A 288358-nucleotide genomic window follows, 5' to 3' on the forward strand; every position below is an offset into this window, starting at 1 on the left:
CTTAGGTGGACCGTGCCAGAAGCTTCCGGCAGCCCTGCTCCGAAAATGCGAACGTCTGCAGATAGCTCGCAGCCAGAAAGAGCTAGCCTGGAAAGCTTTTTCTCAGCCTCATCTGCCCATGACACTGCTCGCACAGAGGCACAGAGACTGGGGCTGCTTGCTTGTCTTGCCACCTCAAACTTCAAACGTATCTTAGGGGGTCCGTGCATGGGACCTCTAGCACCCCTGCTCTGAAAACGCGAACGTCTGCAGATAGCTCGCAGCCACAAAGTGCTAGCCTGGAAAGCTGTTGCTCAGCCTCATCTGCCCATGGCACTGCTCGCACAGAGGCACAGAGACTGGTGACTGCTTGCTTGTCTTGACACCTCAAACTTCAAAACTGTATGTGGAGGTCCGTGCCGGGCGACTCTGGCAGCCCTGCTTTGAAAATTTGAACGTCTGCAGATAGCTCGCAGCCAGAAAGAGCTAGCCTGGAAAGCTGATGCTCAGCCTCATCTGCCCATGGCACTGTTTGCACAGAGGCACAGAGACTGGTGACTGCTTGCTTGTCTTGCCACCTCAGACTTCTAAACTGTATGTGGAGGTCCGTGCCGGGCGACTTTGGCAGCCCTGCTCTGAAATAAGCGAACGTCTGCAGATAGCTCGCAGCCAGAAAGAGCTAGCCTGGAAAGCTCTTGATCAGCCACATCTGCCCATGGCACTGCTCGCACAGAGGCACAGAGACTGGGGCTGCTTTCTTGTCTTGCCACCTCAAACTTTAAACGTATCTTAGGGGGTCCGTGCATGGGACCTCTAGCACCCCTGCTCTGAAAATGCGTACGTCTGCAGATAGCTCGCAGCCAGAAAGAGCTAGCCTGGAAAGCTGTTGCTCAGCCTCATCTGCCCATGGCACTGCTCGCACAGAGGCACAGAGACTGGGGCTGCTTGCTTGTCTTGTCCCCTCAAACTTCAAACGTACCTTTGGGGGTCCGTGCAGGGGGGCTCCAGCAGCCCTGCTCTGAAAATGCGAAAGTCTGCAGATAGATCGAAGCCAGAAAGAGCTAGCCTGGAAAGCTGTTGCACGGCTTCATCTGCTCATGGCACTGCTAGCACAGAGGCACAGAGACTGCAGCTGCTTTCTTGTCTTGCAACCTCAAACTTCAAACGTAGCTTAGGGGGTCCGTGCATGGGGCCTCTAGCACCCCTGCTCTGAAAACGCGAACGTCTGCAGATAGCTCGCAGCCAGAAAGAGCTAGCCTGGAAAGCTGTTGCTCAGCCTCATCTGCCCATGGCACTGCTAGCACAGAGGCACAGAGACTGGGGGCTGCTTGCTTGTCTTGACACCTCAAACTTCAAAACTGTATGTGGAGGTCCGTGCCGGGCGACTCTGGCAGCCCTGCTCTGAAAATTTGAAAGTCTGCAGATAGCTCGCAGCCAGAAAGAGCTGGCCTGGAAAGCTGTTGCTCAGCCTCATCTGCCCATGGCACTGTTTGCACAGAGGCACAGAGACTGGTGACTGCTTGCTTGTCTTGCCACCTCAGACTTCTAAACTGTATGTAAAGGTCCGTGCCTGGCGACTCTAGCAGTCCTGCTCTGAAATAAGCGAACGTCTGCAGATAGCTCGCAGCCAGAAAGAGCTAGCCTGGAAAGCTGTTGCTCAGCCTCATCTGCCCATGGCACTGCTCGCACAGAGGCACAGAGACTGGGGCTTCTTGCTTGTCTTGCACCTCAAACTTCAAACGTAGCTTAGGGGGTCCGTGCATGGGACCTCTAGCACCCCTGCTCTGAAAATGCGAACGTCTGCAGATAGCTCGCAGCCAGAAAGAGCTAGCCTGGAAAGCTGTTGCTCAGCCTCATCTGCCCATGGCACTGCTCGCACAGAGGCACAGAGACTTGGGTTGATTTCTTGTCTTGCCCCCGCGAACTTCAAACGTAACTTAGATAGTCCGTACCGGGCGTCTCCGGTAGCCCTGCTCTGAAAATGTGAACGTCTGCAGATAGCTCGCAGCCAGAAAGAGCTAGCCTGGAAAGCTGTTGCTCAGCCTCATCTGCCCATGGCACTGCTCGCACAGAGGCACAGAGACTGGGGCTGCTTGCTTGTCTTGTCCCCTCAAACTTCAAACGTATCTTTGGGGGTCCATGCAGGGGGGCTCCAGCAGCCCTGCTCTGAAAATGCGAAAGTCTGCAGATAGATCTCAGCCAGAAAGAGCTAGCCTGGAAAGCTGTTGCTCGGCTTCATCTGCTCATGGCACTGCTAGCACAGAGGCACAGAGACTGGGGCTGCTTTCTTGTCTTGCAACCTCAAACTTCAAATATACCTTAGGTGGTCCGTGCATGGGGCCTCTAGCACCCCTGCTCTGAAAACGCGAACGTCTGCAGATAGCTCGCAGCCACAAAGTGCTAGCCTGTAAAGCTGTTGCTCAGCCTCATCTGCCCATGGCACTGCTCGCACAGAGGCACAGAGACTGGTGACTGCTTGCTTGTCTTGACACCTCAAACTTCAAAACTGTATGTGGAGGTCCGTGCCGGGCAACTCTGGCAGCCCTGCTCTGAAATAAGCGAACGTCTGCAGATAGCTCGGAGGCAGAAAGAGCTAGACTGGAAAGCTGTTGCTCAGCCTCATCTGCCCATGGCACTGCTCGCACAGAGGCACAGAGACTGGGGCTGCTTGCTTGTCTTGCCACATCAAATGTCAAACGTATCTTTGGGGGTCCGTGCTGGGGGGCTCCAGCAGCCCTGCTTCGAAAATGCGAACATCTGCAGATAGCTCGCAGCCAGAAAGAGCTAGCCTGGAAAGCTGTTGTTCAGCCTCATCTGCCCATGGCACTGCTCGCACAGAGGCACAGAGACTGGGGCTGCTTGCTTGTCTTGCCACATCAAATGTCAAACGTATCTTTGGGGGTCCGTGCTGGGGGGCTCCAGCAGCCCTGCTTCGAAAATGCGAACATCTGCAGATAGCTCGCAGCCAGAAAGAGCTAGCCTGGAAAGCTGTTGCTCAGCCTCATCTGCCCATGGCACTGCTCGCACAAAGGCACAGAGACTGGGGCTGCTTGCTTGTCTTGCCCCCTCAGACTTCAAACGTAGGTTAGGTGGACCATGCCAGAAGCTTCCGGCAGCCCTGCTCCGAAAATGCGAACGTCTGCAGATAGCTCGCAGCCAGAAAGAGCTAGCCTGGAAAGCTTTTTCTCAGCCTCATCTGCCCATGGCACTGCTCGCACAGAGGCACAGAGACTGGGGCTGCTTGCTTGTCTTGCCACCTCAAATGTCAAACGTATCTTTGGGGGTCCGTGCAGGGGGCCTCCAGGAGCCCTGCTCTGAAAATGCAAAAGTCTGCAGATGGATCGCAGCCAGAAAGAGCTAGCCTGGAAAGCTGTTGCTCGGCTTCATCTGCTCATGGCACTGCTAGCACAGAGGCACAGAGACTGGGTCTGCTTGCTTGTCTTCCAACCTCAAACTTCAAATATACCTTAGGTGGTCCGTGCATGGGGCATCTAGCACTCCTGCTCTGAAAACGCGAACGTCTGCAGATAGCTCGCAGCCAGAAATAGCTAGCCTGGAAAGCTGTTGCTCAGCCTCATCTGCCCATGGCACTGCTCGCACAGAGGCACAGAGACTGGGGCTGCTTGCTTGTCTTCCACCTCAAACTTCAAACGTAGCTTAGGGGGTCCGTGCATGGGGCCTGTAGCATACCTGCTCTGAAAATTCGAACTTCTGCAGATAGCTCGCAGCCAGAAAGAGCTAGCATGGAAAGCTGTTGCTCAGCCTCATCTGCCCATGGCACTGCTCGCACAGAGGCACAGAGACTAGGGTTGATTTCTTGTCTTGCCCCCGCGAACTTCAAACGTAACTTAGATGGTCTGTGCCGCATTCCTCCGGCAGCCCTGCTTCGAAAATGCGAACGTCTGCAGATAGCTCGCAGCCAGAAAGAGCTAGCCTGGAAAGCTCTTGATCAGCCTCATCTGCCCATGGCACTGCTCGCACAGAGGCACAGAGACTGGGGCTGCTTGCTTGTCTTGCCCCCTCAAACTTCAAACGTATCTTTGTTTGTCCATGCAGGGGCCTACGCAGCCCTGCTCTCAAAATGCGAACGTCTGCAGATAGCTCGCAGCCAGAAAGAGCTAGCCTGGAAAGCAGTTGCTCAGCCTCATCTGCCCATGGCACTGCTAGCACAGAGGCACAGAGACTGGTGACTGCTTGCTTGTCTTGACACCTCAAACTTCAAAACTGTATGTGGAGGTCCGTGCCGGGCGACTCTGGCAGCCCTGCTCTGAAAATTTGAAAGTCTGCAGATAGCTCACAGCCAGAAAGAGCTAGCCTGGAAAGGTGATGCTCAGCCTCATCTGCCCATGGCACTGTTTGCACAGAGGCACAGAGACTGGTGACTGCTTGCTTGTCTTGCCACCTCAGACTTCTAAACTGTATGTGGAGGTCCGTGCCGGGCGACTCTGGCAGTCCTGCTCTGAAATAAGCGAACGTCTGCAGATAGCTCGCAGCCAGAAAGAGCTAGCCTGGAAAGCTGTTGCTCAGCCTCATCTGCCCATGACACTGCTCGCACAGAGGCACAGAGACTGGGGCTTCTTGCTTGTCTTGCCACCTCAAACTTCAAACGTAGCTTAGGGGGTCCGTGCATGGGACCTCTAGCACCCCTGCTCTGAAAATGCGAACGTCTGCAGATAGCTCGCAGCCATAAAGAGCTAGCCTGGAAAGCTGTTGCTCAGCCTCATCTGCCCATGGCACTGCTCGCACAGAGGCACAGAGACTTGGGTTGATTTCTTGTCTTGCCCCCGCGAACTTCAAACGTAAATTAGATGGTCCGTACCGGGCGTCTCCGGTAGCCCTGCTCTGAAAATGTGAACGTCTGCAGATAGCTCGCAGCCAGAAATAGCTAGCCTGGAAAGCTGTTGCTCAGCCTCATCTGCCCATGGTACTGCTCGCACAGAGGCACAGAGACTGGGGCTGCTTGCTTGTACTGCCACCTAAAACTTCAAACATATCTGTAGGGGTACATGCAGGGGGCCTTCGCAGCGCTGCTCTGAAAATGCAAACGTCTGCAGAAAACTGGCAGTCAGAATGAGCTAGGCTGGAAAGCTGTTGCTCAGCCTCATCTGCCCATGGCACTGCTCGCACAGAGGCACAGAGACTGGGGCTGCTTGCTTGTCTTGTCCCCTCAAACTTCAAACGTATCTTTGGGGGTCCGTTCAGGGGGGCTCCAGAAGCCCTGCTCTGAAAATGCGAAAGTCTGCAGATAGATCGCAGCCAGAAAGAGCTAGCCTGGAAAGCTGTTGCTCGGCTTCATCTGCTCATGGCACTGCTAGCACAGAGGCACAGAGACTGGGGCTGCTTTCTTGTCTTGCAACCTCAAACTTCAAATATACCTTAGGTGGTCCGTGCAAGGGGCCTCTAGCACCACTGCTCTGAAAACTCGAACGTCTGCAGATAGCTCGCAGCCACAAAGTGCTAGCCTGGAAAGCTGTTGCTCAGCCTCATCTGCCCATGGCACTGCTCGCACAGAGGCACAGAGACTGGGGCTGCTTGCTTGTCTTGCCCCCTCACACTTCAAACCTAGTTTTCGGTGTCCATGCAGGGGCCTACGCAGCCCTGCTCTGAAAATGCGAACGTCTGCAGATAGCTCGCAGCCAGAAAGAGTTAGCCTGGAAAGCTGTTGCTCAGCCTCATCTGCCCATGGCACTGCTCGCACAGAGGCACAGAGACTGGTGACTGCTTGCTTGTCTTGCCACCTCGAACTTCAAAACTGTATGTGGAGGTCCGTGCCGGGCGACTCTGGCAGCCCTGCTCTGAAAATGCGAACGTCTGCAGATAGCTCGCAGCCAGAAAGAGCTAGCCTGGAAAGCTGTTGCTCAGCCTCATCTGCCCATGGCACTGCTCGCACGGAGGCACAGAGACTGGGGCTGCTTGCTTGTCTTGCCACATCAAATGTCAAACGTATCTTTGGGGGTCCGTGCTGGGGGGCTAGAGCAGCCCTGCTTCGAAAATGCGAACATCTGCAGATAGCTCGCAGCCAGAAAGAGCTAGCCTGGAAAGCTGTTGCTCAGCCTCATCTGCCCATGGCACTGCTCGCACAGAGGCACAGAGACTGGGGCTGCTTACTTGTCTTGCCACATCAAATGTCAAACGTATCTTTGGGGGTCCGTGCTGGGGGGCTCCAGCAGCCCTGCTTCGAAAATGCGAACATCTGCAGATAGCTCGCAGCCAGAAAGAGCTAGCCTGGAAAGCTGTTGCTCAGCCTCATCTGCCCATGGCACTGCTCGCACAGAGGCACAGAGACTGGGGCTGCTTGCTTGTCTTGCCCCCTCAGACTTCAAACGTAGCTTAGGTGGACCGTGCCAGAAGCTTCCGGCAGCCCTGCTCTGAAAATGCGAACGTCTGCAGATAGCTCGCAGCCAGAAAGAGCTAGCCTGGAAAGCTTTTTCTCAGCCTCATCTGCCCATGGCACTGCTCGCACAGAGGCACAGAGACTGGGGCTGCTTGCTTGTCTTGCCACCTCAAATGTCAAACGTATCTTTGGGGGTCCGTGCAGGGGGCCTCCAGGAGCCCTGCTCTGAAAATGCAAAAGTCTGCAGATGGATCGCAGCCAGAAAGAGCTAGCCTGGAAAGCTGTTGCTCGGCTTCATCTGCTCATGGCACTGCTAGCACAGAGGCACAGAGACTGGGGCTGCTTGCTTGTCTTCCAACCTCAAACTTCAAATATACCTTAGGTGGTCCGTGCATGGGGCATCTAGCACTCCTGCTCTGAAAACGCGAATATCTGCAGATAGCTCGCAGCCAGAAAGAGCTAGCCTGGAAAGCTGTTGCTCAGCCTCATCTGCTCATGGCACTGCTCGCACAGAGGCACAGAGACTGGGGCTGCTTGCTTGTCTTCCACCTCAAACTTCAAACGTAGCTTAGGGGGTCCGTGCATGGGGCCTGTAGCATACCTGCTCTGAAAATTCGAACTTCTGCAGATAGCTCGCAGCCAGAAAGAGCTAGCCTGGAAAGCTGTTGCTCAGCCTCATCTGCCCATGGCACTGCTCGCACAGAGGCACAGAGACTAGGGTTGATTTCTTGTCTTGCCCCCGCGAACTTCAAACGTAACTTAGATGGTCTGTGCCGGATTCCTCCGGCAGCCCTGCTTCGAAAATGCGAACGTCTGCAGATAGCTCGCAGCCAGAAAGAGCTAGCCTGGAAAGCTCTTGATCAGCCTCATCTGCCCATGGCACTGCTCGCACAGAGGCACAGAGACTGGGGCTGCTTGCTTGTCTTGCCCCCTCAAACTTCAAACGTATCTTTGTGTGTCCATGCAGGGGCCTACGCAGCCCTGCTCTCAAAATGCGAACGTCTGCAGATAGCTCGCAGCCAGAAAGAGCTAGCCTGGAAAGCAGTTGCTCAGCCTCATCTGCCCATGGCACTGCTAGCACAGAGGCACAGAGACTGGTGACTGCTTGCTTGTCTTGACACCTCGAACTTCAAAACTGTATGTGGAGGTCCGTGCCGGGCGACTCTGGCAGCCCTGCTCTGAAAATTTGAAAGTCTGCAGATAGCTCGCAGCCAGAAAGAGCTGGCCCGGAAAGCTGTTGCTCAGCCTCATCTGCCCATGGCACTGTTTGCACAGAGGCACAGAGACTGGTGACTGCTTGCTTGTCTTGCCACCTCAGACTTCTAAACTGTATGTAAAGGTCCGTGCCTGGCGACTCTAGCAGTCCTGCTCTGAAATAAGCGAACGTCTGCAGATAGCTCGCAGCCAGAAAGAGCTAGCCTGGAAAGCTGTTGCTCAGCCTCATCTGCCCATGACACTGCTCGCACAGAGGCACAGAGACTGGGGCTTCTTGCTTGTCTTGCCACCTCAAACTTCAAACGTAGCTTAGAGGGTCCGTGCATGAGACCTCTAGCACCCCTGCTCTGAAAATGCGAACGTCTGCAGATAGCTCGCAGCCAGAAAGAGCTAGCCTGGAAAGCTCTTGCTCAGCCTCATCTGCCCATGGCACTGCTCGCACAGAGGCACAGAGACTGGGGCTGCTTGCTTGTCTTGCCCCCGCGAACTTCAAACGTAAATTAGATGGTCCGTACCGGGCGTCTCCGGTAGCCCTGCTCTGAAAATGTGAACGTCTGCAGATAGCTCGCAGCCAGAAATAGCTAGCCTGGAAAGCTGTTGCTTAGCCTCATCTGCCCATGGCACTGCTCGCACAGAGGCACAGAGACTGGTGACTGCTTGCTTGTCTTGACACCTCAGACTTCTAAACTGTATGTGGAGGTCCGTGCCGGGCGACTCTGGCAGCCCTGCTCTGAAATAAGCGAACGTCTGCAGATAGCTCGTAGGCAGAAAGTGCTAGCCTGGAAAGCTGTTGCTCAGCCTCATCTGGCCATGGCACTGCTCGCACAGAGGCACAGAGACTGGGGCTGCTTGCTTGTCTTGCCACATCAAATGTCAAACGTATATTTGGGGGTCCGTGCTGGGGGGCTCCAGCAGCCCTGCTTCGAAAATGCGAACATCTGCAGATAGCTCGCAGCCAGAAAGAGCTAGCCTGGAAAGCTGTTGCTAAGCCTCATCTGCCCATGGCACTGCTCGCACAGAGGCACAGACACTGGGGCTGCTAGCTTGTCTTGCCCCCTCAGACTTCAAACGTAGCTTAGGTGGACCGTGCCAGAAGCTTCCGTCAGCCCTGCTCCGAAATAAGCGAACGTCTGCAGATAGCTCGCAGCCAGAAAGAGCTAGCCTGGAAAGCTTTTTCTCAGCCTCATCTGCCCATGGCACTGCTCGCACAGAGGCACAGAGACTGGGGCTGCTTGCTTGTCTTGCCACATCAAATGTCAAACGTATCTTTGGGGGTCCGTGCTGGGGGCCTCCAGGAGCCCTGCTCTGAAAATGCAAAAGTCTGCAGATGGATCGCAGCCAGAAAGAGCTAGCCTGGAAAGCTGTTGCTCTGCTTCATCTGCTCATGGCACTACTAGCACAGAGGCACAGAGACTGGGGCTGCTTGCTTGTCTTCCAACCTCAAACTTCAAATATACCTTAGGTGGACCGTGCATGGGGCATCTAGCACTCCTGCTCTGAAAACGCGAACGTCTGCAGATAGCTCGCAGCCAGAAAGAGCTAGCCTGGAAAGCTGTTGCTCAGCCTCATCTGCTCATGGCACTGCTCGCACAGAGGCACAGAGACTGGGGCTGCTTGCTTGTCTTCCACCTCAAACTTCAAACGTAGCTTAGGGGGTCCGTGCATGGGGCCTGTAGCATTCCTGCTCTGAAAATTCGAACTTCTGCAGATAGCTCGCAGCCAGAAAGAGCTAGCCTGGAAAGCTGTTGCTCAGCCTCATCTGCCCATGGCACTGCTCGCACAGAGGCACAGAGACTAGGGTTGATTTCTTGTCTTGCCCCCTCAAACTTCAAACGTAACTTAGATGGTCTGTGCCGGATTCCTCCGGCAGCCCTGCTTCGAAAATGCGAACGTCTGCAGATAGCTCGCAGCCAGAAAGAGCTAGCCTGGAAAGCTCTTGATCAGCCTCATGTGCCCATGACACTGCTCGAACAGAGGCACAGACACTGGTGACTGCTTGCTTGTCTTGACACCTCAAACTTCAAAACTGTATGTGGAGGTCCATGCCGGGCTACTCTGGCAGCCCTGCTCTGAAGATTTGAACGTCTGCAGATAGCTCGCAGCCAGAAAGAGCTGGCCCGGAAAGCTGTTGCCCAGCCTCATCTGCCCATGGCACTGTTTGCACAGAGGCACAGAGACTGGTGACTCCTTGCTTGTCTTGCCACCTCAGACTTCTAAACTGTATGTGTAGGTCCGTGCCGGGCGACTCTGGCAGCCCTGCTCTGAAATAAGCGAACGTCTGCAGATAGCTCGCAGCCAGAAAGAGCTAGCCTGGAAAGCTCTTGATCAGCCTCATCTGCCCATGGCACTGCTCGCACAGAGGCACAGAGACTGGTGACTGCTTACTTGTCTTGCCACCTCAAACTTCAAACGTAGCTTAGGTGGTCTGTGCCCTCCGCCTCCGGCAGCGCTGCTCTGAAAATGCGAACGTGTGCAGATAGCTCGCAGGCAGAAAGAGCTATCCTGGAAAGCTAATTGTCACCCTCATCTGCCCATGGCACTGCTCGCACAGAGGCACAGAGACTGGGGCTGCTTGCTTGTCTTGCCCCTTCAACTTCAAACGTAACTTAGATGGTCTGTGCCGGATTCCTCCGTCAGCCCTGCTCCGAAAATGCGAACGTCTGCAGATAGCTCGCAGGCAGAAAGAGCTAGCCTGGAAAGCTATTTTTCACCCTCATCTGTCCATGGCACTGCTCGCACAGAGGCACAGAGACTGGGGCTGCTTGCTTGTCTTGCCCCCTCAAACTTCAAACGTATCTTTGTGTGTCCATGCAGGGGCCTACGCAGCCCTGTTCTCAAAATGCGAACGTCTGCAGATAGCTCGCATCCAGAAAGAGCTGGCCCGGAAAGCTGTTGCTCAGCCTCATCTGCCCATGGCACTGTTTGCACAGAGGCACAGAGACTGGTGACTGCTTGCTTGTCTTGCCCCCTCAAACTTCAAACGTAGCTTAGGGGGTCCGTGCTTGGGACCTCTAGCACCCTTGCTCTGAAAACGCGAAAGTCTGCAGATAGCTCGCAGCCAGAAAGAGCTAGCCTGGAAAGCTGTTGCTCAGCCTCATCTGCCCATGGCACTGCTCGCACAGAGGCACAGAGACTGGGGCTGCTTGCTTGTCTTGCCACATCAAATGTCAAACGTATTTTTGGGGGTTCGTGCTGGGGGGCTCCAGCAGCCCTGCTTCGAAAATGCGAACATCTGCAAATAGCTCGCAGCCAGAAAGAGCTAGCCTGGAAAGCTGTTGCTCAGCCTCATCTGCTCATGGCACTGCTCACACAGAGGCACAGAGACTGGGGCTGCTTGCTTGTCTTGCCCCCTCAAACTTCAAACGTATCTTAGGTGGACCGTGCCAGAAGCTTCCGGCAGCCCTGCTCCGAAAATGCGAACGTCTGCAGATAGCTCGCAGCCAGAAAGAGCTAGCCTGGAAAGCTGTTGCTCGGCTTCATATGTTCATGGCACTGCTCGCACAGAGGCACAGAGACTGGGGCTTCTTTCTTGTCTTGCAACCTCAAACTTCAAATGTAACTTAGATGGTCTGTGCCGGATTCGTCCGTCAGCCCTGCTCCGAAAAAGCGAACGTCTGCAGATAGCTGTCAGACAGAAAAAGCTAGCCTGGAAAGCTTTTTCTCAGCCTCATCTGCCCATGGCACTGCTCGCACACACGCACAGAGACTGGTGACAGCTTGCTTGTCTTGCCACCTCAGACTTCTAAACTGTATGTAAAGGTCCGTGCCTGGCGACTCTAGCACCCCTGCTCTGAAAACGCGAACGTCTGCAGATAGCTCGCAGCCAGAAAGAGCTAGCCTGGAAAGCTGTTGCTCAGCCTCATCTGCTCATGGCACTGCTCGCACAGAGGCACAGAGACTGGTGACTGCTTGCTTGTCTTGACACCTCAAACTTCAAAACTGTATGTGGAGGTCCGTGCCGGGCGACTCTGGCAGCCCTGCTTTGAAAATTTGAACGTCTGCAGATAGCTCGCAGCCAGAAAGAGCTCGCCCGGAAAGCTGTTGCTCAGCTTCATCTGCCCATGGCACTGTTTGCACAGAGGCACAGAGACTGGTGACAGCTTGCTTGTCTTGCCACCTCAGACTTCTAAACTGTATGTGGAGGTCCGTGCCGGGCGACTCTGGCAGCCCTGCTCTGAAATAAGCGAACGTCTGCAGATAGCTTGCAGCCAGAAAGAGCTAGCCTGGAAAGCTGTTGCTCGGCTTCATCTGCTCATGGCACTGCTAGCACAGAGGCACAGAGACTGGGGCTGCTTTCTTGTCTTGCAACCTCAAACTTCAAATGTAACTTAGATGGTCTGTGCCGGATTCATCCGTCAGCCCTGCTCCGAAAAAGCGAACGTCTGCAGATAGCTGGCAGACAGAAAAAGCTAGCCTGGAAAGCTTTTTCTCAGCCTCATCTGCTCATGGCACTGCTAGCACAGAGGCACAGAGACTGCGGCTGCTTTCTTGTCTTGCAACCTCAAACTTCAAATATACCTTAGGTGGTCCGTGCATGGGGCCTCTAGCACCCCTGCTCTGAAAACGCGAACGTCTGCAGATAGCTCGCAGCCAGAAAGAGCTAGCCTGGAAAGCTGTTGCTCAGCCTCATCTGCCCATGGCACTGCTCGCACAGAGGCACAGAGACTGGGGCTGCTTGCCTGTCTTCCACCTCAAACTTCAAACGTAGCTTATGGGGTCCGTGCATGGGGCCTCTAGCATCCCTGCTCTGAAAATTCGAACTTCTGCAGATAGCTCGCAGCCAGAAAGAGCTAGCCTGGAAAGCTGTTGCTCAGCCTCATGTGCCCATGGCACTGCTCGCACAGAGACACAGAGACTGGGGCTGCTTGCTTGTCTTGCCACATCAAATGTCAAACCTATCTTTGGGGGTCCGTGCAGGGGGCCTCCAGCAGCCCTGCTTCAAAAATGCGAACGTCTGCAGATAGCTCGCAGCCAGAAAGAGCTAGCCTGGAAAGCTGTTGCTCAGCCTCATCTGCCCATGGCACTGCTCGCACAGAGACACAGAGACTGGGGCTGCTTGCTTGTCTTGCCACCTCAGACTTCAAACGTAGCTTAGGTGGTCTGTGCCCTCCGCCTCCTGCAGCGCTGCTCTGAAAATGCGAACGTCTGCAGATAGCTCGCAGCCAGAAAGAGCTATCCTGGAAAGCTATTTGTCACCCTCATCTGCCCATGGCAGTGCTCGCACAGAGGCACAGAGACTGGGGCTGCTTGCTTGTCTTGCCCCTTCAACTTCAAACGTAACTTAGATGGTCTGTGCCGGATTCCTCCGTCAGCCCTGCTCCGAAAATGCGAACGTCTGCAGATAGCTCGCAGGCAGAAAGAGCTAGCCTGGAAAGCTGTTGCTCAGCCTCTTCTGCCCATGGCACTGCTCGCACAGAGGCACAGAGACTGGGGCTGCTTGCTTGTCTTGTCCTCTCACACTTCAAACGTATCTTTGGGGGTCCGTGCAGGGGGGCTCCAGCAGCCCTGCTCTGAAAATGCGAAAGTCTGCAGATAGATCGCAGCCAGAAAGAGCTAGCCTGGAAAGCTGTTGCTCGGCTTCATCTGCTCATGGCACTGCTAGCACAGAGGCACAGAGACTGGGGCTGCTTGCTTGTCTTGCCACATCAAATGTCAAACGTATTTTTGGGGGTTCGTGCTGGGAGGCTCCAGCAGCCCTGCTTCGAAAATGCGAACATCTGCAAATAGCTCGCAGCCGGAAAGAGCTAGCCTGGAAAGCTGTTGCTCAGCCTCATCTGCCCATGGCACTGCTCACACAGAGGCACAGAGACTGGGGCTGCTTGCTTGTCTTCCACCTCAAACTTCAAACGTATCTTATGGGGTCCGTGGATGGGGCCTCTAGCATCCCTGCTCTGAAAATTCGAACTTCTGCAGATAGCTCGCAGCCAGAAAGATCTAGCCTGCAAAGCTGTTTCTCAGCCTCATGTGCCCATGGCACTGCTCGCACAGAGGCACAGAGACTGGGGCTGCTTGCTTGTCTTGCCCCCTCAAAGTTCAAACGTATCTTTGGGTGTTCATGCAGGGGCCTACGCAGCCCTGCTCTGAAAATGCGAACGTCTGCAGATAGCTCGCAGCCAGAAAGAGCTAGCCTGGAAAGCTGTTGCTCGGCTTCATCTGCTCATGGCACTGCTAGCACAGAGGCACAGAGACTGCGGCTGCTTTCTTGTCTTGCAACCTCAAACTTCAAATATACCTTAGGTGGTCCGTGCATGGGGCCTCTAGCACCCCTGCTCTGAAAATGCGAACGTCTGCAGATAGCTCGCAGCCAGAAAGAGCTAGCCTGGAAAGCTGTTTCTCAGCCTCATGTGCCCATGGCACTGCTCGCACAGAGGCACAGAGACTGGGGCTGCTTGCTTGTCTTGCCACATCAAATGTCAAACCTATCTTTGGGGGTCCGTGCAGGGGGCCTCCAGCAGCCCTGCTTCAAAAATGCGAACGTCTGCAGATAGCTCGCAGCCAGAAAGATCTCGCCCGGAAAGCTGTTGCTCAGCTTCATCTGCCCATGGCACTGTTTGCACAGAGGCACAGAGACTGGTGACTGCTTGCTTGTCTTGCCACCTCAGACTACTAAACTGTATGCGGAGGTCCGTGCCGGGCGACTCTGGCAGCCCTGCTCTGAAATAAGCGAATGTCTGCAGATAGCTTGCAGCCAGAAAGAGCTAGCCTGGAAAGCTGTTGCTCGGCTTCATCTGCTCATGGCACTGCTAGCACAGAGGCACAGAGACTGGGGCTGCTTTCTTGTCTTGCAACCTCAAACTTCAAATATACCTTAGGTGGTCCGTGCATAGGGCCTCTAGCACCCCTGCTCTGAAAACGCGAACGTCTGCAGATAGCTCGCAGTCACAAAGTTCTAGCCTGGAAAGCTGTTGCTCAGCCTCATCTGCCCATGGCACTGCTCGCACAGAGGCACAGAGACTTGGGTTGATTTCTTGTCTTGCCCCCGCGAACTTCAAACGTAACTTAGATGGTCTTTGCCGGATTCCTCCGTCAGCCCTGCTCCGAAAAAGCGAACGTCTGCAGATAGCTTGCAGCCAGAAAGAGCTAGCCTGGAAAGCTGTTGCTCAGCCTCATCTGCCCATGGCACTGCTCGCACAGAGGCACAGAGACTGGGACTGCTTGCTTGTCTTGCCACCTCAAATGTCAAACGTATGTGTGGGGGTCCGTGCAGGGGGCCTCCAGGAGCCCTGCTCTTAAAATGCGAAAGTCTGCAGATGGATCGCAGCCAGAAAGAGCGAGCCTGGAAAGCTGTTGCTCGGCTTCATCTGCTCATGGCACTGCTAGCACAGAGACACAGAGACTGCGGATGCTTTCTTGTCTTGCATCCTCAAACTTCAAATATACCTTAGGTGGTCCGTGCATGGGGCCTCTAGCACTCCTGCTCTGAAAACGCGAACGTCTGCAGATAGCTCGCAGCCAGAAAGAGCTAGCCTGGAAAGCTATTTGTCACCCTCATCTGCCCATGGCACTGCTCGCACAGAGGCACAGAGACTGGAGCTGCTTGCTTGTCTTGCCCCTTCAACTTGAAACGTAACTTAGATGGTCTGTGCCGGATTCCTCCGTCAGCCCTGCTCCGAAAATGCGAACGTCTGCAGGTAGCTCGCAGGCAGAAAGAGCTAGCCTGGAAAGATGTTGCTCAGCCTCATCTGCTCATGGCACTGCTCGCACCGAGGCACAGAGACTGGTGACTGCTTGCTTGTCTTGCCACCTCAGACTTCAAAACTGTATGTGGAGGTCCGTGCCGGGCGACTCTGGCAGCCCTGCTCTGAAAATTTGAACGTCTGCAGATAGCTCGAAGCCATAAAGAGCTGGCCCGGAAAACTGTTGCTCAGCCTCATCTGCCCATGGCACTGTTTGCACAGAGGCACAGAGACTGGTGACTGCTTGCTTGTCTTGCCACCTCAGACTTCTAAACTGTATGTGGTGGTCCGTGCCAGAAGCTTCCGGCAGCCCTGCTCCGAAAATGCGAACGTCTGCAGATAGCTCGCAGCCAGAAAGAGCTAGCCTGGAAAGCTGTTGCTCAGCCTCATCTGCCCATGGCACTGCTCACACAGAGGCACAGAGACTGGGGCTGCTTGCTTGTCTTGCCACCTCAAACTTCAAACGTATCTTAGGTGGACCGTGCCAGAAGCTTCCGGCAGCCCTGCTCCGAAAATGCGAACGTCTGCAGATAGCTCGCAGCCAGAAAGAGCTAGCCTGGAAAGCTGTTGGTCGGCTTCATATGTTCATGGCACTGCTCGCACAGAGGCACAGAGACTGGGGCTTCTTTCTTGTCTTGCAACCTCAAACTTCAAACGTAACTTAGATGGTCTGTGCCGGATTCGTCCGTCAGCCCTGCTCCGAAAAAGCTAACGTCTGCAGATAGCTGGCAGACAGAAAAAGCTAGCCTGGAAAGCTTTTTCTCAGCCTCATCTGCCCATGGCACTGCTCGCACAGAGGCACAGAGACTGGGGCTGCTTGCTTGTCTTGCCACCTCAAATGTCAAACGTATCTTTGGGGGTCCGTGCAGGGGGCCTCCAGGAGCCCTGCTCTGAAAATGCGAAAGTCTGCAGATGGATCGCAGCCAGAAAGAGCTAGCCTGGAAAGCTGTTGCTCGGCTTCATCTGCTCATGGCACTGCTAGCACAGAGGCACAGAGACTGCGGCTGCTTTCTTGTCTTGCAACCTCAAACTTCAAATATACCTTAGGTGGTCCGTGCATAGGGCCTCTAGCACCCCTGCTCTGAAAACGCAAACGTCTGCAGATAGCTCGCAGCCACAAAGTTCTAGCCTGGAAAGCTGTTGCTCAGCCTCATGTGCCCATGGCACTGCTCGCACAGAGGCACAGAGACTGGGGCTGCTTGCTTGTCTTGCCACATCAAATGTCAAACCTATCTTTGGGGGTCCGTGCAGGGGGCCTCCAGCAGCCCTGCTTCAAAAATGCGAACGTCTGCAGATAGCTCGCAGCCAGAAAGAGCTAGCCTGGAAAGCTGTTGCTCAGCCTCATCTGCCCATGGCACTGCTCGCACAGAGACACAGAGACTGGGGCTGCTTGCTTGTCTTGCCCCCTCAAAGTTCAAACGTATCTTTGGGTGTTCATGCAGGGGCCTACGCAGCCCTGCTCTGAAAATTTGAACGTCTGCAGATAGCTCGCAGCCAGAAAGAGCTAGCCTGGAAAGCAGTTGCTCAGCCTCATCTGCCCATGGCACTGCTCGCACAGAGGCACAGAGACTGGTGACTGCTTGCTTGTCTTGACACCTCAAACTTCAAAACTGTATGTGGAGGTCCGTGCCGGGCGACTCTGGCAGCCCTGCTTTGAAAATTTGAACGTCTGCAGAGAGCTCGCAGCCAGAAAGAGCTCGCCCGGAAAGCTGTTGCTCAGCTTCATCTGCCCATGGCACTGTTTGCACAGAGGCACAGAGACTGGTGACTGCTTGCTTGTCTTGCCACCTCAGACTACTAAACTGTATGCGGAGGTCCGTGCCGGGCGACTCTGGCAGCCCTGCTCTGAAATAAGCGAAAGTCTGCAGATAGCTTGCAGCCAGAAAGAGCTAGCCTGGAAAGCTGTTGCTCGGCTTCATCTGCTCATGGCACTGCTAGCACAGAGGCACAGAGACTGGGACTGCTTTCTTGTCTTGCAACCTCAAACTTCAAATATACCTTAGGTGGTCCGTGCATAGGGCCTCTAGCACCCCTGCTCTGAAAACGCGAACGTCTGCAGATAGCTCGCAGTCACAAAGTTCTAGCCTGGAAAGCTGTTGCTCAGCCTCATCTGCCCATGGCACTGCTCGCACAGAGGCACAGAGACTGGGGCTGCTTGCTTGTCTTGTCGCCTCAAATGTCAAACGTATCTTTGGGGGTCCGTGCAAAGGGCCTCCAGCAGCCCTGCTCCGAAAATGCGAAAGTCTGCAGATGGATCGCAGCCAGAAAGAGCTAGCCTGGAAAGCTGTTGCTCGGCTTCATCTGCTCATGGCACTGCTAGCACAGAGGCACAGAGACTGCGGATGCTTTCTTGTCTTGCATCCTCAAACTTCAAATATACCTTAGGTGGTCCGTGCATGGGGCCTCTAGCACTCCTGCTCTGAAAACGCGAACGTCTGCAGATAGCTCGCAGCCAGAAAGAGCTAGCCTGGAAAGCTATTTGTCACCCTCATCTGCCCATGGCACTGCTCGCACAGAGGCACAGAGACTGGAGCTGCTTGCTTGTCTTGCCCCTTCAACTTCAAACGTAACTTAGATGGTCTGTGCCGGATTCCTCCGTCAGCCCTGCTCCGAAAATGCGAACGTCTGCAGGTAGCTCGCAGGCAGAAAGAGCTAGCCTGGAAAGCTGTTGCTCAGCCTCATCTGCTCATGGCACTGCTCGCACCGAGGCACAGAGACTGGTGACTGCTTGCTTGTCTTGCCACCTCAGACTTCTAAACTGTATGCGGAGGTCCGTGCCGGGCGACTCTGGCAGCCCTGCTCTGAAATAAGCGAAAGTCTGCAGATAGCTTGCAGCCAGAAAGAGCTAGCCTGGAAAGCTGTTGCTCGGCTTCATCTGCTCATGGCACTGCTAGCACAGAGGCACAGAGACTGGGACTGCTTTCTTGTCTTGCAACCTCAAACTTCAAATATACCTTAGGTGGTCCGTGCATAGGGCCTCTAGCACCCCTGCTCTGAAAACGCGAACGTCTGCAGATAGCTCGCAGTCACAAAGTTCTAGCCTGGAAAGCTGTTGCTCAGCCTCATCTGCCCATGGCACTGCTCGCACAGAGGCACAGAGACTGGGGCTGCTTGCTTGTCTTGTCGCCTCAAATGTCAAACGTATCTTTGGGGGTCCGTGCAAAGGGCCTCCAGCAGCCCTGCTCCGAAAATGCGAAAGTCTGCAGATGGATCGCAGCCAGAAAGAGCTAGCCTGGAAAGCTGTTGCTCGGCTTCATCTGCTCATGGCACTGCTAGCACAGAGGCACAGAGACTGCGGATGCTTTCTTGTCTTGCATCCTCAAACTTCAAATATACCTTAGGTGGTCCGTGCATGGGGCCTCTAGCACTCCTGCTCTGAAAACGCGAACGTCTGCAGATAGCTCGCAGCCAGAAAGAGCTAGCCTGGAAAGCTATTTGTCACCCTCATCTGCCCATGGCACTGCTCGCACAGAGGCACAGAGACTGGAGCTGCTTGCTTGTCTTGCCCCTTCAACTTCAAACGTAACTTAGATGGTCTGTGCCGGATTCCTCCGTCAGCCCTGCTCCGAAAATGCGAACGTCTGCAGGTAGCTCGCAGGCAGAAAGAGCTAGCCTGGAAAGCTGTTGCTCAGCCTCATCTGCTCATGGCACTGCTCGCACCGAGGCACAGAGACTGGTGACTGCTTGCTTGTCTTGCCACCTCAGACTTCTAAACTGTATGTGGAGGTCCGTGCCGGGCGACTCTGGCAGCCCTGCTCTGAAAATTTGAACGTCTGCAGATAGCTCGAAGCCATAAAGAGCTGGCCCGGAAAACTGTTGCTCAGCCTCATCTGCCCATGGCACTGTTTGCACAGAGGCACAGAGACTGGTGACTGCTTGCTTGTCTTGCCACCTCAGACTTCTAAACTGTATGTGGTGGTCCGTGCCGGGCGACTCTGGCAGCCCTGCTCTGAAATAAGAGAACGTCTGCAGATAGCTCGCAGCCAGAAATAGCTAGCCTGGAAAGCTGTTGCTCAGCCTCATCTGCCCATGGCACTGCTCACACAGAGGCACAGAGACTGGGGCTGCTTGCTTGTCTTGCCACCTCAAACTTCAAACGTATCTTAGGTGGACCGTGCCAGAAGCTTCCGGCAGCCCTGCTCCGAAAATGCGAACGTCTGCAGATAGCTCGCAGCCAGAAAAAGCTAGCCTGGAAAGCTTTTTCTCAGCCTCATCTGCCCATGGCACTGCTCGCACAGAGGCACAGAGACTGGGGCTGCTTTCTTGTCTTGCAACCTCAAACTTCAAATGTAACTTAGATGGTCTGTGCCGGATTCATCCGTCAGCCCTGCTCCGAAAAAGCGAACGTCTGCAGATAGCTGGCAGACAGAAAAAGCTAGCCTGGAAAGCTTTTTCTCAGCCTCATCTGCTCATGGCACTGCTAGCACAGAGGCACAGAGACTGCGGCTGCTTTCTTGTCTTGCAACCTCAAACTTCAAATATACCTTAGGTGGTCCGTGCATGGGGCCTCTAGCACCCCTGCTCTGAAAACGCGAACGTCTGCAGATAGCTCGCAGCCAGAAAGAGCTAGCCTGGAAAGCTGTTGCTCAGCCTCATCTGCTCATGGCACTGCTCGCACAGAGGCACAGAGACTGGGGCTGCTTGCCTGTCTTCCACCTCAAACTTCAAACGTAGCTTATGGGGTCCGTGCATGGGGCCTCTAGCACCCCTGCTCTGAAAATTCGAACTTCTGCAGATAGCTCGCAGCCAGAAAGAGCTAGCCTGGAAAGCTGTTGCTCAGCCTCATGTGCCCATGGCACTGCTCGCACAGAGACACAGAGACTGGGGCTGCTTGCTTGTCTTGCCACATCAAATGTCAAACCTATCTTTGGGGGTCCGTGCAGGGGGCCTCCAGCAGCCCTGCTTCAAAAATGCGAACGTCTGCAGATAGCTCGCAGCCAGAAAGAGCTAGCCTGGAAAGCTGTTGCTCAGCCTCATCTGCCCATGGCACTGCTCGCACAGAGACACAGAGACTGGGGCTGCTTGCTTGTCTTGCCACCTCAGACTTCAAACGTAGCTTAGGTGGTCTGTGCCCTCCGCCTCCTGCAGCGCTGCTCTGAAAATGCGAACGTCTGCAGATAGCTCGCAGCCAGAAAGAGCTATCCTGGAAAGCTATTTGTCACCCTCATCTGCCCATGGCAGTGCTCGCACAGAGGCACAGAGACTGGGGCTGCTTGCTTGTCTTGCCCCTTCAACTTCAAACGTAACTTAGATGGTCTGTGCCGGATTCCTCCGTCAGCCCTGCTCCGAAAATGCGAACGTCTGCAGATAGCTCGCAGGCAGAAAGAGCTAGCCTGGAAAGCTGTTGCTCAGCCTCTTCTGCCCATGGCACTGCTCGCACAGAGGCACAGAGACTGGGGCTGCTTGCTTGTCTTGTCCCCTCACACTTCAAACGTATCTTTGGGGGTCCGTGCAGGGGGGCTCCAGCAGCCCTGCTCTGAAAATGCGAAAGTCTGCAGATAGATCGCAGCCAGAAAGAGCTAGCCTGGAAAGCTGTTGCTCGGCTTCATCTGCTCATGGCACTGCTAGCACAGAGGCACAGAGACTGGGGCTGCTTGCTTGTCTTGCCACATCAAATGTCAAACGTATTTTTGGGGGTTCGTGCTGGGAGGCTCCAGCAGCCCTGCTTCGAAAATGCGAACATCTGCAAATAGCTCGCAGCCGGAAAGAGCTAGCCTGGAAAGCTGTTGCTCAGCCTCATCTGCCCATGGCACTGCTCACACAGAGGCACAGAGACTGGGGCTGCTTGCTTGTCTTCCACCTCAAACTTCAAACGTAGCTTATGGGGTCCGTGGATGGGGCCTCTAGCATCCCTGCTCTGAAAATTCGAACTTCTGTAGATAGCTCGCAGCCAGAAAGATCTAGCCTGGAAAGCTGTTGCTCGGCTTCATATGTTCATGGCACTGCTCGCACAGAGTCACAGAGACTGGGGCTTCTTTCTTGTCTTGCAACCTCAAACTTCAAATGTAACTTAGATGGTCTGTGCCGGATTCGTCCGTCAGCCCTGCTCCGAAAAAGCGAACGTCTGCAGATAGCTGGCAGACAGAAAAAGCTAGCCTGGAAAGCTTTTTCTCAGCCTCATCTGCCCATGGCACTGCTCGCACAGACGCACAGAGACTGGTGACAGCTTGCTTGTCTTGCCACCTCAGACTTCTAAACTGTATGTAAAGGTCCGTGCCTGGCGACTCTAGCACCCCTGCTCTGAAAACGCGAACGTCTGCAGATAGCTCGCAGCCAGAAAGAGCTAGCCTGGAAAGCTGTTGCTCAGCCTCATCTGCTCATGGCACTGCTCGCACAGAGGCACAGAGACTGGGGCTGCTTGCTTGTCTTCCACCTCAAACTTCAAACGTATCTTATGGGGTCCGTGGATGGGGCCTCTAGCATCCCTGCTCTGAAAATTCGAACTTCTTCAGATAGCTCGCAGCCAGAAAGATCTAGCCTGCAAAGCTGTTTCTCAGCCTCATGTGCCCATGGCACTGCTCGCACAGAGGCACAGAGACTGGGGCTGCTTGCTTGTCTTGCCCCCTCAAAGTTCAAACGTATCTTTGGGTGTTCATGCAGGGGCCTACGCAGCCCTGCTCCGAAAATGCGAACGTCTGCAGATAGCTCGCAGCCAGAAAGAGCTAGCCTGGAAAGCTGTTGCTCGGCTTCATCTGCTCATGGCACTGCTAGCACAGAGGCACAGAGACTGCGGCTGCTTTCTTGTCTTGCAACCTCAAACTTCAAATATACCTTAGGTGGTCCGTGCATGGGGCCTCTAGCACCCCTGCTCTGAAAATGCGAACGTCTGCAGATAGCTCGCAGCCAGAAAGAGCTAGCCTGGAAAGCTGTTTCTCAGCCTCATGTGCCCATGGCACTGCTCGCACAGAGGCACAGAGACTGGGGCTGCTTGCTTGTCTTGCCACATCAAATGTCAAACCTATCTTTGGGGGTCCGTGCAGGGGGCCTCCAGCAGCCCTGCTTCAAAAATGCGAACGTCTGCAGATAGCTCGCAGCCAGAAAGATCTCGCCCGGAAAGCTGTTGCTCAGCTTCATCTGCCCATGGCACTGTTTGCACAGAGGCACAGAGACTGGTGACTGCTTGCTTGTCTTGCCACCTCAGACTACTAAACTGTATGCGGAGGTCCGTGCCGGGCGACTCTGGCAGCCCTGCTCTGAAATAAGCGAATGTCTGCAGATAGCTTGCAGCCAGAAAGAGCTAGCCTGGAAAGCTGTTGCTCGGCTTCATCTGCTCATGGCACTGCTAGCACAGAGGCACAGAGACTGGGGCTGCTTTCTTGTCTTGCAACCTCAAACTTCAAATATACCTTAGGTGGTCCGTGCATAGGGCCTCTAGCACCCCTGCTCTGAAAACGCGAACGTCTGCAGATAGCTCGCAGTCACAAAGTTCTAGCCTGGAAAGCTGTTGCTCAGCCTCATCTGCCCATGGCACTGCTCGCACAGAGGCACAGAGACTTGGGTTGATTTCTTGTCTTGCCCCCGCGAACTTCAAACGTAACTTAGATGGTCTTTGCCGGATTCCTCCGTCAGCCCTGCTCCGAAAAAGCGAACGTCTGCAGATAGCTTGCAGCCAGAAAGAGCTAGCCTGGAAAGCTGTTGCTCAGCCTCATCTGCCCATGGCACTGCTCGCACAGAGGCACAGAGACTGGGACTGCTTGTTTGTCTTGCCACCTCAAATGTCAAACGTATGTGTGGGGGTCCGTGCAGGGGGCCTCCAGGAGCCCTGCTCTTAAAATGCGAAAGTCTGCAGATGGATCGCAGCCAGAAAGAGCGAGCCTGGAAAGCTGTTGCTCGGCTTCATCTGCTCATGGCACTGCTAGCACAGAGACACAGAGACTGCGGATGCTTTCTTGTCTTGCATCCTCAAACTTCAAATATACCTTAGGTGGTCCGTGCATGGGGCCTCTAGCACTCCTGCTCTGAAAACGCGAACGTCTGCAGATAGCTCGCAGCCAGAAAGAGCTAGCCTGGAAAGCTATTTGTCACCCTCATCTGCCCATGGCACTGCTCGCACAGAGGCACAGAGACTGGAGCTGCTTGCTTGTCTTGCCCCTTCAACTTGAAACGTAACTTAGATGGTCTGTGCCGGATTCCTCCGTCAGCCCTGCTCCGAAAATGCGAACGTCTGCAGGTAGCTCGCAGGCAGAAAGAGCTAGCCTGGAAAGCTGTTGCTCAGCCTCATCTGCTCATGGCACTGCTCGCACCGAGGCACAGAGACTGGTGACTGCTTGCTTGTCTTGCCACCTCAGACTTCAAAACTGTATGTGGAGGTCCGTGCCGGGCGACTCTGGCAGCCCTGCTCTGAAAATTTGAACGTCTGCAGATAGCTCGAAGCCATAAAGAGCTGGCCCGGAAAACTGTTGCTCAGCCTCATCTGCCCATGGCACTGTTTGCACAGAGGCACAGAGACTGGTGACTGCTTGCTTGTCTTGCCACCTCAGACTTCTAAACTGTATGTGGTGGTCCGTGCCAGAAGCTTCCGGCAGCCCTGCTCCGAAAATGCGAACGTCTGCAGATAGCTCGCAGCCAGAAAGAGCTAGCCTGGAAAGCTGTTGCTCAGCCTCATCTGCCCATGGCACTGCTCACACAGAGGCACAGAGACTGGGGCTGCTTGCTTGTCTTGCCACCTCAAACTTCAAACGTATCTTAGGTGGACCGTGCCAGAAGCTTCCGGCAGCCCTGCTCCGAAAATGCGAACGTCTGCAGATAGCTCGCAGCCAGAAAGAGCTAGCCTGGAAAGCTGTTGGTCGGCTTCATATGTTCATGGCACTGCTCGCACAGAGGCACAGAGACTGGGGCTTCTTTCTTGTCTTGCAACCTCAAACTTCAAACGTAACTTAGATGGTCTGTGCCGGATTCGTCCGTCAGCCCTGCTCCGAAAAAGCTAACGTCTGCAGATAGCTGGCAGACAGAAAAAGCTAGCCTGGAAAGCTTTTTCTCAGCCTCATCTGCCCATGGCACTGCTCGCACAGAGGCACAGAGACTGGGGCTGCTTGCTTGTCTTGCCACCTCAAATGTCAAACGTATCTTTGGGGGTCCGTGCAGGGGGCCTCCAGGAGCCCTGCTCTGAAAATGCGAAAGTCTGCAGATGGATCGCAGCCAGAAAGAGCTAGCCTGGAAAGCTGTTGCTCGGCTTCATCTGCTCATGGCACTGCTAGCACAGAGGCACAGAGACTGCGGCTGCTTTCTTGTCTTGCAACCTCAAACTTCAAATATACCTTAGGTGGTCCGTGCATAGGGCCTCTAGCACCCCTGCTCTGAAAACGCAAACGTCTGCAGATAGCTCGCAGCCACAAAGTTCTAGCCTGGAAAGCTGTTGCTCAGCCTCATGTGCCCATGGCACTGCTCGCACAGAGGCACAGAGACTGGGGCTGCTTGCTTGTCTTGCCACATCAAATGTCAAACCTATCTTTGGGGGTCCGTGCAGGGGGCCTCCAGCAGCCCTGCTTCAAAAATGCGAACGTCTGCAGATAGCTCGCAGCCAGAAAGAGCTAGCCTGGAAAGCTGTTGCTCAGCCTCATCTGCCCATGGCACTGCTCGCACAGAGACACAGAGACTGGGGCTGCTTGCTTGTCTTGCCCCCTCAAAGTTCAAACGTATCTTTGGGTGTTCATGCAGGGGCCTCCGGCAGCCCTGCTCTGAAAATTTGAACGTCTGCAGATAGCTCGCAGCCAGAAAGAGCTAGCCTGGAAAGCAGTTGCTCAGCCTCATCTGCCCATGGCACTGCTCGCACAGAGGCACAGAGACTGGTGACTGCTTGCTTGTCTTGACACCTCAAACTTCAAAACTGTATGTGGAGGTCCGTGCCGGGCGACTCTGGCAGCCCTGCTTTGAAAATTTGAACGTCTGCAGATAGCTCGCAGCCAGAAAGAGCTCGCCCGGAAAGCTGTTGCTCAGCTTCATCTGCCCATGGCACTGTTTGCACAGAGGCACAGAGACTGGTGACTGCTTGCTTGTCTTGCCACCTCAGACTACTAAACTGTATGCGGAGGTCCGTGCCGGGCGACTCTGGCAGCCCTGCTCTGAAATAAGCGAAAGTCTGCAGATAGCTTGCAGCCAGAAAGAGCTAGCCTGGAAAGCTGTTGCTCGGCTTCATCTGCTCATGGCACTGCTAGCACAGAGGCACAGAGACTGGGACTGCTTTCTTGTCTTGCAACCTCAAACTTCAAATATACCTTAGGTGGTCCGTGCATAGGGCCTCTAGCACCCCTGCTCTGAAAACGCGAACGTCTGCAGATAGCTCGCAGTCACAAAGTTCTAGCCTGGAAAGCTGTTGCTCAGCCTCATCTGCCCATGGCACTGCTCGCACAGAGGCACAGAGACTGGGGCTGCTTGCTTGTCTTGTCGCCTCAAATGTCAAACGTATCTTTGGGGGTCCGTGCAAAGGGCCTCCAGCAGCCCTGCTCCGAAAATGCGAAAGTCTGCAGATGGATCGCAGCCAGAAAGAGCTAGCCTGGAAAGCTGTTGCTCGGCTTCATCTGCTCATGGCACTGCTAGCACAGAGGCACAGAGACTGCGGATGCTTTCTTGTCTTGCATCCTCAAACTTCAAATATACCTTAGGTGGTCCGTGCATGGGGCCTCTAGCACTCCTGCTCTGAAAACGCGAACGTCTGCAGATAGCTCGCAGCCAGAAAGAGCTAGCCTGGAAAGCTATTTGTCACCCTCATCTGCCCATGGCACTGCTCGCACAGAGGCACAGAGACTGGAGCTGCTTGCTTGTCTTGCCCCTTCAACTTCAAACGTAACTTAGATGGTCTGTGCCGGATTCCTCCGTCAGCCCTGCTCCGAAAATGCGAACGTCTGCAGGTAGCTCGCAGGCAGAAAGAGCTAGCCTGGAAAGCTGTTGCTCAGCCTCATCTGCTCATGGCACTGCTCGCACCGAGGCACAGAGACTGGTGACTGCTTGCTTGTCTTGCCACCTCAGACTTCAAAACTGTATGTGGAGGTCCGTGCCGGGCGACTCTGGCAGCCCTGCTCTGAAAATTTGAACGTCTGCAGATAGCTCGAAGCCATAAAGAGCTGGCCCGGAAAACTGTTGCTCAGCCTCATCTGCCCATGGCACTGTTTGCACAGAGGCACAGAGACTGGTGACTGCTTGCTTGTCTTGCCACCTCAGACTTCTAAACTGTATGTGGTGGTCCGTGCCGGGCGACTCTGGCAGCCCTGCTCTGAAATAAGAGAACGTCTGCAGATAGCTCGCAGCCAGAAATAGCTAGCCTGGAAAGCTGTTGCTCAGCCTCATCTGCCCATGGCACTGCTCACACAGAGGCACAGAGACTGGGGCTGCTTGCTTGTCTTGCCACCTCAAACTTCAAACGTATCTTAGGTGGACCGTGCCAGAAGCTTCCGGCAGCCCTGCTCCGAAAATGCGAACGTCTGCAGATAGCTCGCAGCCAGAAAGAGCTAGCCTGGAAAGCTGTTGGTTGGCTTCATATGTTCATGGCACTGCTCGCACAGAGGCACAGAGACTGGGGCTTCTTTCTTGTCTTGCAACCTCAAACTTCAAACGTAACTTAGATGGTCTGTGCCGGATTCGTCCGTCAGCCCTGCTCCGAAAAAGCGAACGTCTGCAGATAGCTGGAAGACAGAAAAAGCTAGCCTGGAAAGCTTTTTCTCAGCCTCATCTGCCCATGGCACTGCTCGCACAGAGGCACAGAGACTGGGGCTGCTTGCTTGTCTTGCCACCTCAAATGTCAAACGTATCTTTGGGGGTCCGTGCAGGGGGCCTCCAGGAGCCCTGCTCTGAAAATGCGAAAGTCTGCAGATGGATCGCAGCCAGAAAGAGCTAGCCTGGAAAGCTGTTGCTCGGCTTCATCTGCTCATGGCACTGCTAGCACAGAGGCACAGAGACTGCGGATGCTTTCTTGTCTTGCAACCTCAAACTTCAAATATACCTTAGGTGGTCCGTGCATGGGGCCTCTAGCACTCCTGCTCTGAAAACGCGAACGTCTGCAGATAGCTCGCAGCCAGAAAGAGCTAGCCTGGAAAGCTATTTGTCACCCTCATCTGCCCATGGCACTGCTCGCACAGAGGCACAGAGACTGGAGCTGCTTGCTTGTCTTGCCCCTTCAACTTCAAACGTAACTTAGATGGTCTGTGCCGGATTCCTCCGTCAGCCCTGCTCCGAAAATGCGAACGTCTGCAGGTAGCTCGCAGGCAGAAAGAACTAGCCTGGAAAGCTGTTGCTCAGCCTCATCTGCTCATGGCACTGCTCGCACAGAGGCACAGAGACTGGTGACTGCTTGCTTGTCTTGCCACCTCAGACTTCAAAACTGTATGTGGAGGTCCGTGCCGGGCGACTCTGGCAGCCCTGCTCTGAAAATTTGAAAGTCTGCAGATAGCTCGAAGCCATAAAGAGCTGGCCCGGAAAACTGTTGCTCAGCCTCATCTGCCCATGGCACTGTTTGCACAGAGGCACAGAGACTGGTGACTGCTTGCTTGTCTTGCCACCTCAGACTTCTAAACTGTATGTGGTGGTCCGTGCCGGGCGACTCTGGCAGCCCTGCTCTGAAATAAGCGAAGGTCTGCAGATAGCTCGCAGCCAGAAAGAGCTAGCCTGGAAAGCTGTTGCTCAGCCTCATCTGCCCATGGCACTGCTCACACAGAGGCACAGAGACTGGGGCTGCTTGCTTGTCTTGCCACCTCAAACTTCAAACGTATCTTAGGTGGACCGTGCCAGAAGCTTCCGGCAGCCCTGCTCCGAAAATGCGAACGTCTGCAGATAGCTCGCAGCCAGAAAAAGCTAGCCTGGAAAGCTTTTTCTCAGCCTCATCTGCCCATGGCACTGCTCGCACAGAGGCACAGAGACTGGTGACTGCTTGCTTGTCTTGCCACCTCAGACTTCAAAACTGTATGTGGAGGTCCGTGCCGGGCGACTCTGGCAGCCCTGCTCTGAAAATTTGAACGTCTGCAGATAGCTCGAAGCCATAAAGAGCTGGCCCGGAAAACTGTTGCTCAGCCTCATCTGCCCATGGCACTGTTTGCACAGAGGCACAGAGACTGGTGACTGCTTGCTTGTCTTGCCACCTCAGACTTCTAAACTGTATGTGGTGGTCCGTGCCGGGCGACTCTGGCAGCCCTGCTCTGAAATAAGAGAACGTCTGCAGATAGCTCGCAGCCAGAAATAGCTAGCCTGGAAAGCTGTTGCTCAGCCTCATCTGCCCATGGCACTGCTCACACAGAGGCACAGAGACTGGGGCTGCTTGCTTGTCTTGCCACCTCAAACTTCAAACGTATCTTAGGTGGACCGTGCCAGAAGCTTCCGGCAGCCCTGCTCCGAAAATGCGAACGTCTGCAGATAGCTCGCAGCCAGAAAGAGCTAGCCTGGAAAGCTGTTGGTTGGCTTCATATGTTCATGGCACTGCTCGCACAGAGGCACAGAGACTGGGGCTTCTTTCTTGTCTTGCAACCTCAAACTTCAAACGTAACTTAGATGGTCTGTGCCGGATTCGTCCGTCAGCCCTGCTCCGAAAAAGCGAACGTCTGCAGATAGCTGGAAGACAGAAAAAGCTAGCCTGGAAAGCTTTTTCTCAGCCTCATCTGCCCATGGCACTGCTCGCACAGAGGCACAGAGACTGGGGCTGCTTGCTTGTCTTGCCACCTCAAATGTCAAACGTATCTTTGGGGGTCCGTGCAGGGGGCCTCCAGGAGCCCTGCTCTGAAAATGCGAAAGTCTGCAGATGGATCGCAGCCAGAAAGAGCTAGCCTGGAAAGCTGTTGCTCGGCTTCATCTGCTCATGGCACTGCTAGCACAGAGGCACAGAGACTGCGGATGCTTTCTTGTCTTGCAACCTCAAACTTCAAATATACCTTAGGTGGTCCGTGCATGGGGCCTCTAGCACTCCTGCTCTGAAAACGCGAACGTCTGCAGATAGCTCGCAGCCAGAAAGAGCTAGCCTGGAAAGCTATTTGTCACCCTCATCTGCCCATGGCACTGCTCGCACAGAGGCACAGAGACTGGAGCTGCTTGCTTGTCTTGCCCCTTCAACTTCAAACGTAACTTAGATGGTCTGTGCCGGATTCCTCCGTCAGCCCTGCTCCGAAAATGCGAACGTCTGCAGGTAGCTCGCAGGCAGAAAGAACTAGCCTGGAAAGCTGTTGCTCAGCCTCATCTGCTCATGGCACTGCTCGCACAGAGGCACAGAGACTGGTGACTGCTTGCTTGTCTTGCCACCTCAGACTTCAAAACTGTATGTGGAGGTCCGTGCCGGGCGACTCTGGCAGCCCTGCTCTGAAAATTTGAAAGTCTGCAGATAGCTCGAAGCCATAAAGAGCTGGCCCGGAAAACTGTTGCTCAGCCTCATCTGCCCATGGCACTGTTTGCACAGAGGCACAGAGACTGGTGACTGCTTGCTTGTCTTGCCACCTCAGACTTCTAAACTGTATGTGGTGGTCCGTGCCGGGCGACTCTGGCAGCCCTGCTCTGAAATAAGCGAAGGTCTGCAGATAGCTCGCAGCCAGAAAGAGCTAGCCTGGAAAGCTGTTGCTCAGCCTCATCTGCCCATGGCACTGCTCACACAGAGGCACAGAGACTGGGGCTGCTTGCTTGTCTTGCCACCTCAAACTTCAAACGTATCTTAGGTGGACCGTGCCAGAAGCTTCCGGCAGCCCTGCTCCGAAAATGCGAACGTCTGCAGATAGCTCGCAGCCAGAAAAAGCTAGCCTGGAAAGCTTTTTCTCAGCCTCATCTGCCCATGGCACTGCTCGCACAGAGGCACAGAGACTGGGGCTGCTTGCTTGTCTTGCCACCTCAAATGTCAAACGTATCTTTGGGGGTCCGTGCAGGGGGCCTCCAGGAGCCCTGCTCTGAAAATGCGAAAGTCTGCAGATGGATCGCAGCCAGAAAGAGCTAGCCTGGAAAGCTGTTGCTCGGCTTCATCTGCTCATGGCACTGCTAGCACAGAGGCACAGAGACTGGGGCTGCTTTCTTGTCTTGCCCCCTCAAACTTCAAATATACCTTAGGTGGTCCGTGCATGGGGCCTCTAGCACTCCTGCTCTGAAAACGCGAACGTCTGCAGATAGCTCGCAGCCAGAAAGAGCTAGCCTGGAAAGCTGTTGCTCAGCCTCATCTGCCCATGGCACTGCTCGCACAGAGGCACAGAGACTTGGGTTGATTTCTTGTCTTGCCCCCGCGAACTTCAAACGTAACTTAGATGGTCTGTGCCGGATTCCTCCGTCAGCCCTGCTTCAAAAATGCGAACGTCTGCAGATAGCTCGCAGGCAGAAAGAGCTAGCATGGAAAGCTGTTGCTCAGCCTCATCTGCCCATGGCACTGCTTGCACAGAGGCACAGAGACTGGGGCTGCTTGCTTGTCTTGCCACATCAAATGTAAAACGTATTTTTGGGGGTCCGTGCAGGGGGCCTCCAGCAGCCCTGCTCCGAAAATGCGAACGTCTGCAGATAGCTCGCAGCCAGAAAGAGCTAGCCTGGAAAGCTGTTGCTCAGCCTCATCTGCTCATGGCACTGCTAGCACAGAGGCACAGAGACTGGTGACTGCTTGCTTGTCTTGCCACCTCAGACTTCTAAACTGTATATGGTGGTCCGTGCCGGGCGACTCTGGCAGCCCTGCTCTGAAAATTTGAACTTCTGCAGATAGCTCGCAGCCAGAAAGAGCTGGCCCGGAAAACTGTTGCTCAGCCTCTTCTGCCCATGGCACTGTTTGCACAGAGGCACAGAGACTGGTGACTGCTTGCTTGTCTTGCCACCTCAGACTTCTAAACTGTATGTGGAGGTCCGTGCGGGGAGACTCTGGCACCCCTGCTCTGAAATATGCGAACGTCTGCAGATAGCTCGCAGCCAGAAAGAGCTAGCCTGGAAAGCTGTTGCTCAGCCTCATCTGCCCATGGCACTCCTCGCACAGAGGCACAGAGACTGTGGCTGCTTGCTTGTCTTGCCACCTCAGACTTCAAACGTAGCTTAGGTGGTCTGTGCCCTCAGCCTCCGGCAGCGCTGCTCTGAAAATGCGAACGTCTGCAGATAGCTCACAGCCAGAAAAAGCTAGCCTGGAAAGCTATTTCTCACCCTCATCTGCCCATGGCACTGCTCGCACAGAGGCACAGAGACTGGGGCTGCTTGCTTTTCTTGCCCCTTCAACTTCAAACGTAACTTAGATGGTCTGTGCCGGATTCCTCCGTCAGCCCTGCTCCGAAAATGCGAACGTCTGCAGGTAGCTCGCAGGCAGAAAGAGCTAGCCTGGAAAGCTGTTGCTCAGCCTCATCTGCCCATGGCACTGCTCGCACAGAGGCACAGAGACTGGGGCTGCTTGCTTGTCTTGTCCCCTCAAACATCAAACGTATCTTTGGGGGTCCGTGCAGGGGGGCTCCAGCAGCCCTGCTCTGAAAATGCGAAAGTCTGCAGATAGATCGCTGGCAGAAAGAGCTAGCCTGGAAAGCTGTTGCTCGGCTTCATCTGCTCATGGCACTGCTAGCACAGATGCACAGAGACTGGGGCTGCTTTCTTGTCTTGCAACCTCAAACTTCAAATATACCTTAGGTGGTCCGTGCATGGGGCCTCTAGCACCCCTGCTCTGAAAACGCGAACGTCTGCAGATAGCTCGCAGCCAAAAAGTGCTAGCCTGGAAAGCTGTTGCTCAGACTCATCTGCTCATGGCACTGCTCGCACAGAGGCACAGAGACTGGTGACTGCTTGCTTGTCTTGCCACCTCAGACTTCTAAACTGTATGTGGAGGTCCGTGCCGGGCGACTCTGGCAGCCCTGCTCTGAAATAAGAGAACGTCTGCAGATAGCTCGCAGCCAGAAAGAGCTAGCCTGGAAAGCTGTTGCTCAGCCTCATCTGCCCATGGCACTGCTCACACAGAGGCACAGAGACTGGGGCTGCTTGCTTGTCTTGCCCCCTCAAACTTCAAACGTATCTTAGGTGGACCGTGCCAGAAGCTTCCGGCAGCCCTGCTCCGAAAATGCGAACGTCTGCAGATAGCTCGCAGCCAGAAAGAGCTAGCCTGGAAAGCTGTTGCTCGGCTTCATATGTTCATGGCACTGCTAGCACAGAGGCACAGAGACTGGGGCTGCTTTCTTGTCTTGCAACCTCAAACTTCAAATATACCTTACGTGGTCCGTGCATGGGGCCTCTAGCACCCCTGCTCTGAAAACGCGAACGTCTGCAGATAGCTCGCAGCCACAAAGTGCTAGCCTGGAAAGCTGTTGCTCAGACTCATCTGCTCATGGCACTGCTCGCACAGAGGCACAGAGACTGGTGACTGCTTGCTTGTCTTGACACCTCAAACTTCAAAACTGTATGTGGAGGTCCGTGCCGGGCGACTCTGGCAGCCCTGCTCTGAAAATTTGAACGTCTGCAGATAGCTCGCAGCCAGAAAGAGCTGGCCCGGAAAACTGTTGCTCAGCCTCATCTGCCCATGGCACTGTTTGCACAGAGGCACAGAGACTGGTGACTGCTTGCTTGTCTTGCCACCTCAGACTTCTAAACTGTATGTGGAGGTCCGTGCCGGGCGACTCTGGCAGCCCTGCTCTGAAATAAGAGAACGTCTGCAGATAGCTCGCAGCCAGAAAGAGCTAGCCTGGAAAGCTGTTGCTCAGCCTCATCTGCCCATGGCACTGCTCACACAGAGGCACAGAGACTGGGGCTGCTTGCTTGTCTTGCCCCCTCAAACTTCAAAAGTATCTAAGGTGGACCGTGCCAGAAGCTTCCGGCAGCCCTGCTCTGAAAATGCGAACGTCTGCAGATAGCTCGCAGCCAGAAAGAGCTAGCCTGGAAAGCTGTTGCTCGGCTTCATATGTTCATGGCACTGCTCGCACAGAGGCACAGAGACTGGGGCTTCTTTCTTGTCTTGCAACCTCAAACTTCAAACGTAACTTAGATGGTCTGTGCCGGGCGCCTCCGGCAGCCCTGCTCCGAAAATGCGAACGTCTGCAGGTAGCTCGCAGGCAGAGTTAGCCTGGAAAGCTGTTGCTCAGCCTCATCTGCCCATGACACTGCTCGCACAGAGGCACAGAGACTGGGGCTGCTTGCTTGTCTTGTCCCCTCAAACTTCAAACGTATCTTTGGGGGTCCGTGCAGGGGGGCTACAGCAGCCCTGCTCTGAAAATGCGAAAGTCTGCAGATAGATCGCAGCCAGAAAGAGCTAGCCTGGAAAGCTGTTGCTCGGCTTCATCTGCTCATGGCACTGCTAGCACAGAGGCACAGAGACTGGGGCTGCTTTCTTGTCTTGCAACCTCAAACTTCAAACATACCTTAGGTGGTCCGTGCATGGGGCCTCTAGCACCCCTGCTCTGAAAACGCGAACGTCTGCAGATAGCTCGCAGCCACAAAGTGCTAGCCTGGAAAGCTGTTGCTCAGACTCATCTGCTCATGGCACTGCTCGCACAGAGGCACAGAGACTGGTGACTGCTTGCTTGTCTTCACACCTCAAACTTCAAAACTGTATGTGGAGGTCCGTGCCGGGCGACTCTGGCAGCCCTGCTCTGAAAATAAGAGAACGTCTGCAGATAGCTCGCAGCCAGAAAGAGCTAGCCTGGAAAGCTGTTGCTCAGCCTCATCTGCCCATGGCACTGCTCACACAGAGGCACAGAGACTGGGGCTGCTTGCTTGTCTTGCCCCCTCAAACTTCAAAAGTATCTAAGGTGGACCGTGCCAGAAGCTTCCGGCAGCCCTGCTCCGAAAATGCGAACGTCTGCAGATAGCTCGCAGCCAGAAAGAGCTAGCCTGGAAAGCTGTTGCTCGGCTTCATCTGCTCATGGCACTGCAAGCACAGAGGCACATAGACTGGGGCTGCTTTCTTGTCTTGCAACCTCAAACTTCAAATATACCTTAGGTGGTCCGTGCATGGGGCCTCTAGCACCCCTGCTCTGAAAACGCGAACGTCTGCAGATAGCTCGCAGCCACAAAGTGCTAGCCTGGAAAGCTGTTGCTCAGCCTCATCTGCCCATGGCACTGTTTACACAGAGGCACAGAGACTGGTGACTGCTTGCTTGTCTTGACACCTCAGACTTCTAAACTGTATGTGGAGGTCCGTGCAGGGCGACTCTGGCAGCCCTGCTCTGAAATAAGAGAACGTCTGCAGATAGCTCGCAGCCAGAAAGAGCTAGCCTGGAAAGCTGTTGCTCAGCCTCATCTGCCCATGGCACTGCTCACACAGAGGCACAGAGACTGGGGCTGCTTGCTTGTCTTGCCTCCTCAAACTTCAAACGTATCTTAGGTGGACCGTGCCAGAAGATTCCGGCAGCCCTGCTTCGAAAATGCGAACGTCTGCAGATAGCTCGCAGCCAGAAAGAGCTAGCCTGGAAAGCTGTTGCTCGGCTTCATATGTTCATGGCACTGCTCGCACAGAGGCACAGAGACTGGGGCTTCTTTCTTGTCTTGCAACCTCAAACTTCAAACGTAACTTAGATGGTCTGTGCCGGATTCGTCCGTCAGCCCTGCTTCGAAAATGCGAACGTCTGCAGATAGCTGGCAGACAGAAAAAGCTAGCCTGGAAAGCTTTTTCTCAGCCTCATCTGCCCATGGCACTGCTCGCACAGAGGCACAGAGACTGTGGCTGCTTGCTTGTCTTGCCACCTCAGACTTCAAACGTAGCTTAGGTGGTCTGTGCCCTCCGCCTCCGGCAGCGCTGCTCTGAAAATGCGAACGTCTGCAGATAGCTCGCAGGCAGAAAGAGCTAGCCTGGAAAGCTATTTGTCACCCTCATCTGCCCATGGCACTGCTCGCACAGAGGCACAGAGACTGGGGCTGCTTGCTTGTCTTGCCCCTTCAACTTAAAACGTAACTTAGATGGTCTGTGCCGGATTCCTCCGTCAGCCCTGCTCCGAAAATGCGAACGTCTGCAGATAGCTCGCAGGCAGAAAGAGCTAGCCTGGAAAGCTGTTGCTCAGCCTCATCTGCCCATGGCACTGCTCGCACAGAGGCACAGAGACTGGGGCTGCTTGCTTTTCTTGTCCCCTCAAACATCAAACGTAGCTTTGGGGGTCCGTGCAGGGGGGCTCCAGCAGCCCTGCTCTGAAAATGCGAAAGTCTGCAGATAGATCGCAGCCAGAAAGAGCTAGCCTGGAAAGCTGTTGCTCGGCTTCATCTGCTCATGGCACTGCTAGCACAGAGGCACAGAGACTGGGGCTGCTTTCTTGTCTTGCAACCTCAAACTTCAAATATACCTTAGGTGGTCCGTGCATGGGGCCTCTAGCACCCCTGCTCTGAAAACGCGAACGTCTGCAGATAGCTCGCAGCCACAAAGTGCTAGCCTGGAAAGCTGTTGCTCAGCCTCATCTGCTCATGGCACTGCTCGCACAGAGGCACAGAGAGTGGTGACTGCTTGCTTGTCTTGACACCTCAAACTTCAAAACTATATGTGGAGGTCCGTGCCGGGCGACTCTGGCAGCCCTGCTCTGAAAATTTGAACGTCTGCAGATAGCTCGCATCCAGAAAGAGCTGGCCCGGAAAGCTGTTTCTCAGCCTCATCTGCCCATGGCACTGTTTGCACAGAGGCACAGAGACTGGTGACTGCTTGCTTGTCTTGCCACCTCAGACTTCTAAAACGTATGTGGAGGTCCGTGCCGGGCGACTCTGGCAGCCCTGCTCTGAAATAAGAGAACGTCTGCAGATAGCTCGCAGGCAGAAAGAGCTAGCCTGGAAAGCTCTTGATCAGCCTCATCTGCCCATGGCACTGCTCGCACAGAGGCACAGAGACTGGGGCTGCTTGCTTGTCTTGCCACCTCAAACTTCAAACGTAGCTTAGGGGGTCCGTGCATGGGACCTCTAGCACCCCTGCTCTGAAAATGCGAACGTCTGCAGATAGCTCGCAGCCAGAAAGAGCTAGCCTGGAAAGCTGTTGCTCAGCCTCATCTGCCCATGGCACTGCTCGCACAGAGGCACAGAGACTTGGGTTGATTTCTTGTCTTGCCCCCGCGAACTTCAAACGTAACTTAGATGGTCTGTACCGGATTCCTCCGTCAGCCCTGCTTCGAAAATGCGAACGTCTGCAGATAGCTCGCAGCCAGAAAGAGCTAGCCTGGAAAGCTGTTGCTCAGCCTCGTCTGCCCATGGCACTGCTCGCACAGAGGCACAGAGACTAGGGTTGATTTCTTGTCTTGCCCCCGCGAACTTCAAACGTAACTTAGATGGTCTGTGCCGGATTCCTCCGTCAGCCCTGCTTCGAAAATGCGAACGTCTGCAGATAGCTCGCAGCCAGAAAGAGCTAGCCTGGAAAGCTGTTGCTCAGCCTCATCTGCCCATGGCACTGCTCGCACAGAGGCACAGAGACTGGGGCTGCTTGCTTGTCTTGCCACATCAAATGTCAAACGTATCTTTGGGGGTCCGTGCAGGGGGCCTCCAGCAGCCCTGCTTCGAAAATGCGAACGTCTGCAGATAGCTCACAGCCAGAAAGAGCTAGCCTGGAAAGCTGTTGCTCAGCCTCATCTGCCCATGGCACTCCTCGCACAGAGGCACAGAGACTGTGGCTGCTTGCTTGTCTTGCCACCTCAGACTTCAAACGTAGCTTATGTGGTCTGTGCCCTCCGCCTCCGGCAGCGCTGCTCTGAAAATGCGAACGTCTGCAGATACCTCGCAGGCAGAAAGAGCTAGCCTGGAAAGCTATTTGTCACCCTCATCTGCCCATGGCACTGCTCGCACAGAGGCACAGAGACTGGGGCTGCTTCCTTGTCTTGCCACCTCAAACTTCAAACGTAGCTTAGGGGGTCCGTGCATGGGACCTCTAGCACCCCTGCTCTGAAAATGCGAACGTCTGCAGATAGCTCGCAGCCAGAAAGAGCTAGCCTGGAAAGCTGTTGCTCAGCCTCATCTGCCCATGGCACTGCTCGCACAGAGGCACAGAGACTTGGGTTGATTTCTTGTCTTGCCCCCGCGAACTTCAAACGTAACTTAGATGGTCTGTACTGGATTCCTCCGTCAGCCCTGCTTCGAAAATGCGAACGTCTGCAGATAGCTCGCAGGCAGAAAGAGCTAGCCTGGAAAGCTGTTGCTCAGACTCATCTGCTCATGGCACTGCTCGCACAGAGGCACAGAGACTGGTGACTGCTTGCTTGTCTTCACACCTCAAACTTCAAAACTGTATGTGGAGGTCCGTGCCGGGCGACTCTGGCAGCCCTGCTCTGAAAATTTGAACTTCTGCAGATAGCTCGCAGCCAGAAAGAGCTGGCCCGGAAAACTGTTGCTCAGCCTCATCTGCCCATGGCACTGTTTGCACAGAGGCACAGAGACTGGCGACTGCTTGCTTGTCTTGCCACCTCAGACTTCTAAACTGTATGTGGAGGTCCGTGCCGGGCGACTCTGGCAGCCCTGCTCTGAAATAAGCGAACGTCTGCAGATAGCTCGCAGCCAGAAAGAGCTAGCCTGGAAAGCTGTTGCTCAGCCTCATCTGCCCATGGCACTGCTCACACAGAGGCACAGAGACTGGGGCTGCTTGCTTGTCTTGCCCCCTCAAACTTCAAAAGTATCTTAGGTGGACCGTGCCAGAAGCTTCCGGCAGCCCTGCTCCGAAAATGCGAACGTCTGCAGATAGCTCGCAGCCAGAAAGAGCTAGCCTGGAAAGCTGTTGCTCGGCTTCATATGTTCATGGCACTGCTCGCACAGAGGCACAGAGACTGGGGCTTCTTTCTTGTCTTGCAACCTCAAACTTCAAACGTAACTTAGATGGTCTGTGCCGGGCGCCTCCGGCAGCCCTGCTCCGAAAATGCGAACGTCTGCAGGTAGCTCGCAGGCAGAGTTAGCCTGGAAAGCTGTTGCTCAGCCTCATCTGCCCATGACACTGCTCGCACAGAGGCACAGAGACTGGGGCTGCTTGCTTGTCTTGTCCCCTCAAACTTCAAACGTATCTTTGGGGGTCCGTGCAGGGGGGCTCCAGCAGCCCTGCTCTGAAAATGCGAAAGTCTGCAGATAGATCGCAGGCAGAAAGAGCTAGCCTGGAAAGCTGTTGCTCGGCTTCATCTGCTCATGGCACTGCTAGCACAGAGGCACAGAGACTGGGGCTGCTTTCTTGTCTTGCAACCTCAAACTTCAAATATACCTTAGGTGGTCCGTGCATGGGGCCTCTAGCACCCCTGCTCTGAAAACGCGAACGTCTGCAGATAGCTCGCAGCCACAAAGTGCTAGCCTGGAAAGCTGTTGCTCAGACTCATCTGCTCATGGCACTGCTCGCACAGAGGCACAGAGACTGGTGACTGCTTGCTTGTCTTGACACCGCAAACTTCAAAACTGTATGTGGAGGTCCGTGCCGGGCGACTCTGGCAGCCCTGCTCTGAAAATTTGAACGTCTGCAGATAGCTCGCAGCCAGAAAGAGCTGGCCCGGAAAACTGTTGCTCAGCCTCATCTGCCCATGGCACTGTTTACACAGAGGCACAGAGACTGGTGACTGCTTGCTTGTCTTGCCACCTCAGACTTCTAAACTGTATGTGGAGGTCCGTGCAGGGCGACTCTGGCAGCCCTGCTCTGAAATAAGAGAACGTCTGCAGATAGCTCGCAGCCAGAAAGAGCTAGCCTGGAAAGCTGTTGCTCAGCCTCATCTGCCCATGGCACTGCTCACACAGAGGCACAGAGACTGGGGCTGCTTGCTTGTCTTGCCCCCTCAAACTTCAAACGTATCTTAGGTGGACCGTGCCAGAAGCTTCCGGCAGCCCTGCTCCGAAAATGCGAACGTCTGCAGATAGCTCGCAGCCAGAAAGAGCTAGCCTGGAAAGCTGTTGCTCGGCTTCATATGTTCATGGCACTGCTCGCACAGAGGCACAGAGACTGGGGCTTCTTTCTTGTCTTGCAACCTCAAACTTCAAACGTAACTTAGATGGTCTGTGCCGGATTCGTCCGTCAGCCCTGCTCCGAAAAAGCGAACGTCTGCAGATAGCTGGCAGACAGAAAAAGCTAGCCTGGAAAGCTTTTTCTCAGCCTCATCTGCCCATGGCACTGCTCGCACAGACGCACAGAGACTGTGGCTGCTTGCTTGTCTTGCCACCTCAGACTTCAAACGTAGCTTAGGTGGTCTCTGCCCTCCGCCTCCGGCAGCGCTGCTCTGAAAATGCGAACGTCTGCAGATAGCTCGCAGGCAGAAAGAGCTAGCCTGGAAAGCTATTTGTCACCCTCACCTGCCCATGGCACTGCTCACACAGAGGCACAGAGACTGGGGCTGCTTGCTTGTCTTGCCCCTTCAACTTCAAACGTAACTTAGATGGTCTGTGCCGGATTCCTCCGTCAGCCCTGCTCTGAAAATGCGAACGTCTGCAGATAGCTCGCAGGCAGAAAGAGCTAGCCTGGAAAGCTGTTGCTCAGCCTCATCTGCCCATGGCACTGCTCGCACAGAGGCACAGAGACTGGGGCTGCTTGCTTGTCTTGTCCCCTCAAACATCAAACGTATCTTTGGGGGTCCGTGCAGGGGGGCTCCAGCAGCCCTGCTCTGAAAATGCGAAAGTCTGCAGATAGATCGCAGCCAGAAAGAGCTAGCCTGGAAAGCTGTTGCTCGGCTTCATCTGCTCATGGCACTGCTAGCACAGAGGCACAGAGACTGGGGCTGCTTTCTTGTCTTGCAACCTCAAACTTCAAATATACCTTAGGTGGTCCGTGCATGGGGCCTCTAGCACCCCTGCTCTGAAAACGCGAACGTCTGCAGATAGCTCGCAGCCACAAAGTGCTAGCCTGGAAAGCTGTTGCTCAGCCTCATCTGCTCATGGCACTGCTCGCACAGAGGCACAGAGAGTGGTGACTGCTTGCTTGTCTTGACACCTCAAACTTCAAAACTATATGTGGAGGTCCGTGCCGGGCGACTCTGGCAGCCCTGCTCTGAAAATTTGAACGTCTGCAGATAGCTCGCATCCAGAAAGAGCTGGCCCGGAAAGCTTTTTCTCAGCCTCATCTGCCCATGGCACTGTTTGCACAGAGGCACAGAGACTGGTGACTGCTTGCTTGTCTTGCCACCTCAGACTTCTAAAACGTATGTGGAGGTCCGTGCCGGGCGACTCTGGCAGCCCTGCTCTGAAATAAGAGAACGTCTGCAGATAGCTCGCAGCCAGAAAGAGCTAGCCTGGAAAGCTCTTGATCAGCCTCATCTGCCCATGGCACTGCTCGCACAGAGGCACAGAGACTGGGGCTGCTTCCTTGTCTTGCCACCTCAAACTTCAAACGTAGCTTAGGGGGTCCGTGCATGGGACCTCTAGCACCCCTGCTCTGAAAATGCGAACGTCTGCAGATAGCTCGCAGCCAGAAAGAGCTAGCCTGGAAAGCTCTTGCTCAGCCTCATCTGCCCATGGCACTGCTCGCACAGAGGCACAGAGACTTGGGTTGATTTCTTGCCTTGCCCCCGCGAACTTCAAACGTAACTTAGATGGTCTGTACCGGATTCCTCCGTCAGCCCTGCTTCGAAAATGCGAACGTCTGCAGATAGCTCGCAGCCAGAAAGAGCTAGCCTGGAAAGCTGTTGCTCAGCCTCATCTGCCCATGGCACTGCTCACACAGAGGCACAGAGACTAGGGTTGATTTCTTGTCTTGCCCCCGCGAACTTCAAACGTAACTTAGATGGTCTGTGCCGGATTCCTCCGTCAGCCCTGCTTCGAAAATGCGAACGTCTGCAGATAGCTCGCAGCCAGAAAGAGCTAGCCTGGAAAGCTGTTGCTCAGCCTCATCTGCCCATGGCACTGCTCGCACAGAGGCACAGAGACTGGGGCTGCTTGCTTGTCTTGCCACATCAAATGTCAAACGTATCTTTGGGGGTCCGTGCAGGGGGCCTCCAGCAGCCCTGCTTCGAAAATGCGAACGTCTGCAGATAGCTCACAGCCAGAAAGAGCTAGCCTGGAAAGCTGTTGCTCAGCCTCATCTGCCCATGGCACTCCTCGCACAGAGGCACAGAGACTGTGGCTGCTTGCTTGTCTTGCCACCTCAGACTTCAAACGTAGCTTAGGTGGTCTGTGCCCTCCGCCTCCGGTAGCGCTGCTCTGAAAATGCGAACGTCTGCAGATACCTCGCAGCCAGAAAGAGCTAGCCTGGAAAGCTATTTGTCACCCTCATCTGCCCATGGCACTGCTCGCACAGAGGCACAGAGACTGGGGCTGCTTCCTTGTCTTGCCACCTCAAACTTCAAACGTAGCTTAGGGGGTCCGTGCATGGGACCTCTAGCACCCCTGCTCCGAAAAAGCGAACGTCTGCAGATAGCTGACAGACAGAAAAAGCTAGCATGGAAAGCTTTTTCTCAGCCTCATCTGCCCATGGCACTGCTCGCACAGAGGCACAGAGTCTTGGGTTGATTTCTTGTCTTCCCCCCGCGAACTTCAATCGTAACTTAGATGGTCTGTACCGGATTCCTCCGTCAGCTCTGCTTCGAAAATGCGAACGTCTGCAGATAGCTCGCAGGCAGAAAGAGCTAGCCTGGAAAGCTGTTGCTCAGCCTCATCTGCCCATGGCACTGCTCACACAGAGGCACAGAGACTGGGGCTGCTTGCTTGTCTTGCCCCCTCAAACTTCAAAAGTATCTTAGGTGGACCGTGCCAGAAGCTTCCGGCAGACCTGCTCCGAAAATGCGAACGTCTGCAGATAGCTCGCAGCCAGAAAGAGCTAGCCTGGAAAGCTGTTGCTCAGCCTCATCTGCCCATGGCACTGCTCGCACAGAGGCACAGAGACTGGGGCTTCTTTCTTGTCTTGCAACCTCAAACTTCAAACGTAACTTAGATGGTCTGTACCGGATTCCTCCGTCAGCCCTGCTTCGAAAATGCGAACGTCTGCAGATAGCTCGCAGGCAGAAAGAGCTAGCCTGGAAAGCTGTTGCTCGGCTTCATATGTTCATGGCACTGCTCGCACAGAGGCACAGAGACTGGGGCTTCTTTCTTGTCTTGCAACCTCAAACTTCAAACGTAACTTAGATAGTCTGTGCCGGATTCCTCCGTCAGCCCTGCTCCGAAAAAGCGAACGTCTGCAGATAGCTGGCAGACAGAAAAAGCTAGCCTGGAAAGCTTTTTCTCAGCCTCATCTGCCCATGGCACTGCTCGCACAGAGGCACAGAGTCTTGGGTTGATTTCTTGTCTTGCCCCCGCGAACTTCAAACGTAACTTAGATGGTCTGTACCGGATTCCTCCGTCAGCCCTGCTTCGAAAATGCGAACGTCTGCAGATAGCTCGCAGACAGAAAGAGCTAGCCTGGAAAGCTGTTGCTCAGCCTCATCTGCCCATGGCACTGCTCACACAGAGGCACAGAGACTGGGGCTCCTTGCTTGTCTTGCCCCCTCAAACTTCAAACGTATCTTAGGTGGACCGTGCCAGAAGCTTCCGGCAGCCCTGCTCCGAAAATGCGAACGTCTGCAGATAGCTCGCAGCCAGAAAGAGCTAGCCTGGAAAGCTGTTGCTCGGCTTCATATGTTCATGGCACTGCTCGCACAGAGGCACAGAGACTGGGGCTTCTTTCTTGCCTTGCAACCTCAAACTTCAAACGTAAATTAGATGGTCTGTGCCGGGTTCCTCCGTCAGCCCTGCTCCGAAAATGCGAACGTCTGCAGATAGCTGGCAGCCAGAAAGAACTAGCCTGGAAAGCTGTTGCTCAGCCTCATCTGCCCATGGCACTGCTCGCACAGAGGCACAGAGACTAGGCTTGATTTCTTGTCTTGCCCCTTCAACTTCAAACGTAACTTAGATGGTCTGTGCCGGATTCCTCCGTCAGCCCTGCTTCGAAAATGCGAACGTCTGCAGATAGCTCGCAGCCAGAAAGAGCTAGCCTGGAAAGCTGTTGCTCAGCCTCATCTGCCCATGGCACTGCTCGCACAGAGGCACAGAGACTGGGGCTGCTTTCTTGCCTTGCAACCTCAAACTTCAAACGTAACTTAGATGGTCTGTACCGGATTCCTCCGTCAGCCCTGCTTCGAAAATGCGAACGTCTGCAGATAGCTCGCAGGCAGAAAGAGCTAGCCTGGAAAGCTGTTGCTCGGCTTCATATGTTCATGGCACTGCTCGCACAGAGGCACAGAGACTGGGGCTTCTTTCTTGTCTTGCAACCTCAAACTTCAAACGTAACTTAGATAGTCTGTGCCGGATTCCTCCGTCAGCCCTGCTCCGAAAAAGCGAACGTCTGCAGATAGCTGGCAGACAGAAAAAGCTAGCCTGGAAAGCTTTTTCTCAGCCTCATCTGCCCATGGCACTGCTCGCACAGAGGCACAGAGTCTTGGGTTGATTTCTTGTCTTGCCCCCGCGAACTTCAAACGTAACTTAGATTGTCTGTACCGGATTCCTCCGTCAGCCCTGCTTCGAAAATGCGAACGTCTGCAGATAGCTCGCAGCCAGAAAGAGCTAGCCTGGAAAGCTGTTGCTCAGCCTCATCTGCCCATGGCACTGCTCACACAGAGGCACAGAGACTGGGGCTCCTTGCTTGTCTTGCCCCCTCAAACTTCAAACGTATCTTAGGTGGACCGTGCCAGAAGCTTCCGGCAGCCCTGCTCCGAAAATGCGAACGTCTGCAGATAGCTCGCAGCCAGAAAGAGCTAGCCTGGAAAGCTGTTGCTCGGCTTCATATGTTCATGGCACTGCTCGCACAGAGGCACAGAGACTGGGGCTTCTTTCTTGCCTTGCAACCTCAAACTTCAAACGTAAATTAGATGGTCTGTACCGGATTCCTCCGTCAGCCCTGCTTCGAAAATGCGAACGTCTGCAGATAGCTCGCAGCCAGAAAGAACTAGCCTGGAAAGCTGTTGCTCAGCCTCATCTGCCCATGGCACTGCTCGCACAGAGGCACAGAGACTAGGCTTGATTTCTTGTCTTGCCCCTTCAACTTCAGACGTAACTTAGATGGTCTGTGCCGGATTCCTCCGTCAGCCCTGCTTCGAAAATGCGAACGTCTGCAGATAGCTCGCAGCCAGAAAGAGCTAGCCTGGAAAGCTGTTGCTCAGCCTCATCTGCCCATGGCACTGCTCGCACAGAGGCACAGAGACTGGGGCTGCTTGCTTGTCTTGCCACATCAAATGTCAAACGTATCTTTGGGGGTCCGTGCAGGGGGCCTCCAGCAGCCCTGCTCTGAAAACGCGAACGTCCGCAGATAGCTCGCAGGCAGAAAGAGCTAGCCTGGAAAGCTATTTGTCACCCTCATCTGCCCATGGCACTGCTCGCACAGAGGCACAGAGACTGGGGCTGCTTGCTTTTCTTGCCCCTTCAACTTCACACGTAACTTAGATGGTCTGTGCCGGATTCCTCCGTCAGCCCTGCTCCGAAAATGCGAACGTCTGCAGATAGCTCGCAGGCAGAAAGAGCTAGCCTGGAAAGCTGTTGCTCAGCCTCATCTGCCCATGGCACTGCTCGCACAGAGGCACAGAGACTGGGGCTGCTTGCTTTTCTTGTCCCCTCAAACATCAAACGTATCTTTGGGGGTCCGTGCAGGGGGGCTACAGCAGCCCTGCTCTGAAAATGCGAAAGTCTGCAGATAGATCGCAGCCAGAAACAGCTACCCTGGAAAGTTCTTGCTCGGCTTCATCTGCTCATGGCACTGCTAGCACAGAGGCACAGAGACTGGGGCTGCTTTCTTGTCTTGCCACCTCAAACTTCAAACGTAGCTTAGGTGGTCCGTGCATGGGGCCTCTAGCACCCCTGCTCTGAAAACGCGAATGTCTGCAGATAGCTCGCAGCCACAAAGTGCTAGCCTGGAAAGCTGTTGCTCAGCCTCATCTGCTCATGGCACTGCTCGCACAGAGGTACAGAGACTGGTGACTGCTTGCTTGTCTTGACACCTCAAACTTCAAAACTGTATGTGGAGGTCCGTGCCGGGCGACTCTGGCAGCCCTGCTCTGAAAATTTGAACGTCTGCAGATAGCTCGCAGCCAGAAAGAGCTAGCCCGGAAAGCTGTTGCTCAGCCTCATCTGCCCATGGCACTGTTTACACAGAGGCACAGAGACTGGTGACTGCTTGCTTGTCTTGCCACCTCAGACTTCTAAACTGTATGTGGAGGTCCGTGCCGGGCGACTCTGGCAGCCCTGCTCTGAAATAAGAGAACGTCTGCAGATAGCTCGCAGCCAGAAAGAGCTAGCCTGGAAAGCTCTTGATCAGCCTCATCTGCCCATGGCACTGCTCGCACAGAGGCACAGAGACTGGGGCTGCTTGCTTGTCTTGCCACCTCAAACTTCAAACGTAGCTTAGGGGGTCCGTGCATGGGACCTCTAGCACCCCTGCTCTGAAAATGCGAACGTCTGCAGATAGCTCGCAGCCAGAAAGAGCTAGCCTGGAAAGCTGTTGCTCAGCCTCATCTGCCCATGGCACTGCTCGCACAGAGGCACAGAGACTTGGGTTGATTTCTTGTCTTGCCCCCGCGAACTTCAAACGTAACTTAGATGGCCTGTACCGGGTTCCTCCGTCAGCCCTGCTTCGAAAATGCGAACGTCTGCAGATAGCTCGCAGCCAGAAAGAGCTAGCCTGGAAAGCTGTTGCTCAGCCTCATCTGCCCATGGCACTGCTCGCACAGAGGCACAGAGACTGGGGCTGCTTGCTTGTCTTGCCACCTCAAATGTCAAACGTATCTTTGGGGGTCCGTGCAGGGGGGGTCCAGCAGCCCTGCTTCGAAAATGCGAACATTTGCAGATAGCTCGCAGCCAGAAAGTGCTGGCCTGGAAAGCTGTTGCTCAGCCTCATCTGCCCATGGCACTGCTCACACAGAGGCACAGAGACTGGGGCTGCTTGCTTGTCTTGCCCCCTCAAACTTCAAAACTGTATGTGGAGGTCCGTGCCGGGCGACTCTGGCAGCCCTGCTCTGACAATTTGAACGTCTGCAGATAGCTCGCAGCCAGAAAGAGCTGGCCCGGAAAACTGTTGCTCAGCCTCATCTGCCCTTGGCACTGTTTACACAGAGGCACAGAGACTGGTGACTGCTTGCTTGTCTTGCCACCTCAGACTTCTAAACTGTATGTGGAGGTCCGTGCCGGGCGACTCTGGCAGCCCTGCTCTGAAATAAGAGAACGTCTGCAGATAGCTCGCAGCCAGAAAGAGCTAGCCTGGAAAGCTGTTGCTCAGCCTCATCTGCCCATGGCACTGCTCACACAGAGGCACAGAGACTGGGGCTGCTTGCTTGTCTTGCCCCCTCAAACTTCAAACGTAACTTAGATGGTCTGTGCCGGATTGCTCCGTCAGCCCTGCTCCGAAAAAGCGAACGTCTGCAGATAGCTGGCAGACAAAAAGAGCTAGCCTGGAAAGCTTTTTCTCAGCCTCATCTGCCCATGGCACTGCTCGCACAGAGGCACAGAGACTGGGGCTGCTTGCTTGTCTTGCCACCTCAAATGTCAAACGTATCTTTGGGGGTCCGTGCAGGGGGCCTCCAGGAGCCCTGCTCTGAAAATGCGAAAGTCTGCAGATGGATCGCAGCCAGAAAGAGCTAGCCTGGAAAGCTGTTGCTCGGCTTCATCTGCTCATGGCACTGCTCGCACAGAGGCACAGAGACTAGGCTTGATTTCTTGTCTTGCCCCTTCAACTTGAAACGTAAATTAGATGGTCTGTGCCGGATTCCTCCGTCAGCCCTGCTTCGAAAATGCGAACGTCTGCAGATAGCTCGCAGCCAGAAAGAGCTAGCCTGGAAAGCTGTTGCTCAGCCTCATCTGCCTATGGCACTGCTCGCACAGAGGCACAGAGACTGGGGCTGCTTGCTTGTCTTGCCACATCAAATGTCAAACGTATCTTTGGGGGTCCGTGCAGGGGGCCTCCAGCAGCCCTGCTTCGAAAATGCGAACGTCCGCAGATAGCTCGCAGCCAGAAAGAGCTATCCTGGAAAGCTATTTGTCACCCTCATCTGCCCATGGCAGTGCTCGCACAGAGGCACAGAGACTGGGGCTGCTTGCTTGTCTTGCCCCTTCAACTTCACACGTAACTTAGATTGTCTGTGCCGGATTCCTCCGTCAGCCCTGCTCCGAAAATGCGAACGTCTGCAGATAGCTCGCAGGCAGAAAAAGCTAGCCTGGAAAGCTGTTGCTCAGCCTCATCTGCCCATGGCACTGCTCGCACAGAGGCACAGAGACTGGGGCTGCTTGCTTTTCTTGTCCCCTCAAACATCAAACGTATCTTTGGGGGTCCGTGCAGGGGGGCTACAGCAGCCCTGCTCTGAAAATGCGAAAGTCTGCAGATAGATCGCAGCCAGAAACAGCTAGCCTGTAAAGCTGTTGCTCGGCTTCATCTGCTCATGGCACTGCTAGCACAGAGGCACAGAAACTGGGGCTGCTTTCTTGTCTTGCCACCTCAAACTTCAAACGTAGCTTAGGTGGTCCGTGCATGGGGCCTCTAGCACCCCTGCTCTGAAAACGCGAACGTCTGCAGATAGCTCGCAGCCACAAAGTGCTAGCCTGGAAAGCTGTTGCTCAGCCTCATCTGCTCATGGTACTGCTCGCACAGAGGCACAGAGACTGGTGACTGCTTGCTTGTCTTGACACCTCAAACTTCAAAACTGTATGTGGAGGTCCGCGTGGGGCGACTCTGGCAGCCCTGCTTTGAAAATTTGAATGTCTGCAGATAGCTCGCAGCCAGAAAGAGCTGGCCCGGAAAGCTGTTGCTCAGCCTCATCTGCCCATGGCACTGTTTACACAGAGGCACAGAGACTGGTGACTGCTTGCTTGTCTTGCCACCTCAGACTTCTAAACTGTATGTGGAGGTCCGTGCCGGGCGACTCTGGCAGCCCTGCTCTGAAATAAGAGAACGTCTGCAGATAGCTCGCAGCCAGAAAGAGCTAGCCTGGAAAGCTCTTGATCAGCCTCATCTGCCCATGGCACTGCTCGCACAGAGGCACAGAGACTGGGGCTGCTTGCTTGTCTTGCCACCTCAAACTTCAAACGTAGCTTAGGGGGTCCGTGCATGGGACCTCTAGCACCCCTGCTCTGAAAATGCGAACGTCTGCAGATAGCTCGCAGCCAGAAAGAGCTAGCCTGGAAAGCTGTTGCTCAGCCTCATCTGCCCATGGCACTGCTCGCACAGAGGCACAGAGACTTGGGTTGATTTCTTGTCTTGCCCCCGCGAACTTCAAACGTAACTTAGATGGTCTGTACCGGGTTCCTCCGTCAGCCCTGCTTTGAAAATGCGAACGTCTGCAGATAGCTCGCAGCCAGAAAGAGCTAGCCTGGAAAGCTGTTGCTCAGCCTCATCTGCCCATGGCACTGCTCGCACAGAGGCACAGAGACTGGGGATGCTTGCATGTCTTGCCACATCAAATGTCAAACGTATCTTTGGGGGTCCGTGCAGGGGGGGTCCAGCAGCCCTGCTTCGAAAATGCGAACATCTGCAGATAGCTCGCAGCCAGAAAGTGCTAGCCTGGAAAGCTGTTGCTCAGCCTCATCTGCCCATGGCACTGCTCACACAGAGGCACAGAGACTGGGGCTGCTTGCTTGTCTTGCCCCCTTAAAACTTCAAACGTATCTTAGGTGGACCGTGCCAGAAGCTTCCGGCAGCCCTGCTCTGAAAATGCGAACGTCTGCAGATAGCTCGCAGCCAGAAAGAGCTAGCCTGGAAAGCTGTTGCTCGGCTTCATATGTTCATGGCACTGCTCGCACAGAGGCACAGAGACTGGGGCTTCTTTCTTGTCTTGCAACCTCAAACTTCAAACGTAACTTAGATGGTCTGTGCCGGATTGCTCCGTCAGCCCTGCTCCGAAAATGCGAACGTCTGCAGATAGCTGGCAGACAGAAAAAGCTAGCCTGGAAAGCTTTTTCTCAGCCTCATCTGCCCATGGCACTGCTCGCACAGAGGCACAGAGACTGGGGCTGCTTGCTTGTCTTGCCACCTCAAATGTCAAACGTATCTTTGGGGGTCCGTGCAGGGGGCCTCCAGGAGCCCTGCTCTGAAAATGCGAAAGTCTGCAGATGGATCGCAGCCAGAAAGAGCTAGCCTGGAAAGCTGTTGCTCGGCTTCATCTGCTAATGGCACTGCTAGCACAGAGGCACAGAGACTGCGGCTGCTTACTTGTCTTGCAACCTCAAACTTCAAATATACCTTAGGTGGTCCGTGCATGGGGCCTCTAGCACTCCTGCTCTGAAAACGCGAACGTCTGCAGATAGCTCGCAGCCAGAAAGAGCTAGCCTGGAAAGCTCTTGCTCAGCCTCATCTGCTCATGGCACTGCTCGCACAGAGGCACAGAGACTGGGGCTGCTTGCTTGTCTTCCACCTCAAACTTCAAACGTAGCTTAGGGGGTCCGTGCATGGGGCCTCTAGCACCCCTGCTCTGAAAATGCGAACGTCTGCAGATAGCTCGCAGCCAGAAAGAGCTAGCCTGGAAAGCTGTTGCTCAGCCTCATCTGCCCATGGCACTGCTCGCACAGAGGCACAGAGACTAGGCTTGATTTCTTGTCTTGCCCCCGCGAACTTCAAACGTAACTTAGATGGTCTGTGCCGGATTCCTCCGTCACCCTGCTTCGAAAATGCGAACGTCTGCAGATAGCTCGCAGCCAGAAAGAGCTAGCCTGGAAAGCTGTTGCTCAGCCTCATCTGCCCATGGCACTGCTCGCACAGAGGCACAGAGACTGGGGCTGCTTGCTTGTCTTGCCCCCTCAAACTTCAAACGTATCTTAGGTGGACCGTGCCAGAAGCTTCCGGCAGCCCTGCTCCAAAAATGCGAACGTCTGCAGATAGCTCGCAGCCAGAAAGAGCTAGCCTGGAAAGCTGTTGCTCGGCTTCATATGTTCATGGCACTGCTCGCACAGAGGCACAGAGACTGGGGCTTCTTTCTTGTCTTGCAACCTCAAACTTCAAACGTAACTTAGATGGTCTGTGCCGGATTCGTCCGTCAGCCCTGCTCCGAAAAAGCGAACGTCTGCAGATAGCTGGCAGACAGAAAAAGCTAGCCTGGAAAGCTTTTTCTCAGCCTCATCTGCCCATGGCACTGCTCGCACAGAGGCACAGAGACTGGGGCTGCTTGCTTGTCTTGCCACCTCAAATGTCAAACGTATCTTTGGGGGTCCGTGCATGGGGCCTCCAGGAGCCCTGCTCTGAAAATGCGAAAGTCTGCAGATGGATCGCAGCCAGAAAGAGCTAGCCTGGAAAGCTGTTGCTCGGCTTCATCTGCTCATGGCACTGCTCGCACAGAGGCACAGAGACTGCGGCTGCTTTCTTGTCTTCCACCTCAAACTTCAAACGTAGCTTAGGGGGTCCGTGCATGGGGCCTCTAGCACCCCTGCTCTGAAAATGCGAACGTCTGCAGATAGCTCGCAGCCAGAAAGAGCTAGCCTGGAAAGCTGTTGCTCAGCCTCATCTGCTCATGGCACTCCTCGCACAGAGGCACAGAGACTGGTGACTGCTTGCTTGTCTTGACACCGCAAACTTCAAAACTGTATGTGGAGGTCCGTGCCGGGCGACTCTGGTAGCCCTGCTCTGAAAATTCGAACTTCTGCAGATAGCTCGCAGCCAGAAAGAGCTGGCCCGGAAAGCTGTTGCTCAGCCTCATCTGCCCTTGGCACTGTTTACACAGAGGCACAGAGACTGGTGTCTGCTTGCTTGTCTTGCCACCTCAGACTTCAAAACTGTATGTGGAGGTCCGTGCCGGGCGACTCTGGCAGCCCTGCTCTGAAATAAGAGAACGTCTGCAGATAGCTCGCAGCCAGAAAGAGCTAGCCTGGAAAGCTGTTGCTCAGCCTCATCTGCCCATGGCACTGCTCACACAGAGGCACAGAGACTGGGGCTGCTTGCTTTTCTTGCCCCCTCAAACTTCAAACGTATCTTAGGTGGACCGTGCCAGAAGCTTCCGGCAGCCCTGCTCCGAAAATGCGAACGTCTGCAGATAGCTCGCAGCCAGAAAGAGCTAGCCTGGAAAGCTGTTGCTCGGCTTCATATGTTCATGGCACTGCTCGCACAGAGGCACAGAGACTGGGGCTGCTTGCTTGTCTTGAAACCTCAAACTTCAAACGTAACTTAGATGGTCTGTGCCGGATTCCTCCGTCAGCCCTGCTTCGAAAATGCGAACGTCTGCAGATAGCTCGCAGCCAGAAAGAGCTAGCCTGGAAAGCTGTTGCTCAGCCTCATCTGCCCATGGCACTGCTCGCACAGAGGCACAGAGACTGGGGCTGCTTGCTTGTCTTGCCACATCAAATGTCAAACGTATCTTTGGGGGTCCGTGCATGGAGCCTCCAGCAGCCCTGCTTCGAAAATGCGAACGTCTGCAGATAGCTCACAGCCAGAAAAAGCTAGCCTGGAAAGCTATTTCTCACCCTCATCTGCCCATGGCACTGCTCGCACAGAGGCACAGAGACTGGGGCTGCTTGCTTTTCTTGCCCCTTCAACTTCAAACGTAACTTAGATGGTCTGTGCCGGATTCCTCCGTCAGCCCTGCTCCGAAAATGCGAACGTCTGCAGATAGCTCGCAGGCAGAAAGAGCTAGCCTGGAAAGCTGTTGCTCGGCTTCATATGTTCATGGCACTGCTCGCACAGAGGCACAGAGACTGGGGCTGCTTGCTTGTCTTGTCCTCTCAAACTTCAAACGTAACTTAGATGGTCTGTGCCGGATTCCTCCGTCAGCCCTGCTCTGAAAATGCGAAAGTCTGCAGATATATTGCAGCCAGAAAGTGCTAGCCTTGAAAGTTGTTGCTCGGCTTCATCTGCTCATGGCACTGCTAGCACAGAGGCACAGAGACTGGGGCTGCTTGCTTGTCTTGACACCTCAAATGTCAAACGTATCTTTGGGGGTCCGTGCAGGGGGCCTCCAGGAGCCCTGCTCTGAAAATGCGAAAGTCTGCAGATGGTTCGCAGCCAGAAAGAGCTAGCCAGGAAAGCTGTTGCTCGGCTTCATCTGCTCATGGCACTGCTAGCACAGAGGCACAGAGACTGGGGCTGCTTTCTTGTCTTGCAACCTCAAACTTCAAATATACCTTAGGTGGTCCGTGCATGGGGCCTCTAGCACTGCTGCTCTGAAAACGCGAACGTCTGCAGATAGCTCGCAGCCAGAAAGAGCTAGCCTGGAAAGCTGTTGCTCAGCCTCATCTGCTCATGGCACTCCTCGCACAGAGGCACAGAGACTGGTGACTGCTTGCTTGTCTTGACACCGCAAACTTCAAAACTGTATGTGGAGGTCCGTGCCGGGCGACTCTGGTAGCCCTGCTCTGAAAATTCTAACTTCTGCAGATAGCTCGCAGCCAGAAAGAGCTGGCCCGGAAAACTGTTGCTCAGCCTCATCTGCCCTTGGCACTGTTTACACAGAGGCACAGAGACTGGTGACTGCTTGCTTGTCTTGCCACCTCAGACTTCAAAACTGTATGTGGAGGTCCGTGCCGGGCGACTCTGGCAGCCCTGCTCTGAAATAAGAGAACGTCTGCAGATAGCTCGCAGCCAGAAAGAGCTAGCCTGGAAAGCTGTTGCTCAGCCTCATCTGCCCATGGCACTGCTCACACAGAGGCACAGAGACTGGGGCTGCTTGCTTTTCTTGCCCCCTCAAACTTCAAACGTATCTTAGGTGGACCGTGCCAGAAGCTTCCGGCAGCCCTGCTCCGAAAATGCGAACGTCTGCAGATAGCTCGCAGCCAGAAAGAGCTAGCCTGGAAAGCTGTTGCTCGGCTTCATATGTTCATGGCACTGCTCGCACAGAGGCACAGAGACTGGGGCTGCTTGCTTGTCTTGAAACCTCAAACTTCAAACGTAACTTAGATGGTCTGTGCCGGATTCCTCCGTCAGCCCTGCTTCGAAAATGCGAACGTCTGCAGATAGCTCGCAGCCAGAAAGAGCTAGCCTGGAAAGCTGTTGCTCAGCCTCATCTGCCCATGGCACTGCTCGCACAGAGGCACAGAGACTGGGGCTGCTTGCTTGTCTTGCCACATCAAATGTCAAACGTATCTTTGGGGGTCCGTGCATGGAGCCTCCAGCAGCCCTGCTTCGAAAATGCGAACGTCTGCAGATAGCTCACAGCCAGAAAAAGCTAGCCTGGAAAGCTATTTCTCACCCTCATCTGCCCATGGCACTGCTCGCACAGAGGCACAGAGACTGGGGCTGCTTGCTTTTCTTGCCCCTTCAACTTCAAACGTAACTTAGATGGTCTGTGCCGGATTCCTCCGTCAGCCCTGCTCCGAAAATGCGAACGTCTGCAGATAGCTCGCAGGCAGAAAGAGCTAGCCTGGAAAGCTGTTGCTCGGCTTCATATGTTCATGGCACTGCTCGCACAGAGGCACAGAGACTGGGGCTGCTTGCTTGTCTTGTCCTCTCAAACTTCAAACGTAACTTAGATGGTCTGTGCCGGATTCCTCCGTCAGCCCTGCTCTGAAAATGCGAAAGTCTGCAGATATATTGCAGCCAGAAAGTGCTAGCCTGGAAAGCTGTTGCTCGGCTTCATCTGCTCATGGCACTGCTAGCACAGAGGCACAGAGACTGGGGCTGCTTGCTTGTCTTGACACCTCAAATGTCAAACGTATCTTTGGGGGTCCGTGCAGGGGGCCTCCAGGAGCCCTGCTCTGAAAATGCGAAAGTCTGCAGATAGCTCGCAGCCAGAAAGAGCTAGCCTGGAAAGCTGTTGCTCGGCTTCATATGTTCATGGCACTGCTCGCACAGAGGCACAGAGACTGGGGCTTCTTTCTTGTCTTGCAACCTCAAACTTCAAACGTAACTTAGATGGTCTGTGCCGGATTCGTCCTTCAGCCCTGCTCCGAAAATGCGAACGTCTGCAGATAGCTGGCAGACAGAAAAAGCTAGCCTGGAAAGCTTTTTCTCAGCCTCATCTGCCCATGGCACTGCTCGCACAGAGGCACAGAGACTGGGGCTGCTTGCTTGTCTTGCCACCTCAAATGTCAAACGTATCTTTGGGGGTCCGTGCAGGGGGCCTCCAGGAGCCCTGCTCTGAAAATGCAAAAGTCTGCAGATGGATCGCAGCCAGAAAGAGCTAGCCTGGAAAGCTGTTGCTCGGCTTCATCTGCTCATGGCACTGCTAGCACAGAGGCACAGAGACTGCGGCTGCTTTCTTGTCTTCCACCTCAAACTTCAAACGTAGCTTAGGGGGTCCGTGCATGGGGCCTCTAGCACCCCTGCTCTGAAAATGCGAACGTCTGCAGATAGCTCGCAGCCAGAAAGAGCTAGCCTGGAAAGCTGTTGCTCAGCCTCATCTGCTCATGGCACTCCTCGCACAGAGGCACAGAGACTGGTGACTGCTTGCTTGTCTTGACACCGCAAACTTCAAAACTGTATGTGGAGGTCCGTGCCGGGCGACTCTGGTAGCCCTGCTCTGAAAATTCTAACTTCTGCAGATAGCTCGCAGCCAGAAAGAGCTGGCCCGGAAAACTGTTGCTCAGCCTCATCTGCCCTTGGCACTGTTTACACAGAGGCACAGAGACTGGTGACTGCTTGCTTGTCTTGCCACCTCAGACTTCTAAACTGTATGTGGAGGTCCGTGCCGGGCGACTCTGGCAGCCCTGCTCTGAAATAAGAGAACGTCTGCAGATAGCTCGCAGCCAGAAAGAGCTAGCCTGGAAAGCTGTTGCTCAGCCTCATCTGCCCATGGCACTGCTCACACAGAGGCACAGAGACTGGGGCTGCTTGCTTGTCTTGCCCCCTCAAACTTCAAACGTATCTTAGGTGGACCGTGCCAGAAGCTTCCGGCAGCCCTGCTCCGAAAATGCGAACGTCTGCAGATAGCTCGCAGCCAGAAAGAGCTAGCCTGGAAAGCTGTTGCTCGGCTTCATATGTTCATGGCACTGCTCGCACAGAGGCACAGAGACTGGGGCTGCTTGCTTGTCTTGAAACCTCAAACTTCAAACGTAACTTAGATGGTCTGTGCCGGATTCCTCCGTCAGCCCTGCTTCGAAAATGCGAACGTCTACAGATAGCTCGCAGCCAGAAAGAGCTAGCCTGGAAAGCTGTTGCTCAGCCTCATCTGCCCATGGCACTGCTCGCACAGAGGCACAGAGACTGGGGCTGCTTGCTTGTCTTGCCACATCAAATGTCAAACGTATCTTTGGGGGTCCGTGCATGGAGCCTCCAGCAGCCCTGATTCGAAAATGCGAACGTCTGCAGATAGCTCACAGCCAGAAAAAGCTAGCCTGGAAAGCTGTTGCTCGGCTTCATATGTTCATGGCACTGCTCGCACAGAGGCACAGAGACTGGGGCTGCTTGCTTTTCTTGCCCCTTCAACTTCAAACGTAACTTAGATGGTCTGTGCCGGATTCCTCCGTCAGCCCTGCTCCGAAAATGCGAACGTCTGCAAATAGCTCGCAGGCAGAAAGAGCTAGCCTGGAAAGCTGTTGCTCGGCTTCATATGTTCATGGCACTGCTCGCACAGAGGCACAGAGACTGGGGCTGCTTGCTTGTCTTGACACCTCAAATGTCAAACGTATCTTTGGGGGTCCGTGCAGGGGGCCTCCAGGAGCCCTGCTCTGAAAATGCGAAAGTCTGCAGATGGATCGCAGCCAGAAAGAGCTAGCCAGGAAAGCTGTTGCTCGGCTTCATCTGCTCATGGCACTGCTAGCACAGAGGCACAGAGACTGGGGCTGCTTTCTTGTCTTGCAACCTCAAACTTCAAATATACCTTAGGTGGTCCGTGCATGGGGCCTCTAGCACTGCTGCTCTGAAAACGCGAACGTCTGCAGATAGCTCGCAGCCAGAAAGAGCTAGCCTGGAAAGCTGTTGCTCAGCCTCATCTGCTCATGGCACTGCTCGCACAGAGGCACAGAGACTGGGGCTGCTTGCTTGTCTTCCACCTCAAACTTCAAACGTAGCTTAGGGGGTCCGTGCATGGGACCTCTAGCACCCCTGCTCTGAAAATGCGAACGTCTGCAGATAGCTCGCAGCCAGAAAGAGCTAGCCTGGAAAGCTGTTGCTCAGCCTCATCTGCCCATGGCACTGCTCGCACAGAGGCACAGAGACTAGGCTTGATTTCTTGTCTTGCCCCCGCGAACTTCAAACGTAACTTAGATGGTCTGTGCCGGATTCCTTCGTCACCCTGCTTCGAAAATGCGAACGTCTGCAGATAGCTCGCAGCCAGAAAGAGCTAGCCTGGAAAGCTGTTGCTCAGCCTCATCTGCCCATGGCACTGCTCGCACAGAGGCACAGAGACTGGGGCTGCTTGCTTGTCTTGCGACATCAAATGTCAAAAGTATCTTTGGGGGTCCGTGCAGGGGGCCTCCAGCAGCCCTGCTTCGAAAATGCGAACGTCTGCAGATAGCTCGCAGCCAGAAAGAGCTAGCCTGTAAAGCTGTTGCTCAGCCTCATCTGCCCATGGCACTGCTCGCACAGAGGCACAGACACTGTTGCTGCTTGCTTGTCTTGCCACCTCAGACTTCAAACGTAGCTTAGGTGGTCTGTGCCCTCCGCCTCCGGCAGCGCTGCTCTGAAAATGCGAACGTCTGCAGATAGCTCGCAGCCAGAAAGAGCTATCCTGGAAAGCTAATTGTCACCCTCATCTGCCCATGGCACTGCTCGCACAGAGACACAGAGACTGGGGCTGCTTGCTTTTCTTGCCCCTTCAACTTCAAACGTAACTTAGATGGTCTGTGCCGGATTCCTCCGTCAGCCCTGCACCGAAAATGCGAACGTCTGCAGATAGCCCGCAGGCAGAAAGAGCTATCCTCGAAAGCTATTTGTCACCCTCATCTGCCCATGGCACTGCTCGCACAGAGGCACAGAGACTGGGGCTGCTTGCTTGTCTTGTCCTCTCAAACTTCAAACGTATCTTTGGGGGTCCGTGCAGGGGGGCTCCAGCAGCCCTGCTCTGAAAATGCGAAAGTCTGCAGATAGATCGCAGCCAGAAAGAGCTAGCCTGGAAAGCTGTTGCTCGGCTTCATCTGCTCATGGCACTGCTAGCACAGAGGCACAGAGACTGGGGCTGCTTTCTTGTCTTGCAACCTCAAACTTCAAATATACCTTAGGTGGTCCGTGCATGGGGCCTCTAGCACCCCTGCTCTGAAAACGCGAACGTCTGCAGATAGCTCGCAGGCAGAAAGCGCTAGCCTGGAAAGCTGTTGCTCAGCCTCATCTGCCCATGGCACTGCTCGCACAGAGGCACAGAGACTGGGGCTGCTTGCTTGTCTTGCCCCCTCAAACTTCAAACGTATCTTTGGGTGTCCATGCAGGGGCCTACGCAGCCCTGCTCTGAAAATGCGAACATCTGCAGATAGCTCGCAGCCAGAAAGAGCTAGCCTGGAAAGCAGTTGCTCAGCCTCATCTGCCCATGGCACTGCTAGCACAGAGGCACAGAGACTGGTGACTGCTTGCTTGTCTTGACACCGCAAACTTCAAAACTGTATGTGGAGGTCCGTGCCGGGCGACTCTGGCAGCCCTGCTCTGAAAATTTGAACGTCTGCAGATAGCTCGCAGCCAGAAAGAGCTAGCCTGGAAAGCTGTTGCTCAGCCTCATCTGCCCATGGCACTGCTCGCACAGAGGCACAGAGACTGGGGCTGCTGGCATGTCTTGCCACCTCAGACTTCAAACGTAGCTTAGGTAGTCCGTGCAGGGGGCCTCTGAAAGCCCTGCTCTGAAAATGCCAACGTCTGCAGATAACTCGCAGCCAGAAAGAGCTAGCCTGGAAAGCTGTTGCTCAGCCTCATCTGCCCATGGCACTGCTCGCACAGAGGCACAGAGACTGGGGCTGCTTGCTTTTCTTGCCCCCTCAAACTTCAAACGTAGCTTAGGTGGTCCGTGCAGGGGGCTCTGGAAGCCCTGCTCTGAAAATGCGAACGTCTGCAGATAGCTCGCAGCCAGAAAGAACTAGCCTGGAAAGCTGTTGCTCAGCCTCATCTGCCCATGGCACTGCTCGCACAGAGGCACAGAGACTGGGGCTGCTTGCTTGTCTTGCCCCCTCAAAATTCAAACGTTGCTTACGTGGTCCGTGCAGGTGGCCTCCGGCAGCCCTGCTCTGAAAATGCGAACGTCTGCAGGTAGCTCACAGCTTAACAGGAAGAATGATGTGGGGAGCTGGAAACGTAAGAATGGGTCATTCCTCCCTTTTCGCCACCGCTGTTTGAGCAAGAGCGAAGTGTATTTCCGCAGGCATTTGTGACCAGCTGCAGTTCGCGTAACACACTTTCCATGTGACTCGCACCACAGATGGGGAAGATACTGTGGAAACTTCACCTGCTGTGCTTGCACGTGACAGGCAGTGATGGTCTGGGGCTGTGACTTCCCTGAGGTGGGGGTCCTCGCTGCTGCAGAAAGCCAGCAGCATGCAGTTAATACAGAGTTGTTGCAAAGTGTTTCCTCCTCATCCCTCCCAAATGAATAGAGACAGTGTTTATTAGGGAACTCAGTCACCAAGACGTGTGGGTTTTTTATTCTTTCAACCCTCAGACTTACGGCAAGAGCTAGCAGTACGGGAGAGGCAACAAGAAGTCACCCGAAAGTCAGCGTCCTGTTCTCCTATTCTAGACTGTGAAAAGATGGATTCGGCTGTCCAGGCATCTCTCTCCTTGCCAGCTACACCTGCTGGAAAAGGATCGGAAAATAGTTTTCCTTCCCCAAAAGGTATAATTTGTAGAAACTGTGTCTAGTTGTTAGGCAGTACCTGCAGCTTGTTAACAAACAATTTCAGGCCAGGTGCTTGTTGGTGAACTTGAAGTAAGTGTAGGTAGGTGTGGATCCCACCTGCATTGGATCAGGTGTGTTTAAATCCTGGGGCAACATCAGGTGCATTTAAGGAGTATAATCAGTAAACAGCATGGAGAAGCAGGATGGTGAAGCTTAGATACTGCTTTTACTGGGGCAAGGGTTTGTGCTCTGCAGTGGATGCCTGCAGCAGAGCTCTGAAGACCTTTGAGATCGCAGGGAAGTGCAGTGGCTGATATTTCTGCTTAAATGTGGAGCAGCAGTGGTGAGTAAATGGTGGGCAGTAATTCAAACAGTCTAGACTGCCCCTGTTACAACACATACTTTTTGGGGGTCTTGTTTTCTCTATGAGGCAGCAGGGTGTTAGTCCAGTCCGCTTCCCTGTCTGGAAGGCTCTGGACAACTGCAAGGATTAATATGTTATTTTTCAAATTAGAAAGAATAGATTCCAGGGGAAGCTCTGGCTGGATTAGATGGATTGTGGGCAATAGCCTTGCAGATGGAGAGTGCGAGAACTCTGTGTGTAGTTCTAATGGGAAAGAGGGCAGTGGACAGGAATTAAGCTTTTTCGTTTTTCCATGGCTAGTGATCATGTAGTCTGCGTGTTATTGTGGGGTAATTGTGTGAATAGCCTGCAGTAGGATTTTAGATTTATTTTTTTACGTTGGAGTTGATTTATTGAAATTGAAACAAACAAACAAAAACCAAATAAAAAAACCTGTGGAGAAGTGGAGCAGGTAATAAAATGTGTCTGTGTTTGCAGCTATACCAAATGGATTTGGTACCAGCCCCCTTACTCCTTCAGCTAGAATATCTGCGCTCAACATTGTGGGAGATCTGTTGCGGAAAGTGGGGGTGAGTGCTCTGAACTGAAGTATTCCTGTCTCGGTGGGGTTGTCACTGAGCTTTCATCCTTGTGCACAATCACAAGGTCTTGGCCTGTGCTGTAGTTTCCAAAGCATCCATATTCAGTGTTTAGTATGGGATAATGTATTTTTTTTAATGATCTTGATTTGGAAAGCATATTACTAAGGTTCCGATTCCAACTTTGGGTGATGAAATTCATATTTGGAGTAAGAAGTTTCTCAAGCACTTTGGTGTATGGGGTTAGACACTGTCAGCCACTTGTTCTTACCTCAGGTGTGGCCTGTGGCTTCCTCTCTAGTGAGACCCAGGTGCAGAACTGGCACTCAGACTCTGGGTGCCTGCTGCACAGTAACTGTGTGTCATGGGAGGGGAGCTGAGATCATGCCTGGGGAGATCTGCAATAGGTGCTGAAAACAGAAAAAAAAGTAGAAGCCTGTGCTAAGAAAGTGAGAAAATAAATCAGGAGAAAGCCAAATGTTCCCATCTGTAGTTGATGGGGAAGTGAAATGCGTGAGCCTTTAAAGGGATTACCACAATAAGCAAGGAAGAAGTGGTTTAAACATCTGTTACAGTGTTGTTTAGGATGCCAGGCTTTCCAGTTGAATGAAGGCGACTCTTGAGTTATGAGAAGCTTGTTGACGTGCCTCAGTGGCTGGTGTTCTGAGTGGAAGCATGGGTAGCCTCCGTGTCTCGCCACCGGTGCTGGCTTTCCTCTGTCTCTTGTGGTTAGCACTGAGAACAGCAATAGCTGCAGTACAGAGAGTTGTTTTAGCAAAGTTTGAAATTAAAAATTAACTCATTGTTCATGTTTGGAGTCGGTGAGCTCGTAGCTGGTTTGAAAGGGCAGCAGGATAACTCGGGGTTATGGAGTGACATGTTTAAAATGGGATCATTGTGAGTAAGAGTCTGCAGGGGATTTAGAGAGCTTAAGCACAATCCCGTGTGATTACTCTGCAAGGACAGGAAATGCCAAATAAGCATGGTTGTTCCCAGCCTGCTCCGAGACACACGCTCTGCCACTGGTACAAAATTCCAGCTCATGCATTTGTTCAGTAATGATTAGAGGATGTTTAGGATTTCTGTGGCTTTGGCTACTCATAAGATGCCTCATCCTGAGCCTCAGACTCCATTTCTCTGCAAGAAGTTTCCCCTCAGCTTTCTTGCATGCAGCTGAGATAGAGTCACTTGGCACAGATCACACAGGCTATTTCCAGCTGATAGGTGCTTTGAGACCAAGAGGTAGGTAGTTATCTACATCTCACAGGGTCACAGAATGGTGGGGGTTGGAAGGGACCTCTGTGGGTCACCCGGTCCAGCCCCCTGCCGAAGCAGGGTCACCCAGAGCAGGCTGCACAGGACCTTGTCCAGGAGGGTTTGAGTATCTCTAGAGAAGGAGACTCCACAGCCTCTCTGGGTAGCCTGTTCTAGTGCTCTGTCACCCTCAGAGTGAAGAAGTTGTTCTTCATGTTCAGCTGGAACTTCGTATTCTTCAATTTGTGCCTGTTGCCCCTTGTCGCTGGGCACCACTGAAAAGAATCTGACCACATCCTCTTGACACCGACCCTGAAGATGTTTCTAGGCAGTTATAAGGTCCCCTCTCTGCCTTCTCTTCTCCAGGCTGAACAAGCCCAGCTCCCTTAGCCTTTCCTCGTAGGAGAGGTGCTCCAGTCCCCTCACCATCTTTGCAGCCCTCCGCCGGACTCTCTCCAGTAGCTCCTCATCTTTCTTGAACTGGGGAGCCCAGAACTGGACAGAGTACTGCAGATGGGGCCTCACTAGGACCAAGTAGAGGGGAAGGAGAACCTCCCTCGACGTGCTGACCACAATATATCTGCCTGTATAGCCACTGAGTAAGCTTGCATGGATTTCTAGAACACTGTGTAGTGTTCACTTACTTGTGATAGCATGCCAGTGTCTTATCAGTGGAATATTTTTCTACGTGGAATGGGACCAAGCCCCATGTTTGGGGAGATGAGGTTTTGTCTCCGCTGTATGCATTTGCAAGTGTATGAATGCTCCCATGCGCAGGGTGGATGTAATAAATTGTTGCAAGGGCTTTCTGCTAGACCGGACTGCTATTGAAGCAAAGCCTCAGTTTGTGACAGACAGCAGAAAGGGCAGGGGGTGTGCTGCAGTGAAGGAGAGAATCGGGATTTTGGCCTCCCTTCTGGCAGGAGTCAGCAGATGAGGCAGAGACTGTCACCTTGTACAGGGGAACAAGATCTCACCAGGCTTGCTGCGAAGTAGTACAGATGAGGTACAGACCACAGAGACAGGCTTAGTTACTGCCTTGGATTCCTCATCTGATGCTGTAGCACTTCTTGTTCTGAAGCATACCAATGGCACTTAAGAAACTGGCTTTGTTTTGCAGGCCAAGATTAAGAAAGAAATGCCAGAAGGCATTGCCCTGGAGAAAAAAATTCGAATTTCCAAATACAAAGTCCCAAATACAAAGTCCCAAATACAAAGTCCCTCGCAAAACTTCAGGATTCTGCTTTAGGCTCTGTCTTAGACTTCTGATTAGCTTATGCCAGCCTTACTGCAGCTGCTGAAGCAGGAAGTTTTGGTAACTTCTGCTAGGAATTGGCTTCCTTATTTTAGGTAATTAATTGAGTGTTGATATGTTGTAAAATCTGAGCCCGGATGGAACTGAGTCACGCGTGGCAGTCTGCGTCAGCGTCTCATTGTGTGGGTTTCCTTTGTGGTTGGATGACAGAGAAAATGACAGCTTTGTTCCCATTCAGTTCAGCTTTCGCTAAAGGTGATCACACTGGGTTCCTGATCGTGGTGATCTTGGGGTCATGACAAAGCCTGAACTTGAGCAGCAAAATACTTCCTCTTAATGGTATTACTTTTTTGACGTCATTTTTTTTTTCCCCTTTCACAGGCCTTAGAATCCAAATTAGCTGCTTGCAGAAATTTTGCAAAGGACCAGGCATCACGGAAATCCTACGTTTCAGGGAATGTTAACAGCGGCGTGATGAACAGCAATGGCACAAAGTACCCTCATCCGGGACATACTTCTTTCTTCGACAAAGGGTAAGTAAGGATATGCTTTTATCCTGAAAGGGAGTGTGTTTCAGGATGCTACTTGGAGCAGAAGTTATTCTTGGTTTGTCTTTAGCCCACCACAGCTTTCATCCTATAGGACAAATAAATTGTGGAGCCAGTCTCAAGGGGATGGGGAGGGTGACAGTGCTGATTTCTGTAAAGCACAGAGCAAAGCAAGCGTGATTGTCTCGTAGCTGGCAGGGTGCCAGTGCCTGTCCTGTCCCTCTGCTGCCGAATCTCTTGGCAGCTGCATCTCAGGTAATAAAAAAATCAACCCAGGCAGCAAACCTGCTGGTGAAGTGAACGTGCCCTTCGAAAGGATCTCAAGTAAGTAGCGGTGGAGTTGCCATAGCTACTGGTGTGCTCACACGGGGGAAGTACGTGATGGCAAATCTGGAGGTTCCCTTGGTGAGAACAGCTGAGTGCAGGCAGCAAATGCTCGCTTGGAGGGTGGTGCCCTGTTTGCTCTACTTCCCCCTCTATGAGGGGAAAAAGAAAACGTCATTAAGGGCATAGTTCTGGCTGATCGAGGGAGCAACTGCTTCCATGCTGTCTGTGCTGTGCATCAGCCGTGAAGCCAGAAACTGCTTTCACAGGAGAAACGACCCCGTGTGTCTCCCGTGACTCGCCCGTGGTCAGGGCTTTCCGCACATCCTCAATACAGAATTTATTTTGGAGAAGTAAATGAGCAGTTGCCGACCTGAAGAGTGTCGTATATAGAGCAGACAAGCCGAGCTTCCTACAATCATCCTCGTTTGAGCTGAATTGTGTTGCTACGTGGGTAGCGGGGCAAGTTGCATCTTAGAAACTGGTATTCAGAGTTTTTTTAGAGTCACTGTTGTTTGCTGGTTTTGGAAAAGAAGAGTTTGGAGACATAACAAAGTCAGTGTCCTGTGCAAATGGGACAGACTTTTGGGTCGTCTGTGCACTGCAAGGCTGGCTGGGGTCTGTGCATCACCACGGCAGCTCACACTTGCAGGGCACGGGCGATATTTCAGGTACAAGCTGTCAGGGTAGTTGCTAGGGAGAGATTATAGCTGTTCTTAGGAGGCAGCATGGCTATATCGAGTTGTGGTGTGACAAATAAGCTGATTGCTGTGTGGGGTGGGGTCACTTTTAATTATCTGGATTGTCATCACACTTGCTATCTGGGCTGGCTGCCTGGAGTTACCAGCAGGTTGTAGCTGAAAAAGGTTTAGAAACCCACCCTCCTGAAAACTAACTTCTACAGCAGAGCTGGAGGATGTTAGTGGGATAGAAAAGGGGGTGGAAATGACTGACGTCCTTATCGGCAGGTTGTTAGAGATCCCTGCTGTCCTGTCCTCCTCCTCTGCACGCCCACATGCTGTTGACAGCGGATGGCCCGTGCCTCTTCCCCGCATCGGCTCCTGCTCAATCTTGCTGCCCCTGTGGAGGTCTCTGAGTGCTGGGGCTGATCGCAGTGTCTGTGCTGGGCACGCGTCTCCGTGGCTGCCGTGTAAAACCTGTACAACTTTGCACGTGTAAGCTGAACCGAGCTCTGAACCGCAACATGGTCAGCCCCATCACGCCCGCACGCTGCAGCAACCGCTCAGCTCCAGCCGCGCTGGCAGGATTCGGACCTGGAGCATGCGGCGGTGGCTGGGCACGAGGGGCTGAGGCAAGGCATGCCTTCCTTATCCCCTCTCCTCCTCTCTCCCCAGCCCCTGTACTCTCCTCCCTGCCCCTCATTGTTGCTGGAGCCTGAAACAGCCACATGTGATTGTAGATGCCATCCCATCTGCAGCCGCTGCCTAAAGAGCAGCCCGTTGTTGGGTGGTGGGAATGGGACAGAGGTAACTCAGCTGCAGCATTACATTTCCACTTACTTTCCTTCCTCTGCCATTTTGTTGGTTAAAGTGTTTGGCCAGTCTCCATCTCCTGTCAAACATCTGCTCTTTGCTTGCTGAGCGGAGCTGAGCAGGCAGCCAAAGACAGCGATGGGCAGGAGCTGACATAGGGGAGCGTCACTTTAGCAGAGGCCTGGAGGACAGCCGGGCCCGCAGTGAGGCTTTGCTGGGGAATTGGAAGAGTCAGGACTTGCCTACTTTTTCAAAACTCAGTGTCTGCTGTGAGATTAGATTCCTGCAGACTTGTTCCTTCAGGAATGTGCTGTTACTGTTCGGATGCCCGGGCATGGCAGAACAGCACCTGAGGATGTTCTCGAATAGATACTTGTTTTTTTTGGTGTTGTAATATTTCTTAATTGGTTATTAACTTCGATCCAGTTGGGGAACAAAATGGCTCTGACTTTGATGGGCTCTGCAGAGCCTTGGCACTTGAACAGCAGAGCTGAGGCAGCATGTGAGCCAGCATGCAGTGTTTGTTGCTTGAGGCGTGAACTCTGTGTTCACTGCTCCCCCACTCCGCTGCCTGCACTCTTATCAAAGTCCTTGTAGATGGTGTTTATGCTTAGGTTATTTTGGTCAATCTGCTGGGCTTTGTTTTATTCAAACAAGCTCAGGTTTGAATGTGAGAAGCACCTCTGCTTGCACACTTGTAGCAGCCCGTGAAGCACGTAGGGATATTTACACAGTGCACACAGTTACCCCAACCCTGATCGTAATACATCAGGCAGTGAAAGCAGAGCAGTCTTCCCGTTCCCTAGTCCGCCTTAGGAAAAAGTTTTCCTGGAAAAGAGGGACGTGTGGGTACCTCAGATGCAGGTGAGTAATCCCATGTCCTGTAACGTGCTTTGCAATGCTCCAGGCTTTTATCTGGGTCACGCGCTTGCGGCCGTGGAGTATGGTGGGAGTGCTGGTTGTCGCTGAAATAGGACCCCTCGTCTGCCCGGGCAGAGGTGGAAGGGGAGAGGTCTGGTGAGGTTCAGCTGAACACCTTTGCTTTGCCCCATTCCTTGCGTCCAGGGTTATGGCCAAGAATGTCTTTATCGTGTGCATAAACTGTTTCAATTTTTCTCTACTAGGCGTGAAAAGGTCGTATTCCCCACCTTGGTCATGGGTAAATGAATTCATTTGCAATGATAAGCTGCATGCCTTTTAACTCGGTGCTCGGAGGTACAGAGTCGGTGGTTGTGCTAACTGCATGGGGTAGTTCTCTCAGCGTTACAAACTAATGGTCCATGATCAAAGCCTGAGGCCGCAATCCCTCTCTTTCTCCTTACTTTAGATAAACTCCTCTGCTGCTGTGACCTGTTGCAAACATAAGATCGAGTGCTGCATGCTTTCTTGATCTAATCAATAGTTCTTCAAATACATGCATGGTTCTGATTGAATCAGTCACATCAGAGATACAGGATGAAGTATCCCTGCTGTTAATTTAGTGAATTTTGAAAGTTAGTTTGCCCTTTGGTCGTGTTTTTCCTTCGACGTTTCGTTGCTGTCGTCTTGTCGATGCTCGGTTGCCGTGGTTCTGGCCGATGGGAAAGCCAACAAAGGCACAGATGTGCTGGGAGCCGGCCAGGGTTGCAGAGCAGGGGCGGAGGACGGTGTGATCAGCAGCGTGCGCGTCGAGACAGCAGTGCTCCAGCTCGGTGCCACCGTCCCTGCCCGCCACAGCCGTGCCAGCTGGAAGCAACCTGTGCAGACCCCGGGGTCCCAGGCTCTGTGGTGGGATCCTGAGCACAGGGGCTCGGTGCAGGCACCACCTCCAGCATCCAAGGGTCTGGCTCGTCTCCCTCATCTGCCTCTCGAGGGAGCGCGGAGGGTTCCCTGTGCTGTCGAAAGGTGCAGGTCCCTGCCAGCTTCATCTGCCACAGCCTTGTCCCCATCTTCCTCCTTGCATCTCCGTGCTGGGCGTTCCTCTGCCTCCTTGTGCTGTTACTGCTGCTTGGGTGTGTTTCAAAGCACTGCCCTGCCTGAAAACTCCCTTTTCCTCTTGTTTTATTGGGGGGCTGGTCTGCAAGCATGCTTTGAGCCCATCCATTTACTCCTCAGCCTGGGCTATTCAGCAACAGGAGAATTTTCTGCTGAGGCTTTGTTGGATACTTAGAGTTGAGAGAGTCTTGGAGATAAGGTGCCAAGCACAAAATACAGCTTGGAATAAAGATTAATATGTAAAAATCTGTCTTTAGCAATCACAGGGCAGAGAGAGCAGTTGGAAACGGGCACAAGGTCCACGCCACTGCACGGGCAGGCAGTCAGGAGCATCCATCAGAAACCACTGCTGGGGCTGTTCCCAGCAGGGACTGGGGCTTCGGCTCCCTGTGAAGCACCCCTGAGCCCAGTTTCTTAGGAAGCCCAGAGCAAGGGCGCAGCGCGGGCCCCACAGAGTGGGTCGGGTCTGAGGGATGGCGAAATGAGGCAGAAGCAGCAGGCAAGTGATCTGGCTGGGATTAATGGCTGCGGGCAGGTCTCCAGGCTGTCGGGCAGCGTCAGCTCCGTGCAGGAGCCCCGTGCCTGTGTCAGGCCTGGGCAGAGCGGCTGAAGGCTGGAGCGATGCGTGTGCTCCTCCCGGCACTGTTGGAGACCTTGGAGACCGGGCGCAAGGACTTCTCTTCCCCGCTCTCCTCTGGGAGGTTAGCCAGGAGTCATCCAGCATACTTTATTTGTTATTTTTCACAGTTCCTCTGTTTAATGTATTTTAATTTCACAGAATCACAGAATGGTAGGGGTTGCAAGGGACCTCTGTGGGTCTCCAGCCCAACCCCCTGCCCAAGCAGGGTCACCCAGAGCAGGCTGCACAGCACCGCATCCAGGCGGGTCTGGAATATCTCCAGAGAAGGAGACTCCACAGCCTCCCTGGGCAGCCTGGGCCAGGGCTCCGTCACCCTCAGAGGGAAGAAGTTCTTCCTCCTGTTCAGCTGGAGCTTCCTCTGCTTCAGTCTGTGCCCATTGCCCCTTGTCCTGTCGCTGGGCACCTACTTACTGCAGGGGGTTGGGCTAGATGGCCTCTGAAGGTCCCTTACAACCCAAAACATTCTGTGAAAGAGCAGCCCGGAGTTTAGTGCAGGAAACGCGACAGAGCTGTAGAGGTGGGCTTGAACGCAGCTCATCAGACCTGAGCACACCCAGGCTGCTGACGTGGAATGCCACTTTTCTCTGATCCTTTCAGAAGGGAGCAAAGTACCACGTTTTAATCCAGTTTGGGTTGTTTTTTTTTTTGTTGTTCTTTGGTTTTGTTTTCCCCCCCCCCGTCCTACTTGTCAGAGGTGCTTCCGAGCTGTTAACTAATTTGCAGAGTCGTGTCAGGATCAGGTTGGCTTCATGGCCCATCATCCAAATGTAGACAGTGAGATACATCTGCCCCTGAGCTTCTTCCAGCAGCTTTTTACTGCGTGCAGCCAGGGAGGCACCTCCCTGTATCAAGGCAATGCTCGAACGGGAGTTCAAGTTTCCAGCTCTATGGGGAGGAGGTGGGAAAGGTGGTTTCTCCCTGCTCTGAGCCAGGCTGTGCTAGTGTGGGTGTTTAACAGCGAGGCTTTCGACACGGTTTCCCATAACATCCTTCTAGGGAAGCTCAGGAAGTGTGGACTGGAGGAGTGCTCGGTGCGGTGGATTGAGAAGTGGCTGAATGGCAGAGCTCAGCGGGTTGTCATCAGTGGTGCTGAGTCTAGTTGGAGGCTGGTAACTAGTGGTGTCCCCCAGGGGTCAGTACTGGGCCCAGCCTTGTTCAACTTCTTCATCAACGACCTGTATGAAGAGACTGAGTGTACCCTCAGCAAGTTTGCTGATGACACCAAACTGGGAGGTGTGATAGACACACCGGAAGGCTGTGCTGCCATTCAGCGAGACCTGGACAGGCTGAAGAGCTGGGCAGAGAGGAACCTGATGAGGTTCAACAAGGGCAAGTGCAGGGTCCTGCACCTGGGGAGGAACAACCCCATGCACCAGTACAGGCTGGGGCGGACCTGCTGGAGAGCAGCTCTGTGGAGAGGGACCTGGGTGTCCTGGTGGATGACAGGGTGACCATGAGCCAGCAGTGTGCCCTGGGTGCCAAGAAGGCCAATGGGATCCTGGGGTGCATCAAGAGGAGTGTGGGCAGCAGGGCGAGGGAAGTTCTCCTTCCCCTCTACTCTGCCCTGGTGAGGCCCCATCTGCAGTACTGTGTCCAGTTCTGGGCACCCCAGTTCAAGAAAGATGAAGAGCTACTGGAAAGAGTCCAGCGCAGGGCTACGAGGATGGTGAGGGGACTGGAGCATCTCTCCTACGAGGAAAGGCTGAGGGAGCTGGGCTTGTTCAGCCTGAAGAAGAGAAGGCTGCGAGGGTACCTTAGAAATGCTGATAAATATCTGCAGGGTGGGTGTCAGGAGGACGGGGCCAGACTCTTTCCAGTGGTGCCCAGCGATAGGACAAGGGGCAATGGGCACAAACTGAAGCTGAGGAAGTTCCGTCTGAACATGAGGAAGAACTTCTTCCCTCTGAGGGTGACGGAGCCCTGGCCCAGGCTGCCCAGGGAGGCTGTGGAGTCTCCTTCTCTGGACATATTCCAGCCCCACCTGGATGCAGTGCTGTGCAGCCTGCTCTGGGTGACCCTGCTTGGGCAGGGGGTTGGGCTGGAGACCCACAGAGGTCCCTTCCAACCCCCACCATTCTGAGATTCTATGGGGAAAGGAAACAGCCTGACTCCCTGCGACAGCGAGCTGCATTACCATGGGAATCTGTTCTTGCTAGCAACTGTCGGGATTTTAGCTCTTCATGGAAGGAGCTTGCGACTGCCCAGTGCAACGGCAGCAGCCTCTGGGGTTGCTGGCGGGGTTTTTTCATCCCTGACGCAGGAGCTGCAAGGTAACCGGTGAATGTGCGCAGCACAGGAACAGGAGTGCGGAAACCGCGCTGCTCTGCCCGGGGATGCAGTCGTGAGCCACCGCGCGTGGGCTGGTGGCATCTCGGTCCCGTGGGCAGTGACGGTAGCGAGCGGGATGTGCTCCGCGGAGTGGGCGCAGCCTGGGACCCCGGAGCTGCCGGCTCCTGGCTTGGCTTTGAGCTCGTCAGGAGAGCTCTCGGCTTCTCTTCCTTCTTGCTTCTACTCACCGCAGCTCGCAGCTCTGGGCAACAGAGGCTGTCTCCTCAGGTGTCCCCTCTCCCAAACGTAGCTCTGCCAGGAGGGATCTCAATGGCATCTTCTGGGGTGCCGGTGGTTCGGGCGAAGCTGGTGAAGGGCTGCACAGGCAGCACTTGGGAGCCAGCAGAAGTCGAGGTAGGGACCTTGCAGGGCTGGGGGAGTTCTCCCTCGCCTTTGTTATTACAAACCCGACTGTGAGGGCAGGGTGCTGGTTCTGGGACAACAGTGGGGGTGGACGTGCTGTCCTGATATGGGGATGCCATCGCTTCTGGTTGTCAAGGCTGTGGTGGTGGTGATGATCAGCAGATGGTGAGCCTGGGCAGACGCTGTGTGTTGAGCCTGATCACAGAAGATCTGCCAAAGCCAGAACGGAGTAGAGATGGAAAAGCTGTCAGACCCATGTTCTCCTCTTGCAGCCCACCAGCACCCGTGAAGAGGGGAGGGGAGCTGGCCGTGGGGAGCGAGCCTGCAGCACTGCTGTGCCCGGCCCCTCAGCTGCCCAGAGCCCGGCGTGGGGGTCTGGGGTCTGCGCAGGAGCTGCTTGTCCTCCTGGGGTGGTCATCAGGCAGCACCCACCACCTCCAGGCAGTGGGGTGAGCACCCACCTGCGCCTGTCCCTGGCTGCGGGTGGGCGCAGCCATGGGAGCCCTGTTGTGGTCACAGTGGCCTTGCAGCCATCGTACAGCCAGGGTGAGGTGAGAGGGGCGGAGAGGGGTCTGTTCTCCAGCTGCTGGGGCCGGGAGGGGTGAGCGGTGCCATCTCCTGGGGCTCATCACTTACCGGCCTGTCTCTTCTTGCTCCTCAGGGCAGTAAACGGCTTTGATCAAGGTCCCCCCGGACTGGGAGCCTCTCGACCGTCCTCGGCGCCTGGCATGCTCCCCCTGAGCGTATGAGCCCGCAGGAGGTCGTGTTCGGACTTGCGGATGCTTTTCTCAGCCCACCACGAGAGGAACTGCTCCCGATTGCTGCCCATTCCTGCCCCGCTGGAACACGACCTGCGCCCTGCTGCCCGAGGAGACCCTGAGCTCATGGCCCTCCATGTCACATTAATACAGTTTGTTTTCTCCTGTCTCTGTAGCGGACATTCTCTGCCTTGGCCCCACACCCCGCGCTGCTCAAGCTTCCACCCGCAGTGCTCTGTTTCACGGGCTGCAGGAGTCTTGCTCGGCCCGGCGGTCCTCAGCCCCTCACCGTATCTCTTCTCTAACTTAGGTTTGGCAGCGTTTCTCCCTGCCTCCTCCAGCATCCTGCTGCTCAGGACGGGCAGCTGCTGCCCTCCCGGTAAGGCTCAGACCTCAGACCCCTGGCTGAGGCTGCGCCGCGGCTCTTTGAACAGGAATCAGGTCCATGACTCAGTTACCGCAGCTTAATAAATCACTGCAGGGCCAGCGCGTGGCCGTGGGTTGGAGTGGGCATGGGAAGCTGAGCTGCGCGGCCCTACGGGGGGGGAGGGATGGAGGGGCTGGGGGTGCGGGGGTGACGGTCCCGTGCCCAGCACTCGTCAGTGAGAACATCACCTGCCTTGCTGGGTGCTGGCGTGGCTGAGCCGTGCTGAAGCGGCCCCTCGGCGCTCCCCCACCCGTGCAGCAACGCAGCGAGCGGCTGGAGCGTGCTCCCGGTGCCTTCGTCAGGCAAACATCCACACACCGCCACACCGGGAAGTCCGCCAGAGCGTTAGGAAGCCACAAATCCACAAAGCCCCCTCCTGGGACCCCGCCACCACCCCACCCCTGTTCCGATCCGTGTAATATAGGACTGGATCTCACAGTGTCACCTGCGCGCTTCTGCGACAGTGTTGGGCGACTGCGTGCACCTCGTGGGTCTTTCGAGCAACGTGTTTGTGCGAGTTCTCTGTCCGTGTGCCTCGGAGTCGGTGGATTTTATACAAAGAACCAGCAAACCCAGCCGGGGTTTGATCTGTGGGTTTAGAAATCTTCATTCCCGCTTGGGGCCGTCGCGTTCACTTGGCTCTGCAGCTCCAAGCTGGTTTATTTACAAGTGCTGAGAAAAAAACCATCGGCCCCAGCAGAGGGGAGGCGGGAAGCCCCCCCCTCGCCGTCAGGGTTTGTATGGTCGTCCTTTTCTGTGCATCCTCTGCTGCATTTGACTGTTTACATTTGTCTTATTGTACATAGGTTTGTAAACATAATTATCTTTGCCGAAGATCTTTGTACATAACTTGGGCTTTGTAGCTTTATTTATTCGAAATCTATATGGCACGTTGCAGTAGGACAGTGTACCATACCACCATGGTGACACAGATTGTGAAGGGGTTTTCAAAAAAAAACCCAAACCCAAATTACCGTCATCTTCCAAAAATAAAGGTCTTCTAATGTGAAATCAGTGGATTTTGCAGAACCGGTGGCAGTGGCCGTGTTTTTGTCATGTAGCGATGCTGCTGTGCGCTGCTGCGAAGCGCTTGCTGCCTTTCCCTTGCAGTGTTGCCTCCTCCTTCCCTCTGCGCAGAGAGGGGAGCGGCGGCTGAGCAAGCGCCTTCCCTCCATGGCACCGACTGTCTTGGACCTCAAGATCTGATTTTTGGGAAGAGCCTGCAAAGCGACGGAGGCCTCCAGCTCCCGCCAGAGCCCCAGTCCCATGCAGGGGGAGGCCACACAGCTCCCCCCACCCTGGGACCAGCTCCCTCCTCGGGGGAGCAGGAACACCCTCCCCTTAAAAAATCCCCAGTAAGAGGATGCTGTTCTTGCACAGAGCCTGGGCCTTCTGCATGTTCATGGAACCATAGGATGGTCTGGGTTGGAAGGGGCCTTACAGGTCATCCAGGTCCAGCCCCCCATGTCATGGGCAGGGATCCCTTCCACCAGCCTGGGGTGCTCCAAGCCCCCTCCAACCTGGCCTTGAACCCTGCCAGGGAGGAGGCAGCCACAGCTTCTCTGGGCAGCCTGGGCCAGGGCCTCACAACCCACAGAGTGGAGAATTTCTTTCTCACGTTCAATCAAACCCTCCCTTCTTGCAGCTTGAAGCCATCACTCCTTGGCCTATCACTCCATGCCCTTGTCACAAGACCCTCTCCAGCTCTCTCGCAGGTCCCTTCAGGCTGCTCTAAGGTGTCCCCGGAGCCTTCCCTTCCCCAGGCTAAGCAGCCCCAGCTCTCCCAGCCTTTCCTCCCAGCAGAGGGGTTCCAGCCCTCAGATCATTGCTGGGGCCTCCTCTGGCCCCGCTCCACCAGCTCCAGGTCTGTCCTGTGCCGAGGGCTCCAGAGCTGGATGCAGGGCTCCCACGGAATCACAGAGTGGTGGGGGTTGGAAGGGACCTCTGTGGGTCATCTGGTCCAACCCCCCCCCCCCCCCCCCGCCCCGCCGAAGCAGGGTCTGAAGCCATCCATGACAGCATGCCAGTCATGCGAGCTGTCCCACCACATTTCTGTGATGACAACCTAGCTCTCCTGCTGTACAATGGCTTCCAACTCCTCCTGTTTATTGCCCATGCTACGTGCATTAGTGTAGATGCACTTGAGCTGGGCTGTCGATCTCCCCCTGATCCTGCCATGACACACCTGGGCTCATCCCTAGTGATGTGATCCCCCTTGGAACCTTGTTTAAAGCCCTCTCAGTGAATCCTTTTTCCCCTTTGAGACAGCTGTACTCCGTCTGTCCCCAGCAGGCCCGGTGCTGTGTGCACCTCCCGATGATCAAAGAAGCCAAAATTCAACCGATGGCACCAGTCCCTGAGCCACCTGTTAACCAGGTGAGCTTTCCTCCCCTTTCAGTGCTGTTCCCTGCCACTGATGGGATGGAGGAAAACACCACCTGTGCCCCCGATCCCTCGACCAGTGCCCTGAAGTCCCCTTTGATAGCCTTGGGACTTCTCTCCGCGATCTTGTCCCCGCCAACCTGCATTACCAAGAGGGGGTAACAGTCAGAGGACCACACCAGACCAGGGAGTTTCCAAGCAACATCCCTGACCCGGGCCCCAGGGAGGCAGCAGACTTCCCTTGGGATGGGTCCTGTCAGCAGATCGGGCCCTCTGTTCCCCTCCGCAGGGAATCACCTGTGACAGTTACCCTCCTTTTTTTTCTTAGCTGAGGCAGCCGTAATGCATGGGGCTGACCGACTCACGCTGGGCAACCTCCTGGTTGGAGCTTCACCCGCATCCTCATCAGCCGGGCCCTCACATTCCCAAGCCCCGTACCCCGGGGGGTCTCACCAGCGTGGGGCAGAGAGGCAGAATCCCCCCCTTGCCCTGTGAGCACACACGGCTGGGTCGTGTCCAGCTTCTCACCCAGCAGCACCCCAAGCCTTTCTCCTCAGGGCCGCTCTCGCTCCCATTCTCTGCCCAGCCTGTGTTTGTGCCTGGTAGTGGCCCAACCCCTGCCCTGAGGTATGGAAGCCATGAGAGAGGCAGGGAAAAGCCCTTCAGCAGCCCCTGTCCCCTCCCCAGTATGGTCCTCACAGCAGGAGGAGCAGCAGCCACTGCCTTGAAGGAGACACCTGAGGTAACGGTACCCCTGACTGAACTGGGTTCCAGGAGCGGGTGCCTGGGATCAGCTCTGGTCCCCAGCAGCCCTTCGGTGCTGGAGGCTCCCTCAGCCCAGGCTTGCTGGGACCAGAGGGACCACTGACAGCAGCCCTGGACTGTAGAGCCCAGGCAGGGGCTTCCTGCTCTCCCCCACCCCTCTCCTCTCACTCCAGTTTTAAGCCCACCATCTCCCTGCTCCTATCAGCTCCCCATGCTGGTCCACCTTCTCTGTGCAGGGACCAGCCCCAGGGCACCAGTGACAGCCTTGGCCTTACCCAACGCCATCACTACCTTGGGCCAGGGGAGCAGGTATTGCACACTGGGACCTCCGAAACAGGAGATTCCACCGGCCAGCAGAAAGCCCAGACGCCGCTGAAGGCAGCCATGGGGCCTCTGCCTGGGTCCCAGCCCTGCAGGTCAGCAGGAGGGGACTTTGGACTCTAATGGCAACACAAAGGCTCAGCCCTGACCAGGCCATTTACACTGTGTTTAGGTCAAAAGAGAAAAAAACCCCTGAGCAAACAAAAGAGGAGGAAGGGTAAATGCAGCTTCCAGTCATATTCTTGTTTATTAAGGTCTACGCCAGCCTCAGGAGATAGCTCTTCCTGTAAGTAAACAGAGCAGGCGGCCACATCTATAATGAATAAATTTATTGTCTTACAAAAATCATTGTCTAGAAATATGGGTATACAAGAAAACAAGATATTTGCACTCAGATGCCTGGTGGTCAACAGCCACTTTGATTAAAAGTATCCAAACACACACAACAAAACCTTTGTGACAGATGTTAAAGCTTTTAACCAAAAAAGGAAATCCACGGTTTTTGAGTATGTGGCAGAGGAAGGTTCCTAGTTAACACTGATTCATTGTTACTAATATCAATAATACCACTTGGACTAGAGAGGTACGTGATATGAAGCACAGTCAAAACTAATACATTAAATCATTGTTATATAGGCAAATTATATATGTAACATTGTCTTAGTACTGTAGTGTCTAAGGCACTTTCTGTAATGTCAGTTTTTCAGCTATTTAAACAAAAAGAATGCTAACTACTCGCTGTAATACTGTTCAAAATAAAAAAAAAAACCAAAACACAACAACAACAAAAAGGATTCACATCCCCTGGCATGTCAACTCCTAGGCAGGCAACATCCGTCCCTGAACCCCTGTCACCGCCGGCTCCGCACCCACCCCGCGCGGCCCCGGAGCCGCTCCCGCCGGAGCCGCCGCACCACCTCGGCCTCCACGCACTGTGCAGCCGCTCGGCTCTGCGGCTTGAAGGCTAACTCACTCAGCCCTAAATTAATAAATTAATTTCGCCTGCGTTGTCTGTTTATTTTCCACTGGTGTTCACATTATAGTAGCCTTAATATATACACAGATCTGTCGGGCGTGGTGATAGCGGGTCTCTACAAATGCAGAAGTACTGTACAGATGAGGAACGGCGACGCTGTTTCAGTGTGCCTGTACTGCAGGAATGCTAACTGATGAAGCAGGTGCTGAGAACACTTCAAAAGGGTATTGCAGGTTAAAAATGGACGCTACTCGTTCATCCCTACATCTCCCTCTAACACTTCCCAAGGCCTTTTCACAGTTCACTCGCTGATTGTGTGCTGATCACAACAATTAGGAGAAAAGAAAAAAAAAATACAGGTGCAGTTTGGTCTTCAATGATCCACCAGACTCGATACAGCCACGGGCTGCCCGAGCACAGGAGAAACAGAAGGATGCTGTCTGTACAACAAAGCATGCATAGTCATGACGACGGGTCTGCCCCAACCACCTACCCTCTGGGAATGAAGTTTCCGTGTTGATAAAAAAAACAACTTCCATCCTTCACATGATGCTTTATAAAATGGCTATACAATGAGTATCTGGAAAATAGATGCACTGAACAGAGACAATTCCATTTTATTTACTACAGGAAAAAAGCAGTTGTAACTATATCTGAAGCAGGGTACAGACGGGGCTCTACTCGGCGGGCGCCGGCTGCGCTTCGTTCACGTCTCTGCCTTTGCTCTCCGCATCGTCGTCCGAGAGCTCCAGCGAGGCCCCTTCGATGTGCAGCTGGCGTCTCCCGGATCGGCTCGAGGAGAAGGTGATGGGGCCCCCCCTCCTGCGAACAGCAACCAGACAATCCATGAAGGGTCATGGCTCGCCCACAGCCCACGGCCCGATGCTGGTGGCTGCTCTGGGAAGACCTCCGCACTGAACCATGGGGGAACAGTTTTCCCCCAGCCACGGGGCAAATTTCACACACAGGATCTTGAAACCCCTTCTCTGACCAAGGAGAAGACAGGCTGTGCGCAAACATTCCGGTATTCTGGTATTCCTGCTTAGCGCGTACCATCATCTTAATTTTGCAAGTCCCAAGCAACCTAAAATGTTGCCTCTGTACAAGCACCGAGCACAGACCAAGTCCTAAACAGAGCAGGGTCTCTAAAATAATACCAACTACTCGTTTGTGCAGCGCTGCGCTGCACCCCTCCTGCCGCTCCTATAAGCCTCTCTCTACCCCCGAGATGGTTTTGTTCTGCAGCAACCTCACCACTGCTGTCTCCCATCTGTACTCGGTAGAGACCTTGATCTCCAAGAGCTGCTCTCAAGGAAAATGCTGAGACATTCCCACTGGAGTGGGTATGGGAAAAAAAGGGATTGGTACCAGACACTGGAAAAATCACAGAATCACAGAATGGTGGGGGTTGGAAGAGACCTCTGTGGGTCACCCAGCCCAACCCCCTGCCCAAGCAGGGTCACCCAGAGCAGGCTGCACAGCACCGCGTCCAGGCGAGTCTGGAATATCTCCAGAGAAGGAGACTCCACAGCCTCCCTGGGCAGCCTGGGCCAGGGCTCCGTCACCCTCAGAGGGAAGAAGTTCTTCCTCATGTTCAGCTGGAACTTCCTCTGCTTCAGTTTGTGCCCGTTGCCCCTTGTCCTGTCGCTGGGCACCACTGGAAAGAGTCTGGCCCCGTCCTCCTGACACCCACCCTGCAGATATTTATCAGCATTTCTAAGTTCCCCTCGCAGCCTTCTCTTCTTCAGGCTGAACAAGCCCAGCTCCCTCAGCCTTTCCTCGTAGGAGAGATGCTCCAGTCCCCTCACCATCCTCATAGCCCTCCGCTGGACTCTCTCCAGTAGCTCCTCATCTTTCTTGAACTGGGGAGCCCAGCACTGGACACAGCACTCCAGATGGGGCCTCACTAGGGCAGTGTAGAGGGGAAGGAGAACCTCCCTCGACCTGCTGCCCACACTCCTCCTAATGCACCCCAGGATCCCATTGGCCTTCTTGGCACCCAGGGCACGCTGCTGGCTCATGGTCAACCTGTCGTCCGCCAGAACACCCAGGTCCCTCTCCACAGAGCTGCTCTCCAGCAGGTCCGCCCCAGCCTGTACTGGTGCATGGGGTTGTTCCTCCCCAGGTGCAGGACCCTGCACTTGCCCTTGTTGAACCTCATCAGGTTCCTCTCTGCCCAGCTCTTCAGCCTGTCCAGGTCTCGCTGAATGGCAGCACAGCCTGCTGGTGTATCTACCACTCCTCCCAGGTTGGTGTCATCAGCAAACTTGCTGAGGGTACACTCCGTCTCTTCATCCAGGTCACTGATGAAGTTAAACAAGACTGGGCCCAGTACTGACCCCTGAGGCACACCACTAGTTACCGGCCTCCAACCAGACTCGGCGCCGCTGATGACAGCCCTCTGAGCTCTGCCATTCAGCCAGTTCTCAATCCACCGCACCGAGCACTCATCCAGCCCACACTTCCTGAGCTGAACATCCCTAACACCAGCAGTGCCACAGCTGGATACTCCCCAAGGATGCACTGCGGAGAGTCTGTGGGCACACGAGGGCTCAGACAAACCCTGCCAGTGCCCACCGCCACTGGCACCACCTACCTTAGCCTGTTCTTCAGGGTGCTGACCTCCCCGCTCAGGCCCTCGTTAGCCTCTGTGGCATCGTCCAGCTCACGCTGAAGTTTACGTCGGGAAGCATTTGCACGTGTGGCTTCCTCTTCAGCCTCCTCCAGCTGGCGTTTGTGCTGCTTCATTCTGGCATTTGCCTTTTCCATCTGAAATATAAACCCAGGGACTCAGGATCAAACTAGACAGCTGCAACGCCACGACCAGGAGTTAGCCAACGTCCTGTCCACCCAACCACTCCAGCTGGAGATGAACCAACACAGCCTCACTGCAGACTCCAGCCCGGGCTCCTGGAAACACTGCAGAGCTCCTGGGTCTGGGAGACCAGGATGCGTAACGGACCATCACATCAGAGCTATCACGGGGAGGTTTTGACCACTGGGAACTACTCTAGTGGTTTAATCATCAAGATAGATTCCCCAACATCTTTTCATTAACATGCTTCTTAGCAAGCCCTTTCTACTTAAAGTATGGTTTTATTTACCTTTTCTGAGAAATAGGCCTCAAAAGCTAAGCCCTTTCACCTACCTGCTCCTTGTACTGGTCTGCGTGTCGACGCTCATCCTCCACCTGCATGAAGACTTCCTTCAATTTCTTCTCCGTACGACGGACCAGTTTGTTAGCAGCTGCTCTTTCCCTAGAATAATGAAAAGCCGTCATTTGTCCCAGTACTTGAAGGCCAGGAAGACAAAATCTGTTCCTTCTGAAAGGCTCTCGCCTCATGGTGTAACTGATACTTGAGTTCTCCTAACACGCCTGCCACCATCAACAGCAGCAACAGTTTTAGCGTGCTGGTGGTTGGCTGGGATGCAGCTTTGAAAACATGAAGCCTTAGCACTGGAGCAATACCAGTATGGTATGCAGGCTCAAAAGAGGGATATCAAGGTGCTTCTTACAGAGTTATTGCTAACCAGTAACATGTTCCTCCCATAGAGCCAAAAGCACAAAAAGAACAAAGATTGTTATAAGACCTTCAGAATCTGGGAGGAACTAGCTTAAAACAAATACATATATTTGGAGGACCAAGATGACAAGGATAGACAGGAAGAGCTCACTGCAGAAAGACTTCTGCAGAGTACAGGATTCATCTCAACCAACTAAAGCTGTCACACCTAAGCTCTTCAACTGGCTTCCTCTAACCAAAGAGACCAGGTGTCTCAAGGCGATGTTTCATCTTGTCTCAAGAAACTTCTGCATCACCTTGTGCATCCTGGGACTACCAGTCAACATATTCACCTGGTTAATGTCCAGAGTTAATTCAGCAGCTTTAGTTACGGAGCAAATAGTTTCTGAAAATTTCAACCCCAGTTACTTTGCAGCTCTCTTGTCAAAATGTGTTCCCCAAACAGTATGTTTCCTGATCAGAAACCCCAATGCCTTTGCCGGAAGCTCGTATCTCAGCCCTACAAAAACCTAAGGCATAGAGGTTTCAGACATGGCAAACACAAGCAAACAGATTTTTTTTTCTTTTTCTCCTTACTTGGCTTCCTGCTCAAGCTGTTCTTCTAGCTGCACAATCTTGGCTTCTAGAGTAGAAATTGTTGCCTTCAACTTCGACTTCACAGATACCTCCAGTTCCTGCAACTTGGCTTTCAGCTCTTTGTTCTGCCTTTCTAGCTGCTGCTGTGCATTTTCACTCTTCTGGGCAGCACTCCGCTCCCCAGCTAGCTCAGAATTCAGCGTGTCAACCTTTCAGAGGAGAAGGATAGAAGATCATTTGGTGCTATTCAGATCCTCCACTTATCTGCACACTGAAACATAGATTGCCCCTACAGCATTGCCACCAACGGACTCACCTGCAACGTGGTCTTTCGGAACCGCTCATTGAGAAGCTCCATGTTGCTCTGCTCTTCCTCGAGCTCTTCCTCCAATTGTGCAATCCGAGCTTCCAGCCGGCCCTTCTCATCCAGCAGCGCTGACCTAGAAAAGAAGTATTTGGGTCAAGACACGCTCAGATCTGATACAAAGCAACTGGCTATTTTGCTTTTGATACTTTAGACATTCCAAACTGTAACGAGAAGCTACTGTGTAAGCAATTCTCTTCGTAACAAGAAGGAATTTTTATCGGGACAACAGGTCAATACAGAAATTGCAAGCAGGCTACCAAGAACTGCAGCTGCTGGTGCCTGAAGTTCTTCAGATGCACGATTAATACATTTGATGACTCACTTTCCTGAAGCGCTGTTTGCAATCTCATCAGCCAACTCATCCCTTTCTTGCTCAGCATGACGACGAGCTCTTTCAGACGCAGCAAACTCCTGTGAAGGTTTAGGAAATATTCATTACAGCATTAGGAATCTCAAAACTTCTGCAAACAATTATGCCTTCTAATAACTTCTGGGAGATGCTGTGAAGTGTGATATCGCCGAGGTCTTTTAATGGATAAACAGCTGTAAAAGCTAGCAGGACGCATCACCTTGATCTTTCCCTCCCGTAACTGCCACATGACTACTATGAATTTACTTCTCCCCGTCCCCTGAAAAGGCCAGTAACATTCAAGCCCTAAGCAGGAGGAGAAAACCGTTCTGTCACATGCTCTAATTCATTAAGTATAACGTGGGCACTAAATTAAGCAAATTTTTTAGGTTCCTACAGAGTACGTAGCATGACTGAAAGCAAAGTATAGAAAATGAATTTTTAGCACAAAACTATAACAGCGCTGAATCTTGTATTGTGAAATTGTATTGAGTGGTAGAAACAACCAGATATTCACCAAGAAGGACACAATCTAATGCACTGCAGGTGTAAGACCGACAAGTTTGAAGTCTGTGAAAGAATGACATGGAGAAGCTCTAGTAAGTTGTAGGTAAAAGTCTCAAACATTAAGTGCAGTGTAAGCTGAGTGATTGCTTCAACCTTTGCAGCTAACAGGGCAAAAAGAGGCCGTCTCTCACACAAGGCAATTCTGTTGCCTTCAAACCTCAAACGTTTAACCTTGTGGCAGACAACGGAGATAATCGGAGATAAGTGACAGCGATATGTAGCACGACTTGGAGCTCTTACATGAATTGCCAACAATGAGGGAACAGATGCCCGTAAAAGAAAGGGATGAGGACCTCAGATAGCAGAGAGATAAACCTCCACAGACTTAAATGGTCCACTGAGGTACTGGAGAGATTGTTAGGTTTTTATATACTTCCAGTGACCAGTTTTAGTACTGACACTGTGCACCACAGCTTCCAGAGACTCTCAAACCACCTTGCAAATTTTAGTGAGGCTTGAAATATGTTTAAGCAGTAGTAAGGCTTCCCTGCTACCCAGGCAGGGAAAGGAAGTCCAGACTACTAGAAGGATTCCTACAAAGCTATAAGAAGCTCACTAATGACCTGGGGCAGTGAGGAAGAGAAACATCTCCAGGCTCCCACTTCTCTGTTCAACTCACTGGATGGCTTTTTACTTTTTTTTTTTTTAAAAAAAACAAACACACTCTGGCCTTCCCCTTTTCTCTAGAAAGAAAAACAGATTTCTTGGATATCAATCTCACCTCTTGGAGCTGGAGTATTTCTGCTTCAAGACCTTTGAGCTTCTTTTCACTTTCTTTGGACTGTGCAAAGATCTCATCTCTGGATGCACGGGCTTCTTCCAGCTCCAGCTGGTAGTCTTTCATTTGAGCCTGCAGTTGAAGAGCAGAGGATAGAATAAGCCATGATACAGCAGGACAACCACAAGATTTATTAGTAGCTCTGAAGCTTTTTTGCCCTTAGGAGGCAAGACCTTCCTCCTAAAGTGGCTTCATTCCACTTAAATATATTTATTTTCAGTTCTTATTTTCATAGAATTATAGAATGGTTTGGGTTGGACAGGACCTTTAAAGATCAGAGTTCTATCCCTCTGCCACGGGCAGAGACACCTTCCAGGCTGCTCAAAGCCCCATCCAACCTGGCCTTGAACACTGCCAGGGAGGGGGCAGCCACAGCTTCTCTGGGCAACCTGGGCCAGTGCCTCATCACCCTCAGAGTGAAGAATTTCTTTCTTATATCCAATTTAATTCTACCCTCTTTCAGTCTAAACCCTTCATTTTATCATCTTTCCATCACTCACTCCTCATCAGAAATATCCCATTAGAAGACTTCACTTCATTTATTAGTAGATTTCTTGTAGGAAAAAACCTCTAGTAGAGGTAGTAGAGATACCTTTGTAGTAGATAGGTAATGCTCTTGCAATTGTCTTGGAAAAAAACAAACCTATTTACTTAAATTGACTGATAAAACCTATTACAAGTACTCAAGGTAAGAAACTTCTCAGTGTAGAAGTACCACAATTCACCATTTTGCACATATAACGTAGAAGCACATACTTATCCTTCCCGTAAGACACTTCACACAGACTGATATCTCAATTCACACAAGTTTGACTTCAGATGCTAAAAGAATAAAGCTGGAGAAACTGCATTTAAGTTGTACCTGCATCTTCGCAATACCACTAGTCATGAGACCACTTATTTCAGGTGCTTGCATGAAAGTGTACAGAGATGAGGTATGAACTCTGTAACTGACTCAGCCTCTGGGAATAGAGAAGCCGCTACTGCTAGGTACCAGCATTTTTTGCTTTAATCTCCATTCCCTTCTCATCCAGCGCCTGGACCAAGTTCCAAAATTGCCCTCATTCAGTTGAAGTAGGATTGCCAAGGAATAGAGTGGACAGGGCAGAAAGGCAATGCAGTTTGCTCTATGCTTTACATGGTCTTGCCACGGCCTCATACTCCTGCAGCTTTGGGCCATGGCACTGAAAGCCTTGGGAAAACTGACCTCTACTAAAGATGCAGTATTTCTCTGGGAATGGGAAATAAATCCTTGACACAAGTACTGGATTCTTCTTGCCAATCTAAAAAGAATAGGCCTCTTGGAGCTTTTTCAAAGCAATTAAATTTACTCCTCCTATTTCTCTGGAGCATTTTTGGCTTCCTCAACTAGAGGAAGTAGCAATCAGCAAGAGCTGAGCTGAAATCAGTAAATTCAAAGATACAAACAACCATAAATTTTAAAGATTCAGCCTCAAAAGCAATCCTCAGTAAATCCTTATGCAAAGCGTTGAAAATGATGACTATTGAATAGAAGTATGTGGGGGACAATCTTAACTCCTTAGCAACAAAAGGATGAGAGGAGTTTTGAGCGGCTGATAAGTTCAGGCCAGATACTGTGACGTATGCCAGCATAGCTGAGTCTGATACTCCTTCTTGCCTTCACACTACAAATGCATGTAACGAAAAGCAGCACCCTTGACACACTGTCAGCAGGAGGGAAAGCAGCTCAGCTGATTTGCTGTGCCTACCTGGAGCTTACGTAGCTGTTTGATTGCTTCATCTCGAGCCTTGTTTGCAGCTTCTATCTGACCTTCCAGGTCTTTCATATCCATCTCCATTTTCTTCTTGGCTGCCACAACAAGAGCCCTCTGTTTGCGCTCATCTTCCAGTTCTGCCTCCAGCTCTCGCACCTGTGAAATCAAGGGATTTAACAGGCTCAAGCTCCAGGAACAGAGCAAACACAAAATCCTAACAAAATGGCTGATGAATCCGAAAGGCCTTTGCAGATCAGAATTAGCATTACCCGATTCGAAGAGCCTACAGAACTCAAGCTACATGGGAAGACACTGCAGACGGCAAAAAAATCCACAAACTGGAAGCAGAGATCTCTGAACTGACAAAAGGAAAATAAGGAAAAGAGCTCAGCATCTGAAGCATTTCCATTTCATCTGTTCAGCTACTTCATGATCAGCTTCTGGCCCAGTACATCTGTCTACATTTAGGTATGACTTGGGGGCAGATGTTGCTAATTCTGATCGAACCACTAAGAGGAAAATACGACATAGAATCACCACACATTCTCAAGAAAAAAAAAAAAGAAATAATTCTCTTTGAAACAGATGTGCTACTAGAATGTATACACCAACAACTTTTCTTTTTTTCAAAAGAAAACAGAGAAGCAAAGTATCTAAGAAAGCAACTAACAAGAACTAAGATGAACTCATACAACAATAAAAGTGAGCCAGAAGTGCCACAGGTTACCAACATGAAGGAATATGTTTCTTTCGAATCAAGCCTCCCTCCTCATGCCAGGTCAGGAGCTCTTGTCCCGTGCAAGACAATAGAAATTCAGCATTGCAGGGAACTTCAAAAGCCTTCCAGGTCAATGCTTTTATTTATTTCTAGGAGATCTCTATACAGGTGATTCTCAGTAAGTTTTTGTTTTCTTGTGGTAAATCTTGAAATACTAGGTGCTTTTTCCTTAAAGCTTTAGAAAAGTTAATTTAGATCTATCTTCTCCTACAAGCATGAAATTTTAAAGGCATTTCTTTAGAATTCTAGTATCATAAAGCAGATCTGAAGAGACTCAAGTCTGGCAAATCTGGAATCTTTGCTACGTTTTTCATTTAAGAAACTGTTCACTTAATTACTGTCTTTCAGTCTATGTCGGCATCCATGGATTTGTTGCTGTACACCAAACAGGACGGGCTTGAAGGACACCCATGCAGCAACAGCCAAATCTACTTGCATGTTGAGTGCTTTTGAGGCAAGGTACAGTTGAATTGGAGGACCATCACTGGCAGACTAACATGAACAGTGGCTAATCCACAACAAGACCTATTGTATTTTTGGTAAAGATCCGTGCTTGGGACTTCTGTAGGATGGGATCTTTAAGCACAGAGTTTTATTTTCCTGGTAGCAAGTTCTCAAAGCCATAGAGCTTTGTCAAAAGATCATCACGCCCTTCCCACTATGAAGCAGAGTAAGATACATACTTGTTTAACCAGCATCCTCTTTTTCTCTTCATTCTGTTCATCTCTGGCTTGCAGATCTCTCTCAAACTGGGCTTTCATAGCTTGCATGTTCACCTCCAAACGAAGTTTAGCATCTTCTGTGGCCTGCAGTTCATCTTCCAGTTCCTCAGTCTCAGTCCTCATCTCTTCAACCTGTTGCTCTAAAGTTCTTTTTGATTTCTCCAGTTCATGGACCTAAGCCACAAACATTAATCAGACCCTCTCAAAATCAGCAGTTAACAGCAAAAGTAGACATTATATGAACTCAGTACACTACACTTTGTGATGCTCCAAACTGGACAATCAGAACAGGGAGAGCAGCATCTCTAAGATACAGATTAGAGAACCAAACAAACATCCGTGCAGATGAATGGAGAGATGAGCTGTGCAATATTCACAGAGAAAAAGTAGTAGTAGTAAGACAAGCTCTTAAATCCAGCACAAGTGCCATTAGGCATTTGGCCAGCAACTGCTGCTCTCCAAGTCTTCACATCTTTTGAACAGGCCTCATCTTAATAGAGACCACCCTCTTGCTCTGAGCATTAATTCCTCCAGAATTATGGGTTACAAATCAGCCTCAAAACGTTCCATATTTGTGTCAAAAACACTTCTCCAACCAGGGAATTTTCCTGTGTTGTTCCCTGTGCAGTTCATAACAAAATAGGGTGTGGAAAGTTACTTACATTTTTGCCCACATCATCTTTCGAGCCCATTAAGTCTTCCATATCTGCCCGCAACTGTTTGTTCTGTCTTTCAAACTCTTCCTTAGCTTCCAGGGCTTCTTCCAAAGCCCGAGCCAGAGACAGTGCTTTGGTTTCCTTCTCCCTTGCCTCTGCTTCAGCACGATCTCTTTCCTCTGCATATCTGGCAGAAATGTTCTTTTCTTCTGCCAGCATCTGAATATAAGAAATAATTAATCCATCTCATCAGTTCTATAATCAGGTCCTTCCTGCCTCAGAGGTGTTTTAGTCACTGAAGTGTTTTTTTTTTTTTTTTACAAGCTAGAGATACTTTTTTTTTTTTTTTTTGGCAGTGTTGGATTAATTCTACTTCTGAAGAAAGACACTGAAGCTGCACTAGGAGGAACCACATTGTCCAGGTGTGCCGCTTCCTCTGCTCTGGCAGGGGTTACCAGAGACACAATAGAACTCTGCAAATCAGCAAGATACTCCACAGATATCTAGCACTGGAGGTCACGGTACAAGCATAAAGTGAAGAGTGGCTGGAAGAACTTTTACGCTACCCGTACTCACAGTTTGTTATTTGTGAGTGTTGACATGACAATTACCTTATTTGGAACCATTCTGCAGTTCGCTTAGGCAGAGAACTGCTTTTCACCAAATAAGCACATAGGCTACTCGAGAATTCCCACAAAAGTACTACATCAACTTATCTCTAGGTGCACTGTTTCCAGGTCTAACAAACACTTTTAGATAGTCTTGGCATCTATCTGAAAAGTTGCTATATGTTCAAACCAGCAGGATATATTTGATTCAACTGCAGTAGTTAAGTATGTACAGAGGACAATTTAGATCTGCAGATATCACTGGAAGTGACCACGCCACTTATGTTACTTATAAAAGTCCTGAAGCTGAAAAATGTATTTCTGTAATTAATTTTCTGCTCACCCTTTTGGCCTGTTCCAGTTGTTCAGAGAGCTCTTCCAGGGCAGTAGCATGGCTCTGCCTGATTTCCTGGATCTGTGCTTCATGGTTTTTGGTTTCCTCTTCAATTGCTTTCTTCAGTTCAGCCACCTCCTGCTCTCGCTTTGTCCTAGAGGAAGCATCAATAGTTATCAAAAATCAACATTTTAGTCTTTTGTAAATTCAAGGTGAATTTTAATGGTGCCTGCTTATACAGACACATGATCCTACCTCAGCTCTTGCTGTGCTGCAGTGGTATCCAAGGTATCTTCTAGTTCAGTTTTTAAAGCCTCCAGCTCTTCACTTGAATCTCTTTTCTGCTTTTCCGCCTTGTTGCGAGATGCCTTCTCAGATTCAAGATCCTCCTGCAGTTCTGCAATTTGAGCCTGCGACTCTCTTATCACTTTCAGTGCATTGTTTTTCTGAACTGCTTCTTCATCACCTCTGTTAAACAGAACCACAACAGTTAATGATATTTCATAGCTTCAGATCTCTTCTCATAAGTCTAGAATAAGTTATGTACTCAAAAAATAACTCATCTTTCCCACTTGAACAAAATCCACCTCCTAAAATTTCATAGACAAAGCCACTACTGCACTCTTATTCTCAAGATCCTAATGAGCGCAGTGCCCCAGGTACTACAGATGCACTACTGGAATGATCAAGCTTTCCAGTTTGCATTCAGGTATTCCAGTTTTGTAGACCTCAACACTCCCAAGGGTGCACCCTTGTCTGTAGGACTGTCTCTTCCTGCAAAGTTATAGATCATTACTCAGAAAACTCAGGTGGTGTTTAGTTTATAACATGTGGCTGCGAGACTACCACACAGATCTTTGATTGAGTTGGACAGACATTATCCAGTATTTGGACGAACTAAGAACACTCTCGACGATTACATGTTTTTTCCCCCTCCTGAGGCTGAACTCTGGGAGACTAAAAAGCTTCCAGAGCCAAAGTGCTATTAAGCCCTGATGAAACATTGGTTTTGGAACTTTATAGAGCAAGGATGGTGATGAAAGATTGAGTTCCTTTTTTGCCCTGTCTACGCAAAACACACAGGTGTCTAGAGGTGCTGTAGTACAAACATGAACTGGCTTCTGCTTGAACACTCCCAGTTTTAACTCATCAGTTTGCAGTCAGCTGAAATTCTGTCTGGGAAAGTAGGTTTCTACCACACTTCTGTAGTCATAAAGCTCCATCATGATCTGACCTAGCAAGAGCAGCCTGCAGTTCTTCCTCTTTCTTGGCCAGCTGGATCTTCAGTTCTTCAATCTGGGCTTGCAGCTCAGCTATTTGGTCCTGTAGGTCTGTTGTTTCACCATCAAGTTTTCTTTTAGCTTTTTCTAATTCTTGACGGGTCTTCTCCTCCTTTTTTAAGCACTCTATGGAAGTAAAGGATTATATTTGTAAGCAATTTTTTCCTGTTGTTATCCTCAGAAGGTTCAGGGGCAGGGCAATGGGACAGCAAGAAGGGTGGGAAGTTTAATATACACTGTGTCAATTCTTTCTCCAGACTGCAGCTGGAAGGGTGACTGGGAAAGATGAAATAGCAAAGTAGAACTGCATGATTCAGATAGAAAGTCAAGAAAAAGTCAATGACTGGAGAAAAAGTTTGAAGTAAGGTAACAAACATAATCACATGTTGACAGAAAAATAAGGAATAGAATCTAACAGAAGAGCAGTTTGAGCTGCTCGGCCAGGTGATCGCAGACATCAGGATTCAAAAATGAAGAACTACAGACTGGAAAAATTATGGCTTGCGTAGTTGTGGAAGGGCTAGGCTAGACTCCAAAAGGTCTACTGGAAAATAGTGTAACTTAAAGAAAACTTGGATAAACAATTTTTGCAAGTATCTGTACCACTAAGTCACATCCCATTGATATTTAGCAAGACTTTGCAACCCTGATAGCCTCCAGTAATTTCTTTGTGTAGCCAAGATACTCCTGCCCTAAGGTATTTCTTTGTGAAAACCATCCAGTTATCAGTGCCCTAGCAATAAAATACATTTAGATGATCTGCCTGTGGTCTGATTAAGATAGTTATTGGCTGCATTGTCTACAGTTAGCTAATGACCAGGTATGTAATATATTGAAGTCACAGGAAGGTTTTGCTTAGCATAGCATTAGCACAATTCAACATCTATTAGAATAAATGTAAGTTATTAGACTTGTTCAATACTTTGTGGGTTCTCAGTGCAGGGGTTTCTCACACCCCTCCTAAGCTTGCTACAAGATCAGGACATCTTCTACATGGAAACGGAGCCATGTTCAAGAATCATATCTTAGAGCTACCGAGGGGTATTTGGGATTTTCCAGACAATCTAAAGTAACATTGTTTTTCTCTAAACAGCTCCTCATTCAAAAAAAAAAAATTAGCACTTTTCACTGTTTTTACATTGTATTTCTGGCAGGTGACAGAAGAGTGTCATAAGACACAATTTCGCAATGGGGAAAACTCACAGTAAACTGAATTAGTGGGGTTTTTTTTGGGTTTTGTGGGTTTTTGTTGCTCCCCCCCCCCAAATTTAAGTACTTACCGGTGTCAAGACCCTAGCAGAGTGACCTTCATGGCTTCTTGAATTGTCTCAAAGAGTATCATTTTACTGTGCTTTACTAGCCAAGCAGTTGCATGCCTTATATTTAAGCTTTAATTTCCATTTCTAAGGTCATCACTCTGGGAACAGCACCATAACCAACCACATCTGTCAAGTATCTTCAGAAACACTGGTCCCAATTTAAGTACACAACTACTCAAGCATTATTTTCCAATGAGTACAGCTTACTTATGCCCATCTTAAAGTCCCTGAATAGGCTTTTTAAATAAAAGCTACATCAATCATCTATTATTTGTATTACTTCAATACCTTCCTACACAGATAAGACTAAACTTTGGTATTTTTCCATAACCGCATCAGTATTAAAATATGTAGCAAGACAGCCCATAACAGTAAGTGAAAAAAATATTTCCAAATTAGGGCAGATAGCAACATTGCCTTATATTTTGCAACTTTGGCTTGGCAGTTTATTAATGTTGCACAATACCTATTTACAACCATAAGTAATTAAAAAACCCACCATAACATCATGAAAGGTTACATATAGGGCTAATTCAGTCGTGACAACACAGGCAAAACAATCAGAAATAAATGGCCAAAGAAATTGAACCATTTTAGATAAACAAAGCATCAAGAAAGGCAGAACAATTCAGATTTGCTTATTCAAAAAATATTAGAAGACTAATGAATGCCTACTAACATTTTTCCAGAAATATGTTGTTCTAATGTGTTATTATAGAAAAGTGTAGCGCCTTCCCAAGAGACAGATGTTTTACCTTGTTACTAAGGGATGCATGCAACAACATGAATTTCTGGAGTGTATCACTAAATAAAATGGATTCTCAAAAATGAAAAGCTAACAAATTAAACACGAGAAAGACTGAGCAGCCAAATGCAACAAGGCTTGCAAGCAATAAATTATTCTTTCAAGATTTAGATAAAAGCAACAGCTATTAAGGTATCTACATATAAGGTTACACTTAGCAGACTGGACCAGATACTGCATACACTGTAATAAGTGATCCACTCCTTTCTCGCATGATGTACAACCTGTTAACAGGCAAATGTAGCAAGAACAAACCTTCCAAATCAGTGATCATCATTTCCTGTTTGTTCTTGAGTTTGGCCAAGTTTTTGGCCTTTTCTTCTTCTTCAGCCAGCTGAGAAGTACATTCAGCAATTGGATCCTCCATCAGCTTCTTTTCCTAGCCATGAGAAAGGGGAGAAAGAATAACTTCTACAATAGAATTTGAATCACAGAATCACAGAATTGTAGGGGTTAGAAGGGACCTCTGTGGGTCACCCAGTCCAACAACCCTGCCGAAGCAGGGTCACCCAGACCAGGCTGCACAGGACCACGTCTAGGCAGGTCTTGGATATCTCCAGAGAAGGCGACTCCACAACAATAGTCTCTAAGCAACACAAAGAACTGAATATACAAAATCCATACAGAGGTCTCATACACCAGATATAATACAGATTTCATTTCAAGTGACTGACCTGTCAATACTACGGATCAACTGGAACCGTACAGAGACATGAACACTTGTTTTCCAAGAAAGCGAGACTCGGAATTGAACACACAGGAGGTCTGGTTTTAGCACAGCATTTGTTTTACACTTTTGGAACTCTGTTTGCAATGAACAACAGTAGCTATGATAAACACTGTTTCCAGCTCTTAGGTTTGGAAGACCCATGGAATTGGAAAGAATGCATAGCAAATATCTCCCTTTTAAAGCTCTCAGTGTCTCAGCTTCCACTTGGTCAAACCCCACAAGTCTTCAGGCGCAAACTCTATAGATAACGCAACAGCAGCCTGAAATGCTTTGAGAGCTATCACTTGGTACTACCATCACTTAAGAGCAGAATCTCCACCACGCATACTGGTCTCACCTTCAGAAATTTGGAATTTTGGTCCTCCAACAAACAGAAAGGGGGGCTTGCAAGACAAGCAAGACTTCAATTAGTCAGACTGGCCGGGCCTCCGGCAGCCCTGCTTTCCACAGTTTTGACAAACAACAACAAAAATAAACCCACAACAGCAAGTAACTGTCTCGACAGCCTTAGTCACTGCAAGGTGTTTTTGTATGGATAAGATCATCACTATTTTTCAAAAATCAAAAAGGTTATGAAAGAACCAAGAGGAAAGCAATACTTACAGAGCCTGTGGCTTTGTTTTTGCCCTGTACTTCAAGTACTTAAGAAAGGCAATCCTACAATCGAGACAGAAGCTTGCTTTCAAGAATTACCGTCCACATGAGAAGCAGTCTTAAAAAAATGGAATACCTTTAACTTTTGCCAGAAAAAAGGGTAAATGGAACATGAGTGTAATAAAGCAAAACAAAAAAATCCCCAAAATCCAAATTTGCAGTTTCTGCAGAAACGCAGAAATTTTCAATTCCCCTATTCCCTTGTCTCAGTCAGCAAATGTAACAATCTTGAGCTTCACACCAGAGAGCCTAGGGAGAAAACACGGTGGTGAAACTCAGACCACAAGAAATTTTCACACCAAGACAGACGCACACTTCTTCCGTTTATGTCTACTAATTTAAATAACTAGCAACTAGCACTGTTTTAGTGAAGAATAACAGGTTTTGACAGAGTTCTGTAAAGCAGCTAGCAAAGGTTTAGTTTACTCAGCTAAGTGATGTGAATTTTGCAAAGCTGCATCATACCTGCTCAGAAAACAACTCAGGATCTAAAAATAAGGTTAGATGTTTCAGTATGAAGCTACCGCTCCTTCCGAAATCACTGGAGAAGGATAGGTACACCTGGGAACTTAAGAGGCATTTCTTTTGCTTATCTTCAGACAGGATAGACTGCTTCCTCAGGGTGTCCATTTCTGTCCTCACTTAGAAACAGAACGGAACATAATCAGACACACACTTCACTTCTGTGTTTCAATTAGGGCAGTTAAAGCTCATCTGGGAAATCCTCACCAAGGGGAGCTTCAGTCTGAATGAGCCTACCCATGATCCTGTACTTCAAAGCCAATTATATTTCTTCTGAAATTCATAAAACAGATTAAACAATTTAGTATTTCAGCTACAAAGGCAAATGCAGTCACTGAAAGCCATCATTAACCTGCAAGTACCAGTAATTATGTTACGGTTGAACTCGATGACCTTAAAGGTCTTTTCCAGCTTAAGTGATTCTATGCTTCTATTTCTGAAGCTTAAAACGGCACCACCTAGAAACCTGAATTTTCGTGACAATAAGAGTGGGTTTGGGATGTGAAGGCTTTGAGGAGCAGGGAAGTGAACAAAAGTCTAATTCCATTCACCTGAACCAGAGGTACACAGTACCAGAATGCCTAGAACTGGATACAGCGGTGGTAGATGGATGCAGTTATTTATAGAACTTTACTTCACACACTACCACGATGGAACACACCTGCCCATTTCAGGTATCTGACCATGAATAGGGTCCAGCTATGTCCACAGTCCAGCTTAGAGTACCCCCTTAACCTCACGCAGCCTGGAGAACCTGCAAGTTCATGGCAGCCCCCAGGCAGTGAGTGACAACCAGCACTTTTCCTTCTTTTGGAAAGCTGTGTATGCAAACTTTTTTTTAGTTATTTCTACATTTTGCACTGACTTCCCTCCCCATTCAAAAACACAAAGTTTCTAAACTAAAGCAGAGCCCAAGAGTCAGAATTAGGACTCATTACTTAACCATATTAAAGCAGCTCTAACACATGCATTAACACGATTTCATTCTTTTCTCTCTTTCCCATGCCACTTAGTGCACACAGGATTGATGAGCCACAAAGACAAGTAGTTTAGAAGACTCTGTTTACTCCCTACCCTCCTTGCTTAATCTGTCAAAACCCCTCTCTGGACACATGAGCCCCCCCCTCCACTCACCAGTTACCTGTCCTTGTTCTCTTCCTCACCCTTTCATTCTAAATAACCTTTTCTCCACACCACCTGAGTCTACAGAGGAATAATTGACAGCAAAGGCAAGAGAGGCTCCTATGCTGGCCTAGGAGCATGGGATAGCTGACCAGACCAACAGACACCAGTGTGGGTCACCTTTGGTCTGAGATGCCCAGGCTAAAGCACAATGGTTGCCTTTAGAAAGCTGGTCCATGTATGACCTGGTTAACAACCGAATAAACCACAATATGCCTGGTGCAGATAAAATATTCAGATTTACTGGTAAAGTTCTTAACACTACCACCCCACTCCCCCCAAATTCATTAGAGCGCAGATGTGTTGGATGTGAAGCTAAAGCTTCCAGTTATTTACAACAGATATCTTCCATCTTTTCTCCCTTGCTACGCACCAACTAGAACTGTACACGTGTTAGTTCTGATGCTCAACCAAGCACACTGCAGACAAGGATTCAGGCTCGCTTTCATTCCACCTTCAATCTATAGATGAGCCTGTTCATAACTCACTGCCATGCGCTTCTCCCTGCTCTCCATCACCTGGCTCTAGAAAGCCCAGACTCAATTCCTAATTTAAGGGACTACCCTAGTCTCACCTAGCTCTGCCAAGTCCCACAAGCACTAAAGCTTCTCTTCTACCTTTTTACCACCACCACCCACCCACGCTTCCTAGCACTGTGCCCAAGACAATACCTTTAACATTCTTTGTGATTAAACAGAAATGAGACAGTGTGGCTACAGATTCAAACACTCAAAAACTAGGAAACGTTAGTATTCAGGCTGTTGGGCGCTGTAATTCCACCCTCCGTGGTTACACTGTGTTACTGGCTCCGTTCCCCACAGGACCCCTGCCTGGGGATGACGTGCCAAGGGCTACGCAGGACTCCTCTGCAGGCACACAGCCACCAGCTGTGATGAAACAGGGCGGCTGGGAAAGAAAAGTGTCACAGACAAACAGCTGAATGCCAGACACAAGAAGGCTGTTGAAGGGATGAGTAGAGCTCCTATGTGATGCTCCTTGCATAAGCCAAACATTTCACAGCCAGTGCCGCTGGAGAACGTACATGGTGAGCATTTGTGGCATGGCAGACCATTACTGTTACTCTGGCCATGGCCTGAGGTGTCAAACTGGGGGCTGCGTTTGTTTGTAATAATTCTACAGCACCCTGTAAAGGTTTGCCTGTCAGGCAAAAGAGACAAAGTTAACCCTACACTTCAGAACGGTGTTGGGAAGATAATTATTCATTCATCACCATACAAATTGTTCATAAAAAAAAATCCATGCAACTTTCAGAAGTCTCAGTAATATGCATAGCACTGATAATTATTCGCTACAGGATGGATAAAAGCAAATCCATGACTTGCTGTCTATTTAACAAGCCTGTTTAGCATCATCTTTGTGCACAGGTCAGTGCAAAGGCTGTACAGATGGATACTACGGATCACCACCAGCCCTCTACGGTTTTCTAATGTATATGTGAACAGGAACAAGTTAGGGCTGCTTAAATATGACCAATTCTGACACTTCCTAACTTTTGAGTGTTAGGTGTGTAGATTAGACATTCTTCATCTGCAGTATATAAATAAAAATTAATTGTTACAGAAGCGAGACTCATTTGTATTTTCAAAACCGTTTAGATTACGTGAACATTTTTCATTTTTCATAAACATATACTTAATTCAGTGCTTACTATAGCAGTGCATTGAATGAAGCACACAATCAAAGTATCAAACTTCTATTCAGGACACTACCCTATTCTTTTTACTGTGTCTGAACTATGTTTTACAAAGAATGAAAACTTTTCCAGTCTTCATCGTGACAGTCTTCGATGGCTCACGAAGCAGCTGATTACACCCACCATCTCAAAATCCTGTCCCATTTGATCACGCTGCTAAGTAGAGAATTAGATTCCAGTTCAACCAGCAACTTAAACAGAATTAGCCAGCACTGCATTAGACTGAGCAACTCATCCTTCCCTTCACCAACATCTTCCACCCCAGCTTTTTTCTGTGCCTTCACTTCATATCAGTTATGCAGCCACGCAACAAACAGAGGAAACTTGTTTCATCTAAAGCCAGATGGACTTCATTTCTTCCCCATGAGGGTGATGAAACACTGGTCCAGGTTGCCCAGAGAAGCTGTGGCTGCCCCCTCCCTGGCAGGGTTCAAGGCCAGGTTGGATGGAGCTGTGAGCAACCTGGTCTGGTGGAAGATGTCCCTGCTGATGGCAGGGGGGTTGGAACCAGATGATCTTTAAGGTCCTTTCCAACCCAAACCATTCGATGATTCTATGACTTTCAGAACAGTAGTTTGAGCCTGCAATCTCCAAGCCCAGTGAGTGGCCACAGGAATTGTTACGACGACGAAACTCAAAAAGAGGACTACTTTTAGCACAGGTACTGGCACAAAGTGCTTATGGAAACACAGCCAAACAAACAAGGAGTACTTTTTAAACCCCTATTTTTGACTGTTTAAGTGGTTAAGCACAGGAAAAGTTTTGCAGAAAGGCTGTATAATCTTCATCACACAAGGTTTTCAAAACTCAGCTTTAAAGGGAAGCATATTTTGAAAGGAGGCTCGACAAGAGGCTCACAGAAGTCTCTTCAACCTGGTGCATTCCAAGCTGTCAATAGTGTGTTTAGAAGTACTTGGTATACAAACTCTGTGCAGTTCCATTCTCTGCATAATTCCCTTCCCCCCAAAAAAGTTGTAGGCAATTATACTCCTGTAGAAATTTTAAAAACACTAGTTTTGTTCAAGGCTGCACAGCCATAAATCCAAGAATATTTATAAATCAAAACCCAGACAGAAAACAAGTTCTGAAGGATGACTTTCTAAATAGCATTCTGCAGAGCCATGTATTCCCCTAGCACATGACAATGCTAATGCTGCCGACACTCCAGTCACAGCATCCTCCTAAGGCCTCCAAATCTATCTGCAGAGCAATCTTTCCCTCTCTCCAACTTCAAATTCTTGCTTTTTTTTCTTCACAGACTGGTCAAAAGTCCTCTCCTGGTTTTCTAGGAGTTTGAGTCTTGACACATTCCAGAATATCTTAATATTAAGTGTTATACACTAGAAATTACAGAAGCTGATGCTTCTAAGTCTGATATAGTTTGAAAACTTCCAACCACATACGCCAGTATCGAATATAGCAAGCCACTTGCTTCTAGCAAGTTGAATTAATATTCCACTGCAAAGAGATCCAAGTGCTCATAGCAACAGATATTCAAACCCATCCATATCTTGTAAAGCAAAGTATAGATACAAACTCATTGTGAATTTTGAAGTCTAGCAGTAAATCTGAAGAAAGTTCTACATAAATCAGTTAGTGACAAGTTACCAAAAAACCCAAGACTCTGACATAAGTGCATATGCTTTTGTCTGTAATGTACTAAAACTAGAGCTTTTTATTAGCTGCTCGCTTGTAGACATATCAAGTCTACAGAAGTTTTGAAGCTTGATGATTTTTCTTATCTACAAGATAATTTTTGAAAGAACACAAAGCTTGTTCACAAATATAGTACTGAAAACTGCATCTCAGGGAACTAAATTCACTAAGGCTTGCCCAAGTTAATTAAATTTTTGGAAAACTGGCATACACTGCATCAGAAAAGCTTTGATACCGTTCCTAGTTACAATGGTTGCATAAAGCCTTTAATTTCAGAAGAGAAGTTAAACAGCTAACATCAACTGGAAATTTTAATGGAACTGCTCATTTCAGCCCCTACTAAAGAGAAAATAACGGTTGAGAAAATTATGTGGGTTACACTACAGCTTATCTTTAATAAAAAAGTTATGTTTTTTTTAAAATGCAAAGATGGTAGTTTTCAAAAAGAACAATAAACAAATGATAAAATATCCCAACTTACGGGAATATTATGGTCCTTTCTTCCTTTATGGGAGGAACCAACACGAGCAAGGTGTTGAATAACCTTCTTTGTGTTTTCAGTCTTCCCAGCACCAGATTCACCTCTGCAAAACATTTCAGACATTTTCCTCAAAACTGATTTTCAACAACTTAAGAAACCTTTGTTTAAAGCAACCTCATTTCATTCCATTTACGGCTTTGACTACACTACAGACCTTCACTGTCTAGAATAAAAAGCACCGATGTTGCAGGGAACTACATGGTGTTTGTTTAAAATACTTTCTTCATCCTAAAGATCATCTTAGCATTAAGATGTTGATACAATGCATCACATTAGTGTGATTAAAAGCTTTTTGCTATGTGCCTGAATTCCTGTGTTACCTTAAGTAACAAGAAACAGCCCTGTCCTCTGCCTTGATCACAAGTCCAGAGACAGATTTATTCAGAGTGCAGAGACATATATATTAGTTTTCTTAAAATCATTATACACACACACTTTTATATTTAGCATCATTTTAATATATTGTATATACCAGGAGCTGGTTATGAGTATTACCAAGTTGATGGAAACATTCAGTATCTTTAGAAGCCAGTTTCAAAGTACAGTAAAACATATTTTAAAGAAACAGATTCTTTGCACTGCTTATCACAGACCCTTAGCTAGTTAAAAAATATATTTCTGGCCATATGGCTACATGAATTCATTAAGAAATGTATTTATTAGTGCAGAGTGGTACAGTACAGAGATAAATAAAGACAGCAAATGCACATTTACTTCTTAAGACAGAGGTAGAGTTAAAGCAGAACGTGTTTAGACAGAATTTATTGTAGTGTTTACATACATGATATTGTAGGCAGGAAGCGTGACCAAGTTCATATCACTATAATTACGAATGATGTTACTACAGCTCTTTTTAAAAAAATAAAACTTAGGTCTTGTCTTCAGATAAGTCCAGGCACATCAATGGGATTACCAGGTCTCACTTAGCCATGATTAACTGGCAGTAAATTACCGGAGAAAGATCCCATTTCAAGCGAGACAGTGACTGCCACTAGCAACTCTGACGGGTGTGAAGAAGAAACGCATTTCATTAGAGGGATTTATGTGGAAAAAGTCAAAGTAGTTCCATCATTCAACAGTCCTTCAGAAATTAAAGGCTGGAAACCAACTACTTTAAGAATGACAAGTGTACATTTTGCATGCTTGTATATTTCTCAGCTAAGATACTCAGAACAGCAATGTTAATTTAGCAGGGGGAGTTTAAGCACATTCTTACAGTCTTCACCTTCCTCCACCATGCTGCATACGTCAGTTTTGCAGCTAGTCTGCATTCACTTGGGTATTTAGTACCTTCAGACCTGCACTTCTTGATCAGATAGGCAGCTTAGAAGCATCCCTGTCCTCACATTACACTTAACCTCTGCAAAAATGAGACAATATAGCACTTGAAATTTTAACTTTGCATATACAGAAAGGATATCACCCCAGAAAGGATATCACCCCAGATGTTCAAAGAGAATGGACTCTAAAACAATCTCATTTCTTCTTACCTTCCAACCCTGTCAAATGACAGAAAGCCCACGGGACAGCTGCGCTAGCAGAGGTGACCTCTCGCTATGAGGTGGCCATATGTGCACTCCTCCACTCATGAGCAAGCAGCAATGGAGACTGAGGAAGTGCACTCACAGCAGCTTAGCAAACCCATCACGGAAAAGTAGCCTACAAGAGCTAGGTACAAACTTCAGGTGAAACAGCTTATCTGTTTGACCTGACAGAACAGTATCTGTCCCTAGGTTTTGCAGGAGAAAACTTTTAACTGAAAACACTAAAAAAAAAAGTTGATTCTGCAGACAAGCTATGGGATATTTATCACAGCCTCAGTTACCAAGTTGTGACCTGCAATACTAGAGGGTTAATCAAGGCACCTGATTTTATTGATGGCATACATCAATAAAACAGACCCGCTCTCTCGGACCGCACCGGCGTCTCACGCTCCCGAATTCTCAGAAGCAACTACATCAACCTGTCCAAAACCATTTTGTTCCATTGTTCCTCATAAGACAAACATCACTGAAAAATAATACAGAATACCAGAGATTAAAAATCACTGTGCTCAATTAGTCAAAACTTTCCAGTGATTGAGAGAGTAGTTCCTTGAAACTTGTTGACTATGCTAGCTTTACTCATTGCATGGGAAAACTTGGAAGGTATTACTTGAAGAGCTGGTTACAAAGAAAATTACTCTGAGAATTAGCTAATGGATAACTCGGTTTCCTTTTTGCCAAGATACCATCGATGTGCAACACAAACTGGGTGTACTTTGGGACCGCTACAAGTGGAAGAACACACTTTGACTCTTAATGAACAATCTCATTTCTACCCAGGCCAGAGTCTCCACATACAAGACAAATGTGAAGACTGACAAGCAGGAATTAAAGACCTCAGGTGCCAATACAGTCGTCTCCCTTTTACTACAGTGTTTACATTAACATAATTCATGACTTCAAGCAATACAATAATATAATAAAAGCAGTCTTGCCTGTTTCTAGATGTGTATTAAAATATGCTTAATGCTAAAACTATTCTAGCAGATAAGAGAAGCAAGAAGAGTAGTACAGCAAAACATACATTTACGTTTTAAAACAATACCGTTTGTTCTAACTGTCATCAGAGCTTGGGAACGCATTATTAGTTGTGCCTTTAAAATTGCACAAAATCTTTTCTGCCAAATCATAGAAACAAAGTTTATCAAAATTTAAAGGAGGAAAATCTACTCTGACACATCCAGTGACGAGAAAATAGTAGAATAAATACAGTCCAGATGTCGACTTTCTAGAAGGGCAGCACACATTGGAAGAGTCCAGTAATCAACAGGATTTTCTGGCATACGCACCGGTAAAGCTTCATACAGCACAGGAAGGTCGAAAGCTTGCAATACATTCCTTTTGCTAAAAAGCCTTTAAATCTAATAGTGATTTTTTTTTTCCTTGAGAAAGTCTTTATGCAAGTTCTCATTCAAAAGCAACGCTAATGGATGCTATCATCCTAGTTCTCCTCTCCCTGGACCTTACAAGTATGCCAAATACTTCCTGCAGGACAGAGTGTTAGATAGCTCTGCTGCCATATACTATAAAAGAATAAGAAGATTTAGGATTAAGTCCTTTTCATTTACAGAAATAGTGACATCTGCGTACTTTAGTTCTTTCCTAGGAGTGCAAACACACAGATTATAAAAATAAATTAAAATCTACCTCTATCAACCTGCCCAAAAAAGGTAAACTTTTAGTAACACTATGTACAATATTTATGGAATGGAGATTGTATCACGAAGCTAAAGATTAACTTTTTCAAAACCTTGTTTTAATACAACTCAATTAATATGTTACCATAAATTAAACAACCAAAACCCTTGGCTGAGATCCTAGCCTTACTTCAGTCAATGGCAGCTTTGCTAATGACTTCAGTAAGGTCGTAATTTCACCTGCTTTATTTCAGTCTCAATTCCACTACCAGTAGAAACAAAACCTTACCAGCCCGAATTCAAATGCTGTATCAACTCCAGCCAGGGGCTACGGCAAACAGCGCATCCAAGCAAGCAAACCGTCCTTAGCAATAGCCTCAAGCTGGAGGTACAAGGTTATTCCATCAATTAACTGAAGGATCTCTCCATTACAAACTACGTTACACAGACAGGTCAAGGAAAGTCTGACAGTCGCTGGTAAATTGATGCAGTATCTAGAATTAAAGCTTTTTTCCCTAGAGCAGCAAAAGCTTCTGCTCTGAAGCAGCTTCAAACACATTTAAAATACAAAAAGCTCAGCTGGCATAAGCACTTTGAAGTTTCTACATGGTTTTAAATTCATTGCGTGTAAAGCTATAGAGTCCTTTCCAATAAAGGAAAGTACTTTTCAGGCAAATTTATCTCAGCTACACTTTGGTTAGCAAAAATTAGTGACTGACTTCTCAACCAGCTGCAATTTCCCCCCCAAGCAACTTGAGCCCAGATCTTGCACAGAAGTAAAAGGCGTTTCCTCTGCTGAACAGATCGCCATCGAGAAAACAAGTAAAGCAAACATAGCGGGAGAGGACTTGCAGGTCATAAAGCAAATCAGCAACACGCAGGAACGGAAGCCAGTCTTCTGACTTCCAGGAGAACAGCATGCTCTTCCCATGCGGCCCACTTCTAATGGCAGTTTTTATTCCACGAACAGGTCAAGCGCCTGCCTGGGAAAGACGCTGTTCTAAAGGAAAACGGTAGCAAAACAGTTGCTTTTCTTATTGTCAGGCAGGTTTGAACATCTGCACATCTTCTTGTGACAGCTACAGTGTTTTGGTTTCGGTTGCCGCCTGCAACAAAAGCGCCACGTGACCGACCCTCCCCCCCGCCGCGGTGCGGAGGAGAATGGAAAGAAAACAGGCAGAAAACCGGTGGGTCGGGATAAGGGCAGTTTAACAGAACAACAAACAGAGGGAACAGGAACAACAACGGTACAGATAAGGAGAAAACACGACAAAAAACAGACAGCCGTTCTCTCGGACCGCACCGGCGCCACACGCTCCCGAGCCACGAGAGGGTTCTCGCCGAGCCGCCCCCTTAGCGGAACCCAGCGTGACGTCACAGGGTATGGAACACCGGGCTCTGTTCGGCCAGGGGGGGTCAGCCCCCACACCCCGGCTGTGCCCCTTCCTGGAGTCCGGTGAAAATTAACCCTGTTCTGGCCGAACCCAGGACATACAGCACTCAGCACTGGCAGGATAAGGCAACACCACCACCTCTTCCTGAACTGGTAAATGAGTTTCTGGATTTTAGGGAAGTCTAACTAGTTTGAAATTCCTTACTGAAATCGCACTGCGAGAACTGGCACCCTTCCACCACCACCCAGCTAGCCGTTAATGTCACTAGCAGATCAGGGGCTCCGCAGAACGTGCAGTGTAGTGCTGCGAGTCACGTAGACAGAAGGACACAAAATGACACATGCAAAGAAAGCTTTAAAATTCAAAGACAGACTTCTCTTCCTCTTGCTACCTTTGCACAAAGTCTACTACAAGCTAACAATATTTGCAAAGATAAACATCTGGAGTATATTAGGATGGTCAGATGCAGTTAGTGTCATCTGTCCCATTACAGATCATATCTGTGACTTAAATTGCTGAAAAACTGTTTCGGTTTTGGCTGCCGCCGGCAACAAAAGCGCCACGCAGCCGCCCCTCCCCCCGCCGGCGTGCGGAGGAGAATGAAAAGAAAGAGGCAGAAACAGGTGGGTCGGGATAAGGGCAGTTTAACAGAACAGCAAACAGAGGGAAAACAGGAACAACAACGATACAACTAAGGAGAAAACACAACAACGAACCGTACAACCCAGACAGCCGCTCTCCCGAAACAGGACCGGTGCTGCGTCCCCCCAAGCCGCGAGTGCCTTCCCGCCGCCCCGCCCCCCCCACCGGAACCCAGCGTGACGTCACAGGGTATGGAACACCGGGCTCTGTTCGGCCAGGTGGGGTCAGCCCCCACCCCGCGGCTGTGCCCCTTCCTGGAGTTCGGTGAAAATTAACCCTGTTCTGGCCGAACCCAGGACATACAGCACTCAGCACTGGCAGGACAAGGCAACACCACCACCTCTTCCTGAACTGGTAAATGAGTTTCTGGATTTTAGGGAAGTCTAACTAGTTTGAAATTCCTTACTGAAATCGCACTGCGAGAACTGGCACCCTTCCACCACCACCCAGCTAGCCGTGAATGTCACTAGCAGATCAGGGGCTCCGCAGAACGTGCAGTGTAGTGCTGCGAGTCACGTAGACAGAAGGACACAAAATGACACATGCAAAGAAAGCTTTAAAATTCAAAGACAGGCTTCGCTTCCTCTTGCTACCTTTGCACAAAGTCTACTGCAAGCTAACAATATTTGCAAAGATAAACATCTGGAGTATATTAGGATGGTCAGATGCAGTTAGTGTCATCTGTCCCATTACAGATCGTATCTGTGACTTAAATTGCTGAAAAACTGTTTCGGTTTCGGCTGCCGCCGGCAACAGAAGCGCCACGCAGCCGCCCCTCCCCCCGCCGGCGTGCGGAGGAGAATGAAAAGAAAGAGGCAGAAACAGGTGGGTCGGGATAAGGGCAGTTTAACGGAACAGCAAAGAGAGGGAAAACAGGAACAACAACGATACAAATAAGGAGAAAACACAACAACGAACCGTACAACCCAGACAGCCGCTCTCCCGAAACAGGACCGGCGCTGCGTCCCCCCAAGCCGCAAGTGCCTTCCCGCTGCACCGCCCCCCCCACCGGAACCCAGCGTGATGTCACAGGGTATGGAACACCGGGCTCTGTTCGGCCAGGTGGGGTCAGCCCCCACCCCCCGGCTGTGCCCCTTCCTGGATTCCGGTGAAAATTAACCCTGTCCTGGCCAAACCCAGGACATTATCCACCCCTTATTCCATACCATCTACGTCATGCCCAGGTCCCCCATTGTCCAGTTGATCACCACCACTTCTCCTGTCTCCAGATATCATTCCCTTAGTCTATGGATCATCACTCTAAAGTGTCCATTGAGTTCATTTAATCCATGACTTTGGGCTCCATCTGTCGTAATGGTCTTCCGTGGCAGGAGGGGTGATGTGTGGTGATGGTCGGTCACTTGCTGCATCCGGAGCTCACGGCTGATGTATTTGGTGCGGCCCGTGACCACAGTCTGCAGGAGATGTTGATCTTGATGAAGTTGCTGGATGCCAGTTGTTGAAAACCAGGTCCAGTTCCATCATCACTGTGCTCTGCTAGGTTTTCATCGAAAAAGTCCATCCTTCTTTAATCTGGATGATTCTCACTATGCTACTACTGGTACAAAATATAACAATTATAACAGTGATGACAGACAGTGACAGGGTTATTTAACAATTAACTTTATACAATTTATTTATGGACTATTCTCGCCCGTAATCTAATCCCCATGAGGTACACATCCGACTTCCCCATCCTTCCGCATTACCCACCAGGTACACCCAGGACCTTGAGCAAAAGCAATCCCGCGGACGGGCTTGCCTTTGCCCGAGGCAGGACTAACCCAAACCGTCTTCCCTAACATGTTCCGCATGTGCACTACAGGGACTTTATCTGCTTCTACGGGGCACTGAGGTTTTGACTGGGCAGGACCAGGCTGGTTGGTGGATCCCCGGTTGTTAACCAACCAGGTGACCTTTGCTAAATGGGGATCCCAATTTTTGAAAGTCCCACCCCCCATTGCCCTCAGATAGGTTTTTTAGCAGCCCATTGTACCGCTTGATCTTTCCAGAGGCTGGTGCATGGTAGGGGATGTGATACACCCACTCAATACTGTGTTCTTTGGCCCAGGTATCTATGAGGCTGTTACGAAAATGAGTCCCGTTTTCTGACTCAGTTCTTTCGGGGGTGCCATGTCACCACAGGACTTGTTTTTCCAGGCCCAGGATGGTATTCCGGGCGGTGGCATGGGGCACAGGGTAGGTTTCCAGCCATCCGGTGGTGGCCTCCAACATTGTGAACACATAGCGCTTGCCTTGGCGGGTTTGTGGCAGTGTGATGTAGTCAATCTGCCAAGCCTCCCCATATTTATATTTTAGCCATCGTCCTCCATACCACTGAGGCTTTACCCGCTTGGCTTGCTTGATTGCAGCACATGTTTCACATTCATGGATAACCTGTGTGATGGTATCCATAGCCAAGTCCACCCATCGGTCACGAGCCCATCGGTATGTCGCGTCTCTTCCTTGGTGGCCCGAGGTGTCATGGGCCCACCGAGCTATAAACAGTTCACCCTTATGTTGCCAGTCCAGATCCACCTGAGCCACTTCAATCTTAGCAGCCTGATCTACCTGGTGGTTGTTTTGATGTTCCTCAGTGGCCAGACTCTTAGGGATGTGAGCGTCCATGTGAGGCACTTTTACAACCAACTGCTCCAGGCGGGCAGCAATATCTTGCCACAATGGGGCAGCCCAGATAGGTTTGCCTCTGCGCTGCCAGTTGTTCTTGTTCCATTGCTGCAGCCACCCCCACAAGGCATTGGCCACCATCCAAGAGTCGGTGTAAAGATAGAGCACTGGCCACTTCTCTCGACTGGCAATGTCTAAAGCCAGCTGGATGGCTTTCACCTCTGCAAACTGGCTGGACTCACCTTCTCCCTCGGCAGTTTCTGCGACTTGTCGTGTAGGGCTCCATACAGCAGCCTTCCACCTCCGCTGCTTCCCCACAATGCGACAGGACCCATCCGTGAACAGGGCATACTGTTTCTTATCTTCTGGCAGCTGGTTATACAGTGGGGCCTCTTCAGCATGTGTCACCTCCTCCTCTGGCGATGCTCCAAAATCTTTGCCTTCTGGCCAGTCCATGATTACCTCCAGAATTCCTGGGCGACTGGGGTTTCCCATTCGGGCACGCTGGGTGATCAGAGCGACTCACTTACTCCACGTAGCATCGGTGGCATGATGAGTAGAGGGGACCCTCTCTTTGAACATCCAGCCCAGGACCGGCAACCGTGGTGCTAGGAGGAGCTGTGCTTCAGTGCCGACCACTTCTTAAGCAGCTCAAACGCCTTCATATGCTGCCAGAATCTCTTTTTCAGTGGCAGTATAGCGGGCCTCCGATCCTTTGTATCCCCAGCTCCAGAACCCCAGGGGTCGACCTCGAGTCTCCCCTGGTGCTTTCTGCCAGAGACTCCAGGTTGGGCCATTCTCCCCGGCTGCGGTGTAGAGCACTTTTTTAACATCTTGCCCTGATCGGACTGGACCAAGGGCTGCGGCATGAACTATCTCCCGTTTAATCTGTTCAAATGCCTGTCGTTGCTCAGGGCCCCATTCAAAATCATTCTTCTTCCGGGTCACGTGGTACAGAGGACTTACAATCTGGCTGTAATTTGGGATGTGCATCCTCCAAAAACCCACAACACCCAGGAAGGCCTGTGCTTCCTTTTTGCTGGTTGGTGGAGACATAGCTGCTATTTTGTTGATGACATCCATTGGGATTTGACGGCACCCATCCTGCCGTTTTATTCCCAAAAACTGGATCTCTTGCGCAGGTCCCTTGACTTTACTTCGCTTAATGGCGAAACCGGCTTTCAGAAGGATCTGAACTATTTTCTCCCCTTTCTCGAAAACCTCCTCCGCTGTGTCGCCCCATATAATGATGTCGTCGATGTACTGCAGATGTTCTGGAGCTTCACCCTTTTCCAGTGCTGTCTGGATTAGTCCATGGCAAATGGTGGGACTGTGTTTCCACCCCTGGGGCAGTCGATTCCAGGTGTACTGGATGCCCCTGCAAGTGAAAGCAAACTGTGGCCTGCACTCTGCTGCCAAAGGGATGGAGAAGAATGCATTAGCGATGTCAATTGTAGCATACCACTTGGCTGCCTTTGACTCCAGCTGATACTGAAGTTCTAGCATGTCTGGCACGGCAGCACTCAGTGGTGGTGTGACTTCATTCAGGCCACGGTAGTCTATTGTCAGTCTCCACTCTCCAGTAGATTTTCTCACTGGCCATATGGGACTATTAAAGGGTGAGCGAGTTTTGCTGATCAGTCCTTGACTCTCCAGTTGACGGATCAGCTGATGAATGGGGAGAAGGGAGTCTCGGTTGGTACGATACTGTCGCCGGTGCACCGTTGTGGTCGCGATTGGCACCTGTTGTTCTTCAACCCTCAGCAACCCCACAACAGAAGGATCCTCCGAGAGACCAGGCAAAATGGACAGCTGTTTAATTTCTTCCGTCTCCACAGCAGCTATGCCAAAAGCCCACCGGATACCCCTTTGGGTCCTTGAAATAGCCTCTCCTAAGATAGTCTATCCCAAGGATGCACGGAGCCTCGGGGCCAGTTACAATGGGGTGCTTCTGCCAGTCCTGCCCAGTGAGGCTCACTTCAGCCTCCAGTACACTCAGCTCTTGGGACCCCCCTGTCACTCCCAAAATGCAAATGGGCTCTGACCCTTTGAACTCTGATGGCATTAAAGTACACTGTGCACCAGTGTCCACTAGAGCTTTATACTCTTGTGGATCTGACGTGCCAGGCCACCGAATCCACACCGTCCAATAGACACGGTTGTCCCTTTCCTCCACCTGGCTGGAGGCAGGGCCCCTCTAATCCTCGTCAGAGAAATTGCTGCTCACCTGCTGTAAAAATGACTTGGAGGTCCCCTCCAGAGGATCGGAATCAAGATCAAACTGTCTACCTGGTCTGGAGAGCTGGCTTTTGGAAACTGGAGCGGCATTTTTCCTAACAGAGTCCCCTTTTGTGATTGTTTTACCTCGCAACTCACGTACTCGGGCCTCTAGACTTGAGGTGGGTTTTCCATCCCACTTCCTCATGTCCTCTCCGTGGTCACGCAGGTAGAACCACAGGGTGTCCCGGGGTGTATAGCCTCTGTATTCCCTCTCCTGAGCAGAGAAACGCCTGCCCCTAATAGCTGAGACACTGGCCCGTACAGGTGGGGAGTAGGACATATTCCTGTCTAGTCGCTTGACCAGTTTCTCCACGGCTGAGACAAGGGAGGAAGAGAGACTTTCCTCATATTGGCGGAGTCTGACAGCCACCTCGTCCACTGTTGGTGCGTCTTTACCTTTCCAGTTTACAACTGCCAGTGAGTTGGCATGCGAGGAGGGTGCGCTCCGCACAAACTTCCTCCACATGGATTGTGAGCACTGGAGTTCATCTGGGTCTGTGGGTAGCTGCTCATCGTCTGTGTCACAGTAAACCAGCTCCCGCACAGCTAATTCCCTCAAGTACTGAATACCCCTTTCCATATTGGTCCACTTGCCAGGATAGCATACAAAATCGTCACTGAAGGGGTACCTCTCCCTCACACCTGACAGAAGTCTCCTCCAGAGGCTGAGGACTTGTTCCTTTTTCCCAATGGCCTTGTCAATGCCCCCATCCCTGGCCAGGGATCCCAGCTGCTTGGCTTCCTTGTCCTCTAACTCCAAGCTGCTGGCCCCGTTATCCCAGCACCGCAGCAGCCAGGTGGCAATGTGCTCGCCTGGGTGGCGGCTGAAATCTTTCCGCATGTCTCGCAGCTCGCCCAGGGACAGGGACCGGGTGATGATCTCTGTCTCTATCTCCCGTGATGACCCTGGCTCATCATCATCCCTCCCGGAGCGATCTGCTCTCTTTGCATCTTTCTTTAGTTTTACAGGGGCGACTGCTACCTGCACAGGTTGGTCACTGGGCTCAGTCACTGTGCCTGTGGCTGGAGCTGGGGCTGGAGCAGCTGCTGTGTCCGCTGGGGAAACCGAGGCAGACCCTGCAGCTGTGGCTGCAGCAGCGGTGGTGCCGGTCAGGGGGGCTGGGACTGCCTGCTGGGCTGGAGGGGCTGCAGGGCCGGCTGGGGGGGCAGCGCCAGTTGCAGCGCCTGCCGCTTCGCTTCCCCCCCTTTCCCCTTTAAGGCACTGAACAGTGTTGAACAGGGCTCGGTAGGCGTGGGCCAGACCCCAGCACATTGTGGTGATTTGTGTCTCTCTGGAATTCCCAGGGTGGCAGCACACTTTTTTCAGATATTTTACCAGATTGTCCGGATTCTGTATTTGTTCAGGGGTGAGTTTAAAACACACCGCAGGTGCCCACTGCTCTAGACATCTGCCCATGCTGTCCCACACACCCAGCCACTCACAGCTATCCGGCCCCGGGGCAGGTCTCTGCACGATGTTCTTAACGACTTGTTTAGCCCTAAACAAAACCTGCAACCCATTCAGGAGGCATAACAAAAGGAGAGTGCTGGCCTGAGCATCCCACGGGTACTCGAAATTCTCAAAAGCAGTTAGGACCAGCCTGAGGGAGAGAGGGGGGGCGAAAGAGTGGGGGAAGGTATCCCCTTCGGTTTTCCCCACAGACTGGGTTTGATTATTCACAAATTCTAAGACATAGGATCCGAGGTATGAAAATGATCGCAGTGTCGCATGCAAATACAAGCCTAATTTCATGCACCTTGACGTTATCATGTCATAAGTCGACATCTTACAGTACAAAAAAATCATCATCCTGATCTTTTTCCCTGCGATGATGAACAGCACCACAGGGAAAACATAGTGCAAGTAAGGATTCAAAAACCACAGCCATCTGATCACAGACATAAACATGATTTACCGGCGACTATTTAACTAACACAGAAAAATGCCTATAACAAAACTTAACAAAATCTAAGAAAGCTGTTTTAACACCTGCTGCTCAGCCCTGCCGTTATCCCCGCCCCACGTTGGGCGCCAATTAAATGTTATAGTTTGGTGCGGCTGCTCGCCGGCAACAAAAGCGCCACACGGCAGCCCCTCCCCCTGCCGGCAAGCGGAGGAGAATGAAAAGAAACAGGCAGAAACCAGTGGGTCGGGATAAGGGCAGTTTAAACAGAACAGCAAACAGAGGGAACAGGAACAAAACGGTACAAATAAGGAGAAAACACGACAAAAACAAAACCCGCTCTCTCGGACCGCACCGGCGCCGCACGGCCGCCCCCCCCCCCCACCGGAACCCAGCGTGACGGCACATGGTATGGAATACCGGGCTCTGTTTGGCCAGATGGGGTCAGCCCCGACCCCCCGCCTGTGCCCCTTCCTGCAGTCCGGTGAAAATTAACCCTGTCCTGGCCAAACCCAGGACACCGGGACACCTACAGCAGGCTGCACAGGACCTTGTCCAGGTGGGTCTTGAACATCTCCAGAGAAGGAGACTCCAAAACCTCCCTGGGCAGTCTGTTCCAGGGCTCCGTCACCCTCAGAGGGAAGAAGTTCTTCCTCATGTTCAGACGGAACTTCCTGTGCCTCAGTTTGTGCCCATTGCCCCTTGTCCTGTCACTGGGCACCACTGAAAAGAGCTCGGCCCCATCCTCCTGATACCCACCCTTCAGATATTTATCAGCATTTATTAGGTCCCCTCTCAGCCTTCTCTTCTTCAGGCTGAACAAGCCCAGGTCCCTCAGCCTCTCCTCGTAGGGAACATGTTCCAGTCCCCTCACCATCCTCGTGGCCCTCCGCTGGACTCTTTCCAGTAGCTCCTCATCTTTCTTGAACTGGGGAGCCCAGAACTGGACAGCGTACTCCATTTGAGGCCTCACCAGGGCAGTGTAGAGGGGAAGGAGAACCTCCCTCGTCCTGCTGGCCACACTCTTCTTGATGCACCCTAGGATCCCATTGGCTTTCTTGGCAGCCAGGGCACACTGCTGCCTCATGGTTAACCTGTCGTCCACCAGGACACCCAGGTCCCTCTCCGCAGAGCTGCTCTCCAGCAGGTCCACCACAAGCCTGTACTGGTGCCTGGGGTTGTTCCTCCCCAGGTGCAGGACCCTGCATTTGGCTTTGTTGAACCTCCTCAGGTTCCTCTCTGCCCACCTTTCCAGCCTATCTAGGTCACGCAGAATGGCAGCACAGCCTTCCACTGTGTCCACCACACCTCCCAGTTTGGTGTCATCAGCAAAGTTGCTGAGGGTGCATTCTAACTCTTCATCCAGGTCGTTGATGAAGAAGCTAAACAAGACTGGGCCCAGCACTGACCCCTGAGGGACACCACTAGTTACCAGCCTCCAACTAGACTCAGCGCCGCTGATGACAACCCTCTGAGTTCTGCCATTCAGCCAGTTCTCAATCCACTTCACCGACCACTCATGCAGCCCACACTTCCTGAGCATCCCTAGGAGGATATTATGGGAGACAGCGTCGAAAGCCTTGCTGAAGTCAAGTCAACACAACAGAACACAACACGTGAGAACACATCAGAACACAACAGAACAAAACAAAACACTACAGATGAGAAAACATCAGAACACGTCACAACACAACAGAACACAACAGAACACAGCAGAACACTACTCATGAGAACACAAGAGAACACAACAGAACACAAAAGACCACAACAGAACACAAAAGTACACAACAGAACAGAATACTACACATGAGAACACAACAGAACAAAACCGAACAAAACAGAACTGTACACATGAGAACACATCACAAAACAAGAGAACACAAAAGATCACTACACATCAGAACACAGCAGAACACAGCAGAACACAACAGAATACATGAGAAAACAATAGAACACAATAAAAAACCCAGAACACTAAATATGAGAACACAACAGAACACAAGAGAACACAACAGAACGCAACAAAACACAACAGAACAAAACAGAACACTACATGTGAACAGAAGAGAACACAAAAGAGCACAAGACATAACAACAGAACACAACAGAACACATCAGAACACAGCAGAACACAACAGAAAACAACAGAACACAACAGAAAACAACAGAACACTACACATGAGAACACATGAGAACACAACAGAAGACACAGAACACAACAGAACACCACTGAACACAACAGAACACAACACATGAGAACACAGCAAAACACAACAGAACGCAACAGAACACAACAGAACACTACAGAGCACAAGAGAACACTACACATAAGAACACATCAAAAACAGCAGCAGAACACTACAGAACACAACAGAACACATCAGAACACAGCAGGACACAACAGAAAACAACAGAACACAACAGAACAAAACAGAACACAACACATTAGAACACAACAGAACACAGCAGAACACAGCAGAACACAAAAGAATACATCGGAACACAACAGAACACACAGATCTCTGCACATCAGAACACATGAGAACCCATTAGAACACAACAGAACACAACAGAACACTACACTTGAAAACACAACAGAAGACAACAGAACACAAGAGAACACAATAGAACATAACAGAACACATCAGAACGCTACACATTTGAACAGAACAGAACACAACAGAACACAACAGAACACTACAAGTGAACACAAGAGAACACAAGAGAACACAACACAACTGAACACAACAGAACACAACAGAACACTACACGTGAGAACACAACAGAACACTACACATGAGAACACATCAGAAAACAACAGAACACAACAGAGCATTACAGAACCACACAGAATCACAGAATAGTAGGGGTTGGAAGGGACCTCTGTGGGTCATCTAGTCCAACCCTCGTGCCGAAGCAGTGTCACCTACAGCAAGCTGCACAGGACCTTGTCCAGGCGGGTCTTGAATATCTCCAGAGAGGGAGACTCCACAACCTCCCTGGGCAGCCTGTTCCAGTGCTCCGTCACCCTCAGAGGGAAGAAGTTCTTCCTCATGTTCAGGTGGAACTTCCTGTGCCTCAGTTTGTGCCCATTGCCCCTTGTCCTGTCACTGGGCACCACTGAAAAGAGCTTGGCCTCATCCTCCTGACAGCCACCCTTCAGATATTTGTAAGCGTTTATAAGGTCCCCTCGTAGCCTTCTCTTCTTCAGGCTGAACAAGCAGAACATCAGAACACATGTGGACACATCAGAACAAAACAGAACGCAACAGAACCTTACACATCAGAACACAACAGAACACAACAGAAGACTACAACTGAGAACACAACAGAACACAACAGAACAATACACGTCAGAACACAACAGAACAGAACAGAACACTACACATGAGAACACAACAGAACACAACAGAACACAAAAGAACAGTACACATGAGTACACATCAGAACACCAGAGAACACAACGGAACACAACAGAACACAACAGAACACATCAGAACACCAGAGAACACAACAGAACACAACATAACACAACAGAACACATCAGAACACAGGAGAACAATATAAATGAGAACACAAGAAAACATATCAGAACACAACAGAACACGTCAGAACACAGCAGAACACCACAGAACACAACAGAACACAGCAGAACACAACAGAACACATCAGAACACAGCAGAACAAAACAGAAAAAAACAGAACACAACAGAACACAACAGAACACTACAGAACACAAGAGAACACTGCACATAAGAACACATCAGAACACAGCAGAACACTACAGAAAACAACAGAACATAACAGAACAAAACAGAACACTACACATCAGAACACAACAGAACGCTGCAGAACACATCAGAACAAAACAGAACAAGACAGAACACAACACAACAGAACACAACAGAACACAACAGAATATTACAGAACACAGGAGGACACTACACTAAACACAAAAGAGCACAAGAGATCACAACAGAACACAACAGAACACTACACATGAGAACACAACAGAACACATCAGAACACATCAGAACACAACAGAAAACAAGAGAACACAACAGAAAACAACAGAACACTACACATAAGAATACATCAGAACACAACAGAACACATCAGAACACTACACATGAGAACACAACAGAACACACCAGAACACATCAGAACACAACAGAAAACAACAGAACACAACAGAACACAACACAATACTACACATGAGAACACATGAGAACACAACAGAACAAAACAAAAAACAATAGAACACTAAACATGAGAACGAATCAGAACACAACAGAACACAGCAGAACACATCAGAACACAACAGAATACATCACAACACAATAGAACACAACAAAAACCAAAAGAACACATGAGAACACATGAGAACACATCAGAACACAACAGAAGACACAGAACACAACAGAACACCACTGAACACAACAGAACACTACACATGAGAACACTTCAAAACACAACAGAACGCAACAGAACACAAGAGAACACTACACATAAGAACACATCAGAACACAGGAGAACACTACAGAACACCATAGAACACAATACATCAGAACACAACAGAACACATCAGAACACAGCAGAACACAACAGAAAACAACAGAACACAACAGAACAAAACAGAACACTACACTTGAAAACACAACAGAAGACAACAGAACACAAGAGAACACAATAGAACATAACAGAACACATCAGAACGCTACACATTTGAACAGAACAGAACACAACAGAACATAACAGAACACTACAAGTGAACACAAGAGAACACAAGAGAACACAACACAACTGAACACAGCAGAACACAGCAGAACACAACAGAACACAACAGAACACTACACGTGAGAACACAACAGAACACTACACATGAGAACACAACAGAACACAAAAGAACACAACCGAACACAACACAATACTACACATGAGAACACAACAGATCACCAGAGAACACAACAGAACACAATATAACACAACAGAACACATCAGAACACAGGAGAACAATATAAATGAGAACACAAGAAAACATATCAGAACACAATAGAACATGTCAGAACACATTAGAACACAACAGAAAAAAAACAGAACACAGCAGAACACAACAGAACACAGCAGAACACAACAGAACACAGCAGAACAAAACAAAAAAAATCAGAGCACTACAGGTGAACACAAGAGAATACAACAGAACACTGCACATCAGAACACAACAGAACACAATAGAACACAACAAAAAACAACAGAACACTAAACATGAGTACACACCAGAACACAGGAGAACACAACACAACATTACAGAACGCAAGAGAACACTACATGTGAACACAACAGAAGAGAAGAAAGAAAGAAAACAGAATTAATTGCTTGGACAGGTTGCAAAAAAAATATATACGTATTCCCTCAGGGATAGGTTCTTAGCTATGTACACTTTCCCTATGTCCAAACAAAAAATTAATTTAAATAGTGTTACATGTCATTACAGAAACTGTATATCTGATGTTTCCTTCCTCAGTAGTTATCCCTAAACAAATTTTCTTCTGTGCTAAACACATATGCTTCTAGTATTAGGGCATGTAGCTCGCAGCCAGAAGAGGCAAGCCTGGAAAGCTGTTACTCAGCCTCATCTGCCCATGGCACTGCTCGCACAGAGGCACAGAGACTGGGGCTGCTTGCTTCTCCTGCTATCTGAAATTTCAAAAGTAGACCAGGGGTGCCTGCCGGGCGCTTTTCGCAGCCCTGGTCTGAAAATGCAAATGTCTGCAGATAGCTCGCAGACAGAAAGAGCTAGCCTGGAAAGCTGTTGCTCAGCCTCATCTGCCCATGGCCCTGCTCGAACAGAGGAACAGAGACTGTGGCTGCTTGCTTGTCTTGACACCTCAAACTTCAAACGTATATTAAGGGGTCCCTGCTGGGCCCTTTTTGCAGCCCTGCTCCCAAAATGCGAACATCTGCAGATAGCTCGCAGCCAAAAGGGGCTAGCCTGGAAAGCTGTTGCTCAGCCTAATCTGCCCAGGGCACTGCTCGCACAGAGGCACAGAGACTGGGGCTGCTTGCTTGTCTTGCCATCTCAAACTTTGAATGTATCTTAGGTGGTTCGTGCTGGGCACCTACAGCAGCCCTGCTTCCAAAATGCGAACGTCTGCAGATAGCTCGCAGGCAGATAGAGCTAGCCTGGAAAGCTGTTGCTCAGACTCATCTGCCCATGGCACTGCTGGCACAGAGGCATAGAGACTGGGGCTGCTTGCTTGTCTTGCCACCTCAAACTTCAAACGTATCTTTGGGGGTCCGTGCAGGGGGCGTCCGGCAGCCCTGCTCCGAAAATGCAAACGTCTGCAGATAGCTGGCAGGCAGAAAGAGGTAGCCTGTAAAGCTGTTGCTCAGCCTCATCTGCCCATGGCACTGCTCGCACAGAGGCACAGAGACTGGGGCTGCTTGTTTGTTTGGACACCTCAAACTTCAAAAGTATCTTTGGGGGTACATGGCAGGTGCTATTCGCAGCACTGCTCCAAAAATACGAACGTCTGCAGATAGCTCGCAGACAGAAAGGGCTAGCCTGGAAAGCTGTTACTCAGCCTCATCTGCCCATGGCACTGCTCGCACAGAGGCACAGAGACTGGGGCTGCCTGCTTGTCTTGCCCCCTCAAACTTCAAATGTAGCTTTGGGGGTCCATGTAGGGGGCCTCCGGCAGCCCTGCTCCAAAAATGCGAACGTCTACAGATAGCTCACAGCTTAACAGGAAGACTAATTTGTGGAGTTGGAAACGCAAGAATGAGTCATTCCTCCCTTTTCCCCACCACTGTTTGAGCAGGAGTGGAGTGTAGTTCCGCAGGCATTTGTGACCAGCTGCAGTTTGCGTAACGCACTTTCCATGGGACTCGCACCACAGATGTTGAAGATACTGCGGAAAAGTCACCTGCTGCGCTTACACGTGACAGGCATTGATGGTCTGGGGCTGTGACTGCCCTGAGGTGGGGGTCCTCGCTGCTGCAGAAAGCCAGCAGCAGGCAGTTAATACAGAGTTGTTGCAAAGTGTTTCTTCCTCATCCCTCCCAAATGAATAGAGACAGTGTTTATTAGGGAACTCAGTCACCAAGATGTGTGGGTTTTTTATTCTTTCAACCCTCAGACTTACGGCAAGAGCTAGCAGTACGGGAGAGGCAACAAGAAGTCACCCGAAAGTCAGCGTCCTGTTCTCCTATTCTAGACTGTGAAAAGATGGATTCGGCTGTCCAGGCATCTCTCTCCTTGCCAGCTACACCTGCTGGAAAAGGATCGGAAAATAGTTTTCCTTCCCCAAATGGTATAATTTGTAGAAACTGTGTCTAGTTGTTAGGCAGTACCTGCAGCTTGTTAACAAACAATTTCAGGCCAGGTGCTTGTTGGTGAACTTGAAGTAAGTGTAGGTAGGTGTGGATCCCACCTGCATTGGATCAGGTGTGTTTAAATCCTGGGGCAGTATCAGGTGCATTTAAGGAGTATAATCAGTAAACAGCATGGAGAAGCAGGATGGTGAAGCTTAGATACTGCTTTTACTGGGGCAAGGGTTTGTGCTCTGCAGTGGATGCCTGCAGCAGAGCTCTGAAGACCTTTGAGATCGCAGGGAAGTGCAGTGGCTGACATTTCTGCTTAAATGTGGAGCAGCAGTGGTGAGTAAATGGTGGGCAGTAATTCAAACAGTCTAGACTGCCCCTGTTACAACACATAGTTTTGGGGGTCTTGTTTTCTCTATGAGGCAGCAGGGTGTTAGTCCAGTCCGCTTCCCTGTCTGGAAGGCTCTGGACAACTGCAAGGATTAATATGTTATTTTTCAAATTAGAATGAATAGATTCCAGGGGAAGCTCTGGCTGGATTAGATGAATTGCGGGCAATAGCCTTGCAGATGGAGAGTGCGAGAACTCTGTGTGTAGTTCTAATGGGAAAGAGGGCAGTGGACAGGAATTAAGCTTTTCGTTTTTCCATGGCTAGTGATCATGTAGTCTGCGTGTTATTGTGGGGTAATTGTGTGAATAGCCTGCAGTAGGATTTTAGATTTATTTTTTTACGTTGGAGTTGATTTATTGAAATTGAAACAAACAAAAAAAAACCAAATAAAAAAACCTGTGGAGAAGTGGAGCAGGTAATAAAATGTGTCTGTGTTTGCAGCTATACCAAATGGATTTGGTACCAGCCCCCTTACTCCTTCGGCTACAATATCTGCGCTCAACATTGTGGGAGATCTGTTGCGGAAAGTGGGGGTGAGTGCTCTGAACTGAAGTATTCCTGTCTCGGTGGGGTTGTCACTGAGCTTTCATCCTTGTGCACAATCACAAGGTCTTGGCCTGTGCTGTAGTTTCCAAAGCATCCATATTCAGTGTTTAGTATGTGATAATGTATTTTTTTTAATGATCTTGATTTGGAAAGCATATTACTAAGGTTCCGATTCCAACTTTGGGTGATGAAATTCATATTTGGAGTAAGAAGTTTCTCAAGCACTTTGGTGTATGGGGTTAGACACTGTCAGCCACTTGTTCTTACCTCAGGTGTGACCTGTGGCTTCCTCTCTAGTGAGACCCAGGTGCAGAACTGGCACTCAGACTCTGGGTGCCTGCTGCACAGTAACTGTGTGTCATGGGAGGGGAGCTGAGATCATGCCTGGGGAGATCTGCAACAGGTGCTGAAAACAGAAAAAAAAGTAGAAGCCTGTGCTAAGAAAGTGAGAAAATAAATCAGGAGAAAGCCAAATGTTCCCATCTGTAGTTGATGGGGAAGTGAAATGTGTGAGCCTTTAAAGGGATTACCACAATAAGCAAGGAAGAAGTGGTTTAAACATCTGTTACAGTGTTGTTTAGGATGCCAGGCTTTCCAGTTGAATGAAGGCGACTCTTGAGTTATGAGAAGCTTGTTGACGTGCCTCAGTGGCTGGTGTTCTGAGTGGAAGCATGGGTAGCCTCCGTGTCTCGCCGCCGGTGCTGGCTTTCCTCTGTCTCTTGTGGTTAGCACTGAGAACAGCAATAGCTGCAGTACAGAGAGTTGTTTTAGCAAAGTTTGAAATTAAAAATTAACTCATTGTTCATGTTTGGAGTCGGTGAGCTCGTAGCTGGTTTGAAAGGGCAGCAGGATAACTCGGGGTTATGGAGTGACATGTTTAAAATGGGATCATTGTGAGTAAGAGTCTGCAGGGGATTTAGAGAGCTTAAGCACAATCCCGTGTGATTACTCTGCAAGGACAGGAAATGCCAAATAAGCATGGTTGTTCCCAGCCTGCTCCGAGACACACGCTCTGCCACTGGTACAAAATTCCAGCTCATGCATTTGTTCAGTAATGATTAGAGGATGTTTAGGATTTCTGTGGCTTTGGCTACTCATAAGATGCCTCATCCTGAGCCTCAGACTCCATTTCTCTGCAAGAAGTTTCCCCTCAGCTTTCATGCATGCAGCTGAGATAGAGTCACTTGGCACAGATCACACAGGCTATTTCCAGCTGATAGGTGCTTTGAGACCAAGAGGTAGGTAGTTATCTATATCTCACAGGGTCACAGAATGGTGGGGGTTGGAAGGGACCTCTGTGGGTCACCCGGTCCAGCCCCCTGCCGAAGCAGGGTCACCCAGAGCAGGCTGCACAGGACCTTGTCCAGGAGGGTTTGAGTATCTCTAGAGAAGGAGACTCCACAGCCTCTCTGGGTAGCCTGTTCTAGTGCTCTGTCACCCTCAGAGTGAAGAAGTTGTTCTTCATGTTCAGCTGGAACTTCGTATTCTTCAATTTGTGCCTGTTGCCCCTTGTCGCTGGGCACCACTGAAAAGAATCTGGCCCCATCCTCTTGACACCGACCCTGAAGATGTTTCTAGGCAGTTATAAGGTCCCCTCTCTGCCTTCTCTTCTCCAGGCTGAACAAGCCCAGCTCCCTTAGCCTTTCCTCGTAGGAGAGATGCTCCAGTCCCCTCACCATCTTTGCAGCCCTCCGCCGGACTCTCTCCAGTAGCTCCTCATCTTTCTTGAACTGGGGAGCCCAGAACTGGACAGACTACTGCAGATGGGGCCTCACTAGGACCAAATAGAGGGGAAAGAGAACCTCCCTCGACCTGCTGACCACAATATATCTGCCTGTATAGCCACTGAGTAAGCTTGCATGGATTTCTAGAACACTGTGTAGTGTTCACTTACTTGTGATAGCATGCCAGTGTCTTATCAGTGGAATATTTTTCTACGTGGAATGGGACCAAGCCCCGTGTTTGGGGAGATGAGGTTTTGTCTCCGCTGTATGCATTTGCAAGTGTATGAATGCTCCCGTGCGCAGGGTGGATGTAACAAATTGTTGCAAGGACTTTCTGCTAGACCGGACTGCTATTGAAGCAAAGCCTCAGTTTGTGACAGACAGCAGAAAGGGCAGGGGGTGTGCTGCAGTGAAGGAGAGAATCGGGATTTTGGCCTCCCTTCTGGCAGGAGTCAGCAGATGAGGCAGAGACTGTCACCTTGTACAGGGGAACAAGATCTCACCAGGCTTGCTGCGAAGTAATACAGATGAGGTACAGACCACAGAGACAGGCTTAGTTGCTGTCTTGGGTTCCTCATCTGATGCTGTAGCACTTCTTGTTCTGAAGCATACCAATGGCACTTAAGAAACTGGCTTTATTTTGCAGGCCAAGATTAAGAAAGAAATGCTAGAAGGCATTGCCCTAGAGAAAAAAATTCAAATTTTCAAATACAAAGTCCCAAATACAAAGTCCCTCGCAAAACTTGAGGATTCTGCTTTAGGCTCTGTCTTAGACTTCTGATTAGCTTATGCCAGCCTTACTGCAGCTGCTGAAGCAGGAATTTTTGGTAACTTCTGCTAGGAATTGGCTTCCTTATTTTAGGTAATTAATTGAGTGTTGATATGTTGTAAAATCTGAGCCCGGATGGAACTGAGTCACGCGTGGCAGTCTGCGTCAGCGTCTCGTTGTGTGGGTTTCCTTTGTGGTTGGATGACAGAGAAAATGACAGCTTTGTTCCCATTCAGTTCAGCTTTCGCTAAAGGTGATCACACTGGGTTCCTGATCATGGTGATCTTGGGGTCATGACAAAGCCTGAACTTGAGCAGCAAAATACTTCCTCTTAATGGTATTACTTTTTTGACGTCATTTTTATTTCCCCTTTCACAGGCCTTAGAATCCAAATTAGCTGCTTGCAGAAATTTTGCAATGGACCAGGCATCACGGAAATCCTACATTTCAGGGAATGTTAACAGTGGCGTGATGAACAGCAATGGCACAAAGTACCCTCACCCGGGACATACTTCTTTCTTTGACAAAGGGTAAGTGAGGATATGCTTTCATCCTGAAAGGGAGTGTGTTTCAGGATGCTACTTGGAGCAGAAGTTATTCTTGGTTTGTCTTTAGCCCACCACAGCTTTCATCCTATAGGACAAATAAATTGTGGAGCCAGTCTCAAGGGGATGGGGAGGGTGACAGTGCTGATTTCTGTAAAGCACAGAGCAAAGCAAGCGTGATTGTCTCGTAGCTGGCAGGGTGCCAGTGCCTGTCCTGTCCCTCTGCTGCCGAATCTCTTGGCAGCTGCATCTCAGGTAATAAAAAATCAACCCAGGCAGCAAACCTGCTGGTGAAGTGAACGTGCCCTTCGAAAGGATCTCAAGTAAGTAGCGGTGGAGTTGCCATAGCTACTGGTGTGCTCACACGGGGGAAGTACGTGATGGCAAATCTGGAGGTTCCCTTGGTGAGAACAGCTGAGTGCAGGCAGCAAATGCTCGCTTGGAGGGTGGTGCCCTGTTTGCTCTACTTCCCCCTCTATGAGGGGAAAAAGAAAACGTCATTAAGGGCATAGTTCTGGCTGATCGAGGGAGCAACTGCTTCCATGCTGTCTGTGCTGTGTGTCAGCCGTGAAGCCAGAAACTGCTTTCACAGGAGAAACGACCCCGTGTGTCTCCCGTGACTCGCCCGTGGTCAGGGCTTTCCGCACATCCTCAATACAGAATTTATTTTGGAGAAGTAAATGAGCAGTTGCCGACCTGAAGAGTGCCGTATACAGAGCAGACAAGCTGAGCTTCCTACAATCATTCTTCTTTGAGCTGAATTGTGTTGCTACGTGGGTAGCGGGGCAAGTTGCATCTTAGAAACTGGTATTCAGAGTTTTTTTAGAGTCACTGTTGTTTGCTGGTTTTGGAAAAGAAGAGTTTGGAGACATAACAAAGTCAGTGTCCTGTGCAAATCGGACAGACTTTTGGGTCATTTGTGCACTGCAAGGCTGGCTGGGGTCTGTGCATCACCACGTCAGCTCACACTTGCAGGGCACGGGCGATATTTCAGGTACAAGCTGTCAGGGTAGTTGCTAGGGAGAGATTATAGCTGTTCTTAGGAGGCAGCATGGCTATATCGAGTTGTGGTGTGACAAATAAGCTGATTGCTGTGTGGGGTGGGGTCACTTTTAATTATCTGGATTGTCATCACACTTGCTATCTGGGCTGGCTGCCTGGAGTTACCAGCAGATTGTAGCTGTAAAAGGTTTAGAAACCCACCCTCCTGAAAACTAACTTCTACAGCAGAGCTGGAGGATGTTAGTGGGCTAGAAAAGGGGGTGGAAAAGACTGACGTCCTTATCAGAAGGTTGTTAGAGATCCCTGCTGTCCTGTCCTCCTCCTCTGCGCGCCCACATGCTGTTGACAGCGGATGGCCTGTGCCTCTTCCCCGCATCGGCTCCTGCTCAATCTCGCTGCCCCTGTGGAGGCCTCTGAGTGCTGGGGCTGATCGCAGTGTCTGTGCTGGGCACGCGTCTCCGTGGTTGCCGTGTAAAACCTGTACAACTTTGCACGTGTAAGCTGAACCGAGCTCTGAACCTCAATGTGGTCAGCCCCATCACGCCCGCACGCTGCAGCAGCCGCCCAGCTCCAGCCGCGCTGGCAGGAGTCGGACCTGGAGCATGCGGCGGTGGCTGGGCACGAGGGGCTGAGGCAAGGCATGCCTTCCTTATCCCCTCTCCTCCTCTCTCCCCAGCCCCTGTACTCTCCTCCCTGCCCCTCATTGTTGCTGGAGCCTGAAACAGCCACATGTGATTGTAGATGCCATCCCATCTGCAGCCGCTGCCTAAAGAGCAGCCCGTTGTTGGGTGGTGGGAATGGGACAGAGGTAACTCAGCTGCAGCATTACATTTCCACTTACTTTCCTTCCTCTGCCATTTTGTTGGTTAAAGTGTTTGGCCAGTCTCCATCTCCTGTCAAACATCTGCATTTGCTTGCTGAGCGGAGCTGAGCAGGCAGCCGAAGACAGCGATGGGCAGGAGCTGACATAGGGGAGTGTCACTTTAGCAGAGGCCTGGAGGACAGCTGGGCCCGCAGCGAGGCTTTGCTGGGGAATTGGAAGAGTCAGGACTTGCCTACTTTTTCAAAACTCAGTGTCTGCTGTGAGATTAGATTCCTGCAGACTTGTTCCTTCAGGAATGTGCTGTTACTGTTTGGATGCCCGGGCATGGCAGAACAGCACCTGAGGATGTTCTCGAATAGATACTTGTTTTTTTTGGTGTTGTAATATTTCTTAATTGGTTATTAACTTCGATCCAGTTGGGGAACAAAATGGCTCTGACTTTGATGGGCTCTGCAGAGCCTTGGCACTTGAACAGCAGAGCTGAGGCAGCATGTGAGCCAGCATGTAGTGTTTGTTGCTTGAGGCATGAACTCTGTGTTCACTGCTCCCCCACTCCCCTGCCTGCACTCTTATCAAAGTCCTTGTAGATGGTGTTTATGCTTAGGTTATTTTGGTCAATCTGCTGGGCTTTGTTTTATTCAAACAAGCTCAGGTTTGAATGTGAGAAGCACCTCTGCTTGCACACTTGTAGAAGTCCCGTGAAGCACGTAGGGATATTTACACAGTGCACACAGTTACCCCAGCCCTGATCGTAACACATCAGGCCGTGAAAGCAGGGCGGTCTTCCCATTCCCTAGTCCGCCTTATGAAAAAAGTTTCCTGGAAAAGAGGGACATGTGGGTACCTCGGATGCAGGTGAGTAATCCCATGTCCTGTAACATGCTTTGCAATGCTCCAGGCTTTTATCTGGGTCACGCGCTTGCGGCCGTGGAGTATGGTGGGAGTGCTGGTTGTCACTGAAATAGGACCCCTCGTCTGCCTGGGCAGAGGTGGAAGGGGAGAGGTCTGGTGAGGTTCAGCTGAACACCTTTGCTTTGCCCCATTCCTTGCGTCCAGGGTTATGGCCAAGAATGTCTTTATCGTGTGCATAAACTGTTTCAATTTTTCTCTACTAGGCGTGAAAAGGTCATATTCCCCACCTTGGTCATGGGTAAATGAATTCATTTGCAATGATAAGCTGCATGCGTTTTAACTCAGTGCTTGGAGGTGCAGAGTCGGTGGTTGTGCTAACTGCATGGGGTAGTTCTCTCAGCGTTACAAACTAATGGTCCATGATCAAAGCCTGAGGCCGCAATCCCTCTCTTTCTCCTTACTTTAGATAAACTCCTCTGCTGCTGTGACCTGTTGCAAACATAAGATCGAGTGCTGCATGCTTTCTTGATCTAATCAATAGTTCTTCAAATACATGCATGGTTCTGATTGAATCAGTCACATCAGAGATACAGGATGAAGTATCCCTGCTGTTAATTTAGTGAATTTTGAAAGTTAGTTTGCCCTTTGGTCGTGTTTTTCCTTCGACGTTTCGTTGCTGTCGTCTTGTCGATGCTCGGTTGCCGTGGTTCTGGCCGATGGGAAAGCCAACAAAGGCACAGATGTGCTGGGAGCCGGCCAGGGTTGCAGAGCAGGGGCGGAGGACGGTGTGATCAGCAGCGTGCGCGTCGAGACAGCAGTGCTCCGGCTCGGTGCCACCGTCCCTGCCCGTCACAGCCGTGCCAGCTGGAAGCAGCCTGCGCAGACCCCAGGGTCCCGGGCTCTGTGGGGGGATCCTGGGCACAGGGGCTCGGTGCAGGCACCACCTCCAGCATCCAAGGGTCTGGCTCGTCTCCCTCATCTGCCTCTTGAGGGAGCGCGGAGGGTTCCCTGTGCTGTCGAAAGGTGCAGGTCCCTGCCAGCTTCATCTGCCACAGCCTTGTCCCCATCTTCCTCCTTGCATCTCCGTGCTGGGCGTTCCTCTGCCTCCTTGTGCTGTTACTGCTGCTTGGGTGTGTTTCAAAGCACTGCCCTGCCTGAAAACTCCCTTTTCCTCTTGTTTTATTGGGGGGCTGGTCTGCAAGCATGCTTTGAGCCCATCCATTTACTCCTCAGCCTGGGCTATTCAGCAACAGGAGAATTTTCTGCTGAGGCTTTGTTGGATACTTAGAGTTGAGAGAGTCTTGGAGATAAGGTGCCAAGCACAAAATACAGCTTGGAATAAAGATTAATATGTAAAAATCTGTCTTTAGCAATCACAGGGCAGAGAGAGCAGTTGGAAACGGGCACAAGGTCCACGCCACTGCACGGGCAGGCAGTCAGGAGCATCCATCAGAAACCACTGCTGGGGCTGTTCCCAGCAGGGACTGGGGCTTCGGCTCCCTGTGAAGCACCCCTGAGCCCAGTTTCTTAGGAAGCCCAGAGCAAGGGCGCAGCGCGGGCCCCACAGAGTGGGTCGGGTCTGAGGGATGGCGAAATGAGGCAGAAGCAGCAGGCAAGTGATCTGGCTGGGATTAATGGCTGTGGGCAGGTCTCCAGGCTGTTGGGCAGCGTCAGCTGCATGCAGGAGCCCCGCGCCTGTGTCAGGCCTGGGCAGAGCGGCTGAAGTCTCTGGAGCGATGCGTGTGCTCCTCCCGGCACTGTCGGAGACCTTGGAGACCGGGCGCAAGGACTTCTCTTCCCCGCTCTCCTCTGGGAGGTTAGCCAGGAGTCATCCAGCATATTTTATTTGTTATTTTTCACAGTTCCTCTGTTTAATGTATTTTAATTTCACAGAATCTCAGAATGGTGGGGGTTGGAAGGGACCTCTGTGGGTCACCCAGCCCAACCCCCTGCCCAAGCAGGGTCACCCAGAGCAGGCTGCACAGCACCGCATCCAGGCGGATCTGGAATATCTCCAGAGAAGGAGACTCCACAGCCTCCCTGGGCAGCCTGGGGCAATGGGCACAAACTGAAACAGAGGAAGATCCAGCTGAACACGAGGAAGAACTTCTTCACTCTGAGGGTGACGGAGCCCTGGCCCAGGCTGCCCAGGGAGGCTGTGGAGTCTCCTTCTCTGGAGATATTCCAGACCCGCCTGGACGCGGTGCTGTGCAGCCTGCTCTGGGTGACCCTGCTTGGGCAGGGGGTTGGGCTGGGTGACCCACAGAGGTCCCTTCCAACCCCCACCATTCTGAGATTCTATGGGGAAAGGAAACAGCCTGACTCCCTGCGGCAGCGAGCTGTGTTACCATGGGAATCTGTTCTTGCTAGCGACTGTCGGGATTTTAGCTCTTCATGGAAGGAGCTTGTGACTGCCCAGTGCAACGGCAGCAGCCTCTGGGGTTGCTGGCGGGGTTTTTTCATCCCTGACGCAGGAGCTGCAAGGTCACCAGTGAAGGTGGGCAGCACAGGAACAGGAGTGCGGAAACCGCGCTGCTCTGCCCGGGGATGCAGTCGTGAGCCACCGCGCGTGGGCTGGTGGCATCTCGGTCCCGTGGGCAGTGACGGTAGCGAGCGGGATGTGCTCCGCGGAGTGGGCGCAGCCTGGGACCCCGGAGCTGCCGGCTCCTGGCTTGGCTTTGAGCTCGTCAGGAGAGCTCTCGGCTTCTCTTCCTTCTTGCTTCTACTCACCGCAGCTCGCAGCTCTGGGCAACAGAGGCTGTCTCCTCAGGTGTCCCCTCTCCCAAACGTAGCTCTGCCAGGAGGGATCTCAATGGCATCTTCTGGGGTGCCGGTGGTTCGGGCGAAGCTGGTGAAGGGCTGCACAGGCAGCACTTGGGAGCCAGCAGAAGTCGAGGTAGGGACCTTGCAGGGCTGGGGGAGTTCTCCCTCGCCTTTGTTATTACAAACCCGACTGTGAGAGCAGGGTGCTGGTTCTGGGACAACAGTGGGGGTGGACGTGCTGTCCTGATATGGGGATGCCATCGCTTCTGGTTGTCAAGGCTGTGGTGGTGGTGATGATGAACAGATGGTGAGCCTGGGCAGATGCTGTGTGTTGAGCCTGATCACAGAAGATCTGCCAAAGCCAGAATGGAGTAGAGATGGAAAAGCTGTCAGACCCATGTTCTCCTCTCGCAGCCCACCAGCACCCGTGAAGAGGGGAGGGGAGCTGGCCGTGGGGAGCGAGCCTGCAGCGCTGCTGTGCCCGGCCCCTCAGCTGCCCAGAGCCCGGCGTGGGGGCCTGGGGTCTGCGCAGGAGCTGCTTGTCCTCCTGGGGTGGTCATCAGGCAGCACCCACCACCTCCAGGCAGTGGGGTGAGCACCCACCTGCGCCTGTCCCTGGCTGCGGGTGGGCGCAGCCATGGGAGCCCTGTTGTGGTCACAGTGGCCTTGCAGCCATCGTACAGCCGGGGTGAGGTGAGAGGGGAGGAGAGGGGTCTGTTCTCCAGCTGCTGGGGCCGGGAGGGGTGAGCAGTGCCATCTCCTGGGGCTCATCACTTACTGGCCTGTCTCTTCTTGCTCCTCAAAGCAGTAAACGGCTTTGATCAAGGTCCCCCCGGACTGGGAGCCTCTCGACCGTCCTCGGCGTCTGGCATGCTCCCCCTGAGCGTATGAGCCCGCAGGAGGTCGTGTTCGGACTTGCGGATGCTTTTCTCAGCCCACCACGAGAAGAACTGCTCCCGATTGCTGCCCATTCCTGCCCCGCTGGAACACGACCTGCGCCCTGCTGCCAGAGAAGACCCTGAGCTCATGGCCCTCCATGTCACATTAATACAGTTTGTTTTCTCCTGTCTCTGTAGCGGACATTCTCTGCCTTGGCCCCACACCCCGCGCTGCTCAAGCTGCCACCCGCAGTGCTCTGTTTCACGGGCTGCAGGAGTCTTGCTCGGCCTGGCGGTCCTAAGCCCCTCACCGTATCTCTTCTCTAACTTAGGTTTGGCAGCGTTTCTCCCTGCCTGCTCCAGCATCCTGCTGCTCAGGACGGGCAGCTGCTGCCCTCCCGGTAAGGCTCAGACCTCAGACCCCTGGCTGAGGCTGCGCCGCGGCTCTTTGAACAGGAATCAGGTCCATGACTCAGTTACCGCAGCTTAATAAATCACTGCGGGGCCAGTGCGTGGCCGTGGGCTGGAGTGGGCATGGGAGGCTGAGCTGCGTGGCCCTACGGGGGGGGAGGGATGGAGGGGCTGGGGGCGGGGGGGTGACGGTCCCTTGCCCAGCACTCGTCAGTCAGAACATCGCCTGCCTTGCTGGGTGCTGGCGCGGCTGAGCTGTGCCGAAGCGGCCCCTCGGCGCTCCCCCACCCGTGCAGCAACGCAGCGAGCGGCTGGAGCGTGCTCCCAGTGCCTTCGTCAGGCAAACATCCACACACCGCCACACCGGGAAGTCCGCCAGAGCGTTAGGAAGCCACAAATCCACAAAGCCCCCTCCTGGGACCCCGCCATCACCCCACCCCTGTTCCGATCCGTGTAATATAGGACTGGATCTCACAGCGTCACCTGCGTGCTTCTGCGACAGTGTTGGGCGACTGCGTGCACCTCGTGGGTCTTTCGAGCAACGTGTTTGTGCGAGTTCTCTGTCCGTGTGCCTCGGAGTCGGTGGATTTTATACAAAGAACCAGCAAACCCAGCCGGGGTTTGATCTGTGGGTTTAGAAATCTTCATTCCCGCTCGGGGCCGTCACGTTCACTTGGCTCTGCAGCTCCAAGCTGGTTTATTTACAAGTGCTGAGAAAAAAACCATCGGCCCCAGCAGAGGGGAGGCGGGAAGCCCCCCCCCTCGCCGTCAGGGTTTGTATGGTCGTCCTTTTCTGTGCATCCTCTGCTGCATTTGACTGTTTACATTTGTTTTATTGTACATAGGTTTGTAAACATAATTATCTTTGCTGAAGATCTTTGTACATAACTTGGGCTTTGTAGCTTTATTTATTCGAAATCTATATGGCACGTTGCAGTGGGACAGTGTACCATACCACCGTGGTGACACAGATTGTGAAGGGGTTTTCAAAAAAAAACCCAAACCCAAATTACCGTCATCTTCCAAAAATAAAGGTCTTTTAATGTGAAATCAGTGGATTTTGCAGAACCGGTGGCAGTGGCCGTGATTTTGTCACGTAGCGATGCTGCTGTGCGCCACTGCGAAGCGCTTGCTGCCTTTCCCTTGCAGTGTTGCCTCCTCCTTCCCTCTGCGCAGAGAGGGGAGTGGCGGCTGAGCAAGCACCTTCCCTCTATGGCACCGACTGTCTTGGACCTCAAGATCTGATTTTTGGGAAGAGCCTGCAAAGCGACGGAGGCCTCCAGCTCCCGCCAGAGCCCCAGTCCCATGCAGGGGGAGGCCACACAGCTCCCCCCACCCTGGGACCAGCTCCCTCCTCGGGGGAGCAGGAACACCCTCCCCTTAAAAAATCCCCAGTAAGAGGATGCTGTTCTTGCACAGAGCCTGGGCCTTCTGCATGTTCATGGAACCATAGGATGGTCTGGGTTGGAAGGGGCCTTACAGGTCATCCAGGTCCAGCCCCCCATGTCATGGGCAGGGATCCCTTCCACCAGCCTGGGGTGCTCCAAGCCCCCTCCAACCTGGCCTTGAACCCTGCCAGGGAGGAGGCAGCCACAGCTTCTCTGGGCAGCCTGGGCCAGGGCCTCACAACCCACAGAGTGGAGAATTTCTTTCTCACGTTCAATCAAACCCTCCCTTCTTGCAGCTTGAAGCCATCACTCCTTGGCCTATCACTCCATGCCCTTGTCACAAGACCCTCTCCAGCTCTCTCGCAGGTCCCTTCAGGCTGCTCTAAGGTGTCCCCGGAGCCTTCCCTTCCCCAGGCTAAACAGCCCCAGCTCTCCCAGCCTTTCCTCCCAGCAGAGGGGTTCCAGCCCTCAGATCATTGCTGGGGCCTCCTCTGGCCCCGCTCCACCAGCTCCAGGTCTGTCCTGTGCCGAGGGCTCCAGAGCTGGATGCAGGGCTCCCACGGAATCACAGAGTGGTGGGGGTTGGAAGGGACCTCTGTGGGTCATCTGGTCCAACCCCCCCCCCCCCCCCCCCGCCCAAGCAGGGTCTGAAGCAATCCATGACAGCATGCCAGTCATGCGAGCTGTCCCACCACATTTCTGTGATGACAACCTAGCTCTCCTGCTGTACAATGGCTTCCAGCTCCTCCTGTTTATTGCCCATGCTACGTGCACTAGTGTAGATGCACTTGAGCTGGGCTGTCGATCTCCCCCTGATCCTGCCATGACACACCTGGGCTCATCCCTAGTGATGTGATCCCCCTTGGAACCTTGTTTAAAGCCCTCTCAGTGAATCCTTTTTCCCCTTTGAGACAGCTGTACTCCGTCTGTCCCCAGCAGGCCCGGTGCTGTGTGCACCTCCCGATGATCAAAGAAGCCAAAATTCAACCGATGGCACCAGTCCCTGAGCCACCTGTTAACCAGGTGAGCTTTCCCCCCTTTCAGTGCTGTTCCCTGCCACTGATGGGATGGAGGAAAACACCACCTGTGCCCCCGATCCCTCGACCAGTGCCCTGAAGTCCCCTTTGATAGCCTTGGGACTTCTCTCCGCGATCTTGTCCCCGCCAACCTGCATTACCAAGAGGGGGTAACAGTCAGAGGACCACACCAGACCAGGGAGTTTCCAAGCAACATCCCTGACCCGGGCCCCAGGGAGGCAGCAGACTTCCCTTGGGATGGGTCCTGTCAGCAGATCGGGCCCTCTGTTCCCCTCCGCAGGGAATCACCTGTGACAGTTACCCTCCTTTTTTTTCTTAGCTGAGGCAGCCGTAATGCATGGGGCTGACCGACTCACGCTGGGCAACCTCCTGGTTGGAGCTTCACCCGCATCCTCATCAGCCGGGCCCTCACATTCCCAAGCCCCGTACCCCGGGGGGTCTCACCAGCGTGGGGCAGAGAGGCAGAATCCCCCCCTTGCCCTGTGAGCACACACGGCTGGGTCGTGTCCAGCTTCTCACCCAGCAGCACCCCAAGCCTTTCTCCTCAGGGCCGCTCTCGCTCCCATTCTCTGCCCAGCCTGTGTTTGTGCCTGGTAGTGGCCCAACCCCTGCCCTGAGGTATGGAAGCCATGAGAGAGGCAGGGAAAAGCCCTTCAGCAGCCCCTGTCCCCTCCCCAGTATGGTCCTCACAGCAGGAGGAGCAGCAGCCACTGCCTTGAAGGAGACACCTGAGGTAACGGTACCCCTGACTGAACTGGGTTCCAGGAGCGGGTGCCTGGGATCAGCTCTGGTCCCCAGCAGCCCTTCGGTGCTGGAGGCTCCCTCAGCCCAGGCTTGCTGGGACCAGAGGGACCACTGACAGCAGCCCTGGACTGTAGAGCCCAGGCAGGGGCTTCCTGCTCTCCCCCACCCCTCTCCTCTCACTCCAGTTTTAAACCCACCATCTCCCTGCTCCTATCAGCTCCCCACGCTGGTCCACCTTCTCTGTGCAGGGACCAGCCCCAGGGCACCAGTGACAGCCTTGGCCTTACCCAACGCCATCACTGCCTTGGGCCAGGGGAGCAGGTATTGCACACTGGGACCTCCGAAACAGGAGATTCCACCGCCCAGCAGAAAGCCCAGACTCCGCTGAAGGTAGCCATGGGGCCTCTGCCTGGGTCCCAGCCCTGCAGGTCAGCAGGAGGGGACTTTGGACTCTAATGGCAACACAAAGGCTCAGCCCTGACCAGGCCATTTACACTGTGTTTAGGTCAAAAGAGAAAAAAAACCCTGAGCAAACAAAAGAGGAAGAAGGGTAAATGCAGCTTCCAGTCATATTCTTGTTTATTAAGGTCTACGCCAGACTCAGGAGATAGCTCTTCCTGTAAGTAAACAGAGCAGGCAGCCACATCTATAATGAATAAATTTATTGTCTTACAAAAATCATTGTCTAGAAATATGGGTATACAAGAAAACAAGATATTTGCAGTCAGATGCCTGGTGGTCAACAGCCAGTTTGATTAAAAGTATCCAAACACACACAAAAAAAACTTTGTGACAGATGTTAAAGCTTTTAACCAAAAAAGGAAATCCACGGTTTTTGAGTATGTGGCAGAGGAAGGTTCCTAGTTAACACTGATTCATTGTCACTAATATCAATAATACCACTTGGACTAGAGAGGTACGTGATATGAAGCACAGTCAAAATTAATACATTAAATCATTGTTATATAGGCAAATTGTATATGTAACATTGTCTTAGTATTGTAGTGTCTAAGGCACTTTCTGTAATGTCAGTTTTTCAGATATTTAAACAAAAAGAATGCTAACTACTCGCTGTAATACTGTTAAAAATAAAAAAAAAACAAAACACAACAACAACAAAAAGGATTCACATCCACTGGCATGTCACCTCCTAGGCAGGCAACATCCGTCGCTGAACCCCTGTCACCACCGGCTCCGCACCCGCCCCGCACGGCCCCGAAGCCGCTCCCGCCGGAGCCGCCGCACCACCTCGGCCTCCACGCACCGTGCAGCCGCTCGGCTCTGCGGCTTGAAGGCTAACTCACTCGGCCCTAAATTAATAAATTAATTTCGCCTGCGTTGTCTGTTTATTTTCCACTGGTGTTCACATTATAGTAACCTTAATATATACACAGATCTGTCGGGCATGGTGATAGCGGGTCTCTACAAACGCAGAAGTACTGTACAGATGAGGAACGGCGACGCTGTTTCAGTTTGCCTGTACTGCAGGAACGCTAACTGATGAAGCAGGTGCTGAGAACACTTCAAAAGGGTATTGCAGGTTAAAAATGGACGCTACTCGTTCATCCCTACATCTCCCTCTAACACTTCCCAAGGCCTTTTCACAGTTCACTCGCTGATTGTGTGCTGATCACAACAATTAGGAGAAAAGAAAAAAAAAAAAATACAGGTGCAGTTTGGTCTTCAATGATCCACCAGACTCGATACAGCCACGGGCCGCCCGAGCACAGGAGAAACAGAAGGATGCTGTCTGTACAACAAAGCATGCATAGTCATGACGACGGGTCTGCCCCAACCACCTACCCTCTGGGAATGAAGTTTCCGTGTTGATAAAAAAAACAACTTCCATCCTTCACATGATGCTTTATAAAATGGCTATACAATGAGTATCTGGAAAATAGATGCACTGAACAGAGACAATTCCATTTTATTTACTACAGAGAAAAAGCAGTTGTAACTATATCTGAAGCAGGGTACAGACGGGGCTCTACTCGGCGGGCGCCGGCTGCGCTTCGTTCACGTCGCTGCCTTTGCTCTCCGCGTCGTCATCCGAGAGCTCCAGCGAGGCCCCTTCGATGTGCAGCTGGCGTCTCCCGGATCGGCTCGAGGAGAAGGTGATGGGGCCCCCCCTCCTGCGAACAGCAACCAGACAATCCATGAAGGGTCGTGGTTCGCCCACAGCCCACGGCCCGATGCTGGTGGCTGCTCTGGGAAGACCTCCGCACTGAACCATGGGGGAACAGTTTTCCCCCAGCCACGGGGCAAATTTCACACACAGGATCTTGAAACCCCTTCTCTGACCAAGGAGAAGACAGGCTGTGCGCAAACATTCCGGTATTCTGGTATTCCTGCTTAGCGCGTACCAACATCTTAATTTTGCAAGTCCCAAGCAACCTAAAATGTTGCCTCTGTACAAGCACCGAGCACAGACCAAGTCCTAAACAGAGCAGGGTCTCTAAAATAATACCAACTACTCGTTTGTGCAGCGCTGCGCTGCACCCCTCCTGCTGCTCCTATAAGCCTCTCTCTACCCCCGAGATGGTTTTGTTCTGCAACAACCTCACCACTGCTGTCTCCCATCTGTACTCGGTAGAGACCTTGATCTCCAAGAGCTACTCTCAAGGAAAATGCTGAGACATTCCCACTGGAGTGGGTATGGGAAAAAAAGGGATTGGTACCAGACACTGGAAAAATCACAGAATCACAGAATGGTGGGGGTTGGAAGAGACCTCTGTGGGTCACCCAGCCCAACCACCTGCCCAAGCAGGGTCACCCAGAGCAGGCTGCACAGTACCGCGTCCAGGCGGGTCTGGAATATCTCCAGAGAAGGAGACTCCACAGCCTCCCTGGGCAGTCTGTTCCAGGGCTCCATCACCCTCAGAGGGAAGAAGTTCTTCCTCGTGTTCAGCTGGAACTTCCTCTGCTTCAGTTTGTGCCCGTTGCCCCTTGTCCTGTCGCTGGGCACCACTGGAAAGAGTCTGGCCCCGTCCTCCTGACACCCACCCTGCAGATATTTATCAGCATTTCTAAGGTCCCCTCTCAGCCTTCTCTTCTTCAGGCTGAACAAGCCCAGCTCCCTCAGCCTCTCCTCGTAGGAGAGATGCTCCAGTCCCCTCACCATCCTCATAGCCCTCCGCTGGACTCTCTCCAGTAGCTCCTCATCTTTCTTGAACTGGGGAGCCCAGCACTGGACACAGCACTCCAGATGGGGCCTCACTAGGGCAGTGTAGAGGGGAAGGAGAACCTCCCTCGACCTGCTGCCCACACTCCTCCTAATGCACCCCAGGATCCCATTGGCCTTCTTGGCACCCAGGGCACGCTGCTGGCTCATGGTCAACCTGTCGTCCGCCAGAACACCCAGGTCCCTCTCCGCAGAGCTGCTCTCCAGCAGGTCCGCCCCAGCCTGTACTGGTGCCTGGGGTTGTTCCTCCCCAGGTGCAGGACCCTGCATTTGCCCTTGTTGAACCTCATCAGGTTCCTCTCTGCCCAACTCTCCAGCCTGTCCAGGTCTCGCTGAATGGCAGCACAGCCTGCTGGTGTATCTACCACTCCTCCCAGGTTGGTGTCATCAGCAAACTTGCTGAGGGTACACTCCGTCTCTTCATCCAGGTCACTGATGAAGTTAAACAAGACTGGGCCCAATACTGACCCCTGGGGGACACCACTAGTTACCGGCCTCCAACCAGACTCGGCGCCGCTGATGACAGCCCTCTGAGCTCTGCCATTCAGCCAGTTCTGAATCCACCGCACCGAGCACTCATCCAGCCCACACTTCCTGAGCTGAACATCCCTAACACCAGCAGTGCCACAGCTGGATACTCCCCAAGGATGCACTGCGGAGAGTCTGTGGGCACACGAGGGCTCAGACAAACCCTGCCCACCGCCACTGGCACCACCTACCTTAGCCTGTTCTTCAGGGTGCTGACCTCCCGGCTCAGGCCCTCGTTAGCCTCTGTGGCATCGTCCAGCTCACGCTGAAGTTTACGTCGGGAAGCATTTGCACGTGTGGCTTCCTCTTCAGCCTCCTCCAGCTGGCGTTTGAGCTGCTTCATTCTGGCATTTGCCTTTTCCATCTGAAATATAAACCCAGGGACTCAGGATCAAACTAGACAGCTGCAACGCCACGACCAGGAGTTAGCCAACGTCCTGTCCACCCAACCACTCCAGCTGGAGATGAACCAACACAGCCTCACTGCAGACTCCAGCCCGGGCTCCTGGAAACACTGCAGAGCTCCTGGGTCTGGGAGACCAGGATGCGTAACGGACCATCACATCAGAGCTATCACGGGGAGGTTTTGACCACTGGGAACTACTCTAGTGGTTTAATCATCAAGATAGATTCCCCAACATCTTTTCATTAACATGCTTCTTAGCAAGCCCTTTCTACTTAAAGTATGGTTTTATTTACCTTTTCTGAGAAATAGGCCTCAAATCTAAGCCCTTTCACCTACCTGCTCCTTGTACTGGTCTGCGTGTCGACGCTCATCCTCCACCTGCATGAAGACTTCCTTCAATTTCTTCTCCGTACGACGGACCAGTTTGTTAGCAGCTGCTCTTTCCCTAGAATAATCAAAAGCCGTCATTTGTCCCAGTACTTGAAGGCCAGGAAGACAAAATCTGTTCCTTCTGAAAGGCTCTCGCCTCATGGTGTAACTGATACTTGAGTTCTCCTAACACGCCTGCCACCATCAACAGCAGCAACAGTTTTAGCGTGCTGGTGGTTGGCTGGGATGCAGCTTTGAAAACATGAAGCCTTAGCACTGGAGCAATACCAGTATGGTATGCAGGCTCAAAAGAGGGATATCAAGGTGCTTCTTACAGAGTTATTGCTAACCAGTAACATGTTCCTCCCATAGAGCCAAAAGCACAAAAAGAACAAAGATTGTTATAAGACCTTCAGAATCTGGGAGGAACTAGCTTAAAACAAATACATATATTTGGAGGACCAAGATGACAAGGATAGACAGGAAGAGCTCACTGCAGAAAGACTTCTGCAGAGTACAGGATTCATCTCAACCAACTAAAGCTGTCACACCTAAGCTCTTCAACTGGCTTCCTCTAACCAAAGAGACCAGGTGTCTCAAGGCGATGTTTCATCTTGTCTCAAGAAACTTCTGCATCACCTTGTGCATCCTGGGACTACCAGTCAACATATTCACCTGGTTAATGTCCAGAGTTAATTCAGCAGCTTCAGTTACGGAGCAAATAGTTTCTGAAAATTTCAACCCCAGTTACTTTGCAGCTCTCTTGTCAAAATGTGTTCCCCAAACAGTATGTTTCCTGATCAGAAACCCCAATGCCTTTGCCGGAAGCTCGTATCTCAGCCCTACAAAAACCTAAGGCATAGAGGTTTCAGACATGGCAAACACAAGCAAACAGATTTTTTTTTCTTTTTCTCCTTACTTGGCTTCCTGCTCAAGCTGTTTTTCTAGCTGCACAATCTTGGCTTCTAGAGTAGAAATTGTTGCCTTGAACTTCGACTTCACAGATCCCTCCAGTTCCCGCAACTTGGCTTTCAGCTCTTTGTTCTGCCTTTCTAGCTGCTGCTGTGCATTTTCACTCTTCTGGGCAGCACTCCGCTCCCCAGCTAGCTCAAAATTCAGCGTGTCAACCTTTCAGAGGAGAAGGATAGAAGATCATTTGGTGCTATTGGCACACTGAAACATAGATTGCCCCTACAGCATTGCCACCAACGGACTCACCTGCAACGTGGTCTTTCGGAACCGCTCATTGAGAAGCTCCATGTTGCTCTGCTCTTCCTCGAGCTCTTCCTCCAATTCTGCAATCCAAGCTTCCAGCCGGCGCTTCTCATTCAGCAGCGCTGACCTAGAAAAGAAGTGTTTGGGTCAAGACACGCTCAGATCTGATACAAAGCAACTGGCTATTTTGCTTTTGATACTTTAGACATTCCAAACTGTAACGAGAAGCTACTGTGTAAGCAATTCTCTTCGTAACAAGAAGGAATTTTTATCGGGACAACAGGTCAATACAGAAATTGCAAGCAGGCTACCAAGAACTACAGATTCTGGTGCCTGAAGTTCTTCAGATGCACAGTTAATACATTTGATGACTCACTTTCCCGAAGCACTGTTTGCAATCTCATCAGCCAACTCATCCCTTTCTTGCTCAGCATGACGACAAGCTCTTTCAGACGCAGCAAACTCCTGTGAAGGTTTAGGAAATATTCATTACAGCATTAGGAATCTCAAAACTTCTGCAAACAATTATGCCTTCTAATAACTTCTGGGAGATGCTGTGAAGTGTGATATCGCCGAGGTCTTTTAATGGATAAACAGAACCAACAGCTGTAAAAGCTAGCAGGACGCATCACCTTGATCTTTCCCTCCCGTAACTGCCACATGACTACTATGAATTTACTTCTCCCCGTCCCCTGAAAAGGCCAGTAACATTCAAGCCCTAAGCAGGAGGAGAAAACCGTTCTGTCACATGCTCTAATTCATTAAGTATAACGTGGGCACTAAATTAAGCAAATTTTTTAGGTTCCTACAGAGTACGTAGCATGACTGAAAGCAAAGTATAGAAAATGAATTTTTAGCACAAAACTATAACAGCGCTGAATCTTGTATTGTGAAATTGTATTGAGTGGTAGAAACCCCCAGACATTCACCAAGAAGGACACAATCTAATGCACTGCAAGTGCAAGACTGACAAGTTTGAAGTCTGTGAAAGAATGACATGGAGAAGCTCTAGTAAGTTGTACGTAAAAGTCTCAAACATTAAGTGTAGTGTAAGCTGAGTGATTGCTTCAACCTTTGCAGCTAACAGGGTAAAAAGAGGCCGTCTCTCACACAAGGCAATTCTGTTGCCTTCAAACCTCAAACGTTTAACTTTGTGGCAGACAACGGAGATAATCGGAGATAAGTGACAGCGATATGTAGCACGACTTGGAGTTCTTACATGAATTGCCAACAATGAGGGAACAGATGCCCGTAAAAGAAAGGGATGAGGACCTCAGATAGCAGAGAGATAAACCTCCACAGACTTACATGGTCCACTGAGGTACTGGAGAGATTGTTAGGTTTTTATATACTTCCAGTGACCAGTTTTAGTACTGACACTGTGCACCACAGCTTCCAGAGACTCTCAAACCACCTTGCAAATTTTAGTGAGGCTTGAAATCTGTTTAAGCAGTAGTAAGGCTTCCCTGCTACCCAGGCAGGGAAAGGAAGTCCAGACTACTAGAAGGATTCCTACAAAGCTATAAGACGCTCACTAATGACCTGGGGCAGTGAGGAAGAGAAACATCTCCAGGCTCCCACTTTTCTGTTCAACTCACTGGATGGCTTTTTACTTTTTTTTAAAAAAAAAAAAAACAAACACACTCTGGCCTTCCCCTTTTCTCTAGAAAGAAAAACAGATTTCTTGGATTTCAATCTCACCTCTTGGAGCTGGAGTATTTCTGCTTCAAGACCTTTGAGCTTCTTTTCACTTTCTTTGGACTGTGCAAAGATCTCATCTCTGGATGCACGGGCTTCTTCTAGCTCCCGCTGGTAGTCTTTCATTTGAGCCTGCAGTTGGAGAGCAGAGGAAAGAATAAGCCATGATACAGCAGGACAACCACAAGATTTATTAGTAGCTCTGAAGCTTTTTTGCCCTTAGGAGGCAAGACCTTCCTCCTAAAGTGGCTTCATTCCACTTAAATATATTTATTTTCAGTTCTTATTTTCATAGAATTATAGAATGGTTTGGGTTGGACAGGACCTTTAAAGATCAGAGTTCTATCCCTCTGCCACGGGCAGAGACACCTTCCAGGCTGCTCAAAGCCCCATCCAACCTGGCCTTGAACACTGCCAGGGAGGGGGCAGCCACAGCTTCTCTGGGCAACCTGGGCCAGTGCCTCATCACCCTCAGAGTGAAGAATTTCTTTCTTATATCCAATTTAATTCTACCCTCTTTCAGTCTAAACCCTTCATTTTATCATCTTTCCATCACTCACTCCTCATCAGAAATATCCCATTAGAAGACTTCACTTCATTTATTAGTAGATTTCTTGTAGGAAAAAACCTCTAGTAGAGGTAGTAGAGATACCTTTGTAGTAGATAGGTAATGCTCTTGCAATTGTCTTGGAAAAAAACAAACCTATTTACTTAAATTGACTGATAAAACCTATTACAAGTACTCAAGGTAAGAAACTTCTCAGTGTAGAAGTACCACAATTCACCATTTTGCACATATAACGTAGAAGCACATACTTATCCTTCCCGTAAGACACTTAACACAGACTGATATCTCAATTCACACAAGTTTGACTTCAGATGCTAAAAGAATAAAGCTGGAGAAACTGCATTGAAGTTGTACCTGCATCTTCGCAATACCACCAGTCATGAGACCACTTATTTCAGTTGCTTGCATGAAAGTGTACAGAGATCAGGTATGAACTCTGTAACTGACTCAGCCTCTGGGAATAGAGAAGCCGCTACTGCTAGGTACCAGCATTTCTTGCTTTAATCTCCATTCCCTTCTCATCCAGCGCCTGGACCAAGTTCCAAAATTGCCCTCATTCAGTTGAAGTAGGATTGCCAAGGAATAGAGTGGACAGGGCAGAAAGGCAATGCAGTTTGCTCTATGCTTTACATGGTCTTGCCACGGCCTCATACTCCTGCAGCTTTGGGCTATGGCACTGAAAGCCTTGGGAAAACTGACCTCTACTAAAGACGGAGTATTTCTCTGGGAATGGGAAATAAATCCTTGACACAAGTACTGGATTCTTCTTGCCAATCTAAAAAGAATAGGCATCTTGGAGCTTTTTCAAAGCAACTAAAATTTACTCCTCCTATTTCTCTGGAGCATTTTTGGCTTCCTCAACTAGAGGAAGTAGCAATCAGCAAGAGCTGAGCTGAAATCAGTAAATTCAAAGATACAAACAACCATAAATTTTAAAGATTCAGCCTCAAAAGCAATCCTCAGTAAATCCTTATGCAAAGCATTGAAAATGATGACTATTGAATAGAAGTACGTGGGGGACAATCTTAACTCCTTAGCAACAAAAGGATGAGAGGAGTTTTGAGCGGCTGATAAGTTCAGGCCAGATACTGTGACGTGTGCCAGCATAGTTGAGTCTGATACTTCTTCTTGCCTTCACACTACAAATGCATGTAACGAAAAGCAGCACCCTTGACAGACTGTCAGCAGGAGGGAAAGCAGCTCAGCTGATTTGCTGTGCCTACCTGGAGCTTAAGTAGCTGTTTGATTGCTTCATCTCGAGCCTTGTTTGCAGCTTCTATCTGACCTTCCAGGTCTTTCATATCCATCTCCATTTTCTTCTTGGCTGCCACAACAAGAGCCCTCTGTTTGCGCTCATCTTCCAGTTCTGCCTCCAGCTCTCGCACCTGTGAAATCAAGGGATTTAACAGGCTCAAGCTCCAGGAACAGAGCAAACACAAAATCCTAACAAAATGGCTGATGAATCCGAAAGGCCTTTGCAGATCAGAATTAGCATTACTCGATTCGAAGAGCCTACAGAACTCAAGCTACATGGGAAGACACTGCAGACGGCAAAAAAATCCACAAACTGGAAGCAGAGATCTCTGAACTGACAAAAGGAAAATAAGGAAAAGAGCTCAGCATCTGAAGCATTTCCATTTCATCTGTTCAGCTACTTCATGATCAGCTTCTGGCCCAGTACATCTGTCTACATTTAGGTATGACTTGGGGGCAGATGTTGCTAATTCTGATCGAACCACTAAGAGGAAAATACGACATAGAATCACCACACATTCTCAAGAAAAAAAAGAAGAAATAATTCTCTTTGAAACAGATGTGCTACTAGAATGTATACACCAACAACTTTTCTTTTTTTCAAAAGAAAACAGAGAAGCAAAGTATCTAAGAAAGCAACTAACAAGAACTAAGATGAACTCATACAACAATAAAAGTGAGCCAGAAGTGCCACAGGTTACCAACATGAAGGAATATGTTTCTTTCGAATCAAGCCTCCCTCCTCATGCCAGGTCAGGAGCTCTTGTCCAGTGCAAGACAATAGCAATTCAGCATTGCAGGGAACTTCAAAAGCCTTCCAGGTCAATGCTTTTATTTATTTCTAGGAGATCTCTATACAGGTAATTCTCAGTAAGTGTTTGTTTTCTTGTGATAAATCTTGAAATATTAGGTGCTTTTTCCTTAAAGCTTTAGAAATGTTAATTTAGATCTATCTTCTCCTACAAGCATGAAATTTTAAAGGCATTTCTTTAGAATTCTAGTATCATAAAGCAGATCTGAAGAGACTCAAGTCTGGCAAATCTGGAATCTTTGCTACGTTTTTCATTTAAGAAACTGTTCACTTAATTACAGTCTTTCAGTCTATGTCGGCATCCATGGATTTGTTGCTGTACACCAAACAGGATGGGCTTGAAGGACACCCATGCAGCAACAGCCAAATCTACTTGCATGTTGAGTGCTTTTGAGGCAAGGTACAGTTGAATTGGAGGACCATCACTGGCAGACTAACATGAGCAGTAGCTAATCCACCACAAGACCTATTGTATTGTTGGTAAAGATCCGTGCTTGGGACTTCTATAGGATGGGATCTTTAAGCACAGAGTTTTATTTTCCTGGTAGCAAGTTCTCAAAGCCATAGAGCTTTGTCAAAAGATCATCACGCCCTTCCCACTATGAAGCACAGTAAGATACACACTTGTTTAACCAGCATCCTCTTTTTCTCTTCATTCTGTTCATCTCTGGCTTGCAGATCTCTCTCAAACTGGGCTTTCATAGCTTGCATGTTCACCTCCAAACGAAGTTTAGCATCTTCTGTGGCCTGCAGTTCATCTTCCAGTTCCTCAGGCTGAGTCCTCATCTCTTCAAACTGTTGCTCTAAAGTTCTTTTTGATTTCTCCAGTTCATGGACCTAAGCCACAAACATTAATCAGACACTCTCAAAATCAGCATTTAACAGCAAAAGTAGACATTATATGAACTCAGTACACTACACTTTGTGATGCTCCAAACTGGACAGTCAGAACAGGGAGAGCAGCATCTCTAAGATACAGATTAGAGAACCAAACAAACATCCGTGCAGATGAATGGAGAGATGAGCTGTGCAATATTCACAGAGAAAAAGTAGTAGTAGTAAGACAAGCTCTTAAATCCAGCACAAGTGCCATTAGGCATTGGGCCAGCAACTGCTGCTCTCCAAGTCTTCACATCTTTTGAACAGGCCTCATCTTAATAGAGACCACCCTCTTGTTCTGAGCATTAATTCCTCCAGAATTTTGGGTTACAAATCAGCCTCAAAACGTTCCATATTTGTGTCAAAAACACTTCTCCAACCAGGGAATTTTCCTGTGTTGTTCCCTGTGCAGTTCATAACAAAATAGGGTGTGGAAAGTTACTTACATTTTTGCCCACATCATCTTTCGAGCCCATTAAGTCTTCCATATCTGCCCGCAACTGTTTGTTCTGTCTTTCAAACTCTTCCTTAGCTTCCAGGGCTTCTTCCAAAGCCCGAGCCAGAGACAGTGCTTTGGTTTCCTTCTCCCTTGCCTCTGCTTCAGCACGATCTCTTTCCTCTGCATATCTGGCAGAAATGTTCTTTTCTTCTGCCAGCATCTGAATATAAGAAACAATTAATCCATCTCATCAGTTCTATAATCAGGTCCTTCCTGCCTCAGAGGTGTTTTAGTCACTGAAGTGGTTAATGCTCTAAGTTTAACTGGCATTCAGAAGCTGTCTAGTCCCTCAGTCTTGATGCAAAGGCTAGTAAGAAAACAGCTACAGCTACTCTGGAATGAGGTGAGGAAAGCAAGCTACTAATAAAGATGAAATAATTTTCCTATTATTTCCATCGTTCAGTCTTCACACCCTTTCTTAGTCTATCCTGAGGGATTACAATAATAGTCTGAAGATTTTGTTCCAATAGAATTTCTTTTTTGTATAGAAAGAGCTTATTACTTGATCTAACAAGATTCCAAGATGGCATTTAGCTCACTGAAATCAGAAGCAACAAGTTACTCCTAACAAAGGCCAAGCTGCTCCCAAAAGATTTATCAATCAACACAAACAAGATGCCATTCAAAATCATAGAAATCAGCAAGATGACAGGAAAGTAGACTCCCTGATCAAACTTCCCGTAACTGCCACATGACTATTATGAATTTACTTCTCCCCGTCCCCTGAAAAGGCCAGTAACATTCAAGCCCTAAGCAGGAGGAGAAAACCGTTCTGTCACATGCTCTAATTCATTAAGTATAACGTGGGCACTAAATTAAGCAAATTTTTTAGGTTCCTACAGAGTACGTAGCATGACTGAAAGCAAAGTATAGAAAATGAATTTTTAGCACAAAACTATAACAGCGCTGAATCTTGTATTGTGAAATTGTATTGAGTGGTAGAAACACCCAGACATTCACCAAGAAGGACACAATCTAATGCACTGCAACTGCAAGACTGACTAGTTTGAAGTCTGTGAAAGAATGACATGGAGAAGCTCTAGTAAGTTGTAGGTAAAAGTCTCAAACATTAAGTGCAGTGTAAGCTGAGTGATTGCTTCAACCTTTGCAGCTAACAGGGCAAAAAGAGGCCGTCTCTCACACAAGGCAATTCTGTTGCCTTCAAACCTCAAACGTTTAACCTTGTGGCAGACAACGGAGATAATCGGAGATAAGTGACAGCGATATGTAGCACGACTTGGAGCTCTTACATGAATTGCCAACAATGAGGGAACAGATGCCCGTAAAAGAAAGGGATGAGGACCTCAGATAGCAGAGAGATAAACCTCCACAGACTTACATGGTCCACTGAGGTACTGGAGAGATTGTTAGGTTTTTATATACTTCCAGTGACCAGTTTTAGTACTGACAACTGTGCACCACAGCTTCCAGAGACTCTCAAACCACCTTGCAAATTTTAGTGAGGCTTGAAATCTGTTTAAGCAGTAGTAAGGCTTCCCTGCTACCCAGGCAGGGAAAGGAAGTCCAGACTACTAGAAGGATTCCTACAAAGCTATAAGAAGCTCACTAATGACCTGGGGCAGTGAGGAAGAGAAACATCTCCAGGCTCCCACTTTTCTGTTCAACTCACTGGATGGCTTTTTATTTTTTATTTTTTTTTTTTAAAAAAAACAAACACCCTCTGGCCTTCCCCTTTTCTCTAGAAAGAAAAACAGATTTCTTGGATTTCAATCTCACCTCTTGGAGCTGGAGTATTTCTGCTTCAAGACCTTTGAGCTTCTTTTCACTTTCTTTGGACTGTGCAAAGATCTCATCTCTGGATGCACGGGCTTCTTCCAGCTCCAGCTGGTAGTCTTTCATTTGAGCCTGCAGTTGGAGAGCAGAGGAAAGAATAAGCCATGATACAGCAGGACAACCACAAGATTTATTAGTAGCTCTGAAGCTTTTTTGCCCTTAGGAGGCAAGACCTTCCTCCTAAAGTGGCTTCATTCCACTTAAATATATTTATTTTCAGTTCTTATTTTCATAGAATTATAGAATGGTTTGGGTTGGACAGGACCTTTAAAGATCAGAGTTCTATCCCTCTGCCACGGGCAGAGACACCTTCCAGGCTGCTCAAAGCCCCATCCAACCTGGCCTTGAACACTGCCAGGGAGGGGGCAGCCACAGCTTCTCTGGGCAACCTGGGCCAGTGCCTCATCACCCTCAGAGTGAAGAATTTCTTTCTTATATCCAATTTAATTCTACCCTCTTTCAGTCTAAACCCTTCATTTTATCATCTTTCCATCACTCACTCCTCATCAGAAATATCCCATTAGAAGACTTCACTTCATTTATTAGTAGATTTCTTGTAGGAAAAAACCTCTAGTAGAGGTAGTAGAGATACCTTTGTAGTAGATAGGTAATGCTCTTGCAATTGTCTTGGAAAAAAACAAACCTATTTACTTAAATTGACTGATAAAACCTATTACAAGTACTCAAGGTAAGAAACTTCTCAGTGTAGAAGTACCACAATTCACCATTTTGCACATATAACGTAGAAGCACATACTTATCCTTCCCGTAAGACACTTAACACAGACTGATATCTCAATTCACACAAGTTTGACTTCAGATGCTAAAAGAATAAAGCTGGAGAAACTGCATTGAAGTTGTACCTGCATCTTCGCAATACCACCAGTCATGAGACCACTTATTTCAGTTGCTTGCATGAAAGTGTACAGAGATCAGGTATGAACTCTGTAACTGACTCAGCCTCTGGGAATAGAGAAGCCGCTACTGCTAGGTACCAGCATTTCTTGCTTTAATCTCCATTCCCTTCTCATCCAGCGCCTGGACCAAGTTCCAAAATTGCCCTCATTCAGTTGAAGTAGGATTGCCAAGGAACAGAGTGGACAGGGCAGAAAGGCAATGCAGTTTGCTCTATGCTTTACATGGTCTTGCCACGGCCTCATACTCCTGCAGCTTTGGGCCATGGCACTGAAACTCTTGGGAAAACTGACCACTACTAAAGATGGAGTATTTCTCTGGGAATGGGAAATAAATCCTTGACACAAGTACTGGATTCTTCTTGCCAATCTAAAAAGAATAGGCCTCTTGGAGCTTTTTCAAAGCAACTAAAATTTACTCCTCCTATTTCTCTGGAGCATTTTTGGCTTCCTCAACTAGAGGAAGTAGCAATCAGCAAGAGCTGAGCTGAAATCAGTAAATTCAAAGATACAAACAACCATAAATTTTAAAGATTCAGCCTCAAAAGCAATCCTCAGTAAATCCTTATGCAAAGCGTTGAAAATGATGACTATTGAATAGAAGCACGTGGGCGACAATCTTAACTCCTTAGCAACAAAAGGATGAGAGGAGTTTTGAGCGTCTGATAAGTTCAGGCCAGATACTGTGACGTATGCCAGCATAGCTGAGTCTGATACTCCTTCTTGCCTTCACACTACAAATGCATGTAACGAAAAGCAGCACCCTTGACAGACTGTCAGCAGGAGGGAAAGCAGCTCAGCTGATTTGCTGTGCCTACCTGGAGCTTAAGTAGCTGTTTGATTGCTTCATCTCGAGCCTTGTTTGCAGCTTCTATCTGACCTTCCAGGTCTTTCATATCCATCTCCATTTTCTTCTTGGCTGCCACAACAAGAGCCCTCTGTTTGCGCTCATCTTCCAGTTCTGCCTCCAGCTCTCGCACCTGTGAAATCAAGGGATTTAACAGGCTCAAGCTCCAGGAACAGAGCAAACACAAAATCCTAACAAAATGGCTGATGAATCCAAAAGGCCTTTGCAGATCAGAATTAGCATTACTCGATTCGAAGAGCCTACAGAACTCAAGCTACATGGGAAGACACTGCAGACGGCAAAAAAATCCACAAACTGGAAGCAGAGATCTCTGAACTGACAAAAGGAAAATAAGGAAAAGAGCTCAGCATCTGAAGCATTTCCATTTCATCTGTTCAGCTACTTCATGATCAGCTTCTGGCCCAGTACATCTGTCTACATTTAGGTATGACTTGGGGGCAGATGTTGCTAATTCTGATCGAACCACTAAGAGGAAAATACGACATAGAATCACCACACATTCTCAAGAAAAAAAAGAAGAAATAATTCTCTTTGAAACAGATGTGCTACTAGAATGTATACACCAACAACTTTTCTTTTTTTCAAAAGAAAACAGAGAAGCAAAGTATCTAAGAAAGCAACTAACAAGAACTAAGATGAACTCATACAACAATAAAAGTGAGCCAGAAGTGCCACAGGTTACCAACATGAAGGAATATGTTTCTTTCGAATCAAGCCTCCCTCCTCATGCCAGGTCAGGAGCTCTTGTCCCGTGCAAGACAATAGCAATTCAGCATTGCAGGGAACTTCAAAAGCCTTCCAGGTCAATGCTTTTATTTATTTCTAGGAGATCTCTATACAGGTAATTCTCAGTAAGTGTTTGTTTTCTTGTGATAAATCTTGAAATATTAGGTGCTTTTTCCTTAAAGCTTTAGAAATGTTAATTTAGATCTATCTTCTCCTACAAGCATGAAATTTTAAAGGCATTTCTTTAGAATTCTAGTATCATAAAGCAGATCTGAAGAGACTCAAGTCTGGCAAATCTGGAATCTTTGCTACGTTTTTCATTTAAGAAACTGTTCACTTAATTACAGTCTTTCAGTCTATGTCGGCATCCATGGATTTGTTGCTGTACACCAAACAGGATGGGCTTGAAGGACACCCATGCAGCAACAGCCAAATCTACTTGCATGTTGAGTGCTTTTGAGGCAAGGTACAGTTGAATTGGAGGACCATCACTGGCAGACTAACATGAGCAGTAGCTAATCCACCACAAGACCTATTGTATTGTTGGTAAAGATCCGTGCTTGGGACTTCTATAGGATGGGATCTTTAAGCACAGAGTTTTATTTTCCTGGTAGCAAGTTCTCAAAGCCATAGAGCTTTGTCAAAAGATCATCACGCCCTTCCCACTATGAAGCACAGTAAGATACACACTTGTTTAACCAGCATCCTCTTTTTCTCTTCATTCTGTTCATCTCTGGCTTGCAGATCTCTCTCAAACTGGGCTTTCATAGCTTGCATGTTCACCTCCAAACGAAGTTTAGCATCTTCTGTGGCCTGCAGTTCATCTTCCAGTTCCTCAGGCTGAGTCCTCATCTCTTCAAACTGTTGCTCTAAAGTTCTTTTTGATTTCTCCAGTTCATGGACCTAAGCCACAAACATTAATCAGACACTCTCAAAATCAGCATTTAACAGCAAAAGTAGACATTATATGAACTCAGTACACTACACTTTGTGATGCTCCAAACTGGACAGTCAGAACAGGGAGAGCAGCATCTCTAAGATACAGATTAGAGAACCAAACAAACATCCGTGCAGATGAATGGAGAGATGAGCTGTGCAATATTCACAGAGAAAAAGTAGTAGTAGTAAGACAAGCTCTTAAATCCAGCACAAGTGCCATTAGGCATTGGGCCAGCAACTGCTGCTCTCCAAGTCTTCACATCTTTTGAACAGGCCTCATCTTAATAGAGACCACCCTCTTGTTCTGAGCATTAATTCCTCCAGAATTTTGGGTTACAAATCAGCCTCAAAACGTTCCATATTTGTGTCAAAAACACTTCTCCAACCAGGGAATTTTCCTGTGTTGTTCCCTGTGCAGTTCATAACAAAATAGGGTGTGGAAAGTTACTTACATTTTTGCCCACATCATCTTTCGAGCCCATTAAGTCTTCCATATCTGCCCGCAACTGTTTGTTCTGTCTTTCAAACTCTTCCTTAGCTTCCAGGGCTTCTTCCAAAGCCCGAGCCAGAGACAGTGCTTTGGTTTCCTTCTCCCTTGCCTCTGCTTCAGCACGATCTCTTTCCTCTGCATATCTGGCAGAAATGTTCTTTTCTTCTGCCAGCATCTGAATATAAGAAACAATTAATCCATCTCATCAGTTCTATAATCAGGTCCTTCCTGCCTCAGAGGTGTTTTAGTCACTGAAGTGGTTAATGCTCTAAGTTTAACTGGCATTCAGAAGCTGTCTAGTCCCTCAGTCTTGATGCAAAGGCTAGTAAGAAAACAGCTACAGCTACTCTGGAATGAGGTGAGGAAAGCAAGCTACTAATAAAGATGAAATAATTTTCCTATTATTTCCATCGTTCAGTCTTCACACCCTTTCTTAGTCTATCCTGAGGGATTACAATAATAGTCTGAAGATTTTGTTCCAATAGAATTTCTTTTTTGTATAGAAAGAGCTTATTACTTAATCTAACAAGATTCCAAGATGGCATTTAGCTCACTGAAATCAGAAGCAACAAGTTACTCCTAACAAAGGCCAAGCTGCTCCCAAAAGATTTATCAATCAACACAAACAAGATGCCATTTAAAAATCATAGAAATCAGCAAGATGACAGGAAACTAGACTACCTGATCAAACTTCTTCAGCTTTTTCTTCAGGCTATAAACAATCTGGCGCTGATGATCTAGGTCTACCACCACGTAATCCAGCTCTTGCTGCAGGCGATTCTTTGTCTTTTCCAGTTTGTCATAAGCCATTGCCTTCTCCTCTAGGCGTTGGCTTAAGGACTCCGCGTCCTTCAGTAATTTCTTTTTGTTTTCCTCCAAGCCTTCAATGGTTCCCAAGTCATCATCTACCTTTTTCTTAGCATCAGCCAACTGAAATTAAATAAAAGAAAATAATGTTCCTTGGTACATCATGAAAAGGAAAGAAAGTCAACAAGTCAAAAACACAAAACTAGGTGTTATTGCTAGCTAGAGTAACACAAAAATTATGAGCTAACAGGAGTCCAAGTAGGGGAAAGTCCTGTCCACTGCAGTTAGTTGTTTTTTTAAATGCAAAGATGGTAGTTTTCAAAAAGAACAATAAACAAATGATAAAATATCCCAACTTACAGGAATATTATGGTCCTTTCTTCCTTTATGGGAGGAAGCAACATGAGCAAGGTATGGAAAAACCTTCTTCATGTTTTCAGTCTTCCCAGCACCAGATTCACCTCTGCAAAACATTTCAGACATTTTCCTCAAAACTGATTTTCAACAACTTAAGAAACCTTTGTTTAAAGCAACCTCATTTCATTCCATTTACGGCTTTGACTACACAACAGACCTTCACTGTCTAGAACAAAAAGCACTGATGTTGCAGGGAACTACATGGTGTTTGTTTAAAATACTTTCTTCATCCTAAAGATCATCTTAGCATTAAGATGTCGATACAATGCATCACATTAGTGTGATTAAAAGCTTTTTGCTATGTGCCTGAATTCCTGTGTTACCTTAAGTAACAAGAAACAGCCCTGTCCTCTGCCTTGATCACAAGTCCAGAGACAGATTTATTCAGAGTGCAGAGACATATATATTAGTTTTCTTAAAATCATTATACACACACACTTTTATATTTAGCATCATTTTAATATATTGTATATACCAGGAGCTGGTTATGAGTATTACCAAGTTGATGGAAACATTCAGTATCTTTAGAAGCCAGTTTCAAAGTACAGTAAAGCATATTTTAAAGAAACAGATTCTTTGCACTGCTTATCACAGACTCTTAGCTAGTTAAAAAATATATTTCTGGCCATATGGAACCATTTTGTTCCATTGTTCCTCATAAGACAAACATCACTGAAAAATAATACAGAATACCAGAGATTAAAAATCACTGTGCTCAATTAGTCAAAACTTTCCAGTGATTGAGAGAGCAGTTCCTTGAAACTTGTTGACTATGCTAGCTTTACTCATTGCATGGGAAAACTTGGAAGGTATTACTTGAAGAGCTGGTTACAAAGAAGATTACTCTGAGAATTAGCTAATGGATAACTCGGTTTCCTTTTTGCCAAGATACCATCGATGTGCAACACAAACTGGGTGTACTTTGGGACTGCTACAAGTGGAAGAACACACTTTGACTCTTAATGAACAATCCCATTTCTACCCAGGCCAGAGTCTCCACATACAAGACAAACGTGAAGACTGACAAGCAGGAATAAAAGACCTCAGGTGCCAATACAGTCTCCCTTTTACTACAGTGTTTACATTAACATAATTCATGACTTCAAGCAATATAATAATATAATAAAAGCAGTCTTGCCTGTTTCTAGATGTGTATTAAAATATGCTCAATGCTAAAACTATTCTAGCAGATAAGAGAAGCAAGAAGAGTAGTACAGCAAAACATACATTTACGTTTTAAAACAATACCGTTTGTTCTAACTGTCATCAGAGCTTGGGAACGCATTATTAGTTGTGCCTTTAAAATTGCACAAAATCTTTTCTGCCAAATCATAGAAACAAAGTTTATCAAAATTTAAAGGAGGAAAATCTACTCTGACTCATCCAGTGACGAGAAAATAGTAGAATAAATACAGTCCAGATGTCGACTTTCTAGAAGGGCAGCACACATTGGAAGAGTCCAGTAATCAACAGGATTTTCTGGCATACGTACCAGTAAAGCTTCATACAGCACAGGAAGGTCGAAAGCTTGCAATACATTCCTTTTGCTAAAAAGCCTTTAAATCTAATAGTGATTTTCTTTTTTTTCCTCGAGAAAGTCTTTATGCAAGTTCTCATTCAAAAACAACGTTAATGGATATTATCATCCTAGTTCTCCTCTCCCTGGAGCTTACAAGTATGCCAAATATTTCCTGCAGGACAGAGTGTTAGATAGCTCTGCTGCCATATACTATAAAACAACTAGAAGATTTAGGATTAAGTCCTTTTCATTTACAGAAATAATGACGTCTGCGTACTTTAGTTCTTTCCTAGGAGTGCAAACACACAGATTATAAAAATAAATTAAAATCTACCTCTATCAACCTGCCCAAAAAAGGTAAACTTTTAGTAACACTATGTACAATATTTATGGAATGGAGATTGTATCACGAAGCTAAAGATAAACTTTTTCAAAACCTTGTTTTAATATAACTCAATTAATATGTTACCATAAATTAAACAACCAAAACGCTTGGCTGAGATCCTAGCCTTACTTCAGTCAATGGCAGCTTTGCTAATGACTTCAGTAAGGTCGTAATTTCACCTGCTTTATTTCAGTCTCAATTCCACTACCAGTAGAAACAAAACCTTACCAGCCCGAATTCAAATGCTGTATCAACTCCAGCCAGGGGCTACGGCAAACAGCGCATCCAAGCAAGCAAACCGTCCTTAGCAATAGCCTCAAGCTGGAGGTACAAGGTTATTCCATCAATTAACTGAAGGATCTCTCCATTACAAACTACGTTACACAGACAGGTCAAGGAAAGTCTGACAGTCGCTGGTAAATTGATGCAGTATCTAGAATTAAAGCTTTTTTCCCTAGAGCAGCAAAAGCTTCTGCTCTGAAGCAGCTTCAAACACATTTAAAATACAAAAAGCTCAGCTGGCATAAGCACTTTGAAGTTTCTACATGGTTTTAAATTCATTGCGTGTAAAGCTATAGAGTCCTTTCCAATAAAGGAAAGTACTTTTCAGGCAAATTTATCTCAGCTACACTTTGGTTAGCAAAAATTAGTGACTGACTTCTCAACCAGCTGCAATTTCCCCCCCAAGCAACTTGAGCCCAGATCTTGCACAGAAGTAAAAGGCGTTTCCTCTGCTGAACAGATCGCCATCGAGAAAACAAGTAAAGCAAACATAGCGGGAGAGGACTTGCAGGTCATAAAGCAAATCAGCAACACGCAGGAACGGAAGCCAGTTTTCTGACTTCCAGGAGAACAGCATGCTCTTCCTATGCGGCCCACTTCTAGTGGCAGTTTTTATTCCACGAACAGGTCAAATGCCTGCCTGGGAAAGACGCTGTTCTAAAGGAAAACGGTAGCAAAACAGTTGCTTTTCTTATTGTCAGGCAGGTTTGAACATCTGCACATCTTCTTGTGACAGCTACAGTGTTTTGGTTTTGGTTGCCGCCTGCAACAAAAGCGCCACGTGGCCGACCCTCCCCCCCGCCGCGGTGCGGAGGAGAATGGAAAGAAAACAGGCAGAAAACCGGTGGGTCGGGATAAGGGCAGTTTAACAGAACAACAAACAGATGGAACAGGAACAACAACGATACAGATAAGGAGAAAACACGACAAAAAACAGACAGCCGCTCTCTCGGACCGGACCCGCACGCTCCCGAGCCACGAGAGGGTTCTCGCCGAGCCGCCCCCCCAGCGGAACCCAGCGTGACGTCACAGGGTATGGAATACCGGGCTCTGTTCGGCCAGGTGGGGTCAGCCCTCACCCCCCGGCTGTGCCCCTTCCTGGAGTCCGGTGAAAATTAACCCTGTCCTGGCCGAACCCAGGACATACAGCACTCAGCACTGGCAGGACAAGGCAACACCACCACCTCTTCCTGAACTGGTAAATGAGTTTCTGGATTTTAGGGAAGTCTAACTAGTTTGAAATTCCTTACTGAAATCGCACTGCGAGAACTGGCACCCTTCCACCACCACCCAGCTAGCCGTTAATGTCACTAGCAGATCAGGGGCTCCGCAGAACCTGCAGTGTAGTTCTGCGAGTCACGTAGACAGAAGGACACAAAATGACACATGCAAAGAAAGCTTTAAAATTCAAAGGCAGACTTCTCTTCCTCTTGCTACCTTTGCACAAAGTCTACTGCAAGTTAACAATATTTGCAAAGATAAACATCTGGAGTATATTAGGATGGTCAGATGCAGTTAGTGTCATCTGTCCCATTACAGATCATATCTGTGACTTAAATTGCTGAAAAACTGTTTCGGTTTTGGCTGCCGCCGGCAACAAAAGCGCCACGCAGCCGCCCCTCCCCCCGCCGGCGTGCGGAGGAGAATGAAAAGAAAGAGGCAGAAACAGGTGGGTCGGGATAAGGGCAGTTTAACAGAACAGCAAACAGAGGGAAAACAGGAACAACAACGATACAACTAAGGAGAAAACACAACAACGAACCGTACAACCCAGACAGCTGCTCTGCCGAAACAGGACCGGTGCTGTGTCCCCCCAAGCCGCGAGTGCCTTCCCGCCGCCCCGCCCTCCCCACCGGAACCCAGCGTGACGTCACAGGGTATGGAACACTGGGCTCTGTTTGGCCAGGTGGGGTCAGCCCCCCCCCCCCCCGCCTGCGCCCCTTCCTGGAGTCCGGTGAAAATGAGAACACATCAGAACACATCAGAACACAGCAGAACACTACACATGTGAAGACAAGAGAACACAACAGAACAAAACAGAACACTACACACTTGAAGAGAACAGAACACAACAGAACACTTCACATGTGAACACATCAGAACACAATAGAACGAAACAGAACACTACACATCAGAACATCACAGAACCCAAGAGAATACAACAGAACACAACAGAAGACTACGGAACACAGTAGAACACTACACAGGAGAACACATCATAACAAAACAGAACACAACAGAACACTACACTTGAAAACACAACAGAAGACAACGCAATAGTACACATGAGAACACATCAGAACACAATAGAACACATAAGAACATCACTGCACACAACTCAACACTACATATGTGAACAGAACACAGTAGAACACAACAGAACACAACAGAACAGAAAAATACACGAGAACACAAGAGAACACATCAGAACACAACAGAACACTACACACGAGAACACATGAGAACACATGAGAACACAACAGAACACAAAAGAGCACTGCACATCAGAATATAACAGAACACATCATAACACAACAAAAAACGACAGAACACTAAAAATGAGAACACAGCAGAACACATCAGAACAAAACAGAACACAACAGAACAGAACAGAACACAACAGAACACAACACAATATTACACATCACAGAACACTACACGTAAACATAACAGAGCACAAGAGATCACAACACAACACAACAGAACACTACACATGAGAACACAACAGACCACAACAGAACACATCAGAACACAGCAGAACACAACAGAAAAGACAACAGTAAACAACAGAACACTACACATGAGAACACATCAGAACACAACAGAACACACAGAACACAACAGAACACCACTGAACACAACAGAACACAACAGAACACAACAGAACACAACAGAACACAACAGAACACAAAAGAACACTGCACACGAGAACACATCAGAACACAAGAGAACACAAGAGAATACAACACATCAGAACACAACAGAACACATCAGAACACATCATAACACAGCAGAACACAACAGAACACTACACAGCACTACAAAATGCTACATGTGAAGTAATCAGAACACAACAGAACACAACAGAACACTATACATGAGTACACATCAGAACACAACAGAACACAAGAGAATACAACAGAACACCACAGAACACTACACATGAGAACACAACAGAACACAACAGAACACAAAAGAACACTGCACCTGAGAACACACCAGAACACAACAGAACAGAACAGAACAGAACAGAACACATTAGAACACAACAGAACACAGCAGAACACATCAGAACAAAACAGAACACAACAGAACAGAACAGAACAGAACAGAACACATTAGAACACAACAGAACACAGCAGAACACAACAGAACACAAAAGACCACAACAGAACACAAAAGTACACAACAGAACAGAACACTACACATGAGAACACATCAGAACACAAGAGAACACAACAGAACACAACAGAACACTGCACATCAGAATATAACAGAACACATCAGAGCACAACAAAAAACAACAGAACACTGAAAATGAGAACACAGCAGAACACATCAGAACAAAACAGAACACATCAGAACACAACAGAACACAACACATTAGAACACAACAGAACACAGCAGAACACATCAGAACAAAACAGAACACAACAGAACACAACAGAACACAACAGAACACAACACAATATTACACATCACAGAACACTACACGTAAACACAACAGAGCACAAGAGATCACAACACAACACAACAGAACACTACACATGAGAACACAACAGACCACAACAGAACACATCAGAACACAGCAGAACACAGCAGAACACAACAGAACACTACACAGCACTACAAAATGCTACATGTGAAGTAATCAGAACACAACAGAACACAACAGAACACTATACATGAGTACACATCAGAACACAACAGAACACAAGAGAACACAACAGAACACCACAGAACACTACACATGAGAACACAACAGAACACAACAGAACACAAAAGAACACTGCACCTGAGAACACACCAGAACAGAACAGAACAGAACAGAACAGAACAGAACACATTAGAACACTACACGAGAACACATCAGAACAAAACAGAACACAACACAACACATGAAGACACAACAGAACACAAAAGAACACAATAGAACACAACACAATACTACACATGAGAACACATCAGAACACAACAGAACACACAAGAACACAACAGAACATGAGAACACTACACATGTGAACAGAATTGAACACAATAGAACACAACAGAACAAAACAGAAGAGAACAGAACAGAACACTACACATGAGAACACAACAGAACACAACAGAACACAAAAGAACACAACAGAACAGTACACATGAGAATACATCAGAACATCAGAGAACACAACAGAACACAACATAACACAGCAGAACACATCAGAACACAGCAGAATACTATAAATGAGAACGCAAGAAAACATATCAGAACACAATAGAACACTACACATCAGAACACAATAGAACACATCAGAACAAAACAGAAAAAAACAGAACAGAACCAAAAAGAATACAATACATCAGAACACAAAAGAACACGTCAGAACACAGCACAACACAACAGAACACAACAGAACACAACAAAAAACAACAGAACACTAAAAATGAGTACACATCAGAACACAGGAGAACACAACACAATATTACAGAACGCAAGAGAATACTAAATGTGAACACAACAGAACAGAAGAAAGAAAGCAAACAGAATTAATTGCTTGGACAGGTTGCAAAAAAAATATATACATATTCCCTGAGGGATAGGTTCTTAGCTATGTAAACTTTTCCTATGTCCAAACAAATAATTAATTCAAATAGTGTTACATGTCATTACAGAAATTGTATATCTGATGTTTCCTTCTTCAGTAGTTATCCCTAAACAAACTGTATACTGTGCTAACCACATATGCTTCTAGTATTAGAGCATGTAGCTCGCAGCCAGAAGAGGCTAGCCTGGAAAGCTGTTGCTCAGCCTCATCTGCTCATGGCACAGCTCGCACAGAGGCACAGAGACGGGGGCTGCTTGCTTGTCTTCCCACCTCAAACTTCAAACGTAGATTTGGGGGTTCGTGCAGGGGACCTCCGGCAGCCCTGTTCGCAAAATGCGAACGTCTGCAGATAGCTCGCAGCCACAAAGAGCTAGCCTGGAAAGCTGTTGCTCAGCCTCATCTGCCCATGGCACTGCTCGCACAGAGGCACAGAGACTGGGGCTGCTTGCTTGTCTTGCCACCTCAAAATTCAAATGTAATTTTGGGTTCCGTGCAGGGTGCCTCCAGCAGACATGCTCTGAAAATGCGAACGTCTGCAGATAGCTCGCAGCCAGAAAAAGCTAGCCTGGAAAGCTGTTGCTCAGCCTCATCTGCTCATAGCACTGCTCGCACAGAGGCACAGAGACTGGGGCTTCTTGCTTCTCTTGCCACATTAAACTTCAAATGTAACTTTGTGAGTCTTGCATGGGGCCTCTGGCAGCGCTGCTCTGAAAATATGAACATCTGCAGATAGCTCGCAGGCAGAAAGATCTAGCCTGGAAAGCTGTTGCTCAGCCTCATCTGCCCATGGCACTGCTCGCACAGAGGCACAGAGACTGGGGCTGCTTGCTTGTCTTGCCCCCTCAGACTTCAAACGTAACTTTGAGAGTTCGTGCAGGGGGCCTCCGGCAGCGCTGCTATGAAAATGCGAACGTCTGCACATAGCTCGCAGCCAGAAAGAGCTAGCCTGGAAAGCTGTTGCTCAGCCTCATCTGCCCATGGCACTGCTCGCACAGAGGCACAGAGACTGGGGCTGCTTGCTTGTCTTGCCCCCTCAGACTTCAAACGTAACTTTGAGAGTTCGTGCAGGGGGCCTCCGGCAGCGCTGCTATGAAAATGCGAACGTCTGCACATAGCTCACAGCCAGAAAGAGCTAGCCTGGAAAGATGTTGCTCAGCCTCGTCTGCTCATGGCACTGCTCGCACAGAGCAGTCACTAGCAGATCAGGGGCTCCGCAGAACGTGCAGTGTAGTGCTGCGAGTCACGTAGACAGAAGGACACAAAATGACACATGCAAAGAAAGCTTTAAAATTCAAAGGCAGGCTTCTCTTCCTCTTGCTACCTTTGCACAAAGTCTACTGCAAGCTAACAATATTTGCAAAGATAAACATCTGGAGTATATTAGGATGGTCAGATGCAGTTAGTGTCATCTGTCCCATTACAGATCATATCTGTGACTTAAATTGCTGAAAAACTGTTTCGGTTTCGGCTGCCGCCGGCAACAAAAGCGCCACGCGGCCGCCCCTCCCCCCGCCGGCGTGCGGAGGAGAATGAAAAGAAAGAGGCAGAAACAGGTGGGTCGGGATAAGGGCAGTTTAACAGAACAGCAAACAGAGGGAAAACAGGAACAACAACGATACAAATAAGGAGAAAACACAACAACGAACTGTACAACCCAGACAGCTGCTCTCCCGAAACAGGACCGGCGCTGCGTCCCCCCAAGCCGCGAGTGCCTTCCCGCCGCCCCGCCCCCCCCACCGGAACCCAGCGTGATGTCACAGGGTATGGAACACCGGGCTCTGTTCGGCCAGGTGGGGTCAGCCCCCACCCCCCGGCTGTGCCCCTTCCTGGAGTCCGGTGAAAATTAACCCTGTCCTGGCCGAACCCAGGACATACAGCACTCAGCACTGGCAGGACAAGGCAACACCACCACCTCTTCCTGAACTGGTAAATGAGTTTCTGGATTTTAGGGAAGTCTAACTAGTTTGAAATTCCTTACTGAAATCGCACTGCGAGAACTGGCACCCTTCCACCACCACCCAGCTAGCCGTTAATGTCACTAGCAGATCAGGGGCTCCGCAGAACCTGCAGTGTAGTTCTGCGAGTCACGTAGACAGAAGGACACAAAATGACACATGCAAAGAAAGCTTTAAAATTCAAAGGCAGACTTCTCTTCCTCTTGCTACCTTTGCACAAAGTCTACTGCAAGCTAACAATATTTGCAAAGATAAACATCTGGAGTATATTAGGATGGTCAGATGCAGTTAGTGTCATCTGTCCCATTACAGATCATATCTGTGACTTAAATTGCTGAAAAACTGTTTCGGTTTTGGCTGCCGCCGGCAACAAAAGCGCCACGCAGCCGCCCCTCCCCCCGCCGGCGTGCGGAGGAGAATGAAAAGAAAGAGGCAGAAACAGGTGGGTCGGGATAAGGGCAGTTTAACAGAACAGCAAACAGAGGGAAAACAGGAACAACAACGATACAAATAAGGAGAAAACACAACAACGAACCGTACAACCCAGACAGCTGCTCTGCCGAAACAGGACCGGCGCTGTGTCCCCCCAAGCCGCGAGTGCCTTCCCGCCGCCCCGCCCCCCCCACCGGAACCCAGCGTGACGTCACAGGGTATGGAACACTGGGCTCTGTTTGGCCAGGTGGGGTCAGCCCCCCCCCCCCCCGCCTGCGCCCCTTCCTGGAGTCCGGTGAAAATGAGAACACATCAGAACACATCAGAACACAGCAGAACACTACACATGTGAAGACAAGAGAACACAACAGAACAAAACAGAACACTACACACTTGAAGAGAACAGAACACAACAGAACACTTCACATGTGAACACATCAGAACACAATAGAACGAAACAGAACACTACACATCAGAACATCACAGAACCCAAGAGAATACAACAGAACACAACAGAAGACTACGGAACACAGTAGAACACTACACAGGAGAACACATCATAACAAAACAGAACACAACAGAACACTACACTTGAAAACACAACAGAAGACAACGCAATAGTACACATGAGAACACATCAGAACACAACAGAACACATAAGAACATCACTGCACACAACTCAACACTACATATGTGAACAGAACACAGTAGAACACAACAGAACACAACAGAACAGAAAAATACACGAGAACACAAGAGAACACATCAGAACACAACAGAACACTACACATGAGAACACATGAGAACACATGAGAACACAACAGAACACAACAGAACACTGCACATCAGAATATAACAGAACACATCATAACACAACAAAAAACGACAGAACACTAAAAATGAGAACACAGCAGAACACATCAGAACAAAACAGAACACAACAGAACAGAACAGAACAGAACAGAACAGAACACATTAGAACACAACAGAACACAGCAGAACACAACAGAACACAAAAGACCACAACAGAACACAAAAGTACACAACAGAACAGAACACTACACATGAGAACACAACAGAACACAACCGAACACAACAGAAAACAACAGAACATACACATGAGAACACATCACAACACAACAGAACACAAAAGATCACTACACATCAGAACACAACAGAACACATAAGAATACAACAGAACACATCAGAACACAACAGAAGACAACAGAACACTACACATGAGAACACATGAGAACACAAGAGAACACAACAGAACACAACAGAACACTGCACATCAGAATATAACAGAACACATCAGAGCACAACAAAAAACAACAGAACACTGAAAATGAGAACACAGCAGAACACATCAGAACAAAACAGAACACAACAGAACACAACAGAACACAACACATTAGAACACAACAGAACACAGCAGAACACATCAGAACAAAACAGAACACAACAGAACACAACAGAACACAACAGAACACAACACAATATTACACATCACAGAACACTACACGTAAACACAACAGAGCACAAGAGATCACAACACAACACAACAGAACACTACACATGAGAACACAACAGACCACAACAGAACACATCAGAACACATCATAACACAGCAGAACACAACAGAACACTACACAGCACTACAAAATGCTACATGTGAAGTAATCAGAACACAACAGAACACAACAGAACACTATACATGAGTACACATCAGAACACAACAGAACACAAGAGAACACAACAGAACACCACAGAACACTACACATGAGAACACAACAGAACACAACAGAACACAAAAGAACACTGCACCTGAGAACACACCAGAACACAACAGAACAGAACAGAACAGAACACATTAGAACACAACAGAACACAGCAGAACACAACAGAACACAAAAGACCACAACAGAACAGAACAGAACAGAACACATTAGAACACAACAGAACACAGCAGAACACAACAGAACACAAAAGACCACAACAGAACACAAAAGTACACAACAGAACAGAACACTACACATGAGAACACATCAGAACACAAGAGAACACAACAGAACACAACAGAACACTGCACATCAGAATATAACAGAACACATCAGAGCACAACAAAAAACAACAGAACACTGAAAATGAGAACACAGCAGAACACATCAGAACAAAACAGAACACAACAGAACACAACAGAACACAACACATTAGAACACAACAGAACACAGCAGAACACATCAGAACAAAACAGAACACAACAGAACACAACAGAACACAACAGAACACAACACAATATTACACATCACAGAACACTACACGTAAACACAACAGAGCACAAGAGATCACAACACAACACAACAGAACACTACACATGAGAACACAACAGACCACAACAGAACACATCAGAACACAGCAGAACACAGCAGAACACAACAGAACACTACACAGCACTACAAAATGCTACATGTGAAGTAATCAGAACACAACAGAACACAACAGAACACTATACATGAGTACACATCAGAACACAACAGAACACAAGAGAACACAACAGAACACCACAGAACACTACACATGAGAACACAACAGAACACAACAGAACACAAAAGAACACTGCACCTGAGAACACATCAGAACACAACAGAACACAACAGAACACAACAGAACACAAAAGAACACTACACGAGAACACATCAGAACAAAACAGAACACAACACAACACATGAAGACACAACAGAACACAAAAGAACACAATAGAACACAACACAATACTACACATGAGAACACATCAGAACACAACAGAACACACAAGAACACAACAGAACATGAGAACACTACACATGTGAACAGAATTGAACACAATAGAACACAACAGAACAAAACAGAAGAGAACAGAACAGAACACTACACATGAGAACACAACAGAACACAACAGAACACAAAAGAACACAACAGAACAGTACACATGAGAATACATCAGAACATCAGAGAACACAACAGAACACAACATAACACAGCAGAACACATCAGAACACAGCAGAATACTATAAATGAGAACGCAAGAAAACATATCAGAACACAATAGAACACTACACATCAGAACACAATAGAACACATCAGAACAAAACAGAAAAAAACAGAACAGAACCAAAAAGAATACAATACATCAGAACACAAAAGAACACGTCAGAACACAGCACAACACAACAGAACACAACAGAACACAACAAAAAACAACAGAACACTAAAAATGAGTACACATCAGAACACAGGAGAACACAACACAATATTACAGAACGCAAGAGAATACTAAATGTGAACACAACAGAACAGAAGAAAGAAAGCAAACAGAATTAATTGCTTGGACAGGTTGCAAAAAAAATATATACATATTCCCTGAGGGATAGGTTCTTAGCTATGTAAACTTTTCCTATGTCCAAACAAATAATTAATTCAAATAGTGTTACATGTCATTACAGAAATTGTATATCTGATGTTTCCTTCTTCAGTAGTTATCCCTAAACAAACTGTATACTGTGCTAACCACATATGCTTCTAGTATTAGAGCATGTAGCTCGCAGCCAGAAGAGGCTAGCCTGGAAAGCTGTTGCTCAGCCTCATCTGCTCATGGCACAGCTCGCACAGAGGCACAGAGACGGGGGCTGCTTGCTTGTCTTCCCACCTCAAACTTCAAACGTAGATTTGGGGGTTCGTGCAGGGGACCTCCGGCAGCCCTGTTCGCAAAATGCGAACGTCTGCAGATAGCTCGCAGCCACAAAGAGCTAGCCTGGAAAGCTGTTGCTCAGCCTCATCTGCCCATGGCACTGCTCGCACAGAGGCACAGAGACTGGGGCTGCTTGCTTGTCTTGCCACCTCAAAATTCAAATGTAATTTTGGGTTCCGTGCAGGGTGCCTCCAGCAGACATGCTCTGAAAATGCGAACGTCTGCAGATAGCTCGCAGGCAGAAAGAGCTAGCCTGGAAAGCTGTTGCTCAGCCTCATCTGCCCATGGCGCTGCTCGCACAGAGGCACAGAGACTGGGGCTGCTTGCTTGTCTTGCCACCTCAAACTTCAAACGTAACTTTGAGAGTCCTTGCAGGGGGCCTGCTGCAGCGCTGCTCTGAAAATGTGAACGTCTCCAGATAGCTCGCAGCCAGAAAAAGCTAGCCTGGAAAGCTGTTGCTCAGCCTCATCTGCTCATAGCACTGCTCGCACAGAGGCACAGAGACTGGGGCTTCTTGCTTCTCTTGCCACATTAAACTTCAAATGTAACTTTGTGAGTCTTGCATGGGGCCTCTGGCAGCGCTGCTCTGAAAATATGAACATCTGCAGATAGCTCGCAGGCAGAAAGATCTAGCCTGGAAAGCTGTTGCTCAGCCTCATCTGCCCATGGCACTGCTCGCACAGAGGCACAGAGACTGGGGCTGCTTGCTTGTCTTGCCCCCTCAGACTTCAAACGTAACTTTGAGAGTTCGTGCAGGGGGCCTCCGGCAGCGCTGCTATGAAAATGCGAACGTCTGCACATAGCTCGCAGCCAGAAAGAGCTAGCCTGGAAAGATGTTGCTCAGCCTCGTCTGCTCATGGCACTGCTCGCACAGAGCAGTCACTAGCAGATCAGGGGCTCCGCAGAACGTGCAGTGTAGTGCTGCGAGTCACGTAGACAGAAGGACACAAAATGACACATGCAAAGAAAGCTTTAAAATTCAAAGGCAGGCTTCTCTTCCTCTTGCTACCTTTGCACAAAGTCTACTGCAAGCTAACAATATTTGCAAAGATAAACATCTGGAGTATATTAGGATGGTCAGATGCAGTTAGTGTCATCTGTCCCATTACAGATCATATCTGTGACTTAAATTGCTGAAAAACTGTTTCGGTTTCGGCTGCCGCCGGCAACAAAAGCGCCACGCGGCCGCCCCTCCCCCCGCCGGCGTGCGGAGGAGAATGAAAAGAAAGAGGCAGAAACAGGTGGGTCGGGATAAGGGCAGTTTAACAGAACAGCAAACAGAGGGAAAACAGGAACAACAACGATACAAATAAGGAGAAAACACAACAACGAACCGTACAACCCAGACAGCTGCTCTGCCGAAACAGGACCGGCGCTGTGTCCCCCCAAGCCGCGAGTGCCTTCCCGCCGCCCCGCCCCCCCCACCGGAACCCAGCGTGACGTCACAGGGTATGGAACACTGGGCTCTGTTTGGCCAGGTGGGGTCAGCCCCCCCCCCCCCGCCTGCGCCCCTTCCTGGAGTCCGGTGAAAATGAGAACACATCAGAACACAGCAGAACACTACACATGTGAAGACAAGAGAACACAACAGAACAAAACAGAACACTACACACTTGAAGAGAACAGAACACAACAGAACACTTCACATGTGAACACATCAGAACACAATAGAACGAAACAGAACACTACACATCAGAACATCACAGAACCCAAGAGAATACAACAGAACACAACAGAAGACTACGGAACACAGTAGAACACTACACAGGAGAACACATCATAACAAAACAGAACACAACAGAACACTACACTTGAAAACACAACAGAAGACAACGCAATAGTACACATGAGAACACATCAGAACACAACAGAACACATAAGAACATCACTGCACACAACTCAACACTACATATGTGAACAGAACACAGTAGAACACAACAGAACACAACAGAACAGAAAAATACACGAGAACACAAGAGAACACATCAGAACACAACAGAACACTACACATGAGAACACATGAGAACACATGAGAACACAACAGAACACAACAGAACACTGCACATCAGAATATAACAGAACACATCATAACACAACAAAAAACGACAGAACACTAAAAATGAGAACACAGCAGAACACATCAGAACAAAACAGAACAGAACAGAACAGAACAGAACAGAACACATTAGAACACAACAGAACACAGCAGAACACAACAGAACACAAAAGACCACAACAGAACACAAAAGTACACAACAGAACAGAACACTACACATGAGAACACAACAGAACACAACCGAACACAACAGAAAACAACAGAACATACACATGAGAACACATCACAACACAACAGAACACAAAAGATCACTACACATCAGAACACAACAGAACACATAAGAATACAACAGAACACATCAGAACACAACAGAAGACAACAGAACACTACACATGAGAACACATGAGAACACAAGAGAACACAACAGAACACAACAGAACACTGCACATCAGAATATAACAGAACACATCAGAGCACAACAAAAAACAACAGAACACTGAAAATGAGAACACAGCAGAACACATCAGAACAAAACAGAACACAACAGAACACAACAGAACACAACAGAACACAACACAATATTACACATCACAGAACACTACACGTAAACACAACAGAGCACAAGAGATCACAACACAACACAACAGAACACTACACATGAGAACACAACAGACCACAACAGAACACATCAGAACACAGCAGAACACAGCAGAACACAACAGAACACTACACAGCACTACAAAATGCTACATGTGAAGTAATCAGAACACAACAGAACACAACAGAACACTATACATGAGTACACATCAGAACACAACAGAACACAAGAGAACACAACAGAACACCACAGAACACTACACATGAGAACACAACAGAACACAACAGAACACAAAAGAACACTGCACCTGAGAACACATCAGAACACAACAGAACACAACAGAACACAACAGAACACAAAAGAACACTACACGAGAACATATCAGAACAAAACAGAACACAACACAACACATGAAGACACAACAGAACACAAAAGAACACAATAGAACACAACACAATACTACACATGAGAACACATCAGAACACAACAGAACACACAAGAACACAACAGAACATGAGAACACTACACATGTGAACAGAATTGAACACAATAGAACACAACAGAACAAAACAGAAGAGAACAGAACAGAACACTACACATGAGAACACAACAGAACACAACAGAACACAAAAGAACACAACAGAACAGTACACATGAGAATACATCAGAACATCAGAGAACACAACAGAACACAACATAACACAGCAGAACACATCAGAACACAGCAGAATACTATAAATGAGAACGCAAGAAAACATATCAGAACACAATAGAACACTACACATCAGAACACAATAGAACACATCAGAACAAAACAGAAAAAAACAGAACAGAACCAAAAAGAATACAATACATCAGAACACAAAAGAACACGTCAGAACACAGCACAACACAACAGAACACAACAGAACACAACAAAAAACAACAGAACACTAAAAATGAGTACACATCAGAACACAGGAGAACACAACACAATATTACAGAACGCAAGAGAATACTAAATGTGAACACAACAGAACAGAAGAAAGAAAGCAAACAGAATTAATTGCTTGGACAGGTTGCAAAAAAAATATATACATATTCCCTGAGGGATAGGTTCTTAGCTATGTAAACTTTTCCTATGTCCAAACAAATAATTAATTCAAATAGTGTTACATGTCATTACAGAAATTGTATATCTGATGTTTCCTTCTTCAGTAGTTATCCCTAAACAAACTGTATACTGTGCTAACCACATATGCTTCTAGTATTAGAGCATGTAGCTCGCAGCCAGAAGAGGCTAGCCTGGAAAGCTGTTGCTCAGCCTCATCTGCTCATGGCACAGCTCGCACAGAGGCACAGAGACGGGGGCTGCTTGCTTGTCTTCCCACCTCAAACTTCAAACGTAGATTTGGGGGTTCGTGCAGGGGACCTCCGGCAGCCCTGTTCGCAAAATGCGAACGTCTGCAGATAGCTCGCAGCCACAAAGAGCTAGCCTGGAAAGCTGTTGCTCAGCCTCATCTGCCCATGGCACTGCTCGCACAGAGGCACAGAGACTGGGGCTGCTTGCTTGTCTTGCCACCTCAAAATTCAAATGTAATTTTGGGTTCCGTGCAGGGTGCCTCCAGCAGACATGCTCTGAAAATGCGAACGTCTGCAGATAGCTCGCAGGCAGAAAGAGCTAGCCTGGAAAGCTGTTGCTCAGCCTCATCTGCCCATGGCGCTGCTCGCACAGAGGCACAGAGACTGGGGCTGCTTGCTTGTCTTGCCACCTCAAACTTCAAACGTAACTTTGAGAGTCCTTGCAGGGGGCCTGCTGCAGCGCTGCTCTGAAAATGTGAACGTCTCCAGATAGCTCGCAGCCAGAAAAAGCTAGCCTGGAAAGCTGTTGCTCAGCCTCATCTGCTCATAGCACTGCTCGCACAGAGGCACAGAGACTGGGGCTTCTTGCTTCTCTTGCCACATTAAACTTCAAATGTAACTTTGTGAGTCTTGCATGGGGCCTCTGGCAGCGCTGCTCTGAAAATATGAACATCTGCAGATAGCTCGCAGGCAGAAAGATCTAGCCTGGAAAGCTGTTGCTCAGCCTCATCTGCCCATGGCACTGCTCGCACAGAGGCACAGAGACTGGGGCTGCTTGCTTGTCTTGCCCCCTCAGACTTCAAACGTAACTTTGAGAGTTCGTGCAGGGGGCCTCCGGCAGCGCTGCTATGAAAATGCGAACGTCTGCACATAGCTCGCAGCCAGAAAGAGCTAGCCTGGAAAGATGTTGCTCAGCCTCGTCTGCTCATGGCACTGCTCGCACAGAGCAGTCACTAGCAGATCAGGGGCTCCGCAGAACGTGCAGTGTAGTGCTGCGAGTCACGTAGACAGAAGGACACAAAATGACACATGCAAAGAAAGCTTTAAAATTCAAAGGCAGGCTTCTCTTCCTCTTGCTACCTTTGCACAAAGTCTACTGCAAGCTAACAATATTTGCAAAGATAAACATCTGGAGTATATTAGGATGGTCAGATGCAGTTAGTGTCATCTGTCCCATTACAGATCATATCTGTGACTTAAATTGCTGAAAAACTGTTTCGGTTTCGGCTGCCGCCGGCAACAAAAGCGCCACGCGGCCGCCCCTCCCCCCGCCGGCGTGCGGAGGAGAATGAAAAGAAAGAGGCAGAAACAGGTGGGTCGGGATAAGGGCAGTTTAACAGAACAGCAAACAGAGGGAAAACAGGAACAACAACGATACAAATAAGGAGAAAACACAACAACGAACCGTACAACCCAGACAGCTGCTCTGCCGAAACAGGACCGGCGCTGTGTCCCCCCAAGCCGCGAGTGCCTTCCCGCCGCCCCGCCCCCCCCACCGGAACCCAGCGTGATGTCACAGGGTATGGAACACCGGGCTCTGTTCGGCCAGGTGGGGTCAGCCCCCACCCCCCGGCTGTGCCCCTTCCTGGAGTCCGGTGAAAATTAACCCTGTCCTGGCCGAACCCAGGACATACAGCACTCAGCACTGGCAGGACAAGGCAACACCACCACCTCTTCCTGAACTGGTAAATGAGTTTCTGGATTTTAGGGAAGTCTAACTAGTTTGAAATTCCTTACTGAAATCGCACTGCGAGAACTGGCACCCTTCCACCACCACCCAGCTAGCCGTTAATGTCACTAGCAGATCAGGGGCTCCGCAGAACCTGCAGTGTAGTTCTGCGAGTCACGTAGACAGAAGGACACAAAATGACACATGCAAAGAAAGCTTTAAAATTCAAAGGCAGACTTCTCTTCCTCTTGCTACCTTTGCACAAAGTCTACTGCAAGCTAACAATATTTGCAAAGATAAACATCTGGAGTATATTAGGATGGTCAGATGCAGTTAGTGTCATCTGTCCCATTACAGATCATATCTGTGACTTAAATTGCTGAAAAACTGTTTCGGTTTTGGCTGCCGCCGGCAACAAAAGCGCCACGCAGCCGCCCCTCCCCCCGCCGGCGTGCGGAGGAGAACGAAAAGAAAGAGGCAGAAACAGGTGGGTCGGGATAAGGGCAGTTTAACAGAACAGCAAACAGAGGGAAAACAGGAACAACAACGATACAAATAAGGAGAAAACACAACAACGAACTGTACAACCCAGACAGCTGCTCTGCCGAAACAGGACCGGCGCTGTGTCCCCCCAAGCCGCGAGTGCCTTCCCGCCGCCCCGCCCCCCCCACCGGAACCCAGCGTGACGTCACAGGGTATGGAACACTGGGCTCTGTTTGGCCAGGTGGGGTCAGCCCCCCCCCCCCCGCCTGCGCCCCTTCCTGGAGTCCGGTGAAAATGAGAACACATCAGAACACAGCAGAACACTACACATGTGAAGACAAGAGAACACAACAGAACAAAACAGAACACTACACACTTGAAGAGAACAGAACACAACAGAACACTTCACATGTGAACACATCAGAACACAATAGAACGAAACAGAACACTACACATCAGAACATCACAGAACCCAAGAGAATACAACAGAACACAACAGAAGACTACGGAACACAGTAGAACACTACACAGGAGAACACATCATAACAAAACAGAACACAACAGAACACTACACTTGAAAACACAACAGAAGACAACGCAATAGTACACATGAGAACACATCAGAACACAACAGAACACATAAGAACATCACTGCACACAACTCAACACTACATATGTGAACAGAACACAGTAGAACACAACAGAACACAACAGAACAGAAAAATACACGAGAACACAAGAGAACACATCAGAACACAACAGAACACTACACATGAGAACACATGAGAACACATGAGAACACAACAGAACACAACAGAACACTGCACATCAGAATATAACAGAACACATCATAACACAACAAAAAACGACAGAACACTAAAAATGAGAACACAGCAGAACACATCAGAACAAAACAGAACAGAACAGAACAGAACAGAACACATTAGAACACAACAGAACACAGCAGAACACAACAGAACACAAAAGACCACAACAGAACACAAAAGTACACAACAGAACAGAACACTACACATGAGAACACAACAGAACACAACCGAACACAACAGAAAACAACAGAACATACACATGAGAACACATCACAACACAACAGAACACAAAAGATCACTACACATCAGAACACAACAGAACACATAAGAATACAACAGAACACATCAGAACACAACAGAAGACAACAGAACACTACACATGAGAACACATGAGAACACAAGAGAACACAACAGAACACAACAGAACACTGCACATCAGAATATAACAGAACACATCAGAGCACAACAAAAAACAACAGAACACTGAAAATGAGAACACAGCAGAACACATCAGAACAAAACAGAACACAACAGAACACAACAGAACACAACAGAACACAACACAATATTACACATCACAGAACACTACACGTAAACACAACAGAGCACAAGAGATCACAACACAACACAACAGAACACTACACATGAGAACACAACAGACCACAACAGAACACATCAGAACACATCATAACACAGCAGAACACAACAGAACACTACACAGCACTACAAAATGCTACATGTGAAGTAATCAGAACACAACAGAACACAACAGAACACTATACATGAGTACACATCAGAACACAACAGAACACAAGAGAACACAACAGAACACCACAGAACACTACACATGAGAACACAACAGAACACAACAGAACACAAAAGAACACTGCACCTGAGAACACATCAGAACACAACAGAACACAACAGAACACAACAGAACACAAAAGAACACTACACGAGAACACATCAGAACAAAACAGAACACAACACAACACATGAAGACACAACAGAACACAAAAGAACACAATAGAACACAACACAATACTACACATGAGAACACATCAGAACACAACAGAACACACAAGAACACAACAGAACATGAGAACACTACACATGTGAACAGAATTGAACACAATAGAACACAACAGAACAAAACAGAAGAGAACAGAACAGAACACTACACATGAGAACACAACAGAACACAACAGAACACAAAAGAACACAACAGAACAGTACACATGAGAATACATCAGAACATCAGAGAACACAACAGAACACAACATAACACAGCAGAACACATCAGAACACAGCAGAATACTATAAATGAGAACGCAAGAAAACATATCAGAACACAATAGAACACTACACATCAGAACACAATAGAACACATCAGAACAAAACAGAAAAAAACAGAACAGAACCAAAAAGAATACAATACATCAGAACACAAAAGAACACGTCAGAACACAGCACAACACAACAGAACACAACAGAACACAACAAAAAACAACAGAACACTAAAAATGAGTACACATCAGAACACAGGAGAACACAACACAATATTACAGAACGCAAGAGAATACTAAATGTGAACACAACAGAACAGAAGAAAGAAAGCAAACAGAATTAATTGCTTGGACAGGTTGCAAAAAAAATATATACATATTCCCTGAGGGATAGGTTCTTAGCTATGTAAACTTTTCCTATGTCCAAACAAATAATTAATTCAAATAGTGTTACATGTCATTACAGAAATTGTATATCTGATGTTTCCTTCTTCAGTAGTTATCCCTAAACAAACCGTATACTGTGCTAACCACATATGCTTCTAGTATTAGAGCATGTAGCTCGCAGCCAGAAGAGGCTAGCCTGGAAAGCTGTTGCTCAGCCTCATCTGCTCATGGCACAGCTCGCACAGAGGCACAGAGACGGGGGCTGCTTGCTTGTCTTCCCACCTCAAACTTCAAACGTAGATTTGGGGGTTCGTGCAGGGGACCTCCGGCAGCCCTGTTCGCAAAATGCGAACGTCTGCAGATAGCTCGCAGCCACAAAGAGCTAGCCTGGAAAGCTGTTGCTCAGCCTCATCTGCCCATGGCACTGCTCGCACAGAGGCACAGAGACTGGGGCTGCTTGCTTGTCTTGCCACCTCAAAATTCAAATGTAATTTTGGGTTCCGTGCAGGGTGCCTCCAGCAGACATGCTCTGAAAATGCGAACGTCTGCAGATAGCTCGCAGGCAGAAAGAGCTAGCCTGGAAAGCTGTTGCTGAGCCTCATATGCCCATGGCACTACTCGCACAGAGGCACAGAGACAGGGGCTGCTTGCTTGTCTTGCCACCTCAAACTTCAAACGTAGCTTAGGTGGTCCGTGCAAGTAGCCTCTAGCAGACCTGCTCCCAAAATGCGAACGTCTGCAGAGAGCTCGCAGGCAGAAAAAGCTAACCTGGAAAGCTGTTACTCAGCCTCATCTGCCCATAGCACTAAACGCACAGAGGCACAGAGACAGGTGCTGATGGCTTGTCTTGCCACCTCAAATTTCAAACGTAGCTTAGGTGATCCGTACAGGGGACCTCCGGCAGCGTTGCTCCCAAAATGCGAACGTCTGCAAATAGCTCGCAGGCAGAAAGAGCTAGCGTGGAAAGCTGTTGCTCAGCCTCATCTGCCCATGGCGCTGCTCGCACAGAGGCACAGAGACTGGGGCTGCTTGCTTGTCTTGCCACCTCAAACTTCAAACATAGCTTAGGTGGTCCGTGCAAGTAGCCTCTAGCAGCCCTGCTCGCAAAATGCGAACGTCTGCAGATAGCTCGCAGCCAGAAAGAGCTAGCGTGGAAAGCTGTTACTCAGCCTCATCTGTCCATGGCACTGCTCGCACAGAGGCACAGAGACTGGGGCTGCTTGCTTGTCTTGCCCCCTCAAATTTCAAACGTAACTTTGAGAGTCCTTGCAGGGGGCCTGCTGCAGCGCTGCTCTGAAAATGTGAACGTCTCCAGATAGCTCGCAGCCAGAAAAAGCTAGCCTGGAAAGCTGTTGCTCAGCCTCATCTGCTCATAGCACTGCTCGCACAGAGGCACAGAGACTGGGGCTTCTTGCTTCTCTTGCCACATTAAACTTCAAATGTAACTTTGTGAGTCTTGCATGGGGCCTCTGGCAGCGCTGCTCTGAAAATATGAACATCTGCAGATAGCTCGCAGGCAGAAAGATCTAGCCTGGAAAGCTGTTGCTCAGCCTCATCTGCCCATGGCACTGCTCGCACAGAGGCACAGAGACTGGGGCTGCTTGCTTGTCTTGCCCCCTCAGACTTCAAACGTAACTTTGAGAGTTCGTGCAGGGGGCCTCCGGCAGCGCTGCTATGAAAATGCGAACGTCTGCACATAGCTCGCAGCCAGAAAGAGCTAGCCTGGAAAGATGTTGCTCAGCCTCGTCTGCTCATGGCACTGCTCGCACAGAGCAGTCACTAGCAGATCAGGGGCTCCGCAGAACGTGCAGTGTAGTGCTGCGAGTCACGTAGACAGAAGGACACAAAATGACACATGCAAAGAAAGCTTTAAAATTCAAAGGCAGGCTTCTCTTCCTCTTGCTACCTTTGCACAAAGTCTACTGCAAGCTAACAATATTTGCAAAGATAAACATCTGGAGTATATTAGGATGGTCAGATGCAGTTAGTGTCATCTGTCCCATTACAGATCATATCTGTGACTTAAATTGCTGAAAAACTGTTTCGGTTTCGGCTGCCGCCGGCAACAAAAGCGCCACGCGGCCGCCCCTCCCCCCGCCGGCGTGCGGAGGAGAATGAAAAGAAAGAGGCAGAAACAGGTGGGTCGGGATAAGGGCAGTTTAACAGAACAGCAAACAGAGGGAAAACAGGAACAACAACGATACAAATAAGGAGAAAACACAACAACGAACCGTACAACCCAGACAGCTGCTCTGCCGAAACAGGACCGGCGCTGCGTCCCCCCAAGCCGCGAGTGCCTTCCCGCCGCCCCGCCCCCCCCACCGGAACCCAGCGTGATGTCACAGGGTATGGAACACCGGGCTCTGTTCGGCCAGGTGGGGTCAGCCCCCACCCCCCGGCTGTGCCCCTTCCTGGAGTCCGGTGAAAATTAACCCTGTCCTGGCCGAACCCAGGACATACAGCACTCAGCACTGGCAGGACAAGGCAACACCACCACCTCTTCCTGAACTGGTAAATGAGTTTCTGGATTTTAGGGAAGTCTAACTAGTTTGAAATTCCTTACTGAAATCGCACTGCGAGAACTGGCACCCTTCCACCACCACCCAGCTAGCCGTTAATGTCACTAGCAGATCAGGGGCTCCGCAGAACCTGCAGTGTAGTTCTGCGAGTCACGTAGACAGAAGGACACAAAATGACACATGCAAAGAAAGCTTTAAAATTCAAAGGCAGACTTCTCTTCCTCTTGCTACCTTTGCACAAAGTCTACTGCAAGCTAACAATATTTGCAAAGATAAACATCTGGAGTATATTAGGATGGTCAGATGCAGTTAGTGTCATCTGTCCCATTACAGATCATATCTGTGACTTAAATTGCTGAAAAACTGTTTCGGTTTCGGCTGCCGCCAGCAACAAAAGCGCCACGCAGCCGCCCCTCCCCCCGCCGGCGTGCGGAGGAGAATGAAAAGAAAGAGGCAGAAACAGGTGGGTCGGGATAAGGGCAGTTTAACAGAACAGCAAACAGAGGGAAAACAGGAACAACAACGATACAAATAAGGAGAAAACACAACAACGAACCGTACAACCCAGACAGCTGCTCTGCCGAAACAGGACCGGCGCTGTGTCCCCCCAAGCCGCGAGTGCCTTCCCGCCGCCCCGCCCTCCCCACCGGAACCCAGCGTGACGTCACAGGGTATGGAACACTGGGCTCTGTTTGGCCAGGTGGGGTCAGCCCCCCCCCCCCCGCCTGCGCCCCTTCCTGGAGTCCGGTGAAAATGAGAACACATCAGAACACAGCAGAACACTACACATGTGAAGACAAGAGAACACAACAGAACAAAACAGAACACTACACACTTGAAGAGAACAGAACACAACAGAACACTTCACATGTGAACACATCAGAACACAATAGAACGAAACAGAACACTACACATCAGAACATCACAGAACCCAAGAGAATACAACAGAACACAACAGAAGACTACGGAACACAGTAGAACACTACACAGGAGAACACATCATAACAAAACAGAACACAACAGAACACTACACTTGAAAACACAACAGAAGACAACGCAATAGTACACATGAGAACACATCAGAACACAACAGAACACATAAGAACATCACTGCACACAACTCAACACTACATATGTGAACAGAACACAGTAGAACACAACAGAACACAACAGAACAGAAAAATACACGAGAACACAAGAGAACACATCAGAACACAACAGAACACTACACATGAGAACACATGAGAACACATGAGAACACAACAGAACACAACAGAACACTGCACATCAGAATATAACAGAACACATCATAACACAACAAAAAACGACAGAACACTAAAAATGAGAACACAGCAGAACACATCAGAACAAAACAGAACAGAACAGAACAGAACAGAACACATTAGAACACAACAGAACACAGCAGAACACAACAGAACACAAAAGACCACAACAGAACACAAAAGTACACAACAGAACAGAACACTACACATGAGAACACAACAGAACACAACCGAACACAACAGAAAACAACAGAACATACACATGAGAACACATCACAACACAACAGAACACAAAAGATCACTACACATCAGAACACAACAGAACACATAAGAATACAACAGAACACATCAGAACACAACAGAAGACAACAGAACACTACACATGAGAACACATGAGAACACAAGAGAACACAACAGAACACAACAGAACACTGCACATCAGAATATAACAGAACACATCAGAGCACAACAAAAAACAACAGAACACTGAAAATGAGAACACAGCAGAACACATCAGAACAAAACAGAACACAACAGAACACAACAGAACACAACAGAACACAACACAATATTACACATCACAGAACACTACACGTAAACACAACAGAGCACAAGAGATCACAACACAACACAACAGAACACTACACATGAGAACACAACAGACCACAACAGAACACATCAGAACACATCATAACACAGCAGAACACAACAGAACACTACACAGCACTACAAAATGCTACATGTGAAGTAATCAGAACACAACAGAACACAACAGAACACTATACATGAGTACACATCAGAACACAACAGAACACAAGAGAACACAACAGAACACCACAGAACACTACACATGAGAACACAACAGAACACAACAGAACACAAAAGAACACTGCACCTGAGAACACATCAGAACACAACAGAACACAACAGAACACAACAGAACACAAAAGAACACTACACGAGAACACATCAGAACAAAACAGAACACAACACAACACATGAAGACACAACAGAACACAAAAGAACACAATAGAACACAACACAATACTACACATGAGAACACATCAGAACACAACAGAACACACAAGAACACAACAGAACATGAGAACACTACACATGTGAACAGAATTGAACACAATAGAACACAACAGAACAAAACAGAAGAGAACAGAACAGAACACTACACATGAGAACACAACAGAACACAACAGAACAGAAAAGAACACAACAGAACAGTACACATGAGAATACATCAGAACATCAGAGAACACAACAGAACACAACATAACACAGCAGAACACATCAGAACACAGCAGAATACTATAAATGAGAACGCAAGAAAACATATCAGAACACAATAGAACACTACACATCAGAACACAATAGAACACATCAGAACAAAACAGAAAAAAACAGAACAGAACCAAAAAGAATACAATACATCAGAACACAAAAGAACACGTCAGAACACAGCACAACACAACAGAACACAACAGAACACAACAAAAAACAACAGAACACTAAAAATGAGTACACATCAGAACACAGGAGAACACAACACAATATTACAGAACGCAAGAGAATACTAAATGTGAACACAACAGAACAGAAGAAAGAAAGCAAACAGAATTAATTGCTTGGACAGGTTGCAAAAAAAATATATACATATTCCCTGAGGGATAGGTTCTTAGCTATGTAAACTTTTCCTATGTCCAAACAAATAATTAATTCAAATAGTGTTACATGTCATTACAGAAATTGTATATCTGATGTTTCCTTCTTCAGTAGTTATCCCTAAACAAACCGTATACTGTGCTAACCACATATGCTTCTAGTATTAGAGCATGTAGCTCGCAGCCAGAAGAGGCTAGCCTGGAAAGCTGTTGCTCAGCCTCATCTGCTCATGGCACAGCTCGCACAGAGGCACAGAGACGGGGGCTGCTTGCTTGTCTTCCCACCTCAAACTTCAAACGTAGATTTGGGGGTTCGTGCAGGGGACCTCCGGCAGCCCTGTTCGCAAAATGCGAACGTCTGCAGATAGCTCGCAGCCACAAAGAGCTAGCCTGGAAAGCTGTTGCTCAGCCTCATCTGCCCATGGCACTGCTCGCACAGAGGCACAGAGACTGGGGCTGCTTGCTTGTCTTGCCACCTCAAAATTCAAATGTAATTTTGGGTTCCGTGCAGGGTGCCTCCAGCAGACATGCTCTGAAAATGCGAACGTCTGCAGATAGCTCGCAGGCAGAAAGAGCTAGCCTGGAAAGCTGTTGCTGAGCCTCATATGCCCATGGCACTACTCGCACAGAGGCACAGAGACAGGGGCTGCTTGCTTGTCTTGCCACCTCAAACTTCAAACGTAGCTTAGGTGGTCCGTGCAAGTAGCCTCTAGCAGACCTGCTCCCAAAATGCGAACGTCTGCAGAGAGCTCGCAGGCAGAAAAAGCTAACCTGGAAAGCTGTTACTCAGCCTCATCTGCCCATAGCACTAAACGCACAGAGGCACAGAGACAGGTGCTGATGGCTTGTCTTGCCACCTCAAATTTCAAACGTAGCTTAGGTGATCCGTACAGGGGACCTCCGGCAGCGTTGCTCCCAAAATGCGAACGTCTGCAAATAGCTCGCAGGCAGAAAGAGCTAGCGTGGAAAGCAGTTGCTCAGCCTCATCTGCCCATGGCGCTGCTCGCACAGAGGCACAGAGACTGGGGCTGCTTGCTTGTCTTGCCACCTCAAACTTCAAACATAGCTTAGGTGGTCCGTGCAAGTAGCCTCTAGCAGCCCTGCTCGCAAAATGCGAACGTCTGCAGATAGCTCGCAGCCAGAAAGAGCTAGCGTGGAAAGCTGTTACTCAGCCTCATCTGTCCATGGCACTGCTCGCACAGAGGCACAGAGACTGGGGCTGCTTGCTTGTCTTGCCCCCTCAAATTTCAAACGTAACTTTGAGAGTCCTTGCAGGGGGCCTGCTGCAGCGCTGCTCTGAAAATGTGAACGTCTCCAGATAGCTCGCAGCCAGAAAAAGCTAGCCTGGAAAGCTGTTGCTCAGCCTCATCTGCTCATAGCACTGCTCGCACAGAGGCACAGAGACTGGGGCTTCTTGCTTCTCTTGCCACATTAAACTTCAAATGTAACTTTGTGAGTCTTGCATGGGGCCTCTGGCAGCGCTGCTCTGAAAATATGAACATCTGCAGATAGCTCGCAGGCAGAAAGATCTAGCCTGGAAAGCTGTTGCTCAGCCTCATCTGCCCATGGCACTGCTCGCACAGAGGCACAGAGACTGGGGCTGCTTGCTTGTCTTGCCCCCTCAGACTTCAAACGTAACTTTGAGAGTTCGTGCAGGGGGCCTCCGGCAGCGCTGCTATGAAAATGCGAACGTCTGCACATAGCTCGCAGCCAGAAAGAGCTAGCCTGGAAAGATGTTGCTCAGCCTCGTCTGCTCATGGCACTGCTCGCACAGAGCAGTCACTAGCAGATCAGGGGCTCCGCAGAACGTGCAGTGTAGTGCTGCGAGTCACGTAGACAGAAGGACACAAAATGACACATGCAAAGAAAGCTTTAAAATTCAAAGGCAGGCTTCTCTTCCTCTTGCTACCTTTGCACAAAGTCTACTGCAAGCTAACAATATTTGCAAAGATAAACATCTGGAGTATATTAGGATGGTCAGATGCAGTTAGTGTCATCTGTCCCATTACAGATCATATCTGTGACTTAAATTGCTGAAAAACTGTTTCGGTTTCGGCTGCCGCCGGCAACAAAAGCGCCACGCGGCCGCCCCTCCCCCCGCCGGCGTGCGGAGGAGAATGAAAAGAAAGAGGCAGAAACAGGTGGGTCGGGATAAGGGCAGTTTAACAGAACAGCAAACAGAGGGAAAACAGGAACAACAACGATACAAATAAGGAGAAAACACAACAACGAACCGTACAACCCAGACAGCTGCTCTGCCGAAACAGGACCGGCGCTGCGTCCCCCCAAGCCGCGAGTGCCTTCCCGCCGCCCCGCCCCCCCCACCGGAACCCAGCGTGATGTCACAGGGTATGGAACACCGGGCTCTGTTCGGCCAGGTGGGGTCAGCCCCCACCCCCCGGCTGTGCCCCTTCCTGGAGTCCGGTGAAAATTAACCCTGTCCTGGCCGAACCCAGGACATACAGCACTCAGCACTGGCAGGACAAGGCAACACCACCACCTCTTCCTGAACTGGTAAATGAGTTTCTGGATTTTAGGGAAGTCTAACTAGTTTGAAATTCCTTACTGAAATCGCACTGCGAGAACTGGCACCCTTCCACCACCACCCAGCTAGCCCTTAATGTCACTAGCAGATCAGGGGCTCCGCAGAACCTGCAGTGTAGTTCTGCGAGTCACGTAGACAGAAGGACACAAAATGACACATGCAAAGAAAGCTTTAAAATTCAAAGGCAGACTTCTCTTCCTCTTGCTACCTTTGCACAAAGTCTACTGCAAGCTAACAATATTTGCAAAGATAAACATCTGGAGTATATTAGGATGGTCAGATGCAGTTAGTGTCATCTGTCCCATTACAGATCATATCTGTGACTTAAATTGCTGAAAAACTGTTTCGGTTTCGGCTGCCGCCAGCAACAAAAGCGCCACGCAGCCGCCCCTCCCCCCGCCGGCGTGCGGAGGAGAATGAAAAGAAAGAGGCAGAAACAGGTGGGTCGGGATAAGGGCAGTTTAACAGAACAGCAAACAGAGGGAAAACAGGAACAACAACGATACAAATAAGGAGAAAACACAACAACGAACCGTACAACCCAGACAGCTGCTCTGCCGAAACAGGACCGGCGCTGTGTCCCCCCAAGCCGCGAGTGCCTTCCCGCCGCCCCGCCCTCCCCACCGGAACCCAGCGTGACGTCACAGGGTATGGAACACTGGGCTCTGTTTGGCCAGGTGGGGTCAGCCCCCCCCCCCCCGCCTGCGCCCCTTCCTGGAGTCCGGTGAAAATGAGAACACATCAGAACACAGCAGAACACAGCAGAACACTACACATGTGAAGACAAGAGAACACAACAGAACAAAACAGAACACTACACACTTGAAGAGAACAGAACACAACAGAACACTTCACATGTGAACACATCAGAACACAATAGAACGAAACAGAACACTACACATCAGAACATCACAGAACCCAAGAGAATACAACAGAACACAACAGAAGACTACGGAACACAGTAGAACACTACACAGGAGAACACATCATAACAAAACAGAACACAACAGAACACTACACTTGAAAACACAACAGAAGACAACGCAATAGTACACATGAGAACACATCAGAACACAACAGAACACATAAGAACATCACTGCACACAACTCAACACTACATATGTGAACAGAACACAGTAGAACACAACAGAACACAACAGAACAGAAAAATACACGAGAACACAAGAGAACACATCAGAACACAACAGAACACTACACATGAGAACACATGAGAACACATGAGAACACAACAGAACACAACAGAACACTGCACATCAGAATATAACAGAACACATCATAACACAACAAAAAACGACAGAACACTAAAAATGAGAACACAGCAGAACACATCAGAACAAAACAGAACACAACAGAACAGAACAGAACAGAACACATGAGAACACATGAGAACACAGCAGAACACAACAGAACACAAAAGACCACAACAGAACACAAAAGTACACAACAGAACAGAACACTACACATGAGAACACAACAGAACACAACCGAACACAACAGAAAACAACAGAACATACACATGAGAACACATCACAACACAACAGAACACAAAAGATCACTACACATCAGAACACAACAGAACACATAAGAATACAACAGAACACATCAGAACACAACAGAAGACAACAGAACACTACACATGAGAACACATGAGAACACAAGAGAACACAACAGAACACAACAGAACACTGCACATCAGAATATAACAAAACACATCAGAGCACAACAAAAAACAACAGAACACTGAAAATGAGAACACAGCAGAACACATCAGAACAAAACAGAACACAACAGAACACAACAGAACACAACACATTAGAACACAACAGAACACAGCAGAACACATCAGAACAAAACAGAACACAACAGAACACAACAGAACACAACAGAACACAACACAATATTACACATCACAGAACACTACACGTAAACACAACAGAGCACAAGAGATCACAACACAACACAACAGAACACTACACATGAGAACACAACAGACCACAACAGAACACATCAGAACACAGCAGAACACAGCAGAACACAACAGAACACTACACAGCACTACAAAATGCTACATGTGAAGTAATCAGAACACAACAGAACACAACAGAACACTATACATGAGTACACATCAGAACACAACAGAACACAAGAGAACACAACAGAACACCACAGAACACTACACATGAGAACACAACAGAACACAACAGAACACAAAAGAACACTGCACCTGAGAACACACCAGAACAGAACAGAACAGAACAGAACAGAACAGAACACATTAGAACACTACACGAGAACACATCAGAACAAAACAGAACACAACACAACACATGAAGACACAACAGAACACAAAAGAACACAATAGAACACAACACAATACTACACATGAGAACACATCAGAACACAACAGAACACACAAGAACACAACAGAACATGAGAACACTACACATGTGAACAGAATTGAACACAATAGAACACAACAGAACAAAACAGAAGAGAACAGAACAGAACACTACACATGAGAACACAACAGAACACAACAGAACACAAAAGAACACAACAGAACAGTACACATGAGAATACATCAGAACATCAGAGAACACAACAGAACACAACATAACACAGCAGAACACATCAGAACACAGCAGAATACTATAAATGAGAACGCAAGAAAACATATCAGAACACAATAGAACACTACACATCAGAACACAATAGAACACATCAGAACAAAACAGAAAAAAACAGAACAGAACCAAAAAGAATACAATACATCAGAACACAAAAGAACACGTCAGAACACAGCACAACACAACAGAACACAACAGAACACAACAAAAAACAACAGAACACTAAAAATGAGTACACATCAGAACACAGGAGAACACAACACAATATTACAGAACGCAAGAGAATACTAAATGTGAACACAACAGAACAGAAGAAAGAAAGCAAACAGAATTAATTGCTTGGACAGGTTGCAAAAAAAATATATACATATTCCCTGAGGGATAGGTTCTTAGCTATGTAAACTTTTCCTATGTCCAAACAAATAATTAATTCAAATAGTGTTACATGTCATTACAGAAATTGTATATCTGATGTTTCCTTCTTCAGTAGTTATCCCTAAACAAACTGTATACTGTGCTAACCACATATGCTTCTAGTATTAGAGCATGTAGCTCGCAGCCAGAAGAGGCTAGCCTGGAAAGCTGTTGCTCAGCCTCATCTGCTCATGGCACAGCTCGCACAGAGGCACAGAGACGGGGGCTGCTTGCTTGTCTTCCCACCTCAAACTTCAAACGTAGATTTGGGGGTTCGTGCAGGGGACCTCCGGCAGCCCTGTTCGCAAAATGCGAACGTCTGCAGATAGCTCGCAGCCACAAAGAGCTAGCCTGGAAAGCTGTTGCTCAGCCTCATCTGCCCATGGCACTGCTCGCACAGAGGCACAGAGACTGGGGCTGCTTGCTTGTCTTGCCACCTCAAAATTCAAATGTAATTTTGGGTTCCGTGCAGGGTGCCTCCAGCAGACATGCTCTGAAAATGCGAACGTCTGCAGATAGCTCGCAGGCAGAAAGAGCTAGCCTGGAAAGCTGTTGCTGAGCCTCATATGCCCATGGCACTACTCGCACAGAGGCACAGAGACAGGGGCTGCTTGCTTGTCTTGCCACATCAAACTTCAAACGTAGCTTAGGTGGTCCGTGCAAGTAGCCTCTAGCAGACCTGCTCCCAAAATGCGAACGTCTGCAGAGAGCTCGCAGGCAGAAAAAGCTAACCTGGAAAGCTGTTACTCAGCCTCATCTGCCCATAGCACTAAACGCACAGAGGCACAGAGACAGGTGCTGATGGCTTGTCTTGCCACCTCAAATTTCAAACGTAGCTTAGGTGATCCGTACAGGGGACCTCCGGCAGCGTTGCTCCCAAAATGCGAACGTCTGCAAATAGCTCGCAGGCAGAAAGAGCTAGCGTGGAAAGCTGTTGCTCAGCCTCATCTGCCCATGGCGCTGCTCGCACAGAGGCACAGAGACTGGGGCTGCTTGCTTGTCTTGCCACCTCAAACTTCAAACATAGCTTAGGTGGTCCGTGCAAGTAGCCTCTAGCAGCCCTGCTCGCAAAATGCGAACGTCTGCAGATAGCTCGCAGCCAGAAAGAGCTAGCGTGGAAAGCTGTTACTCAGCCTCATCTGTCCATGGCACTGCTCGCACAGAGGCACAGAGACTGGGGCTGCTTGCTTGTCTTGCCCCCTCAAATTTCAAACGTAACTTTGAGAGTCCTTGCAGGGGGCCTGCTGCAGCGCTGCTCTGAAAATGTGAACGTCTCCAGATAGCTCGCAGCCAGAAAAAGCTAGCCTGGAAAGCTGTTGCTCAGCCTCATCTGCTCATAGCACTGCTCGCACAGAGGCACAGAGACTGGGGCTTCTTGCTTCTCTTGCCACATTAAACTTCAAATGTAACTTTGTGAGTCTTGCATGGGGCCTCTGGCAGCGCTGCTCTGAAAATATGAACATCTGCAGATAGCTCGCAGGCAGAAAGATCTAGCCTGGAAAGCTGTTGCTCAGCCTCATCTGCCCATGGCACTGCTCGCACAGAGGCACAGAGACTGGGGCTGCTTGCTTGTCTTGCCCCCTCAGACTTCAAACGTAACTTTGAGAGTTCGTGCAGGGGGCCTCCGGCAGCGCTGCTATGAAAATGCGAACGTCTGCACATAGCTCGCAGCCAGAAAGAGCTAGCCTGGAAAGATGTTGCTCAGCCTCGTCTGCTCATGGCACTGCTCGCACAGAGCAGTCACTAGCAGATCAGGGGCTCCGCAGAACGTGCAGTGTAGTGCTGCGAGTCACGTAGACAGAAGGACACAAAATGACACATGCAAAGAAAGCTTTAAAATTCAAAGGCAGGCTTCTCTTCCTCTTGCTACCTTTGCACAAAGTCTACTGCAAGCTAACAATATTTGCAAAGATAAACATCTGGAGTATATTAGGATGGTCAGATGCAGTTAGTGTCATCTGTCCCATTACAGATCATATCTGTGACTTAAATTGCTGAAAAACTGTTTCGGTTTCGGCTGCCGCCGGCAACAAAAGCGCCACGCGGCCGCCCCTCCCCCCGCCGGCGTGCGGAGGAGAATGAAAAGAAAGAGGCAGAAACAGGTGGGTCGGGATAAGGGCAGTTTAACAGAACAGCAAACAGAGGGAAAACAGGAACAACAACGATACAAATAAGGAGAAAACACAACAACGAACCGTACAACCCAGACAGCTGCTCTGCCGAAACAGGACCGGCGCTGCGTCCCCCCAAGCCGCGAGTGCCTTCCCGCCGCCCCGCCCCCCCCACCGGAACCCAGCGTGATGTCACAGGGTATGGAACACCGGGCTCTGTTCGGCCAGGTGGGGTCAGCCCCCACCCCCCGGCTGTGCCCCTTCCTGGAGTCCGGTGAAAATTAACCCTGTCCTGGCCGAACCCAGGACATACAGCACTCAGCACTGGCAGGACAAGGCAACACCACCACCTCTTCCTGAACTGGTAAATGAGTTTCTGGATTTTAGGGAAGTCTAACTAGTTTGAAATTCCTTACTGAAATCGCACTGCGAGAACTGGCACCCTTCCACCACCACCCAGCTAGCCGTTAATGTCACTAGCAGATCAGGGGCTCCGCAGAACCTGCAGTGTAGTTCTGCGAGTCACGTAGACAGAAGGACACAAAATGACACATGCAAAGAAAGCTTTAAAATTCAAAGGCAGACTTCTCTTCCTCTTGCTACCTTTGCACAAAGTCTACTGCAAGCTAACAATATTTGCAAAGATAAACATCTGGAGTATATTAGGATGGTCAGATGCAGTTAGTGTCATCTGTCCCATTACAGATCATATCTGTGACTTAAATTGCTGAAAAACTGTTTCGGTTTCGGCTGCCGCCGGCAACAAAAGCGCCACGCAGCCGCCCCTCCCCCCGCCGGCGTGCGGAGGAGAATGAAAAGAAAGAGGCAGAAACAGGTGGGTCGGGATAAGGGCAGTTTAACAGAACAGCAAACAGAGGGAAAACAGGAACAACAACGATACAAATAAGGAGAAAACACAACAACGAACCGTACAACCCAGACAGCTGCTCTGCCGAAACAGGACCGGCGCTGTGTCCCCCCAAGCCGCGAGTGCCTTCCCGCCGCCCCGCCCTCCCCACCGGAACCCAGCGTGATGTCACAGGGTATGGAACACTGGGCTCTGTTTGGCCAGGTGGGGTCAGCCCCCCCCCCCCCGCCTGCGCCCCTTCCTGGAGTCCGGTGAAAATGAGAACACATCAGAACACAGCAGAACACAGCAGAACACTACACATGTGAAGACAAGAGAACACAACAGAACAAAACAGAACACTACACACTTGAAGAGAACAGAACACAACAGAACACTTCACATGTGAACACATCAGAACACAATAGAACGAAACAGAACACTACACATCAGAACATCACAGAACCCAAGAGAATACAACAGAACACAACAGAAGACTACGGAACACAGTAGAACACTACACAGGAGAACACATCATAACAAAACAGAACACAACAGAACACTACACTTGAAAACACAACAGAAGACAACGCAATAGTACACATGAGAACACATCAGAACACAACAGAACACATAAGAACATCACTGCACACAACTCAACACTACATATGTGAACAGAACACAGTAGAACACAACAGAACACAACAGAACAGAAAAATACACGAGAACACAAGAGAACACATCAGAACACAACAGAACACTACACATGAGAACACATGAGAACACATGAGAACACAACAGAACACAACAGAACACTGCACATCAGAATATAACAGAACACATCATAACACAACAAAAAACGACAGAACACTAAAAATGAGAACACAGCAGAACACATCAGAACAAAACAGAACACAACAGAACAGAACAGAACAGAACAGAACAGAACAGAACACATTAGAACACAACAGAACACAGCAGAACACAACAGAACACAAAAGACCACAACAGAACACAAAAGTACACAACAGAACAGAACACTACACATGAGAACACAACAGAACACAACCGAACACAATAGAAAACAACAGAACATACACATGAGAACACATCACAACACAACAGAACACAAAAGATCACTACACATCAGAACACAACAGAACACATAAGAATACAACAGAACACATCAGAACACAACAGAAGACAACAGAACACTACACATGAGAACACATGAGAACACAAGAGAACACAACAGAACACAACAGAACACTGCACATCAGAATATAACAAAACACATCAGAGCACAACAAAAAACAACAGAACACTGAAAATGAGAACACAGCAGAACACATCAGAACAAAACAGAACACAACAGAACACAACAGAACACAACACATTAGAACACAACAGAACACAGCAGAACACATCAGAACAAAACAGAACACAACAGAACACAACAGAACACAACAGAACACAACACAATATTACACATCACAGAACACTACACGTAAACACAACAGAGCACAAGAGATCACAACACAACACAACAGAACACTACACATGAGAACACAACAGACCACAACAGAACACATCAGAACACAGCAGAACACAGCAGAACACAACAGAACACTACACAGCACTACAAAATGCTACATGTGAAGTAATCAGAACACAACAGAACACAACAGAACACTATACATGAGTACACATCAGAACACAACAGAACACAAGAGAACACAACAGAACACCACAGAACACTACACATGAGAACACAACAGAACACAACAGAACACAAAAGAACACTGCACCTGAGAACACACCAGAACAGAACAGAACAGAACAGAACAGAACACATTAGAACACTACACGAGAACACATCAGAACAAAACAGAACACAACACAACACATGAAGACACAACAGAACACAAAAGAACACAATAGAACACAACACAATACTACACATGAGAACACATCAGAACACAACAGAACACACAAGAACACAACAGAACATGAGAACACTACACATGTGAACAGAATTGAACACAATAGAACACAACAGAACAAAACAGAAGAGAACAGAACAGAACACTACACATGAGAACACAACAGAACACAACAGAACACAAAAGAACACAACAGAACAGTACACATGAGAATACATCAGAACATCAGAGAACACAACAGAACACAACATAACACAGCAGAACACATCAGAACACAGCAGAATACTATAAATGAGAACGCAAGAAAACATATCAGAACACAATAGAACACTACACATCAGAACACAATAGAACACATCAGAACAAAACAGAAAAAAACAGAACAGAACCAAAAAGAATACAATACATCAGAACACAAAAGAACACGTCAGAACACAGCACAACACAACAGAACACAACAGAACACAACAAAAAACAACAGAACACTAAAAATGAGTACACATCAGAACACAGGAGAACACAACACAATATTACAGAACGCAAGAGAATACTAAATGTGAACACAACAGAACAGAAGAAAGAAAGCAAACAGAATTAATTGCTTGGACAGGTTGCAAAAAAAATATATACATATTCCCTGAGGGATAGGTTCTTAGCTATGTAAACTTTTCCTATGTCCAAACAAATAATTAATTCAAATAGTGTTACATGTCATTACAGAAATTGTATATCTGATGTTTCCTTCTTCAGTAGTTATCCCTAAACAAACTGTATACTGTGCTAACCACATATGCTTCTAGTATTAGAGCATGTAGCTCGCAGCCAGAAGAGGCTAGCCTGGAAAGCTGTTGCTCAGCCTCATCTGCTCATGGCACAGCTCGCACAGAGGCACAGAGACGGGGGCTGCTTGCTTGTCTTCCCACCTCAAACTTCAAACGTAGATTTGGGGGTTCGTGCAGGGGACCTCCGGCAGCCCTGTTCGCAAAATGCGAACGTCTGCAGATAGCTCGCAGCCACAAAGAGCTAGCCTGGAAAGCTGTTGCTCAGCCTCATCTGCCCATGGCACTGCTCGCACAGAGGCACAGAGACTGGGGCTGCTTGCTTGTCTTGCCACCTCAAAATTCAAATGTAATTTTGGGTTCCGTGCAGGGTGCCTCCAGCAGACATGCTCTGAAAATGCGAACGTCTGCAGATAGCTCGCAGGCAGAAAGAGCTAGCCTGGAAAGCTGTTGCTCAGCCTCATCTGCCCATGGCGCTGCTCGCACAGAGGCACAGAGACTGGGGCTGCTTGCTTGTCTTGCCACCTCAAACTTCAAACGTAACTTTGAGAGTCCTTGCAGGGGGCCTGCTGCAGCGCTGCTCTGAAAATGTGAACGTCTCCAGATAGCTCGCAGCCAGAAAAAGCTAGCCTGGAAAGCTGTTGCTCAGCCTCATCTGCTCATAGCACTGCTCGCACAGAGGCACAGAGACTGGGGCTTCTTGCTTCTCTTGCCACATTAAACTTCAAATGTAACTTTGTGAGTCTTGCATGGGGCCTCTGGCAGCGCTGCTCTGAAAATATGAACATCTGCAGATAGCTCGCAGGCAGAAAGATCTAGCCTGGAAAGCTGTTGCTCAGCCTCATCTGCCCATGGCACTGCTCGCACAGAGGCACAGAGACTGGGGCTGCTTGCTTGTCTTGCCCCCTCAGACTTCAAACGTAACTTTGAGAGTTCGTGCAGGGGGCCTCCGGCAGCGCTGCTATGAAAATGCGAACGTCTGCACATAGCTCGCAGCCAGAAAGAGCTAGCCTGGAAAGATGTTGCTCAGCCTCGTCTGCTCATGGCACTGCTCGCACAGAGCAGTCACTAGCAGATCAGGGGCTCCGCAGAACGTGCAGTGTAGTGCTGCGAGTCACGTAGACAGAAGGACACAAAATGACACATGCAAAGAAAGCTTTAAAATTCAAAGGCAGGCTTCTCTTCCTCTTGCTACCTTTGCACAAAGTCTACTGCAAGCTAACAATATTTGCAAAGATAAACATCTGGAGTATATTAGGATGGTCAGATGCAGTTAGTGTCATCTGTCCCATTACAGATCATATCTGTGACTTAAATTGCTGAAAAACTGTTTCGGTTTCGGCTGCCGCCGGCAACAAAAGCGCCACGCGGCCGCCCCTCCCCCCGCCGGCGTGCGGAGGAGAATGAAAAGAAAGAGGCAGAAACAGGTGGGTCGGGATAAGGGCAGTTTAACAGAACAGCAAACAGAGGGAAAACAGGAACAACAACGATACAAATAAGGAGAAAACACAACAACGAACCGTACAACCCAGACAGCTGCTCTGCCGAAACAGGACCGGCGCTGCGTCCCCCCAAGCCGCGAGTGCCTTCCCGCCGCCCCGCCCCCCCCACCGGAACCCAGCGTGATGTCACAGGGTATGGAACACCGGGCTCTGTTCGGCCAGGTGGGGTCAGCCCCCACCCCCCGGCTGTGCCCCTTCCTGGAGTCCGGTGAAAATTAACCCTGTCCTGGCCGAACCCAGGACATACAGCACTCAGCACTGGCAGGACAAGGCAACACCACCACCTCTTCCTGAACTGGTAAATGAGTTTCTGGATTTTAGGGAAGTCTAACTAGTTTGAAATTCCTTACTGAAATCGCACTGCGAGAACTGGCACCCTTCCACCACCACCCAGCTAGCCGTTAATGTCACTAGCAGATCAGGGGCTCCGCAGAACCTGCAGTGTAGTTCTGCGAGTCACGTAGACAGAAGGACACAAAATGACACATGCAAAGAAAGCTTTAAAATTCAAAGGCAGACTTCTCTTCCTCTTGCTACCTTTGCACAAAGTCTACTGCAAGCTAACAATATTTGCAAAGATAAACATCTGGAGTATATTAGGATGGTCAGATGCAGTTAGTGTCATCTGTCCCATTACAGATCATATCTGTGACTTAAATTGCTGAAAAACTGTTTCGGTTTTGGCTGCCGCCGGCAACAAAAGCGCCACGCAGCCGCCCCTCCCCCCGCCGGCGTGCGGAGGAGAATGAAAAGAAAGAGGCAGAAACAGGTGGGTCGGGATAAGGGCAGTTTAACAGAACAGCAAACAGAGGGAAAACAGGAACAACAACGATACAAATAAGGAGAAAACACAACAACGAACCGTACAACCCAGACAGCTGCTCTGCCGAAACAGGACCGGCGCTGTGTCCCCCCAAGCCGCGAGTGCCTTCCCGCCGCCCCGCCCCCCCCACCGGAACCCAGCGTGACGTCACAGGGTATGGAACACTGGGCTCTGTTTGGCCAGGTGGGGTCAGCCCCCCCCCCCCCCGCCTGTGCCCCTTCCTGGAGTCCGGTGAAAATGAGAACACATCAGAACACATCAGAACACAGCAGAACACTACACATGTGAAGACAAGAGAACACAACAGAACAAAACAGAACACTACACACTTGAAGAGAACAGAACACAACAGAACACTTCACATGTGAACACATCAGAACACAATAGAACGAAACAGAACACTACACATCAGAACATCACAGAACCCAAGAGAATACAACAGAACACAACAGAAGACTACGGAACACAGTAGAACACTACACAGGAGAACACATCATAACAAAACAGAACACAACAGAACACTACACTTGAAAACACAACAGAAGACAACGCAATAGTACACATGAGAACACATCAGAACACAACAGAACACATAAGAACATCACTGCACACAACTCAACACTACATATGTGAACAGAACACAGTAGAACACAACAGAACACAACAGAACAGAAAAATACACGAGAACACAAGAGAACACATCAGAACACAACAGAACACTACACATGAGAACACATGAGAACACATGAGAACACAACAGAACACAACAGAACACTGCACATCAGAATATAACAGAACACATCATAACACAACAAAAAACGACAGAACACTAAAAATGAGAACACAGCAGAACACATCAGAACAAAACAGAACACAACAGAACAGAACAGAACAGAACAGAACACATTAGAACACAACAGAACACAGCAGAACACAACAGAACACAAAAGACCACAACAGAACACAAAAGTACACAACAGAACAGAACACTACACATGAGAACACAACAGAACACAACCGAACACAACAGAAAACAACAGAACATACACATGAGAACACATCACAACACAACAGAACACAAAAGATCACTACACATCAGAACACAACAGAACACATAAGAATACAACAGAACACATCAGAACACAACAGAAGACAACAGAACACTACACATGAGAACACATGAGAACACAAGAGAACACAACAGAACACAACAGAACACTGCACATCAGAATATAACAGAACACATCAGAGCACAACAAAAAACAACAGAACACTGAAAATGAGAACACAGCAGAACACATCAGAACAAAACAGAACACATCAGAACACAACAGAACACAACACATTAGAACACAACAGAACACAGCAGAACACATCAGAACAAAACAGAACACAACAGAACACAACAGAACACAACAGAACACAACACAATATTACACATCACAGAACACTACACGTAAACACAACAGAGCACAAGAGATCACAACACAACACAACAGAACACTACACATGAGAACACAACAGACCACAACAGAACACATCAGAACACAGCAGAACACAGCAGAACACAACAGAACACTACACAGCACTACAAAATGCTACATGTGAAGTAATCAGAACACAACAGAACACAACAGAACACTATACATGAGTACACATCAGAACACAACAGAACACAAGAGAACACAACAGAACACCACAGAACACTACACATGAGAACACAACAGAACACAACAGAACACAAAAGAACACTGCACCTGAGAACACACCAGAACAGAACAGAACAGAACAGAACAGAACACATTAGAACACAACAGAACACAGCAGAACACATCAGAACAAAACAGAACACAACAGAACAGAACAGAACAGAACACATTAGAACACAACAGAACACAGCAGAACACAACAGAACACAAAAGACCACAACAGAACACAAAAGTACACAACAGAACAGAACACTACACATGAGAACACATCAGAACACAAGAGAACACAACAGAACACAACAGAACACTGCACATCAGAATATAACAGAACACATCAGAGCACAACAAAAAACAACAGAACACTGAAAATGAGAACACAGCAGAACACAACAGAACACAGCAGAACACATCAGAACAAAACAGAACACAACAGAACACAACAGAACACAACAGAACACAACACAATATTACACATCACAGAACACTACACGTAAACACAACAGAGCACAAGAGATCACAACACAACACAACAGAACACTACACATGAGAACACAACAGACCACAACAGAACACATCAGAACACAGCAGAACACAGCAGAACACAACAGAACACTACACAGCACTACAAAATGCTACATGTGAAGTAATCAGAACACAACAGAACACAACAGAACACTATACATGAGTACACATCAGAACACAACAGAACACAAGAGAACACAACAGAACACCACAGAACACTACACATGAGAACACAACAGAACACAACAGAACACAAAAGAACACTGCACCTGAGAACACATCAGAACACAACAGAACACAACAGAACACAACAGAACACATTAGAACACTACACGAGAACACATCAGAACAAAACAGAACACAACACAACACATGAAGACACAACAGAACACAAAAGAACACAATAGAACACAACACAATACTACACATGAGAACACATCAGAACACAACAGAATACACAAGAACACAACAGAACATGAGAACACTACACATGTGAACAGAATTGAACACAATAGAACACAACAGAACAAAACAGAAGAGAACAGAACAGAACACTACACATGAGAACACAACAGAACAAAACAGAAGAGAACAGAACAGAACACTACACATGAGAACACAACAGAACACAACAGAACACAAAAGAACACAACAGAACAGTACACATGAGAATACATCAGAACATCAGAGAACACAACAGAACACAACATAACACAGCAGAACACATCAGAACACAGCAGAATACTATAAATGAGAACGCAAGAAAACATATCAGAACACAATAGAACACTACACATCAGAACACAATAGAACACATCAGAACAAAACAGAAAAAAACAGAACACAACAAAAAAGAACACAATACATCAGAACACAAAAGAACACATCAGAACACAGCAGAACACAACAGAACACAACAAAAAACAACAGAACATGAAAAATGAGTACACATCAGAACACAGGAGAACACAACACAATATTACAGAACGCAAGAGAATACTAAATGTGAACACAACAGAACAGAAGAAAGAAAGAAAACAGAACTAATTGCTTGGACAGGTTGCAAAAAAATATATATACATATTCCCTGAGGGATAGGTTCTTAGCTATGTAAACTTTTCCTATGTTCAAACAAATAATTAATTCAAATAGTGTTACATGTCATTAAAGAAACTGTATATCTGATGTTTCCTTCTTCAGTAGTTATCCCTAAACAAACTGTATTCTGTGCTAACCACATATGCTTCTAGTATTAGAGCATGTAGCTCGCAGCCAGAAGAGGCTAGCCTGGAAAGCTGTTGCTTAGCCTCATCTGCCCATGGCACTGCTCGCACAGAGGCACAGAATCACAGAAACACAGAATCACAGAATAGTAGGGGTTGGAAGGGACCTCTGTGGGTCATCTAGTCCAACCCCCTGCCCAAGCAGGGTCACCTACAGCAAGCCGCACAGGACCCCGTCCAGGCGGGTCTTGAATATCTCCAGATAAGGAAACTCCACAACCTCCCTGGGTAGCCTGTTCCAGGGTTCCGTCACCCTCAGAGGGACGAAGTTCTTCCTCATGTTCAGGTGGAACTTCCTGTGCCTCAGTTTGTGCCCATTGCCCCTTGTCCTGTCACTGGGCACCACTGAAAAGAGCTTGGCCCCATCCTCCTGACACCCACCCTTCAGATATTTGTAGGCATTTATAAGGTCCCCTCGCAGCCTTCTCTTCTTCAGGCTGAACAAGCCCAGTTCCCTCAACCTCTCCTCACAGGGGAGATGCTCCAGTCCCCTCACCATCCTCGTAGCCCTCCGCTGGACTCTCTCCAGTAGCTCTTCATCTTTCTTGAACTGGGGAGCCCAGAACTGGACACAGTACTCCAGATGAGGCCTCACCAGGGCAGTGTAGAGGGGAAGGAGAACCTCCCTCCTCCTGCTAGCCACACTCTTCTTGATGCACCCCAGGATCCCATTGGCTTTCTTGGCAGCCAGGGCACACTGCTGGCTCATGGTTAACCTGTCGTCCACCAGGACACCCAGGTCCCTCTCCGCAGAGCTGCTCTCCAGCAGGTCCACCCCAAGCCTGTACTGGTGCCTGGGGTTGTTCCTCCCCAGGTGCAGGACCCTGCACTTGCCCTTGTTGAACCTCATCAGGTTCCTCTCTGCCCAGCTTTCCAGCCTATCCAGGTCACGCTGAATGGCAGCACAGCCTTCCACTGTGTCCACCACACCTCCCAGTTTGGTGTCATCAGCAAACTTGCTGAGGGTACATTCTAACTCTTCATCCAGGTCGTTGATGAAGAAGTTAAACAAGACTGGGCCCAGTACTGACCCCTGGGGGACACCACTAGTTACCAGTCTCCAACTAGACTCAGCACCGCTGATGACAACCCTCTGAGTTCTGCCATTCAGCCAGTTCTCTATCCACTTCACCGACCACTCATCCAGCCCACACTTCCTCAGCTTCCCTAGGAGGATATCATTGGAGACTGTGTCGAAAGCCTTGCTGAAGTCTAGGTAGACAACATCCACGGCTCTCCCTTCGTCTACCCAGCCAGTCATGTCATCGTAGAAAGCTATCAGATTGGTCAGGCATGATTTCCCTTTGGTGAATCCATGCTGACTACTCCTGATAACCTTCTTTTCTTCCACTTGCTTCATGATGGCCTCCAGGATAAGCTGCTCCATCACCTTTCCCGGGATGGAGGTGAGGCTGACCGGCCTGTAGTTCCCTGGGTCCTCCTTCTTGCCCTTTTTGAAGATTGGAGTGACATTGGCCTTTCTCCAGTCCTCGGGCACCTCTCCTGTCCTCCAGGACCTCTCAAAGATAATGGAGAGTGGCTCAGCAATGACATCCGCCAGCTCCCTCAGCACTCGTGGGTGCGTTCCATCGGGGCCCATGGATTTGCGGATGTCCAGATCACTTAAGCGATCCCTCACACAGTCCTCCTCAACCAAGGGAAAGTCGTTCTCTTTGTAGGCTTCATCTCTTCCCTCCGGGGCCTGGGATTCCTGAGGGCCAGTCTTAGCACTGAAGACTGAAGCAAAGAAGGCATTCAGTAGCTCTGCCTTCTCCGCATCCTCCGTCCCCAGGACACCCGCCTCATTCAGCAGCGGCCCCACGTTGTCCCTAGCCTTCCTTTTGCTGCTGATGTAGTTGAAGAAGCCATTCTTGTTGTTTTTGACATCCCTTGCCAGCTTCAATTCCAGGTGAGCCTTAGCCTTCCTCGTTGCATCCCTGCATGCTCTCACCACGTTTCTGTACTCTTCCCAAGTGGCCTGCCCCTCTTTCCACATTCCATGGACCTTTCTCTTCTGCCTGATCTCCGCTAGAAGCTCCTTATTTAACCATGCAGGTCTCCTTCCTCCTTTGCTCGGTTTCTTTCTCTGGGGGATGCATTGCTCCTGTGCATGGAAGAAGTGTTGTTTAAAAAGCGACCAGCACTCATGGACCCCCTGCCTTCGAGAGCCCTGGCCCACGGGATTCCTCCCAGTAGCTCCTTGAAGAGGGCAAAGTCAGCCCTCCTGAGGTCCAGGGTTTTGATCCTGCTTATCGCCCTGCTTCCTCCACGCAGGATCCTGAACTCGACCATTTCATGGTCACTGCAGCCGAGTCCACTTCCAACCTTCACATCCTCCACCAGTCCCTCCTTGTTTGTTAACACGAGGTCCAGCAGCACATCTTTCCTTGTTGGTTCCTCCACCACTTGCATCAGAAAGTTATCATCGATGCTCTGTAGGAACCTCCTGGATTGCGCCTGCCTAGCTGTGTGGTCTTCCCAGCTGACGTCAGGGTGGTTGAAGTCCCCCATGAGAACCAGGGCCTGTGACTCTGAGGCTGCTTGCAGCTGTCTGTAGAAGGCCTCATTAACCTCCTCCTCCTGATCAGGTGGCCTGTAGTATACACCCACCGTAAAGTCACACGTGTGAGACTATCCGTTAATTCTAAGCCACAAGCTTTCAACAGAGACCGGGCCTGCTTGCTTGTCTTGCCACCTCAAACTTAAAACGTAGCTTAGGTGGTCCGTGCAGGGGGCCTCCTGGAGCCTTGCTCTGAAAATGCGAACGTCTGCAGATAGCTCGCAGGCAGAAAGAGCTAGCCTGGAAAGCTGTTGCTCAGCCTCATCTGCCCATGGCACTGCTCGCACAGAGGCACAGAGACTGGGGCTGCTTGCTTGTCTTGTCCCCTTAAACTTGAAAAGTAACTTAGGTGGTCTGAGCCGGATGCCTCCGGCATCCCTGCTCCGAAAAGGGAAACGTCTGCAGATAGCTCGCAGCCAGAAAGAGCTAGCCTGGAAAGCTGTTGCTCAGCCTCATCTGCCCATGGCACTGCTCGCACACAGACACAGAGACTGGGGCTGCTTGCTTGTGTTGCCATCTCAAACTTCAAACGTACTTTAGGTGGTCCGTGCTCGTCTCCTCCGGCAGCCATGCTCTGAAAATGCGAACATCTGCAAATAGCACGCAGACAGAAAGTGCTAGCCTGGAAAGCTGTTGCTCAGCCTCATCTGCCCATGGCACTGCTCGCACAGAGGCACAGAGACTGAGGCTGCTTGCTTGTCTTGCCCCCTCAGACTTCAAAGGTATCTTTGTGGTCCATGCCGGGTTCCTCTGGCAGCCCTGTTCAGAAAATGCGGACGTCTGCAGATAGCTTGCAGCCAGAAAGAGCTTGCCTGTAAAGCTGTTGCTCAGCCTCATCTGCCCATGGCTCTGCTCGCACAGAGGCACAGAGACTGGGGCTGCTTGCTTGTCTTGCCACCGCAAACCTCAAACGTGTCTTTGGGGATCACTTGCAGGTTCATTTCACAGTCTTGCTCCAGAAATGCGAACATCTTCCTGTAGCTTGCACCCAGAAGGTGCTAGGCTGGAAAGCTGTTGCTCAGCCTCATCTGCCCATGGCACTGCTCGCACAGAGGCACAGAGACTGGGGCTGCTTGCTTGTCTTGCCACCGCAAACCTCAAACGTATCTTTGGGGGTCACTTTCAGGTTCATTTCACAGTCTTGCTCCAAAAATGCGAACATCTTCCTGTAGCTCGCACCCAGAAGGTGCTAGCCTGGAAAGCTGTTGCTCAGCCTCATCTGCCCATGGCACTTCTCGCACAGAGGCACAGAGACTGGTACTGCTTGCTTGTGTTGCCACCTCAAACCTCAAACGCTGCTTAGGAGGTGCTTGCTCTGCGCCTCCGGCAGCCCTGCTCCGAAAATTCGAACGGCTGCAGATAGCTCGCAGCCAGAAGGGGCTAACCTGTAAATCTGTTGCTCAGCCTCATCTGCCCATGGCACTGCTCGCACAGAGGCACAGAGACTGGGTCTGTGTGGAGTCCTGGCTGGAAGAGAGGTAACATAGGTTGGTGTGTAGAGCAACCCAGGTTCCGATCCGGAAGTGAGCCTTGGGAGCGGCTGACACGGAACCCTGCTGGGAAGGCAGAGCGACAAGCTCAGAAGTCTGGAGCAGGGGGAACGTCACCATTTCCTGCCACACTGTCACTTCCTTCCTGCCACGTTGTTGTTTCCTGCCACAGTACTGTTTTCACTTCGAGATGCAGCTCTGCACCAATCACAACGAGTTGCAGTAATTTTGCCTATATATGTGTTGGGGGTTTAACCATTCAGATGCTGTAATTGTTTTGCTATATAAACCTTGTTTTGCTGACTAATAAAGGGTGAACGATCATACTCATATTGGGGTCACATCGTTGCAACATTATCCGTAACCCACGCCAAAATTTGATAGCAGAGGATGGACGGTTTCCCTGCATGAGTCCCTCAGTCTACGGTGAGCAGCTAGAGAGGAGGAGTAGCGGAGACTCAGTCCAAGCGAAAGGCATTGAGCATCGCCCTGCACTGCCTCGCAGAGACGTTGGGAGGAGTGTTGGGACTGTGGCAGGTGATGGAGGGTCAGATGAAGTTTGCAGAATGACTTAAGATACGAGATTTGTTTTCAGCTTCCCGTCAAGAGAACCGCCAGACTTTCTCAGCACCCTGAAGGCCACGCCAGACATGAAGCCTGAAGGAGAAGCTGAAAGCCAAGACTCACCCTTTTCCTTATCCCCCTCTCAACCTTCTGAGATTGGGTGCTTAAATGTTGCTTCACCTGGAGACACCACAGCCTCCCAGCTGCAGGAGGAGAGTCAGAGTGTCAGCTCTGAGAACTTCTAAACCGGGAGAAATGTTTGTAAAATATTAGCTGGACTGCAAGGTTTTGGGTTCCTGTTGCCATGGGTTGAGAAGGACTGCAGGGGAAGAATTGCCAAATGGACTGACCTGGTGATTTCTGTGATACATTTCACCTAAATTATTCAACAGTTTTTTTTCAACTTACCCAACGGCAAGTGTGTGTGTGTATGTGTGTGTGATCCCAGAGCCAAGTGGAGGCTGGAATTTGTAGACAAACTCAGTCAAATGGAAGAGGGGTGGGGTGAAGCATATCTTCCCCGGAACCCTAATTACTTGTCCAGTCAACAAATGCAAGCTTCGTAAAGCAGCAGAAAGCTTAGTAAAGCAACAAGCTGCCAAAAGTTGAAAAAGGCCAAGTGCAAGGGGTGGGTGCAATCACACGCATAAATCCAGGCTGGGCATGAAGGGGTGGAGAGCAGCCCTGCCGAGAAGGACTTGGGGGTGCCGGGGGATGAAAAGCTGGACACGAGCCGGCGATGTGCGCTCGCAGCCCAGAAGGCAACCGCATCCCGGGCTGCATCCCCAGCAGCGTGGGCAGCAGGGCAAGGGAGGTGACTGTGCCCCTCTGCCCCGCTCTGGTGAGACCCCCGGGGAGTCCTGCGTCCAGGGACGCACCGAGCCCAGGGACGCCCCAAAAGGCACACCGATTGCCCTGGGGCATAGTGAAAGGCACACCAGGGAAGATGGGGTGCAGCAGAAAGCACACTGCGGGGCCTGCAGAGGCACCCAAAGGCACGCCAAGGAGCTGGGGGAGCCGAAAATGCACTCCGAGGGGCCTTGGGGTGCTCAAAATGGCATCGTTCGGGGTGCTCGGCCGGGGGAATGGCACACCCGTTGCCCAGGAGAGCACTGCAATTCACACAACAGGGGCCTGGGGCACCCTGAAAGGCAGAGCCACAGCCTGAGGCAGCATCCAAAGCCAGAGAGGCACGTGCAGGGGAAGCCCAGAGGGCTGAACGAGTGTCTCGGAGCACCCCAAACGGCACGCTGAGGGGGACCGGGCAGACCAGCAAGCAAAAGCGAGGCACAGGGGGCATCCCACAGTGAACAGCAGGGGCTTGGGGTGCCCTCCAAGGGACACCCAGGGCTGCAGAGAGGGGTGCCCCGAGGGGTCCAGGGTGCCCCAGAACACACAGCCAGAGCCCAGGAAGCCCAAAATGGCACACTGGGTGTCCAGCCACCGCCTCTCGTGCTTGCAGGGAGCCTTGGTGGCCAGAGCCCATGTGTCTCCCAGGCAGGCAGGCGAGTGCCGCAGAGGGGCTGGGAGAGGAGAGGAGGACGGTGGGTGCCCCGAGCGTGCAGGGAGCTGGGAGCCTTGGAGAGGTGGCCTTGGGCAAGCCGGTGGCCCTGGACACCGTGCGCCAGGGGCCGTTTCCCTTGGGCACGTGGCCTGGGTGTGCGCAGAAAGGTGCTGAGCACACGGGCACGTCCGCCCTGCAGGCCTCTGCCCCCAGCACCGCCCAGTTCCCAGCACCTTATGATGTCACTGAGCCGTTCATGACGTCAGCACACGCGTTCGCTAGACCTGGGGCGCTGGCGCAGACCCTGCACACACAGTACCTGGCGGTGCTGCTGGTGCTGTGCTGGTGCTGCTGGTGCTGTGCTGGTGCTGTGCTGGTGGTACTGGTACCGTGCTGGTGGTAGTGGTGCTGTGCTGGTGCTGGTGCTGCTGTACTGGTGCTTCTGGTGCTGTGCCAGTGGTGTTGTGCTGGTGCTGCCGTTGCTGCTGGTGGTGGGCTCGGCCCGGAGGCAGTTGCCCGTACCCTGCCGCTCCTCAGGGCTTGGCTCCTCTGCTGGCAGCCGGCACCCGGCAGCGCCCACCCAATCCTGCCTGTCTCCGCTCGTCGGTGAGAGGCAAGGCAGTGCGGTGCCCATTCCTGCTGGGCCATGAAGAGCATCTGGCGGTTCCTGTGCAGGAGGAGGGCACAGAAGCAGCATGTGTCCTTCGGAAGCATCGCTGACAACAAGATCTTGCAGGACGTCTGGAACAAGCCACACTGCATGTCCATCACCGGGGGCTTGGCCCCAGCGCCGCTGCCGGTGAAGAAGCAGGCGGCTGTTGGTGACAACAACTGCCAGGAGAAGGACGAGAGGTAACGGGCGCAGGCAGGCGGGAAGTCTTTGGGAAACTCCTGGGCTGTTCTCCTGCCCTGGGGCTTCGCTTCATGCCTGGGCGTGTTGGTTCCCAAAGGAGGGAAAGATGGAAAGGGCCGTTGTTCTTGCGGTGAGTCCAAGAGGTTGCGCTGTCTGTCTTTCCAGGCCCAGACCCAGCGTGTGCCCTGCGGTCCCCAGGGAGCAGGAAAACGAGGGAGGAGCTGCTCCAGGCCATGCAAAACGGGTGTCAGCACCCAGCGCTCGCCGCAGGGCAGGAGCTGCTGGAGAGGGGCGGTGTGCACCCGCTCTGGGGAGAGCAGGTAGGACTCTCCAGCGCGGAGGAGGCGATGGGGAAAAGGGCTGTCGCCTGCCCTTTTGGTGGGCTGCCAGGGAGACAGGGTGTTTGGAAACGGCGTGGAGGGGTTCCTTGTCATCCGGGAACAAATGCTCTGCCAGGTGTTGTCCCTGGGAAGCAGAATTCTCGAGACACTGCTTCCTTTTTGGCTCCTTTCTCGTCACTTCGAGTGATGTCCCTGGCACATGGCGCAGGCGCGTGCTCTCGAGGAAACAAACTCCCAAGCAGGAGAAGAGATGCATTTTGCATCCGCGTTGTGACAGGTCTCTCGCTAGGATTTCATGGGTTTGGGGTGTGTGTTTGTGCTAAGATTGTCTCGGGAAGCACGATGATTCGGGAAGCGCTCTAGGCACCAAGGAGCTGTATTAGCTCACTGTGGTTCCAAAAATGTGTGGTTTTAATGTAGATGAGCCTTCCGTATACTGGGAGTCTGCCGGCCGTGAGTCGCCAGCTGATGAAGAAGCCATCGAGGAGGGCAAAAGCTCTGAGGGGGAGGTATGTAAACCCCAAGGCTTTACATTGGAGACTTCCTTTTAGGCTTCTATCACACCCTTAATGCAGAAGAAGACTTTTCCATGAGTAATGCCAAAGGCAGGGTTCTTGGAAACTCTTTTCTCATCCGACGTCAAGTTAGTGACAGTCCTCTTCTGGGTCTGTGACATGCTGCCGCTCTCTCCTGTTTTGAGCTGATTTCCTAAGTTCCGTCCATTTTTATTCTTTCCCTTTGAGCAGACAGGAAACATCACAGCCCAAATACCGACCCCAGGGTTGGATTCGTCCCTTTGCCACCGGAGCCTCGGAAGTCCTGGGACAGCAGAAAGTGCCGATGTGCAAGAGATTCTGAGAGCATGTGATGTCCAGCTCACTGTGCCCGCGCACATCTCTGAGGTGCTGGAAACCAACAAGAGCTTGTGTCAGCAGCTGAACAAAGCCAAAAGAAAAGCTGGCAGGCTGGAGCAGGAAGTGGAGCAACTGAAAGAAACTCTCCGGGAGAAGACACTGGCTTTAGATAGAGCAGAAAGAGAATTACATCAGGCTCGGAGGCAGGCAAAGGAGCAGCACGCTCTACCCCCGAAGAACGCTCAAGAGAGAAAAGATGTCATCAAGCAGGCAGAAGGGCTGCAGGAACAACTGTCCCAGCTCCAGAGTGAAAATGTTTTCCTCCGTCAGCAGCTGGGAGAGGTGCGGAACAAGGCCGCCCAAGAACATAAGGTGAGCGATGCCTTTATATGCGAGGCGGACCAAGTAGAAAAAGAGGTGAGATGATCACTGAGCAGGAATGACTGAAAGCAGAGCAGTTCCCAAGGCTGTCTGGTGCTCCGGAAAGTCAGCAGGTGTAAGCTACCTGCGTGGGAGTCCATCACTCGAGCTGGTTCTGGTTTTGTTGGAATTGCGGAAGGTGCCGGCAAGCCTTGAGACGTGCTTATAGACACATACTTAGATACAGTCTCCGCATCTTCCCAGCAGAATGTGCTGGAAACAGAAATCATCCTTCAGAGATGGCATTTCTGTAGTTGTCTTCACTTGCCAAGGATGGCTAGAGACCGTCAGCTGTGCAGATGTCGCCTTCTTCCAGGGGATGAGGCTGCTCTGCTTTGCGATGCACTTAGAGAACCGATCTCGGTATATTATCTAGTAACTGCAAGTCAAAAGACAGATTTTGGCTTCTTACCTTTTTCTCTGTCCTCCCGTGACATTGTTTCCCTAGACAACAGTGGGACGGCTGCAAGAAGAGCTCACTGATGCTTCAAGAAAGCAGTGGATAGCAGAAAAGTCGCTGAAAGCTTCCACACTCCAACGCGATTACCTGAAGGAGGAAAACTCCCGCTTGCAAGAGGACTTGGACAAGGCTAAGGCCAAGGTATGCAAAGTCTGTAAACCTGTCAGTATGGAGGAAGCTGTTCCGTTGCTTCAAAGAGTGCCAGACAAGAAAATAATTTGGGAACAAATACAGGAGAGACTTCTCTGAGGACGTTATGAGCTTCTGCATCACTAACAACAGTTGTCCAGGCTCGAGGGTGCTTTTAGCTCCTTTCTCCTCGCTGCCTCCTCCCCTCTCACCTTGAAAAAGTCAGCTGGCTCTTCAGGGAGCTCGTTCCGAGGCTGTGGGAAGGCAGTGAGCTTGGGACAGCACCTGGGTGGGGAAGAACGAGGCGGCCGTGCTCTTTGGAGACTGGGTTCTGTTCCGACATCGTGCAGAGGTTGTGGCCATGTGATTGAGTTTGGCGGAGATTTGAGAGCCCTTTGCCTAAGACAGATTGTTTATTCCCTGCATCCAGATTTGTGAACTCTCTGCGCAGCTGGAGTTGGAGCGTGAAACATCTCTGCAGCTCGCACCTGCAAACCAGCAGCTGCGAGGGCTGGTGGCTACTCTTGTGCCGCACGGCTTGGCGACTGCTGGCGTGGCTCGTACGGCAGCAGCGCTTTCTGGAGAACAGTGTGAACAGATAGCACAGGCAGAAACGGGACAGAAGCAGCATCTCAGCCCACTTTTGCAGGTCAGTTTATGTACCATTTGCATCTGTAGTCTGCACTGCGTTCATTCGTGGTGGTGGCGATGGTGTTTTAGGTGTTTGGTCTTGGGCATCCGGCTCTCCTTGTTGGTGCTGTGGGTTTGCCTTTCCCGTAGGGAAGCTGGGGAGCTGCAAAAGGCTGCATCAAAGTGCCTCTGTGCGTGTGGTGGGACCTGTGTTCATGAGAAAGATGCCGCCTTTTCCTTCTCCCTGTCCATGCAGCGCTGTAGGCTGTTTAATACCAGCTTTTGTGTACAAATGGCAGGAAGAGCAGGCTTTTTGAGAGCCGGGGGCGTTGTCTTTTTCTTCCTGTTTCTTGAAGTTGCGCCTTCTGCTTTAGACACAGGCAGCCACTCCAGCCAGAAGAGAGGAGATCTGCACCACTGACGCCTCCTGGAGAAAACTGCTGGAGCAGAGAGTGAGCGCTCTGGAATCGGAGCTGGAGAGAGCACAGAGCTTGCAGGAGAAGAGCGCACTGCAAATGGCACGTGCGCAGGCTGAACTTAAAAGTTGGGAGAAATGTTATCTGGTGGACCAGGAAATTAGAAGATGCTTTACAAAGACATTAAAAAAGTAAGTCCAAATGTCTTCTGTTTTTCCCCCACGTTATGGGAATACGACCCTCTTCTTCGTGGCTTTTCCACCCCACTTCCCTTTCTTGGATCTGGTCAGCAGGATGCGTACGCTCAAGACGGCGTACTTCTCAGAAGAGCACGCCTTGGGCTCTCCCATTACGGAGGCCTGTTTGCCTTTCTCTTTACTGACCCTGAAGTAACACAACAAATCAGGCCTGTCTGCAGGACGTTTTGGTTCTTTTTCTTCAAACAGTTTTTTGTAGCCGTCTCTCCTTGCTGCATGGTGGTGGAAAAGAGGAGCTTCATTTCTGCTGCTCTTCTGCTCCACCTTAGGATAGACGCACTTGGAAAGGCAGAGGGGACACAAGAGGAGTCTGTGAGGCAACAGGACTTTGTTCAGCTGCCGTTATGGCGGTGCATCGTCTGTTGGAGTTTACAGCAGGGGGAGGGAGGGAGCCTGCAGTCCCTACCACCTTCAAGGAAAGGTCCTACAAGGGAAGATATAAGACAGGTTGCTCAGAAGAGCCTGAGAAGCAGTACCTTTGGGTGGCTGGGAAGTTTGTGTGCATGAGTCCAACAGCGCAGCATCACCCTTGGGGAACACCTTTGTGCCATGATGAGTAACAGCCGTTCTTGCATGCTCCTGCCTTTTTCACAGGGCTAATGAGATGTTAGCAGAAGCCGTTGCTAAGAGCCCTCAGGACCCGCGGTGCGGATGCTTCAGTGGCAAGGCAGAGAGTCTGGCCCAGACCAGGGCACAGAGCGGAAACCCATCGGGCTCAGGTAAGCAGCTCCAGATGTGGCTCTTCAGTGGTCAGGTGGGCTTGAAGAATTGAACCGATTTCAGGACCCTTGCTCCTCTGGAGTCTTGAGCTCCCAAAGCGCTGATTTGCTTTTGAGGCTTTGTCTGCATAAGGTGGGTGGGCACAGAAGGTGTTCTGGCAGGACAAATTCTACCTATGTCCACCTGGGAAGGATGGACCCGTGCTGTGCTGAGAGAATTTCTTGGCCTGGCTTCGATAGCGGAGCTTTGTCTGCTCAAAGACAGACGATCCTGTGCTTTGGTGGGGAGGAAGGCAGAAGCTGGTGCAAAACCTTGTGCTCCAGAAAAGCCCTCTGCTGAGCTTCCTGGGAAAACGGGGCACTTGAGGGCAAAGGGGCCTCAGGTCTCTGAAGTGTAAGCAGATGCCATTTGGGTGGGTTCATCTGTTGTGTGCGGTCGTGAAGATGAAACTGCATCTGCTGGGGATCCTCCCTGCACATACATCTCCTGCTCCTTGGCAAAAGCAGAATAAAGCCCAGGACGTGCCCTCGCAGGCCAACACCGCCTGACTGTGGCGCTTGCAACAGCAGCTATTAGAGGGGAACTCAATACTCCTGGAAGATTGTCAGAATTGTTTGTCTGCCCCGATCCTCCCGTGCTTTCCCATGGCGTCCCTGCGTGAGCCCCCACAGCATGGGGCTCAGCAAGGCTCCATGGCTGGGGACAGCAGAGCCCTGGCAGCTGTCCCCCGCCTGCCTCTCCAGCGAGGGGGTCTCCGCTCTGCTGGAGGGGCCACGGTCGCCGTCCCAGCTCGGGGGAGGCCAGCTCGGCCTGCGGGACTCTCCTCAGTGTGGGTGTGGGGGCCGGGGGTCAGGCCGGGGGCTGGCTAGGGGGGTCTGGGGGAGGCCCGGTGCCGGTCCCGGGCAGGGCGGGCGTCCCCGGGGGCTCTCCCTGGGGCCGGGGCAGCCGAGCCCTGCCCGGAGCTGCTCCATGCTGCGGGGCCGGGGGCCTGGGGCTCGGGCAGGGCGGGGGCTCCATGGAGAGCGGCCTGGAAGAGGGCCCGGGGCCTGGGCTGGGAGTGGGCTGGGCGGCAGTGGCCTGGGCAGGGCACGGGGGATGCTGGGAGCTGTAGTCCCCGGCCCCGGGGCATGCTGGGAGCTGCAGTCCCTCTCCCCCACCCCGGGGCATGCTGGGAGCTGCAGTGCCTCTCCCCCACGCCGGGGCATGCTGGGAGCTGCAGTCCCTCCCTGGGCACTGAGCGCCCCGTCATGACGCCGGGGGATGGCCTGTCCTCTGTCCCTGCCCGCAGGGACACTGCGCTGGGCTGACCTTGGCTGGGAAGAGAGCCTCCACTCGGGGACACTGATTCAGTGGAGGAAAAGAAGGTTATCAGGAGTAGTCAGCATGGATTCACCAAGGGGAAATCATGCCTGACCAGTCTGATAGCTTTTTACGATGGCATGACTGGCTGGGTAGATGAGGAGAGAGCCGTGGATGTTGTCTACCTAGACTTCAGCAAGACTTTCGACACTGTCTCCCAGAACATCCTCCTAGGGTAGCTCAGGAAGTGTGGGCTGGATGAGTGTTCGGTGAGGTGGATTGGGAACTGGCTGAATGGCAGAACTCAGAGGGTTGTCATCAGCGGTGCTGAGTCTAGTTGGAGGCCGGACACTAGTGGTGTCCCCCAGGGGTCAGTACTGGGCCCAGTCTTGTTTAACTTCTTCATCAATGACCTGGATGAAGAGTTAGAGTGTACGCTCAGCAAGTTTGCTAATGACACCAAACTGGGAGGAGTGATGGATACACCGTCAGGCTGTGCTGCCATTAAGCATGACCTGGACAGGCTGGAAAGCTGGGCAGAGAGGAACCTGATAAGGTTCAACAAGGGCAAATGCAGGGTCCTGCACCTGGGGAGGAACAACCCCAGGCACCAGTACAGGCTTGGGGCTGAGCTGCTGGAGAGCATCTCTGTGGAGAGGGACCTAGGTGGCCTGGTGGACGACAGGTTGACCATGAGCCAGCAGTGTGCCCTGGCTGCCAAGAAGGCAAATGGTCTCCTGGGGTGTATTAGGAGGAGTGTGGCCAGCAGGTCCAGGGAGGTTCTCCTTCCCATGTACACTGCCCTAGTGAGGCCCCATCTGCAGTGCTGTGTCCATTTCAAGAGAGATGAAGAGCTACTGGAGAGAGTCCAGCGGAGGGCTACGAGGATGATGAGGGGACTGGAGCTTCTCTCCTACGAGGAGAGGCTGAGAGAGCTGGGCTTGTTCAGCCTGAAGAAGAGAAGGCTGCGAGGGGACCTTAGAAATGCCTCTAAGTATCTGCAGGGTGGGTGTCAGGAGGACGTGGCCAGACTCTTTCCAGTGGTGCCCAGCGACAGGACAAGGGGCAAACGGGCACAAACTGAAGCAGAGGAATTTCCGTCTGAACATGAGGAAGAACTTCTTCCCTCTGAGGGTGACGGAGTCCTGGAACAGGCTGCCCAGGGAGGCTGTGGAGTCTCCTTCTCTGGAGATATTCAAGACCTGCCTGGACGCAGTCCTGTGCAGCCTGGTCTAGGTGACCCTTCTTCGGCAGAGGGGTTGGACTAGATGATCCACAGAGGTCCCTTCCAAACCTGAACACAGCAAAACTCTGTTATCCTTGTAGAACTGGCCCCGTGCTCAGCCCTGCAAGCGCCTGAGCACCGGGAGGAAGGGGTGAGCGAGCGGAGAGCGAGCGCTAAGTCACGGTGTCAACACGCAGAGAAGATCCAGAATTTTAGCAAGGCTTTCTGCAGCGGTAAACAGGCTCTTCAGCAAAATGAACGCTTCGGTAGGAGGCATTCCTTGCCTTTTATTTTAAATAACAAAACTGAAAATCCAATATCAAAATCCTTGTTTGAAACAGAGGTTTGGGGTTGTGTTTTTGGTTTTTTTTGCCAGATTGGGACCAAGAAAGAAGGTATGTTTTTATTTGTGTCTGAATAAAAGTCAAATTTAAGCTGAAATTTCCTGTGCCCAGCATGAAGCTGAAAAGGGAAAAATCTTTGTTCACCTCTTCTATAAGGAAAACTGTCTTCTTGCTAGTTCTGCTTAGGATTAGGATACCAGTGTATATGCGGACAAATTTCTGTCAGTCTGCTCCTAATACATCTTTTCCTATTTCTTGCACTCGAAATACGGGATAGTCTGCATTAACTGGTGTGATGGTTGCAGATGTTTGTTGATTCAGGCTTGGAGGGTTGGTATACAACCACAATTTTTACTGTACTGGCCATTTCGTAAACATAGGTGCTAGCACAGCACTGATACATGAACTGTGACTGTGTTTTGGTTTGCAGCAAATTATGAAATTTGTGATGAAAATAAGAAATATGGCTGTTTGGGCTTTTCAAAACTTACCCTAGCTGTTTGTGAAACCCGTACCTAAATATCCGAGGTGAGGCATTTTCCATATTCTAGAGGTAAACTGAGTCTCTGGAATAACTATGGAGGGACCGCTGTAATAAACAGAGCACTGCTATTGAGCCTGGATCTCCAGAAACATAAACCTCTACCATTTGAATAAGAGAAGATGTTCCCATACGTCTGGGGAACTCCTCTCTCTGCTGTCGCACGCGTACACCTGTGCATAAGGGCAGTGCAATTTTGGAACCCTTATTCCTGTGAACCCTTATTCCTCTCTGAGCTTGGTGGAGGTCAAAGTCCAGACCAGGGCTGGTGACCAGGTGTTTTTCCTGTTCTGTACAGACAAAATTGAGTTACAGAAGGCCATGGAACACAACAGCAGACTGGACAAGGAAATCCTGGCGCTGCAAGCATGGGTCCAAGCACCTGACTTGGAAAGGAAAGCATTCCTTGATTTGGTGAGTAGCCATCTCCCGCTGCCGGGTCTCCTGCGGCACCGAGGAGCCTTTGCGTGGCCGACAGCCCCGGGCTGGCTCTGGACATTCCGCCTCGCTCCTTCACCTGCCTCGCCGCTCTGATTTCCCCTCTCTTTTTCTGCAGTAAGTCTTTCCAGAGTTGCGGTTCTGATGTTGTGTGACTCATGGAGTAACAGACTTTGGGAAATGGGCAGAATAATTATCCAAAGAGTGCTTTAAGGCAGCTGCTGTTACTGCAGCCCTGAAAAAAGGCGGCTCTCAGAGCATCCTCTGGTGCAGGAAGGGTTCGATGCCTCGCCAAACGGAGGGGGCTGCGCGGGCTCACACTGCGTATGTGCTTTAGGGCTTGCAGCAGAGTCCTGAAAGACGCGAGCAGGATCGGCTCGGTGCTTGCTGTTACTGGCCAACGTCTGCACACATTTAAGCGAGCAAACAGAGTACGCAACATTCCTATCTTTTCCTAGGGACTGTTATTAAAGACAACAAATAAGTTAGTCTAAGCCCCAATACCTAGCCATTTTTAAACAATTTTTAATTTATGCTTATGTTTTGATACTTCTCTACCTCTTTGGCTTTTTATTGTGGCTGCGTTGATTTGCTCAGTAGCAGATGAACTTATTCCTTTTCATTTTGTGTTGGCTTTCTTAAGTGACTGTCATTACCATTAATGTTTGACGTAATGAATTTAGGATTCTCTAAATGCAGTAGTCTCTATCAACAAGATAGTTCCTTACTGAGATTGCCAACAGTGAATGAACACAACAGTCTGTTTCCCATTAAAAAGTGTCATTTGGCACAGATTTGGTGTCTGTTCTTAACTCCAATTCTTTATATCAGTCCTTCAGCAGCCTGTAATTGGTTGCCGGCAGCCTATAATTACATATGCTGCCCCAGCACAGATAGCTCAGCAGCTGTCTTGCTGGTCTCTTGGATCAAAATGAGTATTTTTAAATCAATAGAAGTATCTCTGACAGTACCATGCCCATCTCTTTATGATAATATTGAAAACTTACTTTCTTGAATATAATTTATTCACATTTGAGGATTTAAAAATTTGAGTATGTAGTTCTGTTCCTTCCGTTGAAAGAAGTTGCTGGTTCTTCCTTAGCATAGCCTCTAAGCGCGTCTGTAATCTCAAAGCTTGTATTTGCAGGACAGTTTCTGGGTCTGCAAAAACATTATGTAATTTAGTTCGTACTGCTCAGTTTACTTTTTTTTAATTCCAGATAACATTGTATTTGCTTTAGCACACTGCTTCTTTCGGTCGCTATGTATACATACACTTTTGTGTGTATACCTATGTTTTTATTACATATAAAGAGAGAAATACATAGACACAAAAAATTTGCAGAGAAGTGTAAGATATTGTTTTCTCTGTACAGAAAAATAATGCAGCCAGAGTGAGACTGCTTCCAACCAACCACGTTGTTAAGCTAAAAGCAAATTACCTTTATTCCTTAGGAATGAGGTTTAACTGTTGGCACAGAAGTTAGAAACCCACCATTTTTAGTATGTAGAAGCTGAAACTCTACTTTGTTAGGAGACACAGAAGTTCTGCATCCTGAGGTCTTTTTGCTGCCGGTGAGTTCCGGACAGCAGGGTGAGGAGCAGGCTGGCCGGCTGGCTCTGGCTTGGTGGTCTGTGGGAGACCGACCCCATCCCTGCATGTGCTCCACCAGTTGGTGTACTGAGCCTTAACCCTGCAGGATTCGGCATCTGCGTGGCGTGAGCGGGCTCGCCAGGCGCCTGTGGGTGTGGGTGGAGGCATAGCACGAGGCTGAAGAAAGGAAAAATGCGTGCTGAGAAGGTGGCCTGTGAACGCTTTGCGAGGGCTGGTAGCTTCAGAGACTAGCAGTGCTGCTAAATCTGTGAAAAATGATAAAGTGGGGACGGCAGTGTTCTGCTGAACCCATGTGAGGTCCGTGGCATCGACTGCGTGAGTCTCAGCTGGCACCCATGGGTGCTGCTGGCCATGCTTGAAGAGCACGGGATGGTACCTGCATCTGGTGAAGGTGAGCACCCTCTGCGGGGCTTCACCAACACACCCGGACAGAAGTCACTGCGGTACGACCCCGTGCTTGTGAGTCGATGGCTGGGGTTTGCTTCCCGGCTGCTGCTCCGACTGGTAGCCAAGAGCGAGTGTGAGTGAGTGTGTGAGTGAGTGAGTGAGTGTGTGACGTGAAGAGTTACCTGCTAATAACAGTATTCTATTGATCCCATCGATAACAGCAAAGGCCAAAAGGCATCCTCAGAAAGAGTGATTGTCTACCCCTCTGCACCCAGTCCTGTTCGGTAAAAGGGAATGTACGACATGTGCGTGATCAGTAATTGAAATAAATGGAGAAAAATCGCTTACCCTTGAACATAGCAGCGTTCCCCCTTTTACTGCTTTTAGCTCTCTGAATAGTCTGAGGCCGCCCGGTTGGAGCAGCCGCATGATCTCAACCGATCCCTCAAGCTGAGTGGGTAATATTAATAAATCTGCGGCGTATCTACAGCGAATTTGAGGGGAATCTTAATTCTCTAAGACAGCAAGATGAACCTTCACCAAAAATACAAGCAAATGTTTTCCTTTTGAAGGATGAACAGCTCCAAGAGGAGATCTCCGAGTATCAGAAGAGCGAGAAGCAAGAACTCCCGTTGCCTGCGCCAGACGAGACCGAAGAAGTCGCAGCGTGTGTGGAGTCCTGGCTGGACGAGAGGGGACATAGTTTGGTGCTGTTGAGCAACCCAGGCTTGGTAACGGAGACAGACCTTGAAAGTAGCGAACACGGAACACTGCTACAGAAGTAGAGTGGCGAACACGGAACACTGGAGCAGGGGGACTGCCACGTTGTTGCTTCCTGCCTTATCGTCACTTCCGCATCGAGATGCAGCTCTGCACCAATCACAGCGAGTTGTAGCTATTTTGACTATATATGGTTAAGATAACTAAACAATCAGAGGCTGTAACTGCTTTGCTATATAAACCTTGTTTTGCTGACTAATAAAGGAGAACGACCATACTCACATTGAGATTTCATTGTTACTCCGAGTCCGTCTCCCACTCCAACAACTGGTAGCAGAGGATGGTTTAGTTTCCTGCGGCAAAAAATGATTCATCTTCCTGCAGAATCTCCGAGTCTGCGGTAAGCAGCTAGAGGAGGGGAGTGGGAAAACAACGGCTGGGAGTGGTGTTGCCTGGGTGCAGCGTCGCAGGGCAGACACGGTCGGCCACATCCCAGGGAGTAAACGAGCCCCACTGGTGCTGCCTGGCGCAGCTAAAATTGAACATGGAGGCCGGGGTCACAAGCATGGAGATAGACGCTGCGGCAACGTTGCTTGTCGGTATGCTCTCTAAGAGAGGAATAGACGCAACGGCAAAGCAACTCGTGAAGTTGATTGGGCCGGGGAGGAGATGGGGTCCACACTGATATAGGAAGAGTCAGCAGTGGTTAAGCTCCTCCTACCCATCCTCTCCATGAGATGGTTACAATATGACTCAGCTACCTTGAAGTTTCTGTTGCTGCTGCACCGAGAAAGGACTTAAGCTGTTACTTCTGCTTTCGCTACATTAACACCCGAGGGAGGGACCTGCTTGGCAACAACTCTGCTGTTTCAGGGTCCTAGCCTCCTTATGCCATCTTTGAAAGCAGGAGGGGGTCCGAGTCAGCAGCCCGTGGAGGAAGGGAAACCTGCGGTCCAGGAAAAGCAGTACGCGCGGCGAGACCCACTGGCACAGGGTTTTCCACCCCCACTGCCAGAGTCACCACCACCGCCATCGTGCCGTGGAGAGGGATTCGCTGAGGCGCCACCGCCCGCAGGTTGGCCGGGTGCCGCCGCTGCCCCTTCCGATTGTCCCATGTCCCCGAATCCTATACCGCGGTATCCTCCACTTACTCTGCCTACGCCGCCGTCTCCAAGGACTCCAGTGACTCGTTGTACAGATGAGAAGGTTACGGATACTTTGCTGACGGAGCCACCAGTCCCTAACCCATATAACCCATTTTCTCTTCCAGCCCCACCTTGCGCCGTGCCATGGAACGGGGGGTTGGGAACCAGGGGAGGGTCGGGGGTACGGTGGAGAGGGATAGCTAAAGTGGCGTGTGAACTGTAAGGGGGGTAATCACAATACCAGCGAGTGCAAAAAATCAGGAAATAGATGAGTTGTTCGACTTGGATGTGTGGCAGAGAATCGTGGACTCTGTGCATACAGGTTGGCAACAAAGAAGAGCGATAATTAGTCCCTGTTTTTCGAGCTGTTGTTAGCCTGACTCAGAAGTAGTGGAGTGCCCGTGGAATCACCGCGTGTTTTTGGTATTTTAACTTGGAAGGTGTTAGGAGATTTACCTTTTAAACATACTTCAAGGCGTGACGTGAATGCGAGCCAAGTATTAACAACTTGGCGTTTGGTTTATGAAGCGTTAAAAAATGTGTTAGCAGAGAAAAAAAGTGGCCAGAGTCATTCAGAAAAGTCCTTTTGTTGCAAATGTAGCACCTGAAAAAAGCCGTGAGCAGGGGCTGGGTCCAACAGACCCTGAGCAGTAATCGGGTCTGCGCCCCGCCTCCGGCTCACTGGAGAATGGGACAGTCACCGAAAAAAGGAGCGAAGGCTCCATTAAAAACTTTTTTACAGTGAAGTTTGAAAGAACAAAGCCTTGCAGTTTAAAATCCCTGAGAAAATCATTACTTGGAAATCAGTGCATACAGCTTTAAATGCTCTAAAACTTACAGAGACTATCTTAGAAGCAGCTGCTATACCTCTGTCCTTATCTCAAAAGCAAGGACAGAGCAGCAGTCTGTTGAAATTTAACCCTACATACGACGAAATTCCTACCGAACATGAGAAATGTGGGAAGTAAATCTGCCAAAACCTGACGATCCTTTGAATCCAGAGAAATGGGAAGTGGGGTGTAAAAATCCGGCATCCCAAAAGTGCACGACAGGGTCTCTCGACAGCAATTGGCGTACCCGACCTGAGATCACAACGAGGTGAATTCCAACATAAAAATGCACAGTCCCTCAGACGCTGTACAGCCGCCGCACCAGCAGCCACCGCATCGAACGGGTCAGCAAACCTTACACCTGGTGGGGCACATGGCCCGGCCCGGGCAACCGGCGGCGTGGTTCTCTCCCACTCCACCCCCCCCCACCCCCTTCCCTGGATCCCAGCGCGCCGGCCCGTCCTGGCCAGCCCAGAAGCGGCACGGCGAGAACCATCTTTCTGACATTCAAGGACTTGGTTACAAAAAAATGTATACAATTCAATTACTGCAGTATAATTCCTTGTGAACAAACAGCTGGACTTTATTATCTTTCCAGGGTTCAGATGGTCTACCTAGATGACGTTATTCACTCTGCTGAAAGGTGAAAATATTGACTTTACAGCTGAAGATTTGTCCCCTCTATTTACTTTGTTAAAAGGGACTCAAATTTATTATTTTCCCGAAGATCAGTAACAAAAGCAAAAACTGTTTTACAAAAGATTTCAGATAGAATTGCAATTGCCTTTACCTTCAGAATTAATGTCGAATTGCCAGCAAATTTGTATATCATTTATGAAGGTTTTGTTTTACAGCCTTACCCTCTTTTCGATCAGTGGTGTGTTAACACGCAGCAGTTGAAGACTCTGGAATGAATCTCTTTGTCTCATACGCCCATGAAAACATTGACTTCAAAGGTACACATCATAGTGTCCTTAATAGCACAAGGTTGGAATCACTGTCAGCAAGTTGATATTATTTGCCTGCTGCTGGCTAAAGATGACTTTGTCGCTTTAAACAGTGAATCCTTATCACTGCAAGCCGCTCTAGCTGATTATTTAAATAACATACGTTATACCCTTCCACAAAATAAGCTGTTACATTCCCTTTCTCAAATTTCATTGCAGCGAAAAAAACAACGTGTTTCTGTTCCTATTAAAGGAGCACGAATAGTGTTTTGGAAACAAACAAATTCATCAGATTAACAATCATCTATTTTAGTCATTGAAGGATCCACACAAATTTTTAAGCTATCAGCGACCTTGCACTTTTTTTCAATTGTTTTCGACTGAACCACTCAATGTTGTCACAGATTCTGCATGTTGTGAGTATTGTTCAATGCATTGCAGATGAAATTGCTATTGAAATTAGAAAATCGTGTACGTGTATATTTTATAATGCATATATAGTTACATACTACTCTACTAAAACCAATAACTGAAGAAAAAGTTGTAGCAGATAAATTGACAATGGCAGCAGTACTGCCACACGGTTTCAAGCAAGCCCGATTATCTCATGACTTCTTTCATCAAAACGCCTCTTCCTTGCATAAACAATTTGCTTTGCCCCAGGGGCAAGCTACAAAAAATGTTCATGCATGCCCTGATTGTCAATGTATTACACCCGTACCATCGTGTGCAGGAGGGAACCCTCGTGGTTTACGAGCTGATGAGTTGTGGCAAAGTGATGTTCCACATATATCAACATTTGGTCGACTGCATTGTGTACATGTTAGTGTGGATACTTTCTCAGGATTTCTGGTAGCCGCGGCACATACGGGAGAAAAGGACAATTTCTGTTTTCCTACAGGACTGGAGTATACAACGTGTTACAGGTATACAACGTTCTTCTACTGCACAAGCCATTGTCGAAAGTGTCCACGGGACCCTCAAAGCTATGCTAAATAAACAAAAAAGGGGGAATCCTATGGGCAGTGTTACCCCACAGGAACAGTTAATGTACTTAATTTTTAAAATCGTTCTGATGATCAATTATTTACAACAGCAGCTGACCGTCAATTCGGGATGGTCCCTCCATTTGTGGTTCGACCAAAAGTATGGTATCAAGAATTTGGGGAATCACAATGGACAAGTCCTATAGAACTAATAACGTGGGGAAGAGGGTATGTGTGTGTTCTTCTTTCAACAGGCCCTTGATGTTTACCAGCAAAATATGTGAAGCTATATCATGAGCTGAAAGAACGTAATACAGAATCCGATGCCAGAGGTGACCACACTCACTCTCAGGGAGCAACCTCTGACATGGAAGCAGAAGAGACCCACTCTGGATGATCCTATTACACAGGGAACACTGAAAAAATTACAGCAAACGCAAGTACTCTGATGACTGCAGTGGGTGCACCACCCACACCAATTAATACATTCCTTGCATATTTGGCAATTATCTCCCACAACAGCTTTTGTATAACGAAGCACTCTTGGAGGACACGGTATACACGATTTTAGAACTGCGTCTGCACAAGAGCAAAGGTCAACTAGCAGACACCGTGAGGAAAAGTATAAACCTTCACCTGAGGGCTCCTGACAACTGCCTAGAGGTGCCAATATGCATGTACAAAACACATCAATATTAAAAAAAAAAAAAAAAGGGGGGGGGGAGAAATGGAGAATGATACGTACTTTGCAGAAATGTAATGATTATGTATGTTAACATGGCATAAATATCTAGTAAGAGTGTCTTTTCGGTACACACATTTGAGTAGAACTATTCCCTGTGCGTTCAGTACTGCAGTAAAGAATGCCTGCTTTCTAGAACTCCAACATTAAGTTTTAGGAAGTTAATTATTTTGCTGTTTTTTAGTAATAGATTTTGGGTACCCAGGTAGGACACTGCTCTTGAACTTCAATGGTCCGAGGGATTGCAGGACCTCCAGCCGGCACCGAGGGATTCTCGGGGAGAACCTCTGATCACTGGACCAAAATGTTCTGAGCACGAACCATTAATAAGGCAAAGGCATTCTTCCAGTATTGTTTTTTGTTGCCTATTTGTTAGTCATAGTAAAAGCTTCACAGCATTGAGCTATATCCCTGACGAGAAGGGAAAGTGTCCTTTCTAATCCAAAATTGAAAAGAGAGTACTCTTCCTGAAACTGAAGCTTGGGAATCTGTCTGGTAAATGTTGAATATTATTGTAAGTCCTGTCTTTGCAATATTTGGATTTATGCTGAAAACTTGGTGTGCCTGTGTGTGTGTGTGGTCGCGACCATGAACGTGTGATTTTATGTTACCGTGTTTGTATTTCTGTGATCTGATGGATTTATTTGGTTTCTGTGATCTAACGGATTTGTCTGGACTAAGTAACTGTTTTGTGTCTTTTGGTTTGGTAAGTTCTGCAGGTATTGACTATTTCTGGTTTTTGACTTTAGATTGTTGTATTTGGACTCTGATTTGTCGGGCTTCGGAAGCATTTGATGCAGCAGGGAATAGATGTGGTGATGTTTGCAGCTTTATGCTTTTATGTACATTAATTTTAGCCTATATAGTTCATGAGTCATAGTTCTAGGTACATTGATCTTAACCTAGGTAATTAATATCGATAGCCAATACTAAATGTTATGGATGTTTGTATATATGATAAGTATACCTATAACCCAAGTGCAAATTTACTGCGCTCATACTATCGATACACTGCTATTTCGATGCCTGACGTGGTGAGACGCATTCCCTCCCATTGACAATAATGATATGTTGTGGTCAAGCGGTACTTTAGTCCCACCATCCACACAGGAAGAAAATTGGATACAAGTAAATCCAGCAAGAAAATTGAATACAAGTAAATCAATCTACACCAATATGCTAGGTAACAGATTTACCATCAGTATGAATCATTCTCAAGTTAATTTACTCTTTCTTTATATCCAGCAGGTTGTGGTATGCACTTCACATCTCTATGTCTTCAACTAGCATTTGTGTTCTTATACTGTTAGTATTGTAGTTTGTGTGGGCCTCTGAAAGAGTGGTAGCAAGCTGAAGACCAAAATTAATGTCAGCTCTCATCATCATCAACAACCTCATCAACCATACCTGGCTTGCTCAAAAAACAAAAAAGGGGAATTGTGGAGTCCTGGCTGGACGTGAGGGGACATAGTTTGGTGCTGTTGAGCAACCCAGGCTTGGTAACGGAGACAGACCTTGAAAGCAGCGAACACGGAACACTGCTACAGAAGTAGAGTGGCGAACACGGAACGCTGGGCAGAGAAGCAAGCCAGTGTTACCACAAAAGTCTTGCAATCCCTGCTAGAAGATCAGAGTAGTCTACGACATGCGGTATTGCAAAATAGAGCCGCAATTGATTTTTTACTGCTGGCCCAGGGACATGATTGTGAGGATTTCGAAAGCATGTGCTGTATGAACTTCTCCGATCATAATAAGTCCATCCACAAGCAATTTTAATGGCTTGAACAGCACGTCAATCAAATACAACAAAGCCAGGGATTTTTTGATGTATTTCTCACCTCGCTCTTTGGTAATCTGCCCGCTTGGCTTAACGGTTTAATTATAGAAATTTTGCGCATATGTATCGTGTTACTTGCTGTTGGAGTTATAATATGTATTTGCTTTAGCTGTCTTAAAAAGGCTCTCTCCAAGATGACGAAGCAAACCTGGCTTGCTCAAAAACAAGAAGGGGGAATTGTGGAGTCCTGGCTGGACGAGAGGGGACATAGTTTGGTGCGTTGAGCAACCCATGTTCCGATCCGGAAGTGAGCCTTGGGAGCGGCTGACACGGAACCCTGCTGGGAAGGCAGAGCGACGAGCTCAGGACACTGGAGCAGGGGGAACGTCACCGTTTCCTGCCACACTGTCACTTCCTTCCTGCCACGTTGTTGTTTCCTGCCACAGTACTGTTTTCACTTCGAGATGCAGCTCTGCACCAATCACAACGAGTTGCTGTAGTTTTGCCTATATATGGGTTGGGGTTTTAACCATTCAGATGCTGTAATAGTTTTGCTATATAAACCTTGTTTTGCTGACTAATAAAGCTGTACGATCATACTCATATTGGGGTCACATCGTTACAACGGTCCGTTACCCACGCCTACATTGCTATAGATCTCCAGCTTTTTGCATTGTCTCTCTATGTCTGTTTTAGTGTGCTGCCCTCAGATTTTTCGTTTTTGCCTTGACTTCCTGAATCTTCCTCTCTAGTTCAGTTTTCTTTCTAAGTCGAAGGGTTTCCAGAGTGGCCGTGCTTTCTACATTGTCTTTCTATGGCTGTTTTAGTTTGCTGCCGTGGGTTATTAGTTTTGCCCTTGACTTCATTAATCTTCCTCCCAATTTCAGTGTTCATATGAAGTCTGAGGATTTCATATATTGTTGTCTTCAAGAGTTTTGTGCCATTCCTTCGTACTTACTTCTATTGTTCTATTATTTTTCCTTTGTTTCTTTAATCTCTGTCGGTTTTTCACTTTTTGACATTCATTTCTTGGTCTTCCTTTCTGTTGTAGTCATTCTGTCTTGGTTTGTGTCTTTATGCTGGCTTTTTACATTGTCTTTCCACAGCCGTTTCAGTCTGCTGCCACTCTTTTGTTTAGTATTTCCCTTGACTTCCTTCATCCTCCTTTCTATTGAGATCTTCTTGAAGGCTAAGTTTTTGAAATCATTGCCTGTATTTGTAGGTATTTCTTGATTTGCTTTAAATCTTTAGCTTTTTGCGTAGCCTTGCTATGTCTGTTTTAATGTGCTGCCCTCAGTTTTTAGTTTTTGCCTTGATTTCCTGAATCTTCCTCCCTCTTTCAAGGTTCATTTGAAGTGTAAGATTTTGAAATCGCTGTCTTCAAGAGTTTTGTGTCATTCCTTTTGTCTCCGTCTTCCATTCTATTCTAGCCACCAAAAGAAATGCTGGGTGCGCACCAAGATGCCAGGTGGTCACCAAAACACCATATGCCTACCGAAAGAAACGCTGGGTGCTCAGTAAGATGCCAGCTGGCCACCAAATCATGACATGCCTACCAAAGAAACACTGGGTCCCACAGGGATGAAAAGTTGCAACCAGAACACCATGTGCAGACCAAATTAAACGCTGGGTACCCACCAGAGGAAACATTGGGTGCCCACCAAAACGCAACATGGCCCGCAAAAGAAACGCTGGGTGACTAAGAATTAGCCAGGTGCCCACCAAGATGCCAGGTGCCTACCAAAAGTAATGCCAGGTGCCCATTCATATGCCAAGTGACCACCAAAATGCTCCATGAACGCCTAAAGAATTGCCAGGTGCCCACAAATTAAAAACATGGGAGCCCACCATGATTTATGCCCCATGGCCACCAAAAGAGACACTGGGTACACACCAAAAGATGACGTGCCCAGGAAAATAAATGCTGGGTGCCCAAAAAGAGGCCTGCTTGTCACCAAAAAGCCACGTACCCAACAAAAAATATCGTCTGGTGCTCACCAGTTTTCCAGGTTGCACGCAAAAGCCAGGTGGTCACCAAAAGAAACGCTAGCAGCCCACCATAACAAATGCCATGTGGCCACCAAAATAAAGGCTGGTTGCCCATCAAGATGGCACTTGGCCACGACAACGCTACATACCCAACAAACAAAATGCTGGGTGCCCACCAAGATGCTGGGTACCAATGAAAAGAAATGCTGGGTGCTTGCAAAGATGCTAGGTGGCCATCTAAGTGCTTGGTGGTGACCCAGAAAAATACCGGGTGCCCACCAAGACGGCAACTGGCAAACAGAATAAACACCAGATGTCCACCAAGAGGCCAGGTGGCCAGCAAAAATCAGGTGCCCATCGAAATTAACTCTGGGTGCCCACCTAGATGCCAGGTGGCACCCAAAATGCCACATGCCCACCAAAGGAAAGGCTGGGTCCATACCAAATATTGGTGCTCTCCAGAATACATGCTGGGTGTCCAGCAAGATGCCAGGTGGCACCCAAAATGCCGGGTGCCCACCAAAAGAAAAGCTGGGTGCCCAAAAATAGGCCAGGTAGCCACAAAAAAGCCGTGTGTCCACCAACTAAAGTCTGGTTGCCTGTCAAGATGCAAGGTGGGTACCAGAAGAAAAGCTGGGTGCCCACCATGATGCCAAGTGGCCACCGAAAAAATGCCATGCGCTCAGCAAGATGACACGTGGCCAGCAAAAGAAATGCCAGCTGCCTACCAAAAGAAATCCTGCGTGCCCACCAAAATGCCATGTGGCCACCAAAACACCAGGTGCCCACATGAATAAGCGATGGGTGGCCAGCAAACAAAATGCCAGGTGCCCACCAAAGGAAACGGTGGGTGCCAACCAAGAAGCCAGGTGGCCAACAAAATAAAAGCTGGCTGCATACCAAGATGCCAGCTGGCCACCAAAAGAAACGCTGGGTGTCCATCAATATTCCAGGTGGCAATCAATACGCCAGGTGCCCACGAAAAGAAATGCCAGGTGGCCACCAAAACACCACGTGCTCACCAAAACTAATGCTGGGTCCGCACGAAGATGCCAGATGGACACCAAAAAGCCATGCGCTCAGGAAAATAAATGCTGGGTGCCCACCAAGATGCTAGGTGTCCACAAAAACGCCACATGCCCACCAAAAGAAACACTGGGTGCCCATGAAGATGCTGGGTGGCCAAAGACATTCCACATGCCCACCGAAAGAAACGCTGTGTGCCCACCAAGATGCCAGGTGGCCACCAAAAGAAATGCCAGCTGCCCACCAAAATGCCACGTGCCAACCAAAATCAATGCCACGTGCCCACCAAAAGAAAACCTGGGTGCCCACCAAAACACCATGTGGCCACCAAAACACCACATGCCCACAAGAATAAATGATGGGTGCCCAGCAAACGAAATGCCAAGTGCCCAACAAAACGCCAGGTGCCCACCAATAGAAATGGTGGGTGCCAACCACGATGGCTAGTATCCAACAAAATAAATGCTGGCTGCACACCGAGACGCGAGGTGGCCACAGAAATACCACGTGCCCACCAAAACTAGTGCTGAGTGCCCACAAAGATGCCAGGTGGCCACCAAAATGCCACGTGGCCACAAAAAGAAGTGCCAGGTGCTCACCAAGATGCTGTGTGCCCACCAAAAGGAACACTGGCTGCTCACCAAGATGCCAGGTGACCACCAAAATGCCATGTGACTGCCAAGAGAAACACCGAATGCCCACCAAGATGCCATGTGCTCACCAAAAGTAATGCTGGGTGCCACCAAGATGCTGGGTGCTCACCAAAATAAAGCTGGGTGCCCACCAAGATGCCAGGTGACCACAAGAACACCACGTGCCCACAAAAATAAATGGTACATCCCTAGGAAGATGCCAGATGGCCACCACAAAAGTTCTGGGTGCCCACCAAGTTACCAGGTGGCCACCAAAACACCAGGTGTAAATTAAAAGAAACTCGAGGTGCCCACCAAGATGCCAGGTGGCAACCAAAACACAACATGCCCAGCAAAAGAAATGCCAGGTGCCTACCAAGATTGCAGGTGGCCATCAAAATGACACATGGCCACGAAAATAAACGCTGTGTGCCCATCCAAATGAATGCCACGTGCCTACCAACAGAAAAACTGGGTGCCAACCAAAGGACCATGTGCCCACCAAAAGAAATGCTCTGTACCCACCAAGATGCTGGGTGCCAATGAAAAGAAATGCTGGGTACTTGCAAAGATGCCAGGTGGCCACCTAGTGAAAAACAGAGGGGTAGCATTTAGGTGGCCTCCAAGAAAAAGAGCAGGTGCCCAGCAAGATGCTTGGTGGCCACCAGAATGCCAGGTGTGCACCACTAGAAACGCTGAGTGCCCATAAAGATGCTGGGTGCCCACCAAGATGCTGGGTGGCCACCAAAAAGCAAGGTGACCCAAAAAACACGAGCCGCCCACTAAAAGAAACACCCGGTGTACACAAAAATGCCAGGTGCCCACAAAAGTACCATATGCCCATCAAAAGAAACGCTGGGTGTCCACCAAAAGACCATGCAGCCACCAAAATAAATGCTGGTTGCCAATCAAAACACCATGTGCCAACTAAAATAAACACTTGGTGCCCATAAAAGTGCCAGGTGGCCGCCAAAATAATTGCTGGGTGTCAAGCAAAATAAATGCGGGTTCCCACCAAGATGCCCGGTGGCCATCACAATGCCATGTACCCACCAACAGAAACAGCAGGTGCCCACAAAAATGTCAGGTGGCCACCAAAATGCCACGTACTCATGAAAAGAAACGCTTGGTTCCCAGCAAGATGCCAGGTGCTCAGCAAAACTAATGCCGAGTGCCCATTTAGATGTCAGGTGGCAACCAAAGTGCCACCAGCCCACCAAAAGAAACACCAGGTACCCACCAAGATGAATGTCACATGCCCACCAGAAGACACAATGGATGACCACCAAAAGAAGAGCTGGGTGCATACCAAGGTGCCAGGTGGACACCAAATCATGACATGCCTACCAGAGAAATGCTGGTTGCCCACAGGGATGCAAGGTGGCCACCAGAACGTCATGTGCAGACCAAATTAAATGCCGGGTGCCCACCAAAGAAAACACTGGGTGCCCACCAAAACGCCACATGGCCACCAAATAAACACCTGGTGCCCACCAAGATGCCAGCAGGCCACAAAAATGCCATGTGCTCAGCAAAATAAATGCTGGATTCCCACCAAGATGCCAGGTGGCCCCAAAAATGCCCCATGCCCACCAAAAGAAATGCAGGGTGCCCACCAAAATAACACTGGATGCCCACCACAAGACACAATGGCTGCCCACCAAAAGATTATGTGCCCAGCAAAAGAAATGCTGAGTGCCCAACAAGATGCCAGGTTGTCACAAAACTCCATGTACCCACCAAAAAACATCGCCTGGTGCCCACCAACATTCCAGGTGGCACCCAAAATGCCAGGTGCCCACGAAAAGAAACGTAGGCTGCCCACCAAAATAAATGCCAGATGGACACCAAAATGCCATGTGCCCACCAAATAAAGGCTGGTTGCCTATCAAGATGGCGGCTGGCCACGAAAATGCGACATGCCCACCAACAAAATGCTGGGTGCCCACCAAGATGCCGTGTGCCAAAAGGAATAAATTCTGGATGCTTATAAAAATGCCAGGTGGCCACCTGGTGAAAAACACCAGGTTAGCATTTAGGTGACCACCAAGAAAAGAAATCCTGGGTGCCAACCAAGATGCCAGCTGGCCACCAAAATAAACGCTGGGTGCCCATCAATATGCCAGGTGGCCACCAAGACACCATGTGCACAACAAACCTAATGCTGGGTGCACACAAAATGGCAGGTAGGCACTACAACGCCATGTGCTTACCTCGATAATAACCAAATGCCGACCAAAAGATATGCCAGGTGCCCACCATGATGCCAGGTGACCACCAAAAGGGCATGTGTGCACAAAAATAAATGCTGGACGCCCACCAAGATGCCAGGTGGCCACCAAATAGTCGTGTGCCCAGGAAAATAAACACTGGGTGCCCACCAAGATGTCATGTGCCTACCAAAAGTAACAGCGGGCTCCCATTAAGATGCCAGGTGGCCACAAAAATACTACGTGCCCAACAAAACTAGTGCTGAGTGCCCACAAAGATGCCAGGTGGCCACCAAAATGCCATGTGTCCACCAAAAGAACTGCCAGCTGCGCACCAAGATGCTGCGTGCCCACCAAAAGGAACACCGGCTGCTCACCGAGATTCCAGGTGACCACCAAAATGCCATGTGCCTGCCAAGAGAAACACCGGGTGCCCACCAAGATGCCATGTGCTCACCAAAATAAATGCTGGGTGCCCACCAAGATGCTGGGTGCTCACCAAAATAAAGCTGGCTGCACAACAAGATGCCAGGTGACCACAACAACACCATGTGCCCACAAACATAAATGGTGCGTCCCTATGAATATGCCAGGTGGCCACCACAAGAAGTGCTGGTGCCCACCAAGATACCAGGTGGCCACCAAAACACCAGGTGTAAATTAAAAGAAACTCGAGGTGCCCACCAAGATGCCAGCTGGCAACGAAAACACAACGTGCCAAGCACAAGAAATGCCAGGTGCCTACCAAGATTGCAGGTGGCCAACAAAATGACACATGGCCACGAAAATAAACGCTCTCTGCCCAACAAGATGAATGCCACGTGCCTACCAACAGAAAAACTGGGTGCCAACCAAAGGACCATGTGCCCACCAAAAGTAATGCTGGGTGCCCACCAAGGTGCTGGGTGCTCACCAAAATAAAGCTGGGTGCCCAACCAAGATGCCAGATGGCAACCAAAACACAACATGCCCAGCAAAAGAAATGCCAGGTGCCTACCAAGATTGCAGGTAGCCACCAAAATGACACATGGCCACGAAAAGAAACGCTGTCTACCCACCAAGATTATTGCCACGTGCCTACCAACAGAAAAACTGGTTGCCAACCAAAGGACCATGTGCCCACCAAAACAAATGCTGGGTACCCACCAAGATGCTGGGTGCCAATGAAAAGACATGCTGGGTGCTTGCAAAGATGCTAGGTGGCCATCTAAGTGCTTGGTGGTGACCCAGAAAAATACCGGGTGCCCACCAAGACGGCAACTGGCAACCACAATAAACACCAGGTGTCCACCAAGAGGCCAGGTGGCCAGCAAATACCAGGTACCCACCAAAACAAACTCTGGGTGCCCCCCAAGATGCCAGGTGCACGCCAAAACTCCACGTGGCCAGCAAAAGAAACACCGGGTGACTAAGAAGTAGCCAGGAGCCCCCCAATATGCCAGGTGCCTACCAAAAGTAACAGCGGGTGCCCATTAAGATGCCAGGTGGCCACAAAAATGCCCCGTGCCCACCAAAACAAATGCCAGGTGCCCACCAATCAAAAACCTGTGTGACCACCACGATTAATGCCACACGCCCACCAAAAGAGACACTGGCTGCGCACCAAAAGACCACGTGCCCAGCAAAATAAATGCTGGGTGCCCAACAAGATGTCAGCTTGTCACCAAAACGCCACGTACCCACCAAAAATATCACAGGGTGCCCACCAACATTCCAGGTAGCACCCAAAATGCCAGGTGGCAACCAAAAGAAACGCCGGCTGCCTACCAAAGGAAATGCCAGGTGGCCACCAAAAGAAAGGCTGGTTGCCTATCAAGATGGCAGTTGGCCACCACAACGCGACATGCCCAACAAACAAAATGCTGGGTGCCCACCGAGATGCCAGGTGCCTACCAAAGGAAATGCTGGCTGGTTAAGGTGATGCCAGGTGGCCACCTGGTGAAAAACTCGGGCTAAGCATTTAGGTGGCAATCAAGATAAAGACTAGGTGCCCACCAAGATGCCAGCTGGCCACCAAAAGAAACGCTTACGGCTCTTCAGTATTCCAGGTGGCAACCAATACGCCACGGGCCCACGAAAGCAAATGCCAGGTGGCCACCAAAACACCATGTGGCCACCAAAAATAATGCTGCGTGCGCACAAAGATGCCAGGTGGTCTCTATAACGCCATGTGCTCACCCAGATAAATGCCAGATGCCCACCAAGATGTCAGGTGGCCACCAAATAGTCATGTGCCCAGGAAAATCAACACTGGGTGACCACCAAGATGCCAGGTGCCCACCAAAATGCCACATGCCTACCAAAAGAAAGGCTGGGTCTTTACCAAATGTTGGTGCTCTCCAAAACACATGCTGGGTGCCCAGCAAGATGCCAGGTGGCATGCAAAATGCTGATTGCCCAACAAAAGATACACTGGGTGGCCATGAAGATGCCGGCTGGCAAACTAAATGTCACATGCCCACCAAAAGAAAAGCTGTGTACACACATAGATGACAGGTGTCCACGAAAAAGTCATGTGTGCACCAAATAAAGGCTGGTTGCCTGTCAAGATGCCAGGTGGGCACCAGAAGAAAAGCTGGGTGCCCACCAAGATGCATGGTGGCCACCAAAAGAAATGCCTTCTGCCCAGCAAGACGACACATGGCCAGCAAAAGAAATGACAGCTGCCCACCAGAAGAAAACCTGCGTGCCAAGCAAAACGCCATGTGGCCACCAAAACACCATATGCCGACAAGAATAAGCGATGGGTGGCCAGCAAACAAAATGCCAGGTGCCCACCAAAAGAAACGGTGGGTGCCAACCAAGATGCCAGGTGGAAAACAAAATAAAAGCTGGCTGCATAGCAAGATGCCAGGTGCCCACGAAAAGAAATGCCAGCTGCCCACCAAAATGACACCTGCCAACCAAAATCAATGCAACGTGCTCACCAAAAGAAAACCTGGCTGCCCACCAAAACACCATGTGGCCACCAAAACACCACATGCCCACAAGAATAAACGATGGGTTCCAAGCAAATGAAATGCCAAGTGCCCAACAAAACGCCAGGTGCCCACCAATAGAAATGGTGGGTGCCAAACACGATGGCTGGTGTCCACCAAAATAAATGCTGGCTGCACACCGAGACGCCAGGTGGCCACAAAAATAGCACGTTCCCACCAAAACTAGTGCCGAGTGCCCACCAAGACGCCAGGTGGCCACCAAAATGTCATGTGGCCATCAAAAGAAATGCCAGGTGCCCACCAAGATGCTGCGAGCCCACCAAAAGTAGCACCGGCTGGTCACCTAGATACCAGGTGGCCACAAAAATGCCCCGTGCCCACCAAAACAAATGCCAGGTGCCCACCAATCAAAAACTTGGGTGCCCACAACGATTAATGCGACATGCCCACCAAAAGTCACACTGGGTACCCACCAAAAGACGATGTGACCAGCAAAATAAATGCTGGGTGCCCAACAAGATGCCAGCTTGTAACCAAAATGCCACGTACCCACCAAAAATATCACAGGGTGCCCACCAATATTCCAGGTGGCAGCCAAAATGCCAGGTGGCCACCAAAAGAAACGCCGGCAGCCCACCATAGTAAAAGCCAGGTGACCACCAAAACTAGTGCCGAGGGCCCACCAAGATGCCATGTGCCTGCCAAAAGAAACACCGGGTGCCCACGAAGATGCCATGTGCCCACCAAAATAAATGATCAGCGCCCTCCAAGATGCCAGGTGACCACAAGAACACCATGTGCCCACAAAAATATATGGTGCGTCCCTAGGAAGATGCCAGGTGGCCACCACAAGAATTGCTGGCTGCCCACCAAGATACCAGGTGGCCACCAAAACACCAGGTGTAATATAAACGAAACTCGAGGTGCCCACCAAGATGTCAGGTGGCAACCAAAACACAACGTGCCCAGCAAAAGAAATGCCAGGTGCCAGCAAGATTGCAGGTGGCCACCAAAATGACACATGGCCACGAAAAGAAACGCTGTCTGCTCAAAAAGATGAATGTCACGTGCCTACCAACAGAAAAACTGGGTGCCAACCAAAGGACCATGTGCCCACCAAAACAAATGCTGGGTACTCACCAAGATACTGGGTGCCAATGAGAAGACATGCTGGGTGCTTGCAAAGATGCTAGGTGGCCACCTAAGTGCTTGGTGGTGACCCAGAAAAATACCGGGTGCCCACCAAGACGGCAACTGGCAACCAGAATAAACACCAGGTGTCCACCAAGAGGCCAGGTGGCCAGCAAAAACCAGGTGCCCACCAAAAGGAACTCTGGGTGCCCACCAAGATGCCAGGTGCACTCCAAAACGCCACGTGGCCAGCAAAAGAAACGCTGGGTGACTAAGAAGTAGCCAGGTGCCCTCAAGATGCCAGGTGCCTACCAAAAGTAACAGCGGGTGCCCATTAAGATGCCAGGTGGCCACAAAAATGCCCCATGCCCACCAAAAGAAATGCCAGGTGCCCACCAATCAAAAACCTGGGTGCCCAGCATGATTAATGCCACATGCCCACCAAAAGAGACACTGGGTACCAACCAAAAGACCACGTGTCCAGCAAGATAAATGCTGGCTGCCCAACAAGATGCCAGCTTGTCACCAAAACGCCATGTACCCACAAAAATATCACAGGGTGCACACCAATATTCCAGGTGGCACCCAAAATGCCAGGTGGCCACCAAAAGAAACACTGTGTGCCTACCAAAGTAAATGGTGGGTGGTTAAGGAAATGCCATGTGTCCACCTGGTGAAAAACTCGGGGTAAGCATTTAGGTGGCCATCAAGATAAAGACTAGGTGCCCACCAAGATGCCAGCTGGCCACCAAAAGAAACGCTTGCTGCTCATCAGTATTCCAGGTGGCAACCAATACGCCAGAGGCCCACAAAAGGAAATGCCAGGTGGCCACCAAAACACCATGTGGCCACCAAAACTAAAGCTGCGTGCGCACAAAGATGCCAGGTGGTCTCTATAACGCCATGTGCTCACTCAGATAAATGCCAGATGCCCACCAAGATGTCAGGTGGCCACCAAATAGTCATGTGCCCAGGAAAAAAACACACTGGGTGCCCAGCAAGACGCCAGGTGCCCACCAAAATGCCACATGTCCACCAAAAGAAAGGCTGGGTCCTTACCAAATGTTGGTGCTCTCCAAAATACATGCTGGGTGCCCAGCAAGATGCCAGGTGGCACCCAAAATCACAGGTGCCAACCAAAAGAAACACTGGGTGCCCAAGAAGATGCTGGGTGGCCAAAGACATTCCACATGCACACCGAAAGAAACGCTGTGTGCTCACAAATATGACAGTTGGCCACGAAAAGAAATGCCAGCTGCCCACCAAAATGACACCTGCCAACCAAAATCAATGCGACGTGCCTACCAAAAGAAAACCTGGGTGCCCACCAAAACACCATGTGGCCACCAAAACACCACATGCCCACAAGAATAAACGATGGGTGCCCAGCAAACGAAATGCCAAGTGCGCAACAAAACGCCAGGTGACCCCCAATAGAAATGGTGGGTGCCAACCACGATGGTTGGTGTACACCAAAATAAATGCTGGCTGCCCACCGAGACGCCAGGTGGCCACAAAAATACCACGTGCCCCACAAAACTAGTGCCAGGTGCCCACCAAGATGCTAGGTGCACACCAAAAGGAACACCGGCTGGTCACCAAGATGCCAGGTGACCAACAAAATGCCATGTGACTGCCAAGAGAAACACCGGGTGCCCACCAAAATGCCATGTGCTCACCACAATAAATGCTGGGTGCCCACCAAGGTTATGGCTGCTCACCAAAATAAAGCTGGGTGCCCACCAAGATGCCAGGTGCCTACCAAGATTGCAGGTGGCCACCAAAATGACACATGGCCACGAGAAGAAACGCTGTCTGCCCACCAAGAATAATGCCACGTGCCTACCAACAGAAAAACTGGGTGCCAACCAAAGGACCATGTGCCCACCACAGAAATGCTGAGTACCCACCAAGATGCTGGGTGCCAATGAAAAGACATGCTGGGTGCTTGCAAAGATTCTAGGTGGCCACCTAAGTGCTTGTTGGTGACCCAGAAAAATACCGGGTGCCCACCAAGACGGCAACTGGCAACCAGAATAAACACCAGGTGTCCACCAAGAGGCCAGGTGGCCAGCAAAAGCCAGGTGCTCACCGAAAGGAACTCTGGGTGCCCCCCAAGATGCTAGGTGCCTGCCAAAACACCACATGGCCCGCAAAAGAAACGCCGGGTGACTAAGAAGTAGACAGGTGCCCCCCAAGATGCCAGGTGCCTACCAAAAGTTACAGCGGGTGCCCATTAAAATGCCAGGTGGCCACAAAAATGCCCCATGCACACCAAAAGAAATGCCAGGTGCCAACGAATAAAAAACCTGGGTGCCCACCATGATTAATGCATTATGCCCACCAAAAGAGACACTGGCTACCCACCAAAAGACCACGTGCCCAGCAAAATCAATGCTGGGTGCCCAACAAGATGCCAGCTTGTCACCAAAATGCCACATACTCACCAAAAATATCACACGGTGCACACCAATATTTCAGGTGGCACCCAAAATGCCAGGTGGCCACCAAAAAAATGCCACCAGCCCACCAAAATAAATGCCAGGTGGCCACCAAAAGAAAGGCTGGTTGCCTATCAAGATGGCAGTTGGCCACCACAACGCGACATGCCCAACAAACAAAATGCTGGGTGCCCACCGAGATGCCAGGTGCCCACCAAAGGAAATGCTGGGTGGTTAAGGAGATGCCAGGTGGCCACCTGGTGAAAAACTCGGGGTAAGCATTTAGGTGGCCATCAAGATAAAGACTAGGTGCCCACCAAGATGCCAGATGGCCACCAAAAGAAACGCTTGCTGCTCATCAGTATTCCAGGTGGCAACCAATACGTCAGGGGCCCATGAAAGAAAATGCCATATGGCCACCAAAACACCATGTGGCCACCAAAAATAATGCTGCATGCGCACAAAGATGCCAGGTGGTCTCTATAACGCCATGTGCTCACCCAGATAAATGCCAGATGCCCACCAAGATGTCAGGTGGCCACCAAATAGTCATGTGCACAGGAAAATCAACACTGGGTGCCCAGCAAGATGCCACGTGCTCACCAAGAGAAAGGCTGGGTCTTTACCAAATGTTGGTGCTCTCCAAAATACATGCTGGCTGCCCAGCAAGATGCCAGGAAGCACCCAAAATGTCAGATGCTCACCAAAAGATACACTGGGTGCCCAGCAAGATGCTGGGTGGCCAACTAAATGTCACATGCCCACCAAAAGAAACGCTGTGTACCCACATAAATGCCAGGTGGCCACGAAATAGCCATGTGTCCACCAAATAAAGGCTGGTTGCCTGTCAAGATGCCAGGTGGGCACTAGAAGAAACGCTGGGTGCCCACCAAGATGCCAGATGGCCACCAAAAGAAATGCCACATTGCCAGAAGTATGGCAGGTGGCCACCAAAAGAAATGCCACGTGCCCAGCAAGATGACACGTGGCCAGCAAAAGAAATGCCAGTTGCCCACGATAAGAAAACCTGCGTGCCCCCCACAATGCCATGTGGCCTCCAAAACACCAGATGCCCACAAGAATAAGCGATGGGTGCCCAGCAAACAAAATGCCAGGTGCCCACCAAAAAAACCAGTGGGTGAAAACCAAGATGCCAGGTGGCCAACAAAATAAAAGATGGCTGCATACCAAGATGCCAGCTGGCCACCAAAAGAAACGCTGAGTACCCATCAATATTCCAGGTGGCAATCAATACGCCAGGTGCCCACCAAAAGAAATTCCAGGTGGCCACCAAAACACCACGTGCTCACCAAAACTAATGCTGGGTGCGCACAAAGATGCCAGATTAACACCAAAAAGCCATGTGCTCAGGAAAATAAATGCTGGGTGCCCACCAAGATGCCAGGTGCTCACCGAAATGCCACGTGCCCACCAAAAGAAACACTGAGTGCCCATGAAAATGCTGGGTGGCCAAATAAATTCCAAATGCCCACCGAAAGAAATGCTGTGTGCCCACAGAGATGCCAGGTGGCCACAAAAAGAAATGTCAGCTGCACAACAAAATGCCACGTGCCAACTAAAATCAATGCCACAAGCCCACCAAAAGAAAACCTGGGTGCCCAACAAAACACATTGTGGCCACCAAAACACCACATGCCCACAAGAATAAACGATGGGTGCCCAGCAAACGAAATGCCAAGTGCCCAACAAAACGCCAGGTGCCCACCAATAGAAATGGTGGGTGCCAATCACGCTGGCGGGTGCTCACCAAAATAAAAGCTGGGTGCCCACCAAGATGCTGGGTGCTCACCAAAATAAAGCTGGGTGCCCACCAAGATGTCAGCTGACCACAAGAACACCATGTGCCCACTAAAAATAAATGGTGTGTCCCTAGGAAGATGCCAGATGGACAGCTCAAGAAGAGCTCAGTGCCCACCAAGATACCAGGTGGCCAACAAAACAACAGGTGTAAATTAAAAGAAACTCGAGGTGCCCACCAAGATATCACCTGGCAACGGAAACACAACGTGCCCAGCAAAAGAAATGCCAGGTGCCTACCAAGATTGCAGGTGGCCACCAAAATGACACATGGCCACGAAAAGAAACGCTGTCTGCCCAACCAGATGAATGCCATGTTCCTACCAACAGAAAAACTGGGTGCCAACCAAAGGACCATGTGCCCACCAAAAGAAACGGTGGGTGCCAACCAAGATGCCAGGTGGCCAGCAAAATAAAAGCTGGCTGCATAGCAAGATGCCAGGTGCCCACGAAAAGAAATGCCAGCTGCCCACCAAAATGCAACCTGCCAACCAAAATAAATGCCACGTGCCCAACAAAAGAAAACCTGGCTGCCCACCAAAACACCATGTGGCCACCAAAACACCACATGACGACTAAAACATCACATGCCCTCAAGAATAAATGATGGGTGCCCAGCAAACGAAATGCCAAGTGCCAAACAAAATGCCAGGTGCCCACCAATAGAAATGGTGGGTGCCAACCATGATGGCTGGTGTCCACCAAAATAAACGCTGGCTGCGCACCGAGACGCGAGGTGGCCACAAAAATACCACGTGCCCACCAAAACTAGTGCCGAGTGCCCACCAAGATGCCAGGTGGCCACCAAAATGCCATGTGGCCACCAAAAGAAGTGCCAGGTGCCCACCAAGATGCTGCGTGCCCACCAAAAGGAACACCGGCTGCTCACCAAGATGCCAGGTGACCACCAAAATGCCATGTGTCTGCCAAGAGAAACACCGGGTGCCCACCAAGACGCCATGTGCCCACCCAAAAGAAATGCTGGGTGCCCAACAAGATGCAGGGTGCTCACCAAAATAAAGCTGGGTGCCCACCAAGATGCCAGGTGACCACAAGAACACCATGTGCCCAACAAAATAAATGGTGCGTTCCTATGAAGATGCCAGATGGACACCACAAGAAGTGCTGGGTGCCCACCAAGATACCAGGTGGCCACCAAAACACCAGGTGTAAATTAAAAGAATCTCGAGGTGCCCGCCAAGGTGCCAGGTGGCCACCAAATTAAATACTGGGTGGTGAAGGTAATACCAGGGCACCACCTGGTGAAACACTCGGGGTAAGCATTTAGGTGGCCATCTAGATAAAGTCTAGGTGCCCACCAAGATGCCAGCTGGCCACCAAATTAAACGCTTGCTGCTCATCAGTATTCCAGGTGGCAACCAATACGCCACGGGCCCACGAAAGCAAATGCCAGGTGGCCACCAAAACACAATGTGGCCACCTAAACTAATGCTGCGTGCGCACAAAGATGCCAGGTGGTCACTATAACGCCATGTGCTCACCCAGATAAATGCCAGATGCCCACCAAGATGTCAGGTGGCCACCAAAGAGTCATGTGCCCAGCAAAATCAACACTGGGTGCCCACCAAGATGCCAGGTGCCCACCAAAATGCCACATGCACACCAAAAGAAAGGCTGGGTCCTTACCAAATGTTGGTGCTCTCCAAAATAGATGCTGGGTGCCCAGCAAGATGCCAGGTGGCACCCAAAATGCCACATGCCCACCAGAAGATACACTGGGTGCCCAGCAAGATGCTGGGTGGGAAACTAGATGTCACATACCCAGCAAAATAAACAGTGTGTGCGCACATAGATGCCAGGTGGCCACGAAAAAGCCATGTGTCCACCAAATAAAGGCTGGTTGCCTGTCAAGATGCTATGTGGGCATCAAAAGAAACGCTGGGTGCCCACCAAGATGCCAGGTGTCCACCAAAAGAAATTACACGTGCCCATCAAGATGACACGTGGCCAACAAAAGACATGTCAGCTGCCCACCAAAAGAAATCCTGCATGCCCACAAAAACGCCATGTGGCCACCAAAACACCACATGCCCACAAGAATAAGCGATGGGTGCCCAGCAAACAAAATGCCAGGTGCCCACCAAAAGAAACGGTGGGTGCCAACCAAGATGCCAGGTGGCCAGCAAAATAAAAGCTGGCTGCATAGCAAGATGCCAGGTGCCCACGAAAAGAAATGCCAGCTGCCCACCAAAATGCAACCTGCCAACCAAAATAAATGCCACGTGCCCAACAAAAGAAAACCTGGCTGCCCACCAAAACACCATGTGGCCACCAAAACACCACATGGCGACTAAAACATCACATGCCCTCAAGAATAAATGATGGGTGCCCAGCAAACGAAATGCCAAGTGCCAAACAAAATGCCAGGTTCCCACCAATAGAAATGGTGGGTGCCAACCATGATGGCTGGTGTCCACCAAAATAAACGCTGGCTGCGCACCGAGACGCCAGGTGGCCACAAAAATACCACGTGCCCACCAAAACTAGTGCCGAGTGCCCACCAAGATGCCAGGTGGCCACCAAAATGCCATGTGGCCACCAAAAGAAGTGCCAGGTGCCCACCAAGATGCTGCGTGCCCACCAAAAGGAACACCGGCTGCTCACCAAGATGCCAGGTGACCACCGAAATGCCATGTGTCTGCCAAGAGAAACACCGGGTGCCCACCAAGACGCCATGTGCCCACCCAAAAGAAATGCTGGGTGCCCAACAAGATGCAGGGTGCTACCAAAATAAAGCTGGGTGCCCACCAAGATGCCAGGTGACCACAAGAACACCATGTGCCCAACAAAATAAATGGTGCGTCCCTATGAAGATGCCAGATGGACACCACAAGAAGTGCTGGGTGCCCACCAAGATACCAGGTGGCCACCAAAACACCAGGTGTAAATTAAAAGAATCTCGAGGTGCCCACCAAGCTGCCAGGTGGCCACCAAATTAAATACTGGGTGGTGAAGGTAATACCAGGGCGCCACCTGGTGAAAAACTCGGGGTAAGCATTTAGGTGGCCATCAAGATAAAGTCTAGGTGCCCACCAAGATGCCAGATGGCCACTAAAAGAAATGCTTGCTGCTCATCAGTATTCCAGGTGGCAACCAATATGCCAGGGGCCCACGAAAGGAAATGCCAGGTGGCCACCAAAACACCATGTGGCCACCAAAACTAAAGATGCGTGCGCACAAAGATGCCAGGTGGTCTCTATAACGCCATGTGCAAAGCCAGATAAATGACAGATGCCCACCAAGATGTCAGGTGGCCACCAAATAGTCATGTGCCCAGGAAAATCAACACTGGGTGCCCACCAAGATGCCAGGTGCCCACCAAAATGACACATGCCCACCAAAAGAAAGGCTGGGTTTTTACCAAATGTTGGTGCTTTCCAAAATACATGCTGGGTGCCCAGCAAGATGCCAGGTGGCACCCAAAATGCAGGGTGCTCACCAAAAGATACACTGGGTGCCATGAAGGTGCTGGGTGGCCAACGAAATATCACATACCCACCAAAAGATACGCTGTGTGCCCACATAGATGCCAGATGCCCACGAAAAAGCAATGTGTCCAGCAAATAAAGGCTGGTTGCCTGACAAGATGCCAGGTGGGGACCAAAAGAAATGCTGGGTGCCCACCAAGATACAAGGTGGCCACCAAAACAAATGCCACGTGTCCAGTAAGATGACACATGACCAGCAAAAGAAGTGCCAGGTGTCCACCAAGATGCTGCGTGCCCACCAAAAGGAACACCGGCTGCTCACCAAGATGCCAGGTGACCACCAAAATGCCATGTGTCTGCCAAGAGAAACACCGGGTGCCCACCAAGATGTCATGTGCCCACCAATATAAATGCTGGGTGCCCGCCAAGATGCTGGGTCCTCACCAAAATAAAGCTAGGTGACCACCAAGAAGCCAGGTGACCACAAGAACACCATATGCCCACAAAAATAAATGGTGCGTCCCTAGGAAGGTGCCAGGGGGCCACCACAAGAAGTGCTGCCTGCCCACCAAGATACCAGGTGGCCACCAAAACACCAGGTGTAAATTAAAAGAAACTCGAGGTGCCCACCAAGATGCCAGGTGACCTCCAAAGAACAACGTGCCCAGCAAAAGAAATGCCAGGTTCCTCCCAAGATTGCAGGTGGCCACCAAAATGACACATGGCCACGAAAAGAAACGCTGTCTGCCCACCAAGAATAATGCCACGTGTCTACCAACAGTAAAACTGGGTGCCAACCAAAGGACCATATGCCCACTAAAAGAAATGCTGAGTACTCACCAAGATGCTGCGTGCCAATGAAAAGAAATGCTGGGTGCTTGCAAAGATGCTAGGTGGCCACCTAAGTGCTTGGTGGTGACCCAGAAAAATACCGGGTGCCCACCAAGACGGCAACTGGCAACCAGAATAAACACCAGGTGTCCACCAAGAGGCCAGGTGGCCAGCAAAAACCAGATGCCCACCAAAAGGAACTCTGGGTGCCCACCATAATGCAGGTGCCCGCCAAAACGCCACGTGGCCAGCAAAAGAAACGCCGGGTGACTAAGAAGAAGCCAGGTGACCCACAAGATGCCAGGTGCCTACCAAAATTAACAGCGGGTGCCCACTACGATGTCAGGTGGCCACAAAATTGCCCCATGCACACCAAAAGAAATGCCAGGTGCCCACCAATCAAAAACCTGAGTGCCCACCATGATTAATGCCATATGCCCACCAAAAGAGACACTGGGTACCCACCAAAAGACCACGTGACCAGCAAAATCAAGGCTGGGTGCCCAACAAGATGCCAGCTTGTCACCAAGACGCCACGTACCCAACAAAAATATCACAGAGTGCCCACCATTATTGCAGGTGGCACCCAAAATGCCAGGTGGCAACCAAAAGCAACGCCGGCAGCCCACCAAAGTAACTGCCAGGTGGACACTAAAATAAAGGGTGGTTGCCTATCAAGATGGCAGTTGGCCACGACAACGAGACATGCACAACAAACAAAATGCTGGGTGCCCACCGAGATGCCAGATGCCCACCAAAGGAAATGCTGGGTGGTTAAGGAGATGCCAGGTGGCCACCTGGTGAAAAACTCGGCGTAAGCATTTAGGTGGCCATCAAGATAAAGACTAGGTGCCCACCAAGATGCCAGCTGGCCACCAAAAGAAACGCTTGCTGCTCATCAGTATTCCAGGTGGTAACCAATACACCAGGGGCCTACGAAAGGAAATCCTAGGTGGCCACCAAAACACCATGTGGCCACCAAAACTAAAGCTGCGTGCGCACAAAGATGCCAGGTGGTCTCTATAACGCCATGTGCTCACCCAGATTAATGCCAGATGCCCACCAAGATGTCAGGTGGCCACCAAATAGTCATGTGCCCAGGAAAATATACACTGGGTGCCCACCAAGATGCCAGGTGCCCACCAAAATGCCACATGCCCACCAAAAGAAAGGTTGGGTCCTTACCAAATGTTGGTTCTCTCCAAAATAGATGCTGGGTGCCCAGCAAGATGCCAGGTGGCACCCGAAATGCCGGGTGCCCACCTGGTTACCAGGAGAACAGAGAATGACCAGGAAAGAAGTGTTAGTGGGTGCTACACTAAAAATGAGGACTTAGGACCTGAAAAGGGGGCTCTAGTCCCTACAAGAGGGGTTTGGGCCATGAAAATGTGGGTCAGGACACTCAGGATATCAGCTTGGAATCGAAAAAAAGGCTTTTTACCCTAATAGTGGGGGTTGAGAACCTCAAAATTAAACTGTGGGCTCTAAAAGAAGGCTATGGAGGATAAAAGAAAGGCTCGGTCCCTGAAAAGGAGGGTTCAGGCCCCCCCGATGAGCCTCTGGGGACTCGAAAGGGCTCCAAGGGTTCCAGGAACTGGGGTTCCATCAGGCTGGTGGCCAGTCCCCACTGGGGTTCCCCAGGGCTGCGTTCTACAGCCAGTGCTCCCTCATCTGTTTCTGAATGCTCTGGCCACAGGAACTGAACGCCCATGGAGGAAGTTTAGATACAGATACAGGCACAGACAGAGATAAAGGCGTAGGGACAGGTACAGGCACACGAACAGGCAGAGGGAGAGGTGTAGGTGACGGGCTGTGCATTCTTCTTTCCTGGTTCTTTCTACCTAATGGTTATGGTCATTTGGGACCAAGAGTGGGCAGAGACAGAAGCATTTGGTGCTGTTGTGTTCAAGGTCGCCAACGGTGTTTTGCCTAAAAGAAGAGTTTCTTCCGACAGACACACACGTTTCCTCATTTCCGATGGGAACCCAGCTGGGGCTGCCTGCTGCAGCCCACAGCAACATCTCCAGTGACAAACTCGGTGGCTTTGCCTTTTTCCCTGACAGACCACTCCAGAAATAAGCCTTCTGGGAGAGAGACCCTAAGTCCTTCTGCATTTCCAGGATGTGCACAACCTTGCTGGGGTGATTTCTCACCAGTTGCTCAATCTCTATCCTCCGTATGGTACCCTTTCCTTCAGTGGTATTTAGCAGAGGTTTTTTCAACTCATCTACACAAATGAGTCAGTTACTAGTTTTTCCAGAGTGTCGCAGGCAAAAATTGTTCAGTCCACATGGCTTAAAGCAAATGACGATCCAAGCGCTTTACTGGTAACGTAAACAACATGAAATTAAGGAGAAAGCTCCAAACTAGACACTTTCTAACGTCAATAAACACCATCAGATTTTCAGACACCCTATGGAGCAAACACAAAAGAGATTTCTGAAGCTCTGCAAGCCTTTCCAAAGGAAAGGTAAGCCAACTGCAAAGCCCTGGTGAGAACTCACCTGTAGTAGCATCCAACCTAAACCTCCCTGACGCAACTTCAGGCCATTGCCTCTCGTCCTATCGCTAGGATCTTTGGTGACATGGCTCTCTCCTCCACAAGGTTTTTCAGGGTAATTTCCAGCTCTGTGATGATATCTGTGGCTCTGCCCACCAGGATAATCCTCCCTATGTCCCTGAGCATATGGTGAGTTTTCTCCTCCGGTCCCAGGTGGACCAAAGTCATCTGGAGAGAAGTTCTCTCTGTTTACTGGAGCTTGGCACTGAGTGCCAACAGCATAGCCCTCATAAAACTTTTCATACTGTTATACTAAGGAATAAAAAGGGGAATCAAAATGTGAAATGCTAACTCAAATTAACCAGACTGTTGCTGTTACAGGTATTTTTGTAAAGCCCTGCCCTTACTAAGTTTAAAATTAACTCTAGAGACTAAGAAACAGGGTTTTGAACAACGTTACTGTTTCATAAGAAGGATGTACCAGTCCTAAGGAAAACCAGAGAGCGATAATTCCTAGGAATAGCTAACGAGCTATGAAAAGCTGCTGAGATTACCAAAAGAAACAGGTAACTAGGGGAAAGGCAACTCCAGCAGGGGGAGATTGATTGCGACCACAGACTCACGGACCACCTACCCCAATTCTACCCCAGACTCAAAAGATGAAGAAACCGAGCATGCATACTAATTTACATGCTGAACCAAGAGACTTTGACCAGATGCAGACAATCCAGCAACTACACCTATTTGGTTTCTAGCCTGCTCACGTTTGTCAGGAGGTGAAGGATGTCATTAGAGGGAAGCTTTAGTTAAAGAGACACCTGGTCGTCAAATCCTGTTACCAAATGGTAACTATTCTTTAACATCGATCTCTGCCATATTTGAGCTGGTAACCTGCACAGGAAACATCAAGTTTGGACTTCCTCTTTTCCCTGATAGAAGAAGTTTGGCCTGTAGTACAGTTACAGTTTGACCTGTATTACAAAAGGACATCAAGAAACAAAACATGGCCAATATGGGAAAATGTGTGCTGCAGGCAAAGGCAAAAGGTGAACATCCTATTTAAGCAAAACCAGTTCAGAACTCCTACAAGTTTAAGGAAAGTTTTAGAATTACGTTTGTCTCCGTTTCGTTTGGCGTGTTTACCATCTGCAATGAAAAAGTGTATGGGGAAAAAGGCTATGTCATTTTTGCTTGTGTTAGAGGCACTTAAACAGAATCACAGAATCACAGAAGGAAGGGACCTCTGTGGGTCATCTAGTCCAAGCCCCCTGCCGAAGCAGGGTCACCTAGAGCAGGCTGCACAGGACCTTGTCCAGGCGGGTTTTAAATATCTCCAGAGAAGGAGACTCCACAACCTCTCTGGGCAAGCGAGAATGCACATGCACAGCCCTTGCACACCAGCTCTGGGGAAGACCCTCGTAGAGCCCCTCACTCACCTCACTCCTGCCAGTCCCCCAGTAAGAAGTGGTTTTGAGGACAGGCACTGTTCCTGCCCCAGTGCCTGCTGGCCCAGACCCCCACTTGCTCCAGCAGCTGCACTGAGACCCCCCCCCCCCTCTGGCACACAGTCCTTTCAGTTCACACACACACAGCACAGAGAGCGAGATGCCACAGGGAGATAGTCAAGAAAAGATTTAATAAGAAGCTAGAAGAAGACAGGACAGATGTCATCTGTGTCCTGCAACCAGTCACTTGCCTCTGGAGACTCTGGTGTCATCGGGTGGTCATCTGAGACTTCTTCAGCAAGATTAGAGCTGTTGACTTCTGCCATTTCTCGCATGCCTTTCAGTTGTTGCTCTGTCTCTTCCAGCTGGATCTGACGACAGACGTTTGTTCAGGTGTCAGAATCTCACTCCTCTGCCACTCGCCTTAGGTGCCCTCTCTGCCAAACCCATCTGCCCATGGAGGCGAGTGATTTCTTCATCCAGTTTGGTGTTTTTGTTTGTCGTCTCCGTAAGCTGCACCTGTAACTCTTCACAAGTTGGTAGCTCTCTTCATCTGCAGCCACTTGTGCCTGAAGGTCCTCAGCTGCCCTCTGTGAGAAGTCATCCTGCTCGTCCTGTGCCAGCAAAGCTCCAGTGGGTTCTCCCATTTCTGCAGCCCTCTGCTGAGGAAATGATGGCCTGCACAGTTCCTCAGCGGAGCTTTGGATGGGCAGTGGCACTTGAGTATTGACCAGTTGCCTGGCTATTCCTTGTAGCTGCTTGCTAATGAGACCCAGCTTAGCCATATTCTGCTTCAGCCTCTCCAGTGCCTCCCAGTCTGTAGTATTGATCAGGGAAACGATGTTCTGCAGTTGCCTGGCTGTGTCTTGCAGCTGCTTGCTAAGGAGATGCACCTTAGCAGTCTTCTGCTTGAGCCTCTCTTCCTCTTCCTGCACTTCAGGAGAGCTTGCCTTCCTCAGAAGAATGTTTTCCTCTTGAAGGACACTGCATTGCCTCTCCAGCTCCTTCAGGGCACTCTGGAGGTGGGCGTTCTGCTCCAGCAGCCTGCTGTGACGGCCACCAGGCAGGCAGTTGTCCTGCTGCCCGACAGTCTGAACACCCACCTCTGCCACAGACCTTTCGTTGCCGGCCCTTCCGTGTGGCAGGGAGCCAAAGCTGTGTGGCACCAAGTCTTGCCCCACAGCTTTCAGCAAAACCTCCACGCTGTTCCCTTCCTCCTGGAGACAAGCGTCTCTTAAGCTCTGGTGGGTTTTCTGCTGCGCATCTCCATCACAGGAGGAAGATGCCATGAGGCTCTCCAAAGAGCAGGGCCCGATGGCCCCAGTGCCCAGGAGGGCCGGTAGGCAGTGCCAGGCTGTAGCCTTGGTCCTGGCCTCATTGCAGGAACTGATCTCCTCAAACTGCTCCGAGAGGTACTTTTGGAAGAGTCTTCTTCGCAGGAGCAGTTCCTCTTGAGGGCGGAGGATGTGAGCAGCCTGCTCGCCATTGGTCTCGCCGCACAGTTTTCTGAGGACGCCCTGGAGCTTACCATGGGCCTCGCTGCTCCCCCCGGCTCTTCTCCCCAGCTCCTTGGCCAGCTGCTGCTGCAGGTGCCGTGCCTGACGGACGGCATCATCGCGTGGCTGCTCCAGCTCCTCCTGCAGCTCGTGCAGGTCAGCCTCCTTCGAGCGCAGCAGATGGCAGATCTCCACTGACCGCTGTCGCCGGTTCAGCTCCTGCAGCCGCTGGAGCTCCAGCTCCTGCCACTGCTCCCATGTGGCGTGCAGCCGTTGGGCCAGGAGCTGCTGCTCCCGCTTCACCGCATCCTTCATCTCGCGTGTCTCAGCGATGAAGCAGCGGAGCCGCTCGTGGCAGCGGCGTCGTTCAGCCTCCAGCTCAGCCCGCAGCCTCTCCAGCCGCTGCTCGTGCTCGTCACTCTGCGCCGGGCCCTGGCAGGGTGAGGGGCGGCTGCGCGGCACAGAGCCCCGTCCCACACCGTCCCGGCTCATGGCTGCAGGGATGGCCAAATGCTGCCACCAACAGCCACCGACGTCGCCTGTCACTGCCTCTCACAGCTGCGGCCAGGTGTGGCCGTGCAGGAGCAGAGACAGCGTCTGCAACCAGCCGGGGTTTGCAAGGGCGGCTTCATACACCTGGGCTGAGCTCACAAAGGAGGGGTGGGACACGTGTCCTTATGAGGTGTGCCCTGGCCATGAGCTCACAACACTGGTGTCACCTAATGCCATCTCCTGTAAATGTACAGTTGTGTTCCTTGTCCTGTGAAGTCCTTTTGACTCGTCTGGCTTGGAACATCAGCAGACATTTTGGTTAATTTAACTGAAAATGCCATCTGCCGGGTTGGAAGAGCTGCCAGTTTCCCTCTCCACACCCTCAAACTCCACTGCCATGTCACATCACCCCGGGCCCCGTCACCTCCTGGGGCTCCCTGGGTCAGGAATGGTGGTGCTGGGACACCGGTGCCCACGGGGACCTGGTGGCCATGCCATGTTGCAGAATCACAGAGTAGTAGGGGTTGGAAGGGACCTCTGTGGGTCATCTAGTCAAACCCCCCTGCCGAAGCAGGGTCACCTACAGCAGGCTGCACAGGACCTTGTCCAGGCCGGTCTTGAATATCTCCAGAGAAGGAGACTCCACAACCTCCCTGGGCAGCCTGTTCCAGTGCTCCGTCACCCTCAGAGGGAAGAAGTTCTTCCTCATGTTCAGACAGAACTTCCTATGCTTCAGTTTGTGCCCATTGCCCCTTGTCCTGTCACTGGGCACCACTGAAAAGAGCTTGGCCCCATCCTCTTGACACCCAAATGTTGGCCGCAATGGGGTGGGCCTTAGCCCAGGCCTGGCTGACCCCATCCCCACAGTCCCTGGGGCCTTGCAACCCCCTCCCAGTGTTCACAGGGTCCTCACTGCCCCCTCCCACCACAGCATGGCCCCTCTGGGGACCAGCCGGGACAGGCACAGGGCACAGCCCGGGGACGCTCCAGCCCTGCCACCCCTCTGGGCTTTCCCCCAATGTCCCCAAAGTGCCACGACCACCTGCACCAGGCAAGAACATGGCAGAGAACTGAGGACACTCTCATGGTTAGAGAAATGGCTCAGGGAGGTGCAGGAGGAGCATGTGGGAAGGGGAGGAATGTCCTCCCGGGGGGGGCAGGAAGAGTTGTCTGTATAAAACAACCTCAGCCAAGGGCTTGGAGAGCAGCTTCTTACCCGTGACCCTGCAATTCCCTCCTGCCGACCTGCAGGAAAGTGCTTGAGGATCAGGGGATGCTTTGGGGCTCCAAAAGCAATGTTCTCATGGGCTTGAGTTTTCAGCACAGGAACTCATCCAGAAGCCACTGGAGGTACTCCTCACCACAGTACGCACAGCAGGGAGAAAGGGTTGTAGACGGAGGCCACATATTTTCTGAAGAAATCCACTGTCTTTGGACAAAGGATGCACAGGGAATCTTTAGTTTTGAAGCCACTGTGAAATAATGAAGGCAAGTCTATTTGCTGAGAGGAGGAATTAAATAATACTGAAATCATTCCCTTATAGTATTTGCTGACTTCATATATTTCGTGAGCCCTTAGTACATAGCTTTCATTTTGGTGAGCAAGTCCTAAATACATCACCACACTTCTTACATCTTTTTATAAAATCAAAACTAACCACTGGCCAAATTCATCAAGATCATGAGAAGTTAGAGTCATCCTCAGCAATACACAGTGCAGTCACTGACGCCTACAGATTTGGACAACAAACATTGAAACACCACAAACTGGAAGTATTTTCCAACGTGACAGCCTAAGTTTTCAGCGCAGCAGGACCTGCACAGTATGAGCACCCTCAGTCTCAACCTGCCATCTGGTTCACCTCCGTTTCTATCTTGTCTCCTGTCTCTCCATGCTCTTCCCTCTGCCAGGCACTCTTCCCAGTCACTCCATCACCTGCCAGTGCCTTTCTCTGTTCTCGTGTTTCGGTGGCAGGTGGTACCTTGAAAGCACTGTTCCACCCATGGGACCTGCACCTGTTTCTCTCCTCCCGCCTCTTGGTGCTCTGGCTGCGTGACACTTTCTTTGACCTCAGAGGCCCTTTGTGCCTGGCTCTCTCCTGCTGCTAAAGCCTGTTCCTGCAAGAGAAGAGGCAATTAGTTGGTGTCTCCTCCCTGCTATCTCACCTGCATCTCTGTGTCCTGGGCAGCTGGTGGGAACTGTCACCATCAGCCCCAGCTGTCCTAGAAGTCCTCTCCTGGCTATGAGTGTGCTTGGCATCGAACGTGGTTCCTGAAGGAGAAGAGCAAAACTCCAAGTAACCCCTGGGCACCAACCTGCTGGGAGAGCTCATTTGAAGGCAGGTTGGCAGCAAGCCCCAAGGCTGGTCCAGGGGTGCTCCCTGTCCCGAGCTCAGCCACAGGTCCCACACCCGGCTCTCTTGTTACCAAGAGGGATTTGCTTGCATTTTCCTTGTATTCTAATTCGTGCACGGGAAAAAAGGCAGCAGAAGGACGCACTGGCTAAAACCCTTTCTTACTGCCAGCCATAAAGGTGCCTCTCAGCTGGGAGCACGAGAAGGACAAGTAAGCCAAAACAGCAGAATGCAGCAAAAACCATAAAACCACACATGAAATGTAAAGAGTAGATGTATTGTCATTATCTCGCAAACCAGGGCATCTCTGATACAGCACCTGGGCAGAAGCACAGGAGCAAAGCAGGAATGCAGACACCACAGAGCTCAGTCCCTGCTAGAGAAAGAGTGCCAGCTACTGAACTTGGTTCTTTCACCTGGGTACGTACGATGTTCACCCAGACATAACTCTCCACTGTGCCTTGATCCTTCCCGCAGCAGGGCAGGAATCACAGGCATGTTTGACAGGTTGCCTTGGAGTCTGTCAATCGCAGACCTATGTTATCTAAACACAGATGTTCTGCTTGTTGAGCACACAAGACTAAACAATGATTAGTATGCTACATGTCTTTTTTGACACCCCAGCTGCAAGTCACTTGAGCGTGTTTGCAACCCTCCTTGTCAATCTTCCATTATTATGTGACCATTATATGTGACCATCCAACAGCACACAGCACGTCTCCTGCCCTGAAAGACTCTTCTGGACAGATGGAGCCCAAAGTCATGGGCTAAGTGAACTCAAGGAACATTTTAGAGGAATGGCCCACAGAGTAAGGAATGATATCTCTGTGTGTAAATCAAAAGACAGGAAAAGATTTATTGGGAAGTGTTGGATCTGAGTGTGATGTAGATGGTCTAAAAGAAGAATTGGATACTGTCCTGGTTTCAGCTGTGTGCCGTTCACAATATCTTTCCCTTGACCATCCTTGTACCCTCCCATGCAAACAGCCCATCTCTATTTACCCTTTCCTCCCTGGCCCTACTTTGGCTTCCTTTGCACCTTCATTTGGCATTTCCAAGCTTGTTACCATGGCAATTCCTCCCTTGGTCATCAATTCCATTGAACAGGTACCGCCTTCTTTTATCAGTCGTGTCCTGCAATTCTTCATGCTGCTGTCTTATCAGCGGCACCACAAATGTGGTACGCACAAATCAAAAGCTGTCAAAATAGAGCTTCACTCCAGGGAGACCTTCAAAATCTCTGGGATTTGGCAGTAGAAGCCTGATGAATTTTTACAAGAAGTTGGAAGTCATTTTTTGTGGGGGAGAATAACTCAGAAAAATGTGGGCAGGTGGGGACCTGAACAGCTCAGGAGTCGCAATGAGGAGAAGGGCCTGGGCATTCCAAGAGATGCCAGATGAGCAAGTGGCGCATGCTCCAAGTGAAGAAGCCCAACAGCGTACATGACTGCATTAGGAGGAGTGTGGCCACACAGACAAGACAGTTATCACCCACTTGACTCACTCACACTGGTGTAGCCACATCTGGACTAGTGTGTCTGTGTGTGGGGCTCCGGGTTTAGGGCCTCTGTTGGAGAGGCTGAGGGAGCTGGGATTCTTTAGTCTTGTGAAGGCTGAGGGCGCTGAAGTAGAAGCCTGCATCTGCCTGAAGGGTTGTTTCCGAGGTGATGGAGCTTTTCCTGGTAGTGAGAAGGGAAGGAAACCTTCCCAAAATGCTGCTTGGAAGGTTCAGACTAGAGGTGAAGAAAAAGCGGTCTCCCTCAAAGGGTATCCTTGCTGTGAAAGAGGTCACCCAGAAGGACTCTGGATCCTCCCATGGATTTGAAATTCAAGGAAAAACCAGTGAGAGTGGAGAGACATCAGTGAAGTTATGGAAATGCTGGTGTGAGTGCTAGGTGGGAAGCAAAGTTGTGTGACTACAGGCTGGAGGGAAAGAAATGCAGGCATGGGACAGAGTAGGACAATCTGCAGTTGAGATGGCTAAGGACTCTGATGGGGCAAAAAGTTTCAATAAGACCGAGGACTTTGTCCCCTTTGCCATGGGAATTACCTCTATCACCGATTCCTACCAGGAGAAACTTTCTTTTGAGGCTCTAAGCGGTGTTTCACCCTCGCGTCTTCTTAGGGAGGCTGAGAGGTTTCGCAGATTTTTCCTACACTTGTCATTTCTCACCCACACATTCAACTGTCCCCAAGAAGAGCCCTGAGCCATGTGTGAGGGACAGGGTCTGCCTTCCCAGGGCCTGGGGCTCAGCCCTTGGCCTTTCTGCTTCATAAAGCAGGCCAAGGGTTTTCTCAGCATTGCAGCCACCTGCACAGTGCCTCTGCCTACCTGCAATCATGGCCTCCAATTCTCTGCTCTAAGGTGTCCCTGGGGAGGCTTTGTCAGTAATGGACCGCAGTGGGGCCAATCAATGCTTCCAGGTACTTTCAGTTTTGCTTCTGCCTTCCTGAGCATTTGTTTTGATTTCCTCTCAGCATCTGAGGTTCATGGACTCAACACCAAATACCCCATGGGAGTCATGAAAATACAGAAAGTGCTAAGCTAACAAGCTCCTGTGAATTTCTTCAATTCTTCAAGACTAGCAGGAGCTTTTTCACAGTATAGATAAGGAGGAAGATGTTATACTGTGCCTAATAAAAATATTGTTTTTATTTGAAGGGATATTTTTAAGTGCTCTTCAGTTTACAGAATTAGTGGTAGAAACATTGTTCAAGTGATATTGTTCCAGGGTGTCTTCTCAGGAGGGCTGGAAGGGTAGGAGAAGCAGTCCCTTGACATCTGACACTCTATGGACAACTTTGCTCCTCACCTCCCCAACCTCAACATTTCTCTCATCGGCCACCTGGGACTTGTGTCACTGCTCTTTGCGTCAGACTCCTTCACTCGTCTCTGCAACTGGATGTTACAGCTCCATTGCACCATCTCCCACCTTCTCTCCACAGAGAGCTGGCTGTACACACGAACAGCAGGAGTTTTCCTATTTGCAAGAAAAATAATTAAAACATAATCAAGTTCCATAAAAAAAACACTCTCTGCAATTACATGGCAATTACAGTCTACATCTAATGAGGTTGCCTTCCTATAAGACATAATCCTATGAGAAATATTGTAGCTAGGTAGAGGAAAAAAAATAGTCCTAAACATAATTAGAGAGTTGGCAAAGGAGACAATCAGACTACTGAAAGGCAGGTAAACTTTTAACTCCCTGATGTCAAAACAGCAGCTCGGTAGGTGACAGGAATCTGAATGCACAAAGAGTAAAGGGAGGAGAAAACAGGAGAATAATGGAAAGGGCCTTTGTCTAGGCAGCCTGCATCTGAAAAAAATACTTTAGAAATAGTGAAGACAGGTGAAAATATATGAAAGTTTCGAGAAATTCAATACACCATTTAACAGGGAGAATAACGGTAATGAAGTTTTAGGGAGAGATTGACATTTCTTTGGAATATCCCTTTCAAAGCTTCCTGGCATTGGTCGAGGGCTCTTGTGAGTGAGTACAAGGCAACGTAGCGCCTGTTGTTGAAAGAGCTCGGAAAGTCAACCCAGGGAACCCCAGGCTGTACAAGGTCACTTTGGCATTTCTGTGCACCTAAAAAAGAACATGTCCAAAAGCAGTCAGCATGGATTGATGATGGGTCGATCTTTTCCAACCTATGATTCTATGATTCTAAGCAGGGGAGAGTGTTATCTTCTCAGCTCAGCATGGTGGGGGCCTATGGTCAGTATGAACACTGACCTGCAAACTCACGATGCCCCAAGGGGGGATGAGGCAGAAGAGCCCAGTGCCTGTCCTGTGCCAACTCCTTGCCAGCTCCGCCCTCCTACAGGTGTAATAGTTCTTCCTTACTCTGGCGGACGTTTGCCACCATCTCCTTGAGAAGATCAGCCACAGGCCTGTGTGTGCCTCTGCACCCCTGTAGAGAAAGAGCCCGTTTCACGGCATTTTGGGACCTGAGCACTCTGTCCCTGTGGGCTGGGTCCATTCTCTGCAGCAAAGCGGAATCCCCACTGTGCCCCAGATTTGTGGTTGCTCCTGAGGACCTATGTGAGGAGGGTCACAGTGAGACCCCAACTCTCAGCATTGGTTCTCCATGCTGGTCAGAGCACAGCTGTGGAAAGCCTGTGGGAGAGCAGCCTTATTTCTCTGAGTATGGGCTCACCCTTCCCAGAGGCTGGGCACCCTGCACTGGAAGTCCATGTCTCACACCCCATTTTCGTTGCGGGTCTTCTTGCCAGGGGAGCAGCTGAGACAACATCTCGTGGCCCTCAGCGCCTGTGCATGGCTGTGGACAGGCTTGTTCCTCCCCAGTAGCACTAGCACACAGTGGATGAAGACAAGAAACAGCCAAGGAACAAGAGGTGGGCCCTGGCTCTGCTCAAGCCAGTGGTGATGGTGGAACAGAAAGGACCTGGAAACAGGATCAGAGTAAGAAACATCATTCATCCAGCTGAGACTCCAACAGCCCTGCCCAGCCTCATCCAACTCAGACAGCCCAAGGGGTGCTTCCCTTGTGATATGGGATCTCCACCTGGAAGCAAGACAATTGGAGACGCTTATCCCTGGAAAGCCACCAAAAGGACACCTGGGCTTGACCAGCACCCTCACGTCACATCTCCCAGTGCGGCCAGAAAGGTTTCCTAGCCCTGACTGGGCAGAGCAGGAGAGGACCAAGTGCTCCAGCTGTCTGAGGCTGGGGAGTCAGGGAAAAAGCACCCTTTGGAGATGCTGGGGATCGAACCCAGGACCTCCCATATGCAAAGCGGGTGCTCTTCCAGTGAGCTACATCCCCTTGACATCTGCTGGCAGAAGACAGTCTCCTTCCATGACAAGTCTATGACAAGCACAGTCCTGTTGTCCTTGAGTGCCCAGGGACCCTCTGCAGAAAGCAGCACTTGAAGCCTTCAGAGACAGAGGAGGTTGGGACTGCCTCTCTGCTGCAGCCTGGTCCTGGCACAGGGCTGCACTGCAGAGCTCTCCCCCTTCAACTTCTCTGCAGGGCGATGGGGCAGAAGGAGACTTTTGCTGCAGGTGCTGCTCCCACTCTCTGGCCCACTCCAGGGTGTTTCAATGGAGAGGAGCACACTCCTTCCCCCGAGCCTCCTCTGCCACCCAGGGCCACAGCCCTCTGTGTCACATCTGTGCCCAGCCCCAAAGCAGGAACAACGCAACAGGGTGAGGGAAACGCCCTTTTAGGGGTGAGGTGTCCCCAAGACAGATATCTTACACTCTCTCCTCCAGGTACTGGGCCTCCCTCTGCACCCCCCTGTGCCCTCCATCCGTGGCAGTGAGTTGAATAGCAGGCTTCCATCTCTGTGGGGCTGGGGCTGGGGATTGGGCTCAGGGACCTTCCCACTCCTGTAGCCCTGAGGGCTTTTGAGACAGCAGAGCAGTTCCCTACGACAGCCCTGGCTGGAACGTCTGTGGCAGGGTGGGTGAGTTTGGGTTGACCACATGCAGGGATGGAGTCCTTGTGGTCATACAACTGGGGTAGTTGCGTTGCCCAGTGCCATAAAGTTTTCCCTGCTGGGCCCCTGCCTGGCAGAGACGATCTGGGGGAATCAGTGACCAGCAAAAGGTTGCAAGAGGAGAGCCCAGTAGATTGTTGGAGCTCACGAGCAGCAAGAGGTTGCAAGAAGAGAACCCAGCAGCTGGTTGAGCTCATGAGCAGCAAGAAGATGCAAGACGAGAACCCAGCATCTTGTTGGAGCTCATGAGCAGGTCTTTCTTCCTCTGGTCAAGGACTGATGGCTTGGAGGGACTGTAGCTGGGCTGGGCAGTGCAGTCTGGTGGGGAGCAGGTTTGGGCAAGGAATTTGGGGAGAGTCGAGACACTTGTGCTGTGGGCCCTGAATGTGGTGCTGAGGGGATGGAGAACACAGAAACGTGTGCAATGTCATGTGCAGAGGAAGGTACATTTGGAGAGTAAAATGACGTCGAGTGTTTGGGCTGGGGCTGTGCTGAAGACAGAGTGTGAGAGCTGATGACCTTCCTTGCTAGATCCCAGGCAAGCCACTGCTGGCATTTCTGTCCCATCTTGTGCCCTTGCCACAGGGAGGAACTGATGCTGAGGGATGTTCATGAGGGGCTCCAGAGGGATCCCCCTGTGCTGTGTATCTCCCTGCTGATGCTCAGAGAGGAGCACGTAGGTGTTTCGTCAGTTGTTGCAGCAAAGGGGCAAAGCAGGCCAAGAAACTCTACTCAGGACAGCATGTCACTAAACACCACTGGTGCCCAGACACTGCAGTGGATGATCCTCAGCACGGTTTTGTCAGCTGTCCTGGACACATCAGAGGTCTCGCTGTGACAGACCTCTGGAGGAAGGATGCTGCCATTCAGGCCTCTGCTCCAGGGAATACCTGACCCTGAGACTGTGGAGGAGGTGGCATCTAGTCTGGGAATTGAGGACGAGGTGAAGGATGTGTGTGAGGAGGGAAGCAGGATGTGCACCATTGAGAATGACCAAGAGAGAAACAGAGTCTTTGCAGAGACCATGCAGTGGAGACATCCTGATCCCTGTAGAGATGGGAAGGAGGGACAGCTGGAGAGCACCCAAACAGAGCACTGAAAGGAGAATCCTGCCTAGGGGAAGGCTGAGGACTTGTGATGCAGGATGAAGGCCCCTTCTAAGCTGCAGATCTGCAGCTAGAGATCGGTGACAGTGCGCTAGCAAGAGATGAAAGAGCAAGTGTGGCTGGGGCAGGCTGAAAGAGGCAGAAGGCCTATGCAAAAAATACAAGGGAGAAAAACATTACAGAAAACTGGCATTGAACCAGGAACCTTTAGACCTTTAGTCTAATGCTCATCCAGCTGAGCTGCTTAAGCCTTGCTCTGCTGAAATAGCCCTTCTCCCTGTGCCACCCATGGCAGCCCACAGGCTGAAACACACGAACGCTCTGCAGGGGAAAAGCAGAGCTTCTCCCTGGGAAAAGCTGTGCCCAGACCCAGGCAGAGGGGACCTGCCCGCTCTATGACTCCATGGCCAGGTGGGCTCCAGTTTTGGGTGGATGCCAGCTTACACTGGGCACGTGTCACTCTGAGAGTGACAGAGCCCTGGAACAGGCTGCCCAGAGGGGTTGTGGAGCCTCCTTCTTTGGACATATTCAAGACCCGCCTGGACAAGCTCCTATACACCCTGCTGTAGGTGACCCTGCTTAGGCAAGGGGGTTGGACTAGATGACCCACAGAGGTCCCTTCCAACCCCTACCTTTCTGTGATTCTGTGCTTCTGTGGTGTTACTGTGGGTGGCCAAGGATATGCCCATTCTCCCTCTGGCCCTCAGATGATGCTCACAAAGGATGTGGCTGTTCTCAGAGTTTTTCCATCAGAGCTTGCAAACTCTTGCCCACATCTTAGACCCCCTCTGGCACCTCAGTCATCACAAAGAGTCTGTATGTGAGCACTTGAGTTCCCATTGAAGAAACGTAAGGAGCTCAGAATTGGGGCTCACATACTGAAAACTCTTTCATGCATGCCCAAACTGAAGCAAGAGGATTCTCAGTTTCTCTGGGGCTGCAGGGTCAGTGGGGGGAGCTGAATCCCTCTTCAACCCAAGGGCTTATTTGTCAGGATGAGATGCCTGCACATCTTCAGCTGATTCCTTGCCCTACAGAGCGGAAGCCAACCCCCTCCCTGCCCCTGTCAGTGTGTCCTTTTTGTTATGGGTCAAGAATATCAGTGTCCAGAGAGGAACAGTGTTGCCTATTGTAGAGGACCATATTCTGCTAGGGAAATCTATGCTGTGGGACTCAGTCTCTCTGCACTGCTGGTCATTATTTCAGGTGACTTGAAGCCATGCTCACCAGGGTGCAATTAAGGAACTGTCAGCCCCAGAGCCTCAGCGACATCTCCAATGAACCCAGAAGGGGAACACAAAGTGGGCTGGTCCTCTGCTGTTGTGCTGGGCTGGGATGCTGGGATGGAGGGAGCTCATGGCAACCAAGCAGCGCTGCAGAAAGACAGCTTTGTCCAGGAGCAGCTCCTCTACGAAGCACAGCAGGGATGAAGGCACTGCCTGCAGACAGCGAGGGGAGAGGAGCGAGGCAGAGAGAGGTTAACGGCAGTCTGGGGTGGAAGGACAGAGAAGAGCTTACTTGGAGAAAAATCTGAAGAACCCTTACTAAGGTAGGTCTTTGGCTGCAGGGCAATGCAGCTGCGGTCATTGGAACAATGTCCTAAAGCTGGCACAAATCACAGCCTGTGGGATCTTCTGGAGGTCTTGCAGTTTCTCCAGAGTAGAGGAAAAGGCCGTGGTCTGCAGCACAGCTTCTCTGTGCCCCATCAGAGGGACGGGGCATGTCAGCTGCCTGCACTAGGGGATGGCTGCAGGGCGTGAAGCTGGGTGTGCACCCAGGGTGTTGTTCTAAGGAATAAAAAAGGGGAATCAAAATGTGAAATGAAAATTGAAATTGATCAGACTATTGCAGCTGTAGGTATTGTTGTCAAGCCCTGCCCTCATTACAGTTAAAAGTTTCATAATCTTGCAAGCTTATAATTAACTATAGTACACTTAGAGAAAATAAGAAACAGGATTTTGAATAATGTGTTATTGTTTCATAAGAAGGATGTAGCTGTCCAAAGTAGAACCAGAGAGTGGTAAATTGTAAGAATATCTAACGAGCTGTGAAGAACTGGTGAGACTGCCAAAAGAAACGGGTAACCAGGGGAAAGGTAATTCTGGCATGGGGAGATTACAACCACCAGCTCATGGACCACCTACCCCGATTGTAACCCACATTAAATAGATGAAGAAATGGAGCATGCGTACTAACTTACATGCTGGAAAAAGAGTCATTAACCAATCATTCCATAGAATAACAATGCATATGTATTAGGGAGTTGAATATGTTAATACTTTGTGCATAAATGTCGATTTGTGAACGAGGAGTGCTGTCTTGCGACAGACACCCATATCTGTGCAACTATGCAACACAATACCTCTGCTCTGGGTGTAGATTAGCATATTGCACACCGGCTAAACAAACCCCGATTTTGGGGGACAACAAGCGGTGCTCAGGGCTGTCCTTCTAAGCAGGGTCCCTGCACCCCAGGGAGATGTGTTGCTGTGAGAGGGACTCTGCTACCTGCCAGGGTCAGCACTCAGCCTGCCCAGGGAGCTCCCCATGGTGGGGCAGGGAGAAGCTGCAGGTGGGAGAAGCAACTCCAGGCAGGAGGGCGTTCTTCTGCTGTCAAGAGGGTGCTGCGTGGGTCAGGGCTGCTTACAGCTCCAGATGACTGCCAGGACATTTCCGAGGGCACTTTTCAAGGAGAAGGTCAAGGCAGGGATTACTACAAAGAGATGAGCTTTTCTGAGTCTGTTTTCAGTTTCCTACTTTTAAAGGATTTGGAAAAGGAGCTGTCACGCTTCACCAAGTCTCTGAGACTTGTGGGCTGTAACGTTGAGTGATGAGTAGGTCTTACAGGAACCCACTAAAGTGACTAATTTCCACTGGTCTGTGATACTGTTATCGTTACCTTGTTCGTGCTGTCAGGCTCTCTGGGGATGGGAATTGCTGCAGCCAAGTCAGGCACCAGTGTTGTGATTCCTCCCGTGCACGTGTGTCCATGGGAATGAAGTGTCCAAGCTTTCCTCTAACCTGTAGGGCTGTGGGTGGAGTAGTCTGGGGACTGGGGAAGGAGCTGAGTCTCTCTTATTGAGCTATCTTCAGCAAGACACTTGGGTATCTCCTTGGGGTGTCCTTCCTAGCTGTGAGCTTCCCTTCGTGATGCAAATGTTTCCTGTAGCATCTTGGTCTTATCCGAATGCCCCATGGAGAACTGCAGAGATGCCACAACTGAGGAAATGCTGTGTGTCCTTGGTGAGAAGCGGGGTGCTGACATCTTGCTGAGGTACCGTATAACGGTGAAACTTTTAGTGATCTGTCCACTCTCAGCAGTGTCTGGTTTCTTTTCAGGGTAAGACAAGAATGTGATTGTCCTTTGACACCCACAAGTGCAGGAGCAGGGCACTTTGGAATAATCTTATCCATCCTCCCCTCACCTCACCCTTAGCCACAGAGAATCCCTTTCTCTCTTAGGTCTTACAGTCTCTAGCTCAAAGTCCAGCAGAAAAGCTGGGGATTGCTGACTGCAGAAAACCAAGCATGATGTCTGGGTAGGAAAAGGTTCTCCAAAACTCCTTTCTAACCCTCACATTCTTTACAACTGGGAGTGCAGATGCTAACAAGTCTCTCTGTGTAAGGCGTGGTTTACTCTGATGAATTCTGAATATCCAACCCAGTCCCCCTGTCCCATTCCCATGTACCCACTCCAGCAGCACAGGGATGACCTCTTGAGATCCTGCTCGCAGACACCTGGCTACTCACAGCCCAAGGAGCCAGCACAAAATAAAGCTCAAGTCAGGGACCTGAATGCAGGCTTCCCCCTGAAAAGGAAACCATGTGGAAGTGTCAGAGCGACAGAGCAATGGCATTGGTTTTGCTAAAAGAAGCATGTCCTCACTTGGCACTGTCTTTTCCTTTTTCAGCAGTGCCCCATGTCCAGAGGCAGCAAATGTCCAACGGCAGCTCCATCAACCAGTTCGTCCTCCTGGCATTCACAGACACACGGGAGCTGCAGCTCTTGCACTTCTGGCTCTTCCTGGCCATCTACTTGTCTGCCCTCCTCAGCAATGGCCTCATCATCACTGCCATAATCTATGACCATTGCCTCCACACACCCATGTACTTCTTCCTCCTCAACCTCTCTGTTCTTGACCTGGGCTCCGTCTCTACCACCCTCCCCAAATCCATGGCCGATTCCCTCTGGGACTCCAGGACCATCTCCTATGCAGGATGTGCAGCACAAGTCTTTCTGTTAGTCTTTTTGATCTCAACAGAGTTTTCTCTGCTCACCATCATGGCCTATGACCGCTATGCTGCCATCTACAAACCCCTGCACTATGGGTTCCTCCTGGGCAGCAGCACTTGTCTCAAAATGGCTGCAGCTGCCTGGGGCAGTGGGTTTCTCAATGCTGCGCTGCACACTGTCAATACATTTTCCATACCCCTCTGCAAGGGCAATACTGTGGACTAGTTCTTCTGTGAAATCCCTCATATCCTCAAGCTCTCCTGCTCACATGCCTACCTCAGAGAAGTTGGCTTTGTCATGTTTGGTGCTTTTGTATTTTGGTGGTGTTTTGTTTTCATTGTGCTGTCCTATGTGCAGATCTTCAGGGCTGTGCTGAGGATCCCCTCTGAGCAGGGACGGCACAAAGCCTTTTCCACGTGCCTCCCACACCTGGCTGTGGTCTCCCTGTTTATCAGCACTGGCGTATTTTCCTACCTGAATCCCCCCTCCATCTCCTCCCCATCCTTGGACCTGGTGGTGGCTGTCCTGTACGTGGTGTTTCCTCCAGCAGTGAACCCCCTCCTCTACAGCATGAGGAACAAGGAGCTCATGAATTCCCTGAAGAAAGTGATGACTGTATTTTTTCAGAAAAATTAAACCCTCTATATTCTTCTGGATATTACTCATAATGTAACTTCTCATAGCCGCAGCCTGTTTTCCACCATTTGTTTGGGGTTTTTTTGTTTGGTTTGATTTTTTTTTTTTTTCTAATTGTGATATTTTCCACAAAGAGATGTCATTAGTTGTACCATTTCTACACCAGTATCTATCATTCTTGTGTGACCCAGAGACTTTCAGGACTCACAGTCTCTCTCTATTTAAATAAAGTAAAGTACCCTGCACTGACTGGTTTGTCCAAGATCCTTCCTCAGACCTTCTCTGGAACCGCAGGGACAGTGCATATGTGCAGAGGTGGAGAGGAAGAGCATCCCAGCACAGCAGCACGACCGGGGATAACCAGTGCTTACTCTTTCCAAAGCTGTCCTTTCCATCTCCACATGCTGCTTCTGAGCCCTTCTGTTAGTTTCAGGCCTGAGTGCTCCTATAGTTTGGTCATAATCCTGCATTTAAAAGTCCTCTGACCACAAGCCGAGACAGGCAATGGGCATTTTTCTGACAGAGGTGGCCTCCATAACAGCAGTTCTATCATGAAAGGGGATCTACTGAGTGCAGTGCCTGAAGGCTTAGATCTTTCAAAGTTGCTCTCAAGAACATGTCCAAGGAACAGACTCTGAAGAGGCTCATTGTGTTGCTTGTTTCTCCATGGGCTCAGTGTGATGAGATCAGGGTCCCTGTATAGTTATTAGGGAGTGAGGACTGGTTCAGGCATTACTTGTTAGCGTCCAGCAGCCATGCAGGTGGTGAATGGTCTCCAGTCAACCCATCTGGGACACTAGTATGTGTTAGTGCTGATTGTAGATGAGTGTTTTCTTGGAGTGAATTGAGAGTTTCTAGAATCTGGTGATGGCAGAGTAACATCTGCACACCTCCATAGACTTCTTCCTGGCCAAGCCGTCCTCCCTGATGACCTGCTATGGCTCCAAGGGTCTCGACAGTACTTAGAGACTTTAACAGCCCTGACCAAACTCATAGAGGACCTCCACCCAATCCCGCTGCCCAGGGGCCCAGGGGCTTTCTTTAAGCTCAGGCCTGGGCCTTCAGTCCCTGTCTGATACATGATGCAGTAGCACTGATCTGGCTTTAGCCATGCCTTGCTGTGGAGCCTGTTCATCCGGACTCAGATGCAGAGACCGACATGCTTGCTGTGTCCTGGATCTGTGTTGCCACTATGGACCTGCCTGGCTATCACTTGACTGCATCTGACCCTGCTTACGCTCATCAACCTGACCCTGACTTGTGTATTGACTTCCATGTGGGGCCTTAGCCCTGACTGATCCTCACAAACCTGGCTGTGACCTGGAAACTTGTTTGACACTGATTGCCATCGCCAGCCTACTCTGCTCACCTCACTCAGTTGGTGTGGGATGAGGCCCAGGCTGGCAAGGCCGCTGCCCTGCTCCCTTGTTCGCTGTGTTAAGCCCCTTAGTTCCTGGCTCCCCATCCCTGAGGGTGCAGCCACCCTCTCTGCATCCTGGCACAGGCCTTGTTGACCTGGAAGAAGAAAGTCCTTCTGGTTCTGCTTCTACGGATGTGAAAGACCTGGAAAGGACATACTGTGCACCAAGCATCCCTTTAGGCATGTAGGATTTTGAATCCATTTACTGAGAAGAGGCAGAGCAGAAGCCAGGTCCTAAGGTAGAAGAGAAAGGAGAAGATGTTGCTTCCTTGTTTGTTTTTTTAAGTAAATGAAATGGTGAGTGGTCCCATCTTTGGGGGCTGTCAAAATGACATCCCCTTCTTTGGATGTGAACAGGACTTTCAGGCGAAATGGGAGCCGTTTCCAGGAGCCATCCTGACCATGTCTTCCCTCTGTGGAATTGTTGGGATGGGGGTCCTTTCCTTCAGGTTTGCGTGTTCCCATGGCAGATTCGTGCAGCTCATCACAATACTCCAGCTCCTTGGCTTTTCTATGATCGTGTCCAGGTCAGCAGCATTGCACATACCCATGCAGCTGTCTCCCATGAGTTGCAGGTCCTTGTGGTTCCTCAGGCTTACCTGTATGCTGGGCACATGGATTGAGGGCCTTGGGAAGAAGTCAGCTGTGGACTGAGGACAGAGGGCAAATGGAGGAAATGGTGAAGCATGGAGGCATCTGCAAAGACCCTCATCACCCATGTGTGGTGAACAGTGCTTGTTTCTGCAGGCAGAGACTTCACTGCCAGCCTTGTTGTCCCCCAAATTAGGGTTCTTTTACCTGGTGTGAGAAAAGCCAATCAACATACAGAGTCAAGATATTTATTTACTTCACGTCTGCGCAGAGATGGGTGCTAGGTGGCAACTCCACAAAGCTACCACATTTTGCCTAACACATGGTTAATGTTTATAGATTTTGAGCGTCAGTTATCAGAACTTTTGTAGTTGTGCTTAATCACCCTCTTTCCCATTGGTGCTTTAATGTCTTGTGTTTGTTTAAAGTCACAGTATCCATTCTTTTTTGCTGTTCATGTTACATGAGGAAGGGGCTTTTTTTGGTAGAGAGGTTTTGCTACTTGAGGGTGAGTTTTCTAACATGCTAATTAGGATTGTTCAATCATACTTGAAGTAGTCTTCTCTTTATCGGCAGTTTTGTTGCACTTAGTACCTTGTTTTAATTACAGCTGTGACTCTTTAAGGCTGTCATGCTAGTCCTTATCAGTTTCTTGTATGCTTTTGCTATCCTCCTCTTAGTTTTTTGTCATCCATCCCTTAGCCTGGAAATTTGCAGGAACCTGGACTGAGGTTCCATAACTGCTGGGGAAGGAGGAAGGGCTTGTGATACACACGGAAATGCAGGGAGACACTGGGGTGCGCGTAGAATTCATTCTGTTAAAGGCAGGAAGAAGACTTGAATTAGTGTGGAATAGGCTGAGTCTGGAATTTGAGGCAGCAGAAGGAGGACGAGCATTTCAGTGCCGGGATGCAGGGAGCAATAGCAGATCCAAGCAAGTCTGTGGCTGTGACATCTTGCGTGCTAGAGAAGCATTAACAGGACATTGGAAAAAAGCAGGTGTTGGGAAACTGAGAGACGTTGGCAAGCCCTCAGGTAAACACAGCTTTTTGTTTGAAGCAACAGTGAATGAGGACAGAGGGACATCAGGAAAGCTTGGGAGATCCGAGGGTCGGAGTGAGGTGGGGAAATAGGGCAGTAGCTAAAGTCTGCAAGGAAACGAGCACAGGCATAGGACAGTGTAGGACAGCCTGTGGTGGGGATGATCAAGGGTCTTGGGCCAGCCAGGACCACACCCTGACAACACAAATGAGGTCTTCATCCTCTTGGCTATGGCTACTCTCCCTTCCACTGAAGACCATGAGAAGACATCAGTGCCTTACAACCCGAGGGCATTGTTGGCTCCTCACTCACCCCCACAGAGCCTGGGAGGTTTCCCACTGCTCTCTTGCACTGAACAGTCCACACCCCACATCACACTGCTCCAAAGAAAAGCCACGAACTTGTTGTGAGGAAACAGATCCCGATTCCCAGGGGATGGGGGTCAGGGCTTGACTGTCCTGCTTTGCAAAAGACATCAAGGCCTTCCACAGCCACACTCCACATCTGATTTTCCACCTGTAACCCGTGCCTCTGACTTCCTGCTTCACCCTGGGGGATGCATCAGAGACGGTCACCACTTCCTGTAATTCTCTCCACGATCTCTTTGTAATGATGGTCCTCAGTAAGGCTTGCTGACATCCTTAGAATCTTGGAGAGTTGCTGCCAAATTTTACTTCTCTAGAGACTTGTTCAGTCTTTCATGATCTGCAGTTCAGGAATTCAGCACCAGAGGGCTCATTAACATGCAAAATGCCTTAAGCCAAGCCTCTGGGAAGAATTTCACTTCAAGTTCTCAATTCTTCTGTGGTTAACTAAAGAGCTTTCAGGAGTGAAAGTCAAAGAGAAAATACTCCATCACTAAACAACAATAAGAAACGATTTTTCCCCGTTTTTTTTGATTCTTTACACATTACTTGATGTCAGCAATCTCCATCTCAGATTAATCCTGAGCATCTCCTAAGGCAATCTGAATATATATGAAAATCAAGACCCTTTATTTACGAAAATCAATCAGTCTTTGCCCCTACCTGGGACTTACAGAAGCCTTGTTCCAATCTCAGCTTCCTCCCCTTAAGACTGTAGATACGGGTTTCAGACCCTTGGCACAAACTCCCACCAGTTTTACTTGGAGAAAGAGCTGTGTGTAGACACAGAAGGATCTTTCTTAATGGCCAACAAATAAAAACACAGAAAGGCATAGTTCAATTTAAAAAATAATCATTCTTCTACTGTATATTAAGTCCACTTTACCTCCATTGAAGAGAATTTTTCCACAGTAGATAACCTTAGACCAATGGAAAACACCTTCTGTGTCAAGCACAGATCCCAAGATCCCCCCAAACACTCCCTGTCCCAGACTCTGTGTTTCCTCTGTGCACACAATGATCTATCCACTAAAGTCACAAGCTCCCTCAGTTCACAGGGTGAAGAAAGGAGAAGTGCTTTCTTTTGCACAGCCAAATTTGCACTAATCCCAATATTTTGGTGTTACAGGAACATTACCAAGCATACTCTGCAGCTGTGGCAGCACGCCACAATAAGTTACGGCAGTCACAAAGCAAGCAAAGCAAGGAAAACCAAGCAGAAGTACAAGCACTTGAATGGTTAATCATAATATTATTATATCCCCTTGTCCCCCATCCCCAGAGTCTCACTGGTGAGGGTCTTTTGGCATGTAGCTCCTTTGTTATTCTGATTGGTCATCATGCGTCTGTTCACATGAACTTCACGCTTATCAAAGAGTTGGATTTTTCCCATCCTGTTTCTTCGTTCCTTTCCTCCTGTTTAGCTCAAAGATATGGCTCTAATCCATAAAGATCGTCAAGGCCTCCTGCAGCCCAGCTGATTCCCACGTGCAGCCTCTACTCCCACTCATTTTTTGTTTTCTGCAGGGTAAACTACATGTGTCTCCAGTGTAGGGGAAGGCAGAGAATAGAGTTATCTCATCTGGTGTTGGACACTTTGTAGTTAATCGCCCAGGCTTCCCTTTCTAGTCAAGAGAAAGAAAACAGCTCTCTTAACGGAGATGCCTTGGGCTTCCCTGCCTGTGCACCAGCTCCTCCTGCACGTATGGTTCTATAGGACCTGGGGTCACATTTCCTAGTCCCACGTGGGGTCTTCAGCTACCTCAGGGTGTCTTGGAGGCAGTGCCCACCTCTGTGTGGCCAACTGAATCAACCCTTGAATGAAGACGTTAGGTGTACAATGGCATATCACTATGGGCCTCCAAGTGCCAGACCCCAAGTGAGGCCTGGAGCACAGGGGGGCCAAGAGGCCCAAGTCACACCCAGGGTAAACAAAGTGACTTCTTTTTTCAAGAAGGGATAAAAGGAGGACTCAAGCAATGACAGTTTGGAGCAGCTAATCCTGTCAACCATTTACAGGTACATGAAGGAGAAGAGAGTCATCAGGAGCAGTCAGCATGGCCTCACAAAGGGGAAGTCAGTTTTAGCTGACCTTATAAACTTCTCCAATGACATGACTGGCTTGGTAGATGAGGGGAGAGGAGTGGTGAATTACCTTTATTTCAGGAAATCTTTCAACACTGTACCCCTATGATATCATCATATAGAAAAGGTTAACGTCTGGACTAGATGAGAAGAAAGAGAGGTGGACTGAAAACTTGCAGGACTAGAGAGTGGCAATCAGTGGCATGAAGTCTAACCATCCACTGCAGGGCTTTCTCCTCCAGGGTCCTGCCTTCAGCCACAAAGGCCTGGGAGAACACAGAGTCAAAGAAGCCATTGAGTACCGCAGCCCTACCTGCTCCTACTCTAATGAAGTTCAGCAGCAGGCCTGTCACCGAAAATCCGGGAATAAACCTCGTAACACCAATGTAGTGTTAAAAGGCAGCATTCTTTATTGCGACGTCGGATGCACGGGGGATAATTCCACCAAACGTGCATACCCCATACCCCTTCTGTGCAGTCTATATAGATCAAAATATACATATTCATCTGATTAGATAAGCCCTTCCTTTCATAGTCAAATCAGTCCATTTTCATACACTCCTCCCAGTTGCGCTTGCGCAGTGCCTCCTAGTGGTGGTCGTCGGGGGTCCCAAGATGAAGGCTTATCCTCTTCATCACAGTTTCTGCACAAACTATGTCCTCTTCTGGCTCTTGTCCTTGCGGCACGGGTCGTCTTGACCAGTTCTAGGCACCTGCTGGTTTTAATTAAACTAACTTCTTTGGGGGGAGATGTATGACTTTTTGCTTCAATTAATTCACACAATAGTTAGGTACCACACATGCACCTGCAACCATTAGGTAACGCTATTTCTATTAAAAATCCCCCTCCACCACTATTGTTTAACATTAATGATTACCTAGGGACTAAACCCTCTGTTCCCAGACCTAATGTCCAGATGGGCAGGGCTGTACCAGGGACATAGCAGCATTGTTCTTGCTTTATGATTAACTAATTCCATCACCTTGGTTACATTTCCCCCCTTTGGAACTTTTGAAATAATTATCTTTTCAATACTTCCATAATTAAATTTTTCTTAATCATATAATGATTAAATATTATTAAAATATACTTTTCAAAATTACAACACTACACTTATAGTCCACTTGTTTCGCTATAGGGTGGTGGAAGTGTAACAACTGACTCACTAAGGTTTTGTCGTCTTGCAATAGCCTGAATAATCATTCGATTAAAAGCTGTTCTGTTGGTGAGTTCCTTTTTCAGACAATAATATATGAGCAGTATTATTAAAACTATCACCAGTAAAAGCAGTCCGGTACCGATTAAAGATTTGACCCAAGAACTAATATTCCACCTTAATCCATTAAAAATTTTATCAAGCCAATTTTCTTGCATGTCTTGTTGAATTTCCCTACGGGACTGATTCTCCTACCACCCTTGGGATTGGAAGACATGCAGTTATTTGGGTTACGTTCTGTAAATTAGCGAATTCTTTTATTACCCCGACCATCAAATTTTCCTCCCGAGTTCTCCTTGGGAGGTATATCAATTGTTCTGCTCTTATTGGCAGCGAATCAGCACTCCCTGTTTTCGCTTCTAATACTCTAGACAATGTTCCCATCGTCATCAATTTCAAAATCAAGATCCATTTCTCCCGTATTTTACAGTGATAACCACCCTTTTCAGACTTATTTTAAAATCAGTTTTGCAGTCTCTGGATCTCTATTGATGATTATCCATGAAGGGGCCTTCTTCACTAGAGTGTAGTGTATCCACGGTTCCACCCCTTCTACTTTGATTGCAGTGTAAGTTGTTAACAGTACCTGGAAAAGTCCCTTCCACTTCTCCTGCAGTGGTTCCGAGTTCCAAGTCTTTATGTACACAAAATCACCTGGTGGATACTGATGCACAGGTGTATCCAAAGCAAGCGATCTGGTCAGCACAAGGTATTTTCGGAGTGCTTCGAAGGTTTTTCCTAAAGAAATCAAATACATTTTTAAATCTGTTTCCCCTGCCATTTTCATATCCCCTGGGATTAAAGGAGTCTGGTAAGGTCTGCCATACAAGATTTCGTATGGACTTACACCATCTTTAGATCTTGGTTGGATTCTGATTCTTAGGAGTGCTAAGGGTAAAGCTTGTGGCCATTTTAAAGATACTTCTTGACAAATCTTACTTATTTGTCTTTTTAATGTTTGGTTCATCCTTTCAATTTTCCCACTTGATTGCAGTCTCCAGGGGGTATGTAAATCCCAATTTATTCCTAAAACTTTACTTACTTGTTGAACTATTTCTGCTACAAAATGTGGTCCCCTATCAGAAGACATGCCTATTGGTACTCCAAACCTTGGTATTATCTCTTTTAGCAATATCTTAACCACTTCTCTTGCTTTGTTGGTGTGACAAGCAAAGGCTTCCGACCATCCAGAAAATGTATCAATTAATACTGATAGATATCTAAATCCATTTTGCCTAGGTAATTCAGAAAAATCAACCTGCCAATAGTCTCCTGGGGAGTTACCCTGTTTCGTAACTCCTAAAGGTGCCTTTTTTCGATTTAAAGGATTATTCTTGAGACAAATTGGACACTTGGCCACTATTGATTTAATTATTCCTGTCATTCCTACACACACTACAGATGATTTTAAACTCGAGACCGTAGCATCTATACTCCAATGCGTCTGCGCATGCTTTTCTTTTGCGAGTTCTAACATAACTTGTGGGGTCACTATTACCTGCTTTTCTGGCATTACCCACCACCCTTCAGTATTTTGTGATGCTTTTAATTGTTCCACTAATTGCTCATCCAATTTACTATATTTTGGTTTCAGATTCGGGATTTTTATCTGTTTTACTGGTACTAGTGCAAGGATACCTCATTCCGCAGCCTCTTTTGCCGTTTTATCTGCCAATCAATTACCTGTGTTTACAGCTGTCTGACCAAATTGATGAGCCTTGCAATGCATTACCGCAACTTCCTTTGGCTTCTGCACCTCTTCTAGGAGCTGGAGGATTTCTTCTTTGTGTTTTATCGATGATCCTCGGGCTGAGAGCAGTCCTCTTTCTTTCCAGATGGCTCCAGGAGCATGAATCACACCAAATGCATATTTGGAATCAGTCTGTATATTTACCCTCTTTCCTTCTGCCATTTGCAAGGCTTGCCTCAACGCCACCAGTTCTGCTTTCTGTGCCGAGGTATTTGCAGGCAGCGTTCCTGACTCCAGTGCCTCGGTGGTGGTGACAACAGCATATGCGGCCGTTCGTCTTCCTTCTTTCACAAAGCTGCTCCCATCCGTAAATAACTCCAAATCAAGATTTTCCCAGAGGTTCATCTTTCAGGTCCGATCTGCTGGAATAGACTTGTTCAACAAGTTAGCAGGCAGTCATGTTCTAGACTTCCTGTTGGATTTTCTGTCGACAGAAATATTTCTGGATTTACAATAGTTGTGATTTTCAATTCCACATCATATTGTTCCAGCAAGACAACCTGATATTTCAGCATTCTGCTGGCGGATAGCCAATGATCCCCCTTTTGTTCTAGAACAGTTACCACCATGTGTGGTACATACAGCACCATCTTTTGGCCCATAGTCAATTTTCGAGCTTCCTGAATCAGCAATACCGTTGCTGCCATAGCGTGTAAACGTCCCATTTACGTAGCATGTAAAGTTGTTTAGAGAGGTATCCTACTGGTCGCTTCCAGGATCCCAGACGTTTTGCCAGCACTCCAAGGGCCAGGTGTTGCCTCTCATGTACAAACAGCTCCAAAGGTTTGGTTAAATCAGGTAAACCCAAGGCAGGGGCCATCATCAATGCCTTTTTAAGTTCCCTAAATGATTTTTGGCATTCAGGTGTCCATGTCAGGTACAAGTCTTTGAATTCTCTTAAAGCTTCATAGAGTGGTTTCACATATAGTCCATAGTTTGGAATCCAAAGTCGACACCACCCAATCATCCCCAAGAAAGCTCTCTGCTCCTTTGGACTGTTGGGTTCTGGTATTTGACAAATGGCTTCTTTTCTCTCATTGCCTAATTGTCTATGCCCTTGAGAAATTTCAAATTCCAAATAAATCACTGCTTCTTTTCCTATCTGGGCCTTATTTCTGGAAACTTTGTATCCCCCTTGGCCCAGAAAATTCAATAAACTGATTGTAATTTCAAAACATTCTTCCTTGCTCTTTGCTGCTATCAGAATATCATCCACATATTGCAACAATGTTCCCTTTTCCTGGTTCTGTTTCTTCCATATTTCTAATTCTTTTGCCATCTGATTACCAAATATTGTCGGGCTATTTTTGAATCCTTGTGGAAGTACAGTCCATGTCAATTGCATCTTTCGTCCTGTTGCAGGGCTCTCCCATTCAAAAGCAAGTATGCTTTGACTTTGTATATCCAGAGGTATGCAGAAGAAGGCATCCTTTAAATCTAGTACAGTAAACCATTTCTGTTCCTCTTTCAGAGATGTCAGTAAAGTATAGGGATTGGCTGCTACTGGGTGTATATCTTGAACTATCTGATTTATAGCTCTTAAATCCAGGACTAGCTGATATTCTTTTCCTCCAGATTTCCTTACCGGTAATATAAGAGTGTTATATTCTGACTCGCATTCTACCAAAAGTCCATATTCTAAAAACTTTGTGATTAACCCCTCCAATCCTCTTCGAGCCTCCCACTTAATAGGGTATTGTTTTTGTTTTACCAGTTTGGATCCAGGTTTCAAGGTCACTTTTACCGGTTCTGCCAATTTGGACCGTCCCGGAACTTCATTTGCCCAAACCAAGGGCATTACTGTGCTTTCCACCTCTTCTGGAATTTGCTCCTCCTTAAAAGAATCCTGTAACATAAACACCCTTGCCTCTACGGCTTTTGATTCTGGTATCAATAATTCAATTTCTCCATCTTTAAAATTTATTTGTGCCTCTAATTTGCTTAATAAATCTCGTCCTAACAAAGGCAACGGACATTCATGCATATATAGAAACCGGTGAGTTACCCACTGTTTTCCCAACCTAAATTTCAACGGCTCTAAAAGGCCTGTTTTCTCTTTGCCCTGTCGCACCAACATCTACAGATTTATGACTACATTTCCCTTTACATGTGTTTAATACCGAATAAGTGGCCCCTGTATCTACTAAAAATTCGACTTCCTCATTCCCTACCTCAATGTAACCAGGGGTTCAGCCAGGGTTGACTTCCCCGGTCCTCTTCACGATTCCTCATCCAGAGTCATCAGCTTGATTGCACGGAGAGTCGAACCTAACTCTCCAGCTTTAGGGCATTCTTTTTTCCAGTGCCCGCGTTCCTTGCAAATAGCACACTGATCTTGTGCCAATTGGAGATTCACCTTCCCTCTTTCTCCAACAGTTATTCGTCGTCCTCTTCCTCTACCTCTCCTGTTGTTTCCAGTTAAGGCTGCTAATTTCCATCCCTCCGCGCCTATCCCACTTCCTTTTCTTTCTCCCTATTATTATACACAGTCCAGGCTACTTCAAGCATCTTACCCAAATCTCTAGATTCAGGTCCTTCTAATTTCTGGAGCTTCTTTCTAGTATCTGGGGCTGATTGACCCATAAATATGGAGGCCAATTGTGTTGCTTCTTCTGGCTTTTCTGGATCCAAATTAGTATATTTTCGGGCACTCGCCTTCAGCCTCTCCATAAAGGCTGAAGGGGACTCATTTAGTTCTTGTCTCACCTCATAGATTTTTGACCAATTTATTGCTTTTGGCATCACGTGCTTAACACCAAATAAAATCCACTTTTGATATCTAGTTAATATTCCCCTGGGTCCCGGCTGATTTGGGTCCCATTCAGGATCTGAGGAAGGGAAATTTTGATCCACTGTTCCCTGTAAATCCCCCTGAGCATGCGCTCCTTCCACCTGTTTTCTAGCAGCATTCAATACCATTTTCTTTTCAGTGACATGGAGCAAAGTATACAATATCACTTGCAAATCATTCCAATCAGCGTCTTGGGTCCTAATTATTGTTTCAATAACCTTTGCTACCCTTTCAGGGTCCTCCCGATATGTGCCTGCAACTTCTTTCCATGACCTTCAATCAGTTATTAAAAACGGAACTTTCACTACTATTGGACCATTATTCCCTACCGCTTCTCGGAGAGGAGCTTGGAGGGCAGCCGGTTCAGCCACCCCCCCATCCTTCCCCGTGTCATTCCTGAAACCGGGCTGGATCCCCCTACCCCCCTTCCATAGGAGGAGCAGAAGGACTATTAGCCTACAACTCTCGATCCTCCTGATCGCCCCTCCATCTCCGGCGAGTTGCAACCATCAATTCAAAATCATCCTCCTCAGACTCATATTTCAAACATTCCTTGCCAACACTACAAGCAGCACAACATTTCTTCGAGCCCTTTTCACATTTTCCCTTCTTTAAAGCCATCACCATTGGACCGTGGGGACATATCCCACACTTCCTTTGCCATTCTGGATGATTTCTCAATGAGAAAAACAAATCTACATATGTCATCTCTTCCCATTTACCTTCCCTTTTACAAAACAACATTAATTGCAAGATAGTATTATAACTCAGTATCCCATTCTTTGGCCAACTCTCCCCACCATCCGGAGTATACTTCAGCCACCACCGACTGCAGTATTCAATCAATTGCTTCTGAGTCAAAGGATCACCCCCCAGATCCTTCCAGTGTTTCAGAATACATCCCAAAGGTGTACCCCGTGGGATGGGCTTTTTACTCAGAAATGTGTCCATCTCCCGAATGACCAGTGGTTGTGATTGTGCACTATATCACAGGCACTAGTCAGAGGGACCCCAGCTCTTGTGGGAGCTCCCTCTTGGATCCCAGCTCCCTGCCGGAATCTTGAAGACTTCAACCCCCCCAGCTGAAGACTCCCCCCTTGGGGCCCACTCCACCGGCTTTCACCGAGCAGAGACTTTCCAACCCTGCGTGGCTTTCACTGCGACTTACGAGCAGCCTTTAACCCACGTTACTTATTAGAAGAATGCCTTAATTTAATTCCAGGGGACTTACTTGGAATCCTTCTGTCCGGGGATCAGAGGTTCTCCTCGAGAATCCCTCGATGCTGGCTGGAGGTCCCGTCATCCCGCGGATCCATCGGTATTCACAAGCGGGGTCCCATCTGGGTCGCCAGAAACTGTTACCGAAAATCCAGGAATAAAACCTCGTCACACCACTGCAGTGTTAACAGGCAGCATTCTTTATTGCAGTGCTGGATGCACGGGGGATCATTCCACCGAACGTGCATACCTCATACCTTTTCCGTGCAGTTTATATAGATCAAAAATATACATATTCATTAGATTTCCCAATCCACCTATACATATGCATAACCTATCGCTTTCATAATAAAATCAATTCCAAGAAGTCATTTCCATAGACTCTGCCCCACTGTGCTTGCGCAGTGCCTCCTAGTGGTGGTCGTCGGGGGTCCCAAGATGAAGGCTTATCCTCTTCATCACAGTGTTTGCTGATTGACCTTTGTTTCTGCGCAAACTCAGTGCTCTTCTGGCTCCCATCCACACAGTAGGGTCGTCTTGACTGGTTCTAGGCGACTTCCAGTTTTTATTACAAACTCACCTCTCCGTTTGGAGATGCATGATTCTCCGCTTCGGTTAATTTACTATAAATGCACCTGCAGCTATTAGGTAACGCTATTTCTATTTATTATTGTTTAACATTAATGGCTAACTAGAGACTAGAGTCTCTGTTCCTACTGTTCCCAGACCTAGTGTCCAGATGGGTTGGGCTGTACAAGGGACATAGTAGCAGCATTGTTCATGTTTATGGTGAACTGATTCCATCACCTTGGTTACAGCAGTAACAGGACAGTGCTGTAAGGGAACAGCTTCTTATCCTTGATGATGACAATAAACTAAAACTCTTTAATTTCCTTCCCAATAGTTGTTCTGTATTTAAGTAATTGCTCAAAGTTCTCAGTAGCTAGCCTCTGGAATGAAGTTCTTAGAAGAGTGTTTTTCCTCTCATTGCTACCTCTCTGTTATCATTTAAATCTCACAGCCCTTAGACACATTTGCCCGTAAACCTGCCAGCTCCATGCAGTTTCTCCTTATTTTTGTCCGGAGGAGGAAATGAAGAAAGGGACTTTTTTCTTTTATAGCCGAAGACAACCAGGTTTGTGCAAAGCAATGGAGAATGGCAAAATCTTCCTGTGCTATGCAGATACAACACCATTACCTGCCTTTTCAGTCTCTGAAGTCATAACTCCGCAGCAGGGAGCGTGGAAGCTCTCAGGTCCCTTCATCTGCCCTGCCTTTCAGCATGTCAAATGAAACTTTCCGAGTCAAAAAGTTGGTTTTATTTCTGTTCACAACATGAAACATTGCATATGTCAGCAGATTGGCCCATACACCCAAAGAAGAATCACACTTTGCTGGACAAAAAGCACAGCTGTCTCCAGGAATCTCAGGAGGCAAGGCATGGTGGTTCCCAGGCTTACTAAGCTGTTCAAATGCCTCATCTGTGCTTCTGCAATGATGGCTTCAGTGCCTGGCTCATCTATAGACTCTCTACATGGATGCTGACATTTCTTGAGTGACCTGCTCTGAAAGGATTAACATGGTGTCCTGGGTTTGGCCAGAACAGGGTTAATTTTCACTGGAATCCAGGAAGGGGCACAGCCGGGGGGTGGGGGCTGACCCCACCTGGCCAAACAGAGCCTGGTATTCCATACCATGTGCCGTCACGCGGGGTTCCGGTGGGGGGGGGGCGGTGCGGCGGGAAGGCTCTCGCGGCTTGGGCGGGCGCAGCGCCGGTCCGGTTTCGGGAGAGCGGCTGTTGTACGGTTCGTGGTTGTGTTTTCTCCTTATCTGTATCGTTGTTGTTCCTGTTTTCCCTCTGTTTGCTGTTCTGTTAAACTGCCCTTATCCCGACCCACCAGTTTCTGCCTCTTTCTTTTCATTCTCCTCCGCACGCCGGCGGGGGGAGGGGCGGCCGCGTGGCGCTTTTGTTGCCGGCGGCAGCCGTAACCAAAACATTAAATTGGCGCCCAACGTGGGGCAGGGATAACGGCAGGGCTGAGCAGCGGCTGTTAAGACTGTTTTCTTAGATTTGCTTAAATTTTGTTATACGCATTTTTCTGTGTTAAGTAGTCGCCGGTAAAAAAGGAAAAAAAAAAATGTTTCTGACTTTGATCAAGTGGCTCTGCTATGTAAATCCGTACTTGCACTATGCGTTCATTGCCATGCTGTTCATCATCACTGGAAAAAGGATTAAGATGATGATTTTGCTGTACTGTACGATATCGACTTATGATATGATAACATCACTGTGCATGAAATTAGTCTTGTATTTGCATGCGGCACTGCGGTCATTTCCGTACCTCGGATCCTATGTCTTAGATTTTGTTAATAATCAAACCCAGTCTGTGGGGAAAACCGAAGGGGATACCTTCCCCCACTCTTTCGCCCCCCCTCTCTCCCTCAGGCTGGTCCTAACTGCTTTTGAGAATTTCGAGTACCCGTGGGATGCTCAGGGCAGCGCTCTCCTTTTGTTATGCCTCCTGAATGGGTTGCAGGTTTTGTTTAGGGTTAAGCAAGTCGTTAAGAACATCGTGCAGAGACCTGCCCCGGGGCTGGATAGCTGTGAGTGGCTGGGTGTGTGGGACAGCATGGGCAGATGTCTAGAGCAGTGGGCACCTGCGGTGTGTTTTAAACTCACCCCTGAACAAATACAGAATCCGGACAATCTGGTAAAATATCTGAAAAAAGTGTGCTGCCACCCTGGGAATTCCAGAGAGACACAAATCACCACAATGTGCTGGGGTCTGGCCCATGCCTACCGAGCCCTGTTCAACACTGTTCAGTGCCTTAAAGGGGAAAGGGGGGGAAGCGAAGCGGCAGGCGCTGCAACTGGCGCTGCCCCCCCAGCCGGCCCTGCAGCCCCTCCAGCCCAGCAGGCAGTCACAGCCCCCCAGACTGGCACTGCTGCTGCCACAGCTGCAGGGTCTGCCTCGGTTTCCCCAGTGGACACAGCAGCTGCTCCAGCTCCAGCTGCAGGCATCGCAGCTGAGCCCAATGACCAACCTGTGCCAGTAGCAGTCGCCCCCGTAAAACTAAAGAAAGATGCAAAGAGAGCAGATCGCTCCGGGAGGGATGACGATGAGCCAGGGTCATCGCGGGAGATAGAGACAGAGATCATCACCCGGTCCCTGTCCCTGGGCGAGCTGAGAGACATGCGGAAAGATTTCAGCCGCCACCCAGGCGAGCACATTGCCACCTGGCTGCTGCGGTGCTGGGATAACGGGGCCAGCAGCTTGGAGTTAGAGGGCAAGGAAGCCAAGCAGCTGGGATCCCTGGCCAGGGATGGGGGCATTGACAAGGCCATTGGGAAAAAGGAACAAGTCCTCAGCCTCTGGAGGAGACTTCTGTCAGGTGTGAGGGAGAGGTACCCCTTCAGTGACGATTTTGTATGCTATCCTGGCAAGTGGACCAATATGGAGAGGGGTATTCAGTACTTGAGGGAACTGGCTGTGCGGGAGCTGGTTTACTGTGACACAGACGATGAGCAGGTACCTACAGACCCAGATGAACTCCAGTGCTCACAATCCATGTGGAGGAAGTTTGTGCGGAGTGCACCCTCCTCGCATGCCAACTCACTGGCAGTTGTAAACTGGAAAGGTAAAGACACACCAACAGTGGACGAGGTGGCTGTCAGACTCCGCCAATATGAGGAAAGTCTCTCTTCCTCTCTTGTCTCAGCTGTGGAGAAACTGGCCCGGGAGGTGCGGCAAATCAAAGAGAACATGTCCTACTCCCCACCTGTACGGGCCAGTGTCTCAGCTATTAGGGGCAAGCGTTTCCCTGCTCAGGAGAGGGAATACAGAGGCTACACACCACGGGGAACCCTGTGGTTTTACCTGCGTGACCACGGAGAGGACATGAGGAAGTGGGATGGAAAACCCACCTCAAGTCTAGAGGCACGAGTACGTGAGTTGCGAGGTAAAACAATCACAAAAGGGGACTCTGTTAGGAAAAATGCCGCTCCAGTTTCCAAAAGCCAGCTCTCCAGACCAGGTAGACAGTTTGACCTTGATTCCGATCCTCTGGAGGGGACCTCCAAGTCATTTTTTACAGCAGGTGAGCAGCAATTTCTCTGACGAGGATTAGAGGGGCCCTGCCTCCAGCCAGGTGGAGGAAAGGGACAACCGTGTCTATTGGACGGTGTGGATTCGGTGGCCTGGCACGTCAGATCCACAAGAGTATAAAGCTCTAGTGGACACTGGTGCACAGTGTACTTTAATGCCATCAGAGTTCAAAGGGTCAGAGCCCATTTGCATTTCGGGAGTGACAGGGGGGTCCCAAGAGCTGAGTCTACTGGAGGCTGAAGTGAGCCTCACTGGGCAGGACTGGCAGAAGCACCCCATTGTAACTGACCCCGAGGCTCCGTGCATCCTTGGGATAGACTATCTTAGGAGAGGCTATTTCAAGGACCCAAAGGGGTATCGGTGGGCTTTTGGCGTAGCTGCTGTGGAGACGGAAGAAATTAAACAGCTGTCCATTTTGCCTGGTCTCTCGGAGGATCCTTCCGTTGTGGGGTTGCTGAGGGTTGAAGAACAACAGGTACCCATCGCGACCACAACGGTGCACCGGCGACAGTATCGTACCAACCGAGACTCCCTTCTCCCCATTCATCAGCTGATCCGCCAGCTGGAGAGTCAAGGAGTGATCAGCAAAACTCGCTCACCCTTTAATAGTCCCATATGGCCAGTGAGAAAATCTACTGGAGAGTGGAGACTGACAATAGACTACCGTGGCCTGAATGAAGTCACACCACCGCTGAGTGCTGCTGTGCCAGACATGCTAGAACTTCAATATCAGCTGGAGTCAAAGGCAGCCAAGTGGTATGCTACAATTGACATCGCTAATGCATTCTTCTCCATCCCTTTGGCAGCAGAGTGCAGGCCACAGTTTGCTTTCACCTGGAGGGGCATCCAGTACACCTGGAATCGACTGCCCCAGGGGTGGAAACACAGTCCCACCATTTGCCATGGACTAATCCAGACTGCACTGGAAAAGGGTGAAGCCCCAGAACATCTGCAGTACATCGACGACATCATTATATGGGGCGACACAGCGGAGGAGGTTTTCGAGAAAGGGGAGAAAATAGTTCAGATCCTTCTGAAAGCCGGTTTCGCCATTAAGCGAAGTAAAGTAAAGGGACCTGCGCAAGAGATCCAGTTTTTGGGAATAAAATGGCAGGATGGGCGCCGTCAAATCCCAATGGATGTCATCAACAAAATAGCAGCTATGTCTCCACCAACCAGCAAAAAGGAAGCACAGGCCTTCCTGGGTGTTGTGGGTTTTTGGAGGATGCACATCCCAAATTACAGCCAGATTGTAAGTCCTCTGTACCACGTGACCCGGAAGAAGAATGATTTTGAATGGGGCCCTGAGCAACGACAGGCATTTGAACAGATTAAACGGGAGATAGTTCATGCCGTAGCCCTTGGTCCAGTCCGGTCAGGGCAAGATGTTAAAAACGTGCTCTACACCGCAGCCGGGGAGAATGGCCCAACCTGGAGTCTCTGGCAGAAAGCACCAGGGGAGACTCGAGGTCGACCCCTGGGGTTCTGGAGCCGGGGATACAAAGGATCCGAGGCCCGCTATACTCCCACTGAAAAAGAGATTCTGGCAGCATATGAAGGCGTTCGAGCTGCTTCAGAAGTGGTCGGCACTGAAGCACAGCTCCTCCTAGCTCCACGATTGCCAGTCCTGGGCTGGATGTTCAAAGAGAGGGTCCCCTCTACGCATCATGCCACCGATGCTACGTGGAGTAAGTGGGTCGCGCTGATCACCCAGCGTGCCCGAATGGGAAACCCCAGTCGCCCAGGAATTCTGGAGGTCATCATGGACTGGCCAGAAGGCAAAGATTTTGGAGCATCGCCAGAGGAGGAGGTGACACGTGCTGAAGAGGCCCCACTGTATAACCAGCTGCCAGAAGATAAGAAAACGTATGCCTTGTTCACTGATGGGTCCTGTCGCATTGTGGGGAAGCAGCGGAGGTGGAAGGCTGCTGTATGGAGCCCTACACGACAAGTCGCGGAAACTGCCGAGGGAGAAGGTGAGTCCAGCCAGTTTGCAGAGGTGAAAGCCATCCAGCTGGCTTTAGACATTGCCAGTCGAGAGAAGTGGCCAGTGCTCTATCTTTACACCGACTCTTGGATGGTGGCCAATGCCTTGTGGGGGTGGCTGCAGCAATGGAAGAAGAACAACTGGCAGCGCAGAGGCAAACCTATCTGGGCTGCCCCATTGTGGCAAGATATTGCTGCCCGGCTAGAGCAGTTGGCTGTAAAAGTCCGTCACGTGGACGCCCACGTCCCTAAGAGTCGGGCCACTGAAGAACATCAAAACAACCACCAGGTAGATCAGGCTGCTAAGATTGAAGTGGCTCAGGTGGATCTGGACTGGCAACATAAGGGTGAACTCTTTATAGCTCGGTGGGCCCATGACACCTCGGGCCACCAAGGAAGAGACGCGACATACAGATGGGCTCGTGACCGAGGGGTGGACTTGACCATGGACACTATCGCACAGGTTATCCATGAATGTGAGACATGCGCTGCAATCAAGCAAGCCAAGCGGGTAAAGCCTCAGTGGTATGGAGGACGATGGCTAAAATATAAATATGGGGAGGCTTGGCAGATTGACTACATCACACTGCCACAAACCCGCCAAGGCAAGCGCTATGTACTCACAATGGTGGAGGCCACCACCAGATGGCTGGAAACCTACCCTGTGCCCCATGCCACCGCCCGGAATACCATCCTGGGCCTGGAAAAACAAGTCCTGTGGCGACATGGCACTCCCGAAAGAATCGAGTCGGACAACGGGACTCACTTTCGCAACAGCCTCATAGACACCTGGGCCAAAGAACACGGTATTGAGTGGGTGTATCACATCCCCTACCATGCACCAGCCTCTGGAAAGATCGAACGTTACAATGGGCTGCTAAAAACCACTTTGAGGGCAATGGGGGGTGGGACTTTCAAAAATTGGGATACCCATTTAGCAAAGGCCACCTGGTTGGTTAACACCAGAGGGTCCACCAACCGGGCTGGTCCTGCCCAGTCAAAACCTCAGCGCCCAGTAGAAGGGGATAAAGTCCCTGTAGTGCACATGCGGAACATGTTAGGGAAGACAGTTTGGGTTAGTCCTGCCTCGGGCAAAGGCAAGCCCGTCCGCGGGATTGCTTTTGCTCAAGGACCTGGGTGTACCTGGTGGGTAATGCGGAAGGATGGGGAAGTCCGATGTGTACCTCATGGGGATTTAATTTTGGGCGAGAATAGTCCATAAATAAATTGTATAAAGTTAGTTGTTAAATAACCCTGTCACTGTCTGTTATCACTGTTATAATTGTTATATGTTGTACCAGTAGTAGCATAGTAAGAATCGTCCAGATTAAAGAAGGATGGACTTTTTCAATGAAAACCTAGCAGAGCACGGTGATGATGGAACTGGACCTGGTTTTCAACAACTAGCATCCAGCAACTTCATCAAGATCAACATCTCCTGCAGACTGTGGGCACGGGCCGCACCAGATACATCAGCCGTGAGCTCCGGATGCAGCAAGTGACCGCCCATCACCACACATCACCTCCCCTGCCACGGAAGACCATAACGACAGATGGAGCCTGAAGTCATGGATTAAATGAACTCAACGGACACTTTAGAGTGATGATCCATAGACTAAAGGAATGATATCTGGAGACAGGAGAAGTGGTGGTGATCAACTGGACAATGGGGGACCTGGGCATGACGTAGATGGTATGGAATAAGGGGTGGATAATGTCCTGGGTTTGGCCAGAACAGGGTTAATTTTCACTGGAATCCAGGAAGGGGCACAGCCGGGGGGTGGGGGCTGACCCCACCTGGCCAAACAGAGCCTGGTATTCCATACCATGTGCCGTCACGCGGGGTTCCGGTGGGGGGGGGGCGGTGCGGCGGGAAGGCACTCGCGGCTTGGGCGGGCGCAGCGCCGGTCCGGTTTCGGGAGAGCGGCTGTTGTACGGTTCGTGGTTGTGTTTTCTCCTTATCTGTATCGTTGTTGTTCCTGTTTTCCCTCTGTTTGCTGTTCTGTTAAACTGCCCTTATCCCGACCCACCAGTTTCTGCCTCTTTCTTTTCATTCTCCTCCGCACGCCGGCGGGGGGAGGGGCGGCCGCGTGGCGCTTTTGTTGCCGGCGGCAGCCGAAACCAAAACACATGGTAGTCTGTTAGTTTCGGAGGGGTATCAGGGTAGTAAAAGTGCAGAACTTGGCGTTGGACAAATGAAAAGGGAAGAAAAGGATGTGGTCAGGGCTGTTTGGGGGCACCTGTGGAGCAGCCCTGCACTTCCTGTGAATTACTTCTGGGGTCAGGGAGAACCTGGGAGTTTTCCGTAATTTGGAAATATCAAGAGCAAGGAAGGGTAGCATCATTCAGGCCAGAAGGGACCCCAGGAGGTGTCTCAACCAACCTTCTGCTCAAAGCAGAGTGAGACCAGAGCACTCAGGGCTTTATCCAAACACACCTTGATTGCATTCCAGGACAGACACAGTTCACATTCCCTTGGAAAAAGCTTCCAGTGCTTAACCATCCTCATGCTAGAAAGGTTTCTCCCTATAGCTAGCCTTCATGTCTGTTCTTGCAGCCCATTGCCGCTTGTCCTTGGACAAGAGCCCAACTCCATCTTGCTGGGAATTGTACAATGCTGTTGTATGTCCCCCACAAGATCTTCACTTCTCGAGGCTGAACAAGGCCAGCCATCTCAGCTTCTTCTCACACTACTGAAGTTCTCCCAGGCTGATGGCTTCAGCACTGCTACCTTGAATTGGCTTCAGTTCATCATGGTCTCTCTGGCATGGTGGGATGTCAAAACCTAGGGGAAATATTTTGGATACCATGTAAAGAGTGCTGAGCAGACTGGCTGTACTCCTGCTCATACAGCCCAAGATGCTGCCTTGTTTACCGGTGGCTCATGTTTTGCCTAATGAAACACAAAAAACATAAGATCCTTTCCCACAGAGCTGCTAGAAGCCTGAGCAGTCCCTGGGCTTAATCATTGCAGGGTCTTAGTCCACCTCAAGGTCAGGACTCATTGACTATCATGAGGTTCCTATTGCGTCATCCCTCCAGTCTGTCAATGTCCCTTGGGATGGCAAGCTGGCCTCTAGTGTAGTGGCTGCTCTCCTCAATGTGATGTCTTCTATAAATGCTGTGAAAAAGGACTGTCTCATCTCTGGGTCATAAAAACACATTGAACAGGGCAGGTTGCAAGACAGACCCTTGCAATTCCCCTGCTAGTTACAGGTCCCCAGGGCGAGTATCAAACGCTGACCATGTCTCCCCATGTCTGATCATCCAGCTGGTTTTTCTTACCCATCATCTACTTATCCACCCACACAGACCATAAAATCCTGTCCTGGACACGAGAATGTTGTGGGAGATGATGCTGAAATCCTTGCTGACTTGCAGTTAAAAGCTGCTTCCCAATGTCCAGACCAGAAAGAAAAGAGGATGGCCAGGCACAATCTGCCCTGGGTAAACCCAGTCACCTTCTCTTTCTGACACCCAGAAATGCGACCCAAGCACAAACGCTCTGGGGCAGAGCCATTGGTTTCTCTTTTAAACTTTTCTGAAGCACTCAACACTCATTGTGATTCCCTGGAATTGCCTTACAGGTTTAGACTGGTTTGTCATTTGGGCTGTAACTGTGCTTGGGGGGTGCTGCCCTTGAAGACCAGCTGTACCAACCTCTGCCACCACACCTCGGCAATGGGTTCGGTCAGTGCCACAGCTCTGTCTCTGACATTAACACTCCAGCTTATCCTGTCTGTGCCCCTGGCTGAGGGCATTGCTGCACATTTGGGCTGAAACACAGATGCTGTCCAACCAGGCACACTCATATTTGATGTAAGGAAACCTGGTACCAACGGTCCAAGACCCCATGTGTGCAAAGGTTTTGTTTCAGAGCAGAGACATGGCATGGACAAAGGAGAGCTGAATGTGTTTCTAGCCCTAGAAATACAAATCCAAAATGAAATGCCAAAATTAACTCAAGTGAAGTCATCCCCCTCCAGCTTGGAAGAAGAGATATTTCAATGTCACCTTTCTGGTGTCCTGCCTAAATAGGAGAGAAAAAAAGTCATTCTCATGCCCAGCTCCTTTTCTTATGGCATAATGACTGCTGGTCGTAAGCTTCTCTCCCCAGCTGAGGAAGGGAACATCAGTGATTCCTTCCGCCTGTTTCACAGCAGGTTCCCCTGGAGCCCCAGGAACATCTCAAGGGAGTCCAAAGGGAATAGAAAGAGAGATGCGTTGAGCTGGTCCTCTGCTGCTGAGCTGGGCTGGGCTCCTGGGGTGGAGGGAGCTCATAGCAACAGGACAGCACTGCAGAGAGACAGCTCTGCCCAGGAGCAGCTCCTCTGCAAAGCACAGCACGGCTGAGGGCACTGCCTGAAGGCACCGAGGGGAGAGCAGTGAGGCAGAGGCAGGTTATAGGCAATCAGGAGTAGGAAGACCTTGAGCTGAGACCTGACTGGGCGAGAGCTCTTCACAGCCCTCTGCACGGTAAGTCGCTGGATGCAGAGCAATGCAGCTCATGTTCCTGATGGCATCTGAAAAGCCGGCACACCCTACAGCCTGTGAGATCAAGAGGACTCTCACAGTGACTCCAGTGTAGAGGAGGAGAATGTGCTCCTGAGCAGGGCTTCCCTGCTGTACCATCAGAGGGACAGGGTGTGACAGCTGCCTTCTCCTGAGGATGGCTGTAGGGGTGTGAAGGTGGTTGTGCAGATGGGGGTGCACAGGAGAAGATGCAGGTGGAAGGATTGACTCCCAGCAGGGCAGGGTCCTTCAGCTGTGGAGAGGGTGCTATGTGGGTCAGGGCTGCTCACAGAGCCAGCTCATACCCAGGTCATTTCCAAAGGGACTTTTCACGAGTACATTCAGTGCAGGGGATTCCTGCTTGAGTCTGTGCTTTCTTGAATCTGCGCTTCCACTTTTCTCTGGCTCTGCTTGGTGGCAATGGGAACCCATCTGTGCAGGTCAGAGCAGGGGCTGAGACTCTTCAGCCATCACACTGAGGTTTACGAGGAACCTCAGCAATTGCCTCTACCCCTCACCAGCCTGCAGAAAAAACCAGCATCACCTTTCCACTTTCACCAGGATTTGTGTGACCTGTTCTTTCAGCCCTGCACACACAGAGTGGTTGCAGAGCAGAGCTGTGCCCACGGGGACTAGGATGGGGTCTGTGAGCATAGGCAGGGAAGAAGCACGGGGCCAAAGAAACAAGTTCCAGCAGGTACAACTCCAGGCAGTGGAAACCTGGGTAGCGAGGTTGGGAAAAGCCTATGGAAGTCCCGTTGCGGGGGAGACCCGGGCACCTCTCGGCCATGCCTTTCAGGATAGACTCCTTCCCTGAGCAACACATCTCTTTTCTTCTCTCCCACGTAGCAGAACCCTTAGCTTGTGGGGTCTAGGCTATTAGTCATTTCCTCATCCAGCAGACCAGCAGAAGAGATGAAGTGCATCTCCTCTGCCATGTGCCCAGTTCCCACTTATCAGGGCCCAAGGGTGTCTGTCCTGCATTGCTGATGTCTGGGAGATGGTGTGCAGAGCTGGGTAAGGGAAAGGTTTCCTGAGTGCCCACCTGTGCCTCTCCCACCCTTGCTCAGATGTTCTTGGAATTGCTGTCAGGCTCTCTGGGAATGGGAGTTTCAGCTGCAGAGTCAGGCACAGACCCTGTGAGTCCTATGCAGAAGTGCCCACAGCCGTGAGGAGTGCCAGCTTTCCTCTAGCATGTGAAGCTCTGGGCAATGCAGTCCAGGAGGCTGGGGAATAAGCTGACTCTCCTTTAATAAGCTGCCATGGTTGGGACCCTTGGCTGTCTTCTTGGGGTGTCCATCCAAGTGGAATGCAACTTCCAGGGGACACTATGAGCCATGTGAGTCCTTGGTTTGAAGTGGGGAATGGAGATTTTGAAAAAAGGTGAGTCATTTCATGATCTGCAGTGCATCCTTCTGCTTTTAGCAGTGTCTGGTTGCTTTTCAGGGTAACACAGGGGTGTAATCGCTCTCGATCTTAGAAAGGTGCAAGTCCAGGGCAGCTTAGAAGAAGACGGATGCATAGACCAGCTCCCCTTTCCATACCATACCAACAATCCTTTTGCTGGTAGGATTCACTTTGTTCTCCCTGAATGCAGCAGAAAACCTTTTCAAACTGCCTTTTGCCATCCCCGTTCCTTAGCACCCAGAGTTGCAGAGCAGGGCTGACTCCTCAGCACTCAGCAGGCAGCACCACTGCTCGTCACGGCACACTCAGCCAGCACAGACCAGAGCTCCAGCCATGCAGCTGAAGGCAGGTCTGATAGAAAAGGGAAAGGGGGTGGTGTGTAGCAGTGGGGGCGAGTCTAGGAGAAAGGGCTTTGACTTTTCTCAGAGAATTGTACCCTAACTTGTCACTGTCTCTTTCTTTCTGGACAGTGCTTCATGCTGAGTGGAAGCAAACGTCCAACAGCAGCTCCATCACCCAGTTCCTCCTCCTGGCATTTGCAGACACACAGGAGCTGCAGCTCTTGCACTTCTGCCTCTTCCTGGGCATCTACCTGGCTGCCCTCCTGGGCAACGGCCTCATCATCGCCGCCATAGGCTGTGACCACCGCCTCCACACCCCTATGTACTTCTTCCTCCTCAACCTCTCTCTCCTTGACATGGCCTCCATCTCCACCACTGTCCCCAAAGCCATCACCAACTCCATTTGGGACACCAGGGTCATCTCCTATGCAGGATGTGCTGCCCAGGTCTTTTTCTTTCTCTTCTTGATTGTAGGGGAGTATTGTCTCCTCACTGTCATGGCCTATGACCGCTACATTGCCATCTGCAAACCCCTGCACTATGGGACCCTCCTGGGCAGCAGAGCTTGTGCCCACATGGCAGCAGCTGCCTGTTGCACCGGGTTCTTCAATTCTCTTCTGCACTCTGCCAATACATTTTCACTCCCATTCTGCAAGGGCAATGCTGTGGACCAGTTCTTCTGTGAAATCCCTCAGATCCTCAAGCTCTCCTACTCAGACTCAGACTACCTTAGGGAAGTTAGGCTTGTCCTGGTTAGTGCCTGTATAGCAGTTGGTTGTTTTGTGTTCATTGTGGTGTCCTACGTCCAGATCTTCAGGGCCGTGCTGAGGATCCCCTCTGAGCAGGGACGGCACAAAGCCTTTTCCACGTGCCTCCCTCACCTGACCGTGGTCTCCTTGTCTAAAAAACATGGCAGTGATTGGGTGTATCACAGCTCCTGTCACCCACAAGCCTCTGGAAGGAAGGAGAGATAGAGTGGACTGTTAAAGCCGTGTTGAGAGAGTTTGGGACTGGGACATGGAAGAACAGGGATATAAATTTTACGTACACCACTTGGCTGGTTAACAGCATAGAACCTGCTAAGCATCGTGGTAAGCATCCCCAGACAAATCCCCCATGTACTGTGGGAGCAGATGAGGTCACTGTAGTGCACATAGAAAAGTGACTGGGAAGGCAGTGCGGGCTGCTCCTCCCTTGGGAAAAGGCAATGCCATTCATGGGAAGGATGGGGAGATTCAGTGTTCACCTCATGGAGATATAACCTTGGCGGAACATAATCCATGATGTCAGTTGTGTGCTGTAGGATGTAATGTAGCAGGGATTACCTGAAGCGATGAAGAGCGAGCTTCACAAGGAACTGGGAGAGGGCAGCAAGGACCCAAATCAAGCTGGTGTTGGCACCCAACAATTGAAAATGCTGCTGCTCCTTTCCTGAGCAACCATCTTGACAGATGAGACCCAAGTCATTGCTTGTACTTCTAGACGTCTTGGGAAGTGGCATAGGCCCACGGAGTGGGAAAACAATATCTATCTACCTATTAAGGAAATGGGGATAGGAGATAAGGAGAATGTAGAAATCTGGATGTTGGGTATAGAAATAATTTAATTATGTGGTGTAAGTGTCAGCTTTTGGTAAGCGGGGATTTCAGGAATGAGAAAGAGGTAGAACGAGATGGCCAGAAGGTATGCCATTGTCTCAAATTAAGTGGGATCTGAACATGATGAGAACAGTATGGCCTAAAGGGTGGAGACTGTACTGGCTTTGGCTGAGATGGAGTTGTCTCTCCCCAGAGCAGAGCACATAGTGTTGTGCTTCGCATTTGTCGCTAGAATGGTGTTGATAACACATCAATGATTTGGCTCTTGCTCAGCAGTGCTTGCACAGCACTAAGGCTGTCTGTCCACTCCAACCCTTCCAAAGGTCAGTAACCTGCAGGTAGGCAAGGGAGTGTTTTGGGTGGTCTTGGGATCTGTGCTTGACACAAAAAGGCGTCTAAGGTTATCCACTCTGGAAAGCAGATCTCAGTGGAGGTAGTGTAGACTGAATACACAGCTGAGGAATGTCTTTTCTCTTTCCTTGAACTCTGCCTGCCTTTTTTTATGTCTGTTGTCAATGAAGACACATCCTCCTGTGTCTGTGTGCAGCTCCTTCCCCAGGCAAGGGAGGGGGGAGTTGGTGTCCGTGGGCTGAAACACGTGGCTACAGTCTTTAATGGAGAAAGTTCAGATTATTGCATGGCTGCTGTAAGCCCCAGGTGGCTGGTGGGAGAAATGACGGGGTTTGGGGATAGTGATAAAGATTTCTCACAAAGTGTCTGACGTAGAGGGTCTTGATTTCCCTTCACATTCAACTCCATTTGGAGATGCTCTGTTGAAAGCAGAATTGCTGATATCACTTAATGTGTAAGCAGATAAAGAGAACTGGAAAAAGAAGAAATCCTTTCTTCTTGTGTTTGTTAGTGAAATCTTTTCACTTGGAGTACACTCCTGAAATCTCTCCATGTAACCAAAAATATCTGAGAAATTTAGGAATGTGGTGCAAAGACTTGGCTTGCTGGAGAGTTTTCCATGTTCTTGAGCCCTCTGGTGCCAAGCTCCTGAATTGCAGCTCCTGAAAGATGGCAGAAGCCTCTTAAGTAAAAGTCAGAAGCAAACCTCCAAGTTTCTGATGGTGTTAGTGAGTTCCACTGAGCCATCACGAAAGAGACCATGGAGACAAAGTGCTAACGAGGTGATCTGGTGATCTCCCGGAAGGAGGAGGTGTCAGAGGTGACGGACAGAGGTGGAAAATCAAATGTGTGCTTGGCTCTGAAGCCAGTTAAGCCTTTGATGTGTTTCACTAAGGAGGACGGGCAAGTCCTGAACCCATCCACAGGAAAGGGTGATCATTTCCCTTGCAGGATAGTCAGGGGTCTTCCCGGGGGAAGTGGAATTTGGAGGTGTGTGATGCCAAGTGCAGGACAGTGGTACAGCACCTCCTGAGCTTTATCGGGAATGAGGAAGCAACGAAGCTCTGGTGCTTTTAAGAACCAGCATCTTCTTTTTTTGGCATCAGTGGAAGAGACAGCAGAGAGCAAGGATAGAAGGACATTACTTGTGTTGGTCAGAGGTCCCAGACCTATCAAGATGCTCAGCCATCCCACCGCAGGCTGCCCCTACACTGTCCTATACCTACGCCTGTTTTCTTGCAGCTGTCAACCACTCTCCTGCTTCCTCACCACACTCTGAACGCATGATGGCCCAAGCTTTGCTGATGTTTCTCTGTTGTCTCTTCCAACACTAAGCTGTGGTCTTCTGAGGATTTGCCACTGCTTGTGAGTTCCCACAACCTGTCTGGCTTCTTTCCAAGCCCAGCTACTGCTCCTCTATCACATAAGGTGGCCCAGCCCCAGACTTGCTTCCGTCCTCCCTTCAAAAGCCAGCACTGAAACAGACATACTCATACCGCTGCTGCTGCTCCAAAATCACTTCAGCGTGTCCCTCCCCACAATCGGCCTACCCAGGATCATATCAGGCCCGCACTTCCTGCTGAAAAATGCTCTCCCAGCACACCTGAATGTAGCCCCTGTATTCCCACAGACTGCTAAGCATGTAGTTTACAAAACAAACACCTGTCTTTATTCCTATACATGGCTCGGTATTGCCCTTCAGAGTCTTACCTCAATGAAAAAATCCTGGGAGTCCTTGCAAGTGGCAACTGAGGCAAAGAGGTTATGGAATATCTGAGATCTATCTGCACCTATTGTTACTCAATCAGCATTGGTCCCACATTACTTTTGATACTTCTTCAACTGTTTCTGAAATAACAACCACTCATCTCAGTACATGTTCATTACTTTTCAAGTTTCCACGGAGTTTTGGTATAGACCACTGCTGTGCTTCGAGAATCACAGAATGGTAGGGCTTGGAAGGGACCTCTGTGGGTCATCTAATCCAACCCCCCTGCTGACGCAGGGTCATCTACAGGAAGCTGCACAGGACCTTGTCCAGGCGGGTCTTGAATATCTCCAGAGTAGGAGACTCCACAACCTCCCTGGGCAGCCTGTGCCAGGGCTCCGTCACCCTCAGAGGGAAGAAGTTCTTCCTCATGTTCAGACGGAACTTCCTGTGCCTCACTTTGTGCCCATTGCCCCTTGTCCTGTCACTGGGCACCACTGAAAAGAGCTTGGCCCCATCCTCCTGACACCCACCCTTCAGATATTTATAAGCATTTATTAGGTCCCCTCTCAGCCTTCTCTTCTTCAGGCTGAACAAGCCCAGCTCCCTCAGCCTTTCCTCACAGGAGAGATGCTTGAGTCCCCTCATCATCCTCGTAGCCCTCCGCTGGACTCTCTCCAGTAGCTCCTCATCTTTCTTTGTCAACCCATCCAGACTGTAATGGCCTAACCTGGGAAAAAGGACATTGAGGGAGACCATGTCAGAAGGGTTAAAAGTGACATCCACTGTTCTCTACTCATGCACAAAGGTTGATATATCATCACGATGGCAATCAGATTTCAGAGGCATGATTGACCCATCATCAATCCATGCTGACTGCTTTCAGACACGTTCACCTTTTTCAGGTGCACAGAAATGCCAAAGTAACCTTGTACATCCTGGGGTTCCCTGGGGTGACTTTCTGAGCTCTTTCAGCAACAGGCGCTACATTGCCTTGTCCTCACTCACAACAGCCCTCTACCAATGCCAGGAAGTTTTGAAAGCGATATTCCAAAGAAATGTCGATCTCCCCCCCATCACTTCATCACCACTATTCTGCCTGTTAAATGGTATATGGAATATTTATAAATTTTCATATATTTTCACCTGTCCTGACTATTTCTGAAGCAAATTTTTCAGAGGCAGGCTGCCTAGACAAAGGCCCTTTCCATTATTCTCCTCTTTTCTCCTCCCTTTACTCCTTGTTCATTCAGAGTCCTGTCACCTACCGAGCTGCTGTTTTGACATCAGGGAGTTGAAAGTTTGCCTGCCTTTCAGAAGTCTCATTGTCTCCTTTGCCAACTCTTTAATTATGTTTAGAACTATTTTTTTTCCTCTACCTAGCTACAATATTTCTCATAGGATTATGTATTATAGAAGGGCAACCTCATTAGATGTAAATTGTAATTGCCATGTAATTGCAGAGAGTGTTTTGTTTATGGAACTTGATTATGTTTTAATTATTTTTCTTGCAAATAGGAAAACTCCTGCTGTTCGTGCTGACTGTGAGGCTGCTTGCAGCTGCCTGTAGAAGGCCTCATCAACCTCCTCCTCCTGGTCAGGTGGCCTGTAGTACACACCCACCGTAATGTCACCCTTCTGAGCCTGTCCCTTAATTCTAATCCACAAGCTTTCAACTTTCCTCAGCATGGCCCTGAAGATGTGCACATAGGACAGCACAATGAAAACAAAACACCCAAAAGCTAAAGAAAGACTAACCCCAAGAAGCCCAACTTCCCTGAGGTAGGAGTGTGAGCAGGAGAGCTTGAGGATCTGGAGGATTTCACAGAAGAACTGGTCCACAGCATTGCCTTTGCAGAGAAGAACTGAAAATGTGTTAGCAGTGTGCAAAAGAGCATAGAGAAAAGCACTGCCCCAGGCAGGTGCTGCCATGTGGACACAAGCTCTGCTGCCCATCATCGGTTCATAGTGAAGAGGTTTGCAAATGGCCATGTAGCGGTCATAGGCCATGATGGCGAGAAGACAATACTCCCCCACAATCAAGAAAACAAAGAAAAAGAGCTGCACAACACACCCTGCATAGGAGATGGCCCTGATGTCCCAAAGGGAATTGGCCATGGATTTAGGGACAGTGGTGGAGATGGAGCCCAGGTCGAGGATGGAGAGGTTGAGGAGGAAGAAGTACATAGGGGTGTGGAGGCGGTGGTCACAGGCTATGGTGGTTATGATGAGGCCGTTGCTGAGGAGGGCAGCCAGGTAGATGGCCAGGAAGAGGCAGAAGTGCAAGAGCTGCAGCTCCCGTGTGTCTGCAAATGCCAGGAGGAGGAACTGGGTGATGGAGCTGCTGTTGGTCATTTACTTTCTCTACGCACGGGGTCCTGTTCCTAGAGGAAGAATCAATGAAGAGTTAGGGGAGACTTCTCAGAGGAAAATCAAAGCTTTGCTCCTAGAAGCTCACCCTGCTTCCTACACATGCTGTTCCTTTTCCAGGAGCCCTTCCTTCAGCTCTGTGGCTGCAGCTCTGGTTGGTGCTGACAGAGTGTACCAGGAGGATCAGGACTTCTTCCTGCTGGCTGCCAAGGAGCCACCTCTGCTCTGCAGCTGTAGGTTCATGGGCACTGTGGGCCGAGGTCCAGACCTGGTGTGCGACTTTGCCAGAGCAACCCACTCTTATTGCAGAAGGGATTTTCAGCTTCTGCACTGCCAGTGCTAAGGAATGGGGATGGCAGAAGGCAGTCCTAGAGGTTTTGGGTTCCTACAGCTTCCCTCATGTCACCTTAGGGGTGTGTTTTGATGTCAGAAACTCTCAGCATTTCTACTGCACTTCTGGAGAAGAGAGGGAGTCTTGTGAGGTGTAAAAATTGCTTGTGGCTTAGTGCAGAAGGAGGGCAGCTGGTCTGTCACTCTGAGTTGTTCTGAGCTGCCCTGGGCTTATTCTTCATGAGGTGGATAATGAGCACACTCCTGTGTTATCCAGGAAAACAACCAGATGCTACAGAGAAGAGAGGGATCCAGTGCAGACTGCTAAATGTCTCACCCTTTTTCAGGGTCTCAGCACCTCACTTCTAGCCAAGGACATGGCTCATTTTACCAACCCGACAGGATTTCCTCCCCTGTAGCATCTCCAAGCTTCTCCATGGGGCTTGCACATAACAAAAGGGTGTGAGAGGACAGGTTGGCATTGTGGAGGGCAGCTCACAGCTTGGAAGGACACCTCAAGGAAATAGCCAAGTGTTCTAAGGATAGCATATGGTGAAGGGAAAATTAGCTGATCCTCCAGCCCCACAGACTGCGGTGCCCACAGCCCTACAGGGCAGATGAAAGCTGGGGCATTTGTTCCCATGGAGTCACCTGCAGGAATGGAGCCAAAAGATCAGCCTGTGATGCTGCAGGTGAATCTCCAGCTCCCTAAAGAAGCTGACAGAAACAATGAAATTAGAATAGCAATAACACAGGCAAGTGGAGAAACAACCAAATATGCAGGGAGGGTCTGGCTGAGAGAAGCCAGGGCAGAAGCAACCGGGCCCTCAGCACAGCGTTACCCGTACCCAGCTGTGCACGCCGCCTCCCAGACACCAACATTGCTGGGCAGTTGAGCTCTGAGCCCCTATGACCTGCAGAAGAGAAATGGACACGTGACTGGAGAGCTGCCCCATGGCTCTGCTGGAGCTCTGCTGCAGAGGAGGGGTGGTTCATGGCTTGGAGCCCACAGCCCTGAGGGAAGAGGCTTTGGTGGCTGTGAGAGGAGGCAAGGGGGCTTGATCAGAGGAAGTGCTCTGCACCGGAGGGGATGATGCAGATTTTTCTCACACCTCCCTCCCTCAACATTTCTGCTTTTCCTTTCCTGTCATTTCCTGATCATATTCCTGCTACCTGGAGATTTTCTTCCTGTGAGGTATTTCCATGTCCCCTGTCTTTCCCTGTCAGTGCTCACATCCCACCCCCTGTGCACTCACCCTGGCCCTACAGAAACCTGCCTGTTTGCAGGGCGCTGTCTGGGAGCCCGTTCCTGTTTGCAGGTTGAAAGCAGGACAGGTGAGATTCAGCCTGATGGGTCCAGGAAAGGTGATGCTGGTGCTGTCCATAGGCAGAGGGTGCTTTAGGAGGCTCCTATCAGAGTTACTGATCACTCGCTAAGGAGTCTCAGTGACTGCTTCAAAGCTGACAGCTCCTTTTCCATTTATCCCTTTTCCACTGCTCCCCCTCCTAAAACAGGAACCTGAAAACACAAATTCAGGAAATTTTCATTAATTTTATGCAATCCGTGCCACGACCTTCTCCTTGAATGAGCCCTTCAGAAAAAGCCTATGGGTGAACTGGAGCTGTGAGCAGCCCTGACCCATGGAGCAGTCTCCTGGTAGGAGAAAAAACCTGCCCTACCAGGGATCACTTCTTCGGCCCACAGATTCTCCCCACAGTACCATGAGGAGCTCCCTGGGAAGGCTGAGCACTGACCCCAGCATACAGACTCCTGTGGTAAAGGGGCCCTGCTCTGCAGGACCATCCTGGGCACCCCTGGCTGCACATCCAGCTTAACATCCTACCAGTAATCCCTGGAGAAGGGGGGCATCCAGTCAGCATGCCCTACTCATCTGATGGTAGTGCAGGGCAAAACGTCTCAGGAACATGTCTTCCTCCTCTATGCCTTAGAAGCTGTGACAATCCTCCACAAAGATCCTGTAGGCTGTAGGATGTGCCAGCTTTTGGAGATTCCTCCAGCAGCTGCAGATTCACTGCCATGCTTCCAGGGACTTCATTTCACAGGTTGTGAAGATTTCTCTCCCAGTGAGCTCTCAGCATCCTCCCATGCCACACTGCCTTTAACC

This window comes from Opisthocomus hoazin, chromosome 19 (assembly GCF_030867145.1).
Source record: "Opisthocomus hoazin isolate bOpiHoa1 chromosome 19, bOpiHoa1.hap1, whole genome shotgun sequence".
Lineage (NCBI taxonomy): Eukaryota > Metazoa > Chordata > Aves > Opisthocomiformes > Opisthocomidae > Opisthocomus > Opisthocomus hoazin.